The sequence below is a fragment of the Peromyscus californicus genome, unplaced genomic scaffold (assembly GCF_007827085.1).
Source record: "Peromyscus californicus insignis strain IS unplaced genomic scaffold, ASM782708v3 Scaffold_20__1_contigs__length_68692818, whole genome shotgun sequence".
NCBI classification, from domain to species: Eukaryota; Metazoa; Chordata; class Mammalia; order Rodentia; family Cricetidae; genus Peromyscus; species Peromyscus californicus.
Genome location: NW_026294503.1, coordinates 41,521,712 through 41,762,178, shown reverse-complemented (window position 1 = coordinate 41,762,178; position 240,467 = coordinate 41,521,712). Strand labels below are relative to the sequence as shown.

At 48.9% G+C, this 240,467-nt stretch overlaps 13 protein-coding genes and 1 long non-coding RNA gene across 42 annotated transcripts; 8 read left to right on the top strand and 6 right to left on the bottom strand.

Moving 5' to 3' along the window:
• Nucleotides 1–863: 863 nt before the first annotated feature.
• Nucleotides 864–23,576, top strand: Znf251 (zinc finger protein 251). Its single transcript, XM_052748170.1, has 4 exons — nt 864–969; nt 1,200–1,332; nt 1,684–1,797; nt 21,884–23,576. The coding sequence occupies exons 1-4, from the start codon at nt 940–942 to the stop codon at nt 23,497–23,499; spliced, it is 1,893 nt and encodes a 630-aa protein (XP_052604130.1). The 5' UTR covers nt 864–939; the 3' UTR covers nt 23,500–23,576.
• Arhgap39 (Rho GTPase activating protein 39) lies at nt 1,774–155,601 on the top strand. Of its 6 annotated transcripts, none has more exons than XM_052748166.1 (12): nt 1,774–1,797; nt 106,656–106,822; nt 118,857–119,276; nt 132,436–132,519; nt 138,842–140,195; nt 141,041–141,602; nt 148,646–148,738; nt 151,771–151,844; nt 152,451–152,650; nt 153,355–153,446; nt 154,051–154,220; nt 154,361–155,601. In XM_052748166.1, exons 2-12 carry the CDS (start codon nt 106,737–106,739, stop codon nt 154,553–154,555), a joined length of 3,330 nt encoding a protein of 1,109 aa, XP_052604126.1. In that variant the 5' UTR covers nt 1,774–1,797; nt 106,656–106,736; the 3' UTR covers nt 154,556–155,601. The 6 variants fall into 6 exon arrangements, with proteins under 6 accessions (XP_052604126.1, XP_052604124.1, XP_052604121.1 ...); XM_052748164.1 differs by lacking the exon at nt 1,774–1,797 and adding an exon at nt 47,753–48,031; XM_052748161.1 differs by lacking the exon at nt 1,774–1,797 and adding an exon at nt 48,205–48,382.
• On the bottom strand, nt 155,430–156,737 carry LOC128116696 (uncharacterized). Its single transcript, XR_008220554.1, has 2 exons — nt 156,588–156,737; nt 155,430–155,838 (listed from the first exon to the last, which is right to left on the bottom strand). It is a non-coding gene; the product is annotated as an uncharacterized LOC128116696 (long non-coding RNA).
• Nucleotides 155,771–157,067, top strand: CUNH8orf82 (chromosome unknown C8orf82 homolog). Its single transcript, XM_052748201.1, has 3 exons — nt 155,771–155,932; nt 156,376–156,424; nt 156,622–157,067. The coding sequence occupies exons 1-3, from the start codon at nt 155,771–155,773 to the stop codon at nt 157,065–157,067; spliced, it is 657 nt and encodes a 218-aa protein (XP_052604161.1).
• A 325-nt stretch (nt 157,068–157,392) lies between these two features.
• On the top strand, nt 157,393–164,084 carry Lrrc24 (leucine rich repeat containing 24). The gene is made up of 5 exons (XM_052748179.1): nt 157,393–157,495; nt 160,671–160,919; nt 161,120–161,398; nt 161,521–161,689; nt 163,058–164,084. The coding sequence occupies exons 2-5, from the start codon at nt 160,737–160,739 to the stop codon at nt 163,990–163,992; spliced, it is 1,566 nt and encodes a 521-aa protein (XP_052604139.1). The 5' UTR covers nt 157,393–157,495; nt 160,671–160,736; the 3' UTR covers nt 163,993–164,084.
• Nucleotides 164,085–164,380: 296 nt separating this feature from the next.
• Lrrc14 (leucine rich repeat containing 14) lies at nt 164,381–168,744 on the bottom strand. Of its 5 annotated transcripts, none has more exons than XM_052748182.1 (4): nt 168,626–168,744; nt 166,279–166,632; nt 165,501–166,085; nt 164,381–165,401 (listed from the first exon to the last, which is right to left on the bottom strand). In XM_052748182.1, the coding sequence occupies exons 2-4, from the start codon at nt 166,605–166,607 to the stop codon at nt 164,834–164,836; spliced, it is 1,482 nt and encodes a 493-aa protein (XP_052604142.1). In that variant the 5' UTR covers nt 166,608–166,632; nt 168,626–168,744; the 3' UTR covers nt 164,381–164,833. The 5 variants fall into 5 exon arrangements, with proteins under 5 accessions (XP_052604142.1, XP_052604143.1, XP_052604141.1 ...); XM_052748183.1 differs by having other exon boundaries at nt 168,591–168,698; XM_052748181.1 differs by having other exon boundaries at nt 168,552–168,678.
• A 244-nt stretch (nt 168,745–168,988) lies between these two features.
• On the top strand, nt 168,989–175,912 carry Recql4 (RecQ like helicase 4). 9 transcript variants are annotated; one of them, XM_052748158.1, is made up of 22 exons: nt 168,989–169,090; nt 169,170–169,203; nt 169,296–169,396; nt 169,594–169,737; nt 170,014–170,730; nt 171,000–171,126; nt 171,228–171,335; nt 171,460–171,558; nt 172,130–172,222; nt 172,301–172,437; nt 172,730–172,813; nt 172,887–173,063; nt 173,143–173,322; nt 173,394–173,535; nt 173,626–173,888; nt 174,042–174,294; nt 174,370–174,499; nt 174,583–174,752; nt 174,825–175,005; nt 175,084–175,225; nt 175,403–175,511; nt 175,597–175,912. In XM_052748158.1, exons 1-22 carry the CDS (start codon nt 169,007–169,009, stop codon nt 175,719–175,721), a joined length of 3,600 nt encoding a protein of 1,199 aa, XP_052604118.1. In that variant the 5' UTR covers nt 168,989–169,006; the 3' UTR covers nt 175,722–175,912. The 9 variants fall into 9 exon arrangements, with proteins under 9 accessions (XP_052604118.1, XP_052604117.1, XP_052604116.1 ...); XM_052748157.1 differs by having other exon boundaries at nt 174,042–174,499; XM_052748156.1 differs by having other exon boundaries at nt 172,130–172,437.
• A 50-nt stretch (nt 175,913–175,962) lies between these two features.
• On the bottom strand, nt 175,963–179,766 carry Mfsd3 (major facilitator superfamily domain containing 3). Of its 3 annotated transcripts, none has more exons than XM_052748189.1 (5): nt 177,135–179,766; nt 176,660–176,807; nt 176,452–176,576; nt 176,271–176,380; nt 175,963–176,176 (listed from the first exon to the last, which is right to left on the bottom strand). In XM_052748189.1, the coding sequence occupies exons 1-5, from the start codon at nt 177,817–177,819 to the stop codon at nt 176,111–176,113; spliced, it is 1,134 nt and encodes a 377-aa protein (XP_052604149.1). In that variant the 5' UTR covers nt 177,820–179,766; the 3' UTR covers nt 175,963–176,110. The 3 variants fall into 3 exon arrangements, with proteins under 3 accessions (XP_052604149.1, XP_052604148.1, XP_052604147.1); XM_052748188.1 differs by having other exon boundaries at nt 175,963–176,190; nt 176,271–176,374; XM_052748187.1 differs by having other exon boundaries at nt 175,963–176,190; nt 177,135–178,080.
• Nucleotides 179,767–179,885: 119 nt separating this feature from the next.
• Gpt (glutamic--pyruvic transaminase) lies at nt 179,886–184,567 on the bottom strand. The gene is made up of 11 exons (XM_052748180.1): nt 182,573–184,567; nt 182,350–182,439; nt 182,167–182,275; nt 181,922–182,055; nt 181,530–181,773; nt 181,245–181,324; nt 181,012–181,148; nt 180,709–180,883; nt 180,448–180,603; nt 180,186–180,298; nt 179,886–180,114 (listed from the first exon to the last, which is right to left on the bottom strand). Exons 1-11 carry the CDS (start codon nt 182,732–182,734, stop codon nt 180,024–180,026), a joined length of 1,491 nt encoding a protein of 496 aa, XP_052604140.1. The 5' UTR covers nt 182,735–184,567; the 3' UTR covers nt 179,886–180,023.
• A 115-nt stretch (nt 184,568–184,682) lies between these two features.
• On the bottom strand, nt 184,683–210,013 carry Ppp1r16a (protein phosphatase 1 regulatory subunit 16A). Of its 4 annotated transcripts, none has more exons than XM_052748177.1 (11): nt 209,894–210,013; nt 188,508–189,500; nt 187,825–187,895; nt 187,604–187,749; nt 186,678–186,781; nt 186,480–186,604; nt 186,261–186,386; nt 186,100–186,175; nt 185,890–186,019; nt 185,583–185,745; nt 184,683–185,203 (listed from the first exon to the last, which is right to left on the bottom strand). In XM_052748177.1, the coding sequence occupies exons 2-11, from the start codon at nt 188,764–188,766 to the stop codon at nt 184,931–184,933; spliced, it is 1,473 nt and encodes a 490-aa protein (XP_052604137.1). In that variant the 5' UTR covers nt 188,767–189,500; nt 209,894–210,013; the 3' UTR covers nt 184,683–184,930. The 4 variants fall into 4 exon arrangements, with proteins under 4 accessions (XP_052604137.1, XP_052604134.1, XP_052604135.1 ...); XM_052748174.1 differs by having other exon boundaries at nt 184,683–185,305; nt 209,894–210,012; XM_052748175.1 differs by having other exon boundaries at nt 184,683–185,305; nt 209,872–209,977.
• Nucleotides 210,014–210,116: 103 nt separating this feature from the next.
• On the top strand, nt 210,117–213,998 carry Foxh1 (forkhead box H1). Of its 3 annotated transcripts, none has more exons than XM_052748197.1 (4): nt 210,118–211,203; nt 211,745–211,866; nt 212,156–212,260; nt 212,361–213,998. In XM_052748197.1, exons 2-4 carry the CDS (start codon nt 211,813–211,815, stop codon nt 213,192–213,194), a joined length of 993 nt encoding a protein of 330 aa, XP_052604157.1. In that variant the 5' UTR covers nt 210,118–211,203; nt 211,745–211,812; the 3' UTR covers nt 213,195–213,998. The 3 variants fall into 3 exon arrangements, with proteins under 3 accessions (XP_052604155.1, XP_052604157.1, XP_052604156.1); XM_052748196.1 differs by having other exon boundaries at nt 211,565–211,866; XM_052748195.1 differs by lacking the exon at nt 211,745–211,866 and having other exon boundaries at nt 210,117–211,203.
• On the bottom strand, nt 213,310–221,593 carry Kifc2 (kinesin family member C2). 2 transcript variants are annotated; one of them, XM_052748169.1, is made up of 19 exons: nt 221,351–221,593; nt 220,606–220,663; nt 220,275–220,356; nt 219,985–220,130; nt 219,752–219,890; nt 219,504–219,649; nt 219,356–219,421; nt 219,139–219,267; nt 218,664–218,741; nt 218,439–218,553; nt 218,252–218,361; nt 217,567–217,675; nt 217,297–217,460; nt 215,475–215,579; nt 215,264–215,385; nt 215,052–215,175; nt 214,757–214,886; nt 214,417–214,673; nt 213,310–214,344 (listed from the first exon to the last, which is right to left on the bottom strand). In XM_052748169.1, exons 4-19 carry the CDS (start codon nt 220,054–220,056, stop codon nt 214,090–214,092), a joined length of 2,121 nt encoding a protein of 706 aa, XP_052604129.1. In that variant the 5' UTR covers nt 220,057–220,130; nt 220,275–220,356; nt 220,606–220,663; nt 221,351–221,593; the 3' UTR covers nt 213,310–214,089. The 2 variants fall into 2 exon arrangements, with proteins under 2 accessions (XP_052604129.1, XP_052604128.1); XM_052748168.1 differs by lacking the exon at nt 221,351–221,593 and having other exon boundaries at nt 220,606–220,985.
• Nucleotides 221,594–221,707: 114 nt separating this feature from the next.
• Tmem276 (transmembrane protein 276) lies at nt 221,708–223,134 on the top strand. The gene is given in 3 exon segments (XM_052748203.1): nt 221,708–222,206; nt 222,363–222,692; nt 222,694–223,134. Coding segments are annotated over 3 exon segments (579 nt in total). The 5' UTR covers nt 221,708–222,113; the 3' UTR covers nt 222,850–223,134.
• Nucleotides 223,135–224,442: 1,308 nt separating this feature from the next.
• LOC128116688 (zinc finger TRAF-type-containing protein 1) lies at nt 224,443–236,000 on the top strand. Of its 4 annotated transcripts, none has more exons than XM_052748192.1 (4): nt 224,443–225,001; nt 232,594–232,832; nt 233,443–233,654; nt 234,037–234,313. In XM_052748192.1, the coding sequence occupies exons 1-4, from the start codon at nt 224,645–224,647 to the stop codon at nt 234,144–234,146; spliced, it is 918 nt and encodes a 305-aa protein (XP_052604152.1). In that variant the 5' UTR covers nt 224,443–224,644; the 3' UTR covers nt 234,147–234,313. The 4 variants fall into 4 exon arrangements, with proteins under 4 accessions (XP_052604152.1, XP_052604153.1, XP_052604154.1 ...); XM_052748193.1 differs by having other exon boundaries at nt 224,444–225,001; nt 234,240–234,366; XM_052748194.1 differs by having other exon boundaries at nt 224,445–225,001; nt 234,077–234,313.
• The last annotated feature ends 4,467 nt before the right edge of the window (nt 236,001–240,467 follow it).

Here is a 240,467-nt window from a genome sequence, read left to right as displayed (position 1 = left end):
GCTAGCCCCGGCAGGGGCGTGGCGAGCATCCCCGGGCCCCGCCCAGCCCGTGCGTAGGGGCGCCGTTCTCGGAGACCCTAAAGGAGCTCCGGAAGTGCGCGGCCACCGGCGCCGCGCGTGCGCAGCTGGGCTGTTCCGCCCCCAGTCGGCAGTCCGCTTGCCCCCTGAGCGCGGGCCCGGCCCGGTGTAGGTGGGTGGCTGGTCCCGCGGGCTCGGGCCGAGGTGAGGCTCCCGCGGTCCTGTCGCTTTGCAGGTGGGCACGGCCGGCCGGTCCGCAGGTCGTGGAAAGACCGCGCCGAGCCCAGGGACTCGGCGGGTCTCGGGCTGGCTGCCTCCGCTTCTGGCCCAGGGCGCTGATGATGCTGCGACACCTGGGAGGAGGGAGCGTGGAGGAGGAGGCAGCGGTCCCGGCCAGACGGGCCACCCAGCAGCGGGAGGACCGGTGGGAGGGACGAGCCGCTGGCGGCGACGCCGCCTTGGGAGGCATGGCTGTGAAGGACGATGGCCCTTAGGTTTGGCCCGGAGCTGACCCTCGCCGCCGATTTTGTGTCCTCTCACACCCGCAACCCCTGAGGCCTACCGGGATGAGTCCCACAGCCTTTTCCAGGCTGGCCCTCTAAGGCTGAGGCGGTGCTATGCGCCCATTCTTGGTGTCCTGGTGCATGGCTGGAACTTCCAGCTTGCACCGTGCCTGGGGCAGTTCTCAGTTTGGATAGCGGCGCGGGACAGGTCACACGTTTGGCTCTCACGGCTTCAGTACACCCCCCGAAGGCCACTTCAGAAGCAAGGGCTGTCGTCTTCCTCTGACCATCTTGTCCACTGTCCTAGCTGAATGGGGCTGAGTTTGTCTGTTTTCTCTCCCTGAGAGTAAGTTGGGAAGGCCCTCAGACCGGGGCTGCCTCTTACCTACCACGGATTCCAAGGTGGTTCACGGCCCAGATGGCTGCCAAGTCCTGCTCCGGGGCTCTGGTGAGTTATTCTTTCTCCCTCCTGCCCTGATCACAAGCTCTCTCCTCTAGAGCTGTGAGGTGAGCCGATAGTGACTGTGGAAAGAACCAGGATGCAGACTGCAACCTCTCATAGGGATAGTGCTCTGTGTTCAGTTGGGCTTTGCCTGGTCCCCTGGTCTCAGTTCTGCTACCCCATCAGAAACCAAGAAGCCACACCCCTGGTGCACTCTCAGCCTATTGTCATTCCAGGGAGAGATGCCTCTGACCTTCCAGGATGTGGCTGTGTACTTCTCCAGGGCAGAAGGGCAGCAGCTGGGCCCCCAGGAGCGGGCGCTGTACCGGGATGTGATGTTGGAGAACTATGGGAACGTGGCCTCACTGGGTGAGAACTGCCCTGGAGTCCTGGCTCACACTGGGGAGTCTCGAAGGGACTTTGGGGGCTGATTTGGCTCTTAGATTCCCAAAGAAAAGAGAATCCTGCTCTTGTCCCCAATTACCAGTCTACCTAGTTCTAGGGACTCTTTTCCTTGTTGCCAATGGCCTCACAGTGTCATCCTTTCCCCATCTAATAATAGAGTTCTTAGGCATTTAAACTCCCTTGCCCCTTGGTCTCCCCTGACCAGTGTGCCCATGCAAGCAGAATACTCTGTCTGGGACGGCGGACCCAGCAGGCAGGGTCCTGCTCCATCCCTCCAGGCTGCAGCAGCTCACCCAAGGTCCTCATCCTTAACAGGATTTCCAGTCCCTAAGCCAGAGCTGATCTCCCAGCTGGAGCAAGAGGAGGAGCTGTGGGTCCTGGATCTTCTGGGGGCTGAAGAATCAGAAGCCTTAAGAAGTTGCCAGAGAGGTAAGCATAAGCCAGAGGCTGGTCTCAGGAATGGCCTCCCAGTCCTGCATTTGGTAGCTGGCGTGAGGGCTAGAAGTGAAGGCAGATATGGTGATGGTATACAGTCCAGCCCTCTCTAAAGGAAGATATTGCTCCTGTGTATGCACATGCTTGAAAGGTTTTGCTTTGCCCTAAAGAAAAACCCAAGCAAAACCAAACCAAGATTATAGTTTCTGGTCGTAACATGTTTTGTTCTTTCACACACCTTCATGAACTTTTTTGTAGAATATTCTTTCTCTTTTCATGCTAGCTACAGGTTCTGTATCATGCTCCTTTCTCCTTCATCGCTTCCTCTTCAACCCTCAATTTTGGTCAGCAGTACTTCCTGGTTCTTTCTCTTTCTGGAGGCTAGGTCTTTTTGCGTTGCTCAAACACGTGTCAAACACCTCGGATCAAGTCATCCCTCCTGGAGCCTCAGCCTCCATAGTAGCTGGGACTGAAAGTGCATGCCCCACTGCATCCGGACCGGTAGCATTCTTTATAATGTCTCTTGGATCCCTCCCTCCCTTCCCCTTACCTCAACATTCTCCTGTAGCCAGGGCTGGCCTTGAACTCTGTGTAGATGAGGATGGCCTTGAGCTGCTGATCTTCCTGCCTCTGCCCCTCAGGTGCTAGGATTACATTACAGGCGTGTGCAACCACACCTGGCCCTTTGGCGGTGTACTGTAGCGGTTCTGCTTTAGTGACCAGCTCTGTCTTTTGACTCAGCTGCTGCTGAGATTCTTTCTGTTTCCTGCGCTTTCTCTCTTGTTCCTCTCTGTCCTGCTCTGTCACATGTACTGTGCCTCACTGTCAGAGAGCATATAGTATTTCATCAGTCACGGCCTCACATTTGCTGTTATTTTATCTTGAAAAGTTGAGTATATATCAGTTGTTTGCCCGTTATCAGTTGTTGGTCCCGTCACCAAAAATGAATGTATCATCACTTCTGAGTGATTGACTCAGAAAGGCTCTTTTGAACAATATACCCCCGAATTTTTACACATTTGAAATTGGCTACAAAAAAATTGGCCTTTTCTTTTCTAAAATTGGGGGCTTAGATCGTTGATTTGTAATTTTTCTTCTTAAAGCTGTCTACAGCTAGGCTTTTGAAAGTACAGTCTTAAATACAGTTCACATGTTTACAAATACTACTGTTGTGTATGTCTGTGTCGGGGTATACGTACTTTAGCTCAGGTAACTGCAGAGGTCAGAGACATTAGATCTGCAGAAGTTACAGGCATTGTAAGCTGCCAAGTGAGGGTACTGGGTACCAAATTCAGGTCCTCTGGAGAGCAGTATATGCTTTTGACTGATACATCTCTCTAGCTTTGTGTGTGTGTGTGTGTGTGTGTGTGTGTGTGTGTGTGTGTGTGTGTGTGTGTACTATATATTGAACTAATGTATGTTAGGCAAGTGCCCTACTAATGAGCTATATCGTGAGCCCTTTTTGTGTCTTTTATTTTTATTTATTTATTTATTTATTTATTTATTTATTTTTGGGGGTTTTTTTTCGAGACAGGGTTTCTCTGTGTAGTTTTGGTGCCTGTCCTGGATCTCACTTGGTAGCCCAGGCCGGCCTCGAACTCACAGAGGTCCGCCTGGCTCTGCCTCCCGAGTGCTGGGATTCAAGGCGTGCGCCACCACTGCCTGGCTGTGTCTTTTATTTTAAGACAGAGTCTTAGTTGCTCTTGATGGCTTTGAACTCACTTTATAGTCTAGGCTGGCTTTGAGTTTGTGATCTAACCTCAGCCTCCTGAGTACCAGGATTATAGGCCTGCACCATCAGGCTCAGATATATTTCATGGATTTTCTATAGACTTTATTAGCATTTAGTTCAAAATACCTTTTTTTTTTTTTTAAACAATTCTTTGTCCCAATCAATACTTGGACATGTGTGAATTTCTAAGTAGTTTTTTTTTTTTTTTTTTTTCTAATTATCTTATTGTTGTTAACTTACTATGTGATTCCACTGTGGTCAAGGAATATAAGTATGTATGGTTTTATTCTTTTTTTTTTTTTGTTTTGTTTTTTGTTTTTTTTTTTTTTTTTTTTGAGACAGGGTTTCTCTGTGTAGCTTTGCGCCTTTCCTGGAACTCGCTTTGGAGACCAGGCTGGCCTCGAACTCACAGAGATCCGCCTGGCTCTGCCTCCCGAGTGCTGGGATTAAAGGCGTGCGCCACCACCGCCCGGCATGGTTTTATTCTTATATTTGCTAGATGTCTTACGACTTCCAAGTCTCTTGGTAAGCATACTGTGTGTGTATTAGTAACTTTTCTGTTGCTGTGATTGAACGCCCTACCAAAAAGCAACTTAGAAAAGAAAGGGGTTTATTTATTTTGGCTTGGAGTCCCAGAGGGGATAGAGTGCACGATGGAGGAAGAGTCCTAGCAGCAGGAGCAAGAGGCCAGTCAGGACACAGAGTGATCACATTTCATCTGCAAAAGGAGGTGGTGGAAAGAAACATGGATGGGGACAGGAAGTCCTTCAGCAAGTCTCTGTCTCCTAAAGGTTCCATAACCTCCAAACTCCCAGAGTACCACCAACTGGGGGTCAAGTATTCAAACACATCAGCCCGTGGGAGACATTTCTCATTGAAACGACAATATCCATGTAAAAAAAACATGGCGTTATGGGTGTTCTGTAGTTACAGGATTGTACAAATGTCATTTAAGTTGATTAAAGGCTAATGGTGTGGTTCAGATCTTCCCTGTGCTTTTCCTGAGTTTTGTTGTTATTGTTGTCTGTTTGGTTGTTTAACTATTCTTTTAGTTGCTAAGAATATCCAAGGATGTGTGAAGTCTTTCCCTTGGATTTATTCGGTGTCTGCTATCTCTATTTTGAAGCCGTGTCATTGACTTGTTCTCATTTGTGAGCTACATTTTAGGTGATGCTAACATGGCAACTCCAGCCTTCTTGCTGTTTTTGTTAGCATGGAGTGTCTTTTCCATCTGTCTAATTTCAGCAGTGTCTTTATATTTAAAGTGTCCATCTTGCAGATAGCACACAGTTGGCTCCCATTTTCTGTCCATTTTGTCTTTTCATTTCTGTGTGCAGTCTGTTAATGTTTATTCCACTCTTTTCCTTGCTTCCATACCTTCCCCTCTCCTCCTCTGCTTTAGTGTTGGGAATGGAACCCAGGGACTTTTGGATGCTAGGCAAGCCCTCTACCATTGAACTGCACCTCTAGCCACAATGCAGTATTTAGTAGATAATAACTTTGTTGTTGTTATGTGTTCTCTATTTTGATTTGAGACAAGGTCTCTCCATGTAGCCCTAGCTTTCCTGGAACCACTATGTAGACCAGACTGGCCTTGAAATCACAGAGACCTGTGTCTACTTTCCAAATTCACCACCACACCCAACTTCTTGTTTTCGTTTTTTGACACAGGGTGTCTTGCAGCCCAGGAGAGCTTCAGGCTTATTATGTATTTGAATCTGGCCTTAACCTCTTGACCCTTACGCCTACACCTCCCAAGTTCTGGAATTAGCTACCATGCCTACATGTTTTACACTTATTTCCTTTTTGAACATTTTTTATTTCTCTGTTCCTTTTTATAACATCCTACCATCCTTTATTTTAGTTATATACAATATATATGTGTGCATGTGTGTACATACACATACAACTTTAAACTTCATCATATAGTACTATAATTTTAAACAGTCAACAGATGGTTGATGACTTACAATGAGGTTGAGTCCTAATAAGTACTGTAAATAGAGATGATCATACATTGAAAATGCATTTCTTATTCCTACTTTCTTGACCTCCTGCCTTAATCACAGCACACTAGAGTTTAGTTGTTTAGGTTGACGGGGAGCTGTGACATGCTGCCACTGCCTGGGATTGCAAGAGATGGTCATACTGCATATTGATAGCCTAGAAATATCAAAATTCAGAATAGGAAATAGATGTCTATTGCATACAGACCACTTTTGCAGCATTGTAAAGTTAAAAAAAGTCAGCAAGTATGGTGGCGCATCTATGATCCCAGCACATGGAAGGCAGAGGCAGGAGGACTGTTAAGGTCCAGGCTGGCCTGGGCTATATGGCATGATCCTGTTTCAAAACAGACAGAAAAGTTGGAAATGTATTCAGCCAAATCATGGTAAATGCTGCAGTTGGGACCTGACATGTTCCCCAAAGGCCTGTGTTGAAAGTTAGACTAGAGTACCACTGGGAGGTAGTGGGAACCTTAGAAACTGGGACCTAAGAAAGGCCGCCAGGCCTCCTGATGAAGGAAATATTGAGACTCTGACCTCTTCTTCTTTCTTTTTGCTTCGTGGTTGTCCTGAGGTAAGCAGGCCTCCTCCACCCTGTCATGATGTACTGGCTGCTACAGGCTCCAAGCAGCAGGGCCAAGTGACTGGACCGACCTCTAAAACTGAGTCAGATATAAACCTCCGCTCCTCTTCAGTTAATCATCTCAGGTCTCTTGTCATGGTGACAGAAAGCTAGTGAGCACAGTCGGGAATCATCTGCATACAGTTTATATAAAAAGAAAAATGAGCTGCAGATAGGACTCAGTTGTTACAGGGCTTGTCTAGCATGAACAAGACCCTGGGTTTGATCCCTAGTATGGAATAAAACCAGACAGTGTAGTGTACACCTGTAATTCTGGCACTTGGAAAGTAGAGGTAGAAGGAGCAGAAATTTAAGGTTAATCTCAGCTCTGTAAGTGAGTTCGAGACCAGCTTGGACTCTAGGAGACCCTGTCTCAAACAAAAAGCTCAGCCACAGGCTGGGCAGTGGTGGTGCATGTCTTTAATCCCAGCACTCAGGAGGCAGAGCCAGGTGGATCTCTGTGAGTTTGAGGCCAGCCTGGTCTACAGAGTGAGATCCAGAACAGGCACCAAAACTGCACGGAGAAACCTTGTCTCGAAAACTTAAAAAAAAAAAAAAAAAAAAAAAAGCCCAGCCACACTGAAAACTCACCAACCTTTGTGGCTCTTGGAGAACTGAGGGCAGAACCAAGTGTGTGAAGTCAGGAATATCACCCGTAACTGACAGTTCTCTGGAAGCTCAGTGGGGACTGAGTTGAAAACTCCATGGCAGGCCAGCGAGAGTCCTCGGTGAGGAAAGGCCCTCGCATGGAAGCCCGACATCCTGAGTTTAATCACGGGAACCCACTTAGGGGGTGGAAGGAGAAAAGCGCTCCCAAAAGTTGTCTGACCTCCATAGGACACATATGCAATAAATACAAACATTTAAGGGGGGAAGAAAACCACACCGAAAAACAGAACCCAAAGAGACACTGGGAAAGAGGGAGCATTTTCTGAGTTTCACCTCCAGAAGCTTTGTCAGGACCTCACAGTAAAAAACAGTAAAGGAAGGGAAACCATTCTGAAGTATGCTATAGCATCCTGACCTAACACGGCTGCCCTTCAAAGAAACAGTTTTCCCACTGCCTACAGAAACTGAGTTCACCTGTACTGTGGCCCTCTCCCCTCCGCTGGTCCTGAGCACATTGCTGAGACCTGCTTGATGTTGCTCTCCCACCAGCAACAGAAATTGAAAGGTAAGGAAGTATTCTTCCTTCTTGTGAGACACACTCGTCTATAGGTCAGGTTGGCCTCTCTGGTAGTTCCTGCTTCAGGCTCCTGACTGCTGGGATGTCAGGTGGGCACCACTCCACCTGGCTCAACAGTATACAGGGTCAAAAAGCAATCTCAGAAATTTAAAAATACTTTGCACTGAGTTAAAATTCCACTTACCAACATTTGTGGAATGCGATGGAAGCAGGACTTTCTGTAGAAATGTATGTAGCAAATGCGTGTTCTCTTGTATAAAAGAAGAGAGTTTTGTATGGTTTGACAAGCTGAAGTAGCACTGAGTGGGCTGATGAACAGTTTAAGACAAAAACAGGAGTATGCCAGAAAGATCTCATGGCCTTGTCTCTCTGATCCATAGTTGTGTTTTTCTATGCCGTTTTCCTTGGAGGAGATCCGGGGGCAGACATTGGCTAGGCTGGGGTCCTTTCTCTGTTCCTGGGGTAGGCAGGCACACGGTACTCCAGGTGGTTTATTGTAGCTTGATTGGCTGATGTAGGTGTGATTTTGTTCCATCATCGTTGTTTCAAGCTTTCCGTTCTCTGTCCAGTTGACTGGATCCCTGCTCTAGAAACCATGTTAACTTGAACTTCACTCGTCTTTGTTTTGAAATTTGAATGGTCCCTAATGGATTGCTGTGAGACTTGATCTTCCCACGTGCTCTGTTCAGCCTTTCCCTTCTGTGTGAGACCATGTGACCCCCTGAGGAATGGAAAAGGCCCTGCTGAACACCTCCCTCGGGTTACAGGTGGATTTCCCTCAGATTTGAAGCTCTTTTCTGTTTTTTTGTTTGTTTGTTTGGTTGGTTTTTCGAGACAGGGTTTCTCTGTGTAGCTTTGCGCCTGTCCTGGAACTTGCTCTGTAGACCAGGCTGGCCTCGAACTCACAGAGATCCGCCTGGCTCTGTCTCCCGAGTGCTGGGATTAAAGGCGTGCGCCACCACCGCCCAGCGCTCTTTTCTGTTTTGTGTTAAGCTCTTTGTTACTAATCCAGGATATAGTTAGCAAAGATGATTATGTTACTAAGGCCTTGCGTGGAATGTTGTGTCGTCACATATGACCAGCTTACTTCAAAAAACTTGATGAAGCCAAGAATAGTCTTTGATGAACTTTGTATTAGGTAGTATTGGTAGTATTGTATTAGGTAGATATGGTTATATCCAGAACCAAGACTCTAGCAGCTTCATCTACCCATAAACAGGGACCAGAGCTTTCTCTCATCTGGAAAATATGAGAAATCAAGGCATGGGTTGGAAACCTCAAAAGACATAACCTGGGCAGCCAGTACTCTTGGAGCCTGAGAACAGCACCTCTGATTGGGGTCGCCCGGTGGCTGTTGGTTCCTTAGCTGTTAGTGACCCACCCTCTGGTGAGTACCACAAACTACAGAAATTCCCTTATGAGCAGTGAGGAGATGTAGCCTCCCAAGATGTTAGAACAACAAAGGCATCGGGCGGGGACAGAAACCAGTGATCTTCCTTTATTTCCTGGACAGTGTACTGGATCATGGCTATCAGTCTGGGCTGTCATCTTGACATCTCTGGTCCCCATGTGGTAAGGCCCAGGGGGGAAAAGTGCCAGGAATAGGTATGAAAAGTGTTTATGTAAAGCCGGGCAGTGGTGGCGTCCACCTTTAATCCCAGTACTCGGGAGGTAGAGGCAGGCAGATTTCTGTGAGTTCAAGGCTATTCTGGTCTACAAAGCAAGTTTCAGATTAGCCAGGGCTACACAGAGAAACCCTGTCTCAAAAAAGCAAAAAACAAAACAAAACAAAACAAAAAAAAAGTTTATATGGAAATCCCAACTTTTTTTGAAGTCCATATCAAACTCCCCTCCTAAAAGAAAAATAATGTATCATTGGAATTACCTCCAAGTCTCAAGGACCTTAGCAGCAAAATCAGAGATGAAACAAGAAAAGAAAACTGCAGACAGGTATCGCTTATGACCACAGAAGGAACAATTCCCAAGAAAACAATAGCAAATCAAGTTTAACTATGTACAAAAAGAACACCTGTGTGGGAATATGCCTCCCTTGAGTCCCTTCTTGTTCTTGGGAGTTATTTCTCACTTTTCTATAATCTGTTAGCTCTCTTGAAGAAAACAAAACAAAAACCAAAAACGTGAAGCTTTCTAAGATCAAGAATACAAGTGGTCACCAGCCATTCACTGAGAAGTCCTTGTTAATATATCAGACAAGGACATAAATTACATACAAGGAATCAAACTTGTTTACATGTGATGTGATAATAGACAATCTGAACAAAACGACTCCTGTAACTAAGTACAAAGCTTCATGACACAGTGTATGTAAGTCAGCTGCTCTCTTTGCCCCTGAAATGAACAAGTGCCGACTGGGGTGGGGGGTGGTGGGGTGGAGAACGACACTTTTGGTTTTGTTGACTGTTGTTGCTGTTTCCTGTTTGGAGGAGAGGTTGACACATTCCCACTCCCTAGCCTTAGCTGGCCTGGAAGTCCTGTGTAGACCAGGCTGGCCTCCGATCCACACAGATCCCCCTGCCTCCGCTTCCTGAGTTCTGTAATCAAAAGTGTGTGTCCTCATGCCCTGCCAAATGCAGTTTAAATTAAAACAATATAAAGGTAGGCAAGATGGTTCAGCTGGTAAAGAGCTTTGCTGCCAATCCTGAGGACCTGAGTATGCTCCCCAGGGCCTATTTGGTAGAAAGAGAGAACCAAATCTTGAAAATATGCCCCCCACCTTTCTTTTACCTTTTTTTTTTTTTCTTTTCTTCTTTTTTGTTTAGCCAGGGTCTCACTATGGTTCTCTGGCTGTCCTGGAACTGACTATATCACGCTGGCTTCAAACTCACAAAGACCTTCCCTGCCTCTTAAGTGCTAAAATTAAAGGCATGCACTACTGTACCCAGCCCCTCCATCTTTTAAAAAAGAAAAAATGTTAAATTATGTAAGCACTCCAAAGGTGAAATTCTTAGCACATTCAAAATGTACTCATCTAATACATTCAAAATCTAAGTGGAAAAATACCAAACCCTGTTAAAAATATACCAGAAGAGGAAATAAATGAAGAAAGAGTCCATGTTTATATATAAAAGAACGTTGTCAAGGTATTAATTTTTTCAACTTGATCTATAGATTCAGTACAATCCAAATAAAAATATCAGCAGGTTATGTTATTTGGTGGCCATCAACAAACATTTCAGTATTTATATGGCAAAGTAGCTCATTGTTGAAGCAAGAACACTGAACTCATACTACCTGATTTCAAGACTTAACTATAAAGCTTAATTACCAAGGCAGTAGGGTATTGGCAAAGATAAATGAAATGACCCACAATCATTGAAGCAGCATAGACAATGCAAGTATAAAGGACTACATAAATACCAACCAACCTTTGATAAGGGAACAGGTTCACAATGGGGAAAGAATAAATATACTAGATGTTTTCGTGCCAATTAAAAAATTATAAAAAACCAAGTCTTGGTTTGCTCATACTTATTCTGCTGCTGTAACTAACTGCTTAGCCAACCACATTATTTTATCACTGTTTTGGAGGCTGAAAGTCTCAGGTCCAGATGATCTCAGTCTCAGTCCAGATGATCACTTTGTCCTGACATGGTAGAGTCTTTCTATATAGCCCTGGCTTTCCTGGAACTCTATGTAGACCAAGTTGGCTTTTCAGAGATTTGCCTGTCCCTGCCTCCCAAGTGCTGGGATTAAAGGTGTTTGCCACCACCTCCCAGCTGAAGATCTTATTTTTATGTTTATGGGTGTTTTATTGCATGTATGTCTGTTCATCACATTCACGAAATACCCTCAGAGGCCAGAAGAGGGAACTGGGTCCTCTGAAACTGGAGTTACAAATGGTTGTTAGCCACCACTTGGGTACTGGAAACCTAACCTGGACCCTCTGGCAGAGTAACCAGTGCTCTTAACCACTGAGCCATCTCTCCAGACCCTTCTATGACATTCTTTTTTAATGTTTTAAAATTATTTTATATACCAGCCACTGTTTCCCCTCCCTCCTCTTCTCCCATTCCTTCCCCCTGTCTCCTTTCTGCTCCCCCATCCACTCCTCAGAAAGGGTAAGGCTTCCCATGGGAGTCAACAAAGTGTGGCATATCAAGTTAAGGTAGGACTAAGCTCCTTCTTCCCTGCATCAAGACTGAGCAGGGCATCTTACCATAGGAAATAGGTTCCAAAAAGCCAGCTCATCCGTTAGGGTCAGATCCTGCCCCCACTGCTCTACAAATGGACCAAGCTACACAACTGTCATCACGTGCAGAGGCCTAGGTCGGTCCCATTCAGGCTCCCTAACTGTTGTTCTAGAGTCCCTGAGCTCCCATGAGCTCAGGTCAGCTGGTTTTTGTTTGTTTTTTTGTTTTTGTTATTATTTTTTGAGACAGGATTTCTCCATGCAGTTTTGGTGCCTGTCCTGGGTCTCCCTCTGTAGAACTCACAGAGATCCTCCTGTCTCTGCCTCCCAAGTGCTGGGATTAAGTGCGTGCGCCACCACCACCTGGCCATGATCATGATCTTGAACCCCCCCCACCCCCCACCCCCCACCCGCCGGCTCATACAGTTCCTCCTCCCTCTCTTCAACAAGACTCTCGGCAGGCAAAGCCATATAACCAAGTGCGGTAGACACATCTGTTGTCCTAATACTTGGAAAGCAGAGGCAGGAGAATCAGGACTTAAGAATCATTCTGGGCTGCGTAGCAAGTCAAGGCTAGCATGAATAACATGGGATTTTTTGTTTGATTGTTTGTTTTTGATTTTTGAGACAGGGCCTCTCCCTGGCTATCCTGGAACTCGCCCTGTAGACCAGGCTAGCCTGGAACCCAGAGATACGCCTGCCTCTGCCTCCTGAGTGCTGGATTAAAGGTATGTGCCATCACAGCATGTTGCCTGGCAACATGAGATCTTATATCAACCCCGTTCCCGTCAAAGTAAAACAAGTAGGGATAGTAAAACAACGATTGCTAGGGAGAAGTAAGAGGGTTGAGGTGACTGGGTGGAACATAGACTTTACAGCATCAAAACCCTTGCATGGTGCTGCAGTGGGGACCCCATGCCATTGCCCTGTCAAAACCCATCTGATCCGTACAACATCAAGATTGAACCCTGGGGCTGCAGAGATGGCTCAGAGGATAAGAGCACTGACTGCTCTTCCAGAGGTCCTGAGTTCAGTTCCCAGCAACCACATGGTGGCTCACAACCATCTGTGTTGAGATCTGGTGCCCTCTTCTGGCCTGCAGTCATATATGCTGTGTACATAATAAATAAATAAATCTTGGTCTGGAGTGATGGCTCAGCGGTTAAGAGCACTGGTTGCTCTTCCAGAGGTCCTGAGTTCAATTCCCAGCAACCACATGGTGGCTCACAACCACCTGTCATGAGATCTGGTGCCCTCTTCTGGCCTGCAGTCATACTTGCTGTGTACATTATAAATAAATCTTTAAAAAAAAAAAAATAAATCTTTAAAAAAAAAAAAGATTGAACCCTGGGCCAGCAAGATGGCCCAGTGGAAAAAGTACTGGACACACAAACCTGGCAACCTGAGTTTGATACCTAGAACCCGTGAAAGGGTGGAAGGAGAAGACCAGCCCCTAAGGGTTGTCCTGATCCTCATCTGTTTACCATGGTACATGTTCCCACACATACACATCACACGTACACATACAAAAAATATTTTTAAAAGGCTGAACAGACCTAGGGGGTACCCAAAATGCTCAACAGCTTTGTGGGGTTCAGGGCTATGACAGAGACATGTATGGGAGCTGAGGCAACACAAAAAGACTCAAACATGGTAAAGTCTTGTGCTAGTGGTTTAATCTAGGTTTTCAAATCAGCCAGTTTAGCCGGGCGGTGGCGGCACACACTTTTAATGGAAGCAGGGCCAGGCATACCTCTGTGAGTTCGAGGTCAGCCTGGTGTACAGTTAGCCCGCTAGAGATAGAATAGGGCTGGGGAAATTGGCTTCCATGCCAGAACTTTGAGGGAATAGTTGGAGAATTCAGACAATGCTATGGTTTGGTCAAGTGTCCCTCCAAGTTCCCTGTGTTAAAGGCTTGAAAGCCCTTAAGTCACTGGGGACATGTCCTCAAAAGGGACCACGATACACAGCCGGTTCTCTCTTATTTGTGGTTCGCAGTGTAAGGCGTTTACTCTGTTGAGTACTTCTTTCCCCATTGCCATCTGGTGGCCTTGACCTGAGGCCACCTTGAGCAATGCAGTTGCCCATCTTGGGCTAGATCCTTCAGGATCATGAGTTAGGTTTTCCCTTTATAAGTTATTTACATATAGAAATAAAACAGTCACCAATACAGGCAGCCAAAGAAGTCTTATACTGGTATGGAACTCCTGTCAAGTGGCCTAGTGTGGTGGCACAGACCTTTAATCCCCGAGTTCAGAAGGCAAGAGACAGGAGGATCCTCTGTGTTGAGGCTCTAGCTAGGCTACATAGTGAGACCCTGTCTCAAAAAAAAAAAAAAAAAGGACCAAGTTGAGGGGTGGAGTCTGGGGAGGCAGTTTACCTTGTAAAGCTGAGGTCCTGAGTCGGATCCCTAGACACGTTAGAAAGGCAGACGTGCATTTGTAGTCTTGCTGCTGGGGAGGTAGAGACAAGCAGATCCTTGGGGCTTCTCGGTGAGCCAGTCTAGCCTGTCACCAAGTTGCAGGCCACTGAGGGGCCCTGTCTCAGCAAACCTAGCAAAAAAAATCTTCTAAAGGAAGATACCTGAAGGGGCCCTCTAGCTTACACGCACACATGTGTGTACATGAATGTGCACACAAAAGGAAACCGGAGGCGGTGGCAGCAGGCAGGGTGGGGTGTCCACCCTCTTAGCTACCAGGTTTGCAGATGCTCTGTGACATTGTATTGGTTACCGTGACAGAATACCTGGTGAGCAAGTTGAGGAAGGGTGTGTGGTTGCTCACAGTCTGAGGAGGTACAGTCTGCCCTGGTGGGGAGGGTGAGGTCGCAGGAGTGAGGCAGTCGGTCACACTGTGCCCATAAGAAGCAGAGAGAAGCCCGAGGGTGGTGGCTCACGCCTTTAATCCCAGCGCTTGAGAGGCAGAGGCAGGTGGATCTCTGGGTTCAAGGCCAGCCCGGTCTACAGAGAGAGATCCAGGACAGCCAGGGCTACACAGAGAAACCCTGTTTCAAAAAAGAAACATGGGGGAAGAGTATGCTGGTGCCTTTCACTCTTTTGTATTCAATCCACCAGATATTGCTCTCTACTTTCAGGATGGGCATTCCCTCAGATAAACCTCCTCTTTGGAAACAGCCTCATAGATACCCAGACACCTGTCTTTTAGGTGACTTTTTTTTTCTTTTGGATTTTTCGAGACAGGGTTTCTCTGTGTAGCCCTGGCTGTCCTGGAACTCATTCTGTAGACCAGGCTGGCCTTGAACTCAGAGATGTGCCTGCCTCTGCCTCTCAAGTGCTGGGATTAAGGACATGTGCCACCACCACCCAGATCTTTTGGGTGATTTTTAAGTTAACCACTAAAATATCACAAACTTGGACCGAAAAGATGACTTTTCAGTCAGTTCAGTTCAGCAGTTAAGAATACAGCAGTTAAGAATTCTTCTAGCCTAATTGTGGGTATTAACTGTGATAGTCAAGAAAAGATTTTCCAATTTGAAATTCTGCTACAAAATGCTTTAAAAAATAATAAAATGATAGTATTATGTGGGAAAAAAAAAAAAGAGAATACTTGTTGCCCTTCCAGAGGAGCAGAGTTCAGTTCCCAGCAACCATGTCAGGTGGCTCAGAGCTGTCAGTAACTCCAGCTCCAGGGGACCTCATGCCTCTGGTCTCCTCAGGCAGCTGCACCCACGTGCATGTACCCACACTTAGAAACATGTCTATACCTGCATGATATTTCTTTCATAAAAAATCTTTTCATTGAGAAAAAGATATCATAAACTTACACCTTATCATTGTATGTATATGTGGTAGGGTACCCACCATAGCACGTAGTACACAAGTTGAAAGACACTGTTGTAGAGTGGATTTTGTACTTCCACCTTTACGTAAGTTCCAGAGATGGAACACAGGTCATCAGACTTGCACTGTTATCTGCTGAGACATCTTGCCTGACATCATCTACACACACACACACACACACACACACACACACACACACACACACACACACCCCGCCCTTAGAGAGAGGTCTCCATGTAAATCAGACTAACCTCACTGTGTAGCTGAGGCTGATCCCGAGCTCCTGCTTTTTCTTTGTCTTCCTCCCAAGTGCTATGATTTCAGGCATGTACCAGCATATCAACTATAACATATCCTTTAATGTTTTATTTATTTTTATATTGCTATGCTGGGATTAAATCCAGGAATTCATTTATACTGGGCAAGTGCCACATTACTGAGTTACAACCCGAGCCCATATCTTCTGTTTTTATCTACATGTTAAATTTCACTCAGTATTTTAGGATAATGAGCCTTTTCCCAAACTGAATGGTATACGTGTGTGTGTGTTGAATGTGTGTGAGTATGTGAATGTGCATGCCCATGGGCATGTATGTGGAAGCCAGAGAGTATCGTTAGGAGTCTTCCTCTGTCACTGCCTGAACTGGGAAGCTTGCCATTTTCTCTAGGCTGGCCATCAAACTCTGAAGATCGTCCCGGCTTTCCCCCATCCTCCTGTGTGAGGAGTACAGTTATTTACAGCCACGAATGGTCATATAAATGGATGTTAGGGATTTCTTGTTTGTTTGTTTCAAGACAGGGTTTCTCTGTGTAACAACTCTGGCTGTCCTGGAACTCACTTTGTAGAGCAGACTGGCCTCAAACTCATGGAGATCTGCCTGCCTCTGCCTGCTTCTTCTGCCTCTTGAATGCTGAGATTAAAGGTGTGCGCCACCACTGCCCGGCCTGTTTCACCTCTTTAGAGCATCCTACATTATAATGAGCTTCACTCCAAGAAGGTTTATTTCAGAGAACATTGCTGCACAACAGCTGACAGAAAAGCAGTCCTGGGTTTTACAGATTTGACTTGTAGCTCCTTCTGTAACAAATTTCAAAAGTAGATTTGGAGTTGGAGTACTCCTTGCTTTCACAGAGGGCCCAGGTTCAATTCCCTGTACCTACATGGTGGCTCACAACCATCTATAACTCCAGTTCCAAGGGATCTGTTGCCTTCTGACCTCTGGGCCTCAGGCACCCATGTGAAACATACACATAAATGCAGATAAAACTTTCAAAAACATAAAATCTAAAGAAGTTTGTTGAATAGATTTGGGGGAATTTTATATGATTATCACATACATGTGCCTGTTCAGTTTTCTCCAACCTCACCCACATCTTAGGTATCCAGAACATGGATTTTTTTCCATTAACATGTCAGCCTTTCAAGCTTCTAGAAGAGTGAGTTTGTTGTAGGTGGTTAGAACCACCTTAGGTGGAGAATCCCAGAGCGGTATTTAGCTCTCATGTCTAATTACTTGCTTCCTGAAAGATGACATCATACAGCCCGTAATTTGGGAGGGTTAAGTGGTGTTTGTTCCCTTTGTCGCACCCTATTCACCGCAGCTGAGAGATTGGGGAGTCCTGGGCATTTGTAGAGCTGGGGTTGCTTCTGTGTGAAGCATAGAGCTGGGGTTGCTTTGGTGAAAAGGGATGCTGCATTAATGATGGTTTTTCTGATGGGGTAGGCCTCATGGCAGCTAGTAGGTGTCTGAGCCCCTCGGGTAGATCTTGAGTAATGTCACTTCAAAGGGAAATCATTATTCTCTTTGCAGTAATGAGTTTGGTGACCACGTTGAGTGTGGTTATCCCAGTGCATTATGAACTCTGATTGGTAGCCACACTCTGAATTCTTTTTTTTTTTTGATAATTTATTTATTTGTATTTTATATACATTGGTGTTCTGCCTGCATATATGTCTGTGTGAGGGTGTCAGATCTCCTGGAACAGACATTATAGACAGTTATGAGCTGCTATGTGGGTGCTGGGACTTGAACCCAGATCCTCTGGAAGAGCAGCCAGCACTCCCAACCACTGAGCCATCCCTCTAGCCCCCACACTTTGAATTCTTTGGCATGGATAAACGTCTATTTGCACTCAAGATATGACACTGACATCAAAGATGATAATTCCACTTGTCTAAGGAATCAGTGAGTTTATTGGGGGTTACTTACATGAGTATAGATGAGGGGTTATGGACAGGAGCTTGCCCAATGGGCAGCTACAACACCAAAATGTCTCCCCCTCTGCAAATGCCCAAGATTCATTAACCTCTCAGTTGTGAATAGGATGAAACAAAGGGACTAAACACACCTTAAACTTCTTCAAACTAAGGGCTTTATGATATCAACCTTTATGTCAGATAATTTCACCTGGATATAAAATTATTAATATCTCAGAAAATAGGGAAAACACGAATATTTTTTTTAAAGATGTATTTTATGTGTGTATTCTGTCTGTATGTATGGATATGCACCATTGCATGCCTGGTGCCTTCAGAGGCTGGAAGGGGGCATCAGATACCCTGGAACTAGAGTTCCAGATGGTTGTGAGCTACCATGTGTCTGGCTTATTTTACTAAACACAATGATTTCTAGTTCCATCCATTTTCCTTTACAGCTAGATTAAATTCCGTCGTGTATATGTACCACATTTTCTTTATCCATTTATCTGTTGGATCTTATCTGGTTCCATTTCCTACCTTTGAGACTACTGTGACAAGAGTATATGATCAAGAGTGGTATAACTGGGTTTCTGGTGCATCAGTTTTTGATGGGTTTGTTGTTTTGTTTTTTGAGACAGAGTCTATTTAGCACTGGCTGTCCTAGAACTTGCTCTGTATACCAGGTTGGCCTCAAACTCACAGAGATCTTTAGTATTTCTGAGGAGGCTCTGTTCTGATTTCCATACTGTATTGGCCAATTTATCTTCCCACCAGCAGTGTTTAAGGGTTGCTCTTTCTCCGAATTCTCACCAGCATTAGTTACTTATTTTCCTGATGATAGCCGTTCTAGAGTGAGATGGAATTTCAAAGCACATTCAGTTTACATTTCACTGTTGACCGAGGAACCTGAACGTCTTTTCAAATATTAGCCATTTGTATTTACTTTTTATTTATATTGTATTTTGTTTTGAGACAGTGTTTCGTGTTGGCCAGTTTGGCATGAAAATCGTGTAGCTGAGAATAACCTTGATCCCCTGCCCCCCATTTCTTAACTGCTATGATAACAGGTCTGACCAACATACCTGATACCATTTCTATTTATTCTAAGAACTGTCTAGTTCATTAATTCATTTAATATGAGGATGGATTCAGGGGTTTTATTGTTTAAGTTTTGCAATTTTTTTGATGTATTCTGGATACTAAACTGATGTCTGGTGTATAGTTTGACAGAGCTTTTTTTCCCACCCCGTAAGCTCTGTTTTGTTGCTGTTTGTTTGTTTGCTTGCTTTTGAGGCCTCTTTAGGAGCACTGGTTGAAATGTCGTTTGTCATTCCTCATATAATGTAAGTTGTCTTAGTTAGGAGGACAACTCCAGCTGCCAGTGATAATTAGCTCATATAGCTTCCCTCTGGCAGATAGCAATGAATGATGGAGGTCATGGGCATCTTTAGTGAGGAAAGGGTCTGGATCACACTCCATCTGCACAACTGCACCATCCCAGGGGTGTACATCAGTTCCTGGAGTGTTCAGGTGGCCAACACATGAACTCCCACTCATACTTGTTTATGACTGGCTTTGCGGTTGTTCCCCAAAAACGGGAGGATCCCAGTGCTTTGGCTTTCCTTCTAGGTATTTCCTCAGTAACCCAGCCCTTTCTTTGTCTCCCGCCATCAGTCATTACCATTGAAGTTGTCATCATTGTCCAAAGTGATGCTCTGGTTGCGGTACCCAGGACTGGCCACCTGGACCTATGGTACAATCCAGAAAGCATACTGCTTTTTAAAATTATTGTTTTCAAAAGATATCTTGTAGGCCAAAGGGACTTGGCTCACCAGGGAAAGCACATGTTGGCAAGCCTGAGGACCCGAGTTTGCTCCACAGGGCCCACATGATTGAAGAAGGAAATTAGATTTTCATAAGTTGTCTTCTTGACCTACACACACAATAAATAAATGTTAAAAATTATTTTGGGGTCCTGGAGCTCTTGCCGAGGACCCAAGTTCAGTTCTGAGCACCCACTTCAGGTGGCTCCATTTCCAGGGAATCTGGCACCCTCTCCTGACCTCTCAGGACACCAGGCACAAAGGTGATGCATGTGTTCATGCAGGGAAAAGACACAACATGTACATAAATAAATGAGAAATCATTAGAGTAACCTTTTTATCTGAGCAGAGTGATGTGTGCATATCATCTCGTCCTCAGGAGGCTGAGGCAGGAAGAGTGCCTGAGCTTGAGGCTACCAGGACCCAATCTCAAAAACACCAAAATTTTTTCTTACTGCTCCAGTCCTTTTTGCTTTGTTTATCTTTTTTTAAGGTTTGGTATTTATTTGATGTTTGTGAGTTGCAGGGATGGGGCGGGCTGTGCCACAGTATGTGTATTGAAGTGAGACAGCTTGCTACAGTCGGTTATTTCCTCCCGATGTGTAGGCTTCAGGGACCAGATCGAAGCTCTCAGATCTGGCGGGCCCTCCTTTGATTTTGAGGTACAGTGTCTTGTGGGCTTAAACATGCTTGATAGCCAAGACTAATCTTGAATTACTGGTCCTCCTGCCTGCATCTCCCAAGTGCTGAGGTTCCATAAGTACCACTGCATTCAATTCTCAGTCTTGACTCAGTAATTAAAACTTTTCCTTAGAGAAATTACCAAGCCCAGATGGCTTCACCAGTTACACTAAACACTTAGGAAGAAATAGCACATCCATGTGTTTTTTTTTTTTTTTTTCCTGGCGAAAGTTGGTTTATTCTGTATATAAAATTTTGGAACTTACTCATTTTTATGATATATCATAGACTTTCCTTTAATTATGTGCTCTTCCATTACTATATAGGAAGGTTTTTGTTATATGAGAAGAGGTGGGTTTAGACAGTCGTCTGGCTTTTGAACTTGTATCCTTTCTCATCTCTCTGCAGTTAGGAAAATGACGTCAGTAACTGCCATGCTCATTTATTTGACACACATTCACATGGGATAAATTCTTGTGTTTTTTGTTTTTTGTTTTTCGAGACAGGGTTTCTCTTTGTAGCTTTGGTGCCTGTCCTGGATCTCGCTCTGTAGACCAGGCTGGCCTTGAACTCAGAGATCCACCTGGCTCTGCCTCCCGAGTGCTGGGATTAAAGGCATGCGCCACCACCACCCGGTGGGATAAATTCTTTTAAAAAAAGATTTATTTTCCTTTTTGTTTATGTGTGAGCGAGTGTGTATGCAAGTGCATTTGTAGGATGCTTACAGAAGCCAGAGGAAGGCTTCTGATCCTTGGGATAAATTCTTAAAGAGTAATTTGGAGACCAAAGGTATGTAATGTATCTGTTCTTAAGTCCAGTCTTCTCAGCCTCTTTGTGGCACCTTCTGTGCCCGTGCCTGTCTGTCACCCCACTTCTTGTTCTGGTCATGGTGAGAACTTCCTTCTTGGACTCAATACCTTCTTTCTCACATCCCAGGGTTGGTGTCAGCAACTGCCACTGCTGACTGGCACCTTTAGTTGTTCCAGACACACTCTTCCTCTGGGATTGTCTGGCCATGTACACTGAGCAGGAACCCATGATGCATTTCCATGTTACATGATTTATCCATTCCCTTTTGAAAATGTGTCTACTGACCCAAGCATGGTGGCACGTGACTTAATAACAGCATTCAGGGACAGGGTCATGAATTCTAAGCCATCATAGCCTTCATAGCAAAACCCTGGTTCACAAAACCCAAAACAAAACAATCACTTCATTATCTGTCTTCCTGAATAGAGCATAAGCTTTCTGAGATCAGATACAGTGTTAGTCTTCGGTTGTATTCCTTAGAACATGCTTGGTCTTTTTTTTTTTTTTTCCAAGACAGGGTTTCTCGAGACAGGGTTTCTCTGTGTAGCTTTGGAGCCTGTCCTGGATCTCACTCTGTAGACCAGGCTGGCCTTGAACTCACAGAGATCCGCCTGCCTCTGCCTCCCCAAGTGCTGGGATTAAAGGCATGCACCACTACCGCCCAGCTTGGTCTTATATTTATTGAATGAATTGATTTGCTAATTTAACACTGGCAGTTTGTTTGGTGACTAGTGAATGTTACAGTCTTCATTCTGCTTGTTGGCCATCTTTATTTCTGGATTCTGTCACATTTTTCTGCTGAATCGTCTGACTTTTGCATAATAGCTTTATTTTTATTTATTTATTTGAGACAGGGTCCTATGTAGCCCTGGCTGTCCTGGAACTTACTATGTAGACCAGCCTGGCCTTAAACTCACAGAGTTCCACCTGCCTCTGCCTCCAAAGTGCCAGGATTAAAGGTGTGTGTCTTCACTCTTGGGGCATAATAACTTGTGGAAACATCAAACAGATTGTGACTTCTGCTGACAAAGGATTACCTTTAGTAATTTATTTGTGGTTTTTGTTTAACAGATTCTGAGATTGAGGCTCAGAAGGAGCTATCCATTTTAAACCAGAAATGTTCTGGAGAAGTAAAAACACCAGAATTAATATCACAGAAATTCCCAAGGGCTAAGTCACAAACACCTGAATCCCAGGAAGCTTGGGACCATGAAGGTCAGGGAGAAGGAAACCAAGGAAGTTCTACTCAGAGTTTGAAGAGAGCTGCTAGAGAGGACTCTCCAGTATGTAGAGAACAACTTCCAGAAAATGGCCAGATTCCTGCATTTGACAGACACTTGAATCCAAGCCAAAGTGTTGTTACAATTCAAAGAAATAAAACAGGACAGAGAGTCTTTAAATGTGACATATGTAATAAAACATTTAAATATAATTCAGACCTAAGTCGGCATCGCAGGAGTCACACTGGGGAAAAGCCTTATGAATGTGGTCCATGTGGGCGGGCCTTTACTCACAGTTCAAATCTTATTCTTCACCAGCGAATTCACACTGGGAACAAACCATTTAAGTGTGATGAATGTGGGAAAACTTTTGGGCTCAATTCCTATCTCCGTCTGCATCAGAGAATTCATACTGGAGAAAAGCCTTTTGGGTGTAATGAATGTGGGAAGGCCTTCAGTAGAAGTTCAAGTCTTATTCAGCATCGTATAATACACACAGGAGAGAAACCTTACAAGTGTAATGAATGTGGGAAAGCCTTCAGCCAGAGTCCTCAGTTAACTCAGCACCAGAGGATTCACACGGGAGAGAAGCCCCACGGGTGCAGTTGGTGTGGGAAGGCCTTCAGTCGAAATGCAAGCCTTATTCAGCACCAGAGGATTCACACAGGAGAGAAGCCCCACAAGTGCAGCCAGTGTGGCAAAGCCTTCAGTCAGAGCTCCAGCCTCTTTCTTCACCACAGGGTTCACACTGGGGAGAAGCCCTATGTGTGCGGTGAGTGTGGAAGAGCCTTTGGCTTCAATTCCCATCTTACTGAGCATGTGAGGATTCACACTGGGGAGAAGCCCTATGTGTGCAGTGAGTGTGGCAAAGCCTTCAGCCGCAGCTCCACCCTCATGCAGCATCGCAGAGTCCATACAGGGGAGAAGCCCTATCAGTGCACTGAGTGTGGGAAAGCCTTCATTCAGAGTTCCCAGCTCACCCTACACCAGCGTGTTCACACTGGAGAGAAGCCTTATGAGTGTGGGCTCTGTGGGAAGGCTTTCAGCCGGAGATCAGCCCTCACTCAGCATCAGCGGATTCACCTGGGAGAGAACCCACAGGAATTTGAGTGTGGCCCAGATTTTGTGTATGACTCCAGCCATCTGTCCACTGGAGAGAGACGTGGTAGGGCCTTCAGCCACAGTGCAAAACTTGTTCTCCAGTGGACAATTAGAAGTGGTGAAAAATCCCAGGGATGTAATGAGTGTGGGAAAACTTTCAGCACCTCCTCACAACCCATGGACTACCAGAAAATTCAAGCTGGGGAGAAACCCTGTAAATGCCCAGAATGTGGTAAAGCTGGTAGTGGAGTGTCATCCCGTACTCAACATCATGTAACTCGTGTTGGAGAGAAACCACAATTGAATGATGGATCTGAAAGATACTTAATTCATATCAAAAAGATTTTTCAAGAAAGACATTTTTAATGTGATAAATGTGGAAAACAATTTAGAAACTTTGTTTTATATTAGGTAGAATGGCATAATGAAATTGAAAGAAACTATCACTAGCAGACTTGCATGTTAGGAGGCTGGAACCCATGTGGCTACTGTCTCCATCCACCCCACTCCCCATGCCCAGGGTCTTGACTGATGAGTCACAGCAGGCCACCTTAGTGAGCATCAGGTCAAGTTCAGGTTTTTATCAGAGGGCTGAGTTTCAACACTAAAGAGCAGTTGATGGAAGGTTGCAAGGTATGACAAATCTCTTAATTGGTGATTGTAAAAGAGAAACCCAGAGATCTGGGGAATTGGGTTTGTCACCTTTGAGAATACTAATGATGCTAAGGACAAGATATGGCCGTGAATGGCAAGTATGCGGATGGTCTGGGGACCGAGGTGGCGCTGCCAGTGGCTGGGCTAAATACAGGTGTAGAGGAGACTGAAGCTTTGGGGGGAGGGGCAGCCACTGTGAGGCAAGGAGTGGGGAGCTACAGAGATACCAACACAGAGTAACAGCTGTGGTGGCCAGAGCTTAGGGCCAGTCCGACAGTGATAAGGACAGCTATGAAGAGTAAGACTGCTGGAGATTGTTCTGGTAGCTATAATTTAAAGATGTTTCAGTCTCCACTGAATAGTCACGTGCAGTGAACAAGTCTTGTATTCCCGCTGTGTTCTCTTCCTGCCAACAGAGCCCTACTGCTGCTTGCCCCCAGGTATCCTCATCACTAGACTTTTCTTTTTCTTGTTTTGTTTTGTTTCTTTAATGTTTTCTAAGCACTTGAGCCACAGAGACAGGCAGATCTCTGTGAGTTTTGAGATTTCAGACCAGGCAGTTACATAGATCCTGTCTCAGAAAAAGAAAAAAAGTTCTGAAAAGCATTTCAGATTTTACTTTTTGTTTTTACTATGACTTCTGTTTTTGTTTTTTTTTTTTTTTGGTTTTTTTTTTTGGTTTTTTTTTTTTTTTTTTTGCCCTAAAAGATTGTCAGCACTCTTGTGTGTATTGTTTTTTACTGTTTTTTTTTGGGGGGAGGGGGGTGAGGGGGGTTTGTTGTATTGCCTTTTTTCACTATCTACTGGGGTCATCCAGTGAGGTTGGGTGCCTTCACTCAGTTCTCTGAGAGCAAGTGGACTCTGATTCTATTTTTTTGGAAGTTGAGCAAGCTGTGGTTTTCTCCAGCTCCATATACTATTTCTCAGTGAAGCATGGGTGGACAGCAGTGGGCAGCAGGCCTGCCTGTGTCCAGCCTGCACACCCACCATGCTGTGTCCCAGTGTCAGTACAGACAGCGGGGGAGTCTTGATGATGTTTATTTATATTGTACTTTTTTACTGGAAGATGTATGAATAAGCCATGGATGTTGTATTTGCAATGGCTGAGGAGTTCTTATACCTGGTTTCCTTTGGTTTTATGGAGCCAATTAAAAGACTGAAATCTCTCCATCTGTAGGGACACGGTGTGAGTCAATACGGAGCTTGCCTTGTATGTACAAAACCCTTGGTTTGATGCCAGCACTGTAACAACTGGGCATTTTGGTACACACCTTTCCTTTCAGCACTCCAGATATGGAAACAGGAGGATGAGTTCAAGGTTATCCTTAGCTACATAGCAAATTTGAGACCAGCCTAGGCTATATGAGACCCTATTGTAGGTGGAAGTTTTCCTGTGTCTGTCTGGTCCGCAGCCACTCAAACCCAAATAAACTCACAGAGGCTTATATTATTTTCAAACTATATGGCCTAATGGCTCAGGCTTCTCACCAGCTGCCTCTTATACTTAATTTAACCCATAATTCTTATCTATGTTTAGCCACGTGGCTTGGTACCTTTTCTTGGTTCTGCCTTGCCATCTTGCTTCCTCTGTGTCTGGATGGTGACTCCTGACTCAACCCTTCCTCTTCCCAGAATTCTCCTTGTCTGCTTACCCTGCCTATACTTCCTGCCTGGTTACTGGCCAGTCAGCATTTTATTTATCAACCGGTCAGAACACCACACATTCACAGCATACAGAATGACTTCCCACAGCACCCCATCCAAAACAAAACAGGAAACCAACTGAGTAAATAATTAGTGCCCGCAAGCAAGATAAATTGAGGGATTGCTAGTCATATTAAAATTTAAAATAAACATGGGGGAATTCATCCTGGAAAACAAAGTTGTCTGTGTGGATGCTCCTGTTGTATGCAGGTGAGCTGTATGGTACCACACTTTGCTGAGGGAGTGAAGAGCACTAGATGTGGTCCCAACTAGTTCTTTCAGGGCCTAACCTTTGGCTTTGGCTGACTAGATGCCCCAATTATCTAACCTCATTTTCTACAAATTATATATTTTTTGATTCCCACAACCCTTAACTGCCAAGGAAGCTAACTGGTGGTGTGGTACTTCTCTTAGATAGGTGAAGATCATCCACATATTGCGGTGGACACATCTGAGTAGGGAGGCTGAATTTCTCCAAAATTTGTTCAAGTATCTGACCAAAAAGGTTAGGAGAATCACTGACGCTCATGAATATTGTTGCTTTCTCCAAGAATGAGGTCTTCCCATTCAAAGGCAAAGAGGTCTCTGCCATCAGCTAGAAGAGTGCAAGCCCAAAAGGCATTTTTGTTTTCTTTTTTGTTTTTTGAGACAGGGTTTCTCAGTGGTACAGTCCTGGCTGTCCTGGAACTCACTATGTAGACCTGGCTGGCCTGGAACTCACAGAGATCCACCTGCCTCTGCCTCCTGAAGGCAGGGATTAAAGGTGGGTGCCACAACCTCCTGGCCCAAAAGGCATCTTTTAAATCTGTGGTCGTAGTTCTTTCTGAGGAGATGTATGTGTTGAGGACCACAGGGTGTTTACTTTTAACAATCTAATTACTTTAAGATCTTAGGCAATATATTCAATATGAACCATTGTACTTTTTTTTTTTTTTTCCTGGAGTGGAGGTCCGAACCCAGGGCCTAGTGCTTGCTAGGCAAGCACTCTACCACTGAGCTAAATCCCCAACCCCCATTGTACTTCTTGACTGGTAGGATTAAGGTACTAAAGGAGGACATCCAGGCTTTAAGAAGTCTGTCTGTGCCCGTGGTGGTGGTGGTGGCGGCGGCGGCGGCGGAGGCAGCGGCGGCAGCAGCAGCAGCTGGGCAGAGGCAGTTGATCTCAGTGAGTTTGAGGCCAGCCTAGTCTACAGAGTGAGTTACAAGACAGGGCTACACAGAAAAACCCTGTATCAAAAAACAAAAACTAAAAAACTAAAAAAGCATAAGTGAGCATTTAAACAGCCACCAACACACCTTTGAATTATTTAGCGATTGTTTTTAAATTTCCTACAAGCTATGAATGTAGCATAGTTGTATGAAGTCAGCTGATTGCTTTTTTGAAAGAAGGCCCATCTTTGAATTTCATATTCCAAAGAGATTATCTAGAAAAGGTTTACACTCTTGTAAGTCTTCTTACTTGAAAACTAATGAGAGCATTCACAAATCCAATTTCACCACCCCCTAAGGGAACCCACTGGCAGGTACACTGACTGGGGTGGGACCTTGTGTGGTCGGTCTTTGGGGATATTGGAATATGAAATTTTCTACATCCTTCTTACATTGTTCTAACACCAGTCTTAAGCTGGGGTAAGAGGGACTTCTGGAAGGGAGCTGGGAATGGGATAGCTGGAAGTGGGAGATGAGGAGTTGGAAGAAAAGTCGGTTCCATATTTCTCCTACAAACAGCATGTTCAAGCCTCTAACAGAAATATCCCACTTCTGGTACCAACTTCTGTCTTAGTTATTGTTGAATTGCTGTAGTGAAACACATTGACCAAGACAACTTACAGGAGAAAGCATTTAATGGGAGGCTTGCTTACAGTTTCAGAGGGTTAGTCCATAGTTATCATGGTGGCAGGCCTGTGTGGTACTGTAGCAGTAGCTGAGAGCTTGCTTCTGATCCACAAGTTGCAGGCAGAGAGAGAGAGAGAGAGAGAGAGAGAGAGACTGGGCCTGGCATGGGCTTTTGAAATCTCAAAGTCCTCCCCAGTGACACACCTCCTCCAACAAGGCCACACCTAATCCTTCCCAAACTGTTCCCCCAACTGGGGACCAAACATTCAAATACATGAGCCTAGGGGATCATTTTTATTCAGACCACCACAGACCCTGATTAAAGCAGTTTAGGGAAAAAGAGTCGTTCATCTTCATTGTAGGCTTCAGTCCACCACTGTGGGGAAGTCACACCACACAACGGGTGATTCTAGATTGAATGGACAAAATAGTGCTCTTAGCTGCAGAGCCATCCCTCCAGCCCCTAGAGCTTTTCTTTTTATGACACGGGGTCTCGTGTAGCCCAGGCTGGCCTGGGATTTGCTGTGTAGTCAAAGGTGACCTTGAACTTAAGACCCTCTTGCCTCTGCCTCTCTAATGCTTTATTATAGGCATGCACCAAGTCTGGTTTATGTGGTGCTAACAACCAAACTTAAGAGTCTTAAGCATGCAGAGTCGTATGCCTGTTATACTAGGCACCCTACAGACAGTTTTGTCTTAGGCACATTTTTTTCTCAAGCACATGATGTAGAAAAAAACATCTAAGCTTTATTTGGGAAGGAAGGACAGCTAAAATGAGGGAAGAAAGAATTGCAGCAACACATTTGAATAACCATAAAACATTCTGTTTGGCATTGTGTTCCTGCGGGTCTTCTGTCCTGGAAATACACTGAGTAAATTAAAGCCATTCCCCAGCTTAAGCTCGTTGGGGCCCCCAGATCTCATGGGAAGTGTTGATGCAAAACAGCTCTGGCCTCAAAGGGTGTAACAGAGGTTATTTTGAGTCAACTTTGAGTGGCCATGGCCTGGAACACAGATTTACGCAGTTCCGATGTTAAACGTGGTTAGATGAACTTTTATAGTCACAGAACAAAAGGAAATCATAGATCAAGGCATTGCATTAATACATTGGTTTGAGTATCAATTATGTATTGGTAGAAGGTGGGGGGTCATTAAACTGATATATTCCAAAGGTTTTAGCTGTTAGAAGGATGCTAGCTCACAAAGGTGGGCAATATAGGGCTCTTAAGGAGACTCAAGGAAGCCCAAGGTAATTTGGTTCTACATTTGCAACATTCTGACTACAATCACCAAGTTCTTATCAGTTAACCAGTCATCCTTGTAATATCTTAGCATCGGTGTGGCTTTTCAATTTTTTATAAGGGAACTTTAGTTCACAGAAACATCAGGAAAGGCTTGGCTCAGTAACACTGGATCTTTTACTTATTGTGAGTCCTGGGACTAGAGATGTTAGGAAAGTTTATGACTTAAACAACCAAGAGAGCAAACACTTAAAGTGAAGACAAATGGAACTCAATGTTTCAGTCTTGGAAAGTGATTCTAGGATCATTCTAAGACCGGCTTACCACCTCTGTCTGAGCGAAACATGGCCAGGATGACTCCACAACTACAGTGGACCTTGGTGTAAAGCTGTAGAGCCCGAAGTCTGAGTCTGACCCACTATGTAGGAGGGCTAGGGAAAAACAACAAAACCCCACCCCCTTGCAAACAGGGGCACTGGGCATTCTCAGTGACTCCAGGAGATGGAGCTAGGAGGCCAGGGTGACCAGAAAAGGAAGAAAACGGGAAGACATGCAATGGAGTAAATACGTCCAAATAAGAACATGCGGAGAATAAAAGCATTTAGGACAAGTGGTGCACGCCTAGCCTGCCCTACAGAAGGGGCACCCCCCGTGGAATCTGCACACGTGTGCTTGGGCCGCTCTCAGCACTCACTTGCTGGCCTCACTAGGTGCCTGTCAGTTCTGGGTTTTCAGCCTTGATGCAGGCCTGTGCCAAGCCCTGCCATAGAGAAGTGGCAGACAAAGGACAAAAGCAGCCACTGCTGGCTCTCTCCTGTCTTGTGTTGACATGTAAAGGTCTTTCATCTGGTTGTAAATTTAATTTGCATTTCTCTCCTAAGGAACAAGCTCAACCAGTTACGGCTGTCAGGAGCCACACTTAGCCAGGCGTGGTGATGCATGCCTGTAATCCCAGCGCCTGGGAGGCGGAGACAGAGGATCATCTTTCACTCACATAATGGTTTCGAGACTGGTCTCAGGTATCTGAAACCTTGCCTCAGTTCTGCCTGTCTTCAGCTCCCCAAAAGAGGCCCGTGTAGTTATGAACCATTCTCATACACAGCTAACATAGTTTGACAGCACTGTCTGCAAACATTTCCACCCACCTTCAACCTCAAAATTTATACTGAGTGGAGGTGGCAAGTCTGCTCCCGGTAGGGCGAAGCTCTGAGCTTTTCCCCAGGAGGAACCTGCTCTAGTTTCAATACTTGAACCTGATCACCCACATTTCCTCCACATGATTAATAGAATTGTCTTCTCAAACGGCGGTGAAATCTTTTAAGAAATCACACATCAAGCCAGAGGTGGTGGCACCCACCATTAACCCCAGCACTCGGAAGGCAGAGGCAGGTGGATCTCTGAGTTTGAGGCTAGCCTGGTCTACAGAACAACTTCCAGGACAACCAAGGCTGCACAGAGAAACCCTGTCTGGAAAAACAAAAACAGAAAAAAGCACACATCAAGAGCAGTGAATGTAAACTAGGGCTGTGGTGGCATACACCTGTAATCCAAGCATTCAGGAAGCAGAGGCAGGAGAATCAACCCTCGAGTTGGAGGCCAGCTTGTTCTCCACAGTGAATTAGACAGGTGTGGGAGCAGGATCAGATGCAATGGGCACACCATGCATCTGGAGGTGACAGACATGCTCTAAAGGTGTTGGGACTGTTTCAACTTAACAATAACCATTGAACTATGTGCTCACCATGGAAGACTATTTTGTGGAATAGAAATTATCCCTAAGGGTTGGAGAGATGGCTCAATGGTTAAGAGCACTGGCTTCTTCCAAAGGATTCAGGTTCTGATCCCAGCACTCAAATGGTGGCTCACAATCACCCATAACTCCAGTTCTGGGGGATCTGTGAGGAGACCAGGCATATGAGTGGTAAACAGAAAAACATGTTGGCAAAACACCCATACACATTAAAACAAATAAATGAATAAATAAATAAAAATTATCCCTAAAGTTGATTTGAAGGTACAGACTTTAACTTAAAGAATCATAGGGGCCGGGTGGTGGTGGCACATGCCTTTAATCCCAGCACTCAGGAGGCAGAGCCAGGTGGATCTCTGTGAGTTCAAGGCCAGCCTAGGCTACAGAGTGAGTTCCAGGAAAGGCACAAAGCTACACAGAGAAACCCTGTCTCAAAAAAAAAAAAAAAAAAAAAAAAAATCATGGGGGAGCTAAACTATTATGTATATGTATATGTATATGTGTATATATATATATACATATACATATATATATATCTCACTGTTGCTGCAATAAGACACCATGATCAAGGCAACTGATAAAGCATTTAATCCGGGGAAGGGAGGGAGGAGCTTGCTTACAGTCAGAGGGTTATTGCGTTATCATGCAGCATGCACAGCTCTGGAGGGGTAGCTAAGAGCTACATCCTGATCCCAAAGGTCAAGAGGTAGAACTGGGCTTGGCCCAGGCTTTTGGAACCTCAAATCCCACCCCCACTGACACACTTCCTCCAAACCACACTTCCTAATTCTTCTCAAATAGTTCCACTCCCTGATGATACGCATTCAAATCTACGAGCCTGTGGGAGCCATTCTTATTCAAACCACCACAGTGTCCAAGAAATCAATAGAAGTAAATGTAAATTGTCTTTGGAAGAAGTTGAATTTAATCTTTTCTGACAGCAATGACAAGAAGTCTCTGATGATGACGTGTGATGATTTCAGATAATGAAAAGATACGTGCATATTCTATTCACAAAATGTGCAATTAAGCTAGTTGGGCTAGGCCACAGTAGTCACTGTCTTATTACAGTTAACTTTTCTTGTTCCAGAAAGCAAATTAAGGAAGGGTTTATTCTAGCTTACAGTTTGAGGGGACCATTCCATCACAGCAGAGATAGCATGGTGATAGGAACAGGGTTCCAGCTGGTCACATTGCATCTGGTCAGGAAGCAGAGAGAGATGAATTCAGCTTGCCTTTTTTTCTAGCCTGGATTCCAGCCCATGGACTGATGCTACTCACAGTTAACCTAGTCTAGACAATCCCTCACAGCTGCATCTTTATCACCTAAATGACTATGTAGTTGACAATATTACCATCTGTAGTGGTTTGAATGAGAATGGCCCCCATGGGCTCATATATTTGAATGCTTGGTCCCTAGTTGGTGGAACTGTTTTGGGAAGGATTAGGAGGTGTGGCCTTGTTGGAGGAGGTGGGTCACTGAGGGTGGGCTTTGAGGTTTCAAAAGCCCAAGTCAGGCCCAGTCACTCCCCTATGTCTCCAACTTGCAGATAATATGTAAGCTCTCAGCTACTGCTCCAGCACCATGCCTACTGATACTTTGCTTCCTGCCATGATGGTCATGGACTCACTCTCTACAACTGTAAGTCCTCAATTAAATGCTTTCTTTAATAGGTTGCCTTAGTTATAGTGTCTTTACAACAATAGAAAAGTAACTAAGATACCATCACAACTCCATCCTTTATCAACTTAACACCTAAACACATTACTATTAAGCCATAACTTTCCATGTCTCCAGGCTCGTGGCCATCTCATAATGCAAAATGTATTTATTCCAACATTGAAAGTCCTCATGGTCTTTAACAATTTCAACACTGGGGACTGGAGAGATGGCTCGGCAGCTAAGTGGTTGTTGGTCTTCCAGAGGACTTGAGTTTGGTTTCTAGTACCCATGGTAGGCAGCTTAGACCACCTGTAACTCCAGCTTCAGAGGATCAGCTGATGCCCTCTTCTGGCCTCTGCTGGCACCTGTAGTCAAATGCACATACCCACAATGCACAAACACACAATTAAAAATAAAATCTTACGAAAGTTAAAGACAAATTTCTTTTTGTTTGTTGTTTGTTTGTTTTCAAGACAGGGTTTCTCTGTGTAGCTTTGCGCCTTTCCTGGAACTCGCTTTGGAGACCAGGCTGGCCTCGAACTCACAGAGATCCGCCTGGCTCTGCCTCCCGAGTGCTGGGATTTAAGGCGTGCGCCACCACCGCCCGGCTCAAGGCAGTCTTTTAATTGTGAGCTCCTATATAATTAGAAACAAGTTACACAGTTCCAAAGCGCAATGACATGGACTAGACATTTCCATTCCAAAATGGAAGAATGGGGGCAGAGCAAGGAATGATTACATCAAAGCAAGACCAAAACTAGACAGGGAAAATGCCACGTTCTGTAGCTCCTTGTCTGGCATCTGGAATTTATGATGGAGCCATCTAGACTCCAGAGGACTTGGACGACCCCTCCCCTCCGCTGTTGCCACCTACAGCACACATAGCCTCTCTCTCTCTCTCTTCTGCTGACTCCACTTTATGCCTCCATCTTCTTTTGGTGAACACCCCAGGTCCTGGCATCTCGAGCATCTCAGGATCTCTGCTGCGATTTAGGCTTCACCTTCACATTTCCACTCAGTGACCTCTCAGAGCCTCCTTACGGGGACCTCAATCATACCTCACATCGCCTGGCCTCAGTGTCTCTCTGGAACTGCAAGAACCCATGATTCCTCTTAATCTTGCATCCTTTAAGCCTTTAAAGCCGTACCACCACATGGACAATGCTGCCAGCTCAGAATGAAGCCTGGCCTCCTGGACCACAATGGTAGGTAGCAACCTCTGTGAACCTTTCATGCTGACCCTGATGAAACACTTTTTTGAGCAAGGAGCCCCTTTAGATAGATGCATTTTTTTTAACTGTCTGTTGTCTATTTGCTTTCAAATAAATTTGCCTTTTCATACATTAGAGCCTTGGTGGATGAGATCTTGCATTCAGGACACTTTTCCTATTGTCCCAGTACAAAACACATTTCTCTTTAGCTGTTATAACCTCTTTTTAAGTACACATCTTGAACTCAACTTCAAACGTTAGGTGCCAAACTACACATTTATTTTGTATCTTAATGCTGCATTTTTTTGCTGCTTTTCAATGTAGACCTGGGTAGATGCAGTAAACAGTAGTCCTTTAAGAGACTTTACACAACAAAGGTTTCTCTTTCTTGCAAAATCTAGGGAGCCTGGGTAGTGTTCCTGAGTACCTCTCTATCAACAGTGACTCAGCCCAGGTCTCGATCACCTTACAGCTGTGCCACTATGGAAATTAGTCTCCTCAGGTTGTTCCAACCAGGAAGGGATAAGAATGGCAGCGACTTATTTAAGGAAGCGTTGTGTGGCACTGTTCCTAGGAGAAGTAAACAAACACCTACTCACTCCAGATTGGGAGCCAACCAAAGTAAGGCTCTAAGTCCAGTTTGGTGAGCCAATGAGTTTTATTAATGTTACTTATAAGAATATAGGTGAGGAGTTAACTTACAGGAGCAGTTACTCAAAGGCAACTGTATCACCAAAAGCACCCCAGCATGAGTGACAGCTCATGTAAGCTGAAAACCTGGAGCTTACCAGATAGCCTGCAGGTGGTTCAACAGATTGGAGAGTGTCCTCTCCAGGTAGTTCAGCTGGTGGGGCTGAGCCTTTTCCAGGTAGATCACCTGATCTCTGCTTCTTCCAGGTGGCTCAGCTTGTCTGAGCATCTTCTTGGTAGCTTGTCTTATCTGGGTGTCTCCTAGCAGTTTTTACAGCATATATATGCTTGGGGAAGGAAGAGTCAAGTGAATCTGCTCAGTTTCCGGAACTTCCTGAAGATATTTTGAATTGTTGACTTCTTGAGCTTAATGAACTTCCCTGAAGATTAGAATGTTTCACCTTCCATTAGAGCAGTGGTTCTCAACCTTCCTAATGCTACAACCCTTGTGTTGTGGTGACCCCAACCATAAAATTATTTTCATTGCTACTTCATAACTATAATTTTGCTGTTATGAATCATAATGTAAATATACATGTTTTTTTGACTGTGGTGGTGGTAGTGGTGGCGGCGGCGGCGGCGGCGGCGGCGGCGGCGGCGGCGGCGGCGGCGCACGCCTTTAATCCCAGCACTTGGGAGGCAGAGGCAATCAGATCTCTGAGTTCGAGGCCAGCCTGGTCTGCAGAGCGAGTTCCAGGATAGCCAGGGCTACACAGAGAAACCCTGTCTTGAAAAACAAACAAATGAAATCCGTGTTTTCCAATGACTTTGAGAGAACCCTGTGAAAGGGTCATTCGACCTCCCCAATGGGGTCATGACCCACAGGTTGAGAACCACTGCTTTAGAGCACCCTGATTCACATCTCTATAAACAAACTGTCCTAAAATATCTAGGTGGACATAATGGTGCACAACTTTCATCCCAGCACTCGGGAGGCAGAGGCAGGCAGATCTCTGTTTGTTCGAGGCCAGCCTGGTCTACAGAGTGAGTTCCAGGACAGCTAGCGCTACACAGAGTCACCCTGTCTCAAAACCCCCAAAGATATATCTCCTGTTTTACCTTCCCTTTCACATTCTAAGTTTTAATGAGCTTCCCTTCAAGATGGAAACTGCTTGACATTTTTCTACCCAATAGGAAGTGAACATACCTCCTCACATTTGTTTGGTCAGAAAGTCCTATCACCTCAATCTCTGTGCAAGGCAGGCTGAAGAGTTTGTTTTTTGCTTTGAGACAGGGTTTCTCTGTGTAGCCCTGGCTGTCTTGGAACTCCCTCTATAGACAAGGCCAGCCTCAAACTCAGAGATCCACCATAGGCTGGGGGATTTAGGGAAGAGTAGACCTGGTGCAGTGGTGTATAACCTTTACTCTCAGCTCTCTAGAGGCAGAGGCAGGTGGATCTCCGTGACTTCCAGGACAGTCTGGTCCAGGCCAGCAAAGGCTGCATAGTGAAATCTTGTCCAAAAAAAAAAAAAAAAAGGAAAGAAAGAATACCCGATGAACACAGGGGTCTCTGTCTTATCATTAACCTTAACATACTGGTTTTGCAAAAGAGTAAATTGAGGCACAAACTGGTCAGATATTTCCCTCAAATCAACTGCCTTGTTGATCTCCTGATCCTAGCCTGTTGCTCCCTGGCAGCGAAGACCAGAGTTCCATGGCCTGTGCGTTTACCTCCTGCCCCATGTCAAGGAAGAAGCATTGGCCAAGACAAAACCTTGTGGGTGGATGGAAGTTAGCTAGAACGGTGTGGGAGGGATGAAATGCAAGCCCTTTGAAGCAAGAAATTTAGATTCCCGTTTTAGGGCTGAGCACTCATTTTCATTTTGAGACAGTCTAACTATGTAGCCTTAGCTAGCCTGGAACTTGTTATGTAGACCAGGCTGGCCTCCCAACTCACAGAGATCTGCCTGCCTCTGCCTTCTTAGTGCTGGGAATGTGCTACCATGCCTGGCTCAATAGGTATTTATTCTCAACATTTTAACCCATTATGAATCTTTGTATTAACCATCATTCATTGCAAAAAGAAGCCTCTCTGGCCAAGGCAGGTAATAGCACTAGTCTAGGAGTATAAATATAAATATTTAGAAGGCAGTTTGGCTGCATATCCATTTAGTTTCATATCAGAGTAGCCGGGTCCTCCCCTAACCCTTCCACAGTCATGGGTTACTGTCCCGGTTTACAGTACTAGGTATGTATTTCATTCCATAGAGTCACCTCCAATCCAATCAGAAAGCAAAGCAACCATGCTGTTTCACGGGAGGAGTATCTGGCTTGACAGAATGATAGGGTAGCACGTAGGATCAACAACAGAGCAGGACTGTTGATGCCTTTTCTCCTCAGCAGCTTGGATAACACCTTCTGATGCTACTGACCCTGGCCAACGTGGCACAGGTTTCTAGTTTAGTTCCAACTTGATTTATCTGCATGCTGTATTCCAAGTGTGTGGAGTCATCAGCATCCGGTGACCGTGGTCAATGGCCATAGTCTCTCTTGTATGGTGGCCTCTGTGTCATTTCTGTGACTGTGATAAAAATACCCTGCCATAAAAGCAACTTACAGGACAGAGGGTTTATTTTAGCCTATAAAGGTTTCAGTCCATCGTAGCAGGGAAGTCCAGCCAGCAGGAACTTCATGCAGTGACCACATCACACCACAGTCAAGGGCAGAGAGGAACAAGTACACACACACTTCTAGTACTTAGCTCACTTTTCCCACTCTTAGACAGTGCCAGACTCAAACCCAACGAGTGGTGTCTCCCCCAGTGGGTTAGCTTCACATATTAACTGATGTAATCAAGAAAATGCCCCACAGGCCAATTTGATTAGGCAGTTCCTCTCCAGATTGTCCTTGGATGTGATTCTAGACTGTGTCAGGTTGACAATTAAAACCAGCCATCACAACTCCACCCCTTGTCAACTTGACACAGGAGGATCACTTTTTTGTTTGTTTGTTTTTCGAGACAGGGTTTCTCTTTGTAGTTTTGGTGCCTGTCCTGGATCTCACTCTGTAGACCAGGCTGGCCTCAAACTCACAGAGATCCGCCTGGCTCTGCCTCCCAAGTGCTGGGATTAAAGGCGTGCACCACCGCCACCCAGCCGAGGATCACTTTTAAATCATAACCTTCTACCCCTTGTGCCCAAAGTCTCATGTTTACCTCATAATGTAAAACCCAGTCCAACTTTATGTATCCCCAGTCTTTAAAAATTCCAACACTTACCTGGTGGTGGTGGCGAAAGCCTTTAATCGCAGCTTTTGGGTGCAGAGGCAGGTGTATCTCCATGAGTTCAAGGCCAGCCTGGCCTACAAAGTGAGTTCCAGGACAGCCATGGCAGTTACATAGAGAGACCCTGTCTCGAGAAACTTAAAAAAAAAATCCAACACTTTAGAAGTCCAAAGTCTCTTAGATGTGAGCTCATGTAAAAACAAACAAACAAGTGTACACTTCCAACATATGGTAGCAGAATGAACGTTCCCTTTGCAAAATGAAAGACTGTGACTAACAAATCAATGACCACACTTAACGCCAAACCAAAGTCTAGCAGGGCAAAGTCCAAAATCTGTCGTTCACTGTCTGGCATCTAGGGTTTGGAATGTACCCTAATGGTACATTACATTACAAAGGACTTGGGTAGCCCACCTCTCCATCCTTAGACCTGCAGGACACACGGCTTCTCTTAAAGGCTTAGGCCAGCTCCACTCCACAGCTGGTGCTGCCGCCCTTAGTGGGCATCCTGCAGTCCTGGCATCGCTAACATTCCGGGGTTTTCACTGCAACTGAGGCTTCACTTCACAACATCACTGTGGAGGAACTCCAGCCACACTACGCCTGGCATTCTTTGCTCTCCTTGATCCCAGAAATCTTGGCATCTTTGCCTTCAAAACCAGTACCACTTGGGTGCTGCTTACAATCGTGCAGGGTTCAGCTGCCAGCTCAAGATGTCGTCCAGCTCCCTTGGACCACAGCTGTAGCAGCTTCTGGGGACTGAACCTGAAGAAATGCTTCACTATTGTCCTGGTATAGTGGGAAAGCATCCCCTGTGATGGTGATGATCTCTATCAATTCCGACTGCTTTCTCAGCACCAGCCTGAATGCTCTCCTGTTCTTAAATTTCCTTTACCCAATATTCCAGTCAACCATTCCTCAATTCAGCTTCACTCAAATTCTCAGGACATGTGCAGAATGAAGCCACATTCTCCCCCACCCCCACCCCCCAGGTAGGGTTTCTCTATAAAACAGGCTTGGCTAACCTGAAACTCGCTCTGTAGACCAGGCTGGCCTTGAACACACAGAGATACACCTGCCTCTGCCTACCGAGCGTTGGCATTAAAGGGGTGTACCACCACGGCCTGGCGAAGCCACATTGTTGGTCAAAATATCATATGAACGGCCCCTACCCCAGTTCCCGACAGAGTCCTTGTTCCCTCTGAAATTCATGAGCCACGCTTCCACTGCCTGCATCACTGTCTTCCAAGCTCCCACTAGAACAGTACACATTATTCAACAGCGTTCTTAGCTCAACATTCCAAACTTTTCCACATCCTACTCCTAAAATAGTTCAGGTGGTCTAAGAACCATGTAGGTTTCTCATAGCAATGACCCTATTTCTTTGGTAGCAAGTTCGGTTTTCATTTCATTTCTGTTGACCTTCCCTCTACTGCCTCACCTTTATTTATTTTTAGTCAGGTGCGCATGCGTGTATGTGTGTGTGTGTGTGTGTGTGTGTGTGTGTGTGTGTCTGTCTGTCTGTCTGTCTGTCTGTCTGTCTGTCTGTGGGTATTTGGGTATGTCTGTCTGTCTGTCTGTGGGTATTTGGGTATGTGCACATGAGTGCAGCTGCTCCCAAAGGCTAGAGGCGTTGAATCATCTGGGACTGGAGGGAGTTACATGCAGTTGTGAGCCACCTGATCTGAGTGCTGGGAGTTGAACTCAGGTCCTCTGGTAGAATCGTCTGCCCTCCACATCATTGATCCGTGTCTCCAGCCCCTCCATGTCAGATTCTGGATCACGATCTTTAAAGTCTCGGTCAACGGTAAGTTGGTACCATTGCTTTTGGACCTGCAGTGGGGTGGGAGCATGTGGTGGAGTAAAGTTGCTCACCTCATGGCTGGGCAGCAAGAGAGAAAAAGAAAGGATTCTACAACTCCCCACCCAAGGCTCAACCCCAGTGTTATGAAGACCTCCCACTAGGCCCTACCTGCTAATGTCTCTGCCATATTCCACTAGCCTCACCCTGCAGAGTAAGCCTTTGACACCTGGGCCACTCAGAACACTACAGTCTATAGTGTACGAATAAGCATCATTTCATTCCAATTTTATTTTATTTATTTATTTGTTTTTTTTTTTTTTTTTTTTTGAGACAGGGTTTCCCTGTGTAGCTTTGCGCCTTTCCTGGAACTCACTTGGTAGCCCAGGCTGGCCTCGAACTCACAGAGATCCGCCTGGCTCTGCCTCCCGAGTGCTGGGATTAAAGGCGTGCGCCACCACCGCCCGGCTCATTCCAATTTTAATGGAGCTCTTCAATTTAGGATTTCTTCTTTGCACAGCTTGTCTTTCATCTCTAATTACTGCATATTTACTCCAGGTTTCAGCATTTTGATCACCTGTCCCCTAATGAAGAACAGCAGGATGCCCACAGTCTCTGCTCCCAAAAGTGGGGCTGTGATGGTTAGCTTCTTATGGTCTGTGAGGACCTGTGTGAAGTTTACTAGATCACACATCCTGGAAGGATTTCCAGGCTCCAAGGATGAATGCATGCTTATCTCTGCTGTCTGCTGTCAACCCATGTTTTCAGGCTTCTTAATCCATTTCTGTTTCCACCGAGTGCTTGAAAATTCCTGGCTTGACATATTCTCCCCACCACTGAGCTATAAAGGTTTTGCTTTTTTTCTTTACATTCCTTTTTCTTTTCTTTTTGGATTTTTGAGACAGGGTCTGTCTATGTAGCCTGGCTATCCTGAAACTATAAACCAGGCTGGCCTCTAACTCACAGGAATCTGCCTGCCTCTGCCTCCTGAGTGCTGGTATCAAAGGCCAGTATTACCATGCCATGCTTCAGATTTATTTTTAAAAAAGATTTACAGGGTGTGTGTGTGTGTGTGTGTGTGTGTGTGTGTGTGTGTGTGTGTGTGTGTAGATGCTGGGAAAGGCCACAGAAGCTGTCAGATTCCCCAGAGCTGGAGCTATAGCCGAGTATGAGCTACCCCAGTGGTTACTGGGAAGGGAACTCAAGGCTTCTGCAGAACAGCCAGTTGTCTTAACTGGTGAGCCATCTCTGCAGGCTGCATTCCTTTGCTTGTTTGAAACAGGGCCGCATTATGTAGGGCTAGCTGGCCTGAAACTCATTATGTGAACCAGGCTGGCCTTGGATTCACAGAGATTCATCTTCCTCTGCTTCCCAAGTGATAAGATTATAGGCCTGAGCTACCATACCCAACCTTTTAAAATTAGTTTTTGGCTTACAAAGTAGCAGGTTTTTCTCTCTCTCTCTTTGTTTTTTTTTGTTTTTGTTTTTGTTTTTTGTTTTTTGTTTTTTGGGACAGGGTTTCTCTATGTGTAGCCCTGGCTGTCCTGGAACTCACTCTGTAGACCAGGCTGGCCTCGAACTCACAGAGATCCGCCTGGCTCTGCCTCCCGGGTGCTAGGATTAAAGTCATGCACTACCACTGCGTGGCAGCAGCAGGTTTCTTTTTTTTTTAAAGATTTATTTATTTATTATGTATACAGAACAGGGCGCCAGATCTCATTACAGATGGTTGTGAGCCACCATGTGGGTGCTGGGAATTGAACTCAGGACCTCTGGAAGAGCAGTCGGTGCTCTTAACCTCTAAGCCATCTCTCCAGCCCAGCAGCAGGTTTCTTGATGGCACTTTTGCACCTACTAGGTGTTGGTTGACAGTCCCTCCCCTAGGCTCTCATCTCCTGCATCTCCCAGGCCCCCATTCCACCTACTCTTCCACCCTGAGTATTTCCCTTTCCCATCATATGTTTTATTGCCCTCCTTACTTCTCTCCTTGGCAGCCTCTTTTTCCTGTCTCATGAGTCCTTCTCCAGTTCCCTGGCATCCATATGCATTCACTCCCACATAGATGTGCATATATAAAAACCAGAAGCTAAGATCTGCATATGCAAGAGAACATTTGGTGTTTGTCTTTCTGAGTCTGGGTTACCTCACTTAATATGTAGTTCCCAGTTGTGGTGGTTTGAATAAAAATGGCCCCATAGGCTCATCTATTTGAATGCTTTGTCACCAGGGAGTGGCTGTATTTGAAAGGATAATAAGAATTAGGAGGTGTGGCCTTGTTGGAGGATTTGTGTCACTGGTGGTGGACTCTGAGTTTTTAAAAGCCCACGCCAGGCCCAGTCTCTCTCTCTGCTTGAGAATTAGGATGTAGCTCTCAGTTACTTCTCCAGCACCACGCTCACATGCCTGTCACTATTCTCTCTGCCATGATGATCATGGTAAGTGAGCCCCAGTTAAGTGCTTTCTTTTATAAGAGTTGCCTTGGCCATGGTGTCTCTACAGCAACAGAACAGTGACTAAGACACCAGTTTCATCTATGTTCTTGTACATTTCATTCATTTTCAGTATCCATTCATCAGACAATGAACACTCCAGGCAGAATCCATTTTCTTTCTATTGTGTATAAAGCAGCAACAAATATGGATATGCAAATAGCTCTATAGTAGGAAATCCGGTCCTATGGATGTATGCCCAGTGCTGGTATGGTAGGGCCATGGGGTAGTTCTCGCTTTAGTTTTTTGAGAAACCTCCAGACTAATTTTCATAGTGCTGCATTAGTTTACATCCCACCAACAGTGAATGTTGGTTTTCTCCACGTCCTCTCCAAAATTTGTTGTTTTATTTTTTTTAAAGATTTATTTATTTTAGCTAGGCATGGTGGGGCATGCCTTTAATCCCAGCACACAGGAGGCAGAGACAGGTGGAGCTCTGTGAGTTCGAGGCCAGCCTGGTCTACAGAATGAGTTCCAGGATAGCCAGGGCTGTTGTGCAGAGAAACCCTGTAGCTTTTTTTTTGCAGTAGATGGTGATTAACACAGAGACCCACAACAGAACAATATACAGAGAGTGAGAGACTTTGGAATACTCAGTCCTAAATGGGATGTCTTCATCAAATCCCACCCTCAGGGCTCAGGGGTCTATGTGGAAGATATAGTGGACAACTCCAAGGAAACAGCATCTTCCAGACACAACCAGACGGGTACACATACGAACTCAGAGCTGTTACAGCATGCACAAGGTCTATATAGGTTCCGATGAGACAAAAATCCCAGCACAGAAAAGAGGAAGTGCATGCAAAGTCTCCCTCCTAACCAAGAGGATATTTGCATTTGCTACTTGCTAGAAAGGGGAAAATCAGTTTTCTCCAACAGAGTGTTACTGGCTATATCAACACTCTAGGGCAGGCCCCATGCCCAGTAGTTAGCCAACACAAAAGGGATGCCATGATTTGTGTGTGTGTGTGTGTGTGTGTGTGTGTGTGTGTGTGTGTATGGATTTTGTATGTGTAGATTTTTTTGTGTGTGTGTGTGTTTTGTGTATATGTAGATTTTGTCTGTGTGTGGATTTTGTATGTGTGGATTTTGTGTGTGTGAGGATTTTTTGGGGGGTTGTGTGTGGGGGAGTTTTTTGTCTTATTCTTTTTTTGTTTTGATTTTCTTTTTTTTTTTTTTTGGAAGGGAGGATCTGGGAGGACTTGGGGGAAGGGAAAACATGGTCAAAATATACTGTATTTAAAAAGTTTAAGTAAAAATGGTCCACTAAAGTTAATATTGTGACTCAGTATATATTTTTAGATTTGCTTAGTTTTATATGTATGGGTGTTTTACCTGCATGTATGTGTTCATGTGTGTACAGTACTTATAGGGGCCTGAAGAGGGCGCCAGACCCTCTGGAACTGGAATTATGGATGGTTTGTGAGCTACCATATGGGTACTGGGAACCAAACTTAGGTTCTCTGAAAGAGCAGCCAGTGCTCTTACCTGATGTTCCATCTCTCCACCCTCTTTGACTGTTCTTATTCAAAAAGTTTGGTCTCGGTTTTGTTTTGCTATGCTTTTTGTGTATTTATAAATCCTCAGTAGTTGGTAGGTGTTTATGTCAGTTTTTGTTTCTGTGTATTTGAGATGCAGCCTTGTTATGGTCTTGAACTTACAATATACCCCAGACTAGACTCGAACTTGTGATTCCTCCTGCCTCTGTCTCCTCAGTGCTGGGATTATAAGTGTGCACCACCGTGGAGCTTTCTATCAGCTATTTTGTAACGGCGATGAAATAAACTAACGAACACATGGATCTATGCCTTCTTCTAAGGAAACCCCCCTCCAGGGTCTGGGGCCTTACTTATATTCCTATCGATGGTGAAATCCAAAAGGTGGTCATACAATGCCCCTGCCACAAGAAGTCCTCTCACCAGAAGACACGTGTGGCACTCTCCTCAACTGTGTCACATGATTACTGGTGCCCTCAGCTCAACTGCTGACATTCTGTGGTGCCATGTGTGGACAACAGACAGGGTCAACTCCTGGGAGCCCTAGACCCTAGACTGCTACACTGGGTGCTTCTGTGTTGGTTTTCTTGTCGCTGTGACTGAATGTCTAAGAAGCAACTCAAGGGAGAGAGGACTCGTTCTGCTCACAGTTTGAAAGAACAGAGGGAAGGCAGGGCCGGGGCAGCTTGCAGTTGTGGAGGGAGCGGAAGGCTTCTTGTTTACATTTCTATGGTCAGGAAGCAGAGCACAGGATATGCTGGAACTCATCTAGCGTTTTTCCTTTCTCACTTTTTATTAAGTCACGGACTCCAGGTCATGGCATGGTACCATCCATTTCCAGGGCTAGTTTTCCCTCCTTAATCTTCTGAGGAAACACCATCACAGAAATTCCCAAAGTATGCCTCACTAATGCCCTAGGGGGCACGTCTTCTCCTCTTTAGTTCTCTTTTCCTTTCCTTCTTTCTTTCTTTCTTTCTTTCTTTCTTTCTTTCTTTCTTTCTTTCTTCCTTCCTTCCTTCCTTCCTTCCTTCCTTCCTTCCTTCCTTCCTTCTTCTTTCTTTCTTTCTTTCTTTCTTTCTTTCTTTCTTTCTTTCTGCCAGGATCATGTTAGGCAGTTCTGGTTGGCCTAGAATTTACCACGTAGACCAGGCTGACCTCGTCCACCTGTCTCTATCTCCCAAGTGCTGGGATTAAAGGGATGTGCCACCACGCCCATCAATGGGGCATTTCTCTTTCTTTCTTTCTTTCTTTCTTTCTTTCTTTCTTTTTCTCTCTCTCTCTTAACTTTTATTGATACTTTGTGGATTTTCACATCATGCATTCTGATCCCACTTATCTCCCTGGTCCCTCGAATCCACCCTCTGTCCTTGCAATCCACCCCCAAAACAAAACCAAATTTAAAAGAAAAACCAAAACCCAAATCCAAGAAGGAAACCAAAGAAAAACAACAAAAAAGACTTGTCTCTTGTCATGGAAGCTGTAGTGTGGCCCATTGAGTCACACCATTTACCCTTTAGTCCGTTCATCTTTACTTGCAAGTGTTCCTTTCCATGAGTCATTGGTCTGGCTCGAGGCCTCTGGCTTCTGCTTCACCACTGATAATGGGCTCTCACTGGAGCACCTCTTGGATATCCTGTTGGTGTCCTGTGTCATGGAGATCCTGCTGATTTCTTAACAGCATTTTTTTTCATTTTTAAGATTCATTACTTTATTATGTATACAGTGTTCTGCCTGAATATATTCCTGCAGGCCAGAAGATGGCACCAGATCTCACTACCAGATGGTTGTGAGCCACTATGTGGTTGCTGGGAATTGAACTCAGACTCTGGGGCGAGGTGGGAGGGGGGGAGACCCTAAAATGAACAATTCTTGCTAGATCCAGAAACGTGAATAAAAACTATGATAAACATGATGAAATCCACAGGTTGCTGTTGGTAGGTGGCAATGGCCTTAAGACCTAATCCTACTCACTTCGACAATTTAAGCATCAGAACTGCCATCAACAAAGGCAATGCAATGGCAAGGTGTTGAGTATTCCTCACAGGAAAACAAAGTGGTGATAACAGAAGAATGCACGGTATTCAACAAGTAACCTAAACATGAAAATATCCATGGAATTAGTGAAAAAGGAGAGACTAAACAAATCAAAACGAGATGATACTGAGGTGTAGGCAGGTTTTTCCAGGACACACATTAACCAAGGGAATAAGTGTAGTAGGAAGCAGAGGGTGGAGTTAAAGGAGGCGTTTTGTCTTTATAAGGAATCATGCTGGAGGAGCTACAGAGTTAGCTGTTAAAGAGCACTGGTTACTCTTGCAGAAGACCCACGTCAGATTCCCAGTACCTGCACAGTGGCTCACAACTGTTTGTAACTCCATACCTTGGGGGATCTCACACCCTTTTCTGGCCTCCACAGGCACCAGTCACAAATATAGTGCACAGACATATGCAGGCAAACACCCATGCATATAAAATACAGTGAAAATAAACAAAAAGAATAATGCTAGAATGTCTCTGGATGCTCTTGGAAATTGTTCAATAGAAATGGACATGGTAATACTTCAAGGGACTGAAATGAGTCCAGATCTCTAGCCCAATCTTCAAAAAAACAGAATAGCCTGCAGACACTCCATAGGGAAAGTGGGAGGCCAGGGATAGATGTGGGCAGGCCCTATAGTTGGTAATAGGAGACTTTTGATCTCCAATAGAAGGCCTAAATAAAGGGTTTTGAGAAGTTATGAAGCTGCCATTTTTGAAAGTGGGAAACAGCCTCCTAAAGAAAAACACAAGGCTTCATGGGAGTGTGCAGTGTTCATCTTATGTTTGTGATCAAAGGCTCAAAGGGAAATATTGATGGGGGCGGGGGTGTTGGAGAGATAGCTCAGCAGTTAAGAGCACTTACTGCTTTTTCAGAGGATGTTGGTTCAGTTCCCAGCACCCATAGGGCAGCTGACAAAGGTCTGTAACTCCAATCCCAGGGAATCTGATGCCCTCTTCTGGCCTCCATAGGCACTGCATGAATGTGGCACACATTCATGAAAGCACTCATCACATGAAGTAAAAATAATACACATTTCAAAACTATTAAAACAAAACAAAAAACACTCAAGAGGAATCCACTCATCCATGTTGGTGATATTTCCTCAGCAGCAGGGAGGAGATGGTCTAGCTTCATCCAGGTCACCTTACTTCAGGTGGGTGAATGATCAAAATAATTTTTTTTTCCTATCAAAGGTAACTAATGCTCACCAAGGGCCAGAATCTCCCTCACCCTCTAATACTTTCATGTAAAGAAATCCAAACCTTTTACTCTCCCCTACCTAGTAAAATCTTTCCTTACACAAAGCCCCCACCCTCCTCCAATTCCCAAACTTGATGATCTGCACCAGCCAACACCTTACCCTCTTCCTTCATTTCCTTTGGGCTGATTCATTTAAAAGTTAGCCAAGCAGGAAAGATTATGAGGTGACCCCAGGCAGTAGGAAAAAGACACAGTCACCACCTCCCCCAGGATAAGAATGAAGTGAACTTCCTGCCTTTAGTGTATTGCTGACCAGGTTAATTTATTTTTTGGCAAAAATAAATTGCCTTGCCAACTTGCTTTTGCTCTTTTTGTGTGTTTCTTTGTGCAACATGTAGAATGTTTCTTTTCAACAGCATTGCTGAGGGAACAGAAGCCCTTGTCCGTGTGTAAGTGTGCAGTATGAGATGACTCAGCAAGGAGGTTCAGTGTGAACACAATGGAGAGCCACAGGGCATGGGCTTGCAACAGTGCTGTGTGTGGAAAGAGAGAGGACAGGGTCTGCTGGACACAGCTGGAATGCTGTGCGGCCCTGGAAGAGCTTTGGGCCATTTTATCTGGCTGCAAATGGAACTTAAGTACAACTCACAGAAATGAAGACATGAGCTGGGGAGAACGGCTCAGTGTGTAAAGGTGTTTGCCACTAGCCTGCTGACCTCAGTTCCACCCTCAGGACCCAAATAGTAGGAGAGAACCAACTCCTGTAAGTTGTCTGCTGACATCCACATGGAGTCCTTCATACATGCAGCCAGACACATACACGAAATAAGGAAGTAAAATATTTTGAGGTTTATTTTTATCATTAAGAAATTACTTGTGTCTGTATACATGAATGCAAAGGCTGGAGGCATGGATCCTCTGGAGCTGAGTTATAGGGGGTTTTGAGCTACCTGACATGGGTGCAGGAAACTGAACTCTGGAGGAGCAATATGCACTTTTAACTGCTGAGCCATCTCTCCAGGACCCAGTAACACGTTTTTAAAAAGAAGATAGTAAAGCCTGGCAGGGTGAGACACAAACACACACACACACACACACACACACACACCTGTAATCTGTAAATGGCAGGCAGATCTTAAGTTTGAGGCCAGCCTGGGCACACATAGCAATATCTCATCTGAAAGAAACAAACACAAAAGAACCCAAAAGTCAGCTGAGGATGTAGCCGGGTTGGTAGAGAGCTTTCCTAGTATGCACAAAACGCTGGGCTCCACCTCTATCACAGCATAAACCTGATAGGGTGGCACATGCCTGTAACCCCCGCACTGGGGAGATAAAGACGGGAGGGTAAAAATGTCAAAGTCATCCTCGGCTACATAGCAAGTTGAAGGTCAGCCTGGGCTATAGAAAAATTACGTCTCAAATAAAAATAAATAAGTAATACAAAAATGTAAGAGGGTAAGGGGGTGGCTCAGTGGGTAAGTGCTCACTGCGCAAGCCCGAGGATGTGAGTTCCGTTCCTGGAACCCACGGTGGAAGGCGCCGTCCTCTGACTTCCACAGGGACACGAGTGGCACGTGCGCGCGCGCGCGCGCGCGCACAGACGATGCACAACACACAGGAAACAAGAAACTAGAAAGGAGAGCAAGCACGCCTAAGGCTGCGCCTGAGGTCACCGCGAGAACAGTTAAGGACGAGAAAAGGAGGAAGATCAAAAAGGGAAGTTAGAAGCAAGGAGCACGCAGGCTATTTTAGACAATGGCTACCTTTCCAGAGTCAAGGAAGAGGTAAACCTCCGGCGCAGAAACACCAGCAGGGGTTAGCACTAGTAAAATCGCGCCACACCCACATCAGGGCACACCTGAGGTGACCCAGAGCGCCCGAAGTGGGCGGGCACAGGTGAGAGCCAAACCGCTGGCGAGTGCGGCCCCGGGGGCGGGGCCTCCGACAGAGGCGAGGCTGGCTGAGGCTCCCGAGGGGGCCGCGCGGTGGCGCAGGCGCACTGCAGCCCCGCGGGCGGCGGGCGCCCCCTGGCGGCGGCAGCGTCCTCGCGGGGGCGGAGTCGGAGGCGGGGGGTTGCGCTTGGTGACGGGGGACGCGCGGCCGCCGCGCACTGGACCAGCGGCGGAGACCCAGGACTTGGAGCGCTGACTGCGGCGGCAACGGCGGCCGGGAGCCGCTGGGAGCTGGGGCACAGCGTGCGGTCGGTGATGAGGGGCTGTGGCGGCGCGCCGGGCGCAGGGCCGGCTGGTGAGAGCGCGGGAGGTGGGCGGCGCGGGCCGGGAAGATGGCGGAGAGGCCTCGCTGCGGCCCCACGGCCTGGCCCGGGCGGAGGCCCCCCCCCCCCCCAGCCCAGTCGTGCTAGGAATCGGGGCCCCAGGTGACCCGGTCAGGGAGCGTCCACGCGAGGGTGCCGCGGCCGAGGGCCAGGAAGTGTGAAGGCGCGTTTGCGTGAGAGAACGGACCGGAGGGTGGGTGTGAGAGTGCCGTGGTCTGCACGCGTGCCCGGCCTTTGGATGGGTGTGAGTGCGTGTGTGTCCCTGCCCAAGATAGTTGTGTGAGAGCTCTTGGCTTGAGGTGGTTTGGGTTTGTGATGGACCTGAAGGTGGGTGTGAGAGGGGAGGGTGTCTGGCCTGCAGACAGGTGTGTGCAGTCAGCCCGAGGACAGGTGTGCGAGCGTATGTGTCCAGGCCCAGAGCCGGTGTGCATGTGCCCTTCCTACGCGCTAGACTCCGTCCGTTTGTTCTCTGTAGTCGGGGTGGTGAGCGATGGTGCTTGCCGGGCGAGGATCTTGCGGGCCAGGCTTTGTCCGCGAAGCCCCGGGAGTCTCGGTGGGCGTCTCTAGGTCGGGTCATGGCTTGCTTGCTGCGCATGGTGCGCCCTGGCTTCGCCGCTGGGCCTCTGCGGCAGGCTCGGGTGGTCCTTTACCCGGCCTTTCAGTCTTGGAACTCCCTGGGCGCCTGCTGTTAGCAGGCGTGGGGTGGGTGGGGGCTGCGAGCCGGCAGGCTCTGCGTCCCGGCTCGGCTGTCTTTATTTTAAAACGTGCTGCCCGCTTCGGGCGCGGCAGCTGTGGGTGTGTTCCATGCTGCTGCTCGCCGCAGCTGCTGTGGGCGCTACGCAACCTTCAGCCGCAAAAATGCGGCTGGGCCCCCTCCCCCTTCAGTGTTGTTCGGGTTGGCCAGGCCTCCAGTGACCTCTGCAGAAAAACGTACAGTTGCGAGGCTTCAGTTCCTCCCGTGGCGCAGACAATACGGACGTTTGTCTTTGGGAGCTAGGGAGGGCAATTGAGCACCGCGTCCTGGGCGCAGTCTGTAAACAGCAGGTGGTTTTGTCCATGGCTCCCCCTTTTACAACGAACGAGGGGGATGGGAATTAGAAGGAGGAGAGGTGTGACTGGATAGTTGGGAGAGCCAGTCTTTAAGGGATTCCGAGTGCCTAGGAGGGAATGGATAGGTGGCTCCTTCCAGCTTGTGGTCTAATCAGCTGCCTTGCCAGAGGCTGGAGCAGAGTGAAAATGAGTGCTGGTTCTGGAGCCAGACTGACCGCCCTTGAGTCATGACTCCTCCTTTACTGGCTTTGTGGTATTAGGTAAGGTCCTCTTTGCCTTTGGTTTCTTGGCTATAAAATGGGTACACTAATAGTACTGGTCTCAGAATGCTGTTGTGAGGACTCTGTGACTTAAGACTTGTAAAAATTTCACGCCTTTAAGTTTGAGTGTTTGTCAGGAATTGTTCTTGCTACTAAGTTGCAGGCCGTCAGGGTTAGCTGTGGATTGGATTAGGTGCTACAGAGTGCATAAACTGAAACAATTTTTTTTTTTTTTAAGTTTTGATTTAGACTGGGTTTTGCTATGTAGCTCAGGCAGGTTTCAAACTCATGATCTTGTCTGGCATGCACTGCCATACTTGACTTAAAACATCTTAATTATTTTGTGTGTTTGTGTGTGTTTAAATTATTTGCATTGTGTGTATGTGCCAGCACAGGCATGTAGAGGTCAGAGGGTAACTTTCAGGAGTTGTTTCTCACCACCTACCATATGGATTCCAGGGACTGAATGAGATCAGAGTGCCTTTACTCACTGAGCCATCTAGCTGGCTGGAAGCAAATCTTTATAAAGGTAAAACAACCAATACTTACATAAATTGTGTAGAGGTTTTTTTTTTTAATTTTTAAAGTTATTTTTGGAAAGCAAGCAAGCATCTCATGAACTACCATAGAATACCACAGTACTGACTGGGATAGGTGAGACGGTGTTGCCAGAAAAAAAGATGTATGCAGTTCCTGGCTAATGTGAGTCAGGCCTCCAGAGCCACTGTTAGACTTCACTGAGTTACCCTTGAATTAAGAAAGGCCATTTTGTTAAAATGCACTTTGACACTGGAGATGTAAATAACAAAGTGAGAGCTTGGCGTTACTTGCACAGTAACTTGCCTTGGTAAATTATTGGAAGAAGGTTAAGACAGGCTTTAAAACAAAGTGAGGGAAATTTCCACGTTTTCCAAGGATATGGTTTGCCTTGAATCTGATCACTTTCCCCTCTTTATCTCAGCTTTACTGTGTGTGTGTGTGTGTGTGTGTGTGTGTGTGTGTGTGTGTGTGTGTGTGTTTCTGTCGCCCTGGCTGTCCTAGAACTCGATCTGTAGACCAGGCTGGCCTTGAACTCAGAGATCCACCTGCCTCTGCCTCTGCCTCCCGAGTGCTGGGATTAAAGGTGTGTGCCACCATGCCCAGCTCAGATTTATTCTTGAAAGTGACAAAATTTCATTTATACTCTGATAGAAAAATTAAGTAAAGGCTTGAGATTTGTGTCACTGAAGGTGAGGATGTTTGTTTTTTGGGATAGGGTGTCTAGCACTTGGAGATGAAAGTAGGAGAATTGAGGCCAACCTGAGTTATATGAACCACTTGAGTTATATGAGCCCATGTCTTTAAACAAAAGAAAAAGGTAGTCCCATTTCGTTCTGGCCTCTGCCATATGTGTGCTGGGGCAAAGGTCATGGATTAGCAGTTACTCATAACAAAGACTCACAGGTCCTTGCACAATATCACAGTCTAGTTGGTGCAGCCTCTCCTCAGGTGTCTTGACTCCTTGATGCCATTGAGGGGGAAAAAAATCCTTGAATTGTGTGCCTATGCTGAAATACCTAGTTTTACCAACAAGACCCCTCTGCTGGATCATGCACAGTCCTCACAGTTAACTTTTTTGGGACCCCATAAGGATGCCACAAGGCTTTGCTCATTGACATAGACTAGATATGCAGCCATGTGCATGCAGACAGTGTTGGCTACCTGCTCATGAGACCCTTTTTCCATTATCTTTCTTGCCTCTCCAGATAAAATCTTTACCCTTGCCAGGTGGTGGCACACGCCTTTAATCCTAGCACTTGAGAGGCAGAGACCAGCTTGGTCTACAAAATGAGTTCCAGGACAGCCAGGACTGTTACACAGAAAAAATCCTGTCTCAAAAAACCAAAGGAAAAAACAAAACCAACCAATCAACCAACCAAACAAAAAACCAACTTTACCCTTAGGTATTAATCTCTCTGAGGTTCCTGTGCCTCCTTGTTCCTTCTCTTCTTGGCCCTTTGAGTTGCTCCCAACTTTATGTCCCAGGTCTTCCCTGTGCCCTGGGACAGAGTCTGACCTGGACTTGGTCCTTGGGCAGCCAGTGCCATCCTGCTGGAAGTTTCTCCTCACCTGGCTTGTAGCACTGCCCAGGTCTGCTTCTACAGTAATGAACTGGAGCCCAGTGGCTGACGTTTACAGGGTGTGTCTTCTTGAACTCTAGCAGGTTAGCTATGTGCTGTCCATCTCTGAAGTGTGCCCCTGACATAAGTGAACTTCATTGGCATCTGTTGTGAGTTACGGTGAGGTGTAACTGCTCTTCTCTGTTTAATCTTTTTACAGTGTGTGTGCTGAGAAGATCCTGGCATCATCTGTTTTGTTCCACTGTGCGTGCATGTGTGTGTGTGTGTGTGTGTGTGTGTGTGTGTGTGTGTGTGTGTGTATGTATGTATGTATGTGTTTTGATTCAGTATTTGGTACACCTTTTTTTTATGTTTAAGTTTTTGGTGGCAAAATCATAATAGCATTAGAAATATTTTCCAATATTCCATACAAGTATTCCCCAAGCATTTCTTGTTCATTACCTTTTAAATTGAACAATTAATCTATGTGCAATTACTTGTATGTGCATTTTAGTGCCACAAACATGGAGCTTGGGAAGGAGACAGGCCAGACATGGGTTGAGGATGTAGCTCAGTTGTGGAGTATTGGCCTAGTATAAACAAAGCCTCAGGTTTGATTCCCTAACACTCCATAAAACCAGATGTGGTGGCACACGCTTTAATCCCAGCAGAGGCAGGCGGATCTGAGTTTGAGGGCGAGCCTGATCTGCAGAGTGAGTTCCAGGACAGCCAGGACTACACAGAGAAACCTTGTCTTGAAAAACCAAAAAAAAAAAAAAAAAAAAAAGAGGGAGGAGGGAGAGAGAGAGCATGAAAGAGAGATGGCTCTCCAAACCTGATGACCTCCTGAGTTTGTCCCTGGGTCCCACCTGGTAGAAGGTGAGAAGTGACCCTGCAGAGTTGTCCTCATATCCACATGCTGCTGTGGGATGTACATATGTCCATACACAGAGTAAACACATAAGTGTAATTTAAAAAGAAAGAAAAGCAGACCAGCAGGTATAAAGGCACTTGGCTGGATGAAGCAATGCTTATGACCAGAGCTCAATCCTTGGAACCCGCTTAAAGGTAGGAGAGACTCGGCTCCAGAAAGTTGTCCTCTGATTTCTACACTTATGCCAGGGTGCACACCTCCTCCAACCCCCCTTCCCCCCCCACATAGACAAAGTAATAATAATAATAAAATACATAAAAGTTTTAAGACTGGAGAGATGGCTCAGGGTAAAAGTGCCTGCTACCAAGCCTGATGACCTTAGTTCAATTCCCAGGACTCTCATAGTGGGAGGAGAGAACTGACCCCAGAAGATGTCTTCTAACTTCCACATGAATATATAAAATAAGTTGTATGTGTGCGTGCGTTTGTATGTGCATGCATGCCTGTGTGTGTGTGTGTGTGTGTGTGTGTGTGTGTGTGTGTGTGTGTGTGCGTGCGCGCGCGCGCGCGCGCGCATGTATGTATGTGTTTCGAGATGTTTCTCTGTGTAGCACTCACTGGCTGTCCTGGAACTCACTCTGTAGACCAATCTGGCCTTGAACTCAGAGATCTGCCTGCCTCTGCCTCCTGAGTGCTGGGATTAAAGGCATGCGCCACCACTGCCGCTGGCTGTTTTTTGTTTGTTTGTTTGTTTTGTTTTGTTTTGGGGTTTTTCGAGACAGGGTTTCTCTGTGTAGCTTTGTGCCTTTCCTGGATCTCGCTCTGTAGACCGGTCTGGCCTCAAACTCACAGAAATCTGCCTGCCTCCCGAGTGCTGGGATTAAAGGTGTGCGCCACCACTGCCTGGCAGTGTGTTTGTATTTTTTTAATGACAGGTTCTTAGCCAATCATGGTGGCACACATCTTTAATCCCAGTACTCTGGAGGCAGAGACAGTAGATCTCTGTGAATTTGAGGCCAACCTAGTCTACATAGAGAGACCCCGTCTCAGGGAAAAAACAAAAGCCACAGAACCGGACAGGTCCTTACTGTAGCACAAGCTGGACTGAAACTCACAGAGCTCATCCGCCTCTGCTGCTGAGTAGTGCTGAGGTTAAAGGCGTCTGTCACCATGCCTTCTCCTCTTTTTATAAATAAAAATATAATAGAAAAATTAAATGTTTAAAAACTTCAGGGGCTGCATAGATGGCTCAGTGGTTAAGGTTTTGTTCTTCTGGAGGATCTGGGTTCAATTCCCAGCACTTGACTGTTAGTTTACAACTGTTTGTAATTCTGGTTCCAGGGATCTGATGCCCTTTGTGGATGTGCATGGTGCATAGACATACGTGTAGGCAAAACACCAGACACATTAAAAACAACAACAACAACCTTCAAAACAGGTCTGGTGAGATGGCTGAGCAAGGCTCTTGCTGCTAAGCCTGATGACCTGAGTTCAACATATACATAGTGGAAAGAGAGAACTGATTCCCAAAAGTTGACCTCTGTCCTCCACATGCGTGTACCCCCACACACGTACACATACATACATACACATATACATACATACATACATACAGGTGTGATTTAAAGAAAAACAGCAAGCTAGGAGTGGTGGGTGCTACATACTTTTAATCCCAGCACTTGGGAGGCAGAGACAGGCAGATCCTGTGAGTTCCAGGCCAGACAGGGATACATAGTGAGACACCATCTCAAAGAAAACCAAAACAGGGCTGGAGAGATGACTCAGTGGTTAAGAGTATTGGTTGCTCTTCTAGAGGACCTGGATTTGGTTCCTAACACCCACATGGATGCTCAGAATCATCTGTGACTCCAGTTCCAGAGGATCTGATGCCCTTTTCTGGATTCTTCCAGCACTGCACTATATGATGCAAAGATATATATGCAGAGAAATATCTAAATACATAAAATAAAAATAAGTAAAATCTCAAAACAAATGAATAAAAGTCCAATCCAAAAAAACCAAAACCAACAACAAAAACTTAACAGAAAGAAGGAAAGGCCAAAGTAGTTCTCTAGACTAGGGGTAAGAAGTTATAGTCTATAAGTAGATACTTCCTGTCTTCCCCCACTTCCCTGGTCTCTTTTGGCAATAAAGTTTTATCGATACTCAGCCATTCGTGTTCATTTTTGATTGCTTTGATTGCTTTGGCAGAATTGAGTAGTTATGATAGGCTACTCGCATATGTACAGAACTGGTCTGCTCTAGAAATTTAGAGGGCAAGTGATTGCAGAGACTGCAGTCATGAGGGAAGGCTCATTTTTCCTTAGAGAGCTGAATCTGGGAAAGGAAGGATAGCATAGTATTATAGATAGGTGCTTCAAGTTTGGAAGCAAAGACACAAAAATAGGGTATAGATGGTTTTTAGAGCTTAAAGTTTGTGTAAAGAATAAAGGGAAAGCTGTGTGTGGTGGCACATACCTGTATTCCAGCACTGGGGCCCAGTGTGAGGATGGGTAGTGGAGGCAGGAGGATCAGGAGTTGAAGGGCATCTTGAAGAGCTTATTTCTTGCTCACATTTCGTTTGCTTATAACCTTGTTTCCAGACTAGGCCAACTGCTTATTTGGGACATTTTTTTTTTTTTTTTAAATGGCAAAAGGGTAGCAAGAGCTCACTGAGTTTGGTCAAGCTTCATCTTGAACTGGTGCCTCAGCTTCTATGGGCCAAAGCAGGGTAGGGTGTATAGCTCTCTAGGAGGGGCAGATGGAGACTGGAGACATTATCATGGTTCCACAGAAAATGAGTTACCATGCTCCCTGCCATGTGTGTGGTTTCAGTTGGGTGGAAATGAGGTGTACCTAGACTTGGGTGGCTTCTCCCAGCCTAGGATGGTAGAGTCAGTCCATCTGCATACAAGAGCCACTAAGGTTCTCGTATACCTCACCTCCTTCTCTTCAGACTTTGTCTCTGTGCTTTGGAGACCACAAGTCTGCTTAGTCACTAGTAGTACCCTTGGCCTTGAGTCCTTCCCTCTTCCACATTGTTGCTTATATGTATCATCCAGGCGTGATTTTGACCCACTCCTCTCTGGCATATGACAATATCAGGAACTGTTTTTGTTTATCCTTCTGGAAGGGGATGGCCAGGGACTTGTGGGGACAGGGATGCTGATAACCTATGTCCCTTTGTCACCTTTGTGTTCCTCCTGGATTTCCAGTGTCTCCTACACTGCTCTCTACAGCCTTGAGTGTCCGGAGTCTGTCATTCTTCCTTGACAACTGTTTGGCTAGTGGGCGGGACCTTAGCGCTGTGGCTCCTTTATTCCCACCCCATCTTGAGACAGGGGTCACTATGTGGCTGTGGCCCTGGCTGTCCTGGAACTTGCTATGTAGACCAAGCTGGCTTAGAGCTCATGGAGATCCGCCTGTCTCTGCCTTCTGAGTGCTGGGATTAAAAGTGTGTGCTCAGCAAGATATGCATTTTGATATCTTGTTGCATCTTGTCCGTAAAGATAGGTGAATAGGAGCTGTAGTTACTCTCAGTGTTAGGAGACGTCTCTCATTTCTTCTGTGTTGACTGCTTCCAGTTAATTGGGGTTTTTCTCTTACTTTCTGAAGTTTAGCCTGTTTGATTCTGGGTTCATATGCTTTATTTTGCTTCCTGAACCTTTTAATTTTATTTATTAGTAGTTAAAACAGATAATGTGGTCACATGGTGGAGAAGTATGCAGGTGCTTGGTGAAACCTCGTGGTTTCCTGTGGAGTTGGGAGCCTGGTTCCCTGGCGGCGGTGTCCAGCTTCTCCTGTAGACACTTGGAAAGTGCTGGTGTGTGTGTAAGTGTTTCTGACCTGTCTTAGTCACTGTTCTACTGCTGTGAAGAGACTTCATGGCCAAGGCAATTCTGTTTGTTTGTTTTTCAAGACAGGGTTTCTCTGTGTAGCTGTGGCTGTCCTGGAACTCACTCTGTAGCCCAGGCTGGCCTTGAACTCACAGAGATCCACCTGCCTCTGCTTCCCAAGTGCTGGGATTAAAGGCGTGCGTCACCACTGCCCAGCTCAGGCAATTCTTATAAAAGAAAGTGTTTACTTGAGGGCTTGCTTCTAGTTCCAGAGGTTCACATCATGGGGAGCATGGTGGCATGAATGTTCTGGGCCTCTAGCTGAGAGCTGCATCCTGATCTGCAGCTAAAGAGAGAGAACCTCAAAGCCCACCCTAGTGACACACTTCCTCCAACAAGGCCACACCTCCTATTCCTTATAATCCTTTCAGATACTGACACTCTCTGGTGACTAAGCATTCAAATATATGAGGCTGTGGGACCATTCTTTTTTTTTTCTCTCTTTTTTTTTAGTTTTTAATTTGTATTTTTATTTTGCAATACAATTCAGTTCTACATATCAGCCACGGATTCCCTTGTTCTCCCCCCTCCGCCCCCCTCACCTTCCCCCCAGCCCACCCCCCATTCCCACCTCCTCCAGGGCAAAGCCTTCCCCACAGACTGAGATCAACCTGGTAGACTCAGTCCAGGTAGGTCCAGTCCCCTCCTCCCAGGCCGAGCCAAGCGATCCTGCATAGGCCCCAGGTTTCAAACAGCCAACTCATGCAATGAGCACAGGACCTGGTCCCACTGCCTGGATGCCTCCCAAACAGATCAAGCCAATCAACTGTCTCACCCATTCAGAGGGCCTGATCCAGTTGGTGACCCCTCAGCCATTGTTTCATAGTTCATGTGTTTCCATTTGTTTGGCTATATGTCCCTGTGCTTTATCCAACCTTGGTCTTAACAATTCTCGCTCATATAAACCCTCCTCATTCTCGCTAATTGGACTCCCAGAGATCCACCCGGGGCCTAGCCATGGATCTCTGCATCTGCAAGCTTGTACAACCACTTTGGAAATCAATATGGTGCTTTCTTAGAAAATTGGGAATCCATCTCCCCCAAGATCCAGCTATACCACTCTTGGGCATATACCCAAGGAATGCTCAACCACACCACAAGAGCACTTGTTCAGCTATGTTCATATCAGCATTGTTTGTAATAGCCAGAATATGGATGCCCTTCATCTGAAGAATGGATAAACAAAATGTGGTACATATACACAATGGAATACTACTCAGCAGAGAAAAACAATGACATCATGAGGTTTGCAGACAAATGGATGGATCTAGAAAAAATCATCCTGAGTGAGGTAACCCAGACTCAGGAAGACAAACATGGTATGTACTCACTCATAGGAGGATACTAGATGTGGAACAAGGATGACTGGACTGCTACTCACAACCCCAGGGAGGCTACCTAGAAAACAGGACCCCAAGAAAGACACGGGGATCGCCCAATGACGGAGAAATGGAAGAGATCTACATGAACAGCCTGGACATGAGTGGGGGTAATGAAGGCCGAGGGTCGAGGGAAAGAGAGCTTGGGGGAGCGGGAGATCCCAGCTGGATCAACAACAGAGAGGGAGAACAAGGAATAGGAGACCATGGTAAATGAAGACCACATGAGAATAGGAAGAAGCAAAGTGCTAGAGAGGCCCACAGAAATCCACAAAGATACCCCCACAACAGACTGCTGGCAATGGTCGAGAGACAGCCCAAACTGACCTACTCTGGTGATGGGATGGCCAAACACCCTAAGTGTCGTGCTAGAAATCCCATCCATTCTTATTTAAACCACCACATGACCCTTGCCCCTTGGGCTCTGTTGGCAGGTTGTCCCGTATCAGTACATATTCCAGTGCTGAAAATGGCTATGTGGTATTCTGTAGTAAGAGGACATGTTGTAACTTATGTAACCAGCTCCTGCTGGTGAATCTTGTGAAATTAATCAAGGTGTTAGGCAGTTTTGCAAATGTATGAATGTATCTAGAGACATTCCTTGAGAAGTAGTATGTATTTCTTTAGTCAGTCATTCTATGATAGCAGTTTTATCTCTTCATTTGTTTTTGTTTTTTTTCCAGGCAGTGTATTCCTGGCTGTCCTTGAACTCTCTGTAGACCAGGCTGGCCTTGAACTCAGAGATCCACCTGCCTCTGCCTGAGTGCTGGGACCTAAAGGTGTGTGCTGCCACCACTACCCAGCTTAGTTTTATCTCATATGTCTTTAATTCTGTGCTTCTTTCGGCCATTTGTTCTCCCAGTATTATCTATCTCTTTGTATTTTAAATATTATAGTTGTTCAGACAAAATGAGTTTCTCTACTGGAATGGAGTCACCATTTTGTGTTTTCTTATGGTCAAGAAGGGAAGCATGGGCCGGTGTGATGTCTTAGCAGGTCAAGGTGCTTGTTGCAGCCTGGTCTTAAGGGAACAGTGTACAGCAGTGGCAGTGTGAACGGAAGTGGAGTGTGGGGGTGCAGCTGCCCCCCAGGTGTTGGTGTGGATGTGACAGTCCCTCCCTACCAAGTTCCAGTCTTTGTTTACCACCTCCTTTCACGTTTCCGTGTGTGTGTGTGTGTGTGTGTGTGTGTGTGTGTGTGTGTGTGTATGTATGGTGTGTATTTGTGTGCCTGCCCTCCTGTGTGTCTGTGTGCGTGTGTGTACGGTGTGTGTGTGTGTGTGTGTGTGTGTGTGTGTGTGTGTGTGTGTATGGTGTGTATGTGTGTGCCTGCCCTCCTGTGTGTCTGTGTGCATGTGTGTACGGGGTGTGTGTGTGTGTGTGTGTGTGTGTGTGTGTGTGTGTGTGTGTAGGCCTTAAGTTGATATGTTGTATGTCTTTCTTGATTGCTCTTTATTTGCTGAGGCAAGGTCTCTTGCTGAACCCAGAGCTCTTGTTAGCCAGCCTGTCCAGAGGACCTGTCTCCACCTCCCCAGGACTGGGATTACAGGCAGCTGCTGTGCCTCCCTGATGCTTCCCTGGGTTCTCGGAATCTAAACTCTAATCCTCATTCATGCACAGCGAACGCTTTATCATTGAGCCGTCCTCCTAGAAGGTTTCCATGGTTTTGATAACATCACTGAGAGCACAGACATTTTAACTTTTTTTTTTTTTTTTTTTTTCGAGACAGGATTTCTCTGTGTAGCTTTGCGCCTTTCCTGGAACTCACTTGGTAGTCCAGGCTGGCCTCGAACTCACAGAGATCCGCCTGGCTCTGCCTCCCGAGTGCTGGGATTAAAGGCGTGCGCCACCACCGCCCGGCCATTTTAACTTTGATGAAATCTAGTCTGCTTTTTCTTTAGTTGCTCGTATTTTGGTGTTGTAGCTAAGAAAGCACTGCCTAATCTAAGGCCACAAGGATTCATTTCTGCCAGGAATGGTGACACATGCCTGGTAATTCCAGCACTTGGACGGCTGAGGCCAGGGGTTTGCTGCAAACTCAAGACCAGTCTGGGTGTGTAGTGAGTTCAAAGGCAGTCCGGGATACATGGCAAAACTCTGTCAAAAACAAACAAAATAACAGAAACTTTACTCCCGTGTTTTTGTTTTAAGAATTGTATGGTTTTAGTTCATGCACTGACATTTTTATCTTTATATGTTGTTTTGTATGTTATCTTTGCCTCTAGCTATTTGGTCCATTTGAGTTATTTTTATTTATGAATTGAGGGAGAGTTGAAATAGGGTCTTATGTAGCCAAAGCTGGCCTCAGACTCATTCTGTAGCTTAGGCTGGCCTTGAACTCCTGATCCTCCTACCTCTACCTCCTGATAGCTGACATGACAGGCATGCACCACCATGGCCAGCAGAGTTAATTTTTTATAGATTTTGAGGTCAGGGTCCAACGTTATTCTTTTGTGTGTGGCTATTGATCTTTGCTAGCTTCATTTGTTGGGAAAATTTCCCCATTGAATTGTTTTGGCACCCTTGTCAAAAATCCCCTGTCTGTAAATGGACGTTTTATTTTCCTGACTATTGACTCTCCGTGTTGTTCTGTCTGGCCCTATGCCAGTGCCCTGTTGTCTTGACTCCTGTAGCTTTGGAGTAGGTTTCCAAGTCAGAAGTCTGAGTCCATCACTTTGTCTTTTTCAAGATTATTTCTTTGTTACTTATTTTTTGGTTTTTTGAGACAGGTTTCTCTGTGTAGCTTTGGAGCCTGTCCTGGAACTCACTCTGTAGCCCAGGCTGGCCTCGAACTCACAGAGATCCGCCTGCCTCTGCCTCCTGAGTGCTGGGATTAAAGGCTTGCGCCGCCGCCGCCGCCGCCGCCGCCGCCGCCGCCGCCGCCGCCGCTGCCGCCGCCGCCGCCCCACCACCACCCAGCTTTTCAAGATTATTTTAGCAATTCTGGGTCCTACAATTTCCATGTTACCTTCAGGGTCAGCCTGGCCATTTTTTCAAATAATACAAGATGGACTTTGGCAGGAATTGTTGTTTAATATGTGGGTGAATGTGGGGTGTTTATAGTTTAATAATGTTTAGTCTTTCAGTCCATGAACATGGGATGTCTTACCATTAATTTTGTCTCTGATTTGTTTCAACAGTGTTTTATGATTTTCATTGTTCAATTTTTTTTAAGATTTATTTATTTATTATGTATACAGAAGAGGGTGCCAGATCTCATTACAGATGGTTGTGAGCCACCATGTGGGTGCTGGGAATTGAACTCAGGACCTCTGGAAGAGCAGTCGGTGCTCTTAACCTCTGAGCCATATCTCCAGCCCCTCATTGTTCAATTCTTGTACTTGGTTAAATTTATTCCTAAATATTCCTTTGGATATTATATGTTTTCCAGATTTTATTTTTAGATTTTCCATTTCAAGTGATCCTTTTAAAGGTTTTTCTTTTTATGTGTGTGTTTGTATGCATTCAAAGTTTTTTGTGTGTGTGTGTGTAGACTGGAGATCAACTTCAAGTATCATCCCTCAGGTAACACCCCCTTGTTTTTTTTTTTTAGATTTTTTTCAAGTTTGTGTGTATGAGTGTTTTGCCTGCATATACTATGTGTGCCCCACGTTCGCCTGATGCCCTTGAAGGTTGTAAGAGGGTGTTAGTTCCTGGAACTGGAGTTATGAATGGTTGTCAGTCATCATGTGGGTGCAGAGAATGTAACTGAACCAGGGTCCCCTGCAAGAGCAACAAGTGCTGTTGACTGCTGAGTGCTCTCCCCAGCTCCCAACTGTGTTTTTTTTTTTGTTGTTGTTGTTGTTATTTTCTGTCTTGACACAGGGTCTCTTGTTAGCCTGGAATTTGCCGAGTAGGTTAGGCTGGCCGGCCATCAGCCCCGGGTTGCCTTCCAGCATTGGGATTACAAAGTGTGTGCCACCACACTTGACTTTTTTACATGGGTTCTAGGAACTAAACTCAAATACTCGTGGTTGCAAGGCAAGGCAAGCACTTTACCAACTCAACTATCTCCCAGTCTCCATGTTGTTCTTTTCTTTCTTTTTTTGATTTTTGAGACACAGTTTCTCTGTGTAGCCCTGGCTGTCCTGGAACTTGCTTTGTAGACCAGGCTGGCCTGGAACTCAGAGATCCACCTGCCTCTGCCTCCCAAGTACTGGGATTAAAGATGTGCCCCACCATAGCCCAGTTTAGGTTTTTCTGTTTAATATTAAATATTTGAGCAAATGAGCAAAAATTAAAAACATAAAGGGAAGGCCAGCAAGATGGTCAGTTGGTAAAGGCACTTTCTGCTAAGTCTGAGGACCTGAGTTGATCCTTCCTATGGTAAGAGAAGAGAACTGTCTCTACAAGAGTAGTTTACCCTGATCTTCACATGCACACAGCAGCATGCATACATACACAGACAAAGTAAGTTTTAAAAGGGAGGAGAGGTTAGTAGTGAAAAAAATCTTCTTTCCTTATACCATTATTGTCCAGGTCTCCTCCCTGGCACTAGCTAGCTGCTGTAAGGATGTATTAGATATAATATATGTGTACTTCAATGCAGATGGATGTTCTTTTTCTCCTTGTGATTAATAGTTCTAAATCGACAATAATGTTAATTTAAAATGGTTTGCATGTAAAATTTTTTTGTGCATTCATTAAATAAAATTCTTTTTTTTTTTTTAGATTTATTTATTTATTATGTATACAGGAGAGGGTGCCAGATCTCATTACAGATGGTTGTGAGCCACCATGTGGGTGCTGGGAATTGAACTCAGGACCTCTGGAAGAGCAGTCGGTGCTTTTAACCTCTGAGCCATCTCTCCAGCCCAAATAAAATTCTTTTTGAGGATTGGAACAATGGCTCAGGGTTTAAGAGCACTGTCTGTTCTTCCATAGGACCCAGGTTCGATTCCTAGCACTCACATAGTGGCTCACAACCATCTGTAACTCCAGTTCCAGGGGATCCAATGCTCTCTTCTGGCTTCTATGGATACTGCACACACATGGTACACAGACATACATATAGTCAAAACATACACATAGACATAAAATAATAAAGAAAATCTTTTAAAAATGGGGAGTAAACAAATCTGGCTTATAGCCTTCTACTTTGTAAGTTTTCAGGTATTTAATAATTTCATAGCTTTTTTTTTTCTTCTGAGAAGAGGTTTTAAAGGGGGTGGGATGGCTGTTATGGACCAGGGGTGATGATACATGCCTGTAATCTAAGCACTGGTCTAAGGCCAGCTGGGGCTACATAAACCCTATCTCAAAAAAGTAGGGAGAAATTGTAAATATGATTCCCCAGGAATTGCTCAAGAAATGGTTTCAGCATTGCTTTGTCAGGAGATGCTGTCAATGTGTGTAAAAATCTAGAAAAATATTTTAAAGATAAATGTTGCGTGTTATTATTGTACTCTGATTCATATATTCCATATGGCGTTCTGGACACATATTAGGTTTCATATATGCTACTCTGAACAAGCTGTATGGTTTGTGCTCCTGGCCTGGTGTAATAGCTTAGGGTATAAGGCTGTAGAAGGTTGTGACAGACCTAGGTCACACAGCTAACTAGAAGAACCTGTATTCAAGTTCCAAGTGTCATGAGTCCACAGATTTCCCTTTTTTTTTTGGTTTTTCAAGACAGGGTTTCTCTGTGTAGCTTTGTGCCTTTCCTGGAACTCGCTTTGGAGACCAGGCTGGCCTCGAACTCACAGAGATCCACCTGGCTCTGCCTCCCGAGTGCTGGGATTAAAGGCGTGCGCCACCACCGCCCGGCACAGCTTTCCCTCTTTACCATAATTGTATTTGAGTCACTTATTACTTCCCTGACTCCAGGATATAAGTGCACAGTTTGTGTGTCTAGAAAGTCTCATAGCTGCTGAGCTGTCACAGTGAGGATGCTGACCGGTCTTTGCTCTCCCTGTACCTACATTCTTGCATTTGGAGGAGATTGTGCCCGAGTGGCAGACACATGGAGGAGGGCTCACAAAGAACATGATTTGAACAGAGCTGGAGTGGAAGAAGGCAGACCAGCTGGAGAAGAGGGATCCTTCCTGAGAGAACACTGCAAAGCCCACAGCTACAGCTGTCCTTGTGTAGAGGGCATCAAGACAACATGGAGTAGGGCCTCCACCAAAGTGCTAATAGAGTAGGTGATAGGATTCTTAGATGATTTGTTTTATCTGTTTTAATTATGCGTACGTGTGTGTGTGTGTGTGTGTGTGTGTGTGTGTGTGTGTGTGTGCGTGCGTGTGCACACATGCGCATGTTCCTGTGTTTGTGGATGCATATGTAGGCCAGAGGACAGTCTCAGATGTCATTTCTCCTGTGCCAATTACTTTGGTTTTGCTTGTTTATTTTTCCTATTTTTCTTTCTTTTTTTTTTTTTATGTTTTTTTGGGACAGGGTTTCTCTGTGTAGCTTTGCACCTTCCTGGAACTCACTCTGTAGACCAGGCTGGCCTCGAACTCACAGAGATCCGCCTGCCTCTGCCTCCTGAGTGCTGGGATTAATCCTATTTTCTTGAGACAAGGTTTCTCACTGTACTGTGGCTTCCCTGATCGGGGTAGACTGGCTGGGAGGGATATTCAAACAGCCCCAGGCGTGACTGATACGGAGGCTTGGAAGGGTAGGAGAGACTGTGCTGTCATGTTTCCTGTGGTTGTATTAACTGCAAGTATAGAGAGGGGAGCTCTGGAGTAGCCAAGGATCCAGAGCGCCGTGAGGAAGAGGAGTGAAAATCTGATGCCAAGAATCTGGACACTGGGCTGCGTCCGTGTGTCCAGGCTGGAGGGTCATGGTAGGAGGTGTTGGAGTATTGGAATGGGTGGGATTTCACTTGCAAAGCTTTGAGGTGGTGGATGTGGAATAAGAAGATGGAGTGTTTGGCAGGCTGTGGTGGTGCACGAGTGAGTGGCTGTGGTGGTGCACGAGTGAGTGGTTGTGGTGGTGCACAAGTGAGTGGTTGTGGTGGTGCACGAGTGAGTGGTTGTGGTAGGACCCACACACTTGGTTTGTACTGTAGTTAGGATATTTTCTCATTTTTTTGAGACATAGTCTCACTTTGTAGCTGTCCTGGAACTTACTATGTAGACTAATCTGGCCTCAAACTCACAGAGATCCACCTGCCTTTGCCTCCCCTGAATGCTGAAATTACAGGCCCGCTCCACTGCACTTGGCCCTGCAGTTTAGATCTTGACTGTTGTACAAGGGTTCTTGTGTAAAGGCTTGATCCTCAGAATGGTGTTGTTATTGGAACGGAGACTGTTGTTAGAATTTCTAAAGGTCTTTTAATAAGAACCCAGGACCAGATACTGGGGTAAATGCTGAAAGATCAGAGAGACAAAGGAACAAGCCACTGCCACATCTCACCTCACCAACTCCACGGATCCTCTGACTGAAATCCTATGAGTCCTCACCTGAAAGGCTCCAGCCGAAAAAGCCTCTAGCTGAAAGGGACGCTTCTGCCGAAAAGCCTTTAGTTCTCATCTCCTCACACCTTATATACCTTTCTCTGCCCAGCCATCACTTTCTGGGATTAAAGGCATATGTGCTTCCCAGTACTGGGATTAAAGGTGTGTGCCACCACTTCCTGGCATCCATGTTTAGTATAGTGGCTTGTTCTGTTGTCTGATCTTCAGGTAAATTTTATTACGGTATACAATATATCACCATATTTCCTCCTTTTTTGCTAAAATAATAAAAGAAGGTTATAACTAATATAAGAAAAACTATATACAGTAAGTAAAATAAGTATATATAATATATACAGTCAAGAATTATACTAACAATGTCTAGTCTGTTAACATTTGACAGATTCAGAGAAAATACTCCATTATTTATCCTATTTTGGTGAGTTCAAAGTGTTGTACCTAATTCATTTTCTATCCTAACTTGTATTACCAACCCAAAACTATCTTTTGGTGTCTTTCAGACTTACACACTTTACACCTCTTTAGTGAGTTTCTTTTCTGAATTTGTTAACAAGGAAAACTAACTATAACTATCTAGTCTTCAACTCCATCAGAGACCCAGGAAGGAAATAATATTACCTAAGTAAGTAGGAAGTACAAACAAGTGAATTCCAAAAAAATGTGAGAAATGACAGAAATAGCTGGCTGCCTAGACAGTCACCCAAGGTTCCTCTACAACATTGGGGCATTCATCTTCAGCCTATAGGCCTAGCATATCTGACAGACATTTCTGTGAAGCAGGATTTTCTGAAGGGCCATCCTACTTTGTCTTGGCAAGGTTCAGCGGTCCTTTCTTTTGTGTCCTAATTGTCCATTTGGACAGCATACTGTCAGTAGTTGAGGTAAGGGCACTTTCTTGCCCAGTGGCTAACTTTTGCCACAAAGAAAGTAAACTCCATATGGAGTTTCTTTGATGCCCATCATCTTCTCTGAAGTAGATTGGTGCTGCCAGGAACAGACATGTCTCATAGTCATAAAAAAAAAAAAATGAATCCATGCTATTAAAACATCTTAAATGCCATATTCTGTAGATCTCTGAAGTGTTTGAAGATGACCTGTCTATCTAAAATACATGTTTGACCTTGAAAACATACTTAATACAAGTTTGATTGTAATGACTAACTACTAGCTTTCATTTCTTTATATCCTAATTAGTTGGTAATAATAACTTTCAAGGACTAGAAAATTATATTACATTGTTAAATGAGCTGTATAGGTACAATACCTTAAACAAGGTTAGAAACATATGCACAGTATGTTCTAACAAAATTAATCTCAAATTTGTATCAGTATACAAAATTTGTATACAATATACAAAAATCCAATTCAATGTAAAATATTTAAAACTAATAGTTGCTTTTTAAAAATAGATTCACTAATCTACCTTTTTATCTTATATCTATATTCCTGTTTTATCTTTTCAGAGTAGATTCAATAATCTACTCTTTTATCCTATTTTTTCTATATAATACATTTCTATATCATATCACCCTTCTTTTAGAAAGAGATTGACTATGACCAATAACAATTTTTTTGTTTTTTTCTGAGACAGAGTTTCTCTGTGTAGCTTTGGTGCCTGTCCTGGATCTTGCTCTGTAGTCCAGGCTGCCCTTGAACTCACAGAGATCCACCTGGCTCTGCCTCCCAAGTGCTGCGATTAAAGGTGTGTGCCACCACCACCTGGCTCCAATAACAGTTTTTAACCAACCCCTGAATGTGGCAGGGTCCTGTTCTGTTGTTCCCTTTGGGGGAGGGGGCCAAATAGGCTCAGAGTCAAACCACACAGACTCCAGGAGAATGTCAAAATAACAAGCTCAGTTTATTTAGGAAGAGGCAAGCCTTATATACCCTCCACCAAACCCTGGGGGACGGTCTGGTGAATATGCATCTGTTGGTATGACATGGCTGCCTCTCATTGGTCCAGGTCATCTTCAGATCATGTCTCAGCTGCTGCTGCTGAGGCCCTTAGGCAGACCCAGGTTGGTTCTCAGAAAGTATTTTTTTTACTAGTTTGGGCCGCTGGATCTCAAGCCTGTTAAGGATGAGTCATCCCACACCTAAACACAGACAAATATCTATAGTCCATTTTTTGGAAATGTGGGCGTAGTTTTCTAGACTACTTCCTGCTGATTGGGGGTGCTGGTAGTTTTATGGGGACACAAAGAAAATTTAGGATTATGGTCGAGTCCTGATTGGAGTAGTCTGTGAGTCTGTACCAACTCAGCTAGGCATCTTGATATTGTCCTGAGCAGTTTGTAGTCCAAAGCCGATCTTTGGGTGGTGTTTGTCAGCTTGATGATGTTATCATAGTCCATGTGTAATCATCGTTGTGGGATTACATCTTTTCAAAGACAGCAAAGGTCCCTACTAGGCGTGGTCGTTGTTCACTGCAAAAAATCTTTTTTTAGGACTTTTTTTCTGGATGATTTGTCCTTTTTCTTCAGATGTTCTATTTGTCCAGTGGTCTTCAGATTCCTTAACCTTCATTCTCCTGAAAGACAAAAACAAAACTCCTCCCTAGCCCTAACTTTGGGCAGGTTCTCTTTTGGCAAGTTATATATGGATCAAATGAAAAGCATTTATTAATGATATGTTAGTTTAAATTGAATGGTCATGCTGATTGATGAACTATCACCTCTTCTAATTAAGAGGTCTCTCTTGTTCAAATCGAACCTTTATCAATTTTGATGCTATCCATAGCTTTTCTTCTCCCATGGAAACAAAAGCAAAACCTTGTCCCCAACATAACACATATTCTGGTTTCCATTCTGAGGTCAGCACATCTTTAAAGTATACAGGCTGATTTAATTCTGTAGTTTTTTTCTGTTATCCAGTGTCTCTGTGCAGCTGTTGTTCCTTTCTCATTAGCATTGAGAAAATTCAAAGTTAATAAAGCATTATGTAATTTATTTCTGGGGGTTTTTGTTACCCCTTACTATATATTTAGCATATCCTTTAGAATACAATTTGATCTGTCTATGACTGCTGGTCTGTAGGATTGTATGGTATACCTGTAATATGTTTTATATTGTAATAAGCAAAAAATTATTTCATTTTACCAGAGACATATGCTGGAGCATTGTCAGTTTTAATTTGTGTAGGTATACTCATGATGGCCATAACTTCTAGCAAATGCATGATTACAGAATCAGCCTTTTTGGAACTCAGAGCAGTTGTCCATTGAAATCCTGAGTAGGTATCAATGGGGTGGTGTACTATTTCAGTTCTACAAATTCTACAAAATGAAAGACATCCACTTGCCAGATTTCATTTCTCTGAGTATCCTTTGGGTTACCTGCTGGTAGTGCAGTTTGATTATATAAAGAACAAGTAGGGTATTTTCTTATAATTTCCATGGCTTGTTGCCAGGTTATGGAAAAATCCTTTTTTATTTTTTATTATTTATTTATTTATTTATTTGTTTGTTTGTTTATTTATTTTTTGGTTTTTTGAGACAGGGTTTCTCTGTGTAGTTTTGCGCCTTTCCTAGAACTCACTTTGTAGACCAGGCTGGCCTCGAACTCACAGAGATCCTCCTGCCTCTGCCTCCTGAGTGCTGGGATTAAAGGCGTGTGCCACCACCGCCCGGCGGAAAAATCCTTTTTTAAACCCTTACTACTGACATGATGTGTTTTTTTTTTTTTTATGAAATTCTGAGGCCTCCAGCACATTTCCTATCAATAATTTATCAATTTCATCATTACCTTGTGCTAGAGGGCCTGGCAGACCTGTATGGAATTGGATGTAAGTTATATATGAGACGATTCCTATTCCTGATTATTTCCTGTAACTGAATCAATAATGAAGTTAATTCTGACTCTTCAGGGATAAATTCGGCAGTTACAACATGTAAGACCATTCTTTCCGCATACTGAGAGTCAGTAACTATGTTAAGAGTTTCTGAAAAAGCCATTAATACTATCAGAATGGCATATAACTCTGATTTTTGGACAGAATTATAAGGACTTTGAACCCTTTACTTAAATTTTCTGATTTATAACTTGCCTTTCCTTTTTGGTTTGTATCAGTATAAAATGTAGGGGCTCCAGATATTGATGTTTCCCATACAATGCGAGGAAGGATCCAGTTAGTTCTCTTTATAAGTTTAATTCTATCGCCTTTGGGATATTTGTTATTAATCTCTCCCAAAAAAATTACTGCAAGCCCTTTGCCAAAGTTCACTTTCTGCCCATAATTTGTCAATTTCATCATTAGTTAAAGGTACTACAATTTCTGCTGGGTCTATTCCTGCTAATTGACAAAGTCTCGATTTTCCTTTTAAAACCAACTCAGAGATCTTTTCCACATAAGTTTTAAATTTTTTACTCTATTTATTTGGTAGAAATATCCATTCCAATATAATATCTTCCCTCTGCATTAAAATTTTTGTAGGAGAATGCCTAGAGGGTAAAATAACCAAAATGCAATCAAGTTTTGGATCCAAATGATCCACATGTGCATCGTGTATTTTGTTTTCCACTACTGCCTGGCTCTCCTAGACTTGTCCAGGGTGGCTTTGAACTCACAGAGTTGTAGATGGATCTCTGCTTCCCGAGTCCTAGGATTAAAGGTGTGTGCCACCACTGCCTGGCCTCTATGTTTAATGTAGTGGCTTGTTCTGTCCTCTGATCTTAAATTTTATTAGGGTACACAATATGTCACCACAGGAGACCTTTAGCATGTGAAACTAAGTAAGATATCCTTATGTCGTGTACAGTAGACTAACTAGCCTGCTCAGTGTTGGAGAATCTCGACCACTGGGATTAAAGATGAGTACTACTGCATCCAGCTCCCTATGGGTCCTGAGGATCTGAACTCAAGTTTCCATGCTTGTGTAACTTCACCCACCAAGTCACCCCCCAGCCCTCAATAATTCTCTCTTTCCTGTAAGTCAATGATATTGGATAGTTCATTATAGTGATAGAAAGCTAAAACTTATTCATGTTCCAAAGGTGATGCCGAGAGCCCCTGAAGCTCCATAGGACTGTGATACACACACTAGGTCAGTGTCACTTCAAGGCCTCTTTGAAGAGTAGAGTGTCCTGTTCCAAGGTGCTCCTGGCAAGAAGAGTGGCAGGGTCTTGGGCAGTTGCTCTGAGCATGAGCACTGAAGGGGTGTCAGTATTTCTGTGTCTGGACACAAAGACAGGTTGGTTGGATATGGAACTTGAACTAAGAGCTATATTTTCTTCTGGAGCTGTATGTGGATTTCCATGTTTCACAGAAGCGACTGTCATGAAAAGGCTGCACAATGGACCTTTAGCATGTGTGGATATGCATGTTCACACCCACTCATGCAGAGGCTACCAAAACAAGATGTTCACACCCATTCATGCTGAGGCTACCTAAACATAAGATATTCACACCCATTCCTGTAGAAGCTACCTAACCATAAGAGGGTAGAAGGAAGTTTTAAAAAAATGTGAGTGAGTCAGGCATGGTGGCACACACCTTTAATCCCAGTACTCAGGAGGCAGAGGCAAGTGGATCTCTGTGAGTTCAAAGCCAGGTCAGCCAACACAATATATCGAGACCTTGTCTCAATAAAGTAAAATTTAATTTAATTAAAAAATATCCCAAAATAAAAAAACATGAGTGATAGACATTTTGGTTTTTTTTTTTTTTGTCTTTTGTTTTTTGAGTCAGGGTCTTTCTGTGTAGCCCTGTTGTCTGGGAACCCACTCTGTAGAACAGGCTGGCCTCAAACTCAAAGAGATCCACTTGCCCCTGCCCCTGGAGTGCTGGGATTAAAGGCGTGTGCCACCATATCCAGCAAGGATATTTATGTATATTTAAAGAATACTACTTTTATATATCAAGATCTATACATAGACTTTTTTCTTTTTTTCTATAAGGAAGCACAAGACAGTGATTTGTTGTTGTAGTCCTCATCCATGTTATGACTTACTTGCTTTGTGGGATGATTGACTATTTCCATTTTCTTTTTTCCTTCTGAGTGAATAAACCCTAAGAGATGAATGAATTATTCAGAAGGGGTGTGGGCTGTGAAAGGGAGGAATTGCTGCTTTGAGTGTTGATAACAAAACCGAGGAAGTCCTGGTGTGGTCTGTGGAAGGATGAGCCAGAGGTGACAGGGAAAGGACTAGAGGAAGGTGAAGGGAGAAGAGACCACCAGTCACAGGTGCTCAGTTAGGTGCCAAGTGTCCTGGGCATGTCCAGATGCTGCTCTTGGGCATTCACTCTTCTGTGGCCTGTGTTGGATGTGAGCAGGCAACTTATACTCTGGCTTGTCCTATAGCTTAAAGGCTAGAGGCTGGTCTCTGGCCATTTGCTGACATACAGACTGCTATGAGTGGTATAGTGGGCCCTTCCCATTCAATCATCATATGTGCAGTGTGGGCAAACTGATCTGTCCAAGTTCTGATGCTCTCATCAGTCCCTCTTCACTAGTTTAAATTGTATCATGGAACTCTCCTGCTTAAAATGCTTTAGTGGCTTGTTCCATAGGATAAAATTTATCATCTTGTCTTTCAAAGATGTATTTTTATTTCATCTGTGTGGATGTTAGATTTTTGGTTTTTCAAGACAGGGTTTCTCTGTGTAGTTTTGGTGCCTGTCCTGAATCTCACTCTGTAGACCAGGCTGGCCTTGAACTCACAGAGATCCACCTGGCTCTGCCTCCCCTCCCTCCACCGAGTGCTGGGATTAAAGGTGTGTGCCATCACCGCCCAGCAGATGTTAGATTTTTAGGTCAACTTCTGCAGCAGAGGGGTTAGCTGTAGAGAAACCCTGTTTGAGAAAAAAATCAAAATGAATAAATAAAAAAATACAAGAAGATGCTTAGTCCTATGCTGTAGATTCACCAAGAAAGAAGAGGTCAGCTCTGACTTTCCAAGGCTCTATGCTGCCTGTATTCAGTCAACTCCTTGGAGGCCAAGTATAGTCATAGTCCTGACAGACTTTCACTTCCCACCACCATGGGAATGGTTCTTAGATTTTTAGGTCAACTTTTGCAGCAGAGGGATTAGCTGCAGATTGATCAAGAAAGAAGAGGTCAGCTCTGACTTTCCAAGTCTCTCTGGTGGTGGGCATTTGGTGGGCGGAGGTAAGAAGGTGATTCAAAGCCTGCACTTCTGGTGGTAGGAATTGGGTTGGGTAGTGCCCTTCCGAGGGGCTTCTGCCTTTGGGGCAGCAGCTCTTTCTGAGCAGGCAGGTCAAGCATCCGGCCTAATGTGGTACTTTATTTTCTAGCTGTCTGTCAGTTCTTTGAGTTCTGTTAATGCCTTTGTGCTTTCTGTTTTTTTTTTTTAATAAAAGTTTTCTATATCTTGATTTGATGATTTATTTTGTGTTTATGAGTGTTTTGCCTGCATGTATGTATGTGTACCACATTCATGACTTGTTCTGTAGAGGTCAGAAGATTGATTAGATACCCCAGAACTAGAGTTACAAACAGCTGTGAACCACTATGTGTTTGCTTGTAATAGAACCTAGGTCTTCTAGAAGAGCAACAAGTACTCTTAACCACTGAGCTGTTTCTCCCAGACTTTGCTTTATTTTTTGAGACAGTCTTTGTAGCCCAGGCTAGCCTACAACTTAATATGTAGCCTAGGCTAGTCTTGAACTTTCATAATCCTCTTGCCTCAGCCTTCCGAATACTGGTATTACAACTGTGGAGCACTGCACCTGGCTTTGTAATGCCTTGTTTTCATGCTTTCCATTTGTCTGTGAGTGGGTTTTAGTCATACATGAAAATCACTGAGAAACAACTACAAAACTGGATCATCCATTGACCACAATATTGACTTGGCTGTTATCCTCTTAGTGTCAAAGGGTTTGCTTGGGACCCTGCTGCAGGCAGCTGCCTTATGGTGGGACATGCACCCTGGCCAAACTGTGGTGCATGTCCTGTTGTGGTTTGGGGCTCCTTTCTGCCGAGCTCTCCTGGTCTTTGGTTGTTTTTCTTTCCAGGAGTGCCCCTGAGCCTGTCAGCCCTCCTCACAAGGACTCTTGAACCTTGTCCTCCTCCTCTGTGCTGCTTTCTCAGGGACCTCTTGCTTTTTGCTTCCTTGGGCTACAGTTGCCTCCTGGTAGGATAAAATTCTAGCTCATAATTACTCCCTTTCGTCTCCTTCCCTAGGGGCCCCTTCACGGACCTGGAGAGCTTGTGTTGCTTAGGAAGGTGGCCTTCTTGTTAAGTCCTTTGCATCCTACACTGTTCTCTAAGACTCTCTTGTCTGCAGTTCAGCCCCAAAGATGCCAGCTTCTCACCTCTTTTTTATCTAGCTTGCTGCAGATCCTCTAGCCTTGCAGAGACAATGTCCCTGACAGAGAAGGCTGTCGTGCGTGGCCTTCTGTCTCCTCCTTGTGTTTAACTTTTTGCCAGACCCGTTACCTCAAGCCATGGAACATGGGTTCAGTGACCAAGACTTCTCCCTACTGAGGGACCTTGAGTAGCTAAAGACTGCTCTCTGGTCTGGGTGACTTCCTCAGTCCTTTGGCATGCAGCCTGGCCTTGGACTTCAGGGATCCTCAAAAGGTGCCATGGCATTTTTCTTGTCTTTCTTCACATTTTTATTTGTGTATATGTGAATGTGTGTGTGCATGGCACAACATACTTGTGGAGGTCAGAGGACAACATGCAGAAGTTGGTCCTCTCCTTCCATTATGTGAGTCCCAAGGATTGCACTCAGATTGCTTGGTTTGGCCAGAAGTCCCTTTACTCTATGGCCTTGTTCATTTATTTTTGAGGTGGAGTCTTGTTATGTAGCTCTGGATGATGTCAGACTAGCTATATAGACCAGACTGACCTTGAACTTGTGATATTCTTCTCGCCTCTGTCTCTTGAGTGCTGGGCTTATAGATATATGCTTGTGAGTGTGTGTTTGTGTGTGTGTGTGTGTGTGTGTGTGTTTGTGTGTACATGTACATGTATGGCAGGTGTGTTCACCTCTACATGTGTATGTGGAGGACAGAGATTTAAGTTGGTGGTCTTTCTCTCTACCTTTTAAAAATGTTTTTAAATTGTCATTTATTTATTTTGTGAGTGTGTGCAGGTATGTATGCATGTGTATATATATATATGTGTGTGTGCACCTGTATGGAGGTCAGAATACAGCTTGTAAGAGTTGGTACTCTGCTCCTCCCATGTGTGTTCTTCCAGACTTGGTGCCAATCCATCTCACTGCCCACCCACCCCTAGTTTTTGAGGCAAGGTCTCTCAGTGAGTCTGGAGCTTATTGTTTTGGCTAGACTCCAGGATCTGCTTGTCTCTATCTACCTGGTGTCGAGGTTACAGGCATCTGGCTTTTATGTGGGTTCTGGGAACCTAAACACAGGTCCTCATGCTTGCTGTTTTGAGAATTCTACCTCTGAAGAGTCATAAGCAGCATCCACTCTAACAAACAAAATATTCTTCCACCAAAGTTTATCCTGGGAGCCAATGAATTTATTGAGTTTATTTACTTATGGTTGAGGGCCTTCTTACCAGGTGTGGGAACCCATGGCAGCTGCACTGGGGAGTCTTAACTGCTTGGATGATAGCTTTCCCATAGTTGCCTCGATAGAGCTCCTTTCAGTTAGCTTTCTCCAGCCTGTGTACTTGAGCACTTCTGGAGACCTTGTAATTAGGGCAGAACTGCATGCAAATGTCTGGGAGTGGGATGAAACTGAACTCTTAGGTGGGGTCCAATGACCTTACTACCTCTCTTTTGAGGGAATGTTAATTGGCTCTTGCAAGCAGGCATAGCTTCCTCTTCATGTGTGGGGTACCTGTCTTAGTTACTTTTCTATTACTGTGAACAAGGCAATTTATAAAAGAAAACATTTAATTTGACTTACAGTTTCAGAGGATTAAGAGTCCATGGTAGCAGAGTGAAGGAACAGCTGAGCACTCAAATCTTGATCCACAGCCATGAGGCAGGGAAGAATACTAGTAATCTCAGGAGTCTTTTGAAACCTAAAAGCCTACCCCCAGAGACATGTCTCCTCCATCAAGGCCCCACCTCCTAATCCTTTCCAAACGGCTCCACCAACTGGAGACCAAATAATAAAATATATGTACCTAATGTCGGATGCTGGTGGTGCACGCCTATAATCCCAGTACTTGGGAGGCAGAGGCTGGTGGATCTCTGTGAGTTCTAGGCCAGCCTGGTCTACAGAGTGAGTTCCAGGACAGCCAGGATAGAGAGACCTGTCTCAAAAAACAAAGCAAGCACAGAAGAAAAGAAACAACCACTATAGCAGATCTGCATGTGTGTGATAGAATGAACTCGTGCTTCTTTCTCTTGGGTAGAGTAACCTGTTAAGGATTGCTGTGCTTTCTTCAAAGTGGCTTTATTGTTTGATCTGTTTTTTCTCTGACTCCCTGGGATGTGTAGGGTGGTCTCTGATTGTAGGCTTAATTTGCATTTCCCTGGAGATAAGGATATGGGAGCACCTTCTCATTGACTTGTTATCTGTTTTTATATCTGTTCTGGAGAGATTTGGACTGAGCTGCTTTGTCCAGTTTTAAAATGGGTGGCTGTCCTGGGACTAGCTCTGTAGACTACGCTGACCTCACACTTGCGGAGATCTGCTTGCCTGTGCGCTACCACTGCCTGTGTGCACCACCCCTTCGGCACAATTATGTCCTGTATTAGATATAATTTGCAAAGGTTTCTCCCTGTTTGTGGTTTATGTTTTCACCTTAAAAAATTTCTGGCCAGGTGGCAGTGGCGCAGCCTTTAATTCCAGGACTCAGGAGGCAGAACCAGGCAGATCTCTGTGCGTTTGAGCAAGATCCAGTACAGGCACCACACAGAGAAACCCTGTCTCAGAACAACAACAACAACAAAATTCTGACTGCTGGGTAGTAGTGGTAAATGCTTTTGATTTCAGCACTCCGGAGGCAGAGGCAGGTGAATCTCTGTGAATTTGAGGCCAGCCTGATCTACAGAATGAATTTGAGGACAGCCAGGGTTATACAGAAAAACCCTGTATTGAAAAACCAAAGACACACAAATTCTGTGTGCCATGTGCATATATGTCTGTGTGTGCATATGCCATGTGTATTTGGATCTGTGCAGAGACTAGAAGAGGGATCCGATTGCCTGTAGTTAGGTTACGGTAGTTGTGAGCCTCCTGATGATGTGGCAGGAACCAAACTCAGCCTCTGGAAGAACAGGAAATGCTCTCAGCCAACAGAGCTGTTCCCTAAGCTCATCTTTTCACTTTCTTGTTGGTGCATTTTGAAGCATAAAGTTTTACATTTTGATTAGTTTTATGTTTTCCCTCTCATGTGCCTTGGGTGTTGCATCTTGAGAAAACTTGGTCCTTCATAACACTGAATGCTAGTTTCTGTACTCAGTTTAACAACTTAAAGTCACTGGTGACTTGGAAAGAGCAGATCACACGGTCCAGATGTGAAGGTTAAGGCATCAGCGGAAGGGGCGAGATTAGGGATGCTCTTGTGGCTATCGGGTCATGTTGCAGAGGACTGAGGAACCATGTCTCGGCGTTCCTGCTTTTAAAATGGACAGGTGTTTAAATAGGAATGAAGAAAGAAGGACAAGGAATAATTGATAGCATAAACTTTCTGGGAAGGAGGAAGATAGTTGTGTAGGATTTCTACTGGCTGTCACACGAAGTTGCCACAGATTGAAACAGCACAGAATTGTCCCTCTTGTTCTGTAGACTGGTGTGACTGAGAGTGTGTAGCTCCTGTGAGATTGGTTATGCAGATGAATGTGTCCTGTGCTGAGAGCAGGACTGAGGAGACCCGTGACTGGTATTACACTTGTAAGGCTAACGCTGTGCTTCAGTCCTGGATGGTGCATGAGCACAACTAAGGAGTCAGTTGGGACATGGTTGTGATGAATGCACCAGCCTACCTGTCCTGGGCATACTTCTGGACTTCTCAAATTCCTATAAAGGCAGCCCTTCTGTGAAGGTGCTAGGTTGGACCCAGAACACCATCATCTCTTTGCTAGTTTACTTCCTGAATATAACCCCCAAAATCTCTCTTTGGGCTTTGCTGGACAGCAAGAAATGTGGGGACATGACTGGCCAAGGGCCATAGGGCATAGAGCAGTGAGCCTGGGCCAGGATGGTCCAGTGTGCAGTATGGACAGAAGTCCTGTGAGTGTGGTGCAGACAACAGGATGACCAGGGGTTTGGGGAGAGGACTAGCTTGGCAGGGTCTGCATGGTGTTCCACAGATCTACAGAACAGCTGCTGTACCGCTAGCTGGGTGTCTGATGGGCTTCTTCAGCCAAGACTTGAGTATGTGTGTGGCTGCAGGGTGAGATCCAGATAGACATGCTTGTAGATATATTTACGGTACTTCTGACTTACTCAATTTCAATTTAGGATGAGTTTATAGGGTGTAAGTTCATTGTAGGTCAAGGAATAGCTCCTGTCCTCACGTTTGATGGAAACAAGAACGGAACAGAACATTTGCGGGTACTGAAGTTGATGACACTCTGAAGTGACAAAGTGCCTGTGGATGCTCCTCTCTCCCAGTGTGGACAGGACAGGGAGCAGGGAGGACACTACTCTGCACTGCAGCGCTCCATTTTCTTGCCCCGTCCATGTGGCAGTGGTCTTTGAGATTGTGCTGTGAGGATCCTGGCAGTCACAGATGGAGTGACAGCTTGTTGGAGCTTGTCAGTATTTAGCAAAATCCCTGAACCAGAGAACCCGATGAGACACAGATTTTCTGGTCTGTATTTTGGCAGAGAAGGCTTTCATATTTCCTGCATGGCACTTGAAATATATGTGGTAGAGGGCAAATGTTATGGTATTTCTTCTTTAATATTGGTGATCGATTCTTGAAAATCAGCCATTCTTTGTTCTTCTTCCCTCCCATTTGTCCCCTCTCTTCCTCTCTTCCTTCCTTCCTTCCTTCCTTCCTTCTTTCTAAGATAATCTCAATGTATCCCAGGTTAGCCTCAGATTCACTAGCTTCAAAAGCTTTGCACCAACAGATTAGAAATCTGTTTATGGTTGAGGAAAGACTGTGAAATAACTGGAAAAAAATATCAAGAACACAGCAAAGACAGTTAATAAGATGGAAGGCATGACAAAGAGGTTGATTGAGGGTGTGGAAGATTGAATGTCAATCATTCACTCAAGAGGTGGAGGTAGAGGCAGGAAAACTGAATTTGAAGCCAGCTTGAGCTACCAAGCAAGACTCAATCACAAAAGAAAATGAAACACTTGCTTTTAATCCTGGAAGAAGAGAAAACAGGATAATGAAATATTTAAAGAGATGTTAGCTAAAGAAAGTTATGGGATTGATAAAAGATTCAAATTTATACTTAATGAGAATACAGGTTATAATTCCTTTATCCATGGTGATACATATCAAGACCCTTATGGATACCTAAAACTATGGATAGTGCCAATCCTATATATAGTGGCTTTTCACATACATGTGTGCATGCATAATACATTTATACATACACACATACATGCATGCATGCATATACACTCATACATCTAAAGCCTTTCCATCTTAACAGGCACATATACTGTGGCCATAATTTCTGCAGTTCGAGATGAACAGGAAAACTAGCACGGATTTCTTTTTTTTCACTTTACCATTTCACAAGTAGAAGATTAATTTTGCCATGTATTGTAGCAATCTCAGCATTTGGCTTTCTCTTTTTGGTTGTTTTTGTCTCTTCATTTAAAGGACGTGTTTTCCAGCTTCTCTTTGATGTGTCTGTATTGCCAGCATTACTGCCTGCTCTGTGGCCTTTATGAGTTTATTTCTGCTGCATAGCTTCACAGAGCTAGGCAACTGTGCTCCTTAGCTGGTCTTTGCAGTCTGCCTGAGTCACGGTCCCTTTTACTGAAGAACGAAGCCTGTGGCCTCCAGGGTCATGGTGGCAGAGCAATAGCTATAGTTGCCTCCTGAACCTCTGCAAAGGAATTAATTAGTCTTTCCTTCACATTGCAAGAATATATAGTTATGGCACCTTAGTTAGAAATTTTAATTACCCCAGTAGCAAACACTACAAACAGTTGAACCAGTTATTGAATCGTTCAAAATAATGCCCCCTTTCATAATCAGTTAATGTATGTCAGTGTTCAAAAGACTTGTAGCTCAGCACCTTCCTCCAGCTGTGAAGTTCCCTGAGATAGTGTGGGGCATCCTGTACAACTCTCTGTGTCTCAGCTGCTCACATGGGTTCTCCGGGTTCTGTTGGCATGAGTAGCAGGTGAGTTAATTAACATGCATTGTGTTGAGTGGTGGACTGGACACTGTGTGTCCCGAGGGAGGGCCACAAGGAAGGAGGAGCTTGAATTAGCCACATAGGGTTAGGTATATTTTTAAAGGCCAATTGGTGATGGCTCTTGGGTCTTGAAGTTCATGGCAGTATGCTTAGATGTTACAGTTGTGGGTACAAGTAGCTGGGATTTCCTGGCATCTGTAGAAACCCTTTGAGATATTGTGAGGCATGGAAAGCAGCATCCTGGTGGCAACTACTAGATGCTGGAAATAGTCATTCAGGCCAGTTCTCACAATCCATAGTCTGTGTAGAAAGTTAGGCCTGAGGTTGGAGAGAAAAATCAGCAGTTAAGAGCACTTGCTGCTCTTGCAGAGGACCCAGGTTCAGTTTCCAGCACCCACATGATGGCTAATAGCCATCTGCAATCAACTCCAGTTTCAAGGCATTTGACACCCTCTCTGACCTCTGCGGCATAAGGCACACATGTGATGTACATGCATACATGTAAGCAAAACACTCATAAACATAAAAACTAGGAATAAATCTTAATAGAAAAAAAGTTAGGCCGAAAATGGCAGCAGAGGCAGCCATGATGTGGCTACAGGAAGTCATGTAATGAAATTAAACTTTGAAGGATGAACTTATTGCTTGGGTGGGAGCTCCACTTCAACCCCTGGCACCCTGGCATCCTTATACCCAAAGAGTCTGGAATGTTTGGAAGGAGTCTGGTGGAAGATCCACCTCAACTCCTCTCCCCATTTCTTTCCCTAAACCCACCCCTTCAAAGCCCGCCAAACACAGCTCCTCCCCCAGAGAGGCTCAAGACCACTCCCACAGGGTATATAGGCAGCATCCCAGAAAACAGACACATGGTTCTTCCGGTCTCCTTCCTGAGGGGCTGGGGAATCACCCAGGAATGTTCACCCATTAAACTTGGACTTTCCAGTTTGGTCTGATTGGGTTTGCTGCGTTGGCAGAAAGGCCTTCGGGAGGTGTAAAACTTGTCATTGACCCTCTGACAAGTAGCTCATTTTGGTTGATCTCTGTGGAAGTGGATGCAACCCACTCTGAAAGAAAGCAGACCTGTAGGGTACTAATGGTAGAGGGTAGGGAGAGCCTGTTTACCAAGGAGGGCACAACACTCAGGAAACTCACAAGATTCACTGATTATACACTTACAATAGATGGATTTTGAAATATGTACACATCACCTGGACAGTGGGGAGAGTTTGCAGAAACCAAGAGGGTTAAGAAGCCGAAGTGTTCTCCTAGGAGACTGTCTTAGTTACTGTTCTGTTGCTGTGAAGAGACACCATATCCAAGGCAACTCATAAAAGAAAGCTAGGGGTTTGCTTACAGTTTTAGAGGGTTAGTACAGGATCATCATGGCGGGAAGCAGACAGTCATGGTGCTGGAGAAGTAGTTGAGAGCTTTACATCCCGATCCACAGGCAGCAGGTGCAGAGAGAGCACTGGGCCTGGCATGGGCTTTTGAAACCTCCAAGCCCATCCCCAGTGACACACCTCCTCCAATGAGGCCACACCTCCTCATCCTTCTCAAACAGTTCCATTAACTGGGGACCAAGCATTCAAACATATGAGCATATGGGAGACATTCTCATTCAAACTACCACAGAAACAAAATAGTAGGTAACAATGACCATTGCCTTGACTAGTGGACATTTTCCTGCTGACTAACCACACTACTCTTAGGGAGGACTGGAGAGACCTTTGCAGGGCTGGGAGCACAAGGTCCCATGAGATGTGACGTCTGGCTGTCCTGGTATGAAAAATGTCTTGGGCTGAAGACACCCTTATACTTGTCTCTCCTTTAATTGGATGAGATGTTTTGTTTTCCCTTAAGGTATACAGCATTTGTGTTCATTTCTCTTTTTCACTTCATGTGGAGAAGGAGCTGCTTCTGTTTTTTGCTGAGGTAAGATCAAATTTATGAGGCAGTGAGCTGGGTGGTGGTGACACACACCTTTAATCCCAGCACTTGGGAGGCAGAGCCAGACAGATTGCTGTGAGTTCGAGGCCAGCCTGGTCTACAGAGCGAGATCCAGGACAGGCACCAAAACTACACAGAGAAATTTTGTCTTGAAAAAACCAACAAAACAAAACAAAACAAAAGGGTCAGTGATGCTGGGCATGGTGGCACACACCTGTAATCCCAGTGTGTAATTCCTCCCTTGGGAAAGGGAGGCAGGAAGATAGTTCTAGACCAGCCTGGTTGTGTAGTAAGACCCTGCTCAAACACAAACAAAACTCAAACACCAAACCATTCAACATTTTCTGTTCTAGTGGTTCCTGCTTTATAGGAATACTTTAACCAGAGTGTGATTTGAACATGAACTCAAAATTCAAAATAAACTATAATGCTTCTAGCTACAAATCATAAGTAGCTGGTCCTTGAAATGCTGGGGTTTATGGAAGACTTCCTGAGTTGGACACATAGTTCTCAATGAAAAAGTTTTGTTTTTTTGTTTTTGTTTTTGTTTTGTTTTGTTTTTTGTTTTTGAGACAGGGTCTTGGTATGTAGCTCTAACTGGCCTGGAACTCACTGTGTAGACCAGGCTGGCCTTGAATTCACAGAACTCTGCTTGTCTCTTCCTCCCTGGGGCTGGAATTGAAGACATTGAAGTGGGATTATACGGCTTGAAAAATAAATTTAAAGTAACATGTTTGTGAGACACAATCAATGGAGTATTCTTACTTTTTCTCTTTGAATTTCTAAGGCTTGGGTAACAGACCCAGATCTATGAAAATATCAGTGGCCCTCCTCCTGAGTATTGCTTGGAAACCTAGCACTCAGTATTAGACAAAGCATAAATTATCTAGGCACCATTTGGCTCCTTCTCTAGCAGCTACTGAGATGCCTACTGAGCAACCAGCCCCATAGAAAGAATGACTGGGCTGTAATGGTCCTGTTGCTCTGTCCTGGAGAGACAGCAGTGCCTGCCACCAAAGTTCTTTGGAACCCTTAGGATTGGTGGTCTCAGGTACAGCCCAGGCTCTGCTTTCCCACAGTCCAGCCCACATATCCTCTGAGAGGAGCCTAAGCCAAACTCTCATTGGAACCTGTAGCTTCGGGGTAGTTTCATGCTTCCAGACAAGAAACAGCATGGGTACACCCATGTCTCTAGGTTAATGTGGGGATAGTCAAGGAAGCTCCAGTGATAGCAGAGGTTCCAGTACAAACAAGAGAGGACCAAGCTAAGGTTAGAGAGGACCATGGTCCAATGGTGGCCACAGGCACTGCAGTCTCTTGGTACTGATGATAGTATATACTCAACTCAGGATTCATTGAATTGTGTACTTCAAAGTGGATGAATTTTGCACGCTCAGTGTGTGTGTGTGTGTGTGTGTGTGTGTGTGTGTGTGTGTGTGTGTGTGTGTGTGTATGTTTGAGTGTGTATGTGTGTGTGTGTTTATTGAGACAGGGTTTCTCTGTATAACTTTGGAGCCTGTCCTGGAACTCACTCTGTAGATCAGGCTGGCCTCAAACTCACAGAGATCCGTCTGCCTCTGCTTCCTGAGTGCTAGGATTAAAGGTGTGCACCACCACTGCCCAGCAAAAATGGATGGATTTTGAATTAAGAACATTCTATGCCAGTAAAACCTTTTTAATAAAGACAAGCTTACCAAAATGTGATTGGCTAGGAGGGATACAAGGTCAGGGAGAGGCAGTGTCACTGTTTGAAGGGAAAGCATGAAAGCTAAAGGCTCAAAGCATTGGCTTTCCTAACTTGAGTGTTGAAAGACAGTTGGTCAAAGGCCATTGGAAGCTTAGATCCTGTCCGTGGTACCTAGCATGGGTAAAGTTGGCAGGCCATGCCCGAACTCCGTCAGCTAGGGCTTTTCTGCTCTGCAGCAGCTTCTCAGGGATCCAGCCAGCATCAGAAGAACTAGAAGTCTTTAACTAGACCATGATGACACCCTCTGTGTCCTTAGGTAGAAGGGAAGAGGCTCTCTGTATTCAGCCACTGCCCTGTATCACTACCTCCTCACACCATCATTGGGTTTTCAGCTCTAGTGTGTGAATGTTGGGGGATATGCATCCCAGCCACACTAAATGGGAATGAAAAGCAAGACTGAACAGGTCTGTAACTAGAATTCTGGGGAAAAAAACGGAGAAAACAAAGGTCACCAGTACAATAGAAGTTAAAGTATCATGGGAGTGGGTTTGAGTCTAGCTCATGGAGACGGCTGCAGCCAAGCCTGAGTCCATCTCCTCTGCTAGGTGCCTTTGCTCTTTTCTACTGTGGTGGTAGTTTTGAAATAGGATTTCTTGTAGCCCAGGTGGGATGAGAGCTGCCTGAGGCCAGAATGACCTTGAGCTCTTGATTTCTTGCCTATACCTTTGTAGCAGGAAGAGAACAGCCTATATGCCACTGCCCCAGTTTAGGAATACTAGAGAATCAAATTCAGGGCTTTTGTTTGTGCTGAACTGGCACCCTACCCACTAAACTACAATTCCCAGCCCCATTTGTGGCCTCTGTGAGGGCTGACTTCAAATGGTTGTAGGGACCGTACCCATTGATCCAGCTTGGTACTATGTCCAGTTTATGGCCACATGCTCAAAGGGGACCACTCCATTGCTAAGAGGGGCCCTGGGAAGGAGGGGGTCTCCTATGGAAGAGGAGAGACAGAGGAACATATCAGAAGGGCTCCATGGGAGCATTAGGGGCTTCATAACTAGAGGACACATGTTGGGCTTTTGACGTGGACTTTAGTCTTGTGAGCCTCAGTTGCTAGAAAAGGAGATGACATTTGTGAAGCCCTTGCTGAGAATTATGGCTTCAATCTAGAATGCTCCCTAAAGGCTTATGTTTTGATGCTTGGTCCCTAGCTTGTAGAACCATTTTCAAGGCTATGGGGCAGGGCTAGTGGAGGTAGGTCACTAAGGCCTTTCAAGACTGCTTTCAAGATCTGGCCACAATCTCTTGTTCCTGCTCAGCCATTATGTGAAGAATCACTCTGCCACATGCTCATACGCCATGCCTTCCCTAGCATGATAGACTGAAATCCTCCTGAAACCGGGAGCAAAAAAAACCCTTTCTTTTCATTTCTGCCGGATTTTAGTCACAGAGATGAGAGAAGTAGCTAATATACTGAGCATCACATGGTATTAGTAGATGTATAATAAATGAAGCAGCTGAGGCAAGACTGGTTTGTCACAGTCTCAGCTGAGGTCAAGTACGGGGCAGAGTCTGTGCCGCTTCTCCACTCCATTCATATGAACTTACTTATTGGGATATGTCTTAAGGTTTCTGTTGATGTGATAGAACGCCATGACCAAAAGCAGGTTGGGGAGGAAAGGGTTTATTTGGTTTACATATCCTGAATCACAATCCACTGAAGGAAGTCAAGGCAGGAACTCAAACAGGGCAGGAACCTGGAGGCAGGAGCTGATGCAGAGGCCATGGAGGAGTGCTGCTCACATGGCTTGCTCAGCCTGCTTTCTTATAGAACCCAAGACCACCAACCCAGGGGTGGTCCCACTCACAACTGACCGTACCATCCTACATCAAATCACTAACAAAATACCCTACAGGCTTGCCTACACCTGGGTTGGGTTTTTGTTGTTTTGTTTTTTCCTTTTGGTTTTTCGAGACAGGGTTTCTCTGTGTAGCCCTGGCTGTCCTGGAACTCACTCTGTAGACCAGGCTGGCCTCATACTCAGAGATCCGCCTGCCTCTGCCTCCCTGGTGCTGGGAGTAGAGGTGTGCGCCGCCACGCTCGGCTTTTACAGCTAAATTTTATGGAGGCATTTTCTCAGTTGAGGTTGCCTCCTCTCAGATGACTAGCTTGGGTCAAGTCAACATAAAAATTAGCCAGGACAGGATAGTAAACTGATTTATTGTGATTTATTCTTTGTCCAAACTCAGCAATGTATCATACATAGTATACATTTCCTACAAGGCAGTCTCATCATGACAGCTGATGCAGCTGAGTGATGAGGTGGGTTTGTCTAGCAAGTTGTATAGTGTATTCTGCCTTCTCATTGGTTCTAAACCCAACCACGTGACTTCCTCGTCACTGCCTGTCTATGCAGACCTCCAGGTCTCTATGCGGTACTGGGATTAAAGGTGTGTGTCACCATGCTGGCTGTGTCCTTGAACACACAGAGACTTTGCCTGCCATGCGATCGAATTAAGGGCATGTGCTACCACTACCAGACTTCTGCTTAATGGCTTGTTCTTAACTCTGATCCCCAGGCAACTTTATTTATTAATATACAAATAAAATCACATTTCATCTCAAATAAAATATCACCATAGTATAGTCAGTAGTTTGGCTTATTATGGGAGTTCTGTTTGGCTGTTGGTTTGTTTAAAAGTAAGTGGAGGGAGGAGCTGGGCATGGTGACACATGCCTTTAATCCCAGCACTCAGAAGGCAGAGACCGGGGAAATTTCCTGTGAGTTCAAGGCCAACCTGGTCTACATAGCAAGTTCCAGGATAACCAGGGCTATGTAACGAGAGACACTGTACACACACACACACACACACACACACACACACACACGCACGCACGCACGCACGCACGCACGCACGCACGCACGCACACACACACGCACACAAGGAAAGAAAAAGTCCAAGGAAGCTGTTTCCTGGCAACAGGAAGTCTGAGCTCACTCAGCACGGGCAGCACAGACACCAGGATCTGGGCACAGCCTGAGATGATCCTGCCAGCTCTGAGATCCTCATACCTGTGAACCCTGTGCTGAGTTCTCAGGGACTCCCAGGGCTGCTGAGTCTGCTTGATGCTGCTGCTACTTTGGGTACAATGCTGCTTTTTGACTTGGCTCTTTCCCCATGCTAGCAGATGACTGACTCAGACCCTGTCTTCACAGTTTGCTGTTGGCTTCTTGACTGGGAGGCCTTTATTTGTTGTCTTCTTTTTGGCTCGGTTCATTCTTTTTGTCTTTGAATTGGGAGGGAGCTTGGTAGGGTAGCGCCAGTCTTCTGACATTTGTTGGGAACTCACTTTGTCCCCTGGTATGTGGTCAGTTTCAGAAATGCTCCATGAGCTGCTCAAAGAAGCAGTGTCTTGCTTCCTAAGAACAGCATTCTCTGCACCCACCAGATGGGTCCTGGATAGCTGGGTCACAGCCTCCTGCCATCACAGTTGTAGATCCCATTTCTCTTTTGAAGTCTGGCCCTTTAATCTCTGTTCTGTGAGGCCATGGACTAATTCTGGAGTCCCCTTGTCTGTGTAAAGGAGGGATCCTGCCAGCACCAGTGAGCCACCCAGCTGCTTTCTACTTGTGGCTCTCTGAATTCCTTGTCCTTTGGTGAAGTCACACAGTATGTAACAGGGAGCATATGTTCCAAAGATGTGTGTCATTAGGCAGTTTTGTCATGCAAACACCGTAGAGTGAACTTCTGTGACGATAGCTATAGCATCACCAGGCTATGGATATCACAGTTACGCCATTGCTGTGCTGCTGTCTGCAGCTGGGTCTGCATTTTAAAAACATTGCTGCACTCTGGGCGTGCTGGTGCACCCCTTTAACTCCAGCGCTTGGACACAGAGGCAGGTGGAGCTCTGTAAGCTTAAGGGCACCCTGGCTGCATAGTGAGATCCTGTCCCCAGATACCTTGCTATGACCTTATTCTTAGCTGGGCCACCAGTTCATTGCATTTATTATAATTATACTGTGTTTGAACATAGTTTTGCCACCTTTGTACTCTGTCTCGAATTTTAGGAATGAGCCATATTTCTCCTCCTTTTTGGCCCATTTTTTACTATATTCCCCCAACTATAAATTGGAATTTATTCAGCTTCCATAATGGATACTTTAAAATACAGAATTTATTTATCAAAATCAAGAATTCAACTGGGTATGGTGACAAATGTCTGTAACCCTAGTACTCCAGAGACTAAGGCAGGAGGATCAGGAGTTCAAGGCCAGCCTGGACTATAGAATGAGACCTTGCTCCAAAAAATAAACATCTAAAATTCATCTTCATTTTTGGCCTCCCTCAAATGTCTCAGCCTGGAACTCTCAGGCCCACCAATGTTCACCTTTGTCCCACCTTTGGTAGTCCTTGCTGCTGCTGTTCTAGTCACACTATTACATGCGTGCTTTCCTGATTCCGAGGGCCAGGCCATGACATTGATTTCTGTAGGCCCCAAGTTCAGGACAGCATCCTTCTCTCTCACCATACATACTCCACCAGGTTGGAGTCTCCTCCACATTCATTCTTCTGTTTTTTTTTTTTTTTTTTTTTTAAATATGGTTAGCACAATGCAAGTCAGCTACAAGCCAGGGCCCTCAGAGGGCAGCACAAGTGGTCCCCTCTCTCTTCTAGGATCCAGCTGGTTTCTTAGTCTTTGGCCTCTTGGGCTCTGAGCATTCCTAACTGCTCACAGGTCTCTATCCAACAGCAGTACTTGGCCGTGCAAATGTTCTCTTTAATCCGGTTATCTCCTAGTTAGCACTGATCTGCAGTCTGAGAGTAGAGCAGGCTCCTTAACCGGGGCTGACAGCTCTCATGGCCCTTTCCAGTTCCTTCTTGTTGGTTGGCAGGGTTACTTGCTGTAGTTTAGCTTCTGCTTATCTGAAGATGTCACAGAAAAAAAGACTGACAGATGAGTTTCCTGAAAGAGTTGACTGTGTGTTGTAAGGACATGTTTATCAGTTTTCCAGAACTTTCATTCAGTATCTTTAGTGACTTTCTCAGAGGTGGTAGAAGGCAGCATGGCCTCAGCCTCCCCGGGCACCTGTGGTACAAAGAGGTAGCTGTGGGTGTGTGGTCTCCATTTTCTGTTTGCATCCTTCACGTCACCTGTTTCTTTCCTACACACTACAGATCAGATACGTTTCTTCCTATTATTTTCTCACGAGTAGTTTATTTTCATGACAGCCCTTACCTCCTACATTGTCTATGTCTTCTTTGCAGGATTGTCTTCAGTCGATACTTCCAAAGTAGATGCGCATGCCAGGCTATCCCTAAACTTGAGCCCAGCCTGGTTCTGGCCTAGAGCTAGAGTTGTTTTATCCTTAGGAAAGCGAGACATGAGCTTTTAGTTTGTGGTCAGTCATGCTTGACCAGTACCTTCTCCATCAACAGGGACCTGGGAAGGCTTGACTGGAGCTCTGTGGTTGATTGTGTGGAAGCCCAGAAATGACTTTCTTTTCCATTTCTGAGAAGCATCCTGGTTAGCCTTGGTACTCACTGGTACTGTTGCCTTGCTGCTTGCCTCAGGGTCTTTTCTAGGCTGACCTGTATGGGGTTTCTGTTCCTGACAATTTGGGCACTTTCATTAGGAGGTCAGTGTTTTCTGTGCAAGCATAAGAACTAGTTAGGGAGACCCTGGGCAAGTTCCGAGTCAGGGTAGAGTCATGTGTGGTCCTGGAGGAAGACAGGAGGACTGATAAGGAGGTGGTCCAAGGTCACTGTGGTGACAGCCAGGGCAGCATAGAGCAGTGGTTGGCCAGTGGGGGGTTGTCAGTGGTGAGGAGCTCCTCCTTCAACTCTTTTACAAGTGGGCCTTGAGGATGCTCACCAGCTCTTCCTGAGGGATGGCTCTTGTCCCCAGTATTTTCAGGTACTGCTCTGTTTTCCAGAGAGCAGGAAAGATCGTGTTGATCCTTTTGGCTGTTTCCTTCCCAGCCCACCCCAAGACACAATGGCTACTTCAGAGACTATTGCCCAGGGTTCCTACTGGTCAGTACCGTGGCTCCCTTCCTGACTTTACAGTCACCATTGGATCCCGTGTCCCCTGTGCAGACGTGGAGATGATGTGAGAGGGTCTCAAAGGGGGTACTATAAAGTTGCCCTTAATACTCATCAATTCACTGTTCCCTCAATGTCAGGCTCCTCTGTGTAGGGCCAAGTGCTGGCATAGTCATACAGGCATGGACACATGAGCATGTACTCATGTGCAGCCCACCAGTTCTGGAGATAGTGAAGAAGAGCTGGCTATGTGAGGGCATTGCTGGCACTAGGAACAGATTGCTGTTTCCGGGGCTCATTCTCCAAACAGACCCCATCAGGAGCCAGCACAGAGCGTCCTCTGTTCCAGAACTCCGTGTAGGAAGTTGGAATTGAGAACCTTCTCGCCCACTCATGACCGGAACTTTCCCACAGTGAGGGGTGGGGGGAGGAGCAATCAGCACTGGGGAGGGAGGTTGGTAATCAGAGGCCCTGGTGCTGTCATGTGAGTGGCATCTGGCCTACTCCCTAGGTGTCTCAAGCCTTAGAGTGTGCTGTGACCAAGTCTGTCCTTCACTGGGAAGTGGACATACTGTGTTCTGGATGGGACCTTCCTAAAACAGGCCCTGGCTCTGAGTGCTATGTGTCCCTTATCTGCCTGCTGTCTTGACATCAACACAGGCCCTTAACTGTGGTTGCTCTCTGCTAATAAGTCAGATGGAAACTGAAAAGGCCTGCCTGCCTCCAACTATGTCCTACATGGCAGTAAAAAGTATGATAAAATGCCCAGGAAACGGTAGCCACTATCAGGTGATGCAAGCCATTCCTACCTGTGTATTGCCTCCACTGTATACCAGGCATCTATAAAGAAGATTGACAGAACCAGGCATGGTAGTGCACACCTATAATAATAGCACTGGAGAGGCTGAGGCTGGAGAATCGGCAGTTCAAGGCTATTCTCCAGTATATAGTGAATTTGAGACCAGGCTCGACTATATGAGACATTGTCCAAAGAAAGAAAGAAAATAATAGCAGGAAGCTGTAAGATAAAGCTACATCCTTTTTTGGCAGCTTCTATATATTCTGCAGGTCCTAAACATCAAGTCCAGAATTAACCATGTAGGTACAGGAGCATAGGGACGCAATATACCAGGATGTCCCAGACACAACAGTGTCCAGCTCTGGGACCCTTTGAGTAAGTGCTTATCCCCTCCAGCAGGAAACAAGATGCTGAGCTCTGGGTCTACTGCCCACTGTGACCTGTGTGAGCCATTCTGAGGCCTGACCCTTTATGTATGGTATCTTCTCAGCCTAGCCCTGCCTGGCAAGGTCGCCCATCCTCTGACAGTAAAGGGAAGTTGGCAGTGGTTGGTCCTTCAGCTGTGTCAACAGTGTAAAATGGACTTTCTCAGGGCTAGTTCATTAAGTAGCCAAGCCTTGGCATCACTGGAAGATGTCTTCCTAGTATTTCATCAATATATATTTTGATGGAATCCATCAGAACAGTTGGGTACTCCTGACAGGACGGCAGTACTTCTTTCCTATCTCGTAGCAGCTGTGAAAAGAGCAAAGAGCAGTGTCCATGTCCATAGCCTAATGAAGATGCTTGTATACCTCCATGCCTCAGCTCCACAAGAAGAGTCCAGGGCTAAGGAGCCAGGCCAGCTGGGATGGGTGAGCCCAGACAGGAAAGTGAGAGATCCCCAAGAAAACAAACGAGAATGGAATGAGCATAGATACCACTGGGACACTAATACAAATCAAAACACATCACTCTGTTGAAAATAGAATTTAAAATCAACACAGAAGGCATAAGCAGAATGTAAAACTGTACAGAAAAGAGCAGACAGTCCTGTGAAAGCAGCCTGTGTGTGAGAGGAATTCCATCAGGAAAGCAAAGGTGCACAGTGGCTTACAAACTCCTGTGTCCTTTCTTGTTGTCATGTGCGTATTCTGCTTTTGTTCTACTTTATTTGTCTTGTGTGAGTGTGGGTATGTGTGTGCCACGGTGCACATGTGGAAGTCAAGAGACTGTTTATGGGAGTAGGTTCTCTGCTTCCACTGTGTGAGTGCAGAGATTGAACTCTGAACTCCTGTTGTCAAGCTTGGCAGCAGGCGCCTTACCCACCGAACTATTTCTCTGGGCCCTGTTTTTGTTTTTGTAAGCCAGATCTTGCCAGCTAACCCAGGCGTTCTTCCCACTTTTGCCCCCTGACCATTGGGATTATTGATGTGCATTACCATGCCTGGCTCTTTTCTGCTTCTTGTTCTTTGAAGAGGATTTTTCTTTCTCTCTTTTCTTTGGACTAAGTGGGGTCTCTGGCAAAGACCCAATCAGAACTGGGGTGAGCTGTTCACCTACTAGCCTCATGGTCCTTGCTGAACTCAGGCCCAACAGTGGCCATTCAAATGTGTGGCCAGTTATTACTGTAGTCAGAAATCCTTATACATGGCAACAAAGTGCCTCTAACTACAGTCTTCATGCTTGAGTGTGGTCTCAGTTCCTCTTTTCCCCTTCTCAGAAAAGTTTTAAGAGCTGATCATAGAAAACACACACACACAGCTGGGTGGTGGTGGCACATGCCTTTAATCCCAGCACTCGGGAGGCAGAGGCAGGCGGATCTCTGTGAGTTCGAGGCCAGCCTGGGCTACAGAGTGAGTTCCAGGACAGGCTCCAAAGCTACACAGAGAAACCCTGTCTTGAAAAAAGAAAAATAAATAAAACACACACACACACACACACACACAGAGAGAGAGAGAGAGAGAGAGAGAGAGAGAGAGAGAGAGAGAGAGAGAGAGAGAGAGAGAGAGATATCGACCAGACAAACTGACAGACTGGTCCTGAAGGTAGATATGGTAATTTATACCTGTAGTCCCATCACAGAGGACTGAGGCAAGAGGATTCCTATAAGATCAAGGCCAACCTGGACAAGATAGTGAGTTCTTGGCTAGCCTGGTCTGTAGAGTGAGACCCCTTCTCAAACAAAAACAACAACAACAAAAAACATGCAACAAAAATAAGAAGAAGGCTGGTCTTGGCTGACTGTCTTGTTCCTGTAGTTTGCTAACTGGTTGACCCTGAGGAGAGCAGTCACGGTGAAGAGCTACAGGAGGCTTTGAGAGCTGTACCCTTGCTGCTTACTGGACTGCTCTGTGCTCAAGTGGGTTGCCAGCATCGGGCTTGGAGAATGAGGCATTGTGTGCCCAGCACACAGTTGTGCTTTCAGAATGTGAACTGTGAACCAGTTCTTTGTGCAGAACTTGGAAAGCTCCCTACAGATGGCCTTGGGAGTGGACCTCAGGCCTTCTGGAAATGCTGGGTAACCAAAGACATATTCATTCTAATTCTTCCTTGAAACTCACTGAAATGAACAAAAAGAGTGAAAAGCCAGGAACAAGATCTCTTCTTCAGTGAATCTGAGAGCAGCCATAGACCAAAGAGGATGTCAGCCAGATGGAGAAGAAGAGCTGCAGTCAGTGTAGTCCCGAAAAGCCAGGCTCTTGTGGAGCAGGAGTGATTTTAAGGAATGCTGTTGGAGAGTGAGCCTTTGCTTAGAATGGGGTCTGTGGTTCATCTGGAACCTTGTAAAAGGGACACTGGAGCATCTGGGGAGGAATCAGATCAAGTGTCCCAGCTCTATAAGATCCATACTCTCAGGATGAAATCAGGAAGGAGTGGAAAAGAAAGTTGCTGTGGAGCAGCACACGTTTTCTTTAGACCAGTGCTGCTGTCCTCTCTCCCTCCCTCCCCAAGTGGGCCAAGTGCACAGTCACTATCAGATACACTGGGCCTGCCCAGGCAGTCAGTGCCTTAAACTCTCAGCAGATGATTGGCTCAGCTAAGAGGGAACTTTCTATGGCCCATTTCCTTGCCTTAGTTGCTCCGAAATCTTCTGGAGGCGAAGCTGGAGAGATACGCTGCTCAGTGATTAAGAGCACTGTTCTTCCCGAGGACAGTTTGATTCACAACTGTCCCAGTGGATCCAACCCCCTCTCCTGGCCTCCAAGGGCAGGCACCAGGCTTATGTACGTGTGGTGCACAGACGTACTTGTGGGGAAAACACCCACACACATTACTGAGAGAAAGAAGAAACATCCTGGAAGCTTTTCTTCCCTGAACCACCAGGGAAAGAACCTCTTGACTGTCTGTCCTTGAGGTGTTGCTGTGTGGTAGATTTTCAGTCTCAAACTGCCAGTGACGCACAGCCTGACCCAAGGCAAAACAGAGCCTTGAGGTGAGGGTCATGAGAGCCTGCCTAGGGTTTCTTGCACCTTCATAGTCCGAGTGAACCTTCGATCACTGCTGGCCTGAGTTGGGCCTTTGTCATGAATGACTACAGTATAGGCTAATACCAGAAACTTAACTTCCAGGCAGAGCCTGTGAGAAGGTTTCGTAGAAGATGGTTCTGAACAGCATCTAATTTGGGGCCACCCTAGGTCAATCCTGCTCCTTCCTCATTTAACAGGCCCTATAGAAGTTGGGGTGTGGTCCAATGATAGAGCATTGTTCAGCATATATAAGGCTCTGGATTCCATCTCCAGGACTGCAAATAATAGTAATAAATAAAAGAGATGATTGAGAACAAAGGGGTACTCTTGTGTAGACACTGAGAGAAGGAGAAGAATAAAGGGAAAGAACACAGCTCAAGAGAAATCTAGAGTCAACTCAGGAAACAAAGGAATTCTACACGGAGCCCTCTATGTGTTCTAAAAACTTTACAAAATTGAAATCTGTAACAGAGAGAAAATGCTCAAACAATGTCAGTAGACAAGTGAGCTGGGAGCTGAGGAAAGTAGATAGTAAACTGCAGCAGGAGAGCCCTCCATTAGTAGAAATGCGAGGAGAAGTAGTAGTCCCTGGAGAACAGGCCATTGGAAAAGCATGCTATGTGGAGAGAAGCGGAGAGTTTGGGAAACAAGGCCGGGCAGAAGGGCCAGGACAGCAGAGGTTGATAGCTATGGTTCCTGTCCAGATGTGGAGAAGAAATAGTTCCACTGACGGAAGGGAAAATGAAAGCAAGGGCGGGCTGATGGCGTCTTGTGCCGTTCTGTTGCTGTGAAGAGACCCCAGGATCGAGGCAGCCTATGAAAGGAAGCATTTCATTCTGGGACTCGCTTACAGTTTCAGAGGCTTAGTCCATCATGGCAGGAAGCAGACAAGCATGCCATCAGAGCAGTAACTGAGAGCAGCAGGCAGAGAGAGTAGGCCTGGTGTGGCCTTTGGAAACCTCAAAGCCCACCCCTAGTGGCACACCTCCTTCAGCAAGGCCACGCCTTCTAATCCTTCCCAGTTCACCAGCTGGGTACTAAGCATGAACCTATGAGGGCCATTCTCATTCAGACCTCCACAGAAGGTGTAAGTATGTGTGTTGAAAAGAGCAGGACCGAGATGATCATGTGGTTTTCTTCTTTCAGTTTGTTTATATGGGGGATTACATTGATAGATTTTTTTGTATGTTGAAAAATCCCTGCATATCTGGGATGAAGCCTACTTGGTCATGATGGATGATCTTTTTGATGTGTTCTTGGATTCTGTTTGCCAGTATTTTACTGAGTATTTTTGCATCAACGTTCATGAGTGAAATTGGTATGTAATTCTCTTTGTTGAGTCTTTGTGCGGTTTGGGTATCAGAGTGACTGTGGCCTCACAGAAAGAATTTGACAATGTTCCTTCTGTTTCTATTTTGTGGAATAATTTGAAGAGTATTGGTATTAGTTTTTCTTTGAAGGTCTGGTAGAATTCTGTGCTAAAACCATCTGTCCCTGGGTGTTTTTTTTGGTTGGGAGACTTAATGACTGACTTGCTTCTATTTCCTTAGGGGTTATTGGTCTATTTAAATTATTTATCTGATCTTGATTTAACTTTGGTAAGTAGTATCTATCAAGAAATCTGCCCATTTCTTTTAGATTTTCCAGTTTTGTGGAGTAGAGGTTTTTGAAGGATGACCTGATGATGCTCTGTATTTCCTTGGAGTCTGTTGTTAGGTTCCCTTTTCATTTCTGATTTTGTTGACTTGGATACTCTTTCTTTGCCTTTTAGTTTGGATAAGGATTTATCTATTTTGTTGATTTTCTTGAGGAACTAACTGTTTCATTGATTTTTTGTATTGTTCTCTTTGTTTCTATTTTATTGATTTCAGCCCTCAGTTTGGCTATTTCCTGCCATCCACTCCTCTTAGATGTGTCTGCTTCTTCTTGTTCTAGAGCTTTCAGGTGTGCTGTTAAGTCACTAGTATGAAATCTCTCCGAATTCTTCATGAAGACACTTAGTGCTATGAACTTGCCTCCTAGCACCGCCTTCATTGTGTCCTGTCAGTTTGGGAATGTTGTGCCAGAGATAACCTGTGGTAATTGTTCGCTCCTTTTACTGTGGGTTTCTGGGATTGAACTTAGGTCATCAGACTTGGAGGCAAGCGCGCTTTTTTAACCCACTGAGCTCTTATACAGCCTTAGGCTGTGACTTCTGAGACTGAGAAACTAAAAGCTGTGGTTACAGAAGAGAATGTAATGTTTTAAAATGATGGTATGAAATCAGTAAATTGACATTTGAAAGGAATGGAAATATAAGATCTCTGTCCTCAGTTCTCAAAGACAGATATCCATAGATAAATATCTAAAGTGAATAAAATGAAAGGCTAAGTTTTAATCATTTTAACTTTGAAAAAAACCTGCTTAGTATGATCTTGTTAATTCTGAATTTGCCTGTTTGCAGTTAGATAAGAAATAGCGGCCGGGCGGTGGTGGCGCACGCCTTTAATCCCAGCACTCGGGAGGCAGAGGCAGGCGGATCTCTGTGAGTTCGAGGCCAGCCTGGGCTACCAAGTGAGTCCCAGGAAAGGCGCAAAGCTGCACAGAGAAACCCTGTCTCGAAAAACCAAAAAAAAAAAAAAGAAAGAAATAGCAATTATGGTTATAAGTATGGTTATATGTGAGCCCTGGACCTGAGTGATATTTTCCATGGGAACGTGTGTCAGCTGCTATGTGCGCACATTGGGACTAGATAGTCAGGCACAACAATGGCAGATGGGTATGTGGGGGGGTCTTACAGTTAACATGAGAGACATGGGAGATGTCAGCAAGGGAAGGACTCTATATTGATCCATGTGGCAGCAGATTAGAGTTGGAGACATCGGTAGGAGTGCCTTTGTAGCAGAATGTAGATACAGATCATTGTGTATAGAACTGTTTTTAGTAGTGTGAATATGCCCAGGCCAGCATAAATTTCATGGCTTTCCTGGGGAGATCCAAAAAGACCTACTCCCAGACAATTTCTTCTTCTTTTTATGTTTTATCTTTTTAAAGATTTATTTGTGTGTGTGTGTGTGTGTGTGTGTGTGTGTGTGTGTGTGTGTGTGTTTTCATTCACAAAGGTTAAAAGAGGGTGTCAGATTCCCTGGAGGTGAAGTTACAGATATTTATGAACTGTTCAACATAGGTGCTAAGAGCTGCTTTCAGGTCGTGAGACTTTGTCTCAAGAAACAAAACAATTCTAGAAAACTGGCTGTTGTTGGATAACATATATAATCCATGAATCAAAGAGAAAATATAAATCAGAAAACTTTTTTTTAAAGATTTATTTTTATTTTATGCATATGGATGTTTTTCCTGCATGTATGCCTGTGCACCCATGTGCGTGCCTAGCGCCCACATAGGCCATAAAAGTATGTTGTATCTTCCGAGCTGGAGTTACAGTCCATTGTGAGCTGCTATGTGGGTGCAGGGAACTGAACCCAGGTCCTCTGGAAGAGCAGCCATTGCTCTTAGGCACTGAGCCATCTCTCCAGCCCCCAGAAAGTTTTCTTTTTGACTGGAATGAAAATATAGCATGTCCACATTGGTAGGATGTCCTGAGCCCTGAAAGCTATTTAGGAGAGAAGTTTTAACACTACATACACATCCAAACTGAAGTGAGTATGTGTGTTGAGACAGGGCTATGGAGTACATGTTGGCCTCATACTCTCTGTGTAACCAAAACTATCCTTGGACTCCTGATCTTCCCACTTCTAACTCCTTAATGCTGGGATTGCAGGCGTCCACCCAAATGCCCAGCTTGGATTTTTTTTATTTTAAGATTTATTTTTATTTGATGTGTATGGGTGTTTTTGCCTGCATGTGTGCCTGAGGTCAGAAGAGGTTGTCAGATTCCCTTGGAACTCAAGTTAGAGACAGTTGTTAGCCTCCATATAGATGATGTGAATTGAACCCAGGTCCTCTGCAAGAGCAATCGTTGTTCTTAACCACTGGCCCATGTCTCTAGTGCCTGGATTTTTTTTTAAAGGCACAAATCATTAAACTCTATTTCCATATTAAGAAACTAGAAGGGGCTGGAGAGATGGCTCAGCGGTTAAGAGCATTGGCTGCTCCTTCAGGGGACCCAGGTTCAGTTCCCAGCACCCACATGACAACTCAGAACCATCTGTAACTCCAGTTCCAGGGGATCCCAGTGCCTTCTGACCAAGGTTTTGCACAGGCGGAACAATTATAAACATAAAATAAAACTTTAAGATCTAAAAATGTTTTGTTTTTTTAAGAAACTACAAGAATGGCAGCAGGCATGGGTGGTGCACGCCTTTAATCCCAGCACTTGGGAACAGAGGCCGACGGATCTCTGAGTTTGATGCCAGTCTGGGGTATACAGACAGACCCTGACTCAGGGGGAGGGGAGGGAAGGGGGGAGAGGAGAAAGGAGAGGGTGGAGGAGAGAGAGAAGGAAGAAAGAAAAAAAGCTAAAAAAAATCAAAAGAAATGAAATAAAACGGTATTAAAACAAGAAAAAAGTTTAAAAGCTGTTTTATAATCAATAAAATCAGTCCATTTCTAGCCAGATCAATTAGAGAAGACTAGAAAAGCTGTAATTTTTCAATATTAGAGCTGATATTGGTATTTATGATTCATACCGCAGAGTGTGTGAATCATAATAACAAAGAGATTGTGTAGCAACTTGATGCCAATAAATGTTGGTATCTTTTAGGAAGTAGGTAAGTCCCTTGAAAGGCAGGAACCATTAGCACTTACTTGAAAAGGATTTTTAAAATATGCTTAGGGAGGCTACCAATATGGCCCAGTGGGTAAAACACTTGCCACTAAGCTTAATGACCTGAGTATGATCCCCAAAATTCATGTGAAGAGAGAGAGAACCAACTCCTGCAAGGTGTCCTCTGACCTTCACATACCTGTCGTGGTCCATGTGGCACACATAGAAATGTCAAAAAACATTTTAAAGCGCTTAGTTCTTATTCTGTATAGTCTGAAGAACTATCTACAATAGCCATACTTTTGGTTTTAAGTGAATGTATTAAGTACATAGCAAATAAAAGAATAAATAACAAGAGATAGACAACAAAATATCACTTCAGATGTTCGAAACATCCATTAGAAATGGACTGGGGAAGTCCTGTTGAGACTGTCAGCTGCAGTCCCAGGCAGAACATGGCTCCATCCCCTAACCTCCATGAGGCTTCTAAGTGAAAGAATACAGGACAGCAGAAAGAGCGTCAAATCAGGTGCTCACAGCATCCTGCAGAGACTGCCTGGACAAGTCAAGGCAATCAGCTGGAGCTCCCGATTGAGCTTTCTCTGTGGTCGAGCTCTGTATGCCCGAACTTTTGGTTTCTCTTTCCCACTGTAGGTACTTTTACATCATGAGATAAACAATAGTAACCTGAGTTGGACAGGATTTACTTTTTAGCTGTTGGTTTTCGTTGTTGGCCTTGAACTCATGGAATCTGCCGGCCTCTGCCTCACAAGTGCTGAGGGTAAACATATGTGCCAGCTTTAGCACTTTTAAGGGTACAGTGTTTTCACTCCTGAGCCGTTTCGTAGTTCTCTTCCTATCACAGACTTAGGAGGAGTCAGCCTCTCCTGACAAAATGAGTACGCTGAGACAAAATGCTTTGTCTGAGGTGACGGGGAGGCAACCCCACTTCCAGATCCAGCTTATCAGTGAGCTCAAATAACACATGACAGTTTGCCAATATAATGTACATTATAGTTCTGTATTAAATAAATACAATCTGTAGTTGAAAGCCTTCCCACAAAGAAAAACATACCCTCGTGCCTGCGATGCGTATTCTACTGAGGAAAAGATGATAGCAGTCTGTGCATACTCTTCCAAGAAAACTGATGGGAAGTATTCCTCCCAGTTCATTAGGCCAATGCCATTCCTCCACAACTCTCTGCTATGTGGCAGGATTCCGGGGAGCTGGGAGCAAACATCTGCAGAGACAAGTCTGAACCTAGGCAACTTGCCTCTGTTTCCTTCAGGTGGCTTAACTGGTCTGAGAGTGGCTCTCCATGGTCCTTACACTTGCTGAGGTCGGGTCCTAGTGTAGCTGGTCAGTTTCAGGGACTTTCTGAAGCCTCTTGAGTTGTGTGCTCTCTGAGCTTAAGGAGCTTCCCTGCAGGATGGAATGGTTCATCTCCCTTTAGAACATCATGTGTCTTAACCAGCCTCCCTCCAAGATGGAGGTTATTCTAGGAGAAAATTGTTACAAAACTACCCAAATACAGAAATGACAAGAAGAGAATATATATAGGCCATTGACCTGCATAAACATAGATGTAAAAATTCTTAACAAAAGTTTAGGCAGATGAATTCAAGAATATATAAAATGGAAGAATATACATCATAGCTACTTAGGCTTCTACAAGGAATGATGTGTTTATTTTATTTATTTATTTTTTCTGAGCTGAGGATCGAACCCAGGGCCTTGCACTTGCTAGGAAAGCGCTCTACCACTGAGCTAAATCCCCAACCCGATGTGTTTAGTTTAATAGGAATTTATTGATGGGGCCCTGGAGAGATGGCTCAGTGGTTAAGAGCACTTGTGCAATTGTGAGAACCAGAGTTCAGGTCCCAGTACTCAGACAACAAGCCAGGCATACCACACACCTGTAACCCCAGCTTAGAAGTGTATAAAGACAAGAGCAGAGCAGGGCCTTGCTGGCTTCCAGTCTAGCAGAGGAAATGTGAGCTCCATGTTCAGAGACCATGCCTCAGAGGAGTAGGTGGAGAATGATGGAGGAAGATACCAAATGTTCCTTTCTGACCTCTCCATTCATATAGAGGTGCATAAATTGCTGGAATTCAATTGTTATCCAGAAATAATAATATCAATAAACAAAAAACGTTTTACAAAATCCACTATTGTTTCCTGATTCAAAAAGTAACAATATTCAAGGGAATGTCTTCAACCTAGCACACGGGATTGATAAGAAACCAACAGCTGACCTAAAAAAAAAAAAAAAAAAAAAAAAGAAAGAAAAGGGGAAAAAAAGGATCTTTCTTTGTAGCCTAAGTTTACCTGGAGCTCATAATCCTCCTCCTGCTCCTACCTGCAAGGTGCTAAGATTATATATATAACACCATGCCCAGTGGATACTGACTTTCTTTTTTGTATATGTATGTGCATGCCTCAGTGAGCATGTGGAGGTCAAAGGGCAACTTGAAGTGTTAGTGCATGCCTTCCACTGTGTTTGAAATGGTCTCTCTGTTGGTCACTGCATGTGCCAGGCCAGCTGGCCCTTGAGCCTCTAAAGAGTCTCCTGCCTCTGTCTCCCATCTCACCATAGGAACACTTGGATTTTCATTTAATAACCTCTGGTTTCTGGGAGCAGCATTCTTCATTCACGCAGGGTGCCTCCATCCAAACTCTCTTCTTGAAAATTATCTATTTTAAATTAGCTTACAAGGTAGTAGATTACCATAAGGCCTTTTCATACATCCTTAGTCTTGGTTAACCCTCTCCCTGAGCCCTCTCCTATTCCTTAGTCCCTTGCCTACATTCATGCTTAGACCTTTCCACCGTCTATATTTCCCCCACCTACTCTAATATCACGTATGTTCTACACCCTCCACCCCAGGCTTCTTCTCCCCATCTCATTGGGCCCTTTTGGCTTCTTGACCTCTACAGGCACTCCAAATTAAACATACAAATCCAAAAATTCAAAGCTGAGGTTTTCCTATGAGGAGAACATACAGCATATGTCTTTCCGAGCCTGGGCTACCTATCTCAGTATATTTTTAGTTCTATCCCTTCTTTTACAAACTTCATATTTCTTTTTTTTTAAAGATTTATTTATTTATTACTTACACAGTGTTCTGCCTGCATGTATGCCTGCAGGCCAGAAGAGGGCACCAGATCTCATTACAGATGGTTGTGAGCCACCATGTGGTTGCTGGGAATTGAACTCAGGACCTCTGGAAGAACAGCCAGTGCTCTTAACCTCTGAGCCATCTCTCCAGCCCCAAACTTCATATTTCTTTACAACTGAGTAAATGTCATTGTATTCCACGGGGTACCACATTTTCTTTCTTTTCTTTCCTTTTTTTTTTTTTTTTTGAGACAGGGTTTCTTTGTGTAGCTTTGCGCCTTTGGTAGCCCAGGCTGGCCTCGAACTCACAGAGATCTGCCCGCCTCTGCCCCCCGAGTGCTGGGATTAAAGGCGTGTGTCACCACTGCCCGGCAGGGTACCACATTTTCATGATCCATTCATTGGTTATCTAACAGGTATGTAGGCTGATTGTGTTTTCTAGACTGTAACTAGAGTGACAGTGAACGTGGACTTGCAAGTATCTCTGCAGTAGGATATAGAGCCCTTTGGGTCTGTGCCCAGGTGTGATGTAACTGGGTCCTTTGGTAGTTTTACTTTTAGCTTTTTGAGAAACCTCCACGATGATTTTCAAAGTGGCTGCACCAATTTAAATTCTCACTGACTGTGGATAAGCATTCCTCTTCTCCTACGTTCTCACCAGCATTTGTTGTCTCCTGTTTCCTTCATGACAGCCATTCTAAGATCAGATAGAATCTCAAAATATTATTGTAGTTGGAAGTTTCTCGGTCCCATCTGATCTTGCCCGGGCAGCAGCCATTTTGTAATAATCACTCAGAGGCTTAATATTAATTACAAACTGTTTGGTCTATGGCTCAGGCTTATTGCTAGCTAGCTATTACACCTTAAATTAACCCATTTCTATTCATCTGTATTTTGCCACGTGGTTGTGGTGTTACCAATCTGTTGTTATCTTGTTCCTTGGGCAGCTGGATGGCTTCTACCCTGATTCTACCCTTCTTCTCTCTGTATCTCTGCTTGGATTTCCCGCCTGGCTCTATCCTGCCTTGCCATAGGCCAAAGCAGCTTTATTTATTAAACAATGAAAGCAACATATATTCACAGCATACAGAAAGAGCATCCCACAGCATATTATTAATTTGCATTTCCCTGATAGATAAGGATGTTGAACACCTATAAAAAAAACTGTTTACTAACAATTTGTATTTCTGTGGCTGGAGAGATGACCCAGATGTTAAGAGTAATTTGCTCATTTTCCAGAAGACTTGAGTTTGGTTCCCCGTACCCATGTCAGGTGCCATACAACCATCTGTAACTCTGTCTCTAAGAGAAACAACACCTCTGTCCTCCACAGGCATCTGTACTCACACGCACGCACGCACGCACGCGCACACACACACCCACACACACACCCACTCACATGCATACACATAAAATTTAAAATATAAAAATAAATATTAAAAAAACAATTTGCATTTCTTCTATTTAGAAAGTTCTTGGCTGGGTGGTGGTGGTGCATACCTTTAATCTCAGCACTCGGGAGGCAGATGCAGACAGATCTCTGTGAGTTTGAGGCCAGCCTGATCTACAGAGCGAGTTCCAGGACAGCTCCAAAGCTACACAGAGAAGCCCTGTCTCGGAAAAAAGGAAAGAAAGAAAGTTCTTAGCTATTCACATATCTTGAAGTGTTTTCCTAATTTTTTTCTCTAGCAGTTTGAGTTTCAGGTCTTATGTTGACATCTTTGATCCATTTAGATTGGTTTTTGTGCAACGTGAAAGAAAGATCTAGTTTCATCCGTATGTATGTAGTTTTCCCAGTACTATTTGTTGAAGATATTCTCTTCTTCTATCTGTACTTGGATAGCCTCATCTAAAATTGGTGACTGTAGTTGCATGGCCTTCTAGCTGGGTCCTTAATTCTATTCCGTTGATCTCTGTGTGTGCCTGGTGTTTTTGTTTTTGTTAGCCCCATGGTATTTTATCTACTGAATGTGTAGATTGCTTTTGTAGATGGCCATTTCCACAATAATCTTCTGGTTCATGAGCATGGGATTTCGTCTGGTGTCTGGTGTCTTTCTCATTTTCTTCAGTGTATAAACGTTTCATGTTAGAGGGTTTTCTCTTCCTTAATTAGGTTTATGTCACGGTTTTGTCTGTTTTAAGGCTGTTGTGAACAGAATTGTCTCCCTCCTTCCCTCTCAGTGTATTTGTCACTGGTTGAGAAGGCTGTTGATTCTTAGGTCATCTTTGTGCCCTGCTGCTTTACTGGAAGTTTTTATAAATTCTCACCGTCTTCAGAGGCTCCTGTGTATAGACTCAGACCATCTGCAAATAAGGATGCTTTGACTTCTTTCCTTCCTTCTTATGTCCCTTTTGTTTCTTCTTGTCTCACTGCTTTTTAATTAGTATTTCCGGTACTATATTGAATGTAAGTGGAGAAAATGTATTTTCTTGCTCTTGATGTTAATGTAAAAACTTTGACTTTTCACTTTTTAATATAGTGTTGGCTATAAGCTTGTTGCATAGTGCTTTTATTATGTTGAGATATGTCCCTCTCTTCTGAGTTTCTTCAGGACTTCTATCAAGAAAAGATGCGGTATTTTTATCAAAAGCTTTTTCTTCGTCTATCAAGATGATCATATGATTTATGTCCTTGATCATTTATGTAATTTGTAACATTTATTGATTTGCATCTATTGAGTAATCCTAGCCCCTCTGGAATAAAGCAACTTTATATAAAGAATGATCTTTTTGATGTCTTCTTTACCATGTCCTGAGCATCTTGGGTCTCAGAAACCTGACTGGGGCTGTGAGAGAATGAAGAAAGGAAAGATACACAGATACATGTACAAAAAAGCTGAGATCAGCGGGCCAACCATGAACCACAATGCAGAATTTCAGCCTGTCTTCTATGGCCAGCCCAGTGGGGAGGCGTTAGCCAGTCTCTGTACGCAGTCCTGTAGACATGGGGCTGTAAACATCTTGGAGGAGTAAACTGGGCTTGCTAGTTTTTGCACACACTTGGTCAGTCGTTCATAAACTCATACTTGAACCACAGGAAGGCTTTCCCATTGCAAGCTTGACCCACGGAAGGTATTTGTCCTTGACATGCTGTGCCCATGTCACAATACTCATTCACTCAGAACTTTATCCATTCTTTACATATTCCATCAGGGCTTTCTCCGCTCCCCCAGTTCTTGAATTCAGTTTGCAATTATTTTTGTTGAGAATATTTGCATCTCTGCTCACCAGGGAATTGGTCTATAATTTTCTTTTATTGGTGGTGTTGATATTGTGTCAGGGTAATGCCAGCTTTATAAAAAGAGTTTGGTTGTATTCTATCCTTTCCTTTTCCTGTGTTATGGACTGGTGTGGTGTTGGTGGTGTAGTGGTGAGCATAGCTGCCTTGCTAGCTTAAGAACTAATTTGAGAAGCATGGGGTTTTTCTTTGAAGATCTGGTAAAATTCCCCCAGTGAATCTTTCTGGGCATGAGCTTTTTTAGTTTGGAGATCTTTAATCTTTTTAATTAATTAATTAATTTTTATTTATTATGTGTATGGGGGTTTTGCCTGCATGTATATATATGGGGAATTGGGGTGCACTTGGAGTGCCTCTTCCATGTTTGTTAGGACAGTACTGCTGGCATTGTCACAGTGGCTTCTGTGAACCGTTGCAGCCTCCATTCTAAGGATGCCTTGGGTCAGGTAGATGCATGTGTTCTTTAGGGAATACTGTTGAGTCACCATCTGGAGTCGGTAACCCCTTCAGACCCAGCAGTAGAATGTAAGTGCTCTCTTCCTTGTCCTTGCCAGCACTTAACCCCTTCAGACCCAGCAGTAGAATGTAAGTGCTCTCTTCCTTGTCCCTGCCAGCACTTAACCCCTTCAGACCCAGCAGTAGAATGTAAGTGCTCTCTTCCTTGTCCTTGCCAGCACTTAACCCCTTCAGACCCAGCAGTAGAATGTAAGTGCTCTTTTCCTTGTCCTTGCCAGCACTTAACCCCATTCAGACCCAGCAGTAGAATGTAAGTGCTCTTTTCCTTGTCCCTGCCAGCACTTAACCCCTTCAGACCCAGCAGTAGAATGTAAGTGCTCTTTTCCTTGTCCTTGCCAGCACTTAACCCCTTCAGACCCAGCAGTAGAATGTAAGTCCTCTCTTCCTTGTCCCTGCCAGCACTTAACCCCTTCAGACCCAGCAGTAGAATGTAAGTGCTCTCTTCCTTGTCCTTGCCAGCACTTAGCAGTTTTTATCTTTCCTGTTTTAGTAAGTTTGCAGGGTGCTTTCTATCATATTATGCCTTTAATGAGCACTTCGCTGAAGAATGGAACTGAGCCATTTCCATGATTGCTGTCTACTTTCTGCTGCTTTATCTATCCTTCCTTATCTTTTCATCTGTAGGGTTTTTTGTATGTTTAGTGTGCCATACCTGTGGATGTTCTGTGTAGCAAATGCTTCTCTCCCCCCCCCCCCCTTAGGATCTCAGTTTGTAGTCCTGGCTGGCCTGGAACTTACTATGTAGACCAGGTGTCCTCGAACTCACGGAGATCCGCCTGTCTCTGTCTCCTGAGTGCTGGGATTAAGGCATGGGCCAACATACCTAGTCTACTCTTGGTTTCTTGATAAATAGGTATTCTCAGTCTCAACTTTATTATAGTCCAGTTCACTCGTTTTCCCTTTGTGAACTGGCTTTGTGACTGTCTCGGAGATTGTCCTCTCTGTAAAACCAAGTTTTCTCCTAAAAGCTCGTTTTTTCAGCATTCGCATTTACAGCATGGACTGCTTTATATCTTGAATGAGCATAGGGTCAAGGGTCCCTTTCCAAGTACATCTGTATTCAGCATAGTGTGTCTATGAGAGAGCCTGTTCACTGTCACAGGAAATCTGTATGTGCCTCACATGTCTGAGCCCTGCTCTGCATGGGGCATAGCCTGTGTTTTGTGTATATTATGCTCACCTTTCATCTCCACAACAACTTCCCTGTATGGGGTGGCATCCTGAGCTAGGGGTCCAAGTGAGCCTGGGTAGTCCAGTGCACCCTCTAGCTTTGCAGTTCTTGGGGTCATGTGCACCTACCCTGGCCCAAATGGAGTCTCAGCAGTGGGAGTTAGCCAGCAGGTACTCCCTATGTATAAGAAGATGGCTGGGTGCTAAGAGCACTTCCCTGGGAGTGGCCTCCCTGGGGAGTTATGAGGATTGGGGATTGCTTTCCATTTGAGCCAGCTGCCTGCTGTAATTCTTGTTTGTGGTGTGGGCTATCACCTGATACCCGGATTTTCCATCAGTACTTAGCCACTTCTTTTCTCTCTAGTGTGTCTTCTTCCTGTCTGATGCTGGAGGAGGCAACCTGATGGTCCTCTGACAACTATTCACCTCAGCACTAAGGAAGCAGATGGCAATGTCACAGACACAGGATTATGAATGCAGAAGCCACCATGTCGATGAGCAGGAGTCCAGGATTCCAGGGTCGAGCACCAGGTAAGGAGGCAGTGTCCGCTCCTGACGAATTGTCCAGGCCCTGGGACAGTGGAGGGAACAACCCTTCAGAGAAAAGGTAGTGTGGTTCCAGGGCTCTTGGCACACCCCTGGTAGTTCTCCCAGTCATGTGTATGTGGCTGCCCACTTGCACATGCCTTCTCAGAGGGCCTTGCCAGTGTTTACTCTTGCTTCTGTCTCTGTAGTCCAGTGTGCTCAGCACAGTCACTATTGCAGCCATACCTGCACACTTGCTAGAGGCCAGTGCATCCCTCTTCAGGAATTTTGATGTTTCGGCTGGACAGATGAACTCAGGCCCAATTCCTCAGGCACTCTGGGCATCAATCCACATAGATATCAGTAGTCATACCTCATTTTCAAGCTTTTTATCTGGAAATAATTCCACATTTATAGGGAAAAAAAAGATAAGAGCAGTCCCAGGAATGTTCATGAGTTCTTGCCCTGAGTTGTTAGTCAGTTGCCCATCCTTTCTGAGTTACTTCTGGACAGACCACATGTGTTGTGCCTTAGGCCTTTAATCCTTGACTCTGTGTCTGTCAAGTGATTCATATAACCAGGACACATATTACAGATCAGATCTGATGTTGACCTAAGGCTTTGATCACCCCTGCCACCCTGAACCATAGTGCCAACCAATTCCCTATTGTATTTATAGCACTTTCTACACCTGTATAGTATAGAATTCAGTCAATTCTACCAACCTCTGCCTTCTGACTCTCCCTAGCCTTTTCTAATTTAGGTGGTTTCTATAGCCTTTCCATGGCTTTTGTGCCCTTAACCAACATAAAAGTATCTTTGGACTCATCTGGTTCGAGTACTTACCTGACATACACAGAACCCTAGATTGAATCGTCAGTATTGCATAGAACGGGCTAGTGGTGCAAGCTGTTATCTAGTATGGGGAATTGGAGACAGGAGGATCAGAAAGTCAAGGTCATCTTCAGCTGCATGGCAAGCTTGAGGCCAGCCTGGGATACATAAGACTCTGTCTCAAAAGACAAAAAAACAGTGGATGGGAAATGGCTTAACAGTTAAGAGCACTGGCTACTCTTCCAGAGGACCAAGGTAGATTCCTAGCACCCACATGTCTGCTCACAACCATCTATAACTCCAGTTCCAGGGGATGCAAAACTGTCTTCTGGCCTCTGTACTGCATATACATGGTACACAAGCATATTTAAACAAAATACCCATACACATAAAAATAAAATAAATAAACAATAATAAAACCAGGACTTATGTGTATACCCACCACAGTCTAACAACCCCTTAGAGGATTCAGTCAAGCACCTGCTGAGAGGGCTGGGTCTTTGTGCAGCTTAGATTTTAGGCCTCTGACAGTAGACCAATATACCCTCCTATATATGTCACAGTTGATTTTAAGACTTTCTTTTATCTTTTATTTAGTTTTCCAGTACCAGCTTTTATTGCTTTCTTTTCTGCTGTGAGTTAAATGCAGGGCCTTGTGGATGCTCCACCAATCCTCTACCACTGAGGTGCTCCACCACTGAGTCCTGTTCATTCCATAGAGCGCATCAGTTTAGAGTCTGTTCTCAGGTATGGCATGAAGTGTCAACCTGACTCCAAATAGACTCCATTTTTTCCCCTTTGTTTTGGTTTTTTGAGACAGGGTTTCTCTGTGTATCCCTGGCTTTCCTGGAACTCACTCGGTAGACCATGCTGACCTCGAAATCAGAGATCCGCCTGGCTCTGCCTCCCAAGTGCTGGGATTAAAGATGTGTGCCACTATGACCAGCTGTGACCCAATTTCTTGGTACCTTATTAAAGACTGCCTTTCCCTTTTCTGAGACTTCACACTGTCTGATCATATCCTGAGAGTTTTATGGCACTGGGGGTACTTCAGTTAACCCATGTACTTCCATTGGCTTCTTCATTTGGTTGTTGAGTTGGTTTTTTTGAAACAGACTCTCTTTGTGTAGTCCTGGTTGGCCTTGAACTCAGACATCCACTGGCCTATACCTCCTGGGAGCTGGAATTAAAGGTGTGCGCCACCATTGACACGTGCCGGCTACACTTCGTGATGTCATGATGGTGGCTGTTGTGCGCTTCCAGGCCTTCCCCTGGTCCTAGCTGTTGGCTCTTCCTCGCATGGCGCAGTCTGGTAGTCGGTTACCCCCATAGCAGTGTCTGTCCCAAGTTTCCCTATTGCATATAGTGTACACAGGCCCTGCAGCTAAGCCACTGAGCACCGTACCTGGGCCATGCAGTGTGGACGCGCTCATACCTCGCAAGGCTCCTGTGGCTCCATTGTCTGTGTATCCAGCTTGCCTATGGAGGCAGATATTCTTGGCTTTCCTCTCTATTGATTCCTTCTCACATGACACCCTGCTCTGGCCAGAGGACTCCTCCTAGCCAAGTGGTTCATTGCCTGTGGATTTAGTGTTGTCTTCATATACCTGGTGGAACTGAGCTTCCAGCCCCTCAGTCTGCTCTGCTGGAAATGTCTTCCGTTAGGTAGGCTGCTTTGGCTTTTCTGGTGTGTAGGCTCCTGCTCACTATGGAGAGCAGTGCCTGTTGGAGATACCATAGGACTTGCCTCTATCTGGGCTTGTGTTCCCATGCAGGTTGTGTTGGTTTTGGTGTGTTTTCTTGGCAGATATGTTAGAGACATGTCGCTTTTCCCCTGGAGTTTTGTGTGCTGATGAAGAAGCCCTCTCCTTCATGGCTGTTCTTTGTAGGTTTTAAGGTTTTTACATTCCTCATCAATCTGTGTGGATCTACATGTTTTTTCACTAGCATCCAGCAATCCTGGCTGGAGTCTTGCCTCAGTAATTGTGAACCTCCCATCTCTCCAGCCTGCAGGTCTGTCAGGCCAGCAAAGGCTTCTTGTCCATTAATCCATCTGCTCCAATCCCAGCTGAACTAGACCTCATGAACAGGTAGTCTGTTGGGGATTTTAGCTGGAAGTAGACTGAAGTGCAATTCTTCTTTGTTGTTACTGGTTTTGCTTTGTTTTCTTTTTTCTCTTTTGGATTTTTTTCGAGACTGGCTGTCCCGAAACTCGTTCTGTTCCAGAAGGTGCAGTTAACCTTAGCCTCTCGGTCACTTCAGCCTTATGGAAATCATGGTATCTCCAGGCTGCATTCTCATTGTCGGGTTTGGTCTTTTAGACCTTTGTTTGTTGTGAGTTGTTTTTTTGTTGTTTTTGAGACATTTTCACTACATAGCTCAGGCTGCCCTTGAACTTGCAGTTCTCCTGCCTGAGGAGCGCTAGAATTACAGGCATGTTCCACCACACTCAGCTTGGTGCTCGAGTTAGGACTGTTGGCCTGGCTTATGCTACATGGACTTTCTGTTAAACTAAGTCCCATCTTTTTGCCCACACTTTTTTCTTTCTATTTTTTCTAGACAGGGTTTCTCTGTGTAACAGCCCTGGCTGTCCTGGAACTTGCTATCTAGACCAGGCTGGCCTCGAGCTCACAGATATTCACCGTCTTCTGCCTCCCAAGTGCTAGGATTAAAGATATGCACCACCACACCCAGCTAAAAAATATGCTTTCTTTCTTTGTATGTTTTGTTTTTCAAGACAGGGTTTCTCAGTGTACCCCTGGCTGTCCTGGAACTCACTCTGTAGACCAGGCCGGCCTCAGTCTCAGCAATCCACCTGTCTCTGCCTCCTCTGAGTGCCAAGATTAAAGGCGTGCACCGCCACCGCCCAGCTTTATTGCCCATATTTTAATTATTTTTTATTATGAATTATGAGTTCTTTTATGTTCTGGATTTAAGTTTCTTATCAGATATATATGTTTTGCAAATGTATTCTCACATTATGTGGTTTTGTTTTCACTTTGTTAGTTGAATTGTTTTTGGCACAGAAGTTTTACCTTTGATGAAATCCAACTTATCTGTCACTTCTTACAGCTCACACTTTGATGTGATGTTTAAGAACACACTGCTGATTCAAGACCTTGAAAAATTTTTTTCCTTCTTATTTATTTAAGACATTTTTTATTCATTTTACATACCAACCACAGATCTCCATCTTATCCCCTCTCCCTTTCCCTCCAGCTCACCCCCCATCCCCTCCTCCAAAAGGGTAAAGCCTCCCATAGGGAGTCAGCAAAGCCTGGTATATTCAGTTGAGGCAGGACCAAGCCCCTCTCCAAGATCGTGAATATTTACCCCTATCATTTCTTCTAAGCAGTTTGTAATTTTAGCTCTTATAGTGAGGTCTTTGATCTATCTATAGAATTAATGTTTATGTCTGGCCTAAAGTAGAAACCAGCCTCATTCTTCTGCATGTGGGTATCTGTCACAGCAAAGTCACTGAAAAAACTATCCTTTTCCCATGTAATTGTCTGTGACTCCCTCGCAATTAGAATCTGGAGAACAGGGAATATACCTTTCACCTGGTGCACTTCACCTTCTGTGTGCTTGGCTCTCCCATTCATCTGGGGAGACTTGTTTGGAGCCTCTCTAGGACAAGAACAGAAGGCATGCTGCCTCCACAGAGCCAGAATGCTTCCATCCAATACCTGGGGCGGCTCAGAAGGGGCCTGTTTCCCGCTGTGCCATCAGGGCCTAAAGTGTTCATGCCCCTTTTCCCAACTTGTGATTATCATCTTTATCATTCCTCCTTAGATACCATGTGGCTTATTTTTCCATCGAAATCAATTTTAAACATTATCACCAAATCATTGCCCACTATATCTCCAGTTGAGTCAGTAGGAGGCTGCTAAACATTGGTACCTCCCTGTAGCTTATGAGGTTGAGTCCTAGCTAGCTGGGAAGTATGGTGATATTTTATTTGTATTAAAATGTTATTTGTATGTTAATAAATAAAGTTGCCTGGGGATCAGAGCTATTAGCAAGCCATAGGAAAGCAGGGCAGTGGTGGCGTATGCTTGTAATTCCAGCACTTGGTAGGCAGAGCTGGGTAAGTCTCTGTGTGTTCAGGGATACAGCCAGTATTGGATACACAGCCTTTAATCTCAATACCAATCATAGAAAACCTGGAGGTCTATACAGACAGGCCGTGATGAGGCGGTCATGTGGTTGGGTTTACAACCAATGAGAAGGCAGAACAGGAACTCTATATGAAGACTTTAACACAGGGGTAGCTCTGGTTCGGAGAGGTAGGACCACCGCAGGAGGAAGGGTAAGGTTTTAGCTCTTAGCTCTGACCTCTTGGCTTTCTTCTTTGCATTGGTTCTGTGTTTCTTATTTAATAAGAAGGTTGGTTACATCTACAGGGAAGCACTGTGAGCAGTTCCCAAACAGCTACAAGTTTTTCTTATCTACTTAACTTGCTACAGAATGTCTGTTACACACCCGACTCCAACCCTATGAACAGGCTGTTTTCCTTAGTTCATGGCCCCCCTACCCCCACCCCGCAACTTGCCCATAAGGCCTACACATATCTGTGACCACTTGCTGGGTCCCTCCCTTTCCTCAGGGTCCACATAGTCCATGGGGTTTCCCAGACTGGGCTCTCCTTTTTTCTGAAGCCACTCACTGTGGACATCTTTAGATCCCACCCACGCCTGGCTTTGGATGTCAGTTCCTGGGCTCCCCACCCTCATCTACCTTTTATTCTCTGGGTATCTTGATTGAATGTCGCCCCCCAGGAGATGCCAAGAATGTTCCTAAAGGGCCGGGCTTCTGCCCACATGCACAGGAGTGCAGTGCAAAGAGAATAAAACCCCATTCTTTGTTGAGGGAGCATTATTGAATTGCATTCATTTGAAAGGGCTTTTTAAACAAAACTAAGACTTACAATTGTTTCTTTTAGGGATTAAGAGATTATTCTGTGCTTGAAAGCTCTCTTTTGTCACCCAAGAAGATTCTTTGATAAAATCTAATATAGGTTAGGGAGAACGTTGGTGGGGAGAGGTCACCCAGAGGAAGGAGGTGCCTTGAGGTCTCTCAAAGCACCGTAGTTAACTACCTGCCATATCATCACTGGAGAAAGACTATGCTGACACTGTGGGACAAGTTGTACCTGCTGGTTTGTCCTTAGCCATTGTCAGTGTGTATAGCAAGTTCGGCCCCCTGGGTCTGTGTGGCTCTGATTCTTATAACCACTTACTTCCCCCATCCTCTGCCCCTCTTACCTATCAGTTTCTCTACTTTAACAAGTCCATATCTAGAAGCTACAACCCTGTTCCCTATCAACCTTCCATGAGAATACTAGGCCCAAGACAATTAATTACCTTCAGGGTGCTACTTCAGGAGCTCTATGGAGTCCCCTGTGCACATGTGTCTTTAGATCTGTGCTTGATTTTCCTTTTCAGTGTTCTGTTTGCAAATCTTTCTTCACTGAAGCACCAGCCAAGTCCTGAGCTGTTTGTTGGCCAGAATTGTCACTGCAAAGCTGGGGTCCATGCCTTCAAGAACAGAGGGTGATGGTTCCAGGGTATGACCTCTGTGGAGAATACTCTTTCTGCCATGAACATGTGCTTGTGTCCATCCAAAGTACACTGCCTGTGTCATGGCCTTCAGATTGAAGAAGAGCATGTGAGCAGTCAGGTCTAGGAATTAAATGTTGTGATTTCTGCTGGGAGTTCACTCTGAAGTCAGCCAGCCGTGAAGGGGTCTAAGATTAAGATGACCCAATTCCAATCCTAAAAGTTTTCTCCAGCTTCAATCAGAGACTAGCTGGACAGAGAGCACAGGAGACTGGAGGGAACCTGGCCGTCCGAGAGCCAGCTGGGCTCACGGTACAGCCTGTCTGCACTCACTGGGGGGTCACAGTGGTGTCAGGGTCACTGGTGATGGGAAACTTGGAGTGGCTTCACACAGGAACTCTCTCTGCTCTGACCTCGTCCTTGTGTCAGGAGGGCCAGGAGCCTCGGTTTAGAGTTGGGGTCCCCAAAGGGGCTCATGTTATGTAAGTTCAGGACCTTCTTTTTTCTTTTGTTTTGGTTTTGTATGTTTGTTTGGTTTTGTTTTTTGAGGCAGGCTTTCTCTGTGTGACCTTCCTAGCTGTCCTGGAAATCGCCTTGTAGGCCAGGCTGGCCTCAAACTCACAGAGATCCTACTGTGTCTGCCTCCCAAGCGCTGGGATTTAAAGGCGTGAGCCACCACTGCCCAGCCCAGTTGGGACCTTCTGACTGATGACCACATGTGGGGTGAACATGGAGTGAATGCAGCCTTATAGCTAGGGCAGAGAAGTGAGTGACCTACAGCTGGGCGGCCTGCAGGAGGGTCTTAGCCCTAAGGTAGGGCAATGCACATATTCCTCCTGGTATATGGGTATGTTTTACCTTCTTAGACTCATGTTGAGCCTTTATCCACATCATCTGTTCCTCCCACTGTCCTAAGACTCTTGAATGAGCCCCCCAGTGTACAGACATCTAGACTTACTTGGGGCCACCCTGAGATCTCTCTGCCAAAGGCTACAGAAATGTCGCAGCTTTAAGCCGATGAGGGGAATCACCACAGCCCTGCATCTGCACCTGTAAGATACCTTCACCCTGCACTCGAGATTTCCAATATCCAGCTATCCGCTGGGTTGGGGTTGGCAGGAGATTGGGTTTGGAGTGCTGAGCTCCAATGCCACCCATCAGTGTTGGAGGGGCTCGTTTATGGGTTCCCTGCTGCCCTCTATTCCTGTGCCTGACCCAGAGAACCCAGGTCAAGCAGACCCCGCTCCAGCTGTGAGAGGAGGTAGATTATCTTCACTACATAAACTCATAAGATAGAAACTGAACATTTAAAGATTTTTTTTTTTTTTTGGTTTTGTTTTTTGTTTTTGTCGAGACAAAGTTTCTCTGTATAGCTTTGTGCCTTTCCTGGATCTCACTCTGTAGATCAGGCGGGCCTTGAACTCACAGAGATCCGCCTGCCTCTGCCTCCTGAGTGCTGGGATTAAAGGCGTGTGCTGCCACCACCCAGCTAAAGCTTTTTTCGATGACGTGACATTTGTACCAGTGTCTTCACAGGTGTCATGAGTAGTGTCAACACTGCCTCTCTGTCAGTCTGTTCACCTGAGGCCATCTTACCTGATGTCCCTTGTGTCTTGAGAACCCACATGACATTGTGTCCCTTTGGATACATTGAGCAGTAACAGTTTTGAGGACTAGCTAGGCATTATGTAGAATGTCCTTTTGTTTTGCTTACCTTGTTCCTGTCTTGTAGCTGTTGTCCTGTGCCATGGCAGGCCCTGCATTATACTCCTCCAGCCTGTGGGTCGGGAATTATCAGGCATCTGGAACGAACTCACTGTAAGACTTAAACATCCAGGTGGGCGGTGGTGGTGTCCAACTTTAACCCCAGCACTTGGGAGGCAGAGGCAAGTGGATCTTTGAGTTTGAGGCCAGGTTGGTCTATGGAGCAAGTTCCAAGATAGCCAGAACTACACGGGGGAATCCTGTCTCAAAAAACAAGAGAGGGAGAGAGACTTTAACATTCATTAGCTACATTTTTATAGCCATTGCCCAGTGTTGAAGAACTATGCTTTGTAAGGTAGCCCCAGTTCAGTCACCAAGCAGGGGGACTGTGACCACTGCTTGGGCCCTAAGCCTATGGCATTAATGTCATCCCCACACTGTATAGGAGGGGCAGACTAGACAGACTAGAAGACATATTTGGGAGGTCTTAGGATCTTATACCTTGATCCACAGGTATGACGCGGGGAGGGGGGCGGGCCTAACTGGGAATTTTGAAACCTCAGATTCCACACTCCTAATCTTTCCCAAATAGTTCGACCAACTGGGGACCAATTATTCAAACATGAGCCTATGGGGGCCATTCTCATTCAAACCTTCACAGTGATGTATGTATATGGCTCTTGGCTAAGAACATGAGAGTTCTGCATTATATTTGGAGGGTAGAGCCTTTAGTAGGAGAAGAGAGAGAGCTAGGCCAGTGTGGTGACCCAGGACACAAGGAAAGAGGCTTTTCAAGTAAATTAATGTGCAAGCATTGGAATGCTAGGTGTGAAACACCAGAGTGAAGAATATGGGAGCTGGAGGACAAGGGCTTCAAAGAGTAACTGCGGAGAGTTGAACAGCCATCAGCAGTCGGACAGAGCCAGAGAAGAGTGTGCTGAGAGCCGCAGCACTCAGACCCTGAGACCTGGACTGATACCCTTTGGATGATGTCAGTGCCACAAAGATGTCTTTGTTCCCTGTGAGTCAGTCAGTAGTATTAATTCAGATGTCACAAAGATACCAACAGGGTTGTATATGGAAGTTGGCAGGCCAATTCTAAATTCACGAGGAATTAAAAATAGGTTAAGAATAGCCGAGAAGTAGAACTATCAGGATATCTCAGTAGGTAAAGGTGCCTACTGCCAAGCCTGGCGACCTGAGTTTGATCCCAGGGACTCACATGGTGGAAGGAGAGAACCAGTTCCTACAAGTTGTCCTCTGACTTCCAAACACACACCCAAATAAACACATGCACACAAATAAATATGAATGTAGTCTAAAAAAGAATAGCCTGGAGCTAGGTACAGTGGCACACATCTGTAATACCAGCTGTGTGGGAGGTTGAATCAAGAGGATTATGAATTTCAGGCTAGCTTGAACTGCATAGTAAGTCTGTCTTTGAAAAGGGGAAATAGAAACTGAGACCTAGCTCAGTGACAGAGCAAATACATGCTTACTACATGCAAAGCCCCAGGTTCATCTCTCACACTGAAGAAAAAAAAAGAAAACAGAAGAAAGATACTAACCAAAACACGACAAGATTGTGATTTTTTAATAATATTTTTTATTATATATAATAAATAATATATTATGTATGTAGATCTTATTACAAATGGTTGTGAGCTACCATGTGGTTGCTGGGAATTGAACTCAGGACCTCTGGAAGAGCAACCAGTGCTCTTAACCTCTGAGCCATCTCTCCAGCCCCAAAGGTTGTTGATTTTTTTATGCTCACCTAATAAAGGTACTTGCTGAGCCACAGCTGGACTGATCGGAAAAGCCAGACAGGATTGCAGACAGACAGAAATACTCACTTGTAAACCTGGACCTGGCAGAGTTGCTCTTGTTCATCATGGAAGAAATGATACTGTTTAGCAAGATGAAATGTCACAAGAAACAAAATCACTTCAGGCAGAGCCAAGACTTCAGCATAAATGGCAACATTGTAAAACTTCCAGAAGCCAGTTTATAAGAGGATATGCTTGACCTACAAGTACAGCAGATTTCTTAAACCAGAAAGAAGAGGGAGCAGCCATGAAGGATTTATAAAATCAATTGATTAAGATCAAAATGTGTTTTCTTCAAAGGAGAATAAAAAGACAAATCACAAAGTAGACCCTCGTGACACATCATTGAGAGAGTGTCTGTCTAGAACACGCGTTTCAAAGAAAGCTCCTGTGGATCAGGAAGGAACAAAGAAAAAACTATGCTCCTTGTGAGGTTTTCAGGAGTTTGAGCAAAGTATTTGACTACATTAGTAATCACAAAAAATTAAAACCACATATGTAGAAATCATTGTTACATTTGCTGTATTTTCACGTTTGAAATTTTTCATTACAAAGTCTGAAAAAAAAGCAGATCACTTCAAAGGGAGACAGGAGGCATGGACTGAGAGGCTGGCTCTGTGGTGAAGCAAGGACCCGAGTTCAGATCCTCTACAATCATGTAAAAGCTGGACGAAGCAGTGTGTGCTTCTAACCCAACACTGTAGATGGAGATAAGTGGATTCCCCAGGGCTGACTGGACAGTCTAGTCAAAACAGCCAGCTCCAGGTTCAGGGAGATACTCTATCTCAAATAAGTTAGGGATGTGATAGAGGAAACATCCCAATGTAAGCATATACCTTCACATACATACATACATACATACATACAGTTGTAAACACACACACACACACACACACACACACACACAAAACACAGCGGGAGGAGAAGAGTGGGAAAGCTGCACCAATTCCACTATTCCTGTACGACCTCCTTGTTATTTATTTATTTATTTATTTATTTATTTATTTATTTATTTATTTATTTGTGTGTGTGTGTGTGTGTGTGTGTGTGTGTGTGTGTGTGTGTGTGTGTTTTGCCTGCATGTATATCTGTGCACTGTATACCTGCCTGGTACCCACAGAGGTCAGAAAAGGGTATCATATCCCCTGGAACTGGACAGACAGACGTGAGCTGTCATGTGGGTGCTAGGGACCAAGGCTGGGTCCTCCACGACATCAACAAGTGCTCTTAACTACTGAGCCATCTCTCTAGGCTCCAACCTCTTTTCCTTTTGCTTTCCTGTCTGGTGACTTCCTACAGAAGTCACCGATTATGAGGATGTATCGCTTGCAAACAAGGCTGTACAGCTTTCTTTGTTACGGATTGTGGCAGGCCTTCCCTGACACTCACTTTGTATTTACTTTCAGATACTTACAGAGCCAGGCACGGTGGCCCATGTCTGTAATCTCATCTCGTGGGAAGCTTAGGCAGGAGGATCGCTACAAGATTTTAGGCCATTCTGGGCCACAGAATCAGGCCTATATCAAAGAGGGAGGAGCTTTCCCACAACACTGCTCTAGCGATGTGCCGCACAGCCCTAATGCAAGCGCAGCTGCATTGTGGAAACATGGCCACTGCATCTTTAAAACTTTGAAATCTGGAGGCTGAAGAGATGGTTCAGTGGTTAAGAGTGAGTGATGTTCTTCTAGAATTGGCTTCCAGCACTCATGTTGAGTGGCTTACAGACTGTAGTTCCAGCTCTGGGAGAGCCTCCGCCCTCTTCTGGACTGTTAGAGCACTGCACATATACGCTCATGCACTCCCATAAATAAAAATAAAATAAACCTTAAATAAACAAAAACTTGGAAGCGGTATTTAAACATTTACAGCCTGATATCAAACATACTCGTATTTGATAACATGGCCTTGTTTGGAGTGCTTTACATTTTTATAAATAAAAAGGATTACAAGGCTGCAGGCTGAGGACCAGACAGGGGCAGTAGTTTGTGGTCCTCCTGCCCTGAGGGTTCCTAGGAAATAGCACCAGGTGCAGGAGCACTCAGCAGCTGGTGGAAGCCCCTGTCCAGTATATAAGGTGAGAGCTGGGGTCTTGGTTGATTCCCTTGTCCCCTACAGGTTGGAGTGGGTGGAGATCATCGAACCACGCACTCGAGAACGTATGTATGCCAACCTGGTCACCGGGGAGTGTGTGTGGGACCCACCAGCCGGAGTGCGCATCAAGCGCACCAGCGAGGACCAGTGGTGGGAGCTCTTTGACCCCAACACATCGCGCTTCTACTACTACAGTGCTGCCTCGCAGCGCACGGTGTGGCATCGCCCGCAGAACTGCGACATCATCCCTCTGGCTAAACTGCAGACGCTGAAGCAGAACACCGAGTCCCCGCGCGCCTCTGCAGACAGCAGCCCGGGAAGGGGCAGCCGCGATGGTAGCACCGGCTCCTCACTGGAGCCAGAGCCCGAGGACAGGGCACAGGAGCTCCCAGTTCGCAGCGGGCGAGCGACAACCTTGGTCACGTCGAAGGAAGAGAGCAGCAGGTGAGGAGGCAGGGCGGGGAAATGGGTTGGGGAGGGTACTGAGAAGAGAGGGGCTGAGGTGGCCGAGGACTGCATGTAGCTTGCAAGACTGTTGTCCAGTAATAGGGTTCTAAAGTCTTTGCTGGACCCAGATTATTAGGCAGGCCAGCTACTTCCTCTTTGGTTTATTGACTGTGTCATTAGTCACCTGTGGAAGTGAACAAAGCCTTGGAGGAAGGGAAGGTCAAGTAAGGCCAGGTGTGGTGTTGCACATCTGTTATCCCAGCATTTGGGAGGCAGAGGCAGCCAAGGATCAGGATATGAGGTCAGCCTATGATAAGTGAGAGCCTGATTCAAACACGAGAGGGAGGGAGGGAGGGAGGGAGAGAGGCACCGAGGAGGAAAACCAGACCCTTGGAGCCCCTGCACTCCTTTCCAGAAGGCTGTGGATGTACCTTCAGTGGGGACACTTCTGCTAATAGTTGTATCTTTGGGTACTGAGTAACTTATGGAGAATGAAGGGGCGGCCTCTGATTCCTGCAGCAGGAGGGAGAGAGGGGCTGCCTTCCTTTGAAAAAGCCCATCTGGAGCTGGGGAGGACTCCAAGTATTGCTGGCACTGCTTGTCTCTGAGCCAAACTCATTCTCCTGGCTCCCACAGGAAGGAAGTCCTTCTGTTAATTGCTTGAGCAGGTGAAGAGACTGTGGCTCAGGCAGTGGACCTAGTCTGCATGGTCAAACAGGTGAAGCACATGGGCTGCAATGGAGCCCTTGAGTCAGCTGTCTGCAGCTGTAGAGCACACCCGGTGTGACTCTGCCGGTGTGTGTGGGGGGTGCCATGGTAACCTTGTTTCTTCTGGTGGAAATAAGGCTATGGTATACTAGTTGGCCTTGAAGTGCATTGGGGGTCTTTCTGAGATGTTGCTGTCACATTTTTTGCTGTTTCAGTGGAGGATTTCCCCAGAAATAGCAATAAAACAGTCCTTAACAGAACCTGGGTTTGCAAAGAGCTGCTGAGGCATGGGACTTCCTCCAGGAGTTGCTGTATCTAGGAGACAGTAGAGTACTGGAAAGAAGGGACAGGACAGCCTGGATTTTCTCAGAGTCTGGGCTCATTTGAAGTGTAAGACGTGAGGTGCTGACCACAGAGAGTGCTACTTTAGCCCCTCCAGGACCAATCCAGAGAGAGGTCAGGCCTGGAGCCTCAGCCGGGGAAGGGGGACACTATGAAGGAGCTGGTGTAGCCTGTGGAAGCTAGACAGTGGTGCAGGGCATAGCATGGCCTGGCAGGCAGTGGAGAAGTTAGAGACCAAGAGGACCAGACTGTCCACAAGGATTATATTCTGCCTCCTCCAGCGAGTAGTTTTCTGCTGAGGATAACTGGGCTTTTCATAAGGATCATCATGTTAGGGAATTCCCTCTGGTTTCTGTTCTCCAGGCATCTTATCAGGAAAGGGTGTGGTTCTCTGAGATGATGGTGTGGGCTTTCGTCAGTCTATTAATGTGGTATTTTTCTTCCATGAACCTAATTTTCTTACATTGAAACATCCTTGAATTTGTGTTTAATTACCCCAGTGGTATCCATGTGTGTTTGACACATGAAAGAACTCTGTGTAGGCTAGGCAAGTGGGTTTGTGAGACATCCCAATGGAACATTCAGAGTAAGACAGCCAGCAGTCTTTGTTCTCCAGCAGAAATTTCCAGAAGAGATGACATAGCAGAGACGTAGGAATCAGACTTCCTACAAGTTAGGAGCCAGTGAGGTTTAGGACCTAAGTGGAGGCTTGGGCACAATGCACAAGACTATGTATAGTCCCAGCTCTTGAGAAGCTGAAGTCAGTTCAGGAGTTCAAGGTCAGCCTAGTGAGATCCTCTCCTAAAAAACAGACAGAAAAAACCACCTTACAGACATTCACAAATAAGATCCAGCAAGAGGGTATAAAGAAACAAAATCTTGAGGCTGGATAGAGTAAGAACACTTGTTACTCTTGCAGAGGACCCAGGTTCAATTCCCAGTACCCATGTGGTAGTTCATAACCATCCATAACTCCAGTTCTAGAGTATCCAACACCCTTTTCTGACCTCGATGAACACCAGGCACACGTGGTACACATATAAATGTACTCATACACATAAAATAAAATAAATCTTTAAAAACAAAAGAAGAAATGAATTTTTTGGTGAGGATTAACATCAGTGACCATCTGCCCTCAGGTCCTGCTTGAATCCTTTCTTTCCATGTGAAACTTCTGTGTGGAGAGAAAATCCAGAGGAAGAAGCCCACATATTTAGTGTATACATTATGGTAAATTCTCATGCATATGTATGCACCGTGAACATCACAACCGTGGGAGTGATGCCTCTATCACCCCGACTCCCTTGATCTTTGTGTCCCTGTTCACCACCACATTTGTAGGACTGTGGATCTGCTTCTGTTACAGAAGTTAATTTATTGTGGAGAATTTCACCTGAACTTAAACCCTGTATACTCCTTTTGTCTGTCTTCTCTTTCTTTTTATTATTTAACATGTTCTATGTATCAGCACTTCGGAATAGTATCCTATAGTGTAGATTTTTAGATAGTCTTGCTATGTAACCCACAATGACCTCAAACACAGTCCTGATCCTGCTGCCTCCCCAGTGCTGAAATAACAGGTATGCACCATGATGCTCAGATTGGGCCTGCTCCAACCCACTTTTACTTCTTTTGGCTGTTGTTTGAGACAGGGTCTCATTGTATGCCTCTAGCTGACCTGGAATTCCCTATGTAGACCATGATGGCCTTGAACTCACAGAGATCCTCCTGCCTATGTCTCTATAGTACTGGGATTAAAGGTATGTGCTCCCATGCCTGGTCAGCAAGTGCTTCTAACTGCTGAGCCAACTCTTCCTTGAACAATCCTCCTGCCTCCACCTCTGGGGTACTAGAATTATAGCCATGGGCCAACACATCCAGTTTTTGTGATGCTTAGAATTGAAATGAACGTAGAGCCATCCTCGCATATGCTAGGCCAAGACTACTCTTGTCATTTGTTGTTTTTTACTTTTACTCTTTTGGGGGCCCACCACCCAGCTCCCAAATAAATACGCAGAGGCCTTTTCTTACTTATGAATGCCCGGCCTTAGCTTGGCTTGTTTCTTGCCAGCTTTTCTTAAATTATCCCATCTACCCTTTGCCTCTGGGTTTTTCCCATTCTCTTACTTCTGTAAATCTTACTCTTACTCTGTGGCTTGCTGTGTAGCTGGGTGGCTGACCCCTGGAGTCCTCCTCCTTCTCCAGCTACTTCTTCCTTCCTAGATCTCACCTCCCATTCCTAGATCTCACCTCCCAGATTTCTCCTTCTGTTTATCCTCTCTGCCTGCCAGCCCCACCTATCCTTTCTCCTGCCTCACTATTGGCCGTTCAGCTCTTTATTAGACCATCAGTTGTTTCAAACAGGCACAGCAACACAGCTTCACAGAGTTAAACAAATGCAACATAAACAAAAGTAACACACCTTAAAATAATATTCCCCAGCACTACCAAATGAGTTACATTACCAGTCCTTTTTTTTTTTTTTTTTTAATGTTTTTACTGTGGTTAGTTGTTTTTTTGTTTTGTTTTGTTTTTTGTTTTTTGTTTTTTCTATTTCAGATCTCGAGCAACTAACCGCCCTAAGATTTCCTGTTATGGTATTTTCTTTGTGTTTCTTGTGCTTGGGACTTGTGGAACTTCTTGGGCTTATGGCTGTATAGTTTTCATCAAGTCTGAGAAATTCTCAGCCAGTTTTTCTTCAAGCTTTTATTTATCCTTTAACCCCAGATTCCAGTTATAAGTATACTAAACCTGTTGCCATTGTCCTTCAGCTCACTGATGCTCATGATTTTTTTCTTCCTTTATTTTATGTATATTCGTGTCTGGCGTGCATATCTGTGTACTGTGTGTGTGTTTGCTGCACACAGAGATGAGAAGAGGGTGTCAGATTTCCTAGAACTGAAGTTACAGATGATTTTGACCCACTATGTCGGTGTTAGGCTCTCTACAAGAACAACAAGTGCTCTTACCCACTGAGCCATCTCCCCAGCACCTATTTTTATTATTATTAATTAGCGACTGTGTTTGAATATGTGCATATGAATGCAAGTGCCTCTGGAGGCACCAAGTATAGGATCCCCTTGGAGTCAGAGTTACATGTGGTAGTGAGCCACCCAGTGTGGGTACTGGGAACTGAACTTGTGTTCTCTATAAAAGCAGTGCAGACTTCTTTTTAAAAGCAGGGTCTCACTATGTAGACCAGGCTAGTCTCAAACTCTGTCTACCTCTGCCTCTTGAGTGCTGGTACTAAAGGTGTGTGCCACCTCCTCCAGCTCCACTCTACCAGCTCCACTCAACTCTTTCCCACTGAGCCATCTCTGCAGCCCCTCGGTGCTTACTCTTCTTCAGCCCTTCCAGGAAATCTTTCACTTTGTAAACTGGAATGTTCATCTCTATAACTTCTTAAAGAAGTCTTTTTGCTTTAAAAATATTTGTATGTGTATGAATGTTTTGCCTGCATGTGTGCACCGTGTGTGTCTAGTATTTTCAGAGACCAGAAGAGGGCATCAGATTCTCTCGAACTGGAGCTGCAGACCCTTGTGAGCTGCTAAAAGGAAGCTAGGAACTTAACCCAGGTCCTCTACAGGAGCAGGAAGCACTCTTAACTGATGAACCATCTCTCCAGCCCAGCATTTTAATGATGGATTGATTGATTGATTGATTGATTGATTGATTGATTGATTGAGACAGAGTCTCTCGTAACCCAGGCTGTTCTTGAACTTATTATGTAGCCAGAAGATGACCTTGGACTTGTGGTCCTCCTGTCTCAGCTTCCCAAGTACTAAGATTATAGGCATGTGCAGTCGCACCTCCTTTGATAGGCCTGGGGTTTTCTACATACTAGGCAAGCACTCTACCAACAGAGCTTCACCCTTCCTCCTCATCTCTAGAACTTTACCCTGGGTCACTTTATGTCTTTGTATATCTTATGTTTCTGTTGATCTTGCTTAGCTTTTTTTTCTTTTTTAAACTTTATTTATTATTATTTTGGAGTGTGTGTGTATATGTAGGAGTAGCTTACATGTGCTACAATGTGCATGTGGACGTCAGAAGCAATCTTGTGGAGTTGATTCTCTCCTTCCATCTTTACTTGGGTTCTGGGAATCAAACTCAGGTCATCAGGCGAGTGTCTCTATCTGCTGAGTCATCTTAATCTATTCGGCTTTTTTTTCCTTCTAACCTTTTCAGCATATGGAATACACGTTGAATTACTCGTTAGTGCCTTCCCTTGCTAATTTTACCATCTGTGTTCATTCTGGGCCAGGTCCAGCTGACTGGGTGTTCTCTTTGCAGAACACTGTGTAAGCAGGGTGCTGCCCTAGGAGGACAGGCATGCCACACATGAAGCAGGGCATCTGCCCCAGCAGAGAGCACTTTGGGCCATGTTCTGAGAGAGATCCAAAAGCACCATGCGAGCAGCAGGTAGCCAGTGTGGCTGCTCCAAGGAGCAGAAGCATTGACAATTCCCTGACATCAAAACCAATGGTAGGGGCTGGTCGATGGCTCAGATAGCAAGCTGCCTGCCACAAAAATATGGGGATCTGTGTTTGGAGACCAGCACCCATAAAAAAGCCAAGCACAGGAGCCAGGCATGGTGGCATATGCCTTTAATCCCAGCACTCAGGAGGCAGAGACAGGAGAATTCCTGTGAGTTCAAGGCCACTCTGGTCTATAGAGTGGTTTTCAGGCCAACCAAGCCTACATAGAGAGATCTTATCTCAAAATACAAAACAATACAAAATCAGGCATAGGCATGTATATGTAAGGTAGCATGAGTGTAACCTAGCATGGTCATGCATGTGTAACCTAGGCAGAGACAGATGTATCCAGAGCCTGCTGGCCAGTATGTCTAGCCCATTTCAGTGAGAGACCTTCTCTCAAAAGTTAAGGTGTGAACACTGGTCAAGAACAGCATCAGATGTCACCCTCCGGTCTCCACACACATGCACACACACATACACACAGAGATATCCATAAAGTGGCAAAAGAAAGCTGGGTGGTGGTAATGCACGCCTTTAATCCCAGCACTCGGGGAGGCAGAGGCAGGCGGATCTCTGTGAGTTCAAGGCCAGCCTGGTCTACAGAGCAAGATCTGGGACAGGCACCAAAACTACATGGAGAAACCCTCTCTCAAAAAAACAAAAAAAAAAAAAAAATGGGGTGTGATGGTACACATCTCTAATATCAGCATTTGAGAGTCTGAGGCAGGAGAATCACAAGTTTGAGGCTAGCCTAGGCTATATAACTGAAAACTTTTTCTCATTCAGAAAATTTCAATGTTTTCTCTTAGTCTAAAAAGAAATCATAAATTTACTCCTTCCAAGCTTTTAGCATGCTGTGTGGTAGGGCATATCAAGAATACTTAGCTCTTATTTCTAACATAAAAGAAAATCTTAGTGGAAATATTTAAAGCTAGGTCCATGAGTGTGAGTGAAATTTGTTGTTGACACTGTTTTTCCATAGTTCATGATAGATTCAGTTTTTGTTTTGTTTTTTTCTGCAGAGTCCTTCTACTGAAAAGTATAACCTTGGTCTTATTTTTCTACATGAGCTTACATTTTCTCAAGTTTTATTAATTGGTCTCCTAAGTCTCGAATACACTCTTAATCTTAGCATTATTATTTGCAACACATTTTGGCAGTTTTTACTTCAGGTTGTGCTTAATTAGTGGTTTATCTGTGTTGTTTTGGGGTATGACATGTTTCTCCTCAAAGGCTCATGTGTTGAAGGCTTTGTCCCCACCTAGTGGTGGTGTTGACAGATAATTAGATTACAAGGGCACTGAGGGCATCAATCCAGGGATGAAATCACAACTTCATGAAGTGATGGAGGCGCGCCTGTTTAAAGACCTAGGTCACTGGGAGTCTCTCCTTGAAGCGGGTATCTTTTCTTTTTTCTTTTTTGTTTTTTTCAAGACGGGTTTCCCTGTGTAGCTTTGCACCTTTCCTGGACTCGCTCTGTAGCGCAGGTTGGCCTCAAATTCATGAGAGTGCTGGGATTAAAGGTGTATGCCACCATCAACCAGCTTTGTAGCGTATATCTTGTTCCTGGTCCTTGCACACGTCTCCTTCCATCCCTTGAGAAGAGCTGAACAACTCTGTTCTCCTACCTCCTTTCAGATGTAGTGCTCTGTCTCACCGTAGCCCAGACACAATGGACGTAGCTCATCACAGGCAGAACTTCACATCATGAGCCAGTAACCCTCTCCTCCTCCTGTTATGGCTGATACTTTATCACATTGATAACTGGTGGACTGGGCTCATTTGAACATCGTCTCCGCTGTAGTTCTCTACATAAACAGTTTATAGGGGGCAGTTCCTTATTATTTAAGCTTAGCTCTGACTCATGATAAATTGATCAGTGTCAGTAACATGTTATGCCAAAGAAAGCCATTGAATTACATGACTGCTATATGTCTCTTGTGGACTTCACCTATAGAAGAAACTGTCTGTGCCAAAGGCTAACGGTCTTAGGCAAATTTATTATATCTGGACATACTGTTTGGGCTGCTGCAATCAATACAATTTAATTAATTCATCATTAGTGAATTAGTGAGCGAGCCCCTCAGGCTGGGGAGATGGCTTAGTTGGTAAGTGCCTACCTTCCAGGCATGAGGACCTGAATTCAGATTCTTAGCACCTACATAAAAACTATGGCCATGGTCAAATACACCTGTCCCCTGGTGCCGTGGAGATGAAGATGGTAGAACTCTCTAATCAGTCATTCTATCTAAGTGATGCACACTGGCTTTGTGAGAAACCCTGTCTCAGACTATGAGGTGGAAGGCAATCCAGCAAGACACGATGTCAACCTCTGGTCTTATACACACGTGCACATGAAAGACAGAGAAACTGAGAATTTTCTTTTTTCTAATGGTGATCTTCTTTTTTGTCCAGTAAATGTGCGATAATGAGATGGTCCATCTTGAGGTTTCTCCTTCCATTTAAAATCCCTGGGAGCATTATATAAGTTGAGAATGTTGTGACATGTGCTCAGTAATGCTAACGTGTTCTCTTAGTGCTGCGGCATGTCACTGTCATGAACATGGTGTTAACCATCCAACCCAGTTTACTGTGCTCAAGAACATGACGTTTAGGGTCCATTTTTCTTTGACTGTTTTGATGTTATAAATATTTTCTGATATTAAAACATAATAAAACATCATGATGAGCTACTAATGCTGTTAAGCTACAACCGCATCATTGCGATTTTCTGCCATTGGGCAATACATGAGTTATAAGAACCATGTTGAGTCTCTCTTGACTGCTCAGCTCTGCTGTTCAGTACAGATGCATCCACATACAGTATAGGAGTAAGTCATTGTGCTAAGAAATTTGAATACCATGCAATTTCCACACCATAAAGTATTTTCCATCATTTAAAACATATAAAACCCATTCTTAGCTCACGGCCTTATAAAAATAGGAAGCAGACTAAAATTGGCTGTAATTTCTTGACCCCTGATTTAAACTGCAGCCATTTTTATTTAATAGCCAACCCATAGAGCCCCCAGATGTGGCTTGACCTCCTGTCAGCCTCACTGTAAGGCTCATTTCCTAGGCTATGACAGGCTCCCCCCACTCCTAGTCTACTCTCCGCTGAAACCTCCCTCTCTACTGACCTTTGCTGCTCCCTGTCTTAACCCCATGGATGCCTGAGGATCTGGTTTGTTATCTAGCAGACTCCCCATGGAGTAGGAACTGCTCGTGTCCCTGCCCCAACTCAGGGCCAACCTGGCATCGGTGATTAATGAGGATATGAGATGTGTTCCAACCTTTGGCAAAAGTGTAGAGGACAGGTTGATATTGACTCCTCCTGCCTAGGCACTGGTGGCTGGAGGTGGGATGTAGAAGGAGCATCAGCCCTAAAGGTCCCGGGTGCCCTTAGTTGTATGAGCCAATGTTAGAAGCAGCCTTCAGAAACATGGAGTCCTCTGGAATACTGAAGTAGAGTAGCAGGCAGGTGGAATGGCTTTTCCATGTGTCTCCTGGGAGAGGAGGGGCATGAGCCTAGGAGGAGGAAGCACACAGTGTGCTGTGCCCAGTGTGCCCTGCTGCAGTATGACACAGCAGTGAGCACGGGGGACCTGCAGGGTGACTGATGACGGAGTTCCATGCTCCAAAAGGTCTTGTGACATTTGGTGACCAGCCGGACATAACAGGATGGATACCCTGCCTGAAACAGCTATGGACATAGGTATCCTAGAGTTATGTTTACATATTTCATTTATTATTTTCTAGCTTTCTACTATATATCATAACTCTATATTTGAAAATATTGACTGCTAGCTTTTGTTAATAACTGCCACTCATTCATTCAGTCTTTTGAAATATATGACCATCCAGAAGCTAAAATAAAACACCCTAGTGTCATCTCTTACTGATTTTCAGGTACATATTCTTGCAGTTTTGAAATATTGTACAGCACTCTGCCAGATGTAATGGCACACATCCGAAGGATATGCTGAGGAGGCAGAGGCAGAGAGCATGCATTTTATGACATGTTAGCCATTGCATTCTCACTGTAAACAGTGTGCTTTCTTGGCTTTTAGACATGGGACTTGTTTCTAGAACACTTGCTGTCTTCCTAATTTTCTATTGCTGTTAACTAAATTCTTGTATGTTGCCTCAGGCCATTTTCCACTCCCATAGTAAGGTATTTTTAGCAGGGTGAGTCATAGAGAAGACTGGCTTATTTTGGTTCATGGTAAAGTGAAGGCATGAGAGACAAAGGAGCTGCCCTACCCAGTAATGCCGTGTTCTCACAGATCTCTTAAGAGCACTCTACCCCCACAGAAACTCAGCAGTGCCCTCATGGCGGGGGTCACATTGCCTCATCCCTCTTCAAGACTTTTCCTTTCCTTAGGTTGGAACCAAATTTCAATGTGAGTTGATGTGAACAAAACATAGCATATGTATTGGTTGGTGAGTTTCAGCATCTGTGCTCTCCCTGTGCTGCATTGTTTAGACAGGGAGCTTTGTGCACCCATCTTTATGTAGTGTGCCCTTGAGGTCTCCTTCTATACTCTGAACATTTTCTCTTAGCTATTTTAACTTTTTTTCAATATTTTTACTTTGTGTGTGTATGTTTAGGCAGTGTGTGTATGTTTAGGCAGTGTGAATGCTTATCTATGTGTGTGCTTGTGGAGGCCAGAGGTTAACTTCAGGTGTCTTTGTCTAGCACTCTTCAGCTTATTTTTTGAAACAGCATCTCCTGCTAACTTGAAGCTTGCCATTTTGGCTAGATTTGCTGGCCCATCAGCTCCGAGGATCCTCCTGTCTCCCCCTCCCAGCCTAAGGTTACAGGTGCATGCCTTTACAAGTTCCTTTTTATAGGGATGCTGGGGATCTAAATTCAGATTCTCATGCCCTTCACCCACCAAGCCATCTCCCTAGGCCCTCCCTTATGTATCGAAGCCAAGTATTACTGTTTTGATCTAGCACAGTCCTCATATTTGTTTATAAAGAGGGTCTTTTTGGTTTTTGGAGACAGGATTTCTGCTGTCCTGGAACTCACTCTGTAGACCGGGCTGGCCTTGAACTCTCAGAGGTCTACCTGCCTCTGCCTCCCGAGTGCTGGATTTAAAGGCATGCAACACCATTGCATTGTCTTAATGCTTATCCCAAACTTGCCTTGAACCTCAGTCTCCCAGTTGTTGAAGTTACAAGCATAAACCACTAAGCCCAGATAAATGTGGAGCTTTGGTGGAATAATGCTTGAGATTGAATGTTAAACAGTCAGTTGAAAAGCCAAAACTGTGTGTGTGTGTGTGTGTGTGTGTGTGTGTGTGTGTGTGTGTGTGTGTGTGTGTGTGTGGTGTGTGGTGGTGTCATATGCCTTTAATCCCAGCACTTGGGAGGCAGAGGCAGGCAGATCTCTGTGAGTTCAAGGACAGCCTGGTCTACAGAGTGAGTTCCAGGACAGCCAGGGCTACACAGTTGAAACCCTGTCTACAAAAAAAAAAAAAAAAAAACCACAAAAGCAGAAAAGCCACAGGTGGGTATGTACTTAAGGAAGTAAAGCCTGGCTACAGACCAGCCCTGTGTAACCGTTTGATAGCCCAGGTAGGGAGGTCTCATTTCAGGGCCTTCAGTACCTTGAACCAGGAGGAGTTTGTGAAGACAAAATGGCAGTGGGCCTTCCCAGATGGAAGGACCTCTTCGTAGATCTCTACTGAGCTCTGTGAGGATAGTTTAAGGCACATGATTGAATACAATAAAGGAAGGGTGTTCTTTTTTTGGAATGTAATGAATCTGAAAGAGAGACCAGGCCCATCTTACAACTATAACTCTACACTGGTGGTCTAGCATCTTACAGCCCATCTTGAGGAATTCACACTCCCACCCAGGATGGATATAAGAATCCTAGTGATGCTTTACCTCTGTCTTCAAATGTTCACAGACAGATCTTCAGAGTCAAAATGGAGAGCACTCAAAGTGAAGTGTTAGTTCTGTTTGGTGGGATGAAAATTCTCCAGCATTGTTGGTTCAGAATCCAGTGTCTTGCCTAGATCCAAGGAAGCATACAAGGAAAATTAAGCCATGTCTTCATTCAAATCCAGGCTAAAGTGTGATTTGAGTGATGAATGGGATGTGTGTGAATGGAGTACAGGTCTAAAAAGACATCAAAATAATTTTTTATCCTTCTATAATTTAGCTGTTCATGATTATATGTAATAACTATTTTCCTAATAATGCTGCTCTTCAACTCCCCCCCCCCCCCCCCCCCCCCCCCCCCCCCCACCCCCCCCCCCCCCCCCCCCCCCGGAGCTGAGGACCGAACCCAGGGCCTTGCACTTGCTAGGCAAGTGCTCTACCAATGAGCTAAATCCCCAACCCCTCAACTTTTTAAAAGTAATTTATTTTTATTTTATGTGCATTGGTGTTTTGCCTGCATGTATGTTTATGTGAGGATGCCAGATCCCCTGGAATTGTAGTTGTGAGCTGCCATGTGTGTGCTGGGAATTGAACCCCAAACCTGGGTCCTCTGGAAGAGCAAGCAGTGCTCTTTACTGCTGGGCTATCTCTCCAGCCCCTTGTTCTTTAACCCTTTCAAGTGAAAGCTAGATTACAAGTCTCCATTAATATTACAGTAACTTTTGTTCGGTTGTTTTAGCTTTTCAAGACTGACACCTGAACTGGGTGTGGTGGTGCACACATTTCATTCCAGCACTTGGGAGGCAGAGGCAGAGGGAGCTCAGTGAGTTTGAGGTCAGCCTGGGCCACATAGCGAGTTCCAAACAAGTCAGGGCTACGTGGGGAGGCCCTGTCTCAAAAAATAATAAAGACTGACACTTAATGATGGATTTTATCTTTCGTCCAAACACCGAATCAGCCAATCCCCCTTCTTCTTGGTGCACTGGCTAGCCTTCCAAAACCATGTTACATCCTGGTGGCAAGAATCCACATTGCTATGTCGCCTCTAGCGGGTCTGCTTTCAGCCTTTTGTCACTGAGTGTTATGAAAGCCTGGAGTTTAGTATAGATAATCTTGATCAGAATAAATAAGTTCCTTCTTCTAGACTCCTAAAGCCTCATCTTAATCACAAGCGAGTATTAGTTTGATCACCTGCCTTTGGATAGCTGACCGGGGTAATCACCTCTTTAGGTGTCCGGCTTCAGATATCTCTTGGATGTCTTCATGTCGGCTGTCAGACGGTCATAGTACCCTGCTAAGTCTCTGTAGCATGTCTCCCCTGGTTGTCTGTCATTCCTGGTTGAAACTCTCACTAATCCTATCTCTGGGATTAGTCCCATTCTAGGGCAGGGCTGGTGTCCTGGCCTGCCTGTTCCGTGGCCTCAAGGCAGGCCGCTGTGGCCGTTCATACTCAGAAGAGATGGATATAGGACAGAAGGAAATTCTTGCTTAGACCGTAGAAAGGAACATAGGAGCGTGTGGTGCAGACTTGTAATCCCAGCACTCAGAAGGCAGAAGCAGATGGATCTCTGTGAGTGCCAGGCTGCAGTGTGAGACCCTGTCTGTAACTAAGAGAAGAAGGGAAGGAACACACAAAGTGCCACTCAGCTCGTCTCCGGGGAGGGAGGGCAGCTCTGTGTGCTTGAAGTCCTGCGCTCACACTCGGCTCTGTTTTGTTTTGCTGTGTTTAGTTGTTCACCGCCGGGTGTGCTCCTGGAGAAGGACTATGAAGTTTACCGGGACTACAGTGCTGACGGCCAGCTCCTTCACTACAGGTAGACCTGCCTGATGTCGGACGCACCTGGCCGCTGAGCTGAGTGTTCCTGGGTGGGCTGGCGATGAAATAGCTGGAGCAGAGTCTGGTTGAGCAAGACGTAATAGGAGCACCAGGAGAGGCTGTAAAGAACACCAGCACCATGGGTGTGGGCAGAGGACACTCAGAATTGCCCTAACTTCACTGGGAATTCCATTTTGGAAGAACCTTGGTGCTCTCCTCAGCCTGTGGCAGAAGCATGAGGTGTGAGGGATCCTTAATGTGTGTTCCACCCCTGTGCAATACTGGTCACATATTTGAGAACACTTACCAGGCCCAGTCAGGCAACCCAAGGTGGTCATAGGGAGGAAGCAGCTTCTGGCTTCTCGGCCCCAAGTCCTCAAACAGAAAGGTAGCAGCCACCTATAGCCTTCTTTGTTGGTGACTGTTTTTCCCTGAGGGTGGTCAGAGTCCTTATCGCAGAGCACCAGGAACAGCATGGGTACTGGGGAAGAAGTTGAACAACGTGAGAGGCCTCGAGAGTTTAGCCCATTGGTTCGTTTCCTAAGTAGAGACAGATGTGGAAGAGAATCGGTCTGCCCTGGTCCTTAACGTAGCCATGCAACTAAAGGTGTGTTCCAGGTCTCGCTGGGCTTCATTTTCCCCTCAGCAGTACAGGTCTGGTAGATACTTATCTGCATGGGGACAAATCAAATCTCAGCTCTGGCCACCAGGCTTGAGACTCTCCATGACCCTTCAAACACTGTAGTGGGCCAAAGAGCTGCACTCTTTATGGCAGATGTGCCCATCTAACCTTTGGTTGGCAAGCACTGCCACAATCCTGCCACCCCCGGGGAGCTATTACCCCTCAAAATCAGGGGGCTGCTTCATTAGTCATGTGCCCATCACCATCTGCAAATAAATACCTGTAGCGCTTTCAGGGAAGCAGGTACCCCTTACAGCCACAAGTCCCAGGAGACAGAAGAGGCTCTCTAGGCCTTTCTGGATATCTTAGGTATGGGTGACAGATGGGAGAAGCAAGCCCACTCAGGGGTCCTTCCACCCATCAGTCCCCACATTAGCAGTTCAGCTACTCTCAGCCCTATCAAAACGCATCAGCCACACTAGCTGACATGACCAGCCTCTGCAAAGGCCTAAAGGCCCTCCTCAAAGTCCTCCAGCTGTTTGCCCCCAGGTTTCCAGCCCTGTCAGCTACTGTCTGTGTTGCATTTTTCATTGCCCTTGACGGTCACTCCCTTTTCCCTGCTACCAATGATATCATTGGAGATTTCTTTTAGAACCCCATATGGTCTCCCAGGTAGACCTGGACAGCACAGAGCCAACAGCTACATTTCTAAACCAGGAGGACTCTCTGGGCTCTGCTGCATTCCAGTGACCAGCCCAGGGTACTGATGTCTGATACAGCCTGGAAATTGTCCTTTCCCTCAGCAGGGGAGATCGTCTGATCTCAGGTACCGGCTGGAGGCAGCTTCACACAAGGCAGCCCAGCCTTCCCCTTATTGTATTGCTTTTCTATCTGTCCAGACCGTGGGAATGAGTCCACCCAAATCTAACTGAATGAACATGTGAGTTTGTTGGGCTTACTTACAGGAGTATAAGATACCCAGAATATGTGCATCACTGCAAAGTCCTACCATGTCATGAATGATGACTTCATGGAAGGTGCATCATTGAGCCCCACACACATCCTATATATTCTGACATTTCCTAAGATCCCTTGCAGTAGGAGGGGCACACAGAAAAGAGCAACGGGAGGTATGGTTGGGATTCCAGGACAGAGTCCTATGACCCTCCCATTACTCCTACTAGGGATTATTAATAGTCCTGTTACGGACCCTATGCCCCCCCCCCCAAAAAAAGGGTACCATTCCCATATATCAACCTTTCACTGTATTGTTCTACTTATTCCATTGCTGTGGCTACCAAGCCATTGTTACTCTACTCCAAGACCATAACGGAATAATCATGAATGCCAACAAGGAAAAGCCACACTCAACATCCATTCTGTTATTGTTGCCCCATCACTGAGACCTTGGCACAAACACCAGTGACATCTGGAGAAGAGGTGGGATCACAAGAGAATATTGGTGTTTTTGCAAGAGCCCTAGAGCCAGAGGTTTGCTTTTGTGGGATCTCTGTGACTTGGGTGACTGAATACCTCTTAAGAAGGCTAGAAAAAGGGTCAGACCTCACCCAGAGATGCACTTGATCCTCTCTGCTGAGAATGCATCCTCATCTGATCATCTTGGCTCCAGAGAAAGGGAATTTGCTGTCCTTAGAGCCTGTACAACACACAGGTATGGGCAGAGTCACTCAGTTCTAGAAGTTCCAAATGATTCTTGGATAGTGAGTTCCCCTGAGAAAGGCTTCCTCCAGGCCAAGGTATCACCCCACCTGGCTGGGCAGGGAGAGAGTAGAACCAGTGACCCAACTGGCACTAACCCTGATGACCTGCAGCAAGAATTGCTGCAGAAGACAGGAGCCAGCGGGCTGCACTCTGGCCTTAGAGGGAGCCCAGTACTTCCTCTCACAAGCTGTCCTGCACAGCACAGATCAGCACGACCTGGAATGGCAAGAAATCCAGGCACTTGTGAAACCAATTATGAAGGAGGTCAGAGCTGACCAACCCCTAGGCAGTGAAGCTGCCCACAGTTCAAGAGAAAGTGAATGCAGTATTTTCTGCTTCCTGGGTGCAGAAAGCTTGCTAGCTTGCTCCTGGCCCAGGAATAGCAGTTGCAGTTAGAAGTGCCCAGTGTGTGCCATTGTCCTACTGCTTAGCGCCTCAGTCTGTGGCTCTTGTCTTTCTGATCCTCATCTCAGCACCAGCTTTGGGTTTCTTACAAAGAGAAGTCACAGAGAGGGGAACACAGGGGGAGAGAAACAGCAGTTCTAGAAAGGAAAGGTAGCAGAATGTGGGGGCAGTGTGAAGGAATGGCATCTTGCAAGCCAATACCCATTTACAACATGGACATTCAAGAATGGGCATTGAAAAGATGGGAACACAGAGAGTTCAGCCTTTGAGGTAGAAAAACTATAATTACAGGTGAGAAGCAGCAGAAGCACTGAGGTCTTCGGAGAAGGAACCTGCCTAAGAGCAGGTCTATCCTCCTGAGGGCCAAAGACAGGGCTAAGCCCTCAGCAGGGAAGTCCAGGTGCTCCTGGAGGCCTGCACCAAGACAGCAGTGGAATCCTTGGTGGCCAACCCATGCTGGAAAAGAGGAGGCCTGGACAGTGGTATTGTTTTCTACCTGGATTTTCTTCACAGTTACAAACTTTGGTGCCAGATTTTACCTCTGAAATTGCAGCATGAGGTCTAGGGGCCACACAGGCTGCTGCACTTGTAGCTGCTCCCTACTTCTTGTGGGCTTCATACTGCCATATCCACTTAGGCGATCCTAAGGGAGCTCTTTCAGCTTTGGTTTCTTGTGTAGTCAGGGCACCTGAGCCCAGGTGCTGCACTCAACAGAGTTATCGCTGGAGCTAGGCAAGAGGTAAAGAGGAAGAAAGGCCAGAGTTATCTGTGCCACTAATGTGGAGGTTAGCTAAGCTCAGGTGGACACTGTGAATGTTGTATGGGGAGGCCACAGACATCCTGTGAAGCCTAAGCAGGGCTGTGTGCAGCAGAGATATTGGGGATGCTCAAATAGCCTCAAGGATGTGGAGACAAAGTCAGAAGGTGGTTTAGCATCGTGATGTATTGGGCCTGGTCATGATGTAAGGCCCAAGACTGAGGAGGGTCAAAGCAGTGACGAATGCAAAGCATGTGACTGCAGAAAGGCCCAATCGGGCTCAGCTTAGGAGTGCTCCAGCTTCATGTGACCATGAAGCTGTGGATTTGGTGAGGCCTGGGGACAGGAATAAAGTATCTGAGATCCAGGTGTGGTCTGTTCTCTAAAGGAAGCCTCTTCCATCTGTAACATAGTCTTGCATGGCACTTGGCTTATACTGAGGATGCATCTAGACTCCAAGGACGTTCTTGGGCACAGTGCACATAGCACTGCCTACCTGGTGGAAGGCAGACCCACATAATTGCCTGTTTGTTCTCTGACATCTTGGCCAACCAGTGATCAGGACAGAATGCATTATCAACCCACAGACCTTTCTTCTACTCATGAGTCTCCTAACACTTGTTCCTATCTCTGGAAACTCAGAGTAGAAACCACAGGAATGTGAGCCTTTCCTGAGCCAGTCAGTCCTGAGATCTCACCTTGCCACAAGCGGACAACCACAGAGTTGGATCATGATTTTGTGAGTGGGCCTGTGTCTGGCACTCTTGAGTAGCCAAAGCCCCTCTTCACCTGTGTTATTCAGCTTTCTACGGCCCCCACGTTGGAACACCAAAATATAATTGTTTTTACTCTTTTGGGGGGCCCGCCACCCAGCTCCCAAATAAATCACACATGGAGGCTTATTCTTAATTATAAATGCCCAATCTTAGCTTGGCTTGTTTCTTGCCAGCTTTTCTTAAATTATCCCATCTACCTTTTGCCTCTGGGCTTTTTCCTTACTTCTGTATATTTTACTTTCACTCTTACTCTGTGGCTTGTGCCAGCTGAGTGCCTGGTCCCTAGCATCCTCTCCTCCTCTTCTTGCTCCTCCTTTCTTCTCCCAGACTTCTTCTATCTACCCTCTCTGCCTGCCAGCTCTGCCTATTTCTCTCTCCTGCCTCACTATTGGCCATTAAACTCTTTATTAGATCATCAGGTGTTTTAGACAGGCAAAGTAACAGAGCTTCACACAGTTAAATAAAGGCAACATAGAAGAATGTAACACGTCTTTGCATCATTTAACAAATGTTCCAGAGCATAAGCAAATGTAACACACCTTAAAATAATATTCTACAACAACCTGCCTCTGCTGGTAGGTGTGGTCTTATCCATATGAACCCAGAGTCACAGACTAGAACCAGAACAGATGGCTGTGGATGCTTGGACGTCCCCTTTCATAAGACACTAGCTTTCCTTAGACTGACTTTTACCCTAGGATAGCTGTAGAAGCTCAGCCAAACCCATGGAATACTCAGGAGTCATCAGAGATATGCTGAGCAGTGAGATCTGGGGACTGGCTTTGGATGTATTCACTATGCCTCTGCCAAACCACCAAGACTAACAGTCTTTGAGGAGCTCCTGGGACTGGAGGACAGGGTCAGTGCTCTCTCCCAGATTTCTGCAATGCCAGGAGGAGAGGGTAACCAGTGCATAAGCCATCCCCATTGCACAAGCCCAGCCTCAGTCAGCTCAGGCACAAGTAGGATACTGGGCTTAGAAGAATGGATTTGAAACTGACATGGAAGCCTCCTTCCTGATGACTATCTCTTATAGAATCCAGAAGTCCTGTGCAATCTGCCAAGGGAGAGAAACAAGTAAACCTACCCAGCTGCCAAGCCTGGAATATATCCCCAGTAGTGCAATAGTCAAACTTTATATGTCTTAGGGGTAACCAGCAGCCATCTAATTAGACATAAGGCCTGCTCAACAGTAGGGAATTCATGCCTGGTACTGTTAAGCTGGCCAACTGGGGGTGAGAGATTAGAACTCGTGAAAACTGTGTGGTGCGTGGTGAGTTGTGACTGGAGTCCCAGAAGAGGAGGAATAAAGTAAACGTGATATTTGAAATCACAATAGCTGGTTTTCAAAAAGCCATGCGAGATTATCCGGTGACAATCAAAAGGTGCGGAACTCCTAGTCAGAGGGTCATACCTCTGCAGTCTAGGGAAGAACAGGAACCTCTTTCGTGGAACACTGCTCTAGGTCCAGCTTCTTGCTACTTCAAGCATAGCCCTGAGGTGCAGGGCCCTTCCTGACCTCAGGCCTGTGGGACAGGACATACGTGAGCATTGTGTCTGATGTCCCTAGGGGCAGTGCCACCCACTTCATTAGTAAGCAAAAGACATTCTGAAGATGCCAGATACCCACTGTGATCTTGCTGGTGAGGGACCAGGATTGAAGCATTATGACTTTTGTGAGTGCCCTTGACCTGATACAGGTATTCGTAGGGAGATGAGGGAAAAACAAGTATGTTTCTGTCATAGTGATTGGGAGACCAAAGCAAGGGAGAATCACAGGAGCCTTCTACCGAAACCGGGCCTTGTTGTGCTCGTGTGGTATGGTGCTGGGCTCTTCTGACACCTGAGCCATTGTCTGGCAGCTCCAGAAGCAGCTCTCTGCCTAGTACTAGATTGAGCAAGAAACAGCTCTAAGGTGGAAGACCTCTAGAAACAGCACAAGATCATTCCAAAAGGAGGAAGATGCTGGGAAACTCTCAGGCTGGATGGTGGGGTTGGACTTAACTCTGCCAATAACTGGGTGTCGCTCTCCACGCAGGACCTCTTCACTGCGATGGAACTCTGGTAACAAGGAACGCATGCTCATCAAGGTTGCTGACCGTGAACCCAGCTTCCTCACTCCCCAAGGCAATGGCTATCCCTCAGACAGCCAGCTGGGGGGGTCTCACCGCAGACCCTCGGGCAGCCAGCATTCCCCTAGCCTGCAGACCTTTGTCCCTGACACTGATGGCACTGTCTTCTTTCCGGAGAGGCGGCCCTCACCCTTTCTAAGGAGGGCTGAGCTCTCTGGAAACTGTTCACCCCTGCTGATGCAACCCCGTAAGCCCTCCAGTGACTCACAGCCCTCCTCCCCACGCTATGGCTATGAGCCCCCACTCTATGAGGAGCCTCCAGTGGAATACCAAGCCCCCATTTATGATGAACCCCCCATGGATGTGCAGTTTGAAGCCAACAGCCCCTACCAGACTGGCTCACCACAGAGGTCACCAGGCCGAAAGCCCCACGCATTCCTGCAAACTACTAAACAGACCCCAACGTCCCCCTGCCAACAGCTGATGCGCACCAAGCAGAAGTGCCCAGAGCGCTTTCTGAGCCTGGAATATAGTCCTGTAGGCAAGGAGTACGTACGGCAGCTGGTGTATGTGGAACAGGCAGGCTCCAGCCCCAAGCTTAGAGCTGGGCCCAGACACAAGTATGCACCCAACCCAGGTGGTGGCACCTACTCTCTGCAGCCTAGCCCCTGCCTGCTGAGAGACCAGCGCCTGGGGGTCAGGTCTGGAGACTATAGCACCATGGAAGGGCCTGAGTCACGCCCAAGCCAACCACCCACACCACTGCCCCAAGCCCAGGAGGATGCCATGTCCTGGTCCAGTCAGCAGGACACCATGTCTTCCACAGGCTACTCCCCAGGCACTCGTAAGAGGAAGAACAGAAAGCCCTCTCTGTGCCAAGTCCCTAGCACCTCTTCCACTGATGGTCCTGGAGACCTGCTAGGAGAGCAGCCTCTGACTGAAGAGCGTTCTCCATGCAGGTCCAGCCTTACCCCAGTAAAGGCTGAGGCAGACCTAGTGCGAGGCACACCTGAGCCCTTCCTGGCGCAGGCCCGGCTGGCCTGGGAAGCACAGCAGGCCCATTTCCACATGAAGCAGAGGGGCAGCTGGGACTCCCAGCAAGATGGCTCTGGGTATGAGAGTGACGGCGCTGTGCCACTGCCCATGCCTGGGCCCGTGGTGCGAGCATTCAGTGAGGACGAGGCGCTGGCACAACAAGACAGCAAGCACTGGAAGCGGAGCACCTTTGAGAAGCTGGGCTTCCCCCAGATCCTGCTGGAAAAAAGTATCTCTGTGCAGACCAACCTGGCCTCGCCGGAGCCTTACCTCCACCCCTCACAGGTGAGGGCACAGGGTAGGGTGGATGGGATCTCTGGGCCCACCAGACCTCAGGTCATCACAGGGCAGAATCCATGGCATGGGTGTGACCTTTGGAGGTTTTAGAACCCTAGTCTAAGGCCCCGTGACCAGTTGTCAGGGAGGGCACAACTGTAGGATGCCACACAAGGCTTGAGGGCAGAGTTCCATGACTCTGCCCTCTGGAATCCTGGCACTGATATTCTCCATCTTGCTTCAGACTGACTCCATTATCCATGCTGGTCTTCTGCTCCTGCCCAGCAGCACCAGAGCCTACAGAGGGTGGAGTTAGAACCCAGAGGCCTCCTCAAGATGGTGTGACAGGTTTATCTCTACCCACTGGGGACGGCTTCAGTAATTTCTGAGCAGCAGCTGTCTTGGGTCCCCATATGGCTTCTGAGACCTACTCTAGGCTGTGGGGAAACAGAATAATCAGGGACAAAGCTACCCTTAATAAGAGGATGGGCTCTGGTCATATAGGCAAAGGGAGGGACCTATAGGGTCAAACCCCAGACAAGTGATAAAAGAACCAGGTCCTCCAGCACTAGGGTCACAGGGTCATGCAGAGGTAGGAATGGGGCTGGTAGCTTAGTAACTTTGCCTATAGGAGGTGGATGCTAGCCGTCCTTAAAGGTGTCGAGGTGGTACTCCCATCTAAGATGTCATGTACCTCCCTCACCCAGTCAGGTTTCCTGAGCCTCTTGGTCATGTCTGCTGAGCAAGCTGAGACTCACCTGGCTGGCTCACACCTCTTAGGGCTATAGTCCTGCTGGGCCTGTTTGCCTGCCCAGCCCACCCTCTGATGGCCCAGTCCCATTTGTCCTTCCCAGTCTGAGGACCTTGGTGCCTGTGCGCAGTTTGAGAGCAGCCGGCAGAACCGCAATGCAGTGCCCAGCTCCAGCTGCGTCTTCCCCACATTCACACTGCGGAAGCCCTCCTCCGAGACGGACATCGAAAACTGGGCCTCCAAGCACTTCAACAAGCACACCCAGGGTCTATTCCGGCGGAAGGTGTCCATAGCCAACATGCTGGCCTGGAGCAGCGAATCCATCAAGAAACCCATGATCGTGACCAGTGACCGGCATGTGAAGAAAGAGGCCTGTGAAATCTTCAAGCTAATCCAAATGTACATGGGCGACAGACGGGCCAAGGCAGACCCACTGCACGTGGCCCTGGAGATTGCCACCAAAGGCTGGAGTGCACAGGGCCTACGGGATGAGCTGTACATCCAGCTATGCCGGCAAACCACAGAGAACTTCCGCCTGGAGAGCCTGGCCCGTGGCTGGGAGCTCATGGCCATCTGCCTGGCCTTCTTCCCACCTACCCCCAAGTTCCACTCCTACCTAGAGGGCTATATCTACCGGCATATGGACCCCGTTAATGACACCAAAGGTAAGGCCCAGCATGTGGGACCCTCAGTACCCCAGCTTTGCTGCTGCTAAATGAAGTTAAGGGCTATGGAGAGGGCTCCTAGCCATGCTGGGTAACACCGGCCAGTTCCAAGAAGATATACAGTCCCCTGGAAGACCCTAGACCCCTTTTCCTCTGCTTTGTGGGCAACCTCAGAGAATCCTACCTGAACTCTGAGAAGAGCCCAGGCAGGCCTGGCAGAAATAAGACGTAGAGCCTTGTGTATCCACTCTGCTCCAAACCTACCATGGCTAGGGGCAGGCATTATCAAGCTCCTGTGCCCTTACTACACTCGATTTTGTTATCCTGTTGTTAGAGAAGATGCCTGGAGAGACTCAGGCCATCTTCTGTGTAGGGTCTGGGCCAATGGCCTAAGCAAGGAAGAGCATAGTGACCAGGATGTGCCACCAAGCTCCAGCCCACATGCCCATCACACAAGTCTGGGAGTTCAACCAGCTCGTGGCCATTATGAGCTGAGTTGGCCTGTGAGGCAGAAGGTGGTACAATCATAGATCTCCTGCTTGCCCATAGCTGCCTGGGGCCAAGTACCAGGTCCCCAGAGATATGCCATGGTTGTGTCAGCTGGGTAGTTGGTCTGAGCCCTGGGCTAGCTAGAGTGGCTACACAGCAGAACATAGGTAGCTGGGTGGCCATCTTCCACCTCAGCAGTTGTTAAGTACCTGTGTAATACAGCCACAGAACTGATGTCTAAATGTACACCCACATGCTCACACACACACATGCTTGCATGCTCGATCACACAGTGCCGTACATTGCTCCCTGGGAGGAAAAGAGTCTATCTTGGCCTAGAAACTGAGGTACTGTTCAGGGCCTCTAAGCCTTGTCCCCAGCAGGTATGGGGAAAGCAGTTTTCATAATGCTGTGGGGTTAATGTACTGCATGGCTTGAGCAGCGTCCTGGAGAAGGTGTGCAAAGCATAGGTACCATGCAGTACCTCAGCCAGTTGTGAGTGAAATTTCGGAATCCATGTGATTTCTGCCCCAGGCATGCTCTTTTCGGAATAGGTACTGGCAGATGTGTAGCTTGGCACATGGTCTATGTTCCCATACTTACACTGAGGACTAAAATCAGTTTCCAAGCAGCTTGGGACTACCATAGGCTTTAGTGAGGAACTCAAGAACCCCAGTCTTTGGTCCTCTTAAGCCTTTCTAGAAGTAGGAGGAATCCTGGGAGCTGTGTTTTGTTGACCTCATAGGTCGCTTCCTTGTCCTCTTCTAATCAATTTGAGCTCTAGGCTATGAAGATGTGTCTTCACTTCCTAGTGCAGTATGAGGCCCACAAACACAAAAGAGAGAACTTGAGTGAGATAGTGAGCAAATGAAGATTGGGAGATGGTCAGAGGCCTAGGAATCCCTCGGTCAGCTAGCCAGGAAGAATGTAACTGGGCTATTTCTGTAGGACCCCCTGGGATGCTGCCCTTCACACAGATGCCTCTTTCCCAGTGTGTTAGACCCATACTGTCCTGGCTTACACAAAAGAAGGAAATGGATTTAGCCTGGGGTCTGTGGCTTAACAGCACCCCATTTAAGGCCCATAAAGCCTTACCTCTGGACTCTAAATGATAAGCAACCAGCAGGTGCCTTGCATCTAGGCTGTGGGGCCTGAGCTGCTCTCACTGTCAACACCCTCATCTCCATCCCTGGGTTGCCTCAGGTTAACCTATGTAGAGCTGTGCTTGGCCTGGAGCCCAGAAGAGGCCTCTACATACAAGCTGGTCAGCCCTTTTCAACAGGCCTAAACAGCATTGTTCAAGAACATGGGTCCTAGCCAGGCACCTATAATGCCAGCACTCAGGAGGCAGAGACAGAATTGAATTGTTTTGTTTTGTTGTTTGTTTGTTTGTATGTTTGAGACAGGGTTTCTCTGTGTAGCCCTTACCATCCTGGAACTTACTATGTAGACCAGGCTGACCTTGAACTCAGAGATTTGCCTGCCTCTGCCTCCCAAGTGCTAGGATTAAAGGCATGCGCCACCACTGCCAGGCTGCTACTCCATATATTTTTAAGTAATTTATTTTTATTTTACGTGCATTGGTATTTTGCCTATATGTATGTCTGTGTGATCTATGCTGAATCTCCTAGAACTGGAGTTACAGACAGTTGTAAGCTGCCATGTGGGTGCTGGGAATTGAACCTGAGCCCTCTGGAAAAGCAGCCTGCTCTCCTAAACTCTGAGCCATATTTCCAGCCCTTGTTACTCCATAGTTTTAAGAAAGATGGGGGCCGGGCAGTGGTGGCACACACCTTTAATCCCAGTACTCAGGAGGCAGAGGCAGGTGGATCTCTGTGAGTTCGAGGCCAGCCTGGGCTACCAAGGGAGCTCCAGGAAAGGCGCAAAGGTACACAGAGAAACCCTGTCTTGAAAAAAAAAAGAAAGAAAGATGGGTTTGGGAATTTAGCTCCGTGGTAGAGTGCTTGCCTATCAAGCGCAAGGCCCTGGGTTCGGTCCTCAGCTCCGGAAAAAAAAGAAAGAAAGGAAGATTTTCCAGTGTCTAGCTAAAGACGGTGAAAAGCTGTCTATGGTGGTACATGCCTGTAATTTCAGCTCTTGGAAGGCTGAGACAGGAGAATCATAAATTTAAGATCAACATAGTAACTCTAGCATAGTTAAAAGCTACATGGCAAGACACAATCCCCAAAACAACAAGACATGAGCAGGGTCTGGAAAGGTGGCTCAGTGCTTAAGAGTGTATAGTGTTCTTGCAGAGTTCCCAAGTTGGATTCCTACCACCCACATTTGGTGGCTCCTAACCAACCATAACTCCAGTTCTAGGGGACCTGATGCTTCTGGCCTCTGCCCTTTTTGGACACACACACACACCTTTAAAAAAAGGTCTTTAAATTTAGACCTTGTCTTATTCTGCTGTGAAGAGACATCATGACCAAGGCAACTCTTTTTTTTTTTTTTTTAAAGATTTATTTATTCGTGCCGGGCGGTGGTGGCGCACACCTTTAATCCCAGCACTCGGGAGGCAGAGCCAGGCGGATCTCTGTGAGTTCAAGGCCAGCCTGGACTACCAAGTGAGTTCCAGGAAAGGCGCAAAGCTACACAGAGAAACCCTGTCTCGGGAAAAAAAAAAAAAAAAAGATTTATTTATTCATTATGTATACAGTGTTCTGCCTGCATGTATACCTTTATGACAGAAGAGGACACCAGATCTCATTATAGGTGGTTGTGAGCCACCATGTGGGTTCTGGGAACTGAACTCAGGACCTCTGGAAGAGCAGCCAGTGCTCCCAACCTCTGAGCCATCTCTCCAGCCCCTAAGGCAACTCTCCAAAGGAAAGTATTTCCGTGCTCCCTGTCACACTGATGATGACTAGACCTCTGAAACTGATTAGTGAAGAAGAAGAAGAAGAGGAAGAAGAGCAGCGTGTTGGAGGGCCTCCCACCTCTAGCTTGTTCCAGGTCTGGAGTAATCAAGTCTGGCCTGTGTGAGGTAGATGGTAATCTATGAACATCACAGAGGTCCCAGAAACCGTCCCACTCAAAAGCAGGTCAGCTTTCCTCAGAGGTGGAAGAGCTAGTCAGTGAAGAAAGGGAGGTCTTTCTTGAATAGTGCTGAGAAGAACTGAGCTTTCAAACACGGAAGAAAGTAATCCCAACCTTCATTTTGCATTATATAAAAAATTAGCTCAAAATGGGTCATAAACCAGACAGACATGATGGCACATTCATTTAATCCTAGCACTCAGGGGCCAGAGCAAGATGGATCTCTAAGCCAGCCTGGTCTAGAGAGGGATTTCCAGGATAGCCAAGACTACATAAAGACACCCTGTCTCAAGAAATTAAAAAAAGGGCTGGAGAGATGGCTCAGAGGTTAAGGGCACTGACTGCTCCTCCAAAGGTCCTGAGTTCAATTCCCAGCAACCACATGGTGGCTCACAACCATCTGCAATGAGATCTGGTGCCCTCTTCTGGCCTGCAGGGATGTGTGCAGGCAGAATACTGTATACATAATAAATAAATAAATCTTTAAAAAAAAAAAAAAGAAATTAAAAAAAAAAAAGTCATGAACCAAAGCATAAAACTCCAAACTATAAAACTTCCAACATAGGAGAAAGTCTTTGTCTTCCTGGATTAGGCAGTAACTTTTAAATAATACCAAAAACACCGTCCATTGGAAAATTGAACTATCAAAATTAAATGTCAGCCGGGCGGTGGTGGCGCACGCCTTTAATCCCAGCACTCGGGAGGCAGAGCCAGGCGGATCTCTGTGAGTTCGAGGCCAGCCTGGGCTACCAAGTGAGTCCCAGGAAAGGCGCAAAACTACACAGAGAAACCCTGTCTCGAAAAACCAAAAAAAAAAAAAAAAAAAAAAAAAAAAAAAAAAAAAAAAAAATTAAATGTCCAATGAGATATTGTTAAGAGAACGAGGAGCTTAAGTGTAGCTCGGTGGTAGAGCATGTGAGTCTCTGAGCTCAGTCCTCAGCATCTTGCCCCTAAGAGAGGCGGGGAAGCCAGTTATACTGGCTGCAGACAGAGAGCAGAAGCCATGCAGACTGATTTATATGGTTACGAGTTAAAGTGTAAGCATTAGTATGAACTCATATGTACTCTAAAAAGACACAGTTCAATAACTGCAAAAGGGTTTATAGAGACATATGTGCACATAGGGGCCAGTGGACATGTATTCGCTGCTCTGTCAGCTGAGAGACCCTTAGAAGCAAGGATAATTTAATAGCAACAAGCATACATTACACCCATTTTTCTGGTTTCTAAATATAATTTTTCATTATAAGAAACCATAGTTCTGGGGCTGGAGGAATGGTTCAGTGGTTAAGAGCACTGGCTGATCTAGAGGTCCTGAGTTCAATTCCCAGCAACCACATGGTGGCTCACAACCATCTATAATGGGATCTTAATCTCTTCTGACCTGCAGCTGTACAGACAGACAGACAGCACTCATACATAAAAAAAAAAAGTAAATTTAAGAAAAGAAAAAGGAAGAAAAGAATAGTCCTTTTGAAAAATGGTTGATTTCATCCTAGTGTGGAGGATGTATAAGGTGGCTGGGGTGCCAGCACATGTCTATAAATCTCAGCACAGAGAAGGCTTGAGGCTGGAGGATCTTGAGTTTGAGGTCAGCCTGGAGCTATACAGCAAGGGCTCAAAAATTCAAGACCTCGGGCTGGAGAGATGGCTCAGAGGTTAAGAGCACCGACTGCTCTTCCAGAGGTCCTGAGTTCAATTCCCAGCACCCACATGGTGGCTCACAACCATCTGTAATGAGATCTGGCGCCCTCTTCCATATACATAATAAATAAATAAATCTTTAAAAAATTCAAGACCTCAAAAATTCAAGGACGTGTTCACATTCAAACCACGATGAGCTCTCATATGAAAACTTTAGGATTCTGAAGTTTAGTATTTTAGAATTTAAAATACTAGTAAATGGAAATATCTGTAGTTTGAATGAGAATACTTGGTGCTCAGTAGATAGTATTGTTTGGGGGAGCTTAAGAGGTATGGCCTTGCTGGAGGAAGTATGTCTGTGAGTTGGGCTTGCCTGTTCCTGCCACCATGGCTTTGATATATCATCATGGATTCTAAACCTCTGTAACCACAGGCTCCAACAAATTATTACTTTTGTGGTCAGAAAAAAAAAAATTCAAGGGCTGCAGTTACAGCTCAGTGCAAAACACTTGCCTAGTATTCACAAGGCTGTGGGTTCTGTCCCTAGCACCCAAAGTTAATAAAAAGGAAATATGTATAGCCATGCCTGGTAGTGTAGTCTTAGATCAAGTTACTCAGGATGCTAAGGCAAAATCAAGAGTTCAAGGCCAACTGTACCAATTTAAGTAAGATCTTATCACAAAAAGTAAAAGAGGCCAGGTGGTGGTAGCACACACCTTTAATCCCAGCACTCAGGAGGCAGAGGCAGGGGGATTTCTGAGTTCGAGGCAAACCTGGTCTACAGAGAGAGTTCCAGGACAGCCAGAGTTACACAGAGAAACCCTGTCTTGAAAAACCAAAACCAAGGGGCTGGAGAGATGGCTCAGCTGTTAAGAGCATTGGCTGCTCTTCTAGGGGACCAGGGTTCAATTCCCAGCACCCTCATGGCAGCTCACAAATGTCTGTAGCTCCAGTTCCAGGGGATCTGACACCCTCACACAGACATGCATGCAGGAAAAACACCAATGCACATAAAATAAAAATAAACTCTTAAAAAACAAAAGGAAAAAAAAAACCTGTCTCAAAAAACAAAACAAGCAAACAAGAAAGTAAAAGAGGCCGAGAGAGGCCGGGCAGTGGTGGTGCACACCTTTAATCCCAGCAGAGGCAGGCGGATCTTTGCGAGTTCAAGGTCAGCCTGGTCTACAGAGTGTGTTCCAGGACAACCAGGGCTGTTACAAGAGAAACCCTGTCTTGAAAAAATCAAAATAAAAAAAAGTAAAAGAGGGCTAGACCTGTCACTCAGTGTTCGAGTGCCTGCCTAGCCTGCACTGAACCTCTGTGTTCAATCACCAGTATTGACAATGGAGGCATGGGGAGGGAGAGAAAGGAGCTCTTCAGGAACATGAGCCTGATGAAAACTTGCCAGTGGTAAAGCATAAACAAAAGTATGAAATAAATATCCTTAACACATTCCTTCCTCATGACTGACCTCCAAAGAATACATGAAGGGAGAAGGGGGAGAAGGTCATTTCCCAGCGCAGAGCTGACAGGCATGACCTCAGCCCAGTGGCAATCCAGTCACCGCCGTTGTTCACCCATTTCTGTTGACTTTGTAGTAGGTGGGTCTGTGGAGCAAACGCAAGCTCAGGAGCCCAGGCCCAAAATTTGTCAACACCTCCTCTCCCCGATCAGTGAGTCCCTCCGCCCTCTGTTCATCTAACTCCAGAGATGCCCCAGCCTCCTGGCCCCAGAGACACGTGGCCATCAGCTTGATGGGACAGACCCCAGCAGGCCCAGGGGCCTTCTTGCCACCAAGTGTAGGAACCACATGGGCAGTGGTTTCTGGCTTGTGTCCTGTGGTCCTCACGGTTCTGTTTGCTCCCCAGTGACACAGCACATAAAAGAGCTTCTGGAAAGGAACAGTAAGAAGAAGTCCAAACTGAGAAAGAAACCCAAGCCTTATGTTGAAGAGCCAGATGGTAGGGCCTCTGCAGCCTGGGCGCTGCCTCTGCACCGCTCTGCTCTCCAGCCATGGCCGCCTGGCCTTCTCTAACCGCTTCTGGGCTGGGGGAGGGACACTAACCTCAGGCTTGGGGCCTCCCAAGCCAGCAAAAATGACCCTAGAGAAACGGTGCGTGCCCCGCACCTCTTCTGGCAGTACCCAGGACAATCCACAACTTGCCTCTTGGTGGACTAACCTGTGACGGCCTGGAGTCACCCCCAGGTGAGTGAGTGGGCCTGTCACTGGGGTGAGGCCCACAGGTGGAGGAGCTGGTTGTCCTGTGGCAAGTGCCTCCCTAGTGCTGTCCTCTAGCCTAGTACCTCTTTGGGACAGGGGAGCCCACTCTAGTATGGTCAGAGAATCTTCCCTCTCCCGTGGTGGCCCCAGCAAAGCCTTCTGAAGTCCACAGTTTCTCTGCCGTCTTCCACCAGCATCCTTCTTGCTCTTCCCGTGAGCCCTGTCTCAGGACCACTCTGCTCAGCTGAACTCCAGGGAAGGCTGTGACTCCCTGTCTAGAGCTCTCAATTCTGCACTGCCATTTCTTGACAAGGCCTCAAGGCAGCTCTGGCCGTCCTGCACCAACTCTGTTCGAGCTGCTTCCTCCAGGCCAAGGGGTGCAGTGTCTGGAACCCTTGTCTGCTGTCCTTTGCCCTACTCTTCATGATGCTCTTGCCTACTGTATGCCACCCACTGGAACCCAGGGACAAGGCCAGGAGCTTTCTGTAGGTGAGGTCGGTCTGTTAGGACAAACTGGGCCAGCCAGAAGCTGCAGAGAGAGCATGATGACCCTTGCAGCCTAGGCCAGGATGACATCTGTAGGGCTGGAAATTTGTCCTTGCTTGGGGCCTCCCAGGCTGCCCTAGCAGCCTGTGCTCAGACTGCTCCTGGGGATAGTAGGTGGGAAGAGTTATGAGACCCTGCTTGCCTAACCACCAGGAGCATGGGAGCTGCATGGATGTCAACCATTTGGGAGCTGTGGGCAACAGGTAGGGTCAAGTTCTTGTGGAACTTTGAGCAGAACTGGGCAGAGCCCTGGAGCTCAGACTATGTCAGGTAGAGAACCAGAGCATACTTTCCCTGGACCATGCCGGGTAAGCAACAGCAGACACAACAAACCTTGGGCACACCCAGCAGTGTTTGAGGCTTATAGCCTACCAACTCCCACTACAATGGTAAAAACTCTGGAGTGCTGCTCCTAAGTCTATGGTAAGCCGTTCCTCACACATAAAACTGTTTACCTGCAGCCTGGTGGAGGTTCTTGCCGGGGTTCAACAAGGCTAGACTGGGGGCCCAGAGCAGACCTCCTCTTACAAGTAAGGTCTCTATGAGATGATGCAATGACACTGGCTGACCGGCTTAGACACTCAGCACAGAGCAGAAATCACGGACAGCTTCCTAGACTCCAGCCACGTGTGCACAGCCTCAGTCCTGGTCTGCCTGCTATCGCCACAATGCCAGCAACTGTCTGCTTACCACTGGCTCCCAGGCTTCCATGAGACAGGCGCTATCTCAGGCTAGCCTACAGAGAGGCAAGCCCAGAGAGGTTCCTTCATACCCACTACCAGCTGAGAGGTGGTCTGAGTAGAGGTTCTTCTGGTCCTGAGCAAGTATCAGATGAGGGCCCTTTGTATTCTCCCTCAGGGCAGCACTGAGTGGGCAGGTAGGAGTGGGTAGGTTTACGACCCTTCCCTTCCGCTGCTCTCAGACCTCATCTGCTGAGCGGAGTCAGGTCTGGGGAAGCACTTCAGCGTTCTCCATCCTTTAAAACAGGGCAGCCTCACAGCAATCATGAAGGGCAGGATACACTATCTAGGTAGCTGAGAACAAAAACCAAGGTGATCTGCCTTGGTCTGTGGATCACTTGACCTGGGGCAGATTATCCAAAACTTAAATGTCTGAGAAATTTATAATTATTTTGGTTAGAAAAGACCCCATTTACAGATGTGAATAAAACTTTTGTGATAAAGGGTTCTCATGGGCCAAAATATACTTATGGGATAAATATACTTATATGTATAATTATAACATATATAAGTATATGTTTATATCCCTTTATAAGTTGGGGGATCTAAGGACCTCTCCAAGACCTCAGATGTCCCTAAGAAACTGTCTCCTTTCAAAGGCAGAGGTACTCCCAATCACAGGCTTCATTGACCCCAGCAGGTAGCAAGCTGGGGGTCACAGAGGCAGGACCTTCCGGAAGCACGCAGCTGGTGACTGGTCTGTCCATGACTCCTTGTTCTGTCACCTGCCTCCCTCATTTCCTGGGACCAGATGGACGACACATGACATCATCTTCCATTCTAGTCTGTCACCTACCAACACTCCAGTGGCACCAGCTCCTGCAGGGCATGAGACTCAGAAAGCTTCCTACCTTTAGAGAGGAAGCCAGGCTTCGGCCCTGCCATTGTCTTACCCTCCTGTTAGATAACGTGCTGGCACAGAACACTGGCGTCTTCTACAAGCTGTCTTTCTCTAAGAGCCAAGCTTTGGCCACTCTCTCCCTGACACTCTGCCTCCAACTTCACTCCCTCCCTGAGGAAGCCAGGGCTGCTGGAGAACTGCCTTTCCCCAGTGCTGGCCAACAGCACCAAATGCTACATCCAGAAGCCTCTTCCCCTGGGTCCAGGGACACCCAAAGGTCTTGCTAGGGTCACCTAAGGAGGAAAGGAAGTAGGGTTGAAGGCCTTAGACCCAGGGTGTGCTCTTCTTTACCTATGACTCCTTACAGGGAAGCAGCTTTGTTCCCAACCTGTTTGTCCTAGGTGGCTATAGGAAGGCTAGCAGAGGGATTTCTCCTACCCTACCCTAGCTCCTAGAGGTGGAGGATGTGCCCCTTGCCTCTCCTCTTGGGTCTCTGCTCTGAAAGACTGTGCCTGTGAGAGTGTGGGCTACTGTGTAGCTCGGGTGGGCGAGAGGCTGGCCACGTCCCAGAGCCCTACAGTTGCTGTTCTCAGCCCCTGGGTCCCACGTGTCCACCCCGGCTGACTGTAACCCTTTCTCTTCCAGGGGTGGCAATAAGCACCTATGCGAAGTACTGTTACCACAAACTGCAGAAGGCAGCGCTCACTGGGGCCAAGAAGGTACAGATGCTTCTGGGAGAAGCAGGCTAGGGCATGTGGCTCTCCTGCAGACCACACAGAAGCCTGATGGAGGAACAGTGAGGCTCAGGAGAGCACTGGCTGGCAGAGTGCCCCAGCCTGTGGTAGTGGCTGGCTAGGAAGGCTTACACCTGCGCTTCCCACAGTCTCTTTCCCTTCCAGGGCCCCTGACCCATGCCTGGGCCTCCAGCTGAGGAGCAGTGCAAACGGGTACACATCCTAGACAGGGCATCAGATAGCCTCCCTGAGTAAGGTACTCCATCCACCTGAGTACCACACTCAGCCTCCCAGAGCCTGGGATAGCATCCTGGCTGCACTGCCCCCTAAGAACTCCTGGCATGGTGAAAGGCAGCAGTCAGGCACTGCCATATGCAAGCCCGTGGTGGGGACCCTCACCCTCCACCTTTCTACATAGCCATGGTTTGGGGTGTTGCAGATGGCCTGATGGGAGACACCCCACCTTAGTGACTTGGATTAGGGTCTGGGTTGGCCCTGGTTCTTGTTGGGCCAAGGCCCAGAGTTAGGGAGAAGAGATGAAAGGAGGAGGCTAGACCACAACAGGACCTGATTGCTGGGCTGTCTTCACAGGGCCTGAAGAAACCCAACGTGGAGGAAATACGGCATGCCAAGAACGCAGTGTTCAGCCCATCCATGTTCGGCAGTGCACTGCAGGAGGTCATGAGCATGCAGAAAGAGCGCTACCCTGACAGGCAGCTGCCCTGGGTACAGACGCGGCTCTCCGAGGAGGTGCTGGCGCTCAACGGTGACCAGACAGAGGGCATCTTCAGGTGCCTTGCCAATCCCAGACTGTGGGTGGGGAAAGAGAGCACAGTGGTGGGTTCACTATATATCTCTACTATCAGGGACCATAAAGCCTAGAGGCCATGCACCCAAAGAGACAAGACAGTATCCCATCCATAGGGGGCAAGTTGCCTGTGTCACTGCCCAAAATAGCAGCATGGCCAACCAGAGACAGCCAGTAGGGGTCCAGAGTGACCCGGATACCAGCAAGGACATCACCTTTGATTAGAGCCTCAAAGCTGGCATTGAAGCTGGCCAGGCAGCTCAGCATCCCCAGTTCTTCATCCTGTGTGAACAGGGATGTGACAGACCGTGCCCTGGGGTGGCACTTGCCTATGCACTATCAGCCACTGTAATGACTTACCTGTTGGGACCAGGGATGCTCAAGCCCCCAAAGGATAAGTAGGGAAGCCAAGGGCTGCAAGTTTGGGCTTTAGTGGCCGACAGAGGGAGACAGCTGCACAGGGAAACCAGCAGAGTCCCTGAAGGGAGAAGGCCCCAAGAGAATCCCACACCACTGACCCAGGTGCATGGGGCAGGATGCCCCCAAAAGAGCAACCAAGTCCTGAGTCATCCCACCCTCCATGAGAGAATTAATCAGGGTGGTAGGACCTTGAACCTTCCCACACTCCAGGCTTCAGCACTGGGGCAAGATGATCTCCTCTAGTCTGACACTTGCCCTATGCTCTAGGGTCCCTGGTGACATTGATGAGGTGAATGCCCTGAAGTTGCAGGTGGACCAGTGGAAGGTGCCTACAGGCCTGGAGGACCCCCACGTCCCTGGTGAGCCCCAAACATACTTAACAGCCGGGCAGGTGTTGGCTTGCATGCATATCCCAGAAAGTAGGTCACCATTCAGGCCAGGATCCCTGTCTAGTCATCCACCTCAGGATCACCCTATGGCCTTGTCCCTCTGCCCTTCTATAGCTGCATCTCACCATCCTTTCACCCCTGGAACCTACCTCCAGAAGCATTCTCTTAGTGAAGTGATGTCTCTCCATCACTTCTAGACATCCACCCACTGGACATGCCAGTGTTCTTGATGCACCCAGGGTTCTGCCCCTCCAGAGCAGCCCAACCCCCAGCTCTTGGGGCATTTTCAGCCAGCTCCTTCAGCAGCTGCACAGCCCTTCTGAGAAATTCTATTTTGTAGTCATTGTGGACCTACATACACCTAAACCACCAAGATTGATCCCAGGTCCTCCAGCAGCTAATGTCTCTGGGATCTGGGCTCCGTCTCAACAACTTTGGCCAGGGGGGCCCTTTCCAGCCTGCTCTATACCCTGGCACACACTACACACACCCTGCATCTCTGGATGTGGCCTCTGGTAGATGCTTGACTTAGGGGCCCTCAGACTATAGCCATCTAAGCCACTCCTGCCCTCAGCATCGCTGCTAAAGCTGTGGTATCGGGAACTGGAGGAGCCCTTGATTCCTCACGAATTCTACGAACAATGCATTGCGCACTACGAGAGCCCGGAGGCTGCAGTGGCCGTGGTGCACTCGCTACCGCGCATCAACCGTATGGTGCTGTGCTACCTCATTCGCTTCCTCCAGGTATGCATGCTCTGCCCCCGATGCCACGCCAATGCCCACCTTTCACCCTACCCAACCTGCCTTCCCTGCTAACCCCTTAGTAGCCACGCCCACCCTCCACTCTGCTCTCCTCCTCTCCCTTCTCCGCTCCCCCCACTTAGGTGTTCGTGCAGCCAGCCAACGTAGCCATCACCAAAATGGACGTCAGCAACTTGGCCATGGTGATGGCACCCAACTGCCTGCGCTGCCAGTCGGATGACCCACGCGTCATCTTTGAGAACACACGAAAGGAGATGTCCTTTCTGCGAGTGCTCATTCAGCATCTAGATACCAGCTTCATGGAAGGCGTTCTATAGCACGCGGGCTACGGACACCAGCTAGGGTGACACCCGGGGAGGTGGGAGGGAAGGCCCCAGCGCGAGGCAGCATGCCAAGCCCCGCCAGACGCCCGCCCTGCCCCGCCCCAGACCCTCCTGGGCAAAGCAGCCGCGCCATATCTCGCGGCCAGTTCCTGCGGGCACCGGCTTGCCCCGCCGGCCGCAGGCCAGCCCCGAGAAGTGCCTTCTGTTTGCCGGAGCCGAGCGACACTGCCCTCCTGGTCGGCCGAAGCACATGCCGCGTTGCTCAGGGCAACACGACCTCGTCCCCTCTCCAGGGCAGTCTGCCACCGAGGCACTCTAGCCCTGACCCCTCCTACCCTAGTCTAGAGGCCTCTGGCCCGGGCCTGAAGGAGACTTAGAGGCGCTCTAGAGAGCTGTGCTGGCCACCACTAGGACGCAGTCCCATCGACCTAATGCCTAATAGGTCTTTGTGCAAGGGGAGGCCCCACACCAAAGCCCTCTGGGGTGGGGCCAGGGCCAGGCAGGCGTTCTTGGGGCGGGTGGGGGAGGGTGAGAGGTTTTTTTGTTTTCGTTTTGGGTTTTTGTTTTTGGTGTGAGTCCAGAATCTAACCCGCACCCAGCCTACTTGTGTATAAAGATATAAATAGAACGACAGATGTCAGAATTAAGTTTGCTAAGGACATAGTTTTAACCAGATGCTATTTATCTCTTGAACTGCCATTGCCGTCCTCTCGCTGAGCAAGTTACCACCATCCTTTGACCTCACGGCCTCTGACCAAACTCCACACCCGGGCGGCGTGCGGATGGGACCTGGACTCGTCCGCGTTTTCCATTCTGGAATCTGAGTTCCAACAGTTGTCAAACTTAATTTCTCCCGTTTATATATATATATATATTTTTAGAGTTGTTTTTATTTATTAAAAACAAAAGTCCCGCCTTGCCGAGGCCCGTAGCCCTCTGGGGCGGATCCTGGACCTCTTCGGCGTCCGCAGGCGCTCCCTCCGACGTGTGGACAGAGGTGACAGCGCTCGGTGTGAATAAAGTTCAAATGCACACTCACAGCCTGTGCCTCGGTTACTTCGACGCAGGGAAGGGCGGGGTGGGGGCGGGGTCCACCCTGTGGCTCCTCCCCGGGGCGGGGCTGCCCCGCCCCGCCGAACACGTGCTACCGCCGGAACCCAAAGCACCAGGCGCTGGACCGTCTATGTGACCTGTTTCCGGTGTGGAAGGATGTGGCCTCCTTGCAGGTCACTGCGCAACTTGGCTCCAGCCTTGGCGAGGTCGCAGGGAGCTCGGGCCTGCAGTGGGGACGAACGTGTCTCCTACACACAGGGCCAAAGCCCGGAGCCCAGAACCCGCGAGTATTTCTACTACGTGGATCACCAGGGCCAGGTGTGCCTGGCGCCCGACAGAGGGAGGGGTCCTGAGGGAGCTGGAGAGCCGGCCTCGGGCGGGGAAGAGTTCTAGGGCCGAAACCTAGGAGTAGGTGCTACTGTGGTGTTGAACCTGACTTCCCAGCCCAGGCTGGAGCCCGAAAGCCCAGAGGCAGCCGCTTGCACGCCCTCGCAGCCCCGCCCCACGCTAGCTTCCTAGCACCGATCCCTGAGCTGAATGCTCGCTCGCGGTCGCTGGAGAGCAGCGGGAGTCAGGCCGGCTTTAAAAGGGGGGAGAGGGGGTGCAGCGCTGGAAACCTGTACGTCGGTGTGAGCAAAGTCTGCAGGGCCCTTCCACACGCCCCTTGAACACGGTATGCAGGAAAGCAAGAACAGCGACACAATACTGGGCTCAGGGCTTTCTTTTCAGGACTTACTGTCCACTGTCCCTTCTGTCTGCAGCTTTTCCTGGATGACTCCAAAATGAAGAACTTTGTCACCTGCTTCAAAGGTACTGCTCGCTGCACTGCTCCCTCATGCCCCTCTCCCTCCGCCCTTCACAGCCTCCAGCTCCCCCACTCCGCAGGCAGCCCCCACCCTCTGGGGGGCCGGGCAGCCCCATGCCACTGCTGGCGTGCCCGGGAAGAGGAGCCTGTCTGGGAAGCTGTGCTCACCGAGCGTGTACAGTCGCGCCCTTTGTTCCCACAGACCTGCAGTTCCTGGTCACCTTCTTCTCCCGTCTGAGACCTAACCAGAGCGGGCGCTACGAGGCCTCCTTCCCCTTCCTCTCTCTCTGCGGCAGGGAGCGTAACTTCCTGCGCTGCGAAGACCGGCCCGTGGTCTTCACGCACCTGCTGGCCGCCGACAGCGCGTCCCCTCGCCTGTCCTACTGCGGCGGCGCCGAGGCCCTGGCCGTACCCTTTGAGCCGGCTCGCTTGCTCCCCCTGGCGGCCAACGGGCGCCTGTACCACCCGGCGCCGGCGCGCGCGGGCGGCGTGGGCCTAGTGCGCTCGGCCCTGGCCTTCGAGCTCAGTGCCTGCTTCGAGTACGGGTCTGGCTCCCCCGCGGTCCCCTCTCACGTGCACTGGCAAGGGCGCCGCATCGCCCTAACTATGGATCTGGCCCCGCTGCTGCCCACTGCCCCGCCGCCCTGAGCCTCCGGCTGGCTGAGACTGGGTGGGGAGGGTTAAGGCAAATACTGGGCTTTGTAGTACTCGCAGGTTACCCCCCCCCCACCCCGGTCCCAGCGCTCTAGGTCGACCCAGATGTCCCCTGTCACCTGCCGGTGACTGAGTGCGCGTGCGCGCAGAGGCGCTTTGGGCTTCCTGAGGCTGGCGCTGTCCAAGGTTCTGGTGCGGCCCTGCTATCCTCGGTCCCTACCGAGGTCCCCTCTCTCCGCCACCTCTAACCCTTACACCGGCCTTGCATCCCACGGATTGGCCTGCGCTGGTCACGTCAGGCTGGGCGGCAGGCGCGCGTGGGCCGGTGCGCGCGTGCGCGCCCGCGCCCACCCCCACCCCCCCGCCGCTTCTCCAGTCTTGCCGCCGCAAGCACCGCGGGGAGTCGCTCGCCACTGGAGCAGGTGAGGGGGGATCCTGGCCCAAGGTCACCAGGATTGGGGGCGGGATCGGGGCCCTTTAGGTTCTGACTGCAGCACGGAGGAAAGGTCAGGCGATCTGGCGGCGGGGAGGGGATGGAAGCCACGCCCTCTATGAGCAGGCTCGGACTCACTGGGGCGGGAGGGGGAGGTTAGGGGAGGTGGTGCTGGTTCAAAGCGTCTGGCTGCAAGGGCTGCCAGAGACCTCAGCTGGGGCTTCGCGCTGCGCCCGAGGGAGGACACAGGGCTCCTCTCCACTCACCCTCTTCCCGCCTAGATGAGCACCCAGGAGACTGACGCCCCGCTCCTGCCTAGGATTAGGGGTTCACGTTCCGATGAAAGGATTTCTGGGCTCCTCTAGTAAGGGGCCCTCGTTCCTGTCATGGCTGTCTTGCACTGATGCACATCTGGGCGACTGCATGAGCAGCAGCTCTGATCCCTAGTGCACAGATCAAGGCTTTGCAAATGAAGGCTGGACAGATGCGCAAGGTCTGGAGCCAGGGACCAGGCAGTGATTCGTGTTCCGGGAAATTAAACCCAGAAGCCTAGCAAACATCCCAGCTTCTTGGGGCTCCACCTGTCCTGAGATATCTAGGAACTGCCTTTGCCTGCGCCAAAGCTATTCCATTAAAACTTTACTGCTCTGCTGCCTCATCTCTATTGACTTTAAATGGCATGTATGTGACTTACAATTGGTGCAAAATTGAAACAAACACCGAGGCCACCTAGTACAGTTCAACCTGACACACGGCAAGGAGACCTAGTGAATGAGCAGGTGCTAAACACGGAAGACCGTGCCAGTGAGGAAAACGGTGCGCCCTCACTCATCCTCCTTAACTTTAGGACAGCACGCTTCTCTGCCTTGGTACTACCATTAAAACAGCACTGTGCCTAGAACCAGACCCTAGTCCTCCTGTCCCTGGGGTCACAGGTACATACAATAAACTACTGTAGAATGCATTTCTTGATAGTTTCAGAGGTCACTGCTCCTGTATTGTACTTAGGAAGCTAGATACCCAGTTGGGATGATAGGCGTGTAATTCAGTAGTATATCGTGTGCAGGAGACACTGAGGTCAGTTCCCAGAAGGAAGGAGGAAGAGGGTGGACAGATGGTGGCCTAAGGCTTCCTCCCACATCCCAGACAGGACATACACCATTTACTCCAAAGATAGAGGCTCCTTGGGAACCAGCTTGTGGGGCTGGGGGATAGGTTCTTGGCCTATGAACTAGTTCCTCTGTCTTATCCCTCTGTTCTCTAAATAATGACCTGAGAAAGCTAGGCGTGGTGGTGCACACCTGTAACCTTGTCACTTGGGAGCATGAGCAATAGCATCTCAAGTTCAAGTATAGCACAGGCTATATAGCAAGACCCTGACTCAAAAAAGAAGTGACAGCCAGGTGTGGTGGCTCAGGTCTTTAATCCCAGTACTAGAGAGGCAGAGGCTGGTGGAGTTCTGTGAGTTCAAGACCAGCCTGATTTACATAAAGAGTTCCAAAACAGTCAGGGTACACAGAGAAAGACCCTGTCTCAAGGGGGTGGGGGTGGTTAAGAACACTGGCTGCTCTTCCAGAGGATCCAGGTTTGATTCCTAGCACCCACATGGTGGCTCACAACCATCCTAACTCCAGTTCCAGGAGATCTGATGCCCTTCTGACTTGCGTGAGATGCACATACATACACGCAGGCAAAACACTCATATGCATAAACTAAATCTAGGGGCTGGAGAGATGGCTCAGGGGTTAAGAGCAATGCCTGCCCTTCCAGAGGACCCCGGGGTTCAATTCCCAGCATCCACATGGCAGATCACAACTGTCTGTAACTCCAGTTCCAAGGGACCCAACACCCATGGCAAAAAACACCATGCACATAAAATAAAAATAAATTAAAAAAATAAATCTAAATGAAAGTTTTTTTGGAAAAAAGAATTAGAAGTAAGCTAGGCATAGTTGGCACAGGCCGTTAGTGTCAGCGGTTGGCACAGGCCGTTAGTGTCAGCGCTCAGAGGCAAAGACACTAAGAGCTCTGGGTTTTGAGGCTGTTGCAGTCCACATAATAAATTCCAGGCCAACCACCGAAACACAGTAGACCCCATTTAAAAGGAAGTAAAAAGTATGAGTTACCTGAGGAAGAAGCCTAACTCTTAAGTAAGCTGTCCACCCACCTCCATCCCTACAACAGGTGGATCTTGGACTGTACCAAGCAGCCCCTCAAATCATGACAGATGAACCATAAGGTGGGGTCATGTGGGTCAAGGTCAAGTGGGGCTCCTTGCTCTTGTGACGGGACACAAAGTTTTGTGCTCAGTACTGAACTTTATGCTGATGCTAGTACCCACAAAGTGAGACCAAGAGGACATGCCTGCCCAGAGCCTGCTCTTTTTGGCCCAGGCCTGAGTTTGGACCCTGGACTTTGCCAACCCAGGCAGTTCCCAAGCCTATATTTTGTACTGTTGCATCTGGGAACCAAGGAGCGCTCCTCATCAGGGTGCAGGTGAGCCTGTGTCCTGCCAGTGAGGAGCAGGAGGCTCTTGGTCCAGGCACAGGAAGAAAGCTAGGGCTAGGGAGGGACCTCAGAGAAAGAGTTTTGGTTTGGTTTGTTTCCCTTTTTCAAAATATTGTTTTCGCGCATGGGTCGGGGTCATGGAGGTCAAAAGACACCTTTGTGGAGTCAATTCTCTTCCACCAGGCTTGCCCGGCCAGCCCCTTCGCTTGGGCAGCCATCTTGCCTGCCTTCATACAAATTTTACCACGGGAAGAAAAAAAAACAAACAAACCAGTGTCTCACTATGGAGCCTTAACCAGCCTGGAACTAACTGTGTAAACCAGTCTGGCCTCAACTCATAGAGATCCGCCTTCCTCTGCCTCCTGAGTGCTGTTTTTAACTTCTCAGAAGTCACACAGGGGTTGTATGTAGACTTCCATCCGTGTTAATTAGTTGTTTCTTACTTTTGTTTTGTATTTTGAGACAAAGTCTCACTGCAGTCCAGCCAGACTGGCCTGGAACATTCTGTCTAGGTCTAGCCTTGAATTCATACCAGTCCTGCTGCCTCAGCCTCCCCAGTGTTGAGAAGAAGAGCATGACTCACCCATGCCTGGCATTTCATCCCTGCTCATGCGCTGGCTGGATGATGTTAGCACTGGCCTGCTAACCTGTTTCAGGACACGCATCCCATCTGGGTCCAGTCCCTGCGGGAAGCCACAACTTCCCCGTGGGGCTCTTCGGAAATGGCCCCAGGGGCTCCCCCGCTGCTGCTGCTACTTCTGGGGTTGCTGTTGCTGCCGCTGCTGCCCGGACTCACGCCCCGCGCCACTGGCTGTCCCGCTGCCTGCCGCTGCTACAGCGCCACAGTGGAGTGCGGCGCCCTACGGTTGCGTGTCGTACCACCGGGAATCCCCCCAGGGACGCAGGTGGGCACCATGTGGGACTGGAGGGTCTTGGATTGGAGTAGTGGGCTACAAGTGCCCACCGCAATGGAGGAGATTGTGTGAGCATCAGAGGTGTGGTGGAAGGTCACTAGGGTGCAGAGGTAGGCACGTGGGATGGGGCGCTCCACGGGAGTGGGACATGCCCCCCAGTGAAGTAATCCTCTCGTCCCCACAACCTTCAGACGCTGTTCCTGCAAGACAACAGCATCACGCACCTGGAGCAAGGCGCCCTGGCGCCTCTCGCTGCCCTGCGCCACCTCTACCTGCACAACAATACCCTCCGGGCGCTGGAGTCCGGGGCCTTCCGCGCACAGCCACGCCTGCTGGAACTGGCGCTCACCGGCAACCGGCTTCGGGGCTTGCGCGGCGGTGCGTTTGTGGGCTTGGTCCAGCTACGCGTGCTTTACCTGGCTGGGAACCAGCTGGCGAAGCTGCTGGATTTCACCTTCCTGCACCTGCCGGTGAGCGACAAACGCCCAAAGTGGGGGATCTTGCCGTGATGTCAATGTGGGGGGGGGGGGAGGTCAATATTGTCTAGCTTCTCAGGGCCCCTTTTCCTGATCATCTGCTGTCCCTACTTCAGCGACTGCAGGAGCTGCATCTTCAAGAAAACAGCATTGAATTACTGGAGGACCAGGCCTTGGCTGGGCTTTCCTCCTTGGCCCTGCTGGACCTCAGCAGGAACCAACTGGGCACCATCAGCAGAGAGGCCCTGCAGCCTCTGAGCAGCCTACAAGTCCTGCGCCTCACAGGTAACTTCCTTTGGCCAAGGGTCTCTTCTTGCACCAGTAGGAAGAAGCAGGCTCAGGTATACAGGGGCTTCCTACTGCCAGATATGGTAGGAACAGAGACCACTCCACACTGTGGCCACACCAGCCTGGGGAGTTCTCTTAATTTTTTTTTTACAGACCCTGACTCAGGTAGAGCCAGGTTCTTCACTTCACTGCAGAAAAGAATAAGCCAAGATATAGCAGAGTTGGGGTTTATTAAAGGGGACATTAACACAGATGTAAAACAAGAGGGTTAAGACAGGTGCTGTGGACGAAAGACACACAAGAGCATTGGTGTGGATTTTACAGTCACAAGCGCCTTTACAGCAGCCACATACACTGGTTTTGATGGCTTCAGAAGTTACATCTCAAAGGATGGTTAAAGAACATAAGTGAGTTGGGTACGGTGGCGCGAGCCTTTAGTTCCAGCACTCGGGAGACAGAGGCAGGAGGATCTCTGGGTTCAAGGCTACTCTGGTATACAGATCGAGATCCTGGATAGGCAGGGTTACACAGAGAAACCCTGTCTGGAAAATAAAACAAACAAAACTTAAGTGAGACCATAGGGTGGTTTCTCTGCCTTGGATGGGGTTACAGATGATAGTGCAACTCCCCAGGAAACAAGGGTTGCCGGGGGAGATGCCCTTACTGTAAACAAAGGTTTACTCTTGTGATTCCCCCAGAAATTACCTACAAAAGGAGTGAGGTCATTCTTGAAGATCATATTTATATACACTTGGGCCTTAAGTATGGTTCACTGCTACTTGAACATTCTTCTATATTTAAAAGAAATATTGTTATGTTGGCAATCTTCAAAGCAAATGTTAATTGTGCCGTAATCCTTGAGTCTCACTTGGTGAGAAGTTTCAACCGGATTCTATGGAGACTTGCCTCCCTTCCTGTGTCCCTGTAATTTTCCCTTCCGTCTTGCCTCACTATTGGCAGTCCATGGGCATTACTCTGCGGGGTCACACCAGAACCTGCAGCCTTGGTAAAGGACCCTACCATGTAAGGAAGCCAAGTACCAGTTCCACAGAGTAACTTAACAGAACTGAGGCTCTTGCAACTTGTCATCAGAGGGCAGGCAGGCAAAAACTGGAGAGAGCGCATTTGACGACAGGGTTTTCAGTGCGGCTGGAATATGCAAGGACGTGGAGGCTTGCAAAATGGGACTTCAGAGAAGCTGATGCTCTTTCAGGAACTGGGATCACACACACTCCTAGGAACTTGGACTGAGGGAAGAGGTGGTAAGGGTTCTGGGACTCCATAGGCATCTGTAAGAGGTGGGAAAGGGCTTCTGTCTGGATCAGCAGGACCCCATCTACCTAGGTTGTATTCTGCCCTACACAGAGAACCCATGGCGCTGTGATTGTGCCCTTCACTGGCTGGGCTCTTGGATCAAAGAGGGGGGCCGCCGGCTGCTGAGCTCCAGAGACAAGAAGATCACATGTGCAGAGCCCCCTCGCCTGGCGCTACAGAGTCTACTGGAAGTATCTGGTGGTAGCCTCATCTGCATTCCTCCCTCTGTGAACGTGGAGCCCCCGGAGCTCACAGCTAACCTGGGGGAAGACCTGCAGGTAGCCTGTCAGGCATCGGGATACCCACAGCCCCTGGTGGTCTGGAGAAAGGTGCCCCAGCCTCGCGATGGCAAACCCCAAGCCCAAGCCCAGCTGGAAGGTGGGACATCAGGCCTGGGTGGGCATGCGACCCGTGACACCGGCAGCGGCATGCTCTTCCTCACCAACATCACACTGGCTCACGCCGGCAAGTACGAATGCGAGGCCGCCAATGCTGGTGGCAAAGCGCGTGTGCCCTTTCATCTCCTGGTCAACGCGTCCCGGCAGCAGTCACAGCAGCCACCCGCCCCGCAGGCCCCGGCTACACGCCCCGTGGGACACGAGCCCCGGCACGAGACGGGCAGCATGGCCTTCCGTGCCCTGGGCCTAGCAACGCAGACGGCGATCGCAGCGGCCATCGCGCTGCTGGCGCTCACCGCGCTGCTGCTGGCTGCTATGATCTGCCGGCGCCGACGCCGGCGGAAAAAGGTGCCTGCGCCGCCGGGGGAAGGCACACTATTCGTCAACGACTATTCAGACGGGCCTTGCACCTTTGCGCAGCTCGAGGAATTCCGTGATGAGCGTGGACACGAGATGTTCGTCATTGACCGCTCCAAGCCCCTGTTCGCAGACGTACCGCCCGAGGAGCCGCCTGAACAAAACCCTCCCGAAGGGCTCATGTCTGGGCTACGCCTCCCTCCACGTGTCGCCTATGAGATCCATTGCTAAGCCTGCCGCCGCGCGTGTCAGTGACGTGGGCACCGGGGATTGGCCGGTGCAGCCCTGCACATGCTCATTAGTAAAGTTGAAGCCGCGCTGCAGCGCTGTGTGTTGGGGCCTTCGGGTCGGGAATCGCGCTACAGAGCGGAGTGTGTTGGGGTTGTCAGGTCGGGAATCGGGGGTCTGTGGGTGACCGGGGCCGTGGATAAGGTGTCCCCAGCCGCCAGCTCCGGCAGTCCACGCTGGCTCTGGACAGTTGGACTAGTGTGATAACAGTGAGGAAGTGGGGCAGTAGCTTGGATGATGCTTAGCAACTTGCCATGATGAGGCAACACCAGAAATGTAGGCAAGTCTTTCCTATCCAGTCAGGACACACACACCACAAAAAGCCCATAGATTCAGGTTCCAGAAACTGCACATTTGTACCTTGCTCACACCCCACAGAGTCGGGTAATAGAGTGCCTCAGGTGCCAGACAGGATACCCAGCATGAGGCCCCAGACCGCATGGGGTACTCCCAAGACTCCCTAAAGCAGATCATCCTAATCTCTGCCTCATCTACTGCACTCCTTCTAAGGGCATGGGATGTGCCCAGGGACTCTCTTCTGCAGAGAGGCTGCAACCCAGAAGAGCCATCAAGCGCAGCCACACAAGGTAAGGGAGTACAGTCCTAAGATACCAACAGTCGGTCGGTCAGACAGTGGGAGCAGGTGAAGGATACTGCAAAACATGGGTGACTCGAGGTACACCCAGGAGCAAGGCAAACTGCAGAGAACCTAAGAAAGCCTCGTGTCGGGCCTCCAGCAGAGTCCCAAAGGCTCTTGTCCTAGCCCTCATCAGGACCCTGGAGATCACAGGCTGAAATAGTCGGCAGCCAGGCGCCCATAGATGTCTGTGGTCCAGAGCACGTGGGCGCGGCCTGAAGCTAACAGGAGCTGGTGTAACTCAGCTTCTGCTCGGGCAAACTTCTCCTCATTGATGGAGGCTTCCAGAAGGACTGAGGCAGGGGGTGGCCAAGGAAGGCCCTCGTAACAATCCACAGGGAAGGGGTGCACCACAGTGCGTAGCTCGGCCTGCGCCACAGAGTCCCGAAGCAGCTCTTTAAGTCCTGCCATAGACAAAGGGTTGCCGTAGAGACCAAGGTAGCGGAGACTGGCACATCGAGTCAGGGTGGGCAGTGTGGCCAACAGCTGGGCGTCAGCAAGCTGGCACTCAGTCAACTCAAGGTGCAGCAACGTGGCCGCGGCAGCCTGCAACAGCCCCTGGAAGGGTGTCAGCTGGTTCCCTGACAAGTCATTGCCACTCAGATCCAGCTTCTTGAGGTGGGCAGCATGGGAGCTCTGAGCCAAGAAGCGGAGGTCCTCAGGCAGCAGTGCACAGAAGGCCAGCTCTAGGCTTTCCAGGGGGCTCTGCAGGGTGCTGCAGGGACAAAGGGGTTAGAGAAGGGTCATGGGCAGGTAGGCCAAGGAGAGTGTCCTCACAGAGAGAAGGGGCCGAGCAATGGTAGAAACCACTCACCTGAGCAGCTGATCCAGCCTGCCTGAAAGGAGAGAAGAGCCCATGCTGAGCTCCCGAAGACAGATAAAGCGGCCCATCTGGGCCAGAAAGTAGCGAAAGTTGTCCTCGCCATCCACAGAAGGCTGCCTCGAGTCCCCGTGCACATAGTGCAGCCTCAGGCTAGCTAGGTGCCGAAAGCGGGCCACGTGTGGGATAATGACAGACAGGCCACGCAAGCCCAGATTATTGAAGCGCAGGTCTATACGGCGTAGACAGCCTGCATCTAGAAGCTGCAGCAGGGCCACAGTGTTGCGCATGGGCAGATCCTCAGCCCGGAGGTCCCGGCAACAGAGCCGAAGTGGGCTGTCCACACTACTCTGGAGTGCCTCACGAAGGAATGTGTAGGAGGCCCGGTTGACCCGCAGGTCTACACGAACTTCCACAGGGGCCGGTGACAGTCCTGGCTCAGCAGTCCCACCCTGCTGCTGGGCAATACACGTTCTGGCTACAGCTGCTGTGCAGTCCCACATGCTCATGGTTGCAGGATCCTGCTCCACACCGTCATCCAGAAGACCGGTCATGTCCAGTACCCGCAGTGCATGCTTCCTGGGAACAAGGATGGCCAGAAGCAGGGAATGAGTGGACGAGGCCTCCATCCCTCCCAGCCACCTTATACAAAAGCAACAGATATGACCGTTCCCATACTACACTCCTTCTCACCTCAGGACCACAGCCTGGAGCCAACTCAGTGAATCCTCTCTGTACCCCTAGCCTGTGGGCCCCTCAGATAAATGCCTACCTGCAAAGGGGTTGCGTGCCAGCCTCCTTTTCTGGAGTGCGAAGCCGGGCAGTCAAGCCCAGGATCACAGCCTGCATGCTCTCTGTGCTGAGCCGCTCCTGCAGCAGGGCGCGGCTGCAATGGACACACTCTTGCAGCAGCTGCTGGAAACTGAGCAGTGGGAAGGGCCATGTGTGCACCAGCTCTTGTAGTACAACCGTCTTCTTGTCCATGAAGGCCACCTTGAAGAGCAGGGGGAAGAGTTCTCGGGGCAGCAGGGGCAGGGCCTGGCAGGCAGCTGGCTGGCACTGGAGCACCTGCCGTGTGCTGAGGAACACAAGTGTGTGCATGGTGCTGGACTGGGCAGACAGCCACCTGCAGGAGAGGGATCTTCATTAGGGAAGACAGTATCAGGCCACACCCTCTCCACATTATCCATGCTACAAAAGCCCACCATGTTGTGTGGCCTGGAGTTAACAGTTAGTAGAGGAGGGCTGCACAAAAGAACACTTCTTTGGTTCGAGACAGGGTCTCTCTGTTTAGCCCAAGCTTATCTTGGACTTGTAGCAAATCTCCTGCCTCTTCTGGGATTACAAGCCGGTGCCATCACTCCTGGCAGGAGTAATTCCTAGTATGTTCTTAGAGCTGTGCAGAGTGGACAGAAGACGAGTCCATACCCCAGAAGCACAGGAAAAGCAAACCGTCCAGCAGAACATGAACAGTAGAGCACTGTCAATAACCTGCTTGTCTATGTGTGGCCTTGTGATGCACAGTTGTTGCCCTGCGGGGACCAACAGTGATACTTTAGGCCGCCCAAGTCACAACTAGGACTCAGAAATCCTTCCTCAAAAGTAAAAGAAGGGCTAGGCATGGAGTTGTACACCTTCAATTTCAGCACCAGGGGAGGCAAGAGGCAGGTAGATCTTGGTGAGTTCAAGGCCCGCCTAATCTATTTATCCATACATAGTAGCATCCTATCTAAAAAAAAAGAAAGAAAGAAAGAAAATAAGGGACTGGGGGATTCCTTTCAGTATAGTGCTTACCAAACAAAAGTCAAAAGTGAGAACCTGACTTCAGAGCCCAGAACCTATGTAAAATCAGGGTTTGGGTAACACACCTCTGGAAATCCAGCATTGGAGTCAGCAGAAAACAGAAAGATCTTGTACTTGAGTTCTAATAGCTTTAGGTTTTTGTTTGTTTATTTGTTTGTTTGTAAGACAAGGGGTGGAGAAATGGCTCAGTGTTTAAGAGCATTACTGATCTTGCAAAAGACCCAGGTTTGGTTTCCAGGACACACATAGTGTGTCACAGCCTCCTGAAACTCCAGTTCCAAGGGATCTGATGCAGGTGCCCTTGCCTGACCTCAGAAGGTTCCTGTATGCACATAGTGTGTGCACATACGCTCAGACATGGACATCCACAATTAAGGGAAAGTAAATACTTTTAAAGTCAAATAGAGCCCAGGCCTCTCTTCCCATTAGCACAAGAATGGATGGAGAATTTCCACAGAGCCAGTGGCCATTGCCTAACCATCCATACAGATGTGCCCTGGGATTTAAGGAAATCAAAGCACAGCTTACAAGTGCTGGGATTAGATTTTCTAAAAAGATCCTGAGCATAGATGCTGTGCAGCCTATGAGATCAGGCCATTAAGTGTGAACTCCAGAGATAACAAGTTTTCCAGGATAAGTAGCACAGAAATCCCTGAGGAAAAGTAACTCTCACCCTCTATGGTCCTTGCCTCCTATTTGGGAATCCTCTCTTCACTGAGAAACGATTGTACAGAGACCACCAAGTCTTAAATGCATGAAATTCAGAAAGATTCAGGCCGGAGACTATCAAAGCATTCCAGATGAGAGGACACATGCAAAACACCCCTAAGGCCGAAGGATTCCTGATACACAGGATCATTATACTTCCTGTGGGCCAAACACCTTACCCTCAGAACCACATTACAGTCCTCACCCTGTAACGGATTGGAAAACTAAGACCAAAGTTAGAGCACCAGACAAAGGGTGGGGAGCAGAAAGGCTGTAGAACTCCGGGGTCTGCTTGCTTCTCACATCTTGAACAAGTCCTTCAGGGACAAGTCCCTGGGAAACCCCGCGTGACTATCCTCGATCTGGCTCTACCTTACTGTAATCTCGCCAGGACTGCCTCGCTGACAGGACGAAGCGATCGAGCACCTGTCAAAAGAGAAAAGCAGCCGGCCTGGCCTCCAAGCAAGGATTGCTTCTGGGGGTAATGCCGCACGCCCGGATCCTTCAAGAATCAAGCCCGGAACCTCAACTAACCCAGGCGAGCATGCTCCTGCAGGTGGAGAACATCCTCACCCGCCCCTAGGTCGCCCTGCTCTTGCGGGGCTCACCCGGGCCCATCCCCGCGCAGCGGCACCTCCCGAAAATCCGCGGCAGCCCCGGCCTTCAAGCGCCAGCCCCCGTCGATGCGGCCGTCCAAGCGCCGTGACCCTTACGGCTGCCGACTCTTCGCCCCGCTCGGCTCCCCGCCCAGCGGCCCCAACTCATCCGCCCCCCCAGCACCAAGGCCTCCATCCAGCCCCTCCGCTGAGCCTCGCCCAGCGCCGCGCAGCAGCGTGGCGCGCCGCGATGACGTAACACCCCGCGTGGCCCGCCCCCCTCGAGGGCCCAGCGAATTGGCCGCCCGGCGCCGCCCACCGCCAGCTCCCATTGGCTAAGAGCGAGACTTCACTTGACGGCGGGAGATTCCCGAGACTCCGGCTCTGGCTGCCATGGACCGGCTGGCGAGCGCCCGCGCGCGGCTGCAGGAGTGGGAACGCGCTTTCGCACGGCTGCACGGGAGACGGCCGGCGCAGGTGAGGTGGGGTTGGGGGCCGGACAGGGCGGGGAGTGGGGACCCAAGTGCAGCCTGTGGCTGACCAGCTTCTCTCCTAGGAGGATGTGGAGGCGGCACCCGAGGAGACCCGCGGTGAGCGCTGGGCTGGCGGGCCTGGGACGGGGCTGACGTTAGTAGCTGTGCCCTGACACCCCCCCCCCCCCCCCCGATCCCTGCCTTCTCAGCGCTCTACCGTGAGTACCGGAACCTAAAACAGGCAGCGCGCCAGGCTCAGGACGGACACCCCATCCCAGAGCAGTCTCTCGCCGCCGAGGCGGCTGAGGAGGTATACTGACCCTTGATCCCTGTCAGCGTTCGGTGTGGTCAAATGGCAGGAGCCAAGGGCTGTTGCAACCAGGCCTCCACGGAGCACAAAAGTTGGGTGGCCAGGCCCTCCCATGGGGCTTAAAGGGAAGCTCTGGAGGCACCTCTGTGCCCATTCCATCTTTTAAACTGGTCTAGGCCGCTACTGTCTACTTGCAGGCGCAGGAGCCTAGCTGCTGGGGTCCCCACCTGAATCGAGCTGCAGCCCAGAATACACAGCCTATGCCCAGGCAGAGACCATGGAGTTCAGTACAAGACTATGGGAAGAGGCTCAAAGCCAATCTGAAAAAAACAAAGCTACAGGTAAGAAGTGGAGGTGAACCCAGAACTACCTTTGGCTCTGGGGTAGTTTGCCAGGGCCCCTCTATGTCCACCCTTCCTTACAACACACACACACACACACACACACACACACACACACACACACACACACACACGCACACAGGCTCCTGTAGTAAGTGGGGCTAGGCTCCTAAGGTGCTCACAGGTACCTCACTCTCCACTTCTTGTCTGTCCCAAACTTCTGCAGTAGCCCAGGGTCCTGAGACCCTACTTGCTGTTCTGTCTTTCCCAACCTAGACTAGGCCAACCCTGAGCCCCAAACTCCAGCCTCAGAAGAGATCCTTGTCCACAGTGCCCAACCGAAAGCCGCCAGACCCGAGGACCTGTCCAGATGAAACTAATGATGAACTTCCTCGGCCTCCTGAGCCCCAGCCAAGGCTAGGCCAGCTCCAACAGCTTCAGGCCTCCCTGAGCCTGAGGCTGAGTTCCCTAGACCCTGGCTGGTTGGAGCGGTGTCGGGATGGGGTTTCAGAGGTTCCCAGTGCCTGTGGGCTTGACCTGGATGCAAAGGAGTCACAACCTCAGATATCAGGCAAGGTGAATGTCCTTGATCCTGGTATCCATTCAGAAGGATCTTCACAGAGCCCAGAGGCCCTAGCCCTGCAGCCACAGAGCCCCAAATCCAGCAACAATAAAGACAGGAAACGGAAATGGAGTGAGAATTCTGAGGACTTTGAACAAGCCCAGGACAGCAGCCAAGCGGAACTGCTATCTGAGGGAGCCAGGGCTGCGGCACATGAGAAAGACCCTCCAGGAGAGCCTGCACAAGTGAATGCATCTCAGCCCCGCAAGTCCTCAAATCAGGCCAGGACAGAGAAGGCTGAGGGCACAGCCCAGCTCCCCAGCTCCCCGCGACCAGCTTTCCTGGACAGAGGGAACTACGTTCGGCTCAACATGAAACAGAAATGTTACGTACGAGTTGGGGCCAATCGAGGCAGGCTTCTCCGAAAGCAGGTGAGATAGGTTGAATGGAACAGGCCAGCCTTTCCTCTCCTCCCATCTCCCTCTTTTTTTTTTTTTTTTTTTTTTTTTTTTGGTTTTTTTCGAGACAGGGTTTCTCTGTGTAGCTTTGCGCCTTTCCTGGAACTCGCTTTGGAGACCAGGCTGGCCTCGAACTCACAGAGATCCACCTGGCTCTGCCTCCCGAGTGCTGGGATTAAAGGCGTGCGCCACCACCGCCCGGCCCATCTCCCTCTTAAAGAGTCCCTGTGGACCTTCCCCAGGTCTGGAAGCAAAAGTGGAAGAAGAAAAGAGAGCAGTTTGGGGGCAGTGGACCCAGAGCCACAGTCAAGGACACTTGTTTCCGGTGTGGACAAGCTGGTCACTGGGCATCCCAGTGCTCCCAGCCAGGTAAGCCTCTGCCATGAGTATTGGATCATTTAACCATTTGGGGTGGGGATGGGGGGGGACTACTTACGCCAAGGTCCTACCAGCTCTTAACCCTGGTCCAGGCTCCACCCTGACCTTCCAGGAGGAAGGCGGCAGGGATGACAAACAGCCCGTTCCCGCTTTGGAAGAAGTAGCACAGATGACAGGCATTACTTCCTGTCACCTCTCTGGTGAGTGAGGGGGGAATGGGTGAATGTGACCGGTGAATGGGTGAATGGGAGACCATCGTGCCCGGATGGCTGTGTCTATTCTGGTGCTCCCACATCACCCTCTCTTGCCTGCCTATCTAAATAGGTGAGGACACAGAACCTGATGGGCCAAAGCTACAAGTACCCTGTCCGCCCCGCCCAGTGTTGCCCCTCTACCCACCAGGGCCCTTGGGGCAGGTAGCAGGTAAGTGAAATTTAATGGTCCAGAGTCTGTTGTTTGTTTTTGTTTTTCCGAGACAGGGTTTCTCTTTGTAGCTTTGGAGCCTGTCCTGGAACTCACTCTGTAGCCCAGGCTGGCCTCGAACTCACAGAGAGCCACCTGGCTCTGCCTCCCGAGTGCTGGGATTAAAGGCGTGCGCCACCACCGCCCTGCTGGTCCAGAGTCTTTACCAACACATGTCTTAGTCAGTGTTCTATTGCTGTAAAGACACCATGACCACGACAACTCTTATGAAACATTTAATTGGGGCTTGCATACCGTTTCAGCAGCTTGGTCCATGATCGTGGTGGGAAGCAGAAAGGCAGGCATGGTGCCAGAGAAGTAGCTGAGAGCTTTACATCCTGATCGACAGGCAGAGACACACTGGACCTGGCCTGGACCTTTGAAACCCTCATAGCCCACCCCCAGTGACACACTTCTAACAAGGCCACACCTCCTAGTCCTCCCCAAATAGTTCAGCACATGGGGACTAAGCCTGCAAATAGATGCACCTCCAGGGCCCGTTCTCATCAAACCACCACAACTGTGTCCACAGAAAGCCCTGCTGAGGTGTTCCAGGCCCTACAGCAGCTAGGGCACCACGCCTTCCGCCCCGGACAAGAACGTGCAGTCATGCGGATTCTTTCTGGTAGGTGCGGCTGCCTAGGACCTGCACCGGGCTGTGTCCGGCCAGTTGAGCCTCAAAGCTGCCTTTTGTCCTGTCCAGGCATCTCCACTCTGTTAGTGATGCCCACGGGCACTGGCAAGTCTCTCTGCTACCAACTCCCTGCGCTGCTCTATGCCCGGCGAAGCCCCTGCCTCACCCTGGTGGTCTCTCCTCTCCTGTCACTCATGGATGACCAGGTACCTGAAAAGTTTGAAAACGGGCACCTCTGGTACCCTTCGGGGCTTCTCGCTCCTTGAACACACCAGTGGCCAGCTGACCTTCCTAAGGGTAGCACAGCCTAGTGCCCAGTGTTTACCATCTAGTGCCTTCTCTCCGGGGTGCCCAGGCCCATAGGTGGCTGGCTGGCACTGAGGTTTTTTTCCCCAGGACCCAGCATCTGATGCTTTCCCTTCCAGTGGGTGGAGTAGCTCTGAGAGAATGTAGGAGTAGCTTGAGCTGTGCTAGGCTATGACAGCATTGCATTTACAGGTGTCTGACCTGCCTTTGTGTCTGAAGGCAGCTTGCCTCCACTCAGGTATGACCAAGAAACAACGAGAATCTGTCTTGAAAAAGGTCAGGAGGGCCCCCATGGACGGGTGGTAGTGGGCATCCATCCGGGCAGTGTCCACAACCCTCTTCCCTTCAGGTGAAGGCAGCCCAGGTGCATGTGCTGATTGTGTCCCCCGAGGCCTTGGTCGGGTGTGGGGCCAGCTTCCCCCAGGCCACTCAGCTGCCTCCAGTTGCCTTCGCCTGCATTGACGAGGTCCACTGCCTCTCTCAGTGGTCCCACAACTTCCGGCCCTGCTACCTGCGTGTATGCAAAGTGAGCCTTCGTCGGGGTCGGGATGGAGGTGGACCGGGACCCAGGTGGGCTACGTGACTCGATCCGATCCCTGCTTCAGGTACTCCGGGAGCATATGGGTGTGCGCTGCTTTTTGGGTCTCACAGCCACAGCCACGCGAAGCACTGCGCGTGATGTGGCCCAGCACCTGGGCATAACTAGAGAGCTTGAGCTCGGTGGGTTAGCCTCCATTCCTGCCAACCTGCACCTCTCCGTGTCCATGGACAGAGACTCAGACCAGGTAGGTGTGGACATACCAGGGACCCCATCAGGAGCCCCCCGTCTGCCATGTTAATCACTCCTTACTGCCAGGCTCTGGTGACACTGCTGCGAGGTGACCGTTTTCGCACCCTGGATTCTATTATCATTTACTGCACTCGGCGGAAGGACACAGAACGGGTGGCTGCCCTCCTCCGGACCTGCCTGTCTGCGGTGACGGATCCAAGGCCTAAAGGTAGACGTGGGTGGGGTCCGGCCCCCAGAGACCCTTTCCTCTGCGTGCCTGCTGTGGTCCCCTCAACCGCTTGTACACCTTTCTCTAAAGGTTGTGGCCCTGAGGCTGTAGCCGAAGCATACCATGCTGGCATGTGCGGCCAGGAACGGCGACGCGTGCAGCAGGCCTTCATGCAGGGCCACCTGCGGGTGGTGGTGGCCACCGTAGCCTTCGGGATGGGGCTGGACCGGCCAGATGTTCGGGCTGTGCTACACCTGGGGCTGCCTCCCAGCTTCGAGAGCTACGTGCAAGCTATTGGCCGTGCGGGACGTGATGGGAAGCCTGCCCACTGCCACCTGTTCCTGCAGCCCCAGGTCGGCACCCCCATCTCCCCAGGCTATGCTAGACCCAGGGGTTCCACTGCTCCTGCGCCATGCCGCTTCAGTCGCAGTTGCCATCCTGTTTTACCTGCAGCTGCCACGCTAGCCCCAAGGGCTATAGCCGTGTGCACATGACTCTCGATGCAGGGTGAAGACCTTTGGGAACTGCGCAGACATGCCCATGCTGATGGCACTGACTTCTGGGCTGTGAAGAGATTGGTGCAGCGTGTGTTCCCGCCCTGCACGTGCACCCCGAGGCCTGTGACCAAATCCCTGCTTGAGGAGGCCAGAGAGCACGATGGCCAGCCAGTACCCCCTGAAGTGGGACCGGCCTGCCCGGGCCATAAGCGGGCGCTCCCGGTGCAGTCCACAGTACAGGCTCTGGACATGACAGAGGAGGGTAAGGAGCCGCGAAGATGCGGGGATGGGAGGGAGAGGCTACCCCCACAGCGCCTGAGCCTTCCTCTGCCTCTAGCTATTGAGACTCTGCTGTGCTACCTGGAACTACACCCTCGCCACTGGCTGCAGCTGCTGCCATGCACCTATGCCCACTGCCATCTGCGCTGCCCTGGGGGCCGTGCCCAGCTGCAAGCTCTGGCCCACAGGTGAGCATATCTCCCCTCGGGCTAAGGATAAAGGCAGGAACCAGGGCTGCCGGCCACATGCTGCTTTGTCCCCTTGGGCACAGGTGTCCCCCCTTGACTGCATGCTGGGCCAAGTGGCCACCTACAGAGACACATCAGGGCAGCAGCTCCTTCGAGTTTGACATGGTGGAGCTGGCAGACTCGATGGGCTGGGAGCTGGCCTCTGTACGGCGGGCTCTCCACCAGCTGCAGTGGGACCAACAGCCAAAGAGAGGTATGCCCATCCCTCCCCAGCCGGGCTCGTGCTAGCCGCCTGTCCGCCTCTGACCAGCACACTCGCTGACAGGTGCGCCACGGGGCACAGGGGTGCATGTGGAGTTCAGCGAGTTGGCCTTTTACCTGCACAGTCCTGGAGACCTGACAGATGAGGAGAAGGACCAGATCTGTGACTTTCTGTACAGCCGTGTGCAGGCTCGTGAACGCAAGGCCCTGACCCATCTACGCCACATATCTAAGGCCTTTCGCAGGTGGGAAGAAGGTAGGCAGGGCCTATGCCACCCACTCCGACCCTCTGGGCACTCTTGACAGATTTGTCTCCTCCCCAGTGTGGCCTTCCCCAGTTGTGGACCCTGTCTAGAGCAGTGTGATGAGGAGCGCAGCAACCAGTTGAAGACCTTGCTCAGCCACTACTTTGAGGAAGAGGAATCTGTGAAGGATGAGCAGGGTCCAGAGCCCGGGCAGAATGAGGTAAGTGCCACCCCTCTGAGGATGATTCCTAAAGCCAAGGATAATGATATACCAGCATACAACCCAACCACGCTCCAAGCCCTGCCTGGCTCAAGATTTCTTGAGCTGCTTGGGGTGTGATTTTATGTGACAGATGCCATGGGGGCTCAGGGGAGGTCACATGCCATCCTCCCACAGCTTCAGGACTGGGAGGACCATATTCGTCGTGATATCCGTCAGCTCCTGTCTGTGAGGCCAGAGGAAAGGTTTTCAGGACGGGCTGTGGCCCGCATCTTCCATGGCATTGGTGAGGACCACGGGGCTGCCTGATGTAGGCAGGAGTTGGGCTAGAGTCGAGCTGAGTCCTCAAGCCTGTTTTTTCTCCATCATAGCAAGTCCATGCTACCCAGCCCAGGTATATGGGCAGGACCGGCGCTTCTGGAGAAAGTATCTACATCTGAACTTCCACGCCCTGATGCGCCTGGCTACAGAAGAGCTCCTGCTGATAGGCCGATAACCACCCTCCATGGGAGAGTGCTACATGATGGAGACATGAGGCAAGCCAGACTGTGGCCACTACAGAGAGGGTATCAGGTTCATCTGCTCATCAAGGCGATGATGTAGCCATCACTGACCAGTAGGCAAAACCTCCCCGCTGCAGGCAGGGAACAAGAAGATCCAAAGTGCCAAATAAAAAGCATTCAGTAATTTTCTGTCCTTTCTGGTAACACAGTCCTCAGTTTCAAGATAGCTACATCTTTTGTGTTTCAGACAGCCAGGCCATAGATAGCTTTATTGGCTTTACGGACAGCTCAGGTCAGGTTACTGGGTGCCAGGCTGAGATCCAGAATGGGCAGCCCTGAGAGGACAAGGAAGGCAGCAAAGCAGAGGTGTGGGCCCAGGCCATCAGCCAGCACTCCAGCCAGGGTACCTGGTAGCAGCTTGCCCAGCAGTTCCAGAGTGGCCAGGAGGCTGTAATGCGTGGCCTGGGGGATGGTAATACAGATCAGGGCCTAGTGGCTCCCTAGCCCTGCAGCCCCTGGGCATCCCTGCCCCCCCATCTTACCTGCAGGGCTCTGGGTGCCAGCTGGCTACAGTGCATCATCACAGTGAATGTGGCGGTGGTGACCACACCACCCAGAAACTGCTGTAGACACAGGCTCAGCAAAGCTGTCCCTAGGAGAACAAAGGTCAGTGGGGCTCCAGGCTCTTGCCCCCTCCCTCTTTCCTCAAGGCTAACCTCTCACCTCTCGTGATTGTACCAGGGTCCAGACTGGCCCCTGGGGTACTGAGGTAGAAAAGCAGAGCCGTCTGGCAGGCCAAACTCCCAAGGCGTAGCTGCAGCACTGACCTCAATAGGGAGAGAGGCTGCCTGGAGTGGGAATTGGATATGGTAAGATTCCCTGGGAGACAGGGGTGGAGATGAGGGTCAGATTAGGGGTGGGGAGTGCTTACCAGTGCCGGGCCAGTAGAGCCCCACCTAAAGAGGAGCCAGCAATGGAGCAGGTCACGGCACCCAAGCCACTCCATAGCCCCAGGTCTGAGGCAGAAGCACCATGGTCCAACAGGAGAAGTGGAAACAAGCTTCCAGCTCCCTGCTCACCTGCAGGAGACCATAAGCAGGGATGGTCCCTTCTCCTTTCTCCCTTCCTGGGGCGGGCCTCAGCACTCTAACCCCTCGGCCCCTGCTCTCCTTCATTTTCATGGGCCCCAGGTGTTAGAAAAGGCCGGGCCTTCCAGCCCAGTTAGTTTGAGGCACTATCCGGGTTACCAGTGGGCTGTGGCTGAAGGTGAGGCAAGACCGAGCGACAGAGCTCTGGGGAGGGCTGCGCTGATACCCCAGAGTAGGGCAGTACCCTAAGTGGGCTTCAGGGCCCCAGGGAAGTTAGGGCTCCTGGCTTGATGTTGCCTAACTCAAAGCCACACTCACCCAGCTTGTAGGTGAGCACAAAGCCTGCTGTCCAGAGGGTCCCAGGCACAGCCATCAAATCTTGTAGAAGATAGGAGGATGTGGGGGTGGTATGCTCTGAGACCTGAGGCCAAGGCAGCTGTCCCAAGGTTGGTGCAGCCCAGGCTAAGGCAGCAGCCAGCCAGTAGGTGGCAGCTAGGAGCAGAAAAAGCAATGGCCAAGACAGGGTCGGGAAGAGGACCAATAGGCCCCCCCCAGCCAGTGCTGATCCCAGCTTGTAAGCCACCACCTGTACAGTGTTCCCAGCTCCCAGCTCCTTTGGCTCCAGCAGCTGCACAGCGACTGTGTCCAGAGCCACGTCCTGCACTGCTGCACCCAGATTCAGCAGCAGCAGCAGCCCCATCATGATGATGGGCAGGCCTGTCTGGCCAGTTTGCGGGGGAGGCAACACAGCCAGCAGTCCACACACCAGGCCCAGGGCCACTGTGCTGAGTGTTAACCAGACCCGAGGGGAGCCCCGCCTGTCCACCAGTGGCGCCCACGCCAGTTTTAACAGCCATGGGACATACAATCCCTTGGTCAGACCCACACGCGTCAGGGAGAGACCATGGGCCCGCAGTAAAATGGGCAGCAAGCTGGACTGCAGTCCATAGGGCAGACCCTGCACAAGATAGAGGCCGGCCAGCAGCAGCAGCTTCCCATGCATGGCCAGCTCGTGGTTCACCAGATGGCTCAGGGTGGAAAGTCACGGTCTAGGCCGTCTACATAGGGTCAGGAACAATCAGGCCGGGATCTCGAGTGCGCACCGGGCTCCCCACCCCCGCTCCCCCAATATCCCGGAAGTACCGAAGTTGGGGGGAAAGCGCAGAACAGATCTGAGCGTGATGGGCCTGCGCGCAGCCCATGGCTACCAGCATGCTTTGCGCAGGGGTCAGGCTATGGGAGAGGCGGGGCTTCCCTGGCTGAGGGTGGAGCCAACTCCCTGTTCATTCCGCAGTCTAGTCCTCAATTGGTCAAAATCCCCAGCACGAATGTCAAGCAGGCTACAGATGCCTTCGCAGACCGAGAACATCTGCTCTGGCGCCCCTGGTGACAAACTGGGATGCAGCTGCCTGCTTCTCGTGCTTCCCGCTTGTAGGAGTATCTGGGAAGGAAGCTGAGATACAGGAATCTTCCATTCTGCTCAATGGTTGCCAGATTCGTTCCAGAAGCACTTTCTAAAATTTATTTGTTTGTTTGTTTATTTATGGGAGACAGAGTCTGTGTAGCCCTGTTGTCTTGGAACTCACTCTATAGACCATGCTGGCCTCAAACACAGAGATCTGCCTGCCTCTACCTCCTGTGTGCTGGGATTAAAGGCATGTGCATTTCTTTCTTTTTTCATTTTCCAGAGCTGAGAACCGAACCCAGGGCCTTGCACTTGCTAAGCAAATGCTCTACCACTGAGCTAAATTCCCAACCCCGGTGTGTGCATTTCTAATACTCTGCTCCCCATACCTTGCTATGACTGTGGCCTCAGAGCCTCCTCCCCAAGGCAATGCTACCTCAGTTGCTGGAGTTTTGTGGGAAAGGTCAGGACCCAATCATCCTGCCCGTGACTCCCCCTTCCCTTGCAGTGTTCAGTGAGGGTAGCTCATCCGGCACACATGATTCTGGCCCTGCAAGGAAGGCTCATGCCCAATCTCTTCCCCCTTCCCAGAGTTGTGCCCGCCCAAGACCACAATAAGGCTGTTCAATGAGACCATGGGTTAAGAACTGCCTCCATAACGGACAACTGGGTACTGCCTTTGTGTCCAAGTCTGAGCATCCTGGCATTGCCTTGCTTCCACTGAGAGGCTGTCCTGTCGTTTCCAGATAGATTCAGGGTCCAGGTTTTCATATCTATAAAATGGGTTCTACTTTGGGGCATGGTTGTGAGCACCTATAATTTCAGCAATTCAGGCTGAGGCAAGAGCATCATGCATTTAAGGTTGACTGGATTAACTTAGCAAGACCATGTCTTAAAATTGAAGAAGGGTGGTGGGCAGGATATAGTTCAATGGTCTAAATTCAGTCCCTAGCACCACAAATAACTTGGGGGGAGGGATGACTGCTATTGCCTCCCTCAGAGGAGCACCGCAGGCCCCGCCAGTGAATCACAGCAGTACCTACTGTGCACGGGGGCGCATACCTTCCTGAGTCCCCACCCCAGGATGTTTTCTCCCGTTAGCACCCATCTGCCCCAAGGGTTCCGAGAGGAGGTTTGCAAAGACCCTCCCCTGCATTGCCCCGCACCAGTCTTCCCAAGCCCTTGCCACTCTTAACTTGGTCGTAACCCTGCTTAACAGCGCCACCCTGTGGTTGGCACAGGAAGTGCCCAGAACAAGGCACACATTTGTGTATCCTAGGGAACTTACTATTTCTGATGCAACCTCTAAGGTCTCTTTCCCCTGGAATTCCCTGCAACTCATCCCCCTCCCCAGTGCCTCTGGAGTGGCCCTAAAAGGCAGATGTGATCCACACCTGCCTTCACACTCTTTACTTGTATGTTAGTTGATTTTCACGGGTCATCACATGCCCCACATTTAAGATGATAATGAAGACCTAGCCTACAGATGCACCTGTCTCTTAAGACAAATGAATGAATGACAGCCTGAAGGGCCCTCTCCTGGGAGCCGTCCTTAACAACTCCTTTAGATGAGGTGTCTAGTGTCCCTCGAGTGGGGTCCATGTGCCTATTCAAAGCCAATCAGGTAAATCAAAAGCTGGGGTCCCCCAGGCAGCCACTTCAAGTCAGGCTGACACCCAGCTTTATTAGGGACCTGCAGGGAGAGGTACCCAGGCCCTAGGCAAAAGCAGCAAATACTGAAGCTCCCAAGGACCCTCAGTTTGTTCAGTCAGAGGCCGTCCAGAGTGGTCCCAGCTGTGACTTCAGGAGTACTCTTGGGTGAACTTGGCATAGAAATGCCTCAGTTTTTCCAGCAGCAGCCGCAGCTTCTCCAAGGGGGGCAGAATGGTCATCCTGAAAAGGACAGACAGTAAGCCTGGGACACAGGCCCGTTTGCGGTGGGGTCAACACATACCAGGTCTCACCGGAAGTGATAAGTGCCTTCCTGCTGGCCAAAGCCACTTCCAGGTACCACGCAGATGCCAGTTTCCTCCAGGAGACGCAGGCAGAAGAACATGTCAGGGGCCAGGCCCAGTTCCTGGGGATCAGCAGGGTGGTCAGGTCACAGCACCCAGGCCAACACCCCCCCTCCCACCCCTACCCTACCACCCCCCCCCACCCCCCCCACCCCCCCCACCCCCACCCCCCACCCCCCGCTCAGCCCCGACATGACCCTGCATTCCCCACCTGAGCACGCTGCACTGCTCGTGGGGGCAGCTGCACTCGAGGGAAGGAATACATGGCTCCCTGCACTGGGTTGCAGCGGATACCAGGAGCCTCGTTGAAGACCTGCTCCGTGAGTTTAGCCTTGGCTGCCAACTCAGCCAGCACCTCCTGCCTCTCCTGCAACCACAGGAGGGAATTATGGAAGAGGGTTTCAATGTGTCCCCCACAGTTCCACCCAAAGCTGGATCACCAGACGTCTTCGGCCTGGTCTGGTCTGCTCACTGCTTGAAACTGCTTGAAGGACGGATCAGAGGGTGCCGGCGGACTGACCACCATGTCCATCAGGGCCTGGCCCGCCACTGGTGGGCACAGCCGTACGCTCATCAGTTTCGCCATCTGTTTCTGTACCTCAGCATCCATGTTCACCACCTCCACATAACCACCACGGAACCCGCATCTGCCGGGGAGAACATGAGTTGAGGCTGGTCCGGGAAGAGGGTGTTGGGTGTTGAGCCGTGGCACTGGCCCGAAAAAGTCCTCTACCCGTCCCGCTTCACCGCTCCCACCACCTGCGCCTGTACGCACTCGCCCATGTAGCCCTTAGAGACCGAGTGGAAAGAAGCAAGCTCCTGCTGAGTCGCGTATGGTGGCCCCATCTCCATGAGCACCTTCTTGAATGAATGGAACTGAGAGCCCTCGGCGTACACATTGTCCTGGTATACCTGTAGGGGCAGCAGTGTTATTCAGGCTGGCTGCCGAACTGCTGTCCATTGCCAGGTGTCGTCGTCCCCCCCCAAACCCCACCCCGTCGAATGTACCTCATCAGCCATCAGGAAGAGCCCCTCTTCGAAAGCAAAGCGGATCACGGCTTCGACGCACTCGCGGGTCTGCACCTGCCCTGGAGTGTGGAGATGCAGCACAGATAGGGTCAGCCATGGGCAACAGAGAACCAAGCTCACTTGTTGCTCAGCCCCGGCGCGCTTGGGTCAGGAGAGCTAGGGCAGGTCTCAGAGGAAGAGGCGGGGCTGATAGGAGGGGCACGAGGAGGCGGAGCTAGCAGGGAAGGGCGAGACTAAATGGGGCGGAGCAGATAGGAGGCATACCGGTGGGGTTGCCAGGGTTGATGACACACAGTACGCGAGGGCAGCAGCGGTCACGTGCTTGGCACAGAGCGCGCCGCAGCTCCGCGATGTCTAGAGCCCAGGCACGCTCTTCGTCCAGGTAGTAGTCCACTTGCACGGCGTCCAGCTCCGCCAGCGCAGCCGAGTACAGTGGGTACTGAGGAATGGGAATGAGTACACCCGTGCGGGCACGGCCTTCGCCGGCCACCAGCAGCTTGAGCACTGTCTGTGGGCGGGATAGGGAGCGCAGCGTTAGTGCAACCAGGGTTGCACGCCCCACCCCGCCCCCACCGCTGCCCTGAGCCGATGCCGCTGCACCAGACTGAGCCTGATCTAGCCAACACATAGGGCTACTCTGGCCTGGTCCACTCTACCACAATGGCGTTGCTGGCCCCGGTGGACAGAAATATGTTGTTCGGGTCTGCAGGGATGCCTCCATCTCGCCTCTCTATGTACTGTGCCACATCTTCCCGGATCATCTGGATGCCAGAGCTAATGGTATAGGCACCTGAAAGAGGACAAGCTAGTGAGAGGGGCAAGTCCTGCAACCTTCCCAAGGGACCCGTCTCTCTCTCTGCCCCTCCCTAAGGCTTGGGCTCCACCTGGAGCAGGCACTTACCCAGGCTGTGGCCCCCGCATGCCTTCAAGATACGTTCTGCCCTTCTCTTGACATCATCTGGGAAGTCAGGACTGCTCAGAAGATTGGGGTAGATACAGAGGGCCAGGACCTGGGGGAACCAAACACTGAGGCCAGGGCATTTGCGGGGAAGGGGGGTGACCACAGGCAGTGCAGCAGCCTAACCTGGCGGAAGAAGGTAATGGGTCTCTGTCCCATGGCCTGTGCATCCCCAATGTTGGCATGGATGACTTCAGTAAAGGGCTTCTTGACACCCTGGGAAAGAAGGGGAGCAGGCAGTGAGATGTGGCACCACCATCCTACTGCTGCAGGCCCACATTCCACTGGGCTGGGGACTAATTCAGCAATCCGAGTTTAGAGAAGGGCAGCAGGTGGCCCAAAGTAGTACCTGCCGCAGCTCCTGCTCCAGCTCCAAGGCACGCTGTACTATGGGTCCTCGAACTGCGTACTCCACCCTCCGCACACATGGGTTCATGGTATCCAGAGTTAACACCTTCCCCTTCAGTCCATTCCTTGAAGCCTGGCTTTGATCATTCACTCTTGAGGCCATGACTGCTCAGCCCGGGGAAGGATACTGGCTCAGGAAGTAGAAAGGTCCAGATGGGGAATCAGGGCTGGGAATGGGGAAGTCTGCTGAGGTAAGACACTACCCTCTTCACCACAGCCTTCTGGCCCTACTGAAAGGGGCAGAAAGGACTGAAGGAGCTGGAGTACCGTGGGCCCCGCCCCACCAGTCTGGGCACAGATCTGCCCCAGGGAGCCAGAGGGAGTTGGTAAGGCGGCAGGCGGGGCTTGGGGCGAGGCCCAGTGCCGCCTAATGTCCCCATGAGGGAGCAGGAGACCCACTTGGGGAGTAGGGACAGACGGACGGGTTAACATCTGACACCCTGGACATTGGGCAAAGAGGGCACTCAGCACCTGGGCCTACTAAGACCACTGGAGACTGACCCCAGCAAGGCCCAGCTGAGGTCTAGCCCTCTCAGACCTGACACATACATACCCCATCTTTACTTAAGTGGACTTGTCTCCTAGGTAACTAGGCCAGGCCTTAGGAATCTGGGGAGCCCGGGGGGAGGGGAGGGAGATATTCAGTCTCTAGGTTCCATGGGGACTGCCAGAGTGCTATGGGTGGACCTTGGTCCCTGATGAGCACTGCAAGGGTTTGGGGGGAGGGGAAGAGACTAGAGACAGGACACAGAGTCCTGGACACCTCACCCTGGACTACCCTCATGTCTTTTCAATACACATCAGCCTGAGGTTGCCCTTAGGGCAAAGCCCAGGCCCAAAGGAACTAAGTCCCCTTCCTTCTTGCTCCTGATTGGTACAGAGCAGGAAGTGAGCTCTGATAAGCCCAGAGAGCCCCACTCCCACTGGCCTTGCAGGAAGCTTACAGGCCACGCTCAGCACTGGTCATCTAAGCACCCCACACACACACACACACACATCTGTGGCTCAAGCTGAGGGCTGGGGAGCCTGACTTCTAAGCTGGGCAGCAGATAGGAAGGCCTGAGCTGAGCCTTGATCCCTCTGTCCCTGCAGGCTGAAAGAAACACCACACGAGGCCCTGTGGGGACACACTCACCTCGGATCTCTTGGCTCTGATGCCACAGTGGCCTCCCGGCTCACTGGCCTCTGTCTGGCCCTCAGACCAGAGCACAGATGACTATAGACTTGGCCCTGACAGAGCCTGCCCCTGCCTGCCTCCCCGCAGGGCCCAAGGAGCAGTAGTGCTGGCAGGTGGACGGCAGGCAGCAGCACAGAGCCACTCTAAATTTAACCAGCAGCCACCTCCAACCCTCCCCCCAAGCCCTTGCAAGGACACTAACCCTCCAACCACAGGTGCTAGAGGAAGGACGGGCCCTGGAGATGGACACGAGGCTGGCCAGGTCAGTGCCCATGCCAAGCCAAATGCAATGGACATGATCTAGAACTGCCTTCTTCCCTCCAGCTTGAGGCCCCTAAAGGGCCCCTCTCACTCTGATGCATTGTGCCTAGCCAGCACAGCCTGAGTGGCCAAGTGCTTGTCACCTATACCAGCCCAGGCGGAAGCTGGCAGATATGCCCCAAGATCAGGGCTATATGCCAGGAACTGAGACCATGACCCTGGGAAGAGCCTACCGCCAGCCTTCTGCCTGTCTCGTCCTGCTGGCTCTGGCCCAATCCTATAGAAAACATTGTGTCCCCACTAGTCAGGGTCCCTGCCCCTCTGCATGGTTACCCCCTGTACTCCCCATGAAGAGTCTTCTTCCAAACTTTCCTGCTGCCTTCAGGAAAGCAAAGGGTTACAGAGAAGCCTCCAAGAAGCTGAACCAGCTAGCAGAGGTGGAGGTAAAGGCTGGGCTCCTTGCCTGGGGCCTTCAGCTTCCCTCCCACAAAAGCTGGGGCTGCCATCTGCAAGATGCCAGCATGCATCTACAGGTTTGGGTGCTCCTGGGCATGGGTGGCTCCTAACCCAGCAGCACGACCTGCCCCTTCCACAGTGAGACACGCGGGGAGACTCAGTGGCAAACCGCCTTTATCAAGAGTCACAGGATAAGCAGTCTGTGGCCTGAGGCCCATAGGTACAGCTCTGCATAGTCCATCCCTGAGCAAGGTGGCCAGTGTCCTGGGCTGGAAGTGGGTACAGGCTCTGTGCTGGCTCCCTACAGCACTGGGCACGTACTGGAGCGGGCCACCAGGCCAGAGATCATGAGGAAACCTCTGGCTGGGCATGGGGTTGAACCCTGCCACACTGAGGAATCACATTTCACATGAGCAAACAGCATGGCCTCTTCTCCACAGGAGCCTCCTCCGAGGGGGCGGTGAGCTTGAGCAGGGGTGGGTCCCCAGGTGTTCTGAAGCCACAGTCGGGCTGGGAGGTCTCCGTGTCAACAGGCAGGCCAGGCTCAAAGGTCTCAGGCCCTTCCGGGGCAGGTCGGTGAAGCTTTGCAGCTGCTCGCTGACGTTTAAGCTCTGCCAGTGTGTGGTGGGCCTTGTCCCGGGCGAGGCCTTCGGGGGCACCGCTCTCCGCAGGACTCAACTGATAGGAGACACTCCGGTCTAGACGCTTGGAGTACAGGTGCCTCCCCGGGGGGGCCCCTGCTTGGCCATTGTGTGGTCTGGCCACCTCAGAGCTGTCTTCCTGTGGGCAGGGCCAGGAGCCCAGAGGCCGTCAGGAGGTGGTTTTTCTCACCTACAGCGGCCTTGGGCTTCAAGTTATGTGAAGTGGGGGTAGATGGACATGAGAGTGGGAAAGTCAGCAGCCTATACCTGAGGTCACTAGCCCATGAGGAGCACAGGGTCCCTGGGCCTATCGCCTCCACAGGGGGCTAGCTAGGCTAGAGGACTGGGTACTAAATAACAAGATCACATGCCAAGACTGCTCCAAATCTGGGACAGGACAGAGGCTGCATGCTCACCTCTGGGGGCTGCAGCCGGAGCTCAGCATCTGTCTGCCTGTCCTCATCCTCTAGAGGTTCTGGACTGGTGAGTGGGGACTGCTGCCACACGATGGCCTCCTGCGCATGCTCCTTGCGATACAGGTTGGTGCGATGTGTCAGGCTCACTCGTCTCACCACCTTCCTGGAGAGAGGAAGTTGAGACGTTGTCATCCAGCTCACAACCTCTGCCCACACGTCCTACGGGGTTCTGCGGCCAGCTGGCATCCCCAGGGGCAAAGCCTAGGTCTCAGCAGGTAGACCCAGTGACCTGCAGCGGGAGGCTTACCCACGGCTGCCTGCACTAGAGGTCCGCCGGCGCAGCAGGGAGCGCTGACGGCCCTGGGCCCGCAGGAGTGCATCTTGTTTATGCTTGAGCTCCAGCAGCTTGGCTCTTACTTCCTCATCACCACACACGTCTGGGAAGAGAGGGACAGAGGTGTCACAGGCACCTTCATGGCCTATCCCTTCTGCCAGATGTAGGCAACTCCACACTCACCGAGGGGCGTCTCGTCCACCAGAGATTTTCCATTCAGATCAGCCCCATGGGCCACAAGCAATTCTACCAGGTGCACCTGCAGGCAGCCAGCAGCAGCTGCTTGGCTGAGGGCCCGACTGGAGGCAGGAGCCTACCCTCTCCCTGCTCCTGCGTACACTCACCTGGCCCCAGTAGGCTGCAGCATGCAGAGGCTCCCAGCCATCCTGGTCCTTAGCGCTCAGGCTGGCTCCTTGCTCCAGCAGCAGGGCAGCCACCTCACTGAACCCATTAGCAGCGGCGATGTGCAGCTGCAGGCAGACCACTCAGCCCTGAATCCCAGCCCCACACCCCTTCCAAGTACCTGCCCCAGGACAGACACCCCCAAGTGACTGAGTCCTCACCAGAGTGGCTCCATGGTCCAAAGGGTCACTGAGGTTGGCCCCAGCATGCAGCAGGCTCTGGAGGTCGTTCAGCATACACAGCTCTGGCACTGCCCGGGCCTCCTCAATGCTGTCCTGGGTGATACCTGAGGGGCAAGCTGGCTCAGAGAAAGCATGACCTAGGGCATCACCCCTTGTGGGCAGGCACAGCACACTCACCGCGATTGGCCATGGCCGTCTCGAGGCAATCCAGTGTCTGTTCATCCTCACACAGGTCGTAGGGCATATTCCCATCGGTGTTGACTGCCAGGAGATCTGCATCTCTACAAGGAAGATTGACAAGCCGCCGCCTCAGCACTTCCAAACAACAGCTCGTCACTCACGGAGTCCTCAGTCCCCTTGCAGCAAGTTCCCACTCAACAGAGGCCCTCAGCCTGGGACGTCCTCATGGGGACAGGGCAGGCAAGAGGAAAACAAAGCTCTAGCTCCTGCTAGAAACGCTGGCCTCCGGCCTGGCTGCTAACCCTCAGCCCAGATCCTGACTCCAAGCTGGGCTTAGCAGTCTCTATCCACCGAGGCTTCAGGTTTATGACACCCATCTACCCCATAGACACAGTAGAGGCAACTGCAGATGTGCAAGGACTCTGGGGCCCCCAGAACACAGAAGGGGTGTCCATGCATGGTGGAAGAGCAGAACCGGGATGCCTGCAGGTCATCACCAGCTCCAAGAGGAGCCCAAGGAACCTGCTAGCAACACCCCCCCGATCCATGACTGAGGTACCTGTGTGTGACCACGCTTCTATACTCTGACCCACTAGAGAAGCTCTTGAATCTGGAGAAGGCTCCTCTGCTCTCCCTTCCTTGTTGGAGGTGAAGGCCTCACTTGTACCCTGGCACTTCCTCCTAGGCACAGATGCTCTCTTCATTCTCCTTCCCTCCTTACCAAGTCCATCCTCAACACTGACCAAATGGCACTTTCCTATGCAAACTGAACCCTTGGTTCAGAGTTGGAAGTCTAGCCTGTCGAGCAGGTCAAAGAGCACAGTGAACACACTCTTCCCCCTGGATCCCAGGTAGGTTGACAGAGGAGGTAAAGCATCCCAAAGGGGTCACCTGACCACCACCTGGACAGCCAGCAGACCTACCGTGAAATGAGGAGTTCCACCAGATGCAGATGGCCGCAGGTAGCTGCAGCGTGCAGCGGTGTCCAGCCCTCACTGTCCCGAGCATTGACGTCAGCCCCGGCCTCCAGGAGCTGCTGGGCCATCTCTTGGAAGTCGTCGATGCAACACTGCAAACAAGCAACCTGAGCCCCACACCCTGACCCGGAAGCCGGCCCGCCCCACCCCCATCCTGCAGGGCTCACCTGGTGCAGTGCGGTCAGGCCGTCCTCATTGGCCAGGTTGGGGCTAACCCCACTACTAAGGAACTGGCGGACTGCAAGAAGGGGAAGGCAGGAAAGGTCCTCAAGAGCTAGCAGATGCCTCTTCCTCCAGGCCCCAGAAGTTACAAGCACAGGGCACAGGAGAAGAAAGGGGGCCTGCTAAGGTTAGGCTTGTCTTCATACTAGGAAGATTCCAGTCAAAGAAGAGAAAAGTCAAAGGCAGGGCCTGGGTCAGTGTGCTGTAGTGCCAGGCCCTGTGTGCTTGAGGACCCACACCGGACCTGGCCAACATCTGCTCTCCATCTCTAACCAGAGGTGAGCAATGCTATCCCACTCTGCAGAGAAGGGGCTTGGGAGCCATGCATAGAGAGGACGGATTCACAGGCAGCCCTGCACTCTGTTAGGAGGTAGTGATGGCTATCAGCCCAAGCACTACTTCTCTGCAAGCCCATGTCTACCCTGTGGTCCAGCCATCCCATAACCTGGCTTTCCTCACAGAAGGACCTCTTGCATGCACCCCCTATTAAGGACAGTGGACTATTGGTAGCAGAGCTGGGGCTAGAGTCCAGGAGCTACAGACAGTTCTAGGCCTGGTTCTGAGCCACACCCAGGCAGATGGGAGTGCCTGCTGTGTGTGCCCTGCCCTGGGACTCGAGCACACTCACCTTCCTCCAGGTCGTTTCGGGCAGCCGCCTCCAGAAGCGCGACGCTGGGAGGGAAGAGGACCTGCTTCCGAGGCCCAAGGCCAGACACCTCCTTCCATGGTTGCTCCCTGCGGCCCTTCTTGCCATGGGCCTCCTTCTCAGCCTGGGCCCACATCTTTACCTGCTGGGCACGTCGCTTCTGGGCATGCTTCAGCCGCTCCTGGGTGCTCATCCTGCCTACCATGGGCATCTCTGCCAGCAGCTCCAGGTGCTCGGCCATGGTGGTGGATGTCTGCCCACAGGGCTGATTGGGGCACCACGATTCGGGTTTGGGGGGCCAGGCCAAGCCTGAAGGGTGGGGCAGCTGGCTGGACTGGCACCCTTGGGGGCATCCCCTTCCCAAGACTTGGTGCCCTCTGTCCCTGACAAGGCTGAGATGGGAGGCCCCACACTATGACCAGGCCCAGCTGCCCTAAGGGGCAGAGCCCAGGCAGGGAGGGCAGCGTGGCAGGGGGTGGGGTGGAAGGTGTGTGGGTGTGGGGGGGGAACCTGCAGTCGTTCCCCGGGCCAGTCTGACACCTCAGCTGCTCAGCTGGGAAGCTTCTGTACACAGCGCCTCGCCTCCCTCTTGGGGTCAGGGTGCACAGCCTGTGGGAAGTACCCCTAAGACCTGGCTGGCCTCGGTCCAGGGTCTGAAGCTAATTACCCAGATAACAAAGTTCCAGCTTCCTGGCACCCTGCCTAGGAGAATGGAGGGCAGGGCCAATCAGCAGCAGGCCCCTGGCAGCCCCTGGCAGCCCCTGCTCTTCTTCCATGCTGGCTGCCCTCAGTCCTCTGGCTCGTTTCCAGTCAGCACGGCGAGTGTAAGGAGGCGGGCAGCAAAGGCCAGGCGTATGGTCAGTTCTGGGGTCCTAGCTTCCAGTGTCCAAGGGTGACAATCTCTAGGCAGCTAGGAGACAGGAGGCCTGTCAATGTTTTCTCAAGGGAGCCTCCCCTTCCAGCCGTCACACACACCTGAGGAGTCAAGACGAATAAGGAAACACATCAAGGTCAGTTCATGGGAAGAGGCAAGAGGGCTCCAGAGGAGTCCTGTGCAGGACCCACCTTCTGCCCATAGCACACCGAGAGTCAACAGTGTATCCTGGGGTGCTCTACACTCTACCCTATTCCTCCCCCTACACTTAGGAAAGAGTAGGTCAAGGGGTACCTCAGACCCCTATCCATCCTTTCCAGAAAGGCTGTGCAGACTAAACAGTGAAACAGAACCAGGAAGCTTGCCTACACCCAGCTAGGCTGTCCATGGCCTTCCCAGGGCCAAACTCAGAGTCCTGGTTGGGCTGGGCAAGGGTTCTTCCCTGATAGCAAGCCCACTGTGGCCTGGCATCTGCCCTGCTCCCATCCGGGAGCCAGTTCAGGCCAGTCAGTATTTCTGCCATCCTGAGTGGCACTCAGCTGAAGTCATGGGGACACCGGCATCCACGCGGAAGAGGAACTAAGAGTTATCTCCCTGCCCCCATCCTTAGACAAAAGGAGAGATGTCCTGACGCCCTTGTCCTGAAGAAGAGAAAACCTCCGCGGCCAACAACCACTTTTCAAGTAGAAAGCATGCTGGCTTTTGGTTCTCTCATCGAGGCACATCTGGAGACAGCTCTCCGGCTGCAGTGGGCAGATAAGCACGGCTCAGAGCTGCTCCAGACTGCCCCAAGGCCGTCTTCCCCGCTATACAGTCCTTAACTCCTGTGGACCCACCTTCCTGGTCTTTCTGGAATGTGCCTGAAGACAGACTGTGTGAGCTGGGATAGGAGTACAGGGGAGCCCAGGCAGTCCAGGCATACCACACATAGAGCCCACGAAACAGTCCTTATTCCAAGGGCAGGCCAGCACAACTCCAGCACATGCTGAGCTCTAAGCTTTCAGTCCTCTGACTCCAGGAGTTGTCTAGCTGGCCTTCCTCCAGAAGCTGGCCTCAAAGGGAAGAGGCCAGCTGAAAGCCAGCGGGCTCTTCTCAGGTTCTAGGAAAGCCACCCCCTCCTAGCTGAGTCTTGTCTGACCCAGCTGACCCTGACTAAGGTGTGGTTCCTCCTCCTAGCCTGCCAGGGTCATGAAGACAGCTAACCTACAAGGCTTGGCGGCCAGTCCAGCAGCTCTACCAAATGGCCACAACACTACACCCAGGTCCAAACCCGGCTGAGTTGGGCAGCTCTTGCCCAACTCCACAAGTCCTTCCCAGAGCCTCTCTGGAATGTCAAACAGATAATTTGTTGATTTACTTCAGATCTGGGCTTCAAGCCTGGCTGATCTGAACCAGGAATGTGGGACCCAGCACAGGGAAGCCTCCTACAAGGACTTTGACCCCAACCCCCACCCTTCAGCCTGAGCACCACTGGACTGACCCAGTGTACAGAGTGCCCCATTGGGCAGCCTTCATCACACAAGGCCAGCACCCTAACCCCAACCCATTCTCTACAGCTCCAATGAGAACCCAGCCATTCTCTTGGGGCCCTCACCTTCCCTACCCTTCCCAACTGTACAGCCCTTCAGGAAGCACTTACTACCACCCCCAATTTATACTCAGGAAAACCAAGCTATGATAGATAGCCTTAGCTACAGACAAAACCAATTCCACTGGCTGAGAAAGCTATAGGAACTGACTCCAGTAGGTCTAAGCACTCCAGACCTGAGGGATGGACAGGCTGCTGAGATAGCCCTGTCACACCAAGAACTCCTTTATCAGCTGCCCAAATGTCGCCCACTGTCCTGCAATGACAGCTTCCCATCGATGTGTAGCCAGCACGGCCCTGTTAATCACCACAGCACAGTGTCTTCTGACCCACCACATGGTATCTGCAGTGAGCCCCCTGCCTGGCAGCTGCAAGGAGCCTAAACACATGGGGAACAAGGAATGGTATGGGTGGAGACAGATGACCCAGAAATGGGGACGAAGGACAGGTGTCCAGAGAAAGGACAGAAGAGATGAGAGAAAAGGAGGGAAACGTTCAGAGAACAGCTACAGAGTGGGGCAAAAACCCAATGCACCTGCTGCAGGCTCGGATGCTCACAGATGGGTCCAAATAGTACATCTCTGAAGGTCCACATCCAGACCTGGAATGTTTCTCTCTGACACCATCTATTAGGACCCCCTATTACTAAAGCCCATTTAGCAAGTCAAGGAGGCAGAGACAGAGCCCTCATGCCTCTGGCTGCACATCACAGGGGAAGCTGGCACCTTAAGACACGGGGCAGCAATGTGGCAGCTGATGAAAGAGTCCCTGACTGTGACAAGATGAAGTCAACCAGCAGAGTTTATTTGGTCTGTAGCAAGAAAGGTGCCTCCTTAGAAATCCATACTTACGGGCAAGCCAGAAGCCATAAGGTTACACTGTTCTGTAGAATAATACCTATATGTTCATTTCTGTTGCAAGTCTATGCAGATCAGTGTCTGCGGAGATGGCTGTAAGATGCCGCATGGATGTAGAAGCTGATAGGACTCTGGATAGACAAACATCAGCAGTTAAGAAAATGGCCCCCAGGCGTGTGCGGAGGCATTTTCTCAGGTGGGGGAGTTCCCGCTTGGAGTCCCCAGGTGACTCCAGTTTGTGTCGTGCTGATGATAAAACCAAGCAGTACAGTGATGATCCCCACCTGTGCCCTCCATATGGCCAGCAGCCCACTGAGACTTCCTTGTACCGTTTCTACTCCCAGACAGCACTCCTGGGTGTGAAATGAAAATGGATTTGCTTATCCAGATGACAGATATGGGAGGGCCCAGCCCACTGTGGGCAGTGGCACCCCTGGGCAGGTGGTCCTGGGTTATATAAGCAAGCAAGCTAAGTACGCCATAGAGATGAAGTCAGTGAGCGGTGTTCCTCTGAGGGTTCCCTCGATGATGGACTGTATCCTGCCTCAAGTTGTTTCTGCTCAGTGTTTTATCACAGCAACAGGAACCTAACTAGATAAAACCTAACTATGAGGAAGAGAGCTCTAAGAAACAGCGCTTACTCAGTTATTTAAAAAAAAAAAAAAAAAAAAAAAAAAGCCAGGCAGTGGTATGTGTCTTTAATCCCAGCACTCAGGAGGCAGAGGCAGGTGGATCTCTGATTTCGAGGCCAGCCTGGTCTACAGAGCTAGTTCCAGGAGAGCCAGGACTACACAGAGAAACCCTGTCTTGAAAAACAAAACAAACAAACAGAAAAGATGTAAGATCAGGCTGGAGGGACAGCTCAGTGTTAAGAGAACTTACTTGGTTCAGGACCTAAGCTCAGTTCCCAGCAGCCACCAGGCAGGTCACAACCACCTGTGATTCTAATCATAGGGAATCTGACACCAATTAGCCTCCGTGGGGACCTACACACATATACACATAAATAAAAAGAATAATATTAAATATATATGTATATATGATCGTGTATATACTGCACTATTTTTTGTGTAAAAATAAATGAAATAAGAATATGCAGAGGCGAGCCGGGCGGTGGTGGCACACACCTTTAATCCCAGCACTTTGGGAGGCAGAGCCAGGTGATCTCTGTGAGTTTGAGGCCAGCCTGGGCTACAGAATGAGTTCCAGGACAGGCACCAAAACTACGCAGAGAAACCCTATCTTGAAAAACCAAAAAAAAAAGAATATACAGAGGCCAGGCAGTGGTAATACATGCCTTTAATCCCAGCACTCAGGAGACAGAGGCAGGTGGATCGCAGAGTTCAAGGCCAGCTTGGTCTACAAAGCAAGTTCCAGGATAGCCAGGACTACACAGAGAAACCCTGTCTTGAAAAAAATGAATGAATGAATGAAAGAATGAGAGAGACAGAGAGAGAGAGAGAGAGAAGGAGGAAAGAATATAGAGGGGGGCTGGAGAGATGGCTCAGCAGTTAAGAGCACTGGCTGTTCTTCCAGAGATCCTGAGTTCAATTCCCAGCAACCACATGGTAGCTCACAACCATCTGTAATAAGATCTGGCACACAGGCAGAACACTGTATACATAATAAATAAATTTAAAAAAAAAAAAGAGAGGCACAGGAGAAATGTCTCAGTGGTTAAGAGCACTTGCTGCTCTTGCAGAGGACCCAAGTTCAGTTCCCAGTATCTACATCAGGCAGCTCACAACTACCTATATTTGAAGGGGATTTGAAGCCCTCTTCTGCCCTCTAAAGACACCACACACACATACACGAACACACACTCACACATAACTAAAAATAAATCTGCCGGGTATGATACACAACTTTAATCCCAGCACTCAGGAGGCGGGCAGATCTCTGTGAGTTTGAGGCTAGCCTGGTCTACATAGTGAGTTCTGGGTCAGCCAAACCTACATAGTAAGACCTGTTCCCAAAAATAAAAAATCCATTTTTTAAAGATATATTAAAAAATAAAGGCTGGAGAGATGGATTGGTATTTTTCAACAGTTAAAAGCAGTTAAAAGGGCTGGAGATATGGCTCAGAGGTTAAGAGCACTGACTGCTCTTCCAGAGGTCCTGAGTTCAATTCCCAGCAACCACATGGTGGCTCACAACCATCTGTAATGAGATCTGGCGCCCTCTTCTGTATATTAATAAATAAATAAATCTTTAAAAAGAAGCAGTTAAGAGCAGTTATGGCTGCTCTCCCATAAGACCTAGGTTCAATTCTCAGCACCATATGGTGGCTCAGAACCATTCATAACTCCAGTACCAGGGGACTGACACCTTCTTCTGGCCTCTGAAAGCACTGCATGCATGTGGTACACATATAGACATTCAGGCAAAACACCCAAACACACAAAAATACATTGTACAAAAGCAAGCTTTCATAAAAGTTCAGGGTGGGGCACAGCAGTGAACCTGGGATCTCCAGAACTAGAGGGACTGCTTGAGGCCAAGCATCTCAGCCCATCCTTGGAAACATACTGAGATGCCATCTCAAAGACGGTGCAGCTGGAGGTGCAGCTCTATAGTAGAGTACTTGTCTAGTAGTCACAAAATCCTGGGTCCAATCCCCATTGTTATAGACACATACACACAGCAACAGTCTGTGCATTTACAATGGGAAACATGAGAAACAGCCACAAGAATAAGTGGAAGTGGGAACAGGTATGGGGAAGTACTTGTGCTTGGTACAGAGTAGCTGACCTTAGACCACATGAAGATTACTCTCTGTAGAAACTATGTTGAGAGCTCTGCACTGGGCAAGGTGAGTGTCAACCGCCCCTGCACAGGTATACTTTAGCACCTGGAGGAAGAAAGCCCACAAGCACTAGGCAAGGAAAAGTCAGGAAATGTGGTAAGGCCACCTAGACAGCCAAGCCATCATGAAGCATCTCGACTCCTGGAACCAATGAGAGACACAATCAGATGGCAGAGACTGAGGGACGTGAGGTGGTAGGGCAAGGAGCTATCGCACAGGAAGTGGGCAGGAAGACATTCCAGAGGAATAGTACACATTAGGAGGAACAGGACTGGGAACAACAGAGAGCTACATGGGAGGAAGGGGCCGAGAAGGGCCGATGGAGGAGCCCTTAGAGATAGACTGCTGGCATTTCGAAGTCTAGAAAAGTGCCCAAATGGCAGTGATCATCAGGGGTATAGACAGAGCCCATGGCCCCCCTACAGACACACAAGGTCCACATAGACCCAAATTGGGGAAGGCTTCAAGTGCTGGCAGTGGAAAGCTGCCTGGGAAACAAGACGCTCTTCACACCAAACTAAACTCCAGACAGCACAGACATGACCTTAAGAAAAAGAAAGCCAGCCAGGGGTGGTGGAGCATGCCTTTAATCACAGCACTCAGGAGGCATTGGCAGGCGGATCTCTGTGAGTTCAAGGCCAGCCTGATCCCAGAGTGAATTCCAGGACTACATAGTGAGACCCTGTCTTGAAAAACAAAAACAGAAAAAAAAAAAAGAAAGCCAAAAGAAGGAAGAAAATGTTTCATAAGCTTCACACACACACACACACACACACACACACACACACACACACACACACACACACCAGAGCTTTCTAAACATGACACAAAACCCAGAAACTGAAAGGAAATCCCACAAATCCGATTACACTTAGTTTTCACATGTCTGCATTATAAAAAGGAGACAAAATAAAATCTATATGGCGCACTAGGTAAGGTGACTCACACCTGTAAATCCAGAACTCAAGAGGCTCAGATGAGGATCCCAGTGAGTTCAAGGCCAGCCAGAACATTATATCTACTACATAACATTATACAGCATGCATTCTCAGATCCTGACCCATTGGACTTAGGCACAGGCAACACAGAGACCCTCACAGCTCTCAGCATGCTGAGATAGATCCCTGCAGCTCAGCAGCAGCCTTACAGAGGGAACCCCTCACTACAGCATTAGCCTAAATGGGAAGGAAGCTTTGACCTATGCTCCACATGTCCCCAAGGCCTAAAACCCAACAATAAGTTTTTGAATTTGTTCTGTTTTGTTTCCCAAACAGGTTCTCATTATGTAGCCCTGGCTGTCCTTTGTAGACCAGGCTGGCCTCTACCTCAGCAATGATATGCCTTCTGAGTGCTGGGATTAAAGGTGTACACCACCACCACCTCCGGGCTGATTTAATGGTTGCCGGTGGGCCACACCCTCTCTTGGGGGACTGCAGTTTCTTAGTGCTACTCCCATCCCACCCACAGCCCTCTCAGTGGGTTACTATCTCACCCACATGGACGCTTTGTTCCTTACTATACCTGCAAAACACTGTCTCCTCTCCATGGAGTCTTGTCCCATACTGTAGCTGAATTCTTGATGGTCTGAGTATTCTCATGAATAATCCTGCAGGTCTCTGCCACCTTGCAGCTGTGTCCTCTGTCCCAACTGTATCCTCCACCTAGTCACCAGAGTAGATGCCCTCCCCCATAGTCTCAATGCGAATCCCCATTCCTTTGCGTTCCTATGACCCTAACCCAACGCCAACACTCCAGCATTCCCACATACAGTTCTGTTCTTACCCCGCTTCCTTCCCTGCACCCTGACCAGCCTCAGTTCTGAGCTCTCTGATCCTCTTGTATCCCTAAGGAAACCCACAGAGCTCCTAACACGGACAGAGCTGTCTGGTCCTGAGTGTCACAGCCTAGATGCTATAGAAATCTCACTGCTTCCCTCCCCTCAAGTGAAACATGCATCTTGAAAAGACAGCATCAGAGGAACCCTCAGTCTGCTATCACCAGAGTATCCGCAACACAAATACTTACTAAGAAACTTAACAAAAGGCCTGCACAGAGAATCATAAAACAATACTGACAGATAAGAGACAAGACCTAAGTAAACAGGGAGACACCTCATTTGTGGTCAGAAGACTCAGAACTGTAAAGTGACTCCCCGATTTCGTCTGAGTCTGTGCAGTTCCAACAGTGCATTTGAAACTTAAATGCGAATGTGCATGGGAGAAGCAGGACAATCATGAACAAGCGAGTCTGATCTACCTATGCTATTACATATTACAGTTCATTATGAACTCAGTAACTGAGCCCCTGAGTGTCTGCTTAAGGATAAAGAAACAAAGCGGGGAGCTGGGGGGCTGGGGAGCTGGGGGGCTGGGGAGCTGGGGGGCTGGGGGGCTGGGGGGCTGGGGAGCTGGGGAGAGGGTTCGGTCACCCAAGCACTTGTCGTGCAAGCGTAAGGATCTGAATTATGATCCACAACATCCACATAAAAGCCAGAGGTGTGTGTCTGCAACCCCAGGGGAGTGGAGTCGGGGCAACAAGCAGATCTTGCAGCACCCTGGCCAGCCAGTTTAACCAAATCACAGAGCTCCAGGTTTTTGTTGTTGTTCTTCGAGACAGGGTTTCTCTGTGTGTGTGTGTGTGCAGTGGTGTGTGTATACACATGTGTGCATATGCATGGAGAGGCCAGAGGTTAGCATTATCCTTAATTGCTCTCCTGTATTTATTTATTTATATATTTATTTTTTTATTGACACAAGGTCTCACTGTGTGGCCTGGAACTCACTATGTAGACCAGGCTAGCCTCAGAATTCACAGCAATCTATTTGCCTCTACCTCCTGAGTGCTGGGATCAAAGCATAATGGTAGACACCACTACACACACACACACACACACACACACACACACACACACACACACACGCTCAAAGAAGTGAACCTGGGCTGGAATGTAGCACAGTTGGTAGAGTGCTTGGCCAGCATGTACAAAGCCCTGAGTTCAACCCCCAGCATGTCATAAATCAGGTGAAGTAGTGCATGCCTATTAATCTCAGCATTTGGGAGGTAGAGGAAGGAGGATCAGAAGTTAAAAGTCATCCTGGGCTATACAGTAAGTTTGAGGCCATCAGAGGCCACATAAGACCCTGTCTCAAAAAAATAATAAACAAAGTCAGGTGGTGGCAGCAAACGCCTTTAATCCCAGCATTTGGGAGGCAGAGGCAGGAGGATCTCTGTGAATTCAAGGCCAGCCTGGTCTACAGAGCAAGTTCTAGGACAGCCACAGCTACACATAGAAAGCCTGTCTCGGGGGGAAAAAAAAGTAATGAATAATAATAATAATAATAATAATAATAATAATAATAAATTAAACAAACCAGTGAGAACCAGGCATGGTGGCTCATATCAGTATTCCCAGTACCCTGGAAACAGAAGCAGGGGTATCACCATAAATTTGAAGACAGCCTAATCTACATAGAGTTCTAGACCAGCCAAGATTACACATCAAGATCTCGCCTATAAAAACAGGTAGGCCGGGAGGTGGTGGCACATGCCTTTAATGCTAGCACTCGGGAAGCAGAGGTAGGAGGATCTCTGTTAGTTTGAGGCCAGCCTGGACTCAATGTGAGTTCCAGGACAGCCAGGGCTGTTATACAGAGAAGCCCTGTCTCGAAAAACAAACAAACAAACAAGACCTAAACATGCAGCCACCACAGGACCAAAACTATACTTGATATTAATCTCAAAGAAATAAAACAATCTGGGGCAGGGGAGATGACTCAGCAGTTAAGAGAATACACTTTTCGCCGGGCGGTGGTAGCACACGCCTTTAATCTCAGCACTCGGGTGGCAGAGGCAGGCGGATCTCTGTGAGTTCGAGGCCAGCCAGGTCTACAAAGTGAGTTCCAGGAAAGGCGCAAAACTACAGAGAAACCCTGTCTTGAAAAACCAAAAAAAAAAAAAAAAGAGAGAGAATACACTTTTCTTCCATTCCCACATTGGGCAGCTAACTTGAGTTCCAGGAGATACAACCCTTGGGTATGCATGTACACATACACACCACATGCATAAATAAATAACAGTAAAACTTTAAAAACTCCAATCTATACACGAACGTTCACAAGAGCTCTATTTATAACAGCTAGAACTGGAAACAGCCTGTCTGGAAGAGGTGGACAGCTATAGAAACTGTGGTCTGTCCCAGCTGTCAAGTATGGTTTTGACGGATGCTGGCAGCAAAAAGGTGGTATGCTATAAGACGGTTGGTAGAAGGCCAGGGTGTGGTGGTGGTGCACATCTTTAATCCCTGCACTTGGGATCTCTCTGAGTTCAAGGCCAGCCTGGTCTACAAATTGCAGGACAGCTGGAGCTACAAGAGACACCCTGTCTCTAAAAACAAAAAGACTATTGGTAGAGCAGTCCTAGCACGGCACATACACAGTGCTAGACAACAAACTTCCTTCCTTCTGCTGCCCAGAGGCTCTCCGAGAAGGGGTGGGGAGCTGGGGGTAGAAGGACTAGACTGTCTCACTTGACTGCACAGGGCTAACAAGCATACACAGGTTCACGGGAAGCTCTGAAACCCGCATAGTCGTCAGCACATTGCACCGCTTTGAAATCTGTATTATAGGCACAGCATCACCAGAGGGAATCTAGGGAAGGGATTTCGATGATTCACTTCCCAGTTACTGTATGTGATCCAACCTACTTCAACAAAGAATGAGCAAGAGCTGGAAAGATGGCTCAGTGTTTAGGAGCTCTTGCTGTTCTCCCACAAGACCTGGGTTCAATTCCCAGCACCCAAACAGCAACTCACAAACATCTTTAACTCCAGTTCCAGGTGATCCTTCTGGCCTTTGCAGGTACATATGTGATGTACAGGTAGGCAAAATACCCATACACATAAAATAAAAAATCTAAAAAGACACATGTAATGCCAACAGCTTGGGAGGCTTAGGCAGGAGTTCAAGGTCAGCCTGGGTCACAAATAAGACTTTACAAAAAAAAAAAGAAAGAAAAAAAAGTTCTTGCTGTGATGGCTAAAGCTTGTAATCACAGAACAGAACTCAGGAGGCTGAAGAGAAGATCAGGAGTTCAAGCCCAACCTCAGTCTCAGCTGCGTAGTAAGTTCCAGGTTCACCCTCACACCCTGGACTATAGCGTGATACCCTGTCTTGATGAGAGAGAGAGAGAGAGAGAGAGAGAGAGAGAGAGAGAGAGGGAGGGAGGGAGGGAGGGAGGGAGGGAGGGAGGGAGGGAGGGAGAGGGAGGGAGGGAGGGAGGGAGGGAGGGAGGGAGGGAGGGAAGAAAGAAAGAGAAAGAAAGAAAGAAAGAAAGAAAGAAAGAAAGAAAGAAAGAAAGAAAGAAAGAAGGAAGGAAGGAAAGAAGGAAAGAAAGAAAAGAAAAAGCAACACCAAATACTTAAAAGACCAAATGATTAGGCCAGACCCTGTGGTGTACACCTTTAATCCAAGCACTCTGGAGGCAGGTGGATCTCTGTGAGTTCCAGGCCAGCCTAGTGTATATACCAAGCTCCAGGCCAGCAAAGGCTACATACTAAGACCTTGTCTCTACAAACAACAAAGACTAGACCATGGGAGCTATGAATGACTGTGGACTTCTCATGCCACTGTCACAGGTGTCTGTGGGACAGAGGCATGTCCCAGCCATCTGTCACAGGTGTCTGTGGGACAGAGGCCTGTCCTAGTCATCCACACAGGTGTCTGTGGGACAGAGGCATGCCCTAGCCATCCACACAGGTGTCTGTGGGACAGAGGCATGCCCTAGTCATCCACACAGGTGTCTGTGGGACAGAGGCATGCCCTAGCCATCCACACAGGTGTCTGTGGGACAGAGGCATGCCCTAGCCATCCACACAGGTGTCTGTGGGACAGAGGCATGCCCTAGTCATCCACACAGGTGTCTGTGGGACAGAGGCATGTCCTAGTCATCCACACAGGTGTCTGTGGGACAGAAGCATGTCCTAGTCATCCACACAGGTGTCTGTGGGACAGAACCATCCACACAGGTGTCTGTGGGACAGAGGCATGTCCTAGTCATCCACACAGGTGTCTGTGGGACAGAAGCATGTCCTAGTCATCCACACAGGTGCCTGTGGGACAGAGGCATGTCCTAGTCATCCACACAGGTGTCTGTGGGACAGAGGCATGTCCTAGTCATCTGTCACAGGTGTCTGTGGGACAGAGGCATGCCCTAGCCATCCACACAGGTGTCTGTGGGACAGAGGCATGCCCTAGTCATCCACACAGGTGTCTGTGGGACAGAGGCATGTCCTAGTCATCCACACAGGTGCCTGTGGGACAGAGGCATGTCCTAGTCATCCACACAGGTGTCTGTGGGACAGAGGCATGTCCTAGCCATTCACACAGGTGTCTGTGGGACAGAGGCATGTCCTAGTCATCCACACAGGTGTCTGTGGGACAGAGGCATGTCCTAGTCATCCACACAGGTGTCTGTGGGACAGAGGCATGTCCTAGTCATCCACACAGGTGTCTGTGGGACAGAGGCATGTCCTAGTCATCCACACAGGTGTCTGTGGGACAGAGGCATGTCCCAGCCATCCACACAGGTGTCTGTGGGACAGAGGCATGTCCTAGTCATCCACACAGGTGTCTGTGGGACAGAGGCATGTCCCAGCCATCCACACAGGTGTCTGTGGGACAGAGGCATGTCCTAGTCATCCACACAGGTGTCTGTGGGACAGAGGCATGTCCTAGTCATCCACACAGGTGTCTGTGGGACAGAACCATCCACACAGGTGTCTGTGGGACAGAGGCATGTCCTAGTCATCCACACAGGTGTCTGTGGGACAGAACCATCCACACAGGTGTCTGTGGGACAGAGGCATGTCCTAGTCATCCACACAGGTGTCTGTGGGACAGAAGCATGTCCTAGTCATCCACACAGGTGCCTGTGGGACAGAGGCATGTCCTAGTCATCCACACAGGTGTCTGTGGGACAGAGGCATGTCCTAGGCATCCACACAGGTGTCTGTGGGACAGAGGCATGTCCTAGTCATCCACACAGATGTCTGTGGGACAGAAGCATGTCCTAGTCATCCACCACAGGTGCCTGTGGGACAGAGGCATGTATTTGGAAACGGGCAGTAAGGACAGAAAACTCCGCCTCCGTCTACACAGTAACAGCCTCCGGAGTGCCTGGTCTCACCAGCAATAAGGACCAACAGGATAGTCTGAGCAGCAGAACTGTGGGAAAAAATTAGTTGTCATGGAACCCCAAGTGGACAGGACTGCCATGAGAAGGCACCTGAAGGAAGCCCTGGGATGTCAGAATAAGTATCCCAGTTTCGAGCCAGAGAAAGCTGAGAATCCACAAGAGAGAGGCTTGGGTTTCTGGGCTCACCCTGTAGAGTCCAGGTAACTTCACCACCACTGCTGCAAGCCAACAGCTATCTCAAGCCAGCAAAGGAGGATGGCTACCGGCCCCAACAGGGCCCTTCCTCCACGCCCTAAGACACTTGCTGTCTTCAGTAGGGCTCCACTCCTGCCTGCCTGCCTGTCTCTAGACCCCTGCAGACATTCTAATGTGTAACTCATGAGCAATAGCTCCTGTGGCTCCCCATGTTCAGCTTCAACTCACTAGGCAATGGACTTGAGCTCACAGCTGGGAGTGTCCTCAGTATCAGGGTCCTTGCCATGAGTCCCTCCACTGTATCTCTGCAACTCCATCACTGTGACCATCACCCAGGTGCTCTTCCTATTTTATTCATTCAATCACTTATTCACTCCCCAAGTGCTTTCTGAGCTCAACCTTCTCCTAAGGTGGACCTCTTCCTCTGAGACGTGGGTCCTTTCTGGGCCCCCGAATCATTTAAGGGACCAGCACAGAGCTCAAATGTGCCCATCATGTAAAGAACCCAGTGTGTCTGGCCAGCAAAGGCCTATGGCTTCTTCCCTATACTCCTGCAGACCACTCATTCTGCAAGAGGCCAGTTGGCCTAGAGACACCCCTAGTCCTAGGGGAGGTCCACTGGAGGCACTGACCTCCATCTCACAGTCCTAAGAGCAAACCCTCAGGCCCAGGTGAGCCTCGAGATGACACAGTCCTAGCTGGCAGCATGACCACAATCCTGGAAGAGAGCCAGACCAGCCAACTGAGTGTTTCTCACATCCCTGACCACAAAGACCTCAGAATAATCAAATTTCTGTTTGTTGTTTGAGACAGGGTCTTACTTTGTAGCCCAGGCTGGCCTCAAACTCACAGAGATCTTCCTGCCTCCACCTCTGCCTCCAGAGTAGTGGAATTAAAGGCATGAACCACCATGTCCAGCTTCCAACTCACCTCCAATATTTTGAGACAGGGTCCCTTCACTGTAGCCCAGGCTAGCCTATAACTATGGAACCCAGGATGACCTCAAATTTACAGGAATCTTCCTGTCTGACCCTCCGAAACAATGGGATTACAGGCTTGAGCCACCACACCCAGCTCAATGTTGATTTAAAATCACTACATTTGTGAGTGATCTGTGTCTAGCCAGAGTACACCAGACTTCAAAGCACTCTGTCCATCTCTGCAACCCAACCGTAGTCACTCAGGTGGCTGTGATGTTTCCACTTCCATGTGAGTCCACTCCAGGCTCCACTGTTTCCCTTCAGCTCACAGTCAGGGACCAGCCTGAACCTCAGTCTACCTGTGTGCTGTGCATTATCAAGAGTCGCCTCTCCGCCGGGGGCGCCTTTAGTCCCAGCACTCAGGAGGCAAAGCCAGGGGGATCTCTGTGAGTTCAAGGCTAGCCTGGTCTACAGAGCGAGATCTAGGACAGGCACCAAAACTACACAGAGAAACCCTGTCTTGAAAAACCCAAAAAAAAGAGTCTCCTCTCTGGGGAGGTGGAGCTCTGTTAGTTCAAGGAAAGGTTGGTCTACGTAGCTGTAGCAAATTCCAGGCTAGCCAGTGGTATGTAATGAGACCCTGTCTCAAAAAAAAAAAACCATGTGGTGGCACATGTCTTTAATATTAGCACTAGGGAGGCAGAGGTAGGTAGATCTCTATGAGTTCAAGGTCAGTCTGGTCTACAAAGAGAGTTCTCAGACTGTTACACAGAAACCCCGTCTCAGGGAAAAAGAAAAAAGAAAAGAAGAGTTTCCTCTCTGGGAACATATCTCAGTTGGTAGAGTGCTTGTCTGATATGCATGAACATGGGTGAGTTCAATACCCAGCATTGTATAATCCAAGTAGGGGCTGGCCATGTGGTGCACACTCAGAAAGAAGAGGCAGGTGGAACTCTGAGTTCGAGGCCACCCTGGTTACAGAGCAAGTTCTAGGACAGCCAGAGATACACAGAGAAACCCTGTCTCAAAAAAAAAAAAAGTACCAGGGTGGCACATGCCTAAAACCTTCTTGCTGGAGTCAAAGTTAGAGCCTAAGGCCCGGCCCTAACAAACCACACATGACCACCTACCCTCAATTCAGCCAATTACTGAATCTATCTATCTCCTGAGGGGTGTGCATGCCATGCAGCACATGTGGAAGTCAGAGGACAGCTTACAGGAGCTGGTTCTCTCCTTCCACCACAGAGGTCCCAGGGATGGAACTCAGGTCATCAGCTGGGCAGCAAGAACCTTTACCATCTTGACCACACTCAATAAAACAACTAAAAGAACCAAATTAAGAGTAAAAAGCAAAAAATGATGTATTCACTTGTGGCCACACTGGGAAGAGGGACAAAGAGATCCAGAGATAATCCCCTCCCAAGGGAGTCTGCTTCTCAGTGGGCCACACTGCATACATCTCCTTCAGCGTTTTACTACTAGTTTGTTTGAATTGGCTTAAGGAGGAGTGACCAAACCCAGTTTATTGGGACTGTTAGGGTCCAGGCTTTGAGATTATCTTCAGGAACAATCCTAGCACTCCAAGCTGAAATAGGAGGGTAAGTAGTTCAAGGTCACCCCTGAATCACACAGCCAACTGGAGGCCAGGCTGGATCATGGGAGACTCTGTCTCAAAAAAGATTTTTTAAGTCTCTTCTCTGATCCTGCTGCACACGCCACTCAGCCTGCTCGTGCTCTGGTCTCAGCTGTCTTCTGTTCTCCTCTAGGGCTCTGTGTTCTTTTTCAGTGTTCCCACTCCCCTGACATAAGCAGGAGAACCATACGAAATTCAATGTTCCCCTATTTTTGATCTACAAAAATGAACAGTATTGCTGGGCGGTGGTGGCGCATACCTTTAGTCCCAGTACTTAAGAGACAGAGGTAGGTGGATCTCTGTGAGTTCAGGGCCACCCTGGTCTACAGAGTGAGTTCCAGGACAGCCAGTGTCACACAGAGAGAAACCCTGTGGGGGTGTGTGGGGGGTGACACGTTATTTAGCTCAGTAACAACAGGGCTAATTGTCCCATGGGAAGGACCCACATAAATGCACATATAATACTTCCAGGCAGCTCAGGACCCAGGGCTGAGTAGAGAATCTGGGAAGGCCCCTCCCAGACAGCAAAGGAGGCTCTTCAATCAATCTTCCTCGTCAACTTACTTCCCTTTTGCCATCTGGCTCCAAACTAGATCTAATTAACTGAAGCGACATGTCAAAGGCTAAACGTAGCTGCAGACATCTGCACTGACACTCCTGAGGATGAGGCGGGACAAAGGAAGCAGACAGAGAAGAATCCAGTGGCCTCAGGGACTGCTTCCCATGTACTGTCCTGCTTATGTCTCCACTGAGCTGTGACCCCCTTGTAAACTGGAAACGAAAGTCTGTCAGGCACAAAAGCAACACAAGGTAACAAAAGTGAGCTCTGAAGAGCACACAATAGATCGTTCTGACTCAAACTCTGGCCCAGAGAGACCGTGACTCAAATACACACGAGGCAGGTCAAACACCCTGGGGGCCAAGCGGCCGGCTATGGCAGCGGTTTTGGAACTGTGGACAGAAGCGCAATCCTAAGGGTTCCAGACTTAGAACAAGGAGTGTAGGGTCCTACAATGAACAATGGTCATGCTTCTGATACTCCCCTTATACACTTTATACACAGGATGTGATCCATGGAGACATTCACCCCCACAAAAAAAACCACCACCACCAACAACAAAACCAATTATATTTCGTTAGCAAACTCCTGGAAATGAGATGGGAGTAAAAAAGGGTGGGAGCTGGCAAGACACCGATCTGGCCCTAAAGTCACTAAGGAACAGAGCATGATGAAGTTCAGGTATCTCAAAGAAGTCGGTCATGGTGGCACACAGATGGGTACTTCACAGAGGATCAAAGTCAGCCTCAGAAGTCTGAAGCCAACCTAGACTATATAGACCTTGTCTCAAAACAAAACACACGAAGGGCATGGTGGTGCACATCTATAATCCCAGCACTTCGGAGGCAGAGGCAAGCGGACCTTTGTGAGTTCCAGGACAGCTAGGGCTGTTACACTGAGAAACCCTGTCTTGGAAAAAACAACAAACAAACAAACATCCATACAAACAAAATCCCTCAAGATTGTCAAATGTGGTGTAATCTTGGTAGCCTTCTCTACATACTGAGTTCAAGACCAGCCTGGACTACAGAGTGAGAGCCTATCTCAAACAAACTAACACAGGATATCACAAATGGGCCTGGGGACAAGTGAGAAAGCAGCTTCACCCTGAACATGGCTTCTACAGACAAAATGATCTAATTTGCACACCTAGTTCTAAAGAGAGATCAATGTTATTTCCATTTTAGCACTACAGAACTTCGAACCTCAAAGAATGAAATGTAGCTTTAACAAGCCAGCAAAAAAAAAAAAAAAAAAAGGAAAAGAAAAAGAAAAAGAAAAGAGCAACAACATTACTTTGTGGGTACATTCCCAAAAGAAAAACTACAAGCTGCTTACCTACACGGTCATATTCACAGCAGCGGCATTCACACTAGAAAAGAACTGAGAACCATCCAACTACCTTCAACACAGGAACAAACAAGACTGGGCACAGTCATACAGTGGAATATTACCCACCTATAAAAAGGAATGGAATTCTGACACATGCTTCAAAGGTGTAAGACATAAAAGGCCACATTATTATGATTCAGCCTCTGTGAGGCACTTATACAAGGAAACAGAGTACAGCACAACCCTCCAGCACTAGAGGAGGGGAACAGGAGTTCTTGTTTAATAAACAGAAAGTTTCTGTCTCAAAGAGTTTGGAAATGAAGCCAGACATAGTAATCTACTCCTGTAACCAAAGAATTTGGGAAACTAAGCTCCAAGCTTGCCTGGGCTATACATAGCAAGACCCCATCTCAAAATAAAAATCTGAGTGCTGGGGCAGGGTATAATGGCATATGTATGTAATCCCAACAAGGAAGCAGAGGTAGAAGGATGACGAGTTCAAGGCCACCCTTGTTATACAGTTAAACAAAGCAGAAAGGCTGATGTAGTAGGTAAGAGAGAACTTGCCTAGCATGTGAGATGCCCTGCGATTGTTGCCCAGGATTTAATCCACAGCATCACCAAAACCAAACCAACCCCAACACCACCATCCCCGCCTGCCACACACACACACACACACACACACACACACACACACACACACAAATGCACACAGGAACATACTACAACAACTATAGACCATGAAAGGATAAAAACAGGACCACTGCCGGGCGGTGGTGGCGCACGCCTTTAATCCCAGCACTCGGGAGGCAGAGCCAGGCGGATCTCTGTGAGTTCGAGGCCAGCCTGGGCTACCAAGTGAGTTCCAGGAAAGGCGCAAAGCTACACAGAGAAACCCTGTCTCGAAAAACCAAAAAAAAAAAAAAAAAAAACAGGACCACTTCAAACAATTTTTTCCTGGTTTTTCAGGCTTTCTCTGTGTAGCTCTGGCTGTCCTGAAACTGGCTCTGTAGACCAGGCTGGCCTTAAACTCGCAGAGATCCGCCTGCCTCTGCCTCCTGACTGCTGGGATTAAAGGCGCGCGCCACCAAACCCAGTGAGCATAAAATAAATCTTTTAAAAATTTCTTTTAGAAATAATAAGGTAACATTCAATTCAAGAATACCATTCAATATATGATAGGAAATATTCATTTTATTGCAAGAGCTCTTTAATTGTGTGTGGTCTGGGGCTGATTTTCTACAAAACAGCAGAAATGTCTTGAAGGAAATCATGTGGCTGACAAATCTGAAACATTCTGAGGTTTTCCAAGCCCAAGTCTGTCACATTTATCTGGTACTACCACTGTTACCCTTATCCCACCTCAAAAATCACTGTTGTGTCTGTCTGGAAAGTTCTGTATCTTAGAACCACCTAGATCACACCTTAATCTTAAGTATTACCTCTTCAGTAGTCTCCCATGGCTACCTTATAACTCTGTTATGTCATCATGTTTTCTTTGACATGCCACTTACACTGCATTTATTGCAGTTTAATCCTTAGAGTTTAGCCCAGTGCCTGAATTACAGGAAGCATTCAGTAAATGAGGAACAAACAGATGAACAGTCCCTCAATATGTCAGCACCATGGGTGTGAGCACAACACAGAATGGGACTCACGGCCAGGACATACACAGGCCTCACTCTGGTGTGCGTGGTACTGTTCAAGGGACAAATAAGAGGAAGTTCCAAGAGAGCCTAGAGGTGGGGAAGGAGCCTGTGACTGCCTCGGATATCTCGTTTTGACCGGTAAGTGGATGTGGAATAGACACTGGAGTGGGACACAGTTGGGACAGAGAAAGTGTGGAACCTCAGGGATGGGAGTCTGTTGTCTGTGACTAAGACACTTCAGCCGCCTGTGGTAAAGGCATTGCCTTAACCAGCTGGTGAAACAGACCATAACACAGAATCCCTCAGATAGTTCCCAAATGGAGTTCAGAGTATAGAAGTCCTGCTGCAAGACACCTGCTAGCCCAGAACAGCGTCCAGTTATACCCAACCCTGGTGATGAAGACGCAGGGGGACCAATTAATGGAGAAGAGAGGCAGTGGTCCAGGCCTGTAGCCACCAGCAGAAACAGGTGGATCTCTATGAGTTCAAGGCTAGTCTGGCCTACATAGTGAATTCCAGGACCTCCAGGGCTATGTAGAGAGACCTTGACTCAAAAATAAATAAATAAATAAACAAACAAACAAATAAATGAATGAGACACAGAGAGAGAATGGACTCCACACAGTTGTCCTTAACCTCCACATGAGCGCCATGGCATGCAACCGTCCCAAACAATAATAGATAAATAATATTTAAAAGAATTATTCTTTTCAAAAAAAGAAAAGAAAGGGGGGACAGGAGGGCCTGAGCCAATAGGGAAGAAACCTAACCCAGGCATTAGGAGAGGGAAGTGAAAAAAAAAAAAAAAGAAAAAGAAAGAAAGAAAGAGCCTCCTTGAGCAAAACTTGGAGCAAAGGCAGACAAGTGGCCCCTCAGAGCACTAAATGTCCCATCATCATGACAACACAAGGCCAGCGTCAGGGCAGGTCTCCCCAGGCCAACAGTCCCTCAACCAACTCAGTTCCCATGCTGGGCCAGTGGTTTCCTTGAAGTGAATCAGGCGGCCTTCTAGAGAGCTAGGTTGCTTGCAGCCAGGCAAAGCCTTCAAAGTAAACCCCAATCCTATAAGGGAAGTCCTGGGGAGCAAAGACACCAAAGAGAGCTAACTGTGGTATTGATGTCCTTGCCTCCACCTGCACCTCCCAAGTAAAGACCAGGAAGAAAGGCATGCTTAGGGGTCAGCTAGCTTTGCTCTGTCTCCCGAGTCTGGGGCAAGCCAATACTCACCTCTCTTCGGCACCCGTAATAATTAATCCTCCTTGCCTCAAGCCTCCGGTACTGGCACAGCCAGGCACCCAAAGAAGCCCAAACACTTTTCACAGGCTGGTCTACATTCCTCTCCTAACCACAATCCATGAGGCACAGCCTCCAGGCGAGGGCACTCGAAGCCTTAAGAGGCTCTAGCGTGTGCTTTACTGAACTCCAAAGCCCACACGAAGCATAGCCAAGTCCCTTCGCTGCCCTCATGTCAGAATGAAGACCGTCGGTCGACCTACCTGACCAACAGGTTGCAAGAACTACCTTCGCTGTTAGGTTTCACAAAAAAAAAAAAAAAAACCTCCGCGGGCCGCCTCGCTGGCGCCCCTTCTGCAGGCCCCTCACGACCCATTCCACTGCCCCGCAGGGCCAGCTCCGGGCCGCACAGACAGCAGCGCCGGCTCACCCGCCGTGCCCCGCCCCGCCGCGCCGCGCCGGGCCTCGCCCCGACGGCTCCTACGTTCCCACACAGAACCGACCCTCACCTACACCCGCCGGCCGTCTCACCTGGAGGCCGGCTAACCGCTTCCTGGACCCGGCCCGGCCGACCCTGGGTCCCGGCGCTGCTCCAGGCGCCACGGGGGGCGGGCCCCGCGCCCATCCTCGCCATGGCAACGCGATACTTCCGGCCCGAGGTGTCCGGAGCGGAAGCCGCGGTGCTGGGTGGGAGTCCTGGGCAGAGCCAGTCTACAAGGGCGGGACCTAAAGAGCGCCCTCAAGGGGCGGGGCTAGTCCCGGGAGATTGGTTGATACTATGGAAGGTTTTTCCGCGCTCTGTTCAGTGGCATGAATATACTGGCATCTCGGGTGGGGCAGGAAGGGCAGGAAGTGTTCAGGTGTTCCCGGAAGGGTGATCTCTATCCTGGTCTTTGAAAGACAGGTTGGAGTCTTTCCTTCAAAGCAGAAGCATCGTCGGTCAAAGGAGGGAACAGCGTATCCCAGAAGATGGGCAGCAGTTTGCATGATGGTTGGGCCCTAGGACACTATGGTCAGGGAGAAGCGGCCAGGATGTGGACCTTTGGATGTCGGACCAAGAAGCCAGGCTTTAGCCTGGAAGCAAGGAAGGACCAGTGGAAAGAGGAGACCTCAGACGTGTCTGCTGACAGGGCTGAGGCCAGCGGTATTTGCCTGGCGAGACACAGGAACTCTCAGCTAGAGCCCTGAGAACGGAAAGCAGAGGGGCAGGAGGTGATAGGATTCCAGGGGAAGGCAGATGAGAACTGAAAAAAAAAAAAAGTCTGGGATAAGAACGCAACTCAGCCAGGAGTAGGACAGTCAGGAGAAGGGAAGTCCCACTACATCCCCCCCCCCCTACACACACACACACACACAACACACACACACACACACTGTTCCCTCCTGCACTCATGACTGTGCCTTCCTTGGTACCAGCAAGGGTCCCGGTCCAGTCCTTTGATGGTATAATGAGAGGTTGCCCAGGAAAAGGTGAAATCTCAAAGTGGCTAGTGCTGATGTCGGTCTGGGACCACTGACTCTGGCACCAACCTCTGCTGTCAGTGCCAGGATTTAGACCCTCAGTGCAGACCTGCCCAGGGGGAACTTGGGTCACATTTAGAACATAGATGGTGACGGGGCTCAAGGGTAGAGCTACCGGTTAGATGGCCAAAGAAGAGGTAGGGCCCACATGGGCTCCTGTAGCATACTCCTGGAAAAATAACTTAAGTCTCTGTCGGTCCCTTGTTTATGGGGACATGCTGTATGCCTTTTTGATCCAGGAAGTTGTCCCTCACTCCATCTGCCCATCTGTCCGTCCTCCATCCCCAGTCAAGTCCTGGGCTGCAGACCCCCAACCTAAGGTATGACTTCTTTTGACTACTTTGTCTTGAATTCCTGGGAATCCCCCATCTCTCTTGGGGTAATTTGGCTGGGGAAGTCACTTCCCATCTGTTAAATGGGAGCTAGGGACCTGACCCAGACAGATAAGGTATCCTGGGGTAGACCTTTTTCAAGGGCTTTTCCTACCAGGCTATAGGGGGATGCCCAGGTACCCAAAGGCAGCCTGGGAATGGAGACTGACTTCAGGAGGTCACCAAAAGTCCCTACTGGAGTCTTTTCTGCCCTTCCCTCCAAGATTAACTGAAACCTGCTAATTGTGGAAGCCCTCACATGTTCCCCTCCCCCACAGCCTCTTCCTCTCACCCCTCCCCCTTCCATCAGAATGATAAAGAAAGGAGGGACTGGCCTGCCTGTCCCAGCATGGCTTCAGGCTGGGACCCAACCTCCACACACGGTCTGGTCTGTCTGCCCTGAGCCCCCCGTAAGGCCAGACTCCGGCCCAGGGCTGCCTCCCTTGCATGGAGCCTTGCGGCAACTCTCAGCTGAGACCTCCAATGGCAGAGTCTCCCCCCAAGAGGAGGAAGAAGAGATACCTGCGGCATGACAAGCCCCCCTACACCTACTTGGCCATGATCGCCTTGGTAATTCAGGCCTCGCCCTTCCGCAGGCTGAAACTGGCCCAGGTGAGAGGGTCCCTCATGATTGTGGGTCATACCTATCCCAGACCCGCTCCCCACTAACTGTAGGCCCAGGCTCGCTCGGCCTCACCTAGTCCACTCCTCCTTGCCTGTGAGACCAGTCCTGAGAGCCCAGGGACTTTTCAAGACCCTTCTTCCACAACCCCTACCCACTCTGCCCTCAGGCACAGAGGTCTGTCTCTCTGCAAAGGGGTGCCCTGGGGCCAGCTGTAGGGGAGGGAGAGGGCACTGCTCTTATCCCTGCCTCACTGTGGCAAACGCTGCCTGGTTTCAGATCATCCGTCAGGTCCAGGCAGTGTTCCCCTTCTTCAGGGACGACTATGAAGGCTGGAAGGACTCCATCCGCCACAACCTTTCTTCCAACCCGTGCTTCCGTAAGGTAGGGTCGTCTATGGTCAAACTCTGGGGACGGTATGGGCGAGGGAGGAAACGCTGAACCTCTGAATGGGACAGCCACACCCAAACCAATCACTCTCTAGGTGCCCAGGGACCCTGCAAAGCCCCAGGCCAAGGGCAACTTCTGGGCCGTGGATGTGAGCCTGATCCCAGCAGAGGCGCTGCGTCTTCAGAACACTGCTCTGTGCCGGCGATGGCAGACCCGGGGCAAACACAGAACTTTCGTCAAGGACCTGAGCCCCTACGTCCTCCACGGCCAGCCTTATCAGCCACTCAGTCCCCCACCACCATCCAGGGAAGGTTTCAGCATCAAGTCCCTGTTAGGGGACCCTGGGAAAAGATCAACATGGTCCCAGCAGCCTGAACTAGCTGGACAGAGCAGCCTAGCTCAGGCAGGCACCTGGTCCAAGGGGGGAGAAGGGATGTGCACTGTACCCCCTAACTCCTCTGAGAAGTCTCTGTGGCCCCTCTGCTCCCTTCCTGGGCCCACAAGAATAGAGGGTGAATCTTCCCAAGGGGAAGTCATCAGGCCCTCTCCCCTTTCCCCAGAGCAAGGCACCTGGCCTGTCCATTTACTTCAGGGTTCCCCAGATCCCATGGGAATGTCCAACAGGGGGTGCAGAGCTCCCTTGTGGGGACAGCTACCCACTTCTTACTTGCCCGTCTACACTCCCAATGTAGTAATGCCCTTGGCCACACCACCTCCCACTTCTTGTTCCCAGTGTCCATCTTCAACCAGTCCAGCCTACTGGAGTGTAGCCACTAAATCCCAAGAGTCCCAGGACCTGCTCTGTGATCTAGATTCCCTCTTCCAGGGAGTACCACCCAACAAGAGCATCTATGATGTGTGGGTCAGCCACCCTCGGGACCTGGCTGCTCCTGCCCCGGGCTGGCTGCTCTCCTGGTACAGCCTGTAATAGTTCAAGGCAGGCAGGGGCTGCTTTTCCCTTCCACCCCTGGATACCATTTTGATGGGAGAACCAGAGCCAGGAGCACGTCCACAACAACAGCTTTAAAACACCAGGCACAGCCTTGCTGAAAACCCACAACTTTAATTGGGTTACTCCAGAAAGGTTGCCTCTGCTAGATATGACAGGTCTGGCCAATCATGCCTTCGACTCTCCCACACACAGGGACCGGGTCTGGAGAAAGCGCTCAGGCGAGAGTAGTGCTTCTTTTCTTGATCTCACCTTCTCAGGCCTTCATGCCATCCATCTATCCATCCCTCTGTCACCACGCCTTCCTGGCTCCAGGCTGGGGGAGGGAGAGCCAAAGCGGGTCCAATCTGAAGTCTCCCCCCCCCCCACCTCAGCTGCCTGGGTAGGAGGTAGCACCTTTTGGGGGGAAGGGTTAGGAAATGAAAGACTGGACCCTACATGATTTGTGGGGGATGGAAGTAGGGGAGAAGTTAACAGTAAAGGAATTTACAACACTTTAATTCCAAGTCTGATATTGGGGGCAGGGTGGTGACTTGGGAAACCACTTGGTCTGGGGTCTGGTTCCTGCAGCTCTGGATCCCCTGCTGTGTGCTGTGATAAGGGCAAATGGTGATAAGGTGAGAGCAGAGGGCCTGTGGCCCACTTGGGGGTGGAAGGGTGGGGGCAATCATTTCTCCAAGCACAACATTCCCTGGCCAGATCCAGAAGGGCAAGGGGGAAATTGTGGGGCTCTGGGGGCAGCTAGGGCCTGAGTGTAAAAAGAAAAGAAAAAAAAAAAAAAGGTTGACCTGGGAGACGGGGTATAGGAACTTCACTGGCCCTCTGCCAGCAGAGGTATGCGCTCAAGCCCAGTCCTAGGGGCTCTGACCCAGATCTACGGAGGCAGGTCCCCTGGAGGCTCAAGAATCAAGCCAGAACAGCTGTTGGGGCCGGGACTTGGAGGGGTGCCAGGAGATGGTGTAGGGGTGCAGGAAGTCCCAGTGAGTGGGGTGTCGGTACTGAGAGAAGAAGGGGTTCCCGAGCGTGGGGCCCTCCGGCGCCGGGCTGGCCCCAGTTCCACTTGACCCACTCGCTCGGCGAACTTGAGCGAGCAGATGGTCTCGCCAAGATCTTCGGTCCTCGTGGAGATCTGCAAGAGAGGGGTACTCATGCATAGTTCCGGTGCACAGTGCTTCAGGCTTGCACCGGCCCAGGGACCCACCTGCAGCAGCAGCACTGCGGTGGTGCCCGCGCCAAGCGCGGGCTGCAGCAGGCGTGTAAGCTGTGAGTCTCGGAAAGGTACGTGCGGCCGCCGAGCTCGGAGCGCTGCCATCACCCCTCCTAGCGCCAGCAAAGAGCGGTTGATGGCCTGGGCCTCCCGCAGGCGCCGGGCGCCATTCGGGTCTCTCTGTAGCGTGCTGGCCACCCCCGCTTTCCACACACGCTCGGATCCTGCCAGGTCCACCAGGTGCAGTGTGCCTGCAGGTGCAAATGAAGCCCATGTGGAGGGAGCCCTCTAGTGACCTGGAAACCCAGCAGGACTTAAGCACCATCAGTGATACCTGTGATACCCTGGGCACGAGGTGGAGATGCTGCACGCAAAGTCAGCGTAACTAGGGCGTGGGAGCGTGAGCTGTGCTGGTTCATGACCGTGGCTGCTGTAGCTCGGTTGCTCCTCCCCAGACTCAGCATCTGGATATATGTGTGTGTGTGTGTATATATATACCTGATATATACATATATACCAGATATATATATATATATATATATATATATACACACACACACACACACACACACACACAGTCCCTGCCCCCAGGTGGGAGCCGACAGGGGCCCTGAAGAGGGCAGCCTTACCTGGTGCAGGGTTTCCAGGTTAGGCACATCCCAGTGTGTGAGGCCAGCCACTTGAATTCCCCCTTGCCCTGCAGGCCCCTGCCTCACAACCAGGCGCTCTGGAGGCCCTGTAGCTAGGAGGTCCCTGGTGAGAAAGGGTGGGCTTGATCTATGGGTCTACAGGTGGCTGCAGAACCCTGGGGCAGGGAGAGAGCCGCCCACGCATCCCTGACCTGACTGCCTCGTTGTAGATCTCCACCATGCTGAGGGTCACATGGTGGTGCCCTCCAGTCCCCATCTCCCGGAACAGCAACTGCAGTGCCCTAGGAGCTATGCCAGGGTCCTCAGGTGGGCCCTGAGGACAGTGTGCAGTGCCACATTGGACTCTCATACAAACCCCTGAGGCTCCCCACCTCCCACCCCCAAGTGTGAACTCCAACCCACCTCCATGCTGTAGGTTTTCCCAGTCCCAGTCTGACCATAAGTGAAGATGCAGACGCTGTAGCCCTGGAGGCAAGACAGCACAGCTGGTTCCAGCTGCCTGAAGACCTGGGGACAAAAAACAGGTGGGAAGAGTGTCCTCAGCTCTTCCCTGTTCCCTAGTCAAGACCTGGAGGTAAGTGCAATCAACGAAATGCAGGCAAAGTGTAATTCCCCTGGAGAGTGGCCCTAAGAATTGGTGGGGTGGGGACATTAACAAAAGACAGCAGTCTGGGAGAAAATGCAGAGTCCTAGGGACCAGTTAGGAGGTCCTGGGGGAGTGGTCAAGAGCTTAGATGCCAGGGCTGGACTTCCAGGTTAAACCAGATACCAATCATCCTTTCTATGTTTTTCTGGGTCATTCCTCTAGGGCAACTAATAGAAATGTGTGCTGGAGAACCTGAGCGGTATGGGACAAGAAAAGAATAAACCGAAGCAGGGAGTAGGGGCTCACACCTTTAACCCTCAAGAAGCAGAGGCAGGCAGATCTCTGAGCTCGAGGCCACCCTGTCTCATAGGTAGTTCCAGACCAGCCAGAGATACACAGTGAGACCCTATCTAAAAAACAAAAAAGACAAAAAAAAAAAAAAAAATCCAAGAGGGCCTCTGTGGGCATGGGGGTTAGTCACTAGGGAAGACTACAGGAACTCAGGCTCTGAGAAATAGCTGAGTGAGACATGGGGCTGAAACATTCATAATGTTGGCCAGAACTGTTGTGGACACAATTAATAATAGCCTTTTGAGTATCTACATGGCCAACTTTCATATCAGAAGGTCCCTAGAGATTGAGTGGCTGTCACTTCTGATTGATGTCTTGATGGATGATCAGATAAACAAAGTCTAGGATTACCAGAGTGAGGATGAAAAGTTCAGGACTGGGTGGTATAAAGATGAGGAATACTGGTGAGGAACTTCCTGAGAGATACCTTTGGTCCAGTTTGTTAGATTGAGGACCCGGTCCAGGCTGCCCAGAGTACAGTAGAAAAGTGTAGGGAGCTGTGCGTGGCTGCAGACTGGGGTGGGAGATGAGGCCAGGACAGTGTACAGGACAGACAGAGATAGATGGGAAGTCAGTCAGTGGTGGACCTATCCCTGCTAGTCACACATTATACCGTTTCTGAGACCAGCAGGTAGCGGGGGCTTCTTTGGCCAGCTCTGTCCCTTACCTAATCCCTCTCCGCTCTGAGCCTCCACCTCAGTCACAGAGACTGCAGTGGCACAGTTAATGTGCAAATGGAGACCGTGTGTGAAATAAGCTGGGTTAGACTGCTTTCCCACGGGTGTCTGGCCAGAAAAGAGGGAAGAGTGGGGTTTATTGGAGCAGGCAGTAGGGCAGCACTGGGGTTGGCAGCTGCCCTGCTCACTTATCAGCTACGCTCCCACCTAACTTGCCTTAGGGTCACAAAGCAAGTAGAGGGTCTGCCTTCACTGATGGGCGGAGCCTGAATCATAAGAAGAAGGGTGTGTCATGAAGCCTGGGTGGAAAAGGCTCCAAGCCATCACCCCTAGGATCATAGCCCTGTCTTTACCATTGTGGTACCCGTCCATGCTCTGCAGCCAGTTCCACACAAACAGTAACTCACCTTGGACAGGTTCATTTTCCTTAGCACTCAGCTGGGCAGCCAATCCTGCCTCCAAGGGCTTTCAGTGGCTCCCTTCCCTGATGCAGCCCAGCCTCCCTCCCGCCTTCTAGGTACTCAGATAGTCATGGAAGAGGGAATGGGCCTCTCCTGGACCCAGGGGACTCTTAAGGAAGGGTCAGGACAGATGCAAAGGTGGCTGTCACCTCCTCCTGGCTGGCATCTGGAGGAAAGACCCAGTCCAGGCGAAAGCGGTGCTGGCGTCCTCGGTGGCAGGTGGTGATGGTTCCCCCTTGTCCAGGCTCTACGCTCACCAGGCTAGAAGGTATCCCTTCAGCTGGTCTCAGTCGACAGAGCACACGGATATTGCCTGCATTGGGGACCACATCAGCAGATTGTCTCAGCCCTGAAACATAGAAAGCTCCTCCTCTTCCACCCTGTAGTCTCCTCTGCTCCACTCCCAAAGCCGATCTTACCCTTGAGTTCCAAAAGCCGCCCTGAGCATCCAGCTGGGGGTCCCTGCTGCCCCTCTGGGAGCTGAGTCCTAGCCCCTCCAGCTGACAGAGCCCCAAGGGCCCAGGATACCTGTGAGGAAGACAAAGACAAGCACTCAGGCAACTCCAAGTGAAGCGGGGTGCCGAGAGCACCAGGACCGGCTGTGGTGGCACACAACTTTCAGTGGGTACGGACCCCTGAGGGCATCATTCAGTGAGTGTGAGACAGGATCTAGGAAATCACAGGCAAAAATATTCATTCTATCGGCTGTCCTTCTGGGCTTCTCAGCAATTGCCAGTTTTCACAGCACAGAAATGAGGACTCAGCCAGGTGGTGGCACACAGTTAATCCCAGCACTCAGAAGGCAGAGGCAGGCAGGTCTCTGAGTTCAAGACCAGCCTGGTCTACAGAGTGAGTTCCAGGACAGCCAGGACTACAAGAGAAACCCTGTCTCAAAACTACTGCCCCCCCCAAAAAAAAGAAAGAAATGAGGACATTTTGGGCCACTCAGAAATCATTCTGATCCAACTGCCTACAACTGACCCACTGGTACAGGCAGCTCATGAGGGACAGAAAGGGAGACACAGTAACAGAGGCTCCCTCCCCTAGGAAGAACAGCAAACAGGCTGCTCACAGAGAAGGTACTAGGAGAGGAGCAGTCCTGACCTGGCCCTGGGCCTCACTCAGCGAGCCCTGACAACTCTGAGTAAAGGTGCTGACCAGTCCTCGGAGGTCCCCACAGCCCTGACGAAGGCTGGCCATTCGTGCGCGAAGTCCTAGAGGAGGAAGGCCATTGAGAGGAGAGGAACAGATTCCAGAGCTTTCCCAGAAACCATTTTCTCCTAGCCCTTACCTGCCAGCTGTCCATGAACTTGCTGCAGCTCCTGTCTGCAGTTCTGTTCTGTCTCCTGCTGGAGCTGCTGGAGGGCCCCTCGAAGGCCCTGCAGCTGCATCTCCTGCACCCCCAGCTGTCCCTCCCAACCCCACTTCAGTCACTGAGGAAACAGGCACCAGGCCCTGCCCCAGACTTCACCTCCCAGCATCCCAGCCCTCCTTATCCCTAGGTCCCCTAGCCTACCTGGACTCGGAGGGCTTCTGTGGTGTCTTGGGCCTCTTGAAGCTGGCCCTGCAGCTCCAACAGAGCCCCTGCCTCCTCCTATAGGAGAGTGGGAGCCAGATGGGCCATCGAGCCAAATGGGAACTCAGGAAAGGGTACCTTATAATACATATGTATATATATAATGCTATTTCACAGACGGAAGGTCAAATCAAGGGTGGCAAGTGACAAAACCCCTGGCACCAACTCTGTGCCGGGCTCCCTGTCCAGTCTCTGTTCTCCTAAGGTTACTCAAAGAGACCAAGAATTGTGGTGGGGTATGGGGGGTCTTCTATGAGCATCAGCCTCACCGACGGGGCTACCCTACAAAGAATCACCCAGAGTTTCTCCCTAGTTAGAGATGGCCCCCGACTAAAGCAACCACAGAGTCCCGGGGAGGTTTAAGTACTATACCAGGAGCCTGGACTGCGGACACCACAACAGCCAAATAGAGTACCTGTGGAGCTCTGGTGAGGGGGCCAGGGCCCCAGTGCAGCAGGAGGTCCCGAGTCAGGCTCAAGCTCTGCTTCAAGGCTTCATTCTCCAGTGTGAGATGCTGAACTCTTTTCTCTGAATCTGTCACCCCCTGACAGAGAGGGATGCCATCAGGGTTCACCTGAAATTCCCTTGATTTTCAGTCTGCTCCCTGGGCCCCTGTCCCCCGATAGCCTCACCACTCCCAGGCGCAATCTACTCAGCTCTTCTTCCTGCTGCTCCAGTTGCTGTCTCAGCTCTTCCAGCTGCGGAGGAGTCAGGGACAGGATGCGATTCCTTTTTTGGGTCTCACACCCGTCCAGTCCCTGCTGCTCCCGATTCTCTTACCTGTCCAAGAATAAGCTGTTCCAGCCTCTGCCAAGCCCTCTGTTCCTCCTCCAGCTGGGGAAGCTGATGTTCCTGGGTCTCATCCCCTGGTACCTCATCCAGGATGGGAGTGGGTTGAGAGGCGCTTTCTTCTTGGGACAGAGACCCTAAAGAGAGGTTACAAGTAAGGAAATGTCTGGCCTAGAGAGCAGAGACGAGTCTGATAGACCCTGCTCCTCCACCCCCAAACAGTGGTGCCCTTTACAAACCATCTGGAGTGGAGGGCTGCACTGGGCAGGCTGTCAGTGTCCCCTGGAGCAGGGCCTGCCTCCCCCGAGGGCTCCGTGTCCACGCCAGAAGGGCCAAGAGCTGACTTGTTACTGTCAACAGTGGGGGGACCTCACCAGGCTGTGAAGGAAATAAGAACCAGAGCAGAGGTGTTGGGGGTGTGGGAAGCACAGAGGCCGAGGAACTGAATAACTGCTCTTGGTGGTATGCTCACCTTGCTCGGGTCAGGAGTCCCGCAGCTCTCTTCTGCCCCCAACTGGACGGAGAGGAACTCAGCAAGGCGCATGAGTGCCTCTTCCAGAGACACCTCAGGTGCTCCACCCTCGGCTCCTTTCTGACCATCCTCAGATTCTGAGCAGCCTTCGAGGCCAAGTAGTGGAAGGAAGAGGCATTCCGTATCACCAGTTGGAGGCTAGGCCTTTCTCCCTCCCAGTGAGGTCACAGTACTCCAACTGCAGGGCTCCCTCAAGACCCTTGCCCAGGAGCTCCTTGGCATGCACCTACCCGCTAGGCTGTTCAGCTCGGTCCACAGCTCTGATGTGAACTGATCGGGGCGACGACGACCCCTAGGTTTGCCATCGCTTCTCTGAGAAGAGAGTATGGGGCGCCAGTGAGGGTGCTGGCAGCATGGAGGGGCTCTTTCCCTTCTGAAACGGGCCAAGGGGTTTGGGCTGAGGTCTATGACCCCAACACCTGCAGAGACAAAACTAGTCTCGGAACAGCCCTATTCCCCAGAGCCAGCACCTAAGGACATACATAAGCTGCACAAGTCGGCCACGACCAGATCTCAGGGTGATGGTGGTAACCAACCAGGATGCAGGCCCACTCCGCTCACCTGGGTGGGGTCGCCGGGGTCCGTGGCCGCCGCAGCCCCGCCATCCCTGCGAAAAAGACTGTAGAAGATGTAGATGAGCAGAGAGTAAAAGGCGTACATGGGGGCGCGGGGCGGCAGAGAGCACCGCTTCGCGCCGCCCCGCGTCCCCGCACCAGGACTCTGCACCCGCCCGCCGCAGTGCCCATGCGCATGCTCGCGGCGGCCGCCCCCACGGACGATCTTCCGCGGGCGGAGGGCGCACGCTGAGGGGCGACCGCGGGGAGCCGCAAAACCTGTCCTTATTGCCCTGTCAAGCGGTTTTGTTTTTTTTTTTTTCAGTCCCTATTTCGCAAAGAGTGGACGCAAAGAGCTCCAACGGCTGTCTAGCCTCTTTTGGGAATCCTGGCCCGCACTCCGCGGAGACCCCCCCCCGCCCCAGCCAAGGTACGCGCACACGCTTAACAGCCTTCGGTGCACAGGTGTACAACCTCTCCTCCCCCGGTAGCCCAGCCCAGGCCCCACCCCTCCCCCGGAGCCCGACCCAGTCCCGCCCAGATCTCCCCTTCGGTCACATCCTCGCCCCTCCCACAGCCCAGCAACCCTCCTTGGAAGCCTCACCCCGCCCCCGCCACACAGCTCCGCCCTAGACCCCTCGAAGCGCCACCTCTCTTCTCTCAGTCCCAGCCTACTCCTCGGAAACCCCGCCTACATCCCCGCCTCGGATCCCGGACCCTTCACCGTCCCCGGTGCACGAGCAAACCCGTACTGAAGCCGGTGCGCACGCCTCTCATCCCAGCACTCGGGAGGCAGAGGCAGGCGGATCTCTGTGAGTTTGAGGTTAGCCTGGGCTACAGAGCGAGTGCCAGGACAGTCGGGGCTCCATAGAGAGATCCGATCTAAAACACAAACCCGTCCCGAACATCTTCTGGCCGTGACCTCCACCCTTCCAGCCCCACCCCTCTAGAGCCTTCCGCAGGCCCCGCCCCGCCGCTCTAGCCGGAGCTCCTCTCGTTGGTGGAGGTAAGCGGGCGGCTGTGGTCAGCGCCGAGGGAGGGCGGGCTAGGAGGCGGGGCTGACTGTTGTGGGCGGGATCGGGCCTTCGGCTCGGTGTCGCCAGGTGCGTGCGCTGCGCGCTGCCTGGCTCGGGCTGGCCTGCGCTGCCGCTCCTTCCCTACCGGGGCGTGGAAGACCATTTCTCTCCAAGTGCTAGGACTCGGGCCCAGGCCACAGCAAGGGACTGCGCGTCCTGCTGTCCCGAGGACCTCGCTTGGGCGCCAAGATTCCAATCCCTGTCCCCTTCCCCAATAAATTAGTCTTTCTTCCCTGTAGGTGAGTCCAGTGACCTCAGAGCTCCGAAGAGTTTGGGGCTTGAATCTAGTCTCATGTCTACTCAAAGGTCTCTGGAATTTGAGATTCCTGAAGAGCGGCACTAAGAAGGACTCGAAATCGCCGGCCTCCGGGCTTTCTTCTCTCCAGATTCGAAGATCCCTTCCCTGCCTCCTCAGACTCACTAGACTGTTCGAGGTGCCATGGTCTCCAAACCCAGGAGTGAATGGAGTACCCTCCTGTCCCACCTGGTGCTGGCAGCCGTGTCTCTGCATGCGGCGGTGAGCTCCGTACAGGTGAATATTCTTACTTTCACAAACCATGTAGATCGCTGCACTAGAAAGAAGGTGGCAGGAGGCATGGATGAGGTAGGGTCTCCTTGACAGCCCCAAACTCTTTTTAGAAGGGTGACTCCTGGCTCCTTAACATGTCTGTCTTCCCTGTGTCAACAGTCCAGCCGAGGAGCTGCTGCTGGCTTCCTGCTCCAGACCTTTGCAGCCATCGCTATGTTGGCCCCGGGGCTGAACACACACGAAGACTGTCTCGCTGGAGCTTGGGTTGCCACGGTCATCGGTCTGCCTCTTCTGGCCTTCGACTTTCACTGGGTGAATGGGGACCGCTCTTCTGCCAACCTGCTCCTGGGAGGAGGCATGGTGTTGGCAGTAGCTGGTGACCACCTTGGCCCTGAAGGGTGCTCTGTGGCCGGGCAGGCAGTGCTGCTGGTGGTGGCCGTGACCATCCTTATTGTAGCTGTCTTCACGGCCAACACTTACGGGATGTGGGGGGGGTGCCATACTGGGCGTGGCGGGGCTCCTGAGCCGCCTGGAAGAGGACAGGCTGCTGTTGCTGCCCAAGGAGGATGTCTGTCGCTGGGCCCTGGCTGCGGGCAGTTGGGCCTATTGCCGGGCCCTGCAAACACAGCGTCCACAGTGGGAGTGATGGTGGGCCTCACACAGCAAGGCGGGGCTTCTGTTCCAGGTACTACTTCCCTCCTCCTGGCCTATGTTAGGGATAGGATTTCTTTCCTCTGGAAGTGAGCCCCCTGTGGACTCACTAATCAGGGGCAGAGCGTGGGTGCGCTGTCCCTTCTCTGGTCGTGCATGTGTGGAAGCTTGCCTAAACCAGAATGCAACAGGTCTTCAGCACACTTGGGGCCCGATTCTGGGAGGAACATGGTTGTGAGTCAGAGGCCGGATTTCCAATAAACCTTAGGAATATACAGGAGTATGGAATCTGCTTCTTCTTGAGCTAGCTTCCCTAAGGCCTCCAAGGGTATCAGCTGATTTCCCTGAGTAAAGAAGGGATGATGTGCTTTAACTAGTAGAAGGCATTATTCACCTTGGCATTCTGGCAGATTTGCCAAGAGAACCCCAGTGTGCTGGGCTTGGTGGTGCAGGCCTTCAATCCCAGTTGGGAGGCAAAGACAAGCGGATCTCTGTGAGTTCTGGACCAGGCTAGCCTACATAGGTTGAATTCCAGAATGGCCAGTGCTACATATAGTGAGATCCTGTATTAAAAAAAAGAAAGGGCCGGGCGGTGGTGGCGCACGCCTTTAATCCCAGCACTCAGGAGGCAGAGCCAGGCGGATCTCTGTGAGTTCGAGGCCAGCCTGGGCTATCAAGTGAGTTCCAGGAAAGGCGCAAAGCTACACAGAGAAACCCTGTCTCGAAAAACCAAAAAAAAAAAAAAAAGAAAGAAAAAAAAGAAAGAAAGAAAGAAAAAAGAAAGGAAGGAAGAAAGAAAGAAACTCCATGCTGAAAAGACAGTTTTTGGGTCTTGGTTTCCTGGGACAAAGTAGATTTGCATATATCCTTGGTGGACCTGGCAGGTGGCCCTCTGGGGCAGTGACCTTCACAAGCTGATGGCCAAGTTAGTAAAGGGCAGAGGAGGGCTGTACCTCAGTGATTCCCAGGAACTGCACATCCCTTTTTTTTTTGTTTTTGACACCCTCTTGTCTGTACAAGCCACGTCTTATAACTCAAGACCCTCACTTTCCTGTATGGACTCTATTTTCCAGCCTCCAATCAATCCTGGGGCTGGGCCGAGGGGTGGGTTAGAGTGTACCCAGCCCTTCGCTGTTCCTGTACTCGCTGCCCGGTCGACGTTTATCCTGTCGCGCAAGAGTGGTGGTCAGTGGGTTTTTCACTCTAGTCAGCTAGGCCAGAGCCTGGCGCACGCACGTAAGCCCGAATTTCTGTGGACAATGGTACAGGCTCACCCCGACATGGGAGTCTTAGGGGCGCTTTGCACTCTCCAGGAGTCCAAGTCTGGGTGTTTCTCCGGACCCCAGAGCAGGTTGTACCTCTCCAGGGGCGCACCCCCTGCTGCCCCCTATCCCTCCCCCCCAACTCTAGCCTCCTGGCCCCCACTTCTGTTCACCTTCCACAGTGGGTGGGCCCTCCGGCATTCTCGCTCGTCCATTGGCGGTGGCCCCCGCAGCGTCTAGACCCTCGCGGCGCTACCATTTGCCCGCGCGGAGCACACGTGACCAGCAGGACGAGGGGGCGGTGGCGTGGGGGGGGGGGTCCGCAGCGAAAACAAAGATGGCGGCCGCGCCGGGGTTGGTGGCCGGGGCGGCTGCGGGCCGACGCGCGGGCCAGGCCCACTGAGGCAGCGGCGCGGTGGGCAGGTTGCAAGGTCGCCGCGGCAGCGAGGAGCCGGCAGGGGCGCGCGGCGACCCTAACTTCCAGCCGGCGAGCGCGCCGGCATCCGCCCGCCGGGCCGGCCGGCCGCGATGTCCGGCGCCGAGGAGGCCGGCGGGGGTGGCCCGGCTGCGGGGCCCGCGGGTGCCGTGCCGGCCGGGGTCGGGGTAGGGGCCGGGCCTGGGGCTGCCGCGGGGCCAGCTGCGGCGGCGCTGGGCGAGGCGGCGGGGCCCGGGCTCCCGGACGAGGCGGGCCTGGCCGGCGCTCGGCAGCTGCAAGAGGCGGCCGGCGACCCTGACGCGCCGCCCAAGAAGCGGCTGCGGGCGGCCGAGGCGGCCGAGGCGGCGGCGGCGGCGGTGGCAGCGGGCAGCGGGAAGCTGGAGGAGCGGCTGTACTCGGTGCTGTGCTGCACCGTGTGCCTGGACCTGCCCAAGGCTTCTGTGTACCAGGTAGGGCCGCCGGCCCGACCCGGCGCTGCGTCGCCTGGAGGCCGGGGGCCGGTGGCCGGGAACCCTTTCCTATCCAAACATCCACCTTCCAGGCCTTCGAAACCCTGCTCCTGTCTCAATGCTCCTTGTCTTTTCTTGCTTCGAATCTCATTTTCCGTGTTCTGCGTTACCCTTTACTTCTCCCTCTGAATTTCTTCTCTCCTCTTTAGATCTCTTGTCTACGTCTTCTGGTTCCCCCAGGGTGCCCTCCTTGACATATTCCAGATCCCGTTCAGCTGACCTCGCAGAGATCTGTGAACAGGTGTCCTCCCACCTTTCCTACTGCTCATCAACACTGCCCCTCACTTCTAGACTCCCTGGATGAAGACGCTTCTTATCTGGAGATAGGGCTCCAATTCTGGCAGCCACACCCCCCCCCCCCAAGAGTGCCCTTCCATGCCTGAACATTAAGTATACCTCCTTTTCTGCCCTATGAAGCACAGTTTCCTTCTGAAGAACTGGAAGAAGGAAGGGTCTCTCATCCCTTCCCAATCCTAATCTGGATGAAGCCAGCTGCATCAAATCCTCCTTTTTGGGTACTTTCTCCTGCCCCAACCTGGCCAGTTTTCCTACTCAGGCCCATCTCACCCATGCCAAGCTGGCTTCCAAAGTTGTCAGGGCCTAGGAACTTTGTCCTAACCCTTCCCATCTGAAGACCCAGTGTGCCAGGAGTATACTCAGCATACTTGTCTGTGTGGGCCTACCATGCCCTCTCCCAGGCAGAAGAGAGCAGACCTCTGGTTCAGTGGGAATTGTCTGTCCACCTTTCCCTGGTTTCTTTCCACCTCAGTTCCCGGCCTCTGTCAGCTTTCTTTGTACTTAAAGTAGCTGAAAGTAGCTGGTGAGGCCTGTTTCCCTGTTTTTCTTTGGACTGAGGACCTGGCTGAGGGCCAGCATAGGTCTAGTTTGTGTAGCTGTTCCCCCACCCTTTGGATCTCTATGTTCTTGCCTTGTCCTGAGGTTGTTGGTGTGTGTGTGTTGGGGGGGGGGGGGGAGATTCCAGTGACCTGGATGGGGACAGTCACCCTCCTAGGTGTTACGCTGGGGCCAACTGGAGGTCCATTTCCTACAGCTGCTGGTTCCAGCACCAGTATCTGCCTCTCACTTTAGAGGCCATCAGAACCTGCTCACAACCTTTTGTCTTGGCTTGGCTTCTTGGTTCTTCTTCGTGGAAGAGTTCTTCCCTTCCTAGGATTGAGTGAGAGTCCAGCAAGACAAGGCAATAGAAGGGGGTCCCAGGGAATTCAGGAGGTTCTTGGTTGTTCCTGGCATGGTGATAGGCCCCATGATATTGGCTCCTGGTCTACACAGGGAGCCGCCGTCCTGCTTCTGTCCAGAGTGACTAATGAGACTAGCAGGTTCAAACCAGTCTACACCGTGTTAGGAATTGCTCTGGCTTGGGCAGCTGGAGTTAGGCAGCTGAGGAAGTGTAATGAGTGGTGTGAGTGGAGGGGGGCTGCCTTCCCAGGTCCTGTCCCAGGCTGAAGGCAGCCAGGGTATTCCTGGAGCACACTTGGTGACCCAGAGGAGCTATGGGCATTGACACTGATCTCTAGGCTCTGCCACTAGGCCCCTTCCTATCTCTCTTCTGTTTCCCTGTCACCCGCAAAGACTGGGAGAATTCTTTAGAATATGTGATTTTGGAAGAACCCTTGAGCAAATTATCTTTGCCTATGCACAGATACCATGTAAAATGGGAGTGCAGCGAGAGGAAGTTTCCTAGTATCTTAGAATACTGCCAGAAACACCTGTGGCAGTCTCCTACCATATGCAGTGTAGCTCTGGAGGGTCTTGTTGCTGTCCCCACCAAGGTACCAGACAGGCCACTTCAGGGTTCTTGCCTAGTCTTCTCAGGATCTGAGCACAGATGTCAGTATCCCTGGCCAGGATCCACTGCTGGTCACCACCTCTGCCTAAGCTCAGCTCTTCTATCTTCTGCTCATCTTCTTGTCTAACCCATATTGATAGACTGTTTCCACCTTCAGCTTTCGATGGCAAGATTTGCCTGACCTCAGCAGAACACATGGCTCCAGGTGGCCCCAGCCATGCTGTGCATTCTGGGAACTGACTCAGATGCTCTGCTGGAGTGAAAAGGAGTGGGTAACCATGCTATGCCTGGCATGAACTGTGGGGAGAATTCCATGGGCTGCTGGAGTTGGCTGGGTATGTGGTAACTTGAGAGTGTATTATCCGAATGCCACCTGTGCTGCCAGGGAAGCGGACAGGAACAGACTCAGGCCGTATATGTGGGCTCATCCTCCTGGTCCTGAGATAGCCTTTGGACCTGCAGGGCCAATTCCCATGGGCCATACTCATACACGCTGACATATCACAGACTAGGAAATTTGCTCAGGTTGTCTGACCAAGGCTGTCAGCCAAGTAGCTCTTATCCCCGGGGCCTGTGTCAAGTGCTGCAGCAGGTACTACAGGTGCATGCTTTGATGTTCTCTGTGTGGGCGCTAGGTGTATCCTGGGCAACTGGCCTGGCAAGGTGTGTAGTCTAGGGTGGGCCCTTCCCAAGTCAGCCAGGCACTATGGCAGGTGTCTGGTAGGTGGCATGAAGGCCGGAGGGAACCCACACAAGAACTAGCTAGTCCAGACTGGGCAGATGGACAGGCAGTTTGTGCTGGCTCCCTGTTCTGGATGTTTTCGTGAGGCCAGAGGGCAATGTCATCAGTCAGTAACTACCCATGGTAGTGCCTTGTCTGGGGGAGTCCCAGCCTGCAGTGTTGCAGCTGTAGCCTGAGCCCTGACCTACGTCCCCTAGCTTTCCTGCTATAGTCCTTCACGTACAGTCCAGTATGGACTTCTGTAAGATAGACCCAGCCTTGACCCTTTCCTTGAGTGTCAGCCAGGTCAGCCTCTTAGCACTGCATCTGGCAAGGATTCTGCTCGTTCTTCCCACCCTTCCCAAGCCTTTGAGTTCAGGGATCAGTTAAATGGGCCTCTGTTATGGCACACAGTGACTCCACCTATATCTGATAAGAGCCCAGGCACTCTGTGACCGGGGCCCCCTGTCACTACTCCACTGTCGGACATGTTTTCACTTGTGCTGCCCTCTCCACATCCCTGCCTGCCTCTTTGCTTCCTCTTGGGCCTGACTGTAACAAAACCCATCCGGGGCCTTCTGTTCTCCCTTTGACAAGGATTCCTATCCTTTCCTACTCTGCCCCAGGCCCCAGAAGATGGTTATGTTCTGCTTTTGCCTCTGAACATGGGCAACTGGCTATCTGGTTCAGAAAAAGCCCAGAAAACATTTGTTCCGTCTCTCCCCAAGACCCCTTCTGAGATTGTTTGGTGTCCAGGGGCTATCACACACATGGTCTGGCATCCCCTGGCACTGACAATAATGATGGTTCTTTCTTCTCCCTCCTCCTCCTCCTTTTTATTTGTATGTGCATGAGTGTTTTACCCATATGTATGTGCATCATGTATGTGCCTGGTGCTTGGAGAGGTCAGAACAAGGCTTCAAATCCTCTGAAACAGGAGTTATGGATGATTGTGAGCAACAGCAGGTGCTGTTAACTGCTGGGCCAACTCTTCGGCCCCTTACTAGTTCTTTGAGGCAGAAAAGAGCCTTGAGAAAAGGTCTGCTTAGGTATCCAAGGAAGGACTACAGGCTTTTTGTTTCGGTTTTTGGGTGTGTGTGTATGTGTGTGTGTGTGTTGGTTGGTTGTTATTTTGAGTTCCTTTTTAAATCTAATCAGTGTTCGATTCTGAGTAGAAGCCGCATTCTGGGAGATTGCTGGGCCCTACCCGAGTCCTGGATGTGGCTGGCCTAGAACTTCACCTCCAGCCTGAGCAGAAGGCTCTCGTGCTGTTCTTGATTCCACCGTACTGGTTGTGTGCCCATTGACAAGGAGCCAGTTCTGCTCAGGCCCCTGCTTGACCCCGGAAGTTCAAGAAGCTGGGTCAAGCCTCAAGGTGCCACTAGGCCTGATGGAGCCTGACCTGTATCCAGGACACCATGGAAGGCTAAAAAGAAAGAGGCTCAGGCGGCCAAGCAGCACTTGGGTATTAGTGCATTTGGGGTACCAGTGGCTTCTGTCAAGAATCTGGGAGTCCGTGATACTCTGAGTGGGAGGGTAGGCATTCATATGGGTCTAGATAGCATACACAGTACTTTGGACCCCCTGTGTTTGTGGGGACTATGTTCCAGGCTTGAAAGAGGCCGACTGACTACAGGGAACATATAACCAACCGTAAGTTGTGAAGGACCCATTTCTAAGACCTGCTTATGGGTCAGGGGCCCCTAGGGCTTCTCCATGAGCATAGCTATTCCATCTACCTCTTTTCACCCAAAAGGAGAGCCTAGCTCAAATAGAACACTCCTGCCCTGGGTATGTATGCACTGTCTGAGTACATGTAAGCTTCCCATAGATTGGTAGATGAAAGGGCTAGGTGCTGGCCTGGAAGTGTAGGAGCAGATGACTGTTTTCTGGACAATTTAGAGGAGCCTAGGACCTCAGCCCCATGGGGATGGAGCTCTACAGGCTTTGACATGGATAACTGCAAGGGGAGCATTTGTTCCGGGGCTGCTGTAATCTGAGTGTCAAGCTTTGCTGTGACACATTGCCTCTCCTACCTCATCCTGTGCCCGGGAAGAAACTGAGACCAGCAGAGAGAAGATAAGTCCAAGATCATGCTGTTGGTGACCTATAGGCTGAGGGCGGAGCTCAACCCTGTGAGCTCCAACTCAGTGTCTGTCACAAGAGGGCCTACAGTGTTATCTTGGATATAAGTCCATAGTTTGCCTGGTTGATGATGGGATGGCAGCCTGGCCTGGCCATTGCAGGAGCACTGTGGAGTCATCTGTGGCCAAGCTTCTGAATAGGCAATGGGCACAAGTTAGGGGATAGGCAGTGTGTCCAGCTAAGGCTAAATATGGCTGCCCTGGACCTACAGTTGAAGTTAGGTCTTGCTCAGGAAGTTATGGAAGGGTGCTAGACTTGTGCATTGTTTATGTAGTGCTAACTTAGAAACCATCCCTTAAATGGCTGGTGAGGGGCTCCAGGAGGTGTACCTTGGCCCTTGGCTGGGCCAGTGTGCCACAGAACATCTTGGGGCTTGTTCTGCCATTGGGAGGTCAACTGTCAGGGCTTTGACACCTCACTTTTCCCAGACCTTGTAGACTTTCCCAGAGGCCCAGAGGGACCCAGAGAAAAACAGGGTAGGCACCACTTCCCTGTGGTGTGGAATTTGAGTCTGGAATTCCCAGGAGGATAGGCCCTGTGGCCAGACTCCGCCCAGGCTTAGGTGGCTTCCGAGGTTGGGAGCAGGAGTGATACTGAGTAGTGATAGGATGGGCAGCCTCGGACTCCTTTCCAAGTCTGCCTGGGCTGAGATTCGAAGCAGGTATCTGCAGCCTGGCTTAGAAACCTTGAGAGGATCAGGCTACAGCCAGGAAAAAGACTGCTGCACCTCTGCTCAAGCTGCTAAACCCTAAAAGTGACTCCAGACCTGGGCCAGAGCTTCATCTAAGTTTCAGGCAGCTTCTTACTGGAAAGTGACTAAAGCTGTGCACATGAGTGGTGGGGCCACAAGGTCCTTGGGTATCTTAGTGCCAATGTCTTGCTGGGTGAACTTTTTCTTTTTCTTTTTAAGACAGCGTCTCAGGTAACCCCGGCTGGCCCAGAAATCACTTTGTATTCCAGTCTTGGCCTCAAACAGTCCTGCCTCTGCCTCTGCCTCTGCCTCTGCCTCTGCCTCTGCCTCTGCCTCTGCCTCTGCCTCTGCCTCTGCCTCTGCCTCTGCCTCTGCCTCCTGAGTTCTAAGCTTACACCACTCTCAGTTCTGGGTAGAGTTCTTGGAGGTTGCTATGTGGTCACGCCCTGCTTCTGTGGGGGCATCCTGAGATGGCCTCTCTAAAACAGGTGAACATTTAATTTTGTGTTGTAGTCCCTTCTGCCTTCCAGAAGGAACAGTAGCCATTGTCCCAGGAATTCCCCGGGCAGATGGTGTTTAAAGGACTGTGACTTGGGCCCTTGGTCAGCACCTGCCATACCTATACCCAGGTCCTGAGCCCATTCCCATTGACTTCTAGGGGTGGACACAGCAGATGGGTTGTCCATCTCCACTTCAGGTAGCCCACATTCTGGCTGGCCCCTACCATGTCCTCTTCATCCAGACCCAGCTCAGCCAGGCTACTCTCCTCATAGTGCATGTTTTCATTTTTCAGCCAAACTTAGGGTTGGTTGTAGATAATCATGTGGTATCCTTGTAGGCATGGATTCTGCATTCGGCTTCTATCACCATCAGTCTCCAGCATGTAAATTCCATCATTCACTGAGGGCTCAGAGAGCCTGTTAAAGCAATAAGTTGGCAGCTAAGGTTTATTAAGCATGGCAGTTCTGGCATGGCCAGGTAGTGGCTACATATGTCTCTTTCCCTAACGCACACTACACTGTACAGAGCAGCCTTAGAATGATAGGCATGATATATTGTTCTCGTTTTCTCTCTCTCTCTCTCTCTCTCTCTCTCTCTCTCTCTCTCTCTCTCTCTCTCTCGTTTTTGTTTTTCAAGACAGGGTTCCTCTGTATAGACCTGGCTGTCCTGGAACTCCCTCTATAGATAAGGCTGGCCTCGAACTCACAGAGATCTGCCTACCTCTGCCTCCCGAGTGCTAGGATTAAAGATGTGCACCACCACACCTGGCTATTGGTCTCCCCTTTAAAGCTGAGTCCCTCTTGGTGTGAGAGGGCTCTCTCATAGTGGAAGCCCACCCTGGTATAGGGTTCTCAGCCCATCCAGTATCTTTTGTGGCACCAAATGGTAGTGTATATTGACTCAGTAAGAGACCCAGGTTCTAATAGTTTGGTCTGTGTGAGCAAGGACCTCCAGCTGGCAGGTCTGCTCCTGCTGATCCCATTTATATCAGCCTAACTCAGTACCAGGTCCCACCTACCTTTAACCTGAGCCAGCTTAGCCTCCTGCCTGCCATAGGCTTTGTGCCATTGGCTCTGGAGCAACCCCAGTAGGTAGTCGCCTTCCCTGGGTGCTAACAACTGCTAATTGTCACCTATGTTATAAGCAAGGGCTGATATGGAGGGGCCGGGGTTGATCAGCCTCAGCCATTTCTAGTCCCCACATGAACAGCCTTTTGAAAGCCAAGGGGGGAAATGCCTGCCTCAGCAGCAACCGTGACCCCAGGAGCAGCTGCTTGCTGGATACCTTTTCCAGGTCAGGCAAAAAAAAACAGGCTTCTGTGATGGGGAAAGTGGAAAAGCCAGGTTCCAAGCCCAAATGTGATCAGTCAGTTGCCATCAGGGTCTGCTGTAGATGTAGCCAGGACCCCCATGACCTGATAAGGCCCTGCTCTTCCCAAAACCAGAGCTAGGTCTATCCCAGTGTCCAGCGTGACCCTCCAAGCAGCTCTCAGTGTTGGCTAGGTACCAGCAAGACTTGGGAACCAGTGGGTACTCCTCTACTCTCTCCACCTAAACGCCCTCAGGACAACTGGTCTGGCTGAAGCCAGCAAGTGTGGGTGAGCACGTGTGTGTGCGTGCAAGCATCCCACAGGCCTGTGAGCTTCACCTCCCTTTCCTTCTTCGCAGTGTACTAACGGTCACTTGATGTGCGCTGGCTGTTTTATCCACCTACTAGCAGATGCCCGGCTGAAGGAGGAGCAGGCCACATGTCCCAACTGTCGTTGTGAGATCAGTAAGAGCCTCTGCTGCCGGAACCTGGCCGTGGAGAAAGCTGTGAGTGAGCTGCCTTCAGAGTGTGGCTTCTGTCTGCGTCAGTTCCCTCGCTCCCTCCTGGAGAGGCACCAGAAAGAGGAATGCCAGGACAGGTAACCGTGGTGAAGGCTGGGCCCTGGGGACCACATATGCAGCCCAGTGATAACCCTGTAGGCCCAGGTGGTGAGAGCATGCCTTTCCACAAAAGACAGTTAAGGTCTCCACTAGTTGCTCTCTGGATATGATGGTGGCCCTCTAGGAGTCTCTGTGGCTGTTGGGTAGGCCCTTAGAAAGTCCAGTACAGCAGGATCAGTTTGAAAGCTCTGGAGAGTTTGAGGGAGAGTCCTCTTTTGTTTGGCAACCCAGTCCCAGCACATAGAAACAGCCACTTGCCTGGCAAGGCCCTGGCACCAAGAGCTTTTTTCCTGGAATGAGGCTGTGTGGGGTCTGGTATCACGGTTGCAGCCACTTAGCTCCAGGCAGAAGGACAGCAGTACAGGGCACGGGAGGCATGTTGGCTAACAGCATAGTGCTTCTCTCTCCTTCAGTCTCCCCTGCGTCTTTCACATACATGCCTACATGTGCTCCAAGGGGCTGGGCTCACAGTCCATTGTGTCCTACAGGGAAGGGTTTGTGGTTGGGCAGAAGTAGCCTCTGAAAGACTACTGGGCATGGCCATTTACCCCAGCCACAGAGTTGACCACTCTCCTCAACTCCTTCCAGGGTGACACAGTGCAAGTACAAGCGTATTGGCTGCCCATGGCATGGCCCTTTCCATGAGCTGACAGTGCATGAAGCTGCATGTGCTCACCCAACCAAGACAGGCAATGAACTGATGGAGATCCTCGATGAGATGGACCAGAGCCACCGCAAGGAGATGCAGCTCTACAACAGCATCTTCAGCCTGCTCAGCTTTGAGAAGATTGGCTACACAGGTGAGGCACCCCGCATTCCCCTGCATGCCACACAGCTACTGTTTGGGGTTAGAGGGCTGACAGCCAAGAGCCAGGGAGGCAGTAGGCTCTGGGCAGTGGGCACAGGCTGCGCCGAAGGCCAGGCTCTGGACAAGCTCCAGATGGGCAGGAAGATGCCTTGGGGAAGAAGATAGGTTGGAGAGTGAGCAGAAAGAGGGATGCACCTGCATGGCTCTTCCAGAGGTCCTTCCCACCTGTCCCCCCTGTCTCTGCCCACCTCCCCAGCAAGATGACCTCCCCCTCACTGGATGGGGCTCCACAGATTTGGGATGTTGGGTCTAACTAGAAAATGGGGTAGGTTTTGGGCAGTCTGGGAGCTTGGGGCCTTACCTTTGGAGCACAGAACAAGAAGAACATTCCATCAAGTCAGGTCCTGTCTGCAGATGTTCACTGAAAGCCACAGGGCCTCCTGAGGCTGTCAAGAAGCTTGGACAGGGCTCCAGAACAAGCTGAGGGTCTCAGCTCAAACTGTAGAACTGGGAGTGGATTGCCCACACAGGAGTAGAATGGACTGGGCCTATGCTCACTGGATCTCATGGCTCCCAGGCATCTGCTACCAGCTTTGAACATGTCGGGGAGCAGGAGCCAGGCCACAACTTGGGCCAGAGAACAAGAAGCACCTGCTGATACTGGGGCCACTCAGGGAAACTTCATTCCCTCTACTGCTCAGCCTACAGCAGGTGGCCAGCTCAGAGCTCCCAGGGCAGTCTTGGACAGTCAGTCATGCTATGCTGCCTAGACTAGCCCAAACAGGCCTGAGATGCAAAGGGCCCAGGGGCCTGCATCAGCAGAAAACTCTGGCTCTTGGTTAACGGTAGCCTTGGCTGATCTCATGGCCTGTGGGATCTGGGTGGGCCAGGCCATGTGGCTACAGCAGAGGCTGGGTGGGAAGCCCTGTCCACGAAAGAAGGACTGGCTGCCTAAGAGCCCACACATCCACAGCAGGACGTGCCAGCCACAGGACTGCAAAGGCAGGTCTGCCTGCTAAGCGACGGCCCCACAGACAGCGGGGCAGAACCCACACCACAGTGCAACCTCAAGGACTTGGCACTCCCCTTGGGCAGGACCAGATACCGTATGCCCACCTGCCGGCTTTTCTGGCAGCTTTGTATCAGAACCAATAAAGTGCACTTGTTCTCAGAACTGTATCCTGTCTGTGTGTCTGCTTACCCCGCCCCTTCGGGGACAGGGGGCTGAGGGTAAGGAGGGTGGCTCTGTGGGTTGGCCACACCTGGGCCACATGGCCTAATGTCCCACAGCCTCAGGACTCTCCAGCTAATTGGTGTTAATTCTGTATGTAGTTGTTCCCCAAAGCTTGTGCACTTCCATTTGCCATAATTGCGTTTGACTTACCTTGTGACAAGTAGAACGCGCTATCTGGGTAAGTTGCCTTCCTCCCTGGCTGAGCCTGTCCTTGGCCTGTTGGGGAAGGCGCCACCCCCTGGCCCTCCCCAGCACTAACAGTTGGCTGTCTGGCCCTGTCTGTCTCCACAGAGGTTCAGTTCCGGCCTTACCGCACAGACGACTTCATCACACGCCTGTACTATGAGACACCACGGTTCACAGTGCTGAACCAGACATGGGTCCTGAAGGCTCGTGTGAATGACTCGGAGCGCAACCCCAACCTGTCGTGCAAGCGCACGCTTTCCTTCCAGCTACTCCTCAAGAGCAAGGTCACGGCGCCCCTGGAGTGCTCTTTCCTTCTGCTCAAGGGCCCCTACGACGACGTGAGGATCAGCCCCGTCATCTACCACTTCGTCTTCACCAACGAGAGTAACGAGACGGACTACGTGCCGCTGCCCATCATCGACTCGGTGGAGTGCAACAAGCTGCTGGCCGCCAAGAACATTAACCTGCGGCTCTTCCTGTTCCAAATACAGAAGTAGGATGGGCCCGGGACACCTGAGGAGCAGAGGGCTGCAGTCCAGTAGTGCTGTCCCACCCCTCCCTGGCTTGGCAGCAGCTTCACACAACTATCTGATCATTTTAGCGAAGGAGGCGAACCAAGAAAATCAAACACTGAGAAAGTCTGCATGCGTGTGCAACGGGGTCCCTGCCTCTGGCTCACCTTCCTCCCCTTTGCCTCCCACCTCCTGCAGGCAGCCAGAGGCTGGGCTGACCACAGTGGAAACAGTACTCTGGGCTCCTCAGGTACAGGTGGTGAGGAGGGCAAGGAGCCAACCACCCTCACCCCAGCTCCCATCCTCACATCGAGGTGGCACGGTGGTTCCCTGGCCGGGCTCAGGGGCCCTGGCTGACTTCAGACAGCATATTTGATTGCAATTAAAAAGGCAGCCTTGTTTCCTACTTTCTGTTTTGTTGGAGGGGAAGGCGTGGCCGTGAATGGACTTCATGGGAGATTTGGTTTGGCCTGGTGGTCTGAACCTGTCCCGTCCCCAATACTGCACCTATGTGTGCACCCCAGGAGAGACTTAAGAGACACTGCCTCCCCCACAGTCTTATCAGAGGTTGGGACTAAAGCCTGGCCAGTGAGCCAGAGAGGGTTGGGCTCCCCAGCCATTGACCACTCAGAGGAAGCAGGACTTGGCTAGTAGGACTCAGCAAATGTTTTCGGAATGCAGGGTGAAATTCTGTCTCTTCCAGGAAAAAAATTAAACTCTACAGGCTCTTTTAAGTGATACGATTTTAGTGAGATACAGTCCATTCGCTTAACTCAGCATAGAGGGCCAGGTGTCCTCAGGGTGCCAAGGAGGTTGCCACTGTCTGTGAGACCTGCATTTAATGGAGGTGGGGGCACCGCAGGACCAAGGCAGAGCAGCATGGTTTATTGCCTAGGCAAGGTAGGCCTTCCCCTTGCTGGGCCATTCACAGATGCTCTGAGTGGTGGTTGTAAGCAGGACAAGTATTAGGGCCTCACAGAATATGAAGCAGCCATGTTTGATAGGGCGAGGCCCCGGCCCTCACTTCCTTGGGTTCCTCAGAGATACTGAGAAGGGGCGGACTTGCCTCCGTCGTCTTTGCTTAGGAGATGAGGCTCTTCTGTCATAGCTTTTTGTTGCTTTAATACCAAAGAACCGGTTTCCTCTGCCCTAACCAGACCTCCACATGCCTCACAGTAGTTCCTACCACCCCATGCAAACTGCCTGGGCCTGAACTGCCCTGTGCTGTCCAAGCTAAGGGACAGGGTAGTCCTGGCCATGTGGGCTCAAGTGCTAATGTTCCACCCACCCTGACCTTTGAGAGGGCAAAGGGCTGAGGAATGGAGAGAAGGAACTGTGACGTGGGTACAGGCCTCAGCTGTTTTCTTGAGCACGGTCAGGAATAGGCCAGTGTGGCCCTCCTTCTCTCTTCTCACAGGCTTAGAAGTTTTTCAGCACTTTGTTTGGCTTACTGCGTGGGGCTTGTGGGAGTTCTCTTCTGCTAATGTGACCTGGCCGGGAGGGTTGAGAAGGCCCGTCTTTGGCTTCTGTCTACTACCAAGGACCCCATGTCAGATTCCAGCACATCCATGGGAGCAGTGCCTTTAGGGACAGCCTCTCAAGTGTGCTCACCTGGCAGGTACAGAGGATCTTTGGAAAACAGGAGGCCCCCTCTGGAAGTCCCTCTAGATTCCATGGTGATGGTGTGAAAAGGCAGGGCAGGGCCAGCTTGCCCTAATAACCTGTGTCTGGATGTGTGAGAGACTCACTCGCAGAAGGCTGCCTGAAGGTCTCCTGGGGAGAAACAGGATAGGAGGCTTATTCCCCATGGGCACAAGCCAGCTGGGTGGCAGGGGCTCAGAGGCATACCCCAAGGCACACAGAGGGTTGGGGCAGGGCCCAGGTGAGACCCACGCAGGGGTGTGGTGTGTCTAACGGTACCCAGGAGAACTGCTAAGGCCTCTCAGTGACATGCTCAGTGTGGCCCCTACACTATGACTGTCACGTGCAGCAGTGACAGTGTCATGTGAGCCTTCCAGCCTAGAGGAACCAGACATGGAGAAGACTAGTCTGTCTCTTGACTGTGCAAGGGACTGGCATACAAACCTTTTAGCATTGTCACTGTGGGACCTCTATGGGGGGGGGGGGGGCACACCATGTCTCCTGGCTTGTGTCCAGAATCTTGTTATCTTACTGTCCTAACCTGGCTCTTTATCTGTTGTCTCTGAGGATGGGAGAGGGGTTCAGCCTCAGCAGGTGTTGGGGAGGCTGCCAGAGGGGGTTGCATAGGCCAAGCCAGGCCTCTCCCCCCTTCCTTCCACCTGTCTCATCCCCACTTCCTGTGAGCACCACATCCCTCAGTTGGCCCAAAGTGAGACATTTACAAAACAATAAAAATAATTTTCTAAAAGAGCAGAGCAAGAAGTGTTTTTATGGTTGTTGGAAATGACTTACCTGTCAGTTTTGTGGTTTGAATTTTGAGTATTTTCTGTATGTACCTGTAGTTAAAAAAATATTCCAAACCATGTCTTGTCTGTGTTTCCTTACCAGAAGACAGCCTCAGAGGGGGGCTTCCTCTGCTCTGCTAGACTCCCTTGCTGATGAGCCTGTGCCCCATTCCAGGCCGCTAGTCCTGTGAAGCACTTGGATAGAGAAGTTGGATTGCCTCAAAAGGGAATCCACAAAGTGGTCTCTGACTTAACACACATACCATGGCATGTGTGGCCCACAAATAATAATAACAATAATAATCATAATTTTTTTTTTTTTTTTTTTGGTTTTTCGAGACAGGGTTTCTCTGTGTAGCTTTGCACCTTTCCTGGAACTCGCTTTGGAGACCAGGCTGGCCTCGAACTCACAGAGATCCGCCTGGCTCTGCCTCCCGAGTGCTGGGATTAAAGGCTTGCGCCACCACCGCCCGGCCAATAATCATAATTTTTAATGCTTGTCAAATCCAGTCTTCCAGGGCAAGGCAGTCTAAGAGCACACTTTCACACAACACAATACAGAGTGCAGCGGAGCAGCCGGATCTCATCAGGTTCCTGTTTTATGAACCCTGAGGCTAGAGGGAAAGAATTTATGGTCTCTCCATCAGCCCTGGGGGCCTGCACCATGTCTCAAGCCTCTTGATTCTATACCTTCCTCCCATTCCACCCTTCTTCCCTCACAGTGCCCCTCACACACCTCACCAGCCTGCCTTCTAGAGAGTGGACTTGATCTCAGAGGCAGATGCAGGCCTCTAGCTACTCTGACATCCTGAGACCCATGGGGACCTAGTCTAACAGCTGCCGTTCCTACGAGGTCGGTCTGTGTCTGGGTTTCCTTTTCACCCTGCGCAATTCTACAAGAAAGATCTTACCACATGCTTGCAGCCTTCAGGTAGCAAGACCCAAACCTGCCCAGTCCCAGCCTACAACAGCAGGAGGCTAACAGAATCAGCTGGATCAGGAGGCCCTTCTTAGGCCTGTGTGCCTTCCATATCCCTCTTCTCAGCAGATGTTACTACCTGTCCTCTAGCTGGGTGTTCTCCATGGTTTTGGGGGTTTGGTTGGTTGGTTGGTTTATTTTTGTTTTTTGAGACAGGGTCTCTCTCGAGAGCCCTGGTTGTCCTAGAACTCACTATGTAGACCAGGAGGACCTTGAACTGAGACATCCATCCACCTGCCTCTCCCGAATGCTGGTGTTAAAGGTGTGCTCCCACTGTTTTGATTACAATAGAAAACAAACTTGTCTGCCTACAAGTGTGGTGGACACATGCCTGTAACCCCAGCACTTGGGAAGTGAAACCAGAAAGATCAGAAACTCAAGGTCATCCTCAGCCACATGTTTAAGTGTGAGGCCAGCCTGGACTCCATAAGACCCTGACTCAAGGCCTAATGGTGGTGGTGATGGCTCATGCCTTTAATCCCAGTACTTTGGAGGCAAACGAAGGAGACCTCTGAATTCAAGGACAGCCTAGTCTACAAGGTGAGTTCCTGGACTGCTAGGGCTACTTGGAGAAACCCTGTCTCAAAAAACCAAGGGGGTGGGGGTGCGGGGAGAGACCCTGACTCAGAAAGACTCCTCTAAGTCCCACTTCTCTGGCTTTGTGGGGTCCTGCATTGTTTCCACTGAGACCCTCAGTTCACAGTCCAGTAGATGCCGAGTGTGAGCTTGCTTTACAGCCAGGGTGAGAGCTCCAAGTCACGGCAAGTGTCTGGTCTTCAAGGTACTGGGGAAGAGAGTGCCCCAAATCACAGGATTCCAAGGACAGTTCCAGGCCCTTTGCAGGTGAGGAATCTGTGTTAGTTTCAGTTCTCCAGCCAAGACTGTAACTCACTTGCCTTTCGGTACAAAGCTGTGCAGTTTCCAAGTGTCTTTACTGCATCTTCTGGGAATACCGATACCCACATAAAAGAAACTTTGTTCTGTTTAGTTCCGAAAGCACACTCTCCTTCTTACATCCAGAGACCTTCTGTGTCCTTTACAAGCGGCTGTTCCCCAGGGCATCTGACAGCTCCAGTAAGTCCTCGTGCCCAACTATTTATTTATTTGTATTGCCTTGCTTTTTTTGTTTTTTTGATTGTTTGTTTGTTTTTGTTTTTGTTTTCGAACACAGGGTTTCTCTGTGCAGCCCTAGCTACCTGGAACTCACTCTGTAGACCTGGCCTGGAACTTAAGAGATCTGCCTGCCTCTGCCTCCTGGGTCCTGGGATTAAAGGTGTGCGCCACCACTAGTTGGATTTTGTTTTTACTCTGTGCATCAATGTTTTGCTTGCATGTATGTCTGTGTCAGGGTGTCCAATCCCCTGGAACTGGAGTAACAAATACAGACAGCTGGGGCTGGAGAGATGGCTCAGTGGTTAAGAGCACTGGCTGTTCTTCCAGAGGTCCTGAGTTCAATTCCCAGCAACCA

Excerpts from the sequence above, each read along its gene's own strand:
- Znf251 (XM_052748170.1), top strand. The coding sequence starts at position 940 with ATGGCTGCCAAGTCCTGCTCCGGGGCTCTG. Across the intron at positions 970-1,199 it reads AGTCCTGCTCCGGGGCTCTG|GGAGAGATGCCTCTGACCTT; the intron begins GTGAGTTATTCT and ends TTGTCATTCCAG. Across the intron at positions 1,798-21,883 it reads CTTAAGAAGTTGCCAGAGAG|ATTCTGAGATTGAGGCTCAG; the intron begins GTAAGCATAAGC and ends TTTGTTTAACAG.
- Arhgap39 (XM_052748166.1), top strand. The coding sequence starts at position 106,737 with ATGGCAATGTCACAGACACAGGATTATGAATGCAGAAGCCACCATGTC. Across the intron at positions 140,196-141,040 it reads CTTACCTCCACCCCTCACAG|TCTGAGGACCTTGGTGCCTG; the intron begins GTGAGGGCACAG and ends TGTCCTTCCCAG. Across the intron at positions 148,739-151,770 it reads TTATGTTGAAGAGCCAGATG|GGGTGGCAATAAGCACCTAT; the intron begins GTAGGGCCTCTG and ends TTTCTCTTCCAG.
- CUNH8orf82 (XM_052748201.1), top strand. The coding sequence starts at position 155,771 with ATGTGGCCTCCTTGCAGGTCACTGCGCAACTTGGCTCCAGCCTTGGCG. Across the intron at positions 155,933-156,375 it reads ACGTGGATCACCAGGGCCAG|CTTTTCCTGGATGACTCCAA; the intron begins GTGTGCCTGGCG and ends TTCTGTCTGCAG. Across the intron at positions 156,425-156,621 it reads CTTTGTCACCTGCTTCAAAG|ACCTGCAGTTCCTGGTCACC; the intron begins GTACTGCTCGCT and ends TTGTTCCCACAG.
- Lrrc24 (XM_052748179.1), top strand. The coding sequence starts at position 160,737 with ATGGCCCCAGGGGCTCCCCCGCTGCTGCTGCTACTTCTGGGGTTGCTG. Across the intron at positions 160,920-161,119 it reads GAATCCCCCCAGGGACGCAG|ACGCTGTTCCTGCAAGACAA; the intron begins GTGGGCACCATG and ends CACAACCTTCAG. Across the intron at positions 161,690-163,057 it reads ACAAGTCCTGCGCCTCACAG|AGAACCCATGGCGCTGTGAT; the intron begins GTAACTTCCTTT and ends TGCCCTACACAG.
- Lrrc14 (XM_052748182.1), bottom strand. The coding sequence starts at position 166,607 with ATGCACACACTTGTGTTCCTCAGCACACGGCAGGTGCTCCAGTGCCAG. Across the intron at positions 166,086-166,278 it reads GGCACGCAACCCCTTTGCAG|GAAGCATGCACTGCGGGTAC; the intron begins GTAGGCATTTAT and ends CCTTGTTCCCAG. Across the intron at positions 165,402-165,500 it reads AGGCTGGATCAGCTGCTCAG|CACCCTGCAGAGCCCCCTGG; the intron begins GTGAGTGGTTTC and ends TTGTCCCTGCAG.
- Recql4 (XM_052748152.1), top strand. The coding sequence starts at position 169,007 with ATGGACCGGCTGGCGAGCGCCCGCGCGCGGCTGCAGGAGTGGGAACGC. Across the intron at positions 169,204-169,295 it reads GGCACCCGAGGAGACCCGCG|CGCTCTACCGTGAGTACCGG; the intron begins GTGAGCGCTGGG and ends CTGCCTTCTCAG. Across the intron at positions 171,336-171,459 it reads TACTTCCTGTCACCTCTCTG|GTGAGGACACAGAACCTGAT; the intron begins GTGAGTGAGGGG and ends CTATCTAAATAG.
- Mfsd3 (XM_052748187.1), bottom strand. The coding sequence starts at position 177,819 with ATGCATGGGAAGCTGCTGCTGCTGGCCGGCCTCTATCTTGTGCAGGGT. Across the intron at positions 176,808-177,134 it reads TGTGCTCACCTACAAGCTGG|GTGAGCAGGGAGCTGGAAGC; the intron begins GTGAGTGTGGCT and ends GGTCTCCTGCAG. Across the intron at positions 176,381-176,451 it reads CCCTGGTACAATCACGAGAG|GGACAGCTTTGCTGAGCCTG; the intron begins GTGAGAGGTTAG and ends TTGTTCTCCTAG.
- Gpt (XM_052748180.1), bottom strand. The coding sequence starts at position 182,734 with ATGGCCTCAAGAGTGAATGATCAAAGCCAGGCTTCAAGGAATGGACTG. Across the intron at positions 181,325-181,529 it reads CAACCCTGGCAACCCCACCG|GGCAGGTGCAGACCCGCGAG; the intron begins GTATGCCTCCTA and ends TCCACACTCCAG. Across the intron at positions 180,115-180,185 it reads GAAGGCACTTATCACTTCCG|GATGACCATTCTGCCCCCCT; the intron begins GTGAGACCTGGT and ends TGTCCTTTTCAG.
- Ppp1r16a (XM_052748174.1), bottom strand. The coding sequence starts at position 188,766 with ATGGCCGAGCACCTGGAGCTGCTGGCAGAGATGCCCATGGTAGGCAGG. Across the intron at positions 186,176-186,260 it reads CTGCAGCCTACTGGGGCCAG|GTGCACCTGGTAGAATTGCT; the intron begins GTGAGTGTACGC and ends GGCTGCCTGCAG. Across the intron at positions 186,020-186,099 it reads GGTGGACGAGACGCCCCTCG|ACGTGTGTGGTGATGAGGAA; the intron begins GTGAGTGTGGAG and ends CTCTCTTCCCAG.
- Foxh1 (XM_052748195.1), top strand. The coding sequence starts at position 211,006 with ATGGCCAAAGAAGAGGTAGGGCCCACATGGGCTCCTGTAGCATACTCC. Across the intron at positions 211,204-212,155 it reads CTGCAGACCCCCAACCTAAG|ATCATCCGTCAGGTCCAGGC; the intron begins GTATGACTTCTT and ends GCCTGGTTTCAG. Across the intron at positions 212,261-212,360 it reads CCAACCCGTGCTTCCGTAAG|GTGCCCAGGGACCCTGCAAA; the intron begins GTAGGGTCGTCT and ends ATCACTCTCTAG.
- Kifc2 (XM_052748168.1), bottom strand. The coding sequence starts at position 220,704 with ATGTACGCCTTTTACTCTCTGCTCATCTACATCTTCTACAGTCTTTTT. Across the intron at positions 219,891-219,984 it reads GGACTCCTGACCCGAGCAAG|CCTGGTGAGGTCCCCCCACT; the intron begins GTGAGCATACCA and ends TTTCCTTCACAG. Across the intron at positions 215,386-215,474 it reads GGAAAACCTACAGCATGGAG|GGCCCACCTGAGGACCCTGG; the intron begins GTGGGTTGGAGT and ends CACTGTCCTCAG.
- LOC128116688 (XM_052748190.1), top strand. The coding sequence starts at position 224,645 with ATGTCCGGCGCCGAGGAGGCCGGCGGGGGTGGCCCGGCTGCGGGGCCC. Across the intron at positions 232,833-233,442 it reads AAAGAGGAATGCCAGGACAG|GGTGACACAGTGCAAGTACA; the intron begins GTAACCGTGGTG and ends AACTCCTTCCAG. Across the intron at positions 233,655-235,187 it reads TGAGAAGATTGGCTACACAG|AGGTTCAGTTCCGGCCTTAC; the intron begins GTGAGGCACCCC and ends CTGTCTCCACAG.